The sequence below is a fragment of the Manis pentadactyla genome, assembly GCF_030020395.1.
Source record: "Manis pentadactyla isolate mManPen7 chromosome Y unlocalized genomic scaffold, mManPen7.hap1 SUPER_Y_unloc_5, whole genome shotgun sequence".
Classification (NCBI taxonomy): domain Eukaryota; kingdom Metazoa; phylum Chordata; class Mammalia; order Pholidota; family Manidae; genus Manis; species Manis pentadactyla.
In genome coordinates this window covers 923694-1212051 of record NW_026644610.1, presented here as the reverse complement: position 1 = coordinate 1212051, position 288358 = coordinate 923694, and the positions used below count along the sequence as shown (strand labels likewise).

General features: G+C 40.3%; 1 protein-coding gene across 1 annotated transcript; it reads left to right on the top strand.

The window, feature by feature from the left end:
* Positions 1-88535: 88535 nt before the first annotated feature.
* Positions 88536-242600, top strand: LOC130682320 (transcription initiation factor TFIID subunit 1-like). Its single transcript, XM_057496703.1, is given in 43 exon segments — positions 88536-88655; positions 90082-90196; positions 90341-90441; positions 90443-90458; positions 100198-100317; positions 101425-101666; positions 102073-102226; positions 102229-102290; positions 102677-102895; positions 103230-103434; positions 104826-105002; positions 105349-105476; positions 105573-105680; positions 105801-105974; positions 106453-106626; positions 106854-106958; positions 108494-108694; positions 108857-108998; positions 109383-109513; positions 110190-110270; positions 129250-129405; positions 129587-129706; positions 130032-130211; positions 130836-131025; positions 140010-140187; positions 140189-140209; positions 140680-140845; positions 142170-142381; positions 144924-145047; positions 151623-151721; positions 152016-152193; positions 155765-155832; positions 156943-157065; positions 157720-157812; positions 157947-158031; positions 174280-174347; positions 174688-174804; positions 174951-174956; positions 177864-177989; positions 179123-179279; positions 179901-180078; positions 182720-182984; positions 242280-242600. Coding segments are annotated over 42 exon segments (5637 nt in total). The 3' UTR covers positions 182937-182984; positions 242280-242600.
* Positions 242601-288358: the final 45758 nt, after the last annotated feature.

Here is a 288358-nt window from a genome sequence, read left to right as displayed (position 1 = left end):
AAGCACAAACACCCATATTCAACACTTTTCTCATTACACACATAAATCAAAAACCCACGAGAGACATACTCTCAAATACAACCAGACAAAAATAACATCACACATACAGAACTCACACAGCACATACAAAACCACATGCAAACCACACACAGGCAAGGGAATGACAGAGGCAACCAACATATCACACACTATGGAAAAGACACATAACCATGCATAGAAACACATATCCACATAAAGTCAGTACCATGCAGGAAGTACAACAGTCACGCACAACACACACAAATATTTTGGCAACAGGTCACACAGGATGCTAAACATATATCACACACCACATAAAACACACACAGCACATATGTGCACTATATGAAACAGTAAACTTACCCAGCTATTATGTACAATGGACTCAACACACAGACCACAAAAGTCACACACAACACACACACAACACAGAACACAATATTAGCACAACACATAACAGACGCAACAAAGCTCAGACAACCCACCCAACAAGCACAACACAGACAACACACAACACACACAAACAGAACCATGGGTAAACAACCCCATTTCCAAACACATGGAAATGAGAAAAAGAGTACAAAAGAATATCAGCACATACAATATGACAACACAGTGAAGACACACAGCATCACACAGCAAACATAAAACTCAGTGCCATATGCACACTGCACACAAGGAAAACAACACAAACACAGCAAAGAACATTTAAAACACAAATTCTCACTCAGCAAACACAGCATATGCAAATGTATACACCACACTCATAAAACAGAATTGGATGAACACAGAAAGAAAACATCACAGCAAACACACGTACATACAAAATCCCTACACAAAACATCCCAAAACAGCAAATCATTAAAGTTCACAAACGCACCCAGCAAATAATGCACGATAACACAGATGCCACACATTCCAGAACAGAGATACAAAATACAACCACATCCATACACAAGCACACAACACACAGTACCACATGCAAAACACTCAGACAGATAGAAGATCAATCAAGTCACTCACGGTCCACAACTCAACGAAAACAGCCTGCATGCAACACACATTTCTCACACTATGCACAACACAAAAAGGGACACATAATACATGGTGAACACACAGAGAAGATCCAGACAGCTCATGGCAAAACACACAACACACATACACACACACACACACACAAAACAAGTTCAACACAGGTAACATATACCACAACAGTCAAATAAAGACAATGTACTACACACCTTACACCACACTCAGAAAAACATACACAGAACACCAACACAACTGAGAACACAACACATAAGTCACCATGCAAAAAAAGACACATCAAACACTACATGTAACCAAGACAACCACACACAAAACACACAAGATACACAGTTACGAACACAACAACCGAACAGTTGAAGCATGTGTGACATACAAAGACAAACACATGCATCACACAATCCAAGAGAAAAACACGTGCAACATAAAAATGAACATCAATATATGTAAACCACACATTTCCCATACAAAACTCACAAAACGTAGGCAAGACACAACACAGAGAACACACACAAAATCTAGAGAAAAAGAAAAACCCAGCACGCAATAATGCACAATACACTGCACAAATCAAAATGCACACACTATCACACAACACAAATCACACACTGCCATGCTCACTGTACACAAAAAACACACTACACCCACAACAAAGAACCAATCAGACACCACATAAAACATACACATACCACACACAAAAAAACAAACATGTAATGCAGAACAGAGAAAACACGGAAAACAGCACAACACACAAAACACGACACATCACACACAAAAGGAAACATCACAACATTTAACACACAAGACATAAACTGACACAAATCAAAGCCTGACTTGGCGACCAGGAAAACCACTATCATAGAATGCAGTAAACACAAACTATCAGCAATACAACTACTCTTCACAATAATCAACACACACCACATACATCATAGCACATAACTGCACATAATACGCATGAACCACTTTTCCCAGAGTACACACAGAACACACAGTGAGGATCACTAACAAGCACAACCACAGAGTCAACGCACATCACATTACACACAGAAGCCAGAAAAGTAAAACCACCCACATTCACATTTCTCATTCACATGAATCACACACATGAATCACACACATGAATCACAAGCCCAACAGAGACAAACTCTCAAACATAACCAGACTAAAATCATGTCACATAAACAAAACTCTCACAGCACATGCAAAACCACATGTAAAGCACACACAAACCAGAAAATGACATGGGCAACACATATCCCACACTATGGAAAAGACACACAACCACGTGAAGAAACACATATCAACATACAGGCAGTTCAATTCAGAACGTACAACACTCGGGCACAAAACGCACAAAAATGATCAGTCACAGGTCACACAGAATGCACAAGATATAGCACACAATCATGCAACACACGCATACTACGTATGCACAGAGTATGCAATATAAAACATATGCAGCAAATATGTACAACACACTAAACACCAAGAACACAAAACTAACACACCATATGCCAAACACACAACACACACAACACAGAACACGTTAATAACCACACATAATAAACAGACACAACAGAGCTCAGAATACAAACACAACGTGCAGAACACAGACAACACACAACAAACACAAAAAACAACCATGGGTAAACAATCCCATTTCTAAACATATGGAAATGTGAATAAACAATACAAAACAATTACAACACACACAAAGTGACAACACATTGAAAACACACAACAAACAGAAAACTCAGTAACATATGCACACATCACACAACCAAAACAGCACAACCACAGCAAAGTACATTCCAAATACACAAATTACCTCACAACAAACACAGCATAACTGAAAAGAATGAACCACATGCATAACACAATATTGGGCATACACAGAAAGCAGATATCACAGCAAAGGCACACAGAACCAATCCCTACACGACATATCCCCAAACAGCAGATCATTCAAATCCACACACAAAACACAGGGTATAGTACACCATAACACAGATGACGCACACTTCACAACATACCCAAAATACAACCAAATCCAAACACAAGCACCCAACACACAGTACCACATGCAAAACACACACACAGATAGAAAATCACTCAAGTCACACTATCCACAAAACAATGAAAGCAGGACACATGCAACATACATTACACTTGCTATTCACAAAACAACAACAGAGCCATATCACATAGAGAACACACAAAGCCCGACTCAGTCAGCACATGGAAAACACAAAACACACACAAAACAGGTTCAACAAAACCAAAGGCAAAATTAACAGTAAAACCACCACACACTGTACACCACACTCAGAAAAGTATATGCAGAACACCAAGAAAATTGAGAGCACAATACATTACACCCATTGCAAAGAACGGACGTATCACACACTACATGTGACCCAGAAGGCCACACACATTACACACATTATAAAGGACAACGCAAAATTCAACCCACTAGATGCAGTAGATATGACACAAAAATAGCGACACCATGCAAACAATACACAACCACATACTTCAGACATCATACTCCAAAGCGAAAACACGCAGAAAACATTCAAGACAAAGAACAAAGTATGTAAACCACACACATCTCATTCAAAACTCTTCACAACACAGGCAACACACAACACAGGGAAAACACACAAAACCCAGAGATAAAAGAAAACACAAGCACACAGTCACACACACCACACACCACACTGCACAAAACAAAATCCACAATCACACACCACCACTAATCACTTGCTGCCATATTCACACTACAGAAGCAACGCACTACACCCACAGCAATGAACATATCAGATGCAACATAGAACCCACACAAGCAAAAACCAACACATAAAAAAACAGAGCAAAATGAAAAGAACACAACACTTCAAACACAAAAGCAAACATCACATTTAACAAAAAAGTACATGGAGTGACACAAAACATGCCCTGACTGGACCACTATGATAGCAGAAAACAGAATGCACATGTACTTTCAGCAAACTTTCACACTTACCAAGGCACACCACACACTTCTCAGCACATAACTGCATAAAATATCCATAAACAACTTTTCACAGAGTACCTTCAGGACACACAGTGAGGATCACTAACCAAGCACAACCAGAGAATCAAAACACTTCACGTTACACACATACTCTGAAAAAGCACAAACAACCATATTCAATATATTTCTCATTACACACATAAATCAAAACCCCAACAGAGACAAACTCTCAAATACAACCAGACAAAAATCACGTCACAAACACAGAACTCACACAGCACATACAAAACCACATGCAAACTACACACAAGCAAGGGAATGACAGAGGCAAACCACATATCACACGGTATGGAAAAGACACACAACCATGCATAGAAACACATATCCACATAAAGTCATTACCATGCAGAAAGTACAACACTCACACACAACACACACAAATATTTTGGTCACAGGTCACACAGGATGCTAAACAAATATCACACACCACATAAAACACACAGAACACATATGCCCAGCATATGCAACAGTAAACTTACCCAGCAATTATGTACAATGCACTCAACACACAGACCACAAAAGTCACACACAATACACACACAACACAGAACACAATATTAGCGCAACACATAACAGACGCAACAGAGCTCAGACAACCTACACAACATGCACAACACAGACAACACACACAAACACAACCATGGGAAAACAACCCCATTTCCAAACACATGGAAATGAGAAAAAGAGTACAAAAAATATCAGCACACACAATATGACAACACAGTGAAGACACACAGGATCACACAGCAAATATAAAACTCAGAGCCGTATGCACACTGCACACAAGGAAAACAACACAACCACAGTAAAGAACATTCAAAACACAAGTTCTCACTCAGCAAACACAGCGTATCCAAAAGCATACACCACACTCATAAAACAAAATTGGACAAACACAGAAATAAAACATCACAGCAAACACACATATGTTCACTAACCCTACACAAAATATCCGCAAATGGCAAATCATTCAAATCCACAAACGCACACAGCAAATAATGCACAATAACACAAATGCCACACATTCCACAACAGAGACACAAAATATAACCAAATCCATACACAAGCACACAACACACACTACCACATGCAAAACACTCACACAGATAGAAAATCAATCAAGTCACACACGATCCACAACTCAATGAAAACAGCATGCATGCAACACACATTTCTCACACTATGCACAACACAAAGACACATCCCACATACTGCAGACACAGAGAAGATTCAGACAGTGCATGGCAAATACACAAAACACATACAAACACTCACACAAAACAAGTTCAAGACAAGTAACATCTACCACAAGTCAAATAAAGACAATGCACTACACACCATACAGCACACTCAGTAAAGCATACACAGAACACCAACACAACTGAGAACACAACACATAAAACATTATGCAAAACACAGACACATCAAACACTTCATGTAACCAAGAGAACCACACACAAAACACACAAGATCACAGTCACGAACACAACACCCAGCACAATAGATGGAACATGTGTGGCATACAAAGACCCACACAACACACACAACACAGAAACAAATACCTCACACATAACACTCCAAAGAGAACACCCACGAGCAACATACAAAATGAACAGCAATATATTTTAACCACACATTTCCCATACAAAATTCACTCAACCTAGTCAACACACAACACAGAGAACACACAGAAAATCCAGATAAAAAGGAAACAGCATGTAGTAATGAACAATACACTGTAAAATTCAGAATGCACACACTATCACACAGCGCAAATCACACACTGCCATGTTTGCTGTACACAAAAAAAGACTACACACACAACAAAGAACCAATCAGACACCACATAGTACATACACATACCACACGTACAAAAACAATAATGTAACACAGAACTGAGAAAACACGGAAAACAACACAACACACAAAACACAACACATCACACATGAAAGGAAACAACACAACATTTAACACACAAGACACACACTGACACAAAACAAAGCCTGACCTGGCCACCCTGACAACCAAAATTATAGAATGCACACAAACTCTCAGCAATACAGCTATCTTCACAATAATCAACACACACCACACACATCATAGCACTTAACTGCACATAATATGTATGAACCACCTTTCCCAGAGTACAGGCAGAACACACAGTGAGGATAACCAACATGCACAACCACAGAGTCAACACATGTCACATTTCACACATAACATGGAAAAGCACAACCACCCACATACACATTTCTCATTACACACATAAATCACAATCCCAACAAAGTCAAACTTTCAAATATAACCAGATTAAAATCACATCACATAAACAAAACTCTCACAGCACATACAAAACCACATGCAATGCACACAAAAACCCATAAATGACATGGGTAACACATATCCAACACTATGGAAAAGACACACAACCACATGAAGAAACACATATCGACATACAGGCAGTTCAATTCAGAACGTACAGCACTCAAGCACAAAACGCATAAAAATTATCAGCCACAGGTCACACAGTATGCACAATATATAGCACACAGTAATGAAAACCCACGCATACCACGTATGCAAAGAGTATGCAATATAAAAATATGCACCAAATATGTAGAACACACTAAACACCCAGAACAGAAAACTAAAACACCGTACACCAAACACACAAAACACACACCACAGAACATGTCATTAACATAACATAATAAGCAGACACAACAGAGCTCAGAACACAAACACAACATGCACAACACAGACGACACACAACAAACACAAAACACAAACATGGGTAAACAATCCCATTTCTAAACACATGGAAATGAGAAAAAACAATACAAAACAATATCAGCACACACAACATGACAACACAGTGAATACACACAGCATCATACAACAAACATGAAACTCAGTACCGTATGCACACTGCTCACAATGAAAACAACACAACTACAGCAAAGAACATTCCAAACACAAATTCTCACTCGGCAAACACAGTATAACCAAAAGTGTACATCACACTCATAAAACAGAATTGGACAAACACAGAAAAAAACATCACAGCAAACACACATACATATGCAATCCCTACTCAAAATATCCACAAACAGCAAATCATTGAATTCCACAAACGCACACAGCAAATAGTGCACAATAACACAAATACCACACATTCCACAACAGAGACACAAAATACAAACAAATCCATACACAAGCACACAACACACATTATCACATACAAAACTCTCACACAGATAGAAAATCAATCAAGTCACACACGATCCACAACTCAATGAAAACAGCATACATGCAACACACATTTCTCACACAAAAAGAGACACATACCACATAGTGTACACACAGAGAAGATCCATCCAGCACATGGCAAAACACACAACACACATACAAACACACACACAAAACAAGTTCAACACAAGTAACATCAATCACAACAGTCAAATAAAGGACAACATACTACACAGCATACACCACATTCAGAAAAGCATACACAGAATACCAATACAACTGAGAACACAACACATAAAATGACATGCAAAGCACAGACACATCACACACTACATGTAACCAAGTGAGCCACACACAAAACATAAAAGATACACAAACACAAACACAACACCTAACACAATAGATGTAACATGTGTGACATACAAGGACCCACACAACACACACAACACTCAAACACATACCTCACACATAACAGTCCAAGGAGAACACATGAGCAACATACAAAATAAACAGCAATATATATTAACCATACATTTCCATACAAAATTCACACAACATAGGCAACACACAACACAGAGAACACACACAAAATCAAGAGAAAAAGGGAAAAAGTATGCAAAATTGCACAATGCACTGCACAAATCAGAATGCACACACTTTCACACAACACAAATCACACACTGCCATATTCACTGTACACAAAAACACACTACACCCACAACAAAGAACAAATCACACACAACATAGAACAAACACATACCACACACAAAAAAAACATGTAACACAGAACAGACAAAACATGGAAAACAACACAACAGACAAAACAAAACACATCACACACAAAAGGAAACATAACAACATTTAACACACAAGACACACACTGACACAAAACTAAGCCTGACTTGGCCACCCTGACAACCAAAATCATAGAATGCACACAAACTCTCAGCAATACAGCTATCTTCACAATAATCACCACACACCACACACATCATAGCACATAACTGCACATAATATGTATGAACCACTTTTCCCAGAGTACACACAGAACACACAGTGAAGATCACTAACAAGCACAACCAAAGAGTCAACACACATCACATTACACACATAACCCAGAAAAGTACAACCACCCACATTCATATTTCTCATTACACACATAAAACATAAGCCCAAAAGAGACAAACTCTCAAACATAACCAGACTAAAATCACGTCACATGAACAAAACTCTCACAGCACATGCAAAACCACATGTAAAGCACACACAAACCAGAAAATGACATGGGCAACACATATCCCACACTATGGAAAAGACACACAACCACATGAAGAAACACATATCAACATACAGGCAGTTCAATTCAGAACGTACAACACTCGGGCACAAAACGCACAAAAATGATCAGTCACAGGTCACACAGAATGCACAAGGTATAGCATACAATCATGCAACACACGCATACTACGTATGCACAGTGTATGCAATATAAAACATATGCAGCAAATATATACCACACACTAAACACCCAGAACACAAAACTAACACACCACACACCAAACACACAACACACACAACACAGAACACGTTATTTAGCAACACATAATAAACAGACAGAACAGCTCAGAACACAAACCCAGCATGCACATCACAGACAACACAGAACAAACACAAAACACAACCATGGGTAAACAATCCCATTTCTAAACACATGGAACTGAGAAAAACAATACAAAACAATATCAGCACACTAAAAGTGACAACACATTGAAAATACACAGCATCACACAACAAACAGAAAACACACTAACATAAACACACTGCGCACAACCAAAAGAGCACAAACACAGCAAAGTACATTCCAAATACACAAATTATCTCACAACAAACGCAGCATAACCAAAAGAGTGCACCACACGCATAACACAATATTGGGCATACACAGACAGCAAACATCACAGCAAAGACACACAGAACCAATCCCTACACAACATATCCCAAAACAGCAGATCATTCAAATCCACACACAAAATGCAGGGTACAGCACAGAAATACACAGACGATGCACATTCCACAATAGAGACACAAAATACAACCAAATCCAAGCACAAGCACCCAGCGCACAGTTCCACATGCAAAACACACAGAAAATCACTCAAGTGACACTATCCACCAATGTTATCAGGACATATGCAACATACATTTCGCTCACTACGCACAATACAACAACAGAGCCATATCACATAGAGCACACACAAAGCCCGACTCAGCCAGTACATGGAAAACACAAAACACACACATAACAGGTTCAACACAACTACTCACGCACAAAAGGCAAAATTAACAGAAAACCCACCACACAGCATACACCACACTCTAAAAAGAATATGCAGAACACCAACAAAATTGAGAGCACAATACATTACACGCAATGCAAAGAATGGACACATCACACACTACATGTGACCCAGAGGGCCACACACATCATACAGAACATTGAACTCAAAATGAAACCCACTAGATGCAATAGATATGACACACAAAGTGCCACACTGTACATCCAACACACAAACACATATTTCAGACATAAAACTCCAAAGTGAACACATGCAGAACAACATACAAAACAAACAGCGAAGTATGTTAGCCACACACTTCTCATACAAAACTCTTCACAACACAGAGAAAACACACAAAACCCAGAGATAAAAGAAATCACAAGCACCCAATCTCACACACCACACTCCACACAGCGCAAAACACAATACACAATCACACACCACAAATCACTTGCTGCCATATTCACACTACAGAAACAACACACAACATCTACAACACAGAACCCATCAAACGCAACATAGAACATACACACACCACACAAACAAAAACCAACACATAAACCTCAACAGAGAAAACACGGAAAGAACACAACACTTCAAACACAAAAGCAAACATCACATTTAACACAAAAACACATGGAGTGACACACAACAAGCTCTGACTGGACCACTATGACAACAAAAAACAGAATGCACACGAACTTTCAGCAAACAACTGTTCACACTTATCAAGTCACACCACACACTTCACAGCACATAACTGCACATAATATCTGTAAACCACTTTTTACAGAGTACACTCAGAACACACAGTGAGGATCACTAAAAAAGCACAACCACAGAGTCAACACACTTCACGTTACACACATAATCTGAAAAAGCACAACCCCCCATATTCAACACATTTCTCATTACACACATAAATCAAATCCCAACAGAGACAAATTCTCAAATACAACCAATCAAAAATCACGTAACACACAGAAAACTCACACAGCACATACAAAACCACATGCAAATCACACACAAGCAATGGAATGACAGAGGAAACCCACATATCACACACTGTGGAAAAGACACGCAACATTGCATAGAAACACATATGCACATAAAGTCAGTTCAATGCAGAAAGTTCAACACTCACGCACAACACACACCAATATAGTGGTCACAGGTCACACAGTATGCTAAAGAAATATCACACACCGCATGAAACACATACAGAGCAGAAATGCACAGCATACGCAACAGAAAACATACACAGCAAATATGTACAATGCACTAAACACATGGAACTGAGAAAAACAATACAAAACAATATCAGCACACACAACATGACAACACAGTGAAGACACAGAGCATCACACAACACACATAAAACTCAGTGCATTTGCATCATTCATAGGGGTGGAGAAAAGTTCATCTCCGTATCAATGGGTAATTACCTGTGGCAATGGGACTCATTTCCACTTTTACTTGAGAGGTAAGAGTGAGGACTATTTTTAGTTCTGCTGGAGTAGGAAAGAGAGAAAGGCCTGGACTGCAGTTTGTTAGCAATAAATGGATTTAAAACTTATTTCTGCCTTTGTCTGATTCCGGTTTTTAGAGGTACTTTGCCCCAGGATTTCCTCTCTCTGGACTCACTGTCACCAAACCTGTCTCCCTAATGGGAAAAAAGAATAAAAAATATACATGGAGGCAGGTTTGTATGTCATATTAAGGAGTTTGGGTTTTCCCACAGGCCTTGAGAAACAACTAAGATTTTGAAGAAATTAGTGACAGTTCATAGCTTTCCAAGAGAGATGAGGTGGGAGACAGGAAGGCCAGTGAGGAAACACCTATCCTGGGGCAGGGGTGCAGGTGTGGCTGGAGGGCTGCAGACAGGGCTTAGCAGGATTTAGCAACCAGTTGGATGTGGGAAATGCCAGAGAAAGAGGACCTGGTGAGGACGGAGATTTCAGACTCACCTAGATGAAAGCATGGTAATAGTAATTAACCAAAACTGTAACAGAAAGGTAAATTTGAACTTAGAATAGCCAAAATTGCTAGTGGCCATCTCTGTGCTGTTATTCAGAAAATAGTGGTTAATTCCAGCCTTTCTGAGGAGGTGGACGAATCTGCATTTCCTACTTGGAAGAGTTTAGGTTCTTAGATGCTAAATGACAACTTTTCTTGAATGATTCCAATGCTCTGAGAGTTACAACTTCCCTGACTTTCAGTTTCTCATACTTAATCTAAGGAACTAGAGTAAAAACGTCTCTAAAGGCCCTTCCACGTTTGTGATTGTGCAATTCTCAGAACTTTGCCCAGAATAGTAAACAGTAGCAAAAGGAACTCGTGAGTTTGAGAATCAGAGGGGACTAAACTCTAATCCCTGTTTCAGTTCTAAAGCACGCCCCAGTGAACTTGTAGCTGTGCTTGCACCATTGGCTGCTCTGAGTCTCCTCCTCTGGAAAACTGTTTCATAAAACATCATAAGGCTGCATTGAGTCTGTTGTATGTGAAAAGTCCAAACTCAGTGCCCAGCACAAGGTGGATTCAGATTAAAGATTGATTCCTTCCCTCCCTCCCTTCCTTCTTCCTCCCTTTGTTACTAAAGGGAAAGTGTTAGTCCAGATCCCCAACTGGTGCTGGGGTGAAACCTTCTCTGTAGACTCTGTGGTGCCCCAAAGCAGCTATCATTGTGTCAGAGAACTGCTTTCTACGTGCCATGCTCAGTTTTTCCCCAAAGCACAAGACCTGACTTTGAGAGTAGCAGAGTGGCAAGGAGGTCTGGGCAACTAAGTCTGCAGTTGCTGTTTCAGCTGGACCCATTTCCACTCCAAATGCAACACCCAGGGATGTGTGTAAAGGGGTAGAAAGGAGCCACCCCATCTTCCCTGCACATTTGAGCAATAACACATTCAGTCATTATATTTAAGGGATCTAGTGAATCAGACAAGGTTTAGTCACCTTTGCATAATGCTTTACTGCTGAGAGCTTTAAAAAAGCCTCTCTGATAGTTAAAGTTCTACTGATGAAGCTCAAAGACAGCATGAAGCTCTATAAAACTGACCTCCAATCACTGAGTTTAGCAGGATTCTCGGGAGGAAGAGACAGGAGTTGTCTCCTCTCCTGCAGTGAATGCTAGAAATGTTACTTTTTCCAGAAAGCTAAAGCTCCCACCCCTGTCCTGTACAATTCAGCTATGGAGAAAATGAAAAAGAAAAAAGGTTGGAATCTCCTTGTATATAAAATTTAAATGCCCCTTGAACCTGACATGATGTTTGTGTTTAAGTTCCAAATTGCACAATTTTCAAGATCAAAGAGTTCTGTAGATCCTATCCCAACATTGTGTAATGTTGCTGTACTTAGGAGTTTTGTTTTGGGGTAAATGAAAAATAACTTATCCCTATCAGTCCTTGAGGAGATACCATTTAGAGACCTTGCTATTTCCTGAAGGAGAAGCCTCAGAAGTATAAATAAACATGTGTGTGTATACATATATATGATAAAATAAAATAAGAAATATTACACTGTATAGAAATATTAGAGAGATTACATTCATGCCTTACAAGTGAGGAAACAGGCAAACAGGCACATAGAGTCTGAATCTGGTTATATTGCTCTCCCACAGTATAAAAGAACAGCAGGTTTCTGCTCTGAGATCTATCTCATCTCTTCTCCATGTACCCAATGTAGCAAGGTAGACCAAGAAGCAAGGGTAGGCAAATGGACTAATAGCTGGTTACTTTCCAAATGCATTCATTTTTCAGCATGCTGTTATTGAACACCTACTGTGTGCTGGGCATGATACAAGCAGTGGGGATAAAAGATGAATGATAAAATTTCTGGCCTCTTGTTGATACAAGGCTGTTACAAGTTTACAATCTAAGACTTGTCTCTACACAGAGGAAATAACACTTAAATCTCAACAAATCCATCATACCACCACCAGGTCAAGCTCGAGGCTTTACAGTTCCCAGAATGTCCTATAGGCACAGAAAAAGTAAGAACAAGCAAAAACAGGAACATAACAACCATGGAAGACCAGCCACCTCTATAATGGAATAATTGAGGTGGCCTTCGATTTAAAGCTGGTCTTTTCTCCTTTATACAGCTTCCTTAGTTCTGGTTCTCTGCAAAAATGGGTGATTGATTACCATTAGAAATTTAATTACCAATTAATCGGTTATTATTGAATTACTGGTACATCTCAGTTATCTGCCACTTCACAGAGCAATCTATAGTATTTCAGTGAAGAAAAGCTTCCAATTAAATAGTTAAATAGCACTCATTAATATGTCAAAGTAAATGTCTGGAATGAGAACATTTCATTAATTACGAGAGTCAGGGCTTAGCATCTCTGAGACTACAATTGCTAATGTATCACCATTCAAAAAGGAGGACTATTTGCTGCTATATAAAACAGAGGATTTTAGAAGATTTTTTAAACATCAGAGTCAATAGATATAAGAACTTTGCACTCCATTTGACAGATATTTAACATAAGGAATAAGTTTATTTTAAATATGAATAACTAAATTTTTATTTCAGTTTATTCTTAAACACTAAGTTGATTAAAAATGTACCATGACAATCTTCTGACAACTATAAATGTAATAGGACAATAATAGAGCATTGATAGTTGTCATTTTCTGGTACTTGTAACTACATACAAAGATATATAGAAGTAAACATTTTCTTTCTTAAAAGTTAGACTTCATTTTCCTTAATAAATTCTTCTGCTTCTGTTAAATGCCCCGAATTTACTATTCTCAGCTACATTCTCAGGACAGTCAGGAGCCAGACACTCTTTGTCCATTTTAAACTCTTATCTATCCTTATTCCTAAAAAAATGCTTTGGTAATATTGGTTTATAGCTCCACACTCATTCCCTATCTAGTCATAACTGATTCACTTTCTTGTTCATTCAATCAGTTAATATTCATAAAAAACCTACTAGGTGTGTTCCAGCTACTAGCAATGTAGTGGTGAACAAACAGGAACCCTGATGGCAGGGACATCATTCAGATAATCACACAAGCAAATATCAGTTGAGGCTGTAATGAACACTGTGGCACATAGTAAAAGGTATTATGGCCATGCATAATAGAAGCACTTGACCTAGATAATAGGGTCAGGACAGACCTCCTGAGGAAATGATGACAGTAAAATCTGAAGGAAGCATAGCAGGTAACAGGGTAAATGGAGGTGGAAAGAGCTCTCCAAGCAGAGAGAAAAGCATGTGCAAAGGCCCTGTAATGGGAGGACATATGGCATATTTGGAGAACTGAAAGAAGGACAGAAAACTGGAGCTCGGAGTACAAAGTAGAGCTTGGTGTAGGATAAGTCTGGAAAGTCAGTAGGATTCAGATGATTCAGGGCCCAACAGGCCTTGTTAAAATTTTTGTTTGTATTCTAAGAGCAATGTGAGACATTGTTTTAAGCAGAGTGACATGATGAGATTTGTGTTTTAAAAAGAAAATGTGGCCACAATGTAGAGAATGAATCTGCAATAATGAGATCAAATGTGGCAGGTTCAGTTTGAAAGCCATTACAGTAGTCCAGGAGAAGCACAAGTTATCTTAGATGACGGTTGAATTGGAGACAGAGAAAACAGGTTGGATCCCGAAGATACTCAGAAAGTGCAGTTGATGACCATTGGTGATGGGCTGGATATGGCGAGGAATCAAGATGACACTTATATTCCTAACTTGTACATCTGGAGGAAAAGTAGAGGTATTTGCTGGAGTGCATTGTCCCATAACATAAGGCGTGGGAGAAGATTGTGGTTCCTGCTTTACTCATATTGAGCCTGAAGACTTTGAGACATCTGAGTGAATATTTCATAAGCAGTGTGATGTGTGAACAGTCAGCTCAGAGGAGAAGGGGTAGCATGGGAGTACTAGCCTGTGTGTCAACTAAATAGAAAGAGGCTGAGATTGCCTGAAGAGAGAGTGAAGAGTGAGAAGAGGAGCAGCCCTAAGATGGAGCCTTAAGAAACCCTGACACTACTAGTCATGTATGGTCCAGCAAAGGAGACATAAATGTTGCAGTCTGAGAAGTGGAAGGAAAACCAGGAGAATCAAGTGTCAAGGTGAAGGGATAGATCTATAGTGTGGTTGAGTCATCTATTATTAAACAGTATTTTTAAAAAGCATTCCATTTGAAGTTGAAACCTAAAGGATAAATACCGGGTTGAGTGGTAATTGCCTCTTAGTAAGCTGAAGCATTTGCTACACCACTTTTACATTTTTTGAGCCTATCAAGATAATGACAAACATGGTTATCTGTGGGTGATAGGTTCTGTTGTAAGGTATTTCTGGAAGCTAACTCATTTAATCTTTACAACAGCTCCATATGTTGGGCACATTTCTAAAATTCTCCTTATTTTACAAGTGGTAGAACTGAAACAGATAATGTGAATTTCACACACACAGGAAAATTATGGGGACTGCATAAGGTAAACAAGCATTAGGGACCAGAATTTGATGCAGGAGCTTGAGTCTGGGTCTGTGCTCTGCTGCCTCCCCATAAATTATCTATCAACAACCATTTCCTACCACCTCACTGGACACAAATGCACACATCTTAAAATATAATGTCCTAGTATGACTCTAACATTTATTATTCTTCGAGTTGAAATTCATCTCATTGGATTTGCCTGCTAGAAGCATTACATTTATGCCCAGGGCAGAGTTTGTTTGTTTTACTATCACCAGCTCAGTTCCAATTTTGGAATTTATATACATATTGAACCATGGTGCAACCTGTGATATTTAAGGTTTGTCCCCAGTTTGGAGTCTATAGCTACACAATAATAGCACTTTGCAGTCCTGGAGCATTTAGGTCACTAGAACCACTTCTATCACTCTGGGGCTTTTTTTTTATTTGGGTGGTTTTCCCTGCTATTCCTCCCCAGCTCTGAAGTTTCTTGCTAGGTTCTTCACATCTGGACTCATATTAATTCTATGACCATATTTTATTCCAGACACTTTTGAGTAATTCCTCAGGTTTTAAAGTGTGCAGTGACGTGTATCAAACGGAGTTCACCACAGCCTTGCAGCGTGTTTACTTATTCATGGGCCAATTCAACCATGTCTGCTGAACATCTGTATCCACCTTCATTAAAGGAGAACTCACCATCGCTAATCTTGGGACGTCAGAGGGTCGCTTCATGCAGATACATGCTTTCTGAGAGTGGCTGTGTCGGCTTTACTTGTGATTGTGCAATTAATATGTTTCTGTTTTTGAACTAAGGTATTTGCAAATTTTGAAATGTGAAAATCACAGTAGAAGCTACAGACACAGACTGAAAGCAAAACAATGAATCCTAGTCCCCTTTTATGAAGTGTACGGCCTATTTTTATTAAGTTTTCATAGCTTTCAGTTTAAAAATGTTTCCTTTAGTTTTCTTGCCTAGAAGGGTTTGGATTTTGTTTTGTTTTTTCCCATTCATGATTACTGTCACATGATTGGAAAATAAAATGAAACAATTAAAGCACTTTCAGGAGATGTTTTCCTATTTCAAGGGAAGCCATGAATCAAAGAAGAGCTATTCTTTTAACTGTGCATATCAATGAAAAGAAACATTCATGTTATTGAGAAATATTGGCAGCAGGTAGGAAAAGACGTTATCATCAATATCCCACTGTAACTCCAGCCCTTCTGGTTTTGTAAAATGATGGGGTCAAACACAGAAGTTTTAAATACTAAAAAAAATTCAAATTTTATTTTAAAATGCTCTTAATCAATAGCAACAGTGTTTCCACACAATAAAAGTTCATGTTTCAGACTTGCCATTATCATGTTTCCTAGATACAGGAATCATAGAACTTTGCAGAAATTAAAATGCTCCTGTGCTGGATCTCTTTGGCTGCTTTAATAGTTTTGATAGGGCTTTCAACCTGATTTCATTAGTAGGTTCTTGATTAATGCAGAATGACCATGGTATCTGTAGAAGTGTTGACTTTCAACAAATACTATAAATTTCTTTTAAAGACAGATGGTTATTTCAAAATCATCTGACATAGTTAACATCCTAATCAGACAATGACTTTTAGTAAATTAGTTGAGGAAAATGATGTTTTCATGTGATTTGCTCATCTATACATCTTCTTCCTGTATTCTTTTGTAAAATTTATTTTCAAAAATTACCACTGTCAGTATCTAAAGATATAAATATGTGGTCAGAAATACTGACCATAGACTGTTCGTTACCAGAGAAGTGGGGGATGGGTAAAACAGGTAAAGAAGTACAAACTTCAAATTATAAAATAAATTGGTTGTAGGAATGGAAATACAGCATAGACAATATAACCAGTAATGTAATATCTTGGTATAGTACTAGGGTAACTACACTTAACCATGGTGGGCATTTAATAATACATGTAATTGTTGAATCACTATGTTGTACACCTGAAGAAAATATTGTGTATCAGCTATATTTCAATAAATAAAGAAAAAGCACTTAAAAATTACCACTGTATAGCAGTCTAAATATTGGTCATTGCCATATTGTAAATCATGTTTTTCTTCTACTAGTAGGCATAGTTGAATTTTTTCAAAGTCAAAAAATGTAAATAAAACCTTCCTGTTTCAGAACTAATCTTATTGATCCTATTATCTAAGTGTTCCCACAATTAGTCTCATCTCCTCCCATTTCTCCTTCCAAAATAACTATACCTTTCCTTCCTCTCACCCCTCTTTTCCTGCCCATTGGTCTTATTTACCCACCTCAGCCCAGTTCTCTCCTTAGCTCCTCAAAGTCTGAAAGGTGGATGCCAAAACCGCCCCGCACACACACATAAACATATACTCTAATGTATCTGAAATGTGGTTATAGCTGTTATTGTACAATGTATAGTATTATGTTGTGTTTATGTTTTTTAATTTATATTGATATCATTCTATAGAATTCCAAAGAATTTGAAGAAGGATTAGAGAAGTTCTACTGAATTCTTTACGTGTTCCCTTTGTCTTTGATCTTTTCATGTGTCTGTTGGCCATCTGAATTTCTTCTTTGGAAAACTGTTCAGCTCCTCTGCCCATTTTTTAATTGGATTTTTTGATTTTTGTTTATTCAGATGTGTGATCTCTTTATATATTTTGGGTGTCAAGCCTTTATTGGATCTGTCATTTACTAAAATATTCTCCCATACTCTAGTGTACCTTTTTATTCTATCGATGGTGTCCTTTTCAGCTTGCTATAGTCCCATTTGTTCATTTTTGCTCTTGTTTTCCTTGCCCAGGGAGATATATTCATGAAGAAGTCACTAATTTTCATGTCCAAGAGATGTTTGCCTATGTTTTTTCTAAGAGTTTTATGGTTTCATGACTTACATTCAGGTCTTTGATCCATTTTGAATTTACTTTTGTGTTTGGGGTTAGACAGTGATCCAGTTTCAATCTCTTACATGTAACTGTCCAGTTTTGCCAGCACCATCTGTTGAAGAGACTATTTCCCTATTGTATGTCTATGGCTCCTTTATCGAATATTAATTGACCATATATGTTTGGGTTAATGTCTGGAGTCTCTAATCTGTTCCACTGGTCTGTGGCTCTGTTCGTGTGCCAGTACCAAATTGTCTTGATTACTATGGCTTTGTAGTAGAGCTTGAAGTTGGGGAGTGAGATCCCTGCCACTTTATTATTCTTTCTCAGAATTCCTTTGTCTATTCTCGGTCTTTGGTGTTTCCATATGAATTTTTTAACTATTTGTTCCAGTTTGTTGAAGAATGTTTTTGGTAATTTGATAGGGATTGCATCAAATCTGTATATTGCTTTGGTCAGGATGACCATTTTGATGATGATAATTCTTTCTAGCCAAGAGCATGGGATAAGTTTCCATTTGCTAGTGTCCTCTTCAATTTCTCTTGAGTGTCTTATAGTTTTCAGGATATAGGTTTTTCACGTGTTTGATTATGTTTATTCCTATATATTTTATTCTTTTTGATGCTGTTGTGAATGGAATTGTTTTCCTGATTTATCCTTCTATTGGCTCATTGTTAGTGTATAGGAAAGCCACAGATTTCAGTGTGTTAATTTTGTATCCTGCAACTTTGCTGTATTCCTATATCAGTTCTAGTAGTTTTGGAGTGGAGTCTTTAGGGTTTTTTTATGTACAATATCATGTCATCTGCAAATAGTGACAGTTTAATTTCTTCTTTACCAATCTAGATTCTTTGTATTTCTTTGTTTAGTCTAATTGCTCTGGTTAGGACCTCCAGTACTATGTTAAATAACAGTGGGGAGAGTGGGCATCCCTGTCTTATGCAGGATCTCAGAGGAAAGGCTTTTCACTTCTCACTGTTCAGTATGATGTTGGCTGTGTGTTTATCATATATGACCTTTATTATGTTGAGGTACTTGCCCTCTGTACCCATTTTGCTGATAGTTTTTATCAAGAATGGATACTGAATTTTGTCGAATGCTTTCTCAGCATCTATGGAGATGATCTTGTGGTTTTTGTCTTTTTTATTTATGTGGTGGATGATGTTGATGGATTTTTGAATGTTGTACCATCCTTGCATCCCTGGAATGAATCCCACTTGGTCATGGAGTAGGATCTTTTTGAATTCGATTTGCTAATATTTTATCGAGTATTTTTGCATCTACGTTCATCAGGGATTTTGGTCTGTAATTTTCTTTTTTGATGGGGTCTTTTCCTGGTTTTGGTATTACGGTGATGTAGGCTTCATAGAATAAGTTTGGGAGTATTCCCTCCTCTTTTATTTGTTGGAAAACTTTAAGGAGAATGGGTATTATATCTTCTCTGTATGTCTGATAAAATTCCGAGGTAAATCCATCTGTCCCACGGGTTTTTTCTTTGGTAGTTTTTTGATTACTGCTTTAATTTATTTCATTGCATTAAATTTTGTGTAAGTAAATCTAAAGAATTTGAAGGCTTAATCAACATCACTGAAATCCAGTTTGTTTATGGCAAATACTATTCAGGGGAGAGTCGGGAGTGCAGCAAAGACATGGAGAACTTCTGCTTTAATCTACCCAAACAGTAACTAATACCAAGTTCTCTAAACGTTTTCACTAAAGCACTAAATCTGGCCAGCCCTAAATTCTACAACTAATGTTTTAATAATACTATGGAATTTCTGAAACAAAATAGAATGGGTGTATTTTTTTCCCAAAGACAGCTGCCATACATGAAAAGGAACAGGAAAATGGTTTTACTTCCTTCCTACCCTGAAGCCTAAAGTCTAGTTACTTTGAAAATGTTTTCTCCCAAAAGTTTACAGCTGTTTCTTCCTTTCCTATTGTGCTTATGTATTGTTCTGTCTGGAAATACAAGCTAAAGCTCCAGATATAGGGTGCAAAGTGAATCAGGTGTTTCACAGTGATTTTGATTAGAAAGAATTATATTGTTTAGCTAACAATATTACACGTATCGCAGAGACAACATTTTTTACATGTTTCTAACATTTAAACATGTGTAAATTATCTCCTACAGGTGCAACTATGTCTAAATATGCTGATGTCTACATATATTTGAGTCTCTCTTTAGAGCCATGTCAATGTAAATATAGATTTCAAAAACACTTTTTATTTGTGTAATCACTCCCTTGGGATGCTTTGAAGCAAAATAATATAATAAGCAATATACAAGATAGTGTAAGTAAATAATAAGAACACGCCGTGCCCCCTTAGAAATTTTGAAGGGGGAAGGGACATAGACAGGAACAAGACTCAGTAGCAGCCCAGTGTGCAGGGCAATGTGGGAGAGGGAAGGGGTACTCGTGATGATCACAGGACTGATCCCAGGGATTGCCCATGTCTCCCCTTCTGAGCTTCTCATCTAATCTACATCCAAAAACAATGTTTGACTTTTCTTTTTACAGCACTTGTGTAAGGCCTTTAATCTCTAGATGCAAGGCATTGCTATTAAAATATAAGTGTATGACTGTCAGGCCAAGGAGAGTGAATGGATCAGGGGTGTGGTGGGGTGGAGAGGCACTTTCAAGACTTGTTTCAAGTTCAGCTCAACAAATACACACCGGGCAGCTATCTTAGTCTGCATACAGTGGCCACTGCCTGAACAGTCATGGCTTTCATTAGGTCCTTTTTCAAAATTCTTGCTCTTCTCCTATCCTCTTCCCCCCTCCCCATTCCTTGATGCTCTCACCATCCATCACCCCTTTTCTCTCATACCTATTATTAACTGGGATAGTTGCATCTTAAGCAGGAAACTTAGAGGTAGGGATCACCTGAAAAGACATCCTCTGCTTATAATCATTACTCATGATCATCACTTAAAGGATTTTGTTAGCATTCAGTGAACTTAATAATTACTGATTTCCACTAAGAGGAATCAATTCATCTATTTACCTCCTGTCTTCAAATTCCTTTGGTTCCTGTGCCACCATCATGTAAGTCAGTGCTCTGTGTCAGAATCCTGTAGCATACAAAACATTTGGGATTGCTGCTATCTCAGAGTATGTACACACAAGTCATCAATTCATCAGTGCTCTGAGCATCCAGCAGAGACATAGGCAGATGATGATTGAACCTGAACAGTTCTCTTTAGAGATTTCTAATTTACCCATCTCCTTTATGAAATGGCCAGATACAAATATCACCTGCCTTTTTATTAAGTTTGTGTGTTGATTTAGTTACATCCCTAAAGAATGGAAGCTTTGGTGTATTTCCTTGGAAGAAAATATACTCATAGGTTCTGAAAGTTTCTTTGTGTTGGAAGAACCTATTATAAGTAGTAATTTTATAATTATATTGAGAACTAAAAATTAAATCCAATTAAGGTACTGTCTCCCAAAATGATTTAATGCATGCTCTTGAAATACCTACAACTTAGACACTGTTACATGAATAGAAATGTAAAGTATAAGTACTTGAAAGCATGGTAAAATGCTACGCTTTTGTTGGTTTTGCTTTTTGGTTGTAGGGAATAACTGGGATTTGTTTCAGTGCTTTATTGAAAGAGTGAAGAGACATTTTAAAACCTGAAGAGAGTGTGTGTGTTCGTGTATAATAGAAGTTTTTCTTTAACTTTTATCACTTCCAAAATTCAGGAACAAGATACTCTTTTACAGATTAGCTAATGCTACAATAATTGTATTTGGAATACTGATTTACACGTACTGGGTATTTAAAGTTTTACAAAATTACTAGCATATTTGGCTTTCGGATGCTTTAAATTTTATTAGAAATGTCTCAATCTGGTATTGACCCATTCCGCTCACTTTGGCTCATCTCAAAAGTTGAAACACACACATCAGTATTGTAATAATAAGGAAAATGTCTTACTTTTTGTGGGTACCTGGCCTTACTGGTACCAAATTGGTGTAGAATCACTTGTGCCCATTTACCAAAAACAGCAGAGAACAAAGTAAAGCTTCATTTTATTCAGCTTTTGGAATAAAGTTGAACACAGGCTTCCACCTGCTATTTTGTCTTACCACTTTTAATCTTGTGTTGTCAGCATGAATCAGCAGTTTCTATTTCTTCTCATGTTTCACTTTTTTTTCCATCCCAGAAAACTAGATGTTTTCCTTGATTGTAACAAAAAACTCTCCTCTTAACATCTGATTTCCTTCTAAACAATCACCAATTTCTCTTACATACTGAAGAAGGAAATAATCCTTAAGCAGGTGTCTGAGCCAGCTCAGGCTGTTATAACAAATTACAATACTCAGAGTGGTTTAAGCAGCAAATATTTGTTTCTCACGTATTTGGAGGCTGGGAAACACGAGCTCACAGTGCCGGCAGATCTGGTGTCTCGTGAGCACCTGCGTCCTGGTCCACACGCGCTGTTCCTGCTGGTGTTCTCACACAGCAGGAAAACGGCAAGAGAGGCCTTTGGGGTCTCTTTTATGAGGGCATTCATCTCATTCATGAGGGCTGAACCCTCATGACCTGATTACCTCCTAAAGTCCTCACCTCTTAAAACCATCACACAGGGGGTTAGGATTTTAACATACAGATATTGGGGTGACACAAACAGTCCATTTAAGTAAGCAAAAAGCAGGAGGTGCTAGAAGACATTTCTAGAAAATGCCGATAAAACTCTTGATGGTGGTCTAAATTTCTAAAACATTTAAAAATCCCATCCTTCAGCAAGTCTTAAGTGAGCTTTTATTTCAGTCTGTTCATATATTTAGGCAACAAGTATACCTTTAGGACCTATCACCTGCCCAACTCCATACCAGGAACTAAATGAAAGCAGACCCACTTCCTGGAAACTTAAGGTCACTCCCAGTTATAACCCAGCATGTATAGTAATAGTGTTGACACCTTCATTCGCAATTTTTACTCTCACATATTTTTCTCATTTAGTGTCAAATTCCAATAATTTGCATCATCTTTCATTAAAATTGAAGCTTTCCTTCTTCCTTAACAGAAATCCTCTAGTTTTCTTAACTTTTAAATTAGAAATTAATCTAGATAATATCAGAGGTTTCACTTGGTTCTCTTTGCCTAGAAATAGAACTGTATATTTTCTGTTCTTATTGAGTCTTCAAACAACAGTAGTACCTGGGGAGTAGGCTGCATCTCCCACTGTAACTGATTCTCCCAGAGAGAATCCACATTATACTGTCTGTTACTCCCACATCTCCAGCCTCTTGAGGATCCTGTTTTACCAAAGTCCAGTGTGACCATGAAGGAAGTTCTTCAGAACTTGTGAGGCTGTGCAGATAATGCCCAAATTCTCAGTCCCAGGCAGGAGGAATGGATGGAAGACTATGGACGCTCAGGAGTAAACTTGTCTTTTACTTAATTAAAAAAAAGTTTAGCAGAGAAATACAAAATTCTAAAACCCCAATAAAGTACCATGGTTCACACTCACTTGGATGGCTATAATGAACAAAATGGAAAATAACAAATGTCAGTGAAGATATGGAGAAATTGGAAACCTCATACATGCCATAGTGAATGTATAATTGTGCAGCCTGTTTGAGAAATGGTCTAGCATTTTCTCAAAGGTTAAACATATTGACCAGAAGACACAACAATTCCTGTCCTATGTTTATAACCAAGAGAAATGATATGTTCTCACAAAAACTGGTGCGTGAATGTTCATAGCAGCATTATTCACAAAGTCATAAAGTAGAAACATCCCAAATGTCCATCAAATGATAAGGGGATAAATAAAAGATGGTAGAGCCATGCAATGGAATATTATTCAAGGGTAAAAGGGACCAATGTGCTGATACATGCTCCAGTATGGATTAGCCTTGGAAACCTTATGCTAAGTGAAAGAAGCCAGTCACAAAAGACCACATACTATAGGAGTCTGTTTATATGAAATGTCCAGAATAGGAAAATCTATAGATCTATAAAGTAAATTAGTGGTTGCAAGTGTCTGGAGGGTATGAGGGGTGGTGGTATGATGGCTAAGAGGTGTGGGTTTAGAATATTAAAATGTTCTAAAATTGGTTGTGGTTTTTGTTGCACAGATCTGTGGATATAATTTTAAAAATCATTGAATTGTCCAATTAAAAAAATGAAAAGAAAGCCACATACAAGAATTTCATGTTAAATTGTTATTCTTAAATTCTTAAACAGTTTATTCATAAATGAGACTATGTTGGGGGTGAAGGGATCTGGCTTTTATGTATTTGTGGATATATCAAACAAAACTACTTTGGTCAGGTTTATGAATTTTGGGGCCTAGCTACAAAGGTTTTATTTATAATATTTGTAAATATATTTCTTCCTTGTGTCCTCTCCCAGAAAATTTGAGATCATAGCAACAACAATCAAGTAAATTCAGATTCTTCCCAACTCCCTGGCTCCAAATATATCAATCTTGTAGTTTCAGGAGCATATAGAAAAAGGTTTTGAGTCCTAAACATAAAGATTAGTTGTCACCACAGTAGAGATCCAAAGGTAATTTCCAGTCTTCTGTTTCATACTAATTGCCCTAAGAATGCCTGGTGATTTAACATAAGAATTTAATTTAAATGCTGGAGTCCGTTCTGTCCCTAGAAATGTCTCCATGACAACCAAGGGACCTGCTAATTTCTTGCAGATATTGCACCAAGAGTATTTCGAGGATTTTAAACTATGTAGAATTCTGGCAATAAGAGAAAGTGAGGAATTAATGACAGAAACACATTCTTGGCAGTTTATATCAGTAGGTGTACCTGCAGAGAAAGGGATAATGATCCACTAGAAAGGTATTTGTATCCATGATAATGATCTCTGCTTAAAACTGCAGTCATCTCACTTTTCCACACACTTCCCGTCTTCCCTGGCTCATCCTGTTTTCTATACCATGCCACACATTTCCTATCTCATGATCAAAAGTAGAGCTCACTAGCTCTACCAGTGACATTTCCTCTGGGCCACTAAAAACCGTTTAGATGTCGAGCCTTTCTCCTTAGGCACACCTAACTTGTACAGCCAAGATTACTGAAACAAGGAGTATTTGGCAAGGCAAATATATTGTGAAATTTGTTTTAATACTTTGTCTCACATGTGGCTCTTAGGCTCTGAGTTAGAGCTTTTTATTGGTATTTACTTAGGTGCTCTGAGAGTGTAGCAGTTGAGTGTTTAAGAAGAGTTCAAGCAAATGGATTCTGGCTTGAGATAAAGCTGCTTGGCAACTTGGCTCTTGTACTTTCTAGCTAAAGTCCTCTGGTGTATTTTCTTTGTAGAAAATAGTAGGACGTACGTCACTGGATTATTGTGAGGAGCAAACGAAATACCCAAAACACAATTTCTGTCTCAGTTACGATGTAGGACCATATATGCAGTACTCTCCAGACAAAATGTCTTAACAGGGAATGTACTATATCAGTCTACCCAAGTTCCAGAGGTGCAAGGAGCATCTTTATGAAAAGAGAAAGAAAAGTTGATCCTTTCTGGGAAATGCCTATTTGGGTAGACTTCAGATATTTTATAAAATCCAAGATGATGATCCTAGTTGTGAAGAAGGGATTGGTTACTGTAGATATGGAAAGTGATATTAAAGACAGCAAGAAAATAGAAAAAAATGTGCTAGGTGGTAATTGTTATGTAACAGGTCTAATTAGAATTGGAAATACAAGAGGGATGGACACAAAATGCAGATACCCTTAGGAAGGTTCAGAAGGATAGATCATCTTCAGAGTGGTGGAAAGCACAGACTGAGGCACAGGCAGAGCTGGGTTACAAAGAGGCTGTTTTGACTTCAGTGTGAGAAATATTTTTTCAAATTTGCAGTTGGAAGAGGATGGCAACAATCAGGGAAATACGAAAAATTGGGGTTAGGGGTTAGGAAATAAAGGAGGTGGTGAACACCAGAGGTGAGTCCTGGTGAGAAACTGCATAATTAAAATCTCGATAATTTGAGATAGAAGTTTTAGAAGACTAATGTCCTGATACTCTGCCTCTGACCAGCACCTGGAGGTGGGTAAGACAGGTAATAAAACCTCTTTTTACTTCCCCTGTGAAAGTCACACAATTTATTTGGAGGTAAACTGAGGAAAAAGAGCAGTTTCCATTCTTTCCCATCCTGACCAAATGAACTTTGTCCCACCATTTAACTTCTGTGCAAATACCATCACCCTGCTTAACGGAGATGTTTTTGAAAGTGTTGACTTACAGGTAGAACAAAAATGTATCATGATATTCAGCTGTTATGCCTTTGTGTGTGCTTGGTTACTTTCTCTATCAACAATCTGCTCTCTGGGAACAAATAGTTACTTTGGAATCTTCCCAGATTGTGTCAGAGCACTTGACTCCTTGGGCTGAAGAAAAAATTTACTGCTGCCCCAGAACTTTTCTATGTTGTGTTTGAGTTTGTTAGAGTACTAAGCAGTTAACTTCTCCTGTAATTTTCATTCCCATTTTAAAAATGCCCTGTGATTTCATACTCATGGAAAATACATGTGCTTTCAATGAAACGTTAAAGGGTATTTGGGATGTTGAGCAATTTCCCAGTCAATTTCAAGCCCAGAGCTGTCCTTATCCTTCGACACCTCCTGTAGGAGCAACACTACAGCCCATTTCAGAATGAGAGTCTCTCGGAGAGCTCCTAACTCTCCTAAAGTCTGAGTATTAGTGTCAGGTAATCATCCTGGTTTTGTTGGACTTACTATCACTGGGTTCTAACAATAGGGAGCATGGAATCTGTATAGCTAAGAAACATCCCAAATTAGAAATACCTGAAAGTAAAAATGACACCTGTCATCAAAACTCATTTCCAAGGCATTGTTAAAACCATCACACCTTATTATAAAACCAGATCAAGAAGCAGAACTTTATTTATAATCTAAGTGATAACATATGATAGGGCAATGGCTTATAAAAACAATAGCACTTAATTTCAGAGTCACTGAGGGCCTATTTTGAACTCAATGATCTATAAATATGGCTTAAGTTATCAAAGCTGGAACTAGATCCAGGTCTCCACAGTACCCATACACTAACCTTTTCATTATATAAAGGAAAGCTGCTCTGTGGGGAAGACCATGGAGGAGAGATTTAAAAATATCCCTGTAGCATAAGTGAGCTCTTCTGTCCTGGGAGAGTTTGGGCTCTTCCTGTACCAATGTGCAGATTTGCCTGAACATGCTGGTCGATTGACTGGTATATATCCTTCCCTAGAAACCATTAAAAGTTCATCGGCAAGAGTCTGTGTCATGGGGTTCAGATGAATTACCTTCAGGGCAGGAGAGTAGAAGATGTCATCTTGATTTAAAATGAGCAAACTGTAGGGCCATTAGGTAAAATACCCATGAGCTCTCCTGATCTGTTATTATTGTTATCATCCAAATTTTCCTCTTAATTTAAACTGAGCTGGTTGTACAAAGGATGTTTCTGTCTCATTTCTCAGGTTGTGGTTTCTCGATCGGGATCATGAACCCCTCATGTGAATTTTCCCCTGGATTCCCAACCTGCATCTCCAGAAGTTATTGTGGAACACCCATTAAACCAAAATGGCAGAGGAGGGAGCCAAGATGGTGGCATGAGTAGCTCAGTGGAAATCTCCTCCCAAAAACATATATATTTTTGACAATACAACAAGTACACCTATTCCTAAAAGAGACACCAGTGGGTGCAGTACAGCAGACAGGATACATCTATATCTGTGAGAACACACCACCACACGAATGGGGTAAGATACAAGCCACAGCCTAGCGGGACCCAAATGCTCCTCCACTCCAGACCCCAGAGTGAAGAAAGGAATCAGAGTGGGGAGGGAGAGAAATCCCAGGGCTGCTAAACAACCAGCTCTAGAAATCCTCACTGGGAGCTCAGACACACGATGCACTGGGTGCTGGATATTCGAGGAACGGAAAAGCAAAACCTGTGAGCAGGTCTCTGCAACAGGTGCACCCCTGGGACAAAAGAAAAGAGAGTGCTTTTTGCAAGTCTTAAAAGAACAGGACCTCACAGTTGGATGAAGTCATCCCAGCACACTAAGTCCAGTACCTAAGAATCTTGGGGAACTCTAGGCGACCTAACCCCTTGGGTGGCAACACAGCTCTGAAGCACCTCATGGCTATAAGCAGCCTGCCTGTCGTTCCCCTAACTGGCACAGTTGTGGACACACCAACCCACTAGTGGGAGAGTAGCAATGCACGCAGGGGGCAGAAGTGCCAGAGGATCTTGGGAGCAGCCTGCATGAGCCCAGAGTTGCAACAGCTGAACAGCTCATGGCCAGCCTGCATGAGCCAGCACTGGTGGTGACATAGAGACCCACATTAGACCACAGTGGCAATGCCATAGGGGACCAGGAGCAGCCTTCAAGAACAACACCAGTGGCAGCAGTGCCAGAGGGGCATGGGTGTTGCCCACAGACATCTGCAGTGGTGCCAGAGGGTCTTGAGAGTGGCCCGAGGGAGCTGACAATGGCAGAGAAGGAGCAGCCCAGGAACAGCCGTGACCCAAGCAGCTGCCCAGAATCTCAGCCTGGCACACAGCTGCCCAGGCCGGACCCAAAGGCTGCTGCAGGCACACAGCTTCCTGGCAGGGGCACTGATTCCACAGGAGAGTATGAGTCAGGCCTGCCACTCCCCGCAGGCTCTGTGCTGCTCTGACGGAGACCCCGCCCACAGCAGCTTAGGCGATTAACCCAGTGGACACTCCAGGAGTGTGGGTAACTGACACAGGCAGCGCATAAGTGCAAGTAATTCAGCAAGCAGGAAAGGACTTTGTTCTCCCAGTTGATACATCCATAACCTGCCTATAAGCACTGCTACCACCATGAAAAGGCAGAAAAATTTAGTCCAGTCCAAAATAGTCCAGACAACCCTTGAGAGTTCTGCAGAGAGAGACCTAACCAGTCACCCTGAAAAAGAATTCAAAAGAAAAATCATAAGCATGCTGATGGATCTGCATAGAAATATATAAGAGCTAAAAATAACAAGTACAGAGGGAGACTACAGAAATAAAAGAATCTCTGGAAGGACTTAAGAGCAGAATAGACAGGATGCAAGAGGCCATTAATCAAATAGAAACCAGAGAACAGGAATGCATAGAAGCTGAAGCAGAGAGAGAGAGATAAACGGATATCCAGAAATGAGACAATATTAAGAGAACTGTGTGACCAATCCAAAAGGAACAATATCCACATTACAGGGAGATCAGAAGAAGAAGAGAGAGAAAAGGGGATAGAAAAAGTCCTTGAAGAAATAATTGCTGAAAACCCCCAAACTGGGGGAGGAAAGAGATGCTCAGACCACGGAAGCACACAGAACTCCCTACAGAAAGGACCCAAAGAGGACAACACCAAGATACATAATAATTAAAATGACAAAGATCAAGGACAAAGACAGAGTATTACAGGTAGCCAGAGAGAGAAAAATGTTTACCTACAAAGAAAAACCCATCATGCTAACATCAGAATTCCCAACAGAAACCTTACAGGCTAGAAGAGAATGGCATGATATATTTAAAGCAATGAAATAGAAAGGCATTGAACCAGGTATACTGTAGCCAGCATGATTGTCATTTAAATATGAAGGAGGGATTAAACTATTTCCAGACAAGCAAAAGTTGAGGGAATTTGCCTCCCACAAACCACCTCTAAAAGGAATTTTAGAGGGACTTCTCTATATGGGGGCACTCATAAAAAGAGCACAGAATGCAACACCCAATATATGAAAAATGGAGAAGGAGGAGGAATAAGAAAGGAGAAAATAAAGAAACATCAAACAGGGTTGATAATAGCTCAATAAGTGAGTTAAATTAGACAGTAAGGTAGTAAAGAAGCTAAGCTTGAACCTTTGGTAACCACAAACTTAAAGCCTGCAATGGCAATAAGTACATATCTTTCAATAATCACTGTAAATGTAAATGAACTGAATGTGCCACTCAAAAGACAAAGTATTAGAATGAATAAAAAATCAAGACCCTTCTACATGCTGCTTACAAGAGACTCACCTCAAAGCCAATGACATGCACAGATTAAAATTCAAGGGATGGAAAAAGATATTTCATTCAAACAACAGGTAGAAGAAAGAAGCTGTCGCAGTACTAGTATCAAACAAAATAGACATCACAATGAAGAAAGTAACAGGAGATAAAGATATTACATAATGATAAAGGGCTCAGTCCAACAAGAGGATATAAGCATTATAAACATATATGCAGCCAATACAGGAGCACAAACATATGTGAAACAAATACTAACAGAATTAAAGGAGGAAATAGAATGCAATGCACTGATTTTGGGAGACTTCAACACCCCACTCACTCCAAAGGACAGGTAAACCAGACAGAAAATAAGTAAGGACACAGAGGCACTGAACAACACACTAAAACAGATGGACCTAATAGACATCTATAGAACTCTACATCAAAAAGCAACGGGATACACATTCTTCTCAAGTGCACACGGAACATTTTCCAGAATAGACCTCATACTAGGCCACAAAAAGAGCCTCACTAAATTTAAAAAGATTGAAATCCTACCAACCAAATTTACAGACCATAAAGGTATAAAAGTATAAATAAATTGTGCAAAGAAAGCAAAAAGGTCCACAAACACATGGAGGCTTAACAACATGCTCCAGAATAATCAATGGATTAATGAAAAAATTAAAATGGAGATTCAGCAATATATGGAAACAAATGACAACAACAACACAAAGCCCCAACTTCTGGGGGATGCAGCAAAAGCAGTCTTAAAAGGAAAGTATATAGCAGCAATCCAGGCATATTTAAAGAAGGAAAAACAATCCCAAATGAATAGTCTAATCTTAGAAGAATTGAAATTGCAAAAATAAGAACAAATGAGGAATAAGGTCAGCAGAAAGAGGGACATAATAAAGATCAGAGAAAAAATAAATAAAATTGAGAAGAATAAAACAATAGGAAAAATCAAAGAAAACAAGAACTGATTCTTCTAGAAAATAAACTTGGGGTGGGCATCGTTTATGTGAAACCTGACTAAGACTACCATGCTACATGTGTTTTCTTTGTGTGAAAGTATTGAGAAAATCTTAGAAAACCAACAACTCCTCTGTAAGTCCAGGGAGAGGAAGTCCCAGGGCAAAACTCCTCTCAAAACTGAAATCAGACAAAGGGAGAAATAACGTTTAAAATCCATTTATTGCTTACAAAACTGCAGTCTGGCCCATCTTGCTCTCCTGCTCCATCAGCAGCAAAACCGGCCCTCCCCCTCATCTCTCAGGTCCAGATAAGCCCTCTTTGCCCTGGTAATTACCCACTGATATGCAGATGAGCTTCTCTACCCCTGAGGAAAGATGCAAATGCACAAAAGTCATACTTCCTTCCTCCTCTGAACGCCTGTTGATATGCAGATGTACCAAAGCTAGGCGCATTATTTTGGAAAGGTTACCATTTTACCCACACCTCCTAAAGTGTCATAATTAGGGGGAACCCACAGTAATGAAATGTTTTGCATATAGAAACACATGAAACAACACAAACACAGAACTGCTTGTTCTTTCTACACAAGAGTGTAGACCCCACGTCCAGTGAGAACAGCATGAACTTACAGAGAAATGCTACAAGATCAAAATGGTTCAAACCTTACAATAGCTGGTCACCCCTCAGGGAGAAGAAGCAGTGGAATGCAGGAGCAGGAAATGGAGAGATGAAAGGCTGACAAGCAAAAAAAAATTGTTCTATTAAATGAAATCTCTGCCAAATACAGAATAGAGTGTAATATTGTTATTAAGAGTAACTATTAACTGAAACTCTTATTTACAAAACCACACTTAAGGGTTAAAAAAGCCATGACTAGCTGCCGGAAAAAAAAAAACACTATTAATAAACTGGTAGCAACCATTCTTTTACCATCAGCATACCCAAGCATATTAGTTTCATCGGGCTGCCGAAGCAAAGTACCACAAACTGGGTGTCTTGAAGCAACAAAGTTTTTCTCCTATTGTCTATAGGCTAGAAATTAGAAATCAAGGTGTCATCAGGGCTGAGCTCCAAGACCGAGTCGAATTCGTTCTTGTCCTGACCTAGCTTCTAGTAGTGGCTGTTCCTTGTTTCTTGTTTTACAGCTGCTTCACTCCAATCTCTGCCTCTATTGTTAATGGTGTTTTCTCTGTGTCTCTCTTTAACATGACGTTTTCCTCTTATAGGGACACCAATCATACCGGATTAGAACCTACCCTAACGACGTCATCTTAACTTGGTTGCATCTGCAAAGACCTTGCTTCCAAATAAGGTCATAATCGCAGGCACTGGAGGTCAGGACTTCAGTAAACCCTTTGGAGGGACACAATTCCTTTCGCTTGATCCAGCCTCCCATGGAAATCTAAAATAGGGCAAGCCTCAAGTTAAAATCGTCCCAGAATCCAAAATGAATTTGTCCCAAGCCCTGCCACTTCCAAATGCAAGCTCATATGTATCTTTCACAACGACCAATATCCATTCTGTAATTCTACAGCATTTATCATGTGAGCTCCATTTCTAAAGTACTGCACTTTTGATTCACACATCATGTAAATGGATACATTACATCCAATCATTTATATCCAATCTATATTTCCCACTCTTGTATGTCTGTTCTTGACTATGAGCTCCCAGAACGCAGTGACCAATTAATGGCTCCTCTTCTCTTTTATTGTAAAGCTCTTTAAGGAGTTCCTACAGCAAAGTGTTTTGAGCCCATAAAGATGTAGCTCATATATAGCAGCCTTGCAGTGTTGACACTGAGTCAGGGTAGCCTCACGTGTAGTCACGCATTGTATTCAGAATCTTCTATCTTCTACTTTGGACTTTGACCTAAGAGACTTAAGTGTAACACATTCCCTGCTCCCTTATAAGGCTTTCTTATTTTATATGTCCTTATGTCCTCCCTTTAATACAAATTACCTAAACCCAGCTTCCCATGAGTACATCAAGCATTGCTTTACATGACTGAATGCTAAATATAGCTGTCAAATAAGTATTTTCCAGTGACACTCCTGGGACTCAGAAAAATTAAGATATACAGGTGGAAATCAATTTAAGTGGCCCCCTGAGTACTTCCTTCATCATCATCATCATTTAAAAAAGCACATTGACATTCATTGAGTGCCCGACAAGTATTTTCACATTAAAAGCCCATAAGATAGGTATTTTATCATCCTAATTTAATTTGTAGTAAGGAAAATTGAGGTACAAGGACATCAAGTGACTTGCCCAAGGTCATTCAGCTACTAAGTAGAGGAACACAGGATTTCATGGTGTCTGAAGCTTTTTCTGCTTGACAACAGAGAGGACTCTGGAAACCTGGTTACCTAACTTCACACACATTTCCCTGGTTGCTGGGGCACGGAGAAGATGTCATGTTACAAAGGAAATGTATATGTCTAGGAAGAAAAGTAGTGTGGTATTGGGTATAGGTTATATATATTAATTAATATTTAATTAAGCAGGAAAATTCTTCTTATATGCAGGAGTTGGAAGAGGAAGAAAACTGAATGACCACAAATGGCTCTCTGAAAATGTGCTCCTCCTCCGAGAAATTTATTTATACAGTCAGTTCAAAGAGTCATGTGATGGAAGAGCTGTTGAGACTATCCCTGGCAAGAGGTGACTCAATCCAGTCTTGACAAGTAAGAAGTTTACGTTCACTTCTTCATATGTCCCATCTTCACCTCACCGATCTGTTTTTTGATGAATTTCTCCCCTAGTCTCTTTGAATTGCTTAAGTGGACACTAGTAATGCAATACTAAACCTAAAAGAACAAATGTTGAGGATGTTGAGAATGTTGAGGTCAGGATGTGCAAAAGATGATTTTGGTGAGTGAAATCTTTTGTTGCCTCTCATAGTGTATGTGACTGGCAGTAGTGTAGGTGGTCCACCATCCATGTGTCTAATCATGACAATGGTAGTTTTTCTAAATAGTTATGAGGTAGGGCAAGGACATGGAACAAGCATTGTGATTAACTTTTCCTGCCTATGATGTAAACTGCCAAAATACAAACAGCATAGTAAGAACAGGAGGGACTCCATCTTAAGGCTAAGATCCATTTTTACAACAAGGGATTTAGGAAGTAGGATTCTAAACATATTCTTTGGTAATCATCCAACAACCTATCTTAAGGCAGGGCAAGCAGTCCTAATTGATATGTTCTCAGTGCTTGAGACATACCACTATCTTGGAGAAGAACTGGTCAATAAGTTCATTGTGTTAAATTTATCTTACAGAATATCTAGAGTACTGACAGTGGGTGGTGACATAAGTCTCTCACTGAAGAGACACATCATGAGACCACGTGTCAAGTTTACACCTCCCAACACCCCCAGCCCTTTGCCCCATTCTTGAAAGCCTTAAAAGACAGAATCCTAAGCCCATAAGTGCACCTATTCTCTGAGCTTGTCTGCACTCCCCTTTTTTTAAGTGTGTACTTTTTGAATTATAGACTTGTCACTACTCAACTTATTGCATTTGTCTCTGCCCACTTCTGGTCTTATGTCTCTCTGTTACTGGACTATTTCATTCTATTTTCTAGACTTAAACACAAGTCTTAACTATTTCTATCCTACTTCAGACAAGAAGAGAAAGGGCAATAAGGTTTCTGATTTGAGCTTGAAAGTTTCCATAACCTGAGTGACTGGACAGGGCTGTAGATGTATGATCATGCTCTCTAGTAGCCTGCCTGAAAATATCCTTTCTTTGCCTTTTTGAAGTTCTCAGAACATAACCTCACTCTATCCAGTGCTCTGCAGCACCCCTTAATCCTGGGGTGGTAGGGGCTAAGTTCCCATGCCATGCAGATTCGAGTAGTCATTGGATACCAGGTGAACCTGGCTTTAGGAGTTGGCAAGCATCTGCCCCATGCCTAGCAGGAGTTTAGTGAGCCTCATCTCCTCCCTCCATTCTTTCTTGCTCTCTGCTGCCTGCAAGGCAGCTGCCATTCCCTGCTACTCTTGCTTTAATGAATTCCTTCCTTACCTACACTTGTCTGACCTGTTTTTGCTCAGAGTCAAGAAGCCCCTTCCATTCAGACTGAGGTCTCACCTAATAGCAGGGAGAGACCTCCACAGGTGCAGCTGCCCGACAACATTTGTACTGTGTAATTAAAACTTGCAGAGAAGGAAAAAATTGTACATATTAATCATTGCTGGTATATATTGTGTACTTACTAAGTACAAGGAATGTTCCAAATACCTCACTGTTATTATCTCAGTTAAATTCTCAAAACCTTTGTCAGTACAATTCGTCAGGTTTAACATAGGAAATTGGTAATATTCAACTGTTCATAACCTATAAAAATGGCAAGCTCATATTTAAGCCTAATATTATTACCCCTTTTTAATAATGAGTAGAGTAAGGCTCATAGGGATTAAGGAATTGTCCCAAATAAATGATGGAGCCAAATAGTTGAATCCAGGCAGAGTGATTTCAATGTCCAGAGTCTGCGACTTGTTTGAAGGACACAGCATATGACAGAATGCATTAGGACAGATATCATACAAATATCTATGTTCACACATGTAGAAAGTCTCCCAGAAAGTGTTTGTTCTTCATCAAGGACAGTTTCCCTTCTTGGATTAATAATGCTTTTCCTTTTGATGCCAAATACTTAATAGCCAAAAATTTCAAAGGAAACATCACTGTGTGTGCACTACTCCTACAAATGTTCTTTTCTCCTAATAATTAACCATTTATCCCCTTTCTGACCTTTATCACAGTGAGACTGAGAATCATCACAGGGCTCCCCACACTGGAAATGATTCATCTGGTGAGTCTGTGCAGTTTGTTGGGTGATTCAATTTGTTGGAGGGTACTGGTTAAGTAAATAAAAATTTACTTGTTGTTCCAAAATATGATCTTGGAACAGAAAAAGAACATTAGAAAACAACTGATGAAGTCTGCTGAAGTATGGACTTAAAAACAATGAATCAATATTAGTTTATTAATTGTCAAAAATACATCATAATAAATGTTGATAATGTGGAAACTTGATAATGGAAAACTCTGTACTATCTTGGTACTTTTTCTGCGAATCTAAAACTATTCTAATATAAAAGTTATTTCTTACAATCTGGTTGCCTAAGGATCTCTCCTGCTGAGATGGCCTGGTCATTATATCACTCAGAATTATCTGTGAAGTAGTAATTGGAAAATCTGTATAAGCTGGCAAAATTAATCCATTGGCATAGTTTCATTTTTTGTATTATTTCTCTAATCTGATCACCCCACAGTGGTCCCAGTTCTGACCTCTCAGAAGGCCCTAAGTAATGGTAAGTGCTTCCCTAATCCAGCTGCCTGATCCTCACCCAGAGCATATGTAACCCTTAGGGTCACTAGCAAAGCACAGGCAGGTGAATTGAGCCACTTGGCTATTTTACTTGAAGACTAGTTATGGGGCAGGTAAAAAACGTAATTTAAATTTCAGAGTAATGTAAACTTTCAGGCTTTTGGTTGCAGTAAAGCAGGGTATACAGTGGGATTCAAAGTACTTGTAAAATATTCCCTATCTTTAATTGAATGGAGGGTACAGGACTGCTTCTTTTATTATTCTTTAAAGCACATACATGCTTTATACACCTGTCTCAAGTTGACATTCCTGGGATGAAGCCTCAGAGATGGAGGTTTTCATAGAGAAGAATTATTTGGGAGTATCCTTAGAATCAACAGTGGAAGGTAATTGAAGGCAGCAGGATTGGATAGGGAAAGAAGCTGATCTGCTGTGCAAGTCTCAATGGATATCTCAGCCAGCAATTTAGGGGGTTTTGAGCTGGGGTGGTCTTTGAGGGTCGTCCTGACTTGGTGCTGAAGGACTGGTCTTTACAGATCCATGCTGGTCAGTCAGTGAATGAAAGCTGCTCTTGGAAAAAGGTCTTCACCTTGAACACAGCTCCTCTCTTTGTCTGATGTGTCCACACAGCAGGCTCACTGCTGAGGGCTTTCTGCTGCCCTCAAGCAGCTGGGTTCAAGTCCTGACAGAGATTAGGCAGCACATCACAATGCCCACCACAAGACTAGTTTATGTGTGCTGTTTTTCACAATAAAATGCTTTTTAAAGGAAAGAAAATGGATAAAGCAAGAAGGTCAAGATGCTGAAGTCCAGCTCCAGTGAGTCCAGGAGTCCTGGAAGGATGGACAGCACTGGTGATGAACCAAAATAAATGAGGACACAGACACTAGCAAAAGATGAGCCTGGCCTTTAATTAAAAGAAGCAGCTTGATTATATACTCTTTCATTACTTAAAGTTCACATATTAATCATTTAATTGACACGTAGCATGGTAACAAGAGTTTAGAGACTCATCTTCACCAGATCATTCATCAGATCTTAGCAGTTAACTTGTTTCTAGGTAAGCTTGGTTTTTAGTTATTGCGGACAGAAAATTTTGCAAAGGTCAGGTAGGTGTCAGACTCTTGGTTTCTACACAGATGACTATCTAAAGGTCACTATTCTTTTATTTTTATGTAGGTCCCTCATTCTTTCACAGCTATACTCCCATTCCTCATCTCCAATAGGAAAGAAGGAGGCTCTCTGTAAAAGAACATGATGACCTTCTGTCAGGCAGGAATAAAGTTTATGGACTGGGCATAAAGTAAGACTTACAATGGAGATTTTTCTGATCTGGAGTTAGGTAATGCCCTGTTCTCATTTGTTTTATTGTTTGCCAGGATGTTCTTTGGCAGGCTCAGCAAAGAATATTATTTGTTCTCTGTACACAGCTGTTGCAATTAATCATTGACTATTTTATTTGGAGGCCACCTAGGGGCTGAGGACAGAACCTTGACCCAGGTAAATTTCCCATATCTTTTCTCCCATAAGACTGAATACAGTACTCATGGGGTCTCACTTTCCCATCATCAGGGATAGTCACAAGGACAGTAGTGGTTTTTCCAATTTCCTTTAGGACCAGTACCCATAATTTTCAGGGATAATTGGATATGGCCTCTTCCCTGAAGGGGCAGTTTGAATTGAAACCAAAATAAATAAATGTATTAGGAGAGACATTTTCAGCAGGAGGGATTTTGGGGCTGCTCCTCTGGGAAGGCCACTGTGCAGTCCCTTCCATATGACTGCCTGGACTGTGTCATCAGGCTGGCAGTTCGGCTGGCTCCCGACATCAAGATAGAAAAGAGAATTGTTTAGGAATGCTACAGAAGCTCAGACATGACAGGACAAAGTCAGGAACTTAAAATGATGAGTTAGAATGCGGGAGAAAACTGAGCAGGGTTGGGAGTGTCTGCCTGCCTACTAATACAGAGGATCTCCACTGAGAAAGATGAAACCAGTGAATCAGGTGTCACTTGGAAATACAACCCAGGCTGTATGATTAACAGTCCTAGTGGAGTCAGCCTTATGGGTGAGTTAATGTGACAACTCTCACGAAGTTAATCTGCATATTGGGCTTTTGCTTTGTCCCCACTGTAAGGAACATATGTGGACAAGGGTTTTTATTCTGAGTCTGAGAAGTCTGTACTCCTTTAGTTATACAGTGGAAGGTGGTCCACCAGGGTGGTGAAAGATTCCTTGAGAATTCTAGTCTGGAATATGTTCAAATGATCGTAGGAATTCACTTTCTCTTCTCTCTTGCTGACAACTATTTATTATTATAAATGCTATAATAAATGTTTATTATTCACTATGAAGAAGGCACTGTTTTAAATGTTTAAGTGTCTTATTCATTCTTCAGAACAGCTAAATGAGGTAGGTACTGTAGTTATTTCCATTTTGTTGATGAGAAAATTGAGGCACAGGTGAATTAAATGACTTACTCAAGGTCTCCAAGTTAGGCAGTAATAAGACAAGCATTGAACGTAAGCGCCTTGGCCCCAGAGGCCCTCAGCTGGAATACGCAGGTGCCTGGTAGGGGTGGGAAACCATCAGTGGTGGCAGGAGCCCTGTGTGCAGCACACTCTCTCTGGGCAAGGATGCAGCTTAACTTAGCGGTCAAGTTGGAAGCACCCAGAGCTGAGACGCAGACGTAGCATCCAGGCATGGAAGGTGTGCCTGGTGGGGAAGGCTGTGGGGTGACAACAAGAACTCTGAGAACCAGAGGCAGCATTACCCCAGCCCTTGTTCTGACTCCACAGCAGTCCCCAGGAGCTCTGCCTTGAGCCCCCAAGACTGTTCTATATCACCATCACTCTATTTGCACAAAAATGGGGCATAATTAGGATCATGACCTGAATGAAGTTCTTGTCTGCAGATGGATTTTGAGAGAGTCAGGTGAGCAGTATCGCTAGACAAGGAAGGATGTTGAAAAATTCTGTTCTTGGGCAGAGCAGTTCAGTGAGAAAGGAAAAAAGTTTTCTGAAGCAGAAAACACCCATACTAGGATGGGATCTTTTACAGCTCTTCCCACAGAGCAGGTTAAGAACCAGACCCTGTAGGCAGACTAGCTGGATACAGAACTGAGTAACTGGGAACCCTGCACATGATACTAACACTCTCTGTGCCTTAGGCATGGGTAAGATGGTACCAACCTCCTCACACTGCTCCCCAAATTGTAGAGCGTTGACACATGTCAAGTTTTCAGAACAGGGCCTGACCTGAGTTTTTCTGAGTACCTAGGTGCTATCATTATCTCTTCCTGGGTAGTAGGACCTTGTTCCCCTTGACAAGTCCACTCTGGCCTTTCTTTTTTTCTCCCAGAAATCAGGGTGTGGTTCTGAGATCAAAATCATTCTGAGTAACAGAGTAACTAACCATTCTGTCTGGAAGGAAGGCAAGTATCCTGAACGAATAGACAGGTTAATTCTATTCTAGTTCTAGCATAAGCAGACTAGTTCTAAAACTGGGAAACACATCAAAATGTATGATTTAAAAACAGAAAACACAATCACATTCTCTGGCCCACTGGTTCCTTATATGTTAAGTGTGCTGGGGGTTCTGGAGTCAATTGGTGGCTCCTAAATTGGCTTGCTCAGAGCTGGCATCATCAGCCTCCCAGGAGGGATGGAGGAGAAGCTGTGCAAGCAGGAAGCCAGCCCCTACTTCAGCCAGAGCAGCCCCAAATGGCATCTGCTTTATTATAGTATCATGACTGCAAGAACCAAATACCTGTCAATGGAAAGAGAGCAGAACCACAGCTCTTGATGAGATATCATCAAGTTCATCCTAGAGTATGAATCTCAAATCTCTCTTTTTATAATTAAGGGTACAGAGTATGAATCTGAAATCTCTCTTTTTATAATTAAGGGTACAAACATTAAAATATTATACAATATTATACCCTTTTTCTTAATTCATGACAAATCCAAGTGAGCATAATTTGGAAAGCAGCAGGGAAGGGAATGAATGAATTGAATTAATTCCTGTGCTGAATATTCATGTAGTGCCACAGAAAGAGAGATGCTTTACAAATTTAAGGCAGTTGGAAAACATTTCTATCCTTGTTAGGAATTTAGACTGCTGTGTCTCTGGGAAGTCCCTTATTCCTGTCGAATGTGTGAGTCTGGTCCAACAGGTAGGCCTACCAGGATTGGCTTTTTCCTTAGACATGGTAGACACAGCAACTATGGCCCATAATACTTTTAGAGCCCCACAGAAATGTTTTATTTTTCATTTCATGTGAAATGAGTAGAAAAAAATATTATCAATAATAATCATTTCAGACTGAATCATATTCATCATTGTATCAACAAAATCATAAAATGTGTACATTATAAAATGTCCTTTTTAACATTTTTCAATGTAAGGAGTCAACAAAGGCAAGCGGGTGTGCAGACTGCTAATGTCCTAATGCAGCTCACAGCAGGGAAGGGTCACACAGGGGACCGGCTGTGCAGAGTCCAGGCCCAGCCCACTTGGAGGGACAAATCCACTGATGTGTCTTGGAATTTTATCATGTCAGCAGCCTTCCATTTGTCCTGAGGATCCCTTGACTAGTGTGTTAAGAGAACCTTCCTATTCAGACTGTGGCCTCATCTGGTGACTGGTTAGAAATGCAAACTCTCAGGCCCCACCCAAGACTTAATGAATCAGAATCGGGATTTCCACAAGATTCTGAGTGATTTATAAGCACAGGAATATTTGTGAAGCTTGGTACCAAGCATGATGATTCAGATAATTCAGATGTAGAGAACTAAAATACTCAGAGAAAAAAGCTGACCCCAGAGAAGATCAATGCCTGAGATTAGCTGGACATTTTATTTTAAAAAAGGTAGAAGCACCAGTAAGCAGTGGTAATGCCAATGGCAGGAGGGCCAGGAAAGAAGCAGGAATGGAAACTAAGGGAATCTGTAAGAGACGTTTGGCCTTTACTGTGCTTTTCCCACTGGACTCCCGAAACGGTGTCTTGGGGTTGGGAATCTGGACACCTGACTGCCCGGCATGAAGGCTCCCCGGAAGCTGAATGGACAGCGTGGCAGAATCAAGCTACCTGCCCACATTCTCCTCCACAGTTGGACTCAGTCAAGGGCATCACATCCCCCCAAGATTAGAGCTCAGAGCTTTGAGGTGACAAGAAGCTAAGGAAGCCGTGGTGTGTGGCAGAGCCAGAATCAATCCAGAAGATCAGGAGATGCCAAAGAGCAGCTTCCAGGTAGCAATTTTAAAAGAGATAATAAGACCAAAACAACTACTCTCTCCTTGTACTCTGGGCAAAAGGGAGGTGGGTGCTAGCTCTTTGGTTATAGTAAGATTTCATCTACATTTTCTTAAGAGGTGGTTGTATTGCTTTAAAATGTTCAAAAACTCTAAACTGGAAAAAACTCTCAAGTTCCTTCCAGCTGAAATGAGGCCTGTTTCAGCCCTAATCCTCCCTGACTGGGAAGGTTGGTGGGCACCAGTCACTATCTTTCTCTCGCAAGCTTCAAACCAGTTGAACAAATGCACATAAGGAGCCTGAAGATGATAAAAGGACAAAACCAACTATATATCTGGTGAAGTGGAATGGGAAATAAAAACAAATTCCCACACCCCTAGGAAAGACCTGAACCCCTTATACTAATGCAATAAGTGGCACTCAGAACCTGCTTAAAACTTATTCGAGACAGTCACAGACTCACCCCAATGTGGCTTCTTTACTATGGTTAGTGATCAATTTGGTTTTGTCATTTTATTTCAAATATTGAGTGAGGGCCACATCATCCTTTTGACACCCCGAACTCAGGGTGTATGAATAGAACTTCTCCAACCAGTTGCAGGTGGAGATGCTTAGTTAACTAACTTCATAGATAAAGAAGCCACTGGAGAACCCTGGCATTTTTTAAAAATATGTGCTGCAGTTAGAGGAAGAGAGGGAATTAGAGACATCCTAGTTTCCACTGTCCAACTGGCCATGAAGGGATGTCCACCAGATACTCTCTGTCTCACCAAGCATATTAGTTACTTTCCAGGACAGGGAGCACAGGTCAGAGGAAAAATGAGAGGATGGAGATAGAAAGTGGAAACAATTCTCTAAAACTGCTCCTTCCAGAGATTGGAGGCTGATTCCATAGAAACAGGAGGAAGAGAGAACAAGGACTCCTCCTAAATGTTCTCTATATGAACCACTTCACAAGCTGGTTGGGGACAGAAGATATAAATACTTAAAACACTTGGGAAATACAGGGCAAAATAGTCTGAGAAAGATAGTTTCATTGGGGGTCAGATAGTAAGGAAGGATTTCATAGAGAAGAAAGAATTTGAGATGACCTGGAAAAGATGGAATAAATTCATCAAATATCATCAGGTATTTTTCATCAAATCTGATCCATTTATCGAGTACCATGGTGTCAGATAGTGGTTCCTGGGATATATAAAGAAAGACAGGTAAGTCTTCATTTCTAACCTAATTAAGCTCATGCCCTGAGTCAGTGGTTTGCAAACCTAGCTGCACATTAGAATTACCTGAGGAGCTTTTTGCAAATACCTACAATCTTCATTTAATTGATCTGGGATGGGTTCTGGGTATCAGTATATTTTAAACCTTGGGTATAAGCAAAGAATAATTAAAGAGAAAAAAGTTAACCATAGAAGAAGAAGATAATTTAGACTTCATTAAAAGTAAGCTTCTCTCATCATTAAAAGACACTACCAGGAGTGAAAAGACAAGCCACAGATTGAGTGAAAATATTAGCAGTGCAAGTATCCAAACTAGAAACAATATAAATGTTCTGTATTGCTTGTAACAAAACACTTCCCCTCAATAGGAGAATGAATAAATGAAATGTGGTCAGTACATTGATACAATGGAATACTGCACAAAAAAATAAATAAACCACTTACACAAAGAAAGGAATGGGTGAATCTCACATTTTTCTTAGTGGAAGAAGCCAAAGACCGAAGAGTATATACTGAATAATTCAATTGTTAAAATTTCAAGAACAGGTAAAACTAATTTATGGCAATCTGAATTATTCTTTGGTGACTTGACTGGGAACAGGAACAGAGCTCTCTAGAAAGCTAGAGTTGTTTTTTTTCTAAATCCTGATCTGGGTGGAAGTTATACAGAGTGTGAACAAGGACAATTATCAGGAATTCAATTGTGAACTGTCAGCAACCAACACCTTCAGCAAACAGGGGAAATAAGGGTCTTAGTACTGGAAAGGAGGTCTAGGAAGAGAATCAAAGCATCCACTCTCCAGGGGTTTCCAGTGTGGACCCCAGGGCTGAGAGCTATTGGTAACTGGTTGTCAAAGTCCCTGAACACACAGGTTAATACCCAAGTGATGGTTAGAAATGCAAATTATTGACTCGTACTGAATCAGATCTGAAAGTAAAGCCCAACAACCTGTATTTTAACAAGATCCAGATAGGCACTAAATTTGAGAATACTGTTTTAAGCAGATTTCACTTAAAAGTAGATAAGAGCTTTTGGAAAAATGGAAGCAAACGTAGCAATGTCACAAAGCAAGTCCAGTATAACATAAACAGAGTGCAGCCTGGACAGATGAACTTGTTTAGCAAATGGGACTAGTTAGTAGAGGATTTTATTTTAAAATTTCCTCTCTTGGGGAAAGGATTAAAGATGGCAGCTTGAGAGGTGAGACAGAGGATTCCTCCTAAAACTGCATATAATACGAAAATATAATTAATACAACTAATCCCAAAAGAGCACCAGGAAAGAGGGCTGTGCCAGACTGCATATACATGGAGAAAAGAGCAGATCTCATGGAACAGGCTAACATACCAAGGCTGTATCCCAACAGGACATAAGCCCTTACCCCACCCCAGCTCACTGGCGGGAGGAAGAGAATAAGAGCAGGGAGGGAGTGGAAGGCTTGGGACTACTGAATACCTAACTCCAGAGATCTGCTCGGGGAGCACAAACCTACATTTCATGGTGCTTTCATGATACCCTTGTGATTAGGGGGTTGGAAAGGCAAGATAGGCAGAATTTCTGGAGAGACTGAGATTCCAGCCACTTGTGGAAAACTGGGATTCATATCTGGCTGCTCTGGTACAAAAGAAAGGTAGGCAGGAATGAAATAGAAAAGCAACAGAGACTTTTACCACTGGAAGAGTGCAGACAAATGTAATTCTAGTGTCGAGGGCAGAGCCAAGATAGCGGCGTGAGTAAAGCAGCAGAAATCTCCTCCCAAAACCATATATATTTTTGAAAATACAACAAATGCAACTCTTTGTAAAAGAGAGACCAGAAGACACAGGACAACAGTAAGACTACAGCCATACCTGCCAGAACCTGGCACCTCGCAAAGGGGGTAACATACAAGCTGCAGCCCAGCGGGACTCGAGTGCCCCTCACCCCAGCTCCTGATGGGAGGAGAGGAGTCTGAGCAGGGAGCTAAAGGTAGCCCAGGACTGCTAAATACCAGCCCTTGCCATCCACACCAGAGCGCAGACAGAGTGCATGCGTGGGGTGCTGGAAAATACGGACACAGCACAGTAAGACCTGTGAGTGGGTCCCTGCAGCATGTGCTCCCGAGATAAAGAAAAGTGAGGACGTTTTGACAATCTTAAAGGGACAGAGACCCCACAGCTGGATGGAACATCCCAGGACAGTTATCCTAGCAGCTGGGAATCCTGGGGAACTCCGGGCGCCCTAACCCCCTGGGCAGCAGCACAGCTCGGAGGCCCCTCACGGAGATAAATAGCCTCCCGGCCATTTCCCCTCTGACACGGCTTGGCTATATCGGAGCAGCCGCCTGAGGCAGGCCACACCCACAGCAACCACGGAGCTAAAGTGCATAGAGGCAGGGCAAGAATTGTAAGGCCCATCTGCGCGCAGGTGCAAAGCACAAGCCGCTAGAGGTCGCTGTTCTCCCAGGAGAGGAGGGCCACTAACCAGTAAGAAGGGATGTTCTCCCAGCGGTCACACACGCCAGCTACACAAACTATCTCTATCGCCAGGAAAAGGCAGTAGAATTTGATAAAGACCAAATCACAGAGTCAACCCCTGAGAAGGAGATAGACTTAACCAGTCTTCTTGAAAAATAATTCAAAATAAAGGTCATAACCATGTTGATGGAGCTGCAGAGAAATATACAAGAGCTAAGGGATAACATCCAGAGGGAGATTACAGAAATGAAACAATCTCTGAAAGGATTTAAAAGCAGAATGGATAAGATGCAAGAGGCAATTGATGGAATAGAAACCAGAGAACAGGAACGCATAGAAGCTGATGCAGAGAGAGATAAAAGGATTTCCAGGAATGAAACAATATTAAAGGACGTGTTTGACCAATCCAAAAGGAACAATATTTGCATTATAGGGATAAAAGAGGAAGAAGAGAGATAAAAAGGGATAGAAAGTGTCTTTGAAGAAATAATGGCTGAAAACTTCCCCAAACTGGGGGAGGAAATAACCAGAACACAGAAGTACACAGAACTCCCAACAGAAGGGACCCAAAGAGGACAACACCAAGACACATAATAATTAAAATGGCAAAGATCAAGGAGAAGGACAGAGTTTTAAAGGCAGCTAGAGAGACGAAAAATGTCACCTACAAAGGAAAACCCATCAGGTTTTCATCAGACTTCTCAACAGAAACCTTACAGGCCAGAAGAGAATGGCATGGTATATCTAATGCAATGAACAGAAGGGCCTTGGACCAAGAACACTGTATCCAGCATAATTAACATTTAAATATGATGGAGGGACTGATCAATTCCCAGACAAGCAAAAGTTGAGGGAATTTGCATCCCACAAACCACCTCTACAGGGTATTTTAGAGGGACTGCCCCAGATGGGAGCACTCTAAGACTAAACAGATGTCACCAAAGAATGTAAAATCCCAGCAAATTAAACCAACCAAATACAAACTAAAGGCAAAAAATAAAATCAACTACTCACAAAAGCAGTTAGAGGAAACACAAAAGAGTACAGAATAAAACAACCAACATATAAAGAATGGAGGAGGAGGAATAAGAAGGGAGAGAAATAAAGAATCACCAGTGTTTATAACAGCTCAATAAGCGGGTTAAGTTAGACAGTAAGATACTAAAGAAGCTTACCTTGAACCTTTGGTAACCACAAATCTAAAGCCTGCAATTGCAATAAGTACATATATTTCAATAATCACCCTAAATGTAAGTGGACTGAATGCACCAATCAAAAGACATATAGTAATAGAATGGATAATAAAGCAAGACCCATCTATATGCTGCTTACAATAGAAGCAACTCAAACTCAAAGACATGCACGGATTAAAAGTCAAGGGATGGGAAAAGATATTTCATGCAAACAACAGAGAGAAAAAAACAGGAGTTGCAGAGGTAGTATCAGACAAATAGACCTCAAAACAAAGACTGTAACAAGAGATAAAGAAGGACATTACATAATGATAAAGGGCTCAGTCCAACAAGAGCATATAATCATTATAAACATATATGCACCCAATACAGGAGCACCAACATATATGAAACAAATACTAACAGAATTCAAGGAGGAAATAGAATGCACTGCATTCATTTCGGGAGACTTCAACACACCAATCACTCCAAAGGACAGATTCACCAGACAGAAAATAAGTAAGGACATAGAGACACTGAATCACACACTAGAAACAGATGGACCTAATATACATCTATAAAACTAGACATCCAAATGCAACAGTACACACATTCTTCTCAACTGCACATGGAACATTCTGCAGAATAAACTGAATACTAGGCCACAAAAAGAGCCTCAGTAAATTCCAAAAGATTGAAATCCTACCAAACAACTTTTTAGACCACAGAGGAATAAAAGTAGAACTGAATTGTACAAAGAAAGCAAAATGGCCCACAAACACATGGAGGCTTAACAACATGCTCCTAAATAATCAATGGTTCAAAGACCAAATTAAAATGAAGATCCAGCAATATATGGAAAAAAATGACAATAATAACACAAAGCCCCAATTACTGTGAGATGCAGTGAAAGCAGTCTTAAGAGGAAAGTATATAGCAATCCAGGAATATTTAATGAAGGAACAACAATCCCAAATGAATAGTCTAATGTCACAATTATCAAAATTGGAAAAGAAAAACAAATGAGTCCAAAGGTCAGCAGAAGGAGGGAGATAATAAAGATCAGAGAATAAATAAATAAAATAGAGAAGAATAAAACAATAGAAAAAATCAACGATAACAAGACCTGGTTCTTCAAGAAAATAAACCAAGTAGAGAAGCCTCTATCCAGACTTATTAAAAGAAAAAGAGAATCAACACCCAAAAACAGAATAAGAAACAAGAAAGGAAAAATCATGACAGACCCCACAGAAATACAAAGAATTATTAGAGAATACTATGAAAACCTATATGCTAACAAGCTGGAAAACCTAGGAGAAATGGACAAGTTCCTAGAAAAATACAACCTTCCATGACTGACCCAGAAAGAAAACATAAAATGTTAACAGAACAATTACCAGCAACAAAATTGAAGTGGTAATCAAAAAACTACCCAAGAAATAAATCCCGAGGCCATGTGGATTTACCTCAGAATTTTATCAGACATACAGAGAAGACATAGTACCCCTTCTCCTTAAAGTTTTCCAAAAAATAGAAGAGGAGGGAATACTCTCAAACTCATTGTATGAAGCTAACATCACCCTAATACCAACACCAGGCAAAAACCCCACCAAAAAAGAAAATTACAAACCAATATCCCTTGTGAATATAGATGCAATAATACTCAACTGAATATTAGCAAACCGAATTTTAAAAGACATCAAAAGGATCATACACCATCACCAAGAGGGATTCATCCCAGGGATGCAAGGATGTTACAACATTCAAAAATCCATCAACATCATCCACCACATCAACAAAAAGAAGGACAAAAATCACATCATCATCTCCATACATGCTGAAAAAGCATTTGACAAAATTCAACATCCATTCATGATAAAAATTCTCAACAAAATGGGCATAGGGGGCAAGAACCTCAACATAATAAAGGCCATCTATGATAAACCCACAGCTAACATTATACTGAACAGCGAGAAGCTGAAAACTTTTCCTCTGAGTTCGGGAACAAGACAGGGATGCCCACTCTCCCCACTGTTATTAAACATAGTACTGGAGGTCCTAGCCATGGCAATTAGATAAAACAAAGAAATACAAGGAATCCAGATTGGTAAAGAAGAAGTCAAACTGTCACTATTTGTAAATGACGTGATACTGTACGTAAAAAACCCTAAAGACTCCACTCCAAAACTACTAGAACTAATATCGGAATTCAATAAAGTTGCAGGATACAAAATTCACATACAGAAATCTGTGACTTTCCTATAAACAATGAACTAATAGAAAGAGAAATTGGGAAAACAACTCCATTCACATTAGCATCAAAAAGAATAAAATAACTAGGAGTAAATCTAACCAAGGAAGTGAAAGACCTATACCCTGAAAACTACAGGACACTCTTAAGAGAAATGAAAGAGGACACTAACAAATGGAAAATCATCCCATGCTCCTGGCTAGGAAGAATTAACATTGTCAAAATCGCCATCGTGCCCAAAGCAATATACAGATTTGATGCAACCCCTATCAAATTACCAACAGCATTCTTCAATGAACAGGAACAAATAGTTCAAAAATTCATATGGAATGACCAGAGACCCTGAATACCCTAAGCAATCCTGAGAAGGAAGAATACACTGGGCAGGGTTCTCACTCCACAACTTCAAGCTCTACTACAAAGCCACAGTAATCAAGACAATTTTGTACTGGCACAAGAACAGTGCCACAGACCAGTGAAACAGAACAGAGACTCTAAATATTAACCCAAACATATATGGTCAATTAATATATAATAAAGGAGTCATGGACATACAATGGGAAGTGACAGTCTCTTCAACACATGGTGCAGGCAAAACTGGCAGCTACATGTAAGAGAATGAAACTGGACCTTTGTATAACCCCACACACACAAGTAAACTCAAAATGGATCAAAGACCTGAATGTAAGTCATGAAACCATAAACTCTTAGAAAAAAACATAGGCAAAAATCTCTTAGACATAAACCTGAGTGACTTCTTCAAGAACATATCTCCCTGGGCAAGGGAAACAAAAGCAAAAATGAACATGTGGGACTATATCAAGCTAAAAAGCTTCTGTACAGCAAAGAACACCATCAATAGAACAAAAAGTTATCCGACAGTATGGGAGAGTATATTTATAAATGACAGATCCGATAGAGGGTTGACATCCAAAATATATAAAGAGCTCACACACCACAGCAAACAGAAAGCAAATAATCCAGTTAAAAAATTGGCAGAGGACCTAAATAGACAGTTCTCTAAAGAAGAAACCCAGATGGCCAACAGACACATGAAAATATATTCCACATTGCTTGTCATCAGAGAAATGAAAATTAAAACCACAATTAAATATCACCTCACACCAGTAAGGATTGCCACCATCCAAAACACCAGCAATGACAAATATTGGTGAGGTTGTGGAAAAGGGGAATTGTCCTACACTGTTGGAGGGAATGTAAGTGAGTTAAACCATTGTGGAAAGCAGTATGGAGGTTCCTCAAAATGCTTAAAATAGAAATTCCACTTGACCCAGGAATTCCACTTCTAGGAATTTACCCAAAGAATGCAGCAGCCCAGTTTGAAAAAGACAGATGCACCCCTATGTTTATTGCAGCACTATTTACAATAGCCAAGAAATGGAAGCAACCTAAATATCCAACAGTAGATGAATAGATAGAGAAGATGTGGTATATATATAGAATGGAATATTATTCAGCCATTTGAAGAAAATAAATCCTACCATTTCCAACAACATGGATGGAGCTAGAGGGTTTTATGCTCAGTGAAATAAGCCAAGCAGAGAAAGACAAGTACTGAATGATTGCACTCATATGTGGAGTATAAGAGCAAAGAAAAACTGAAGGAACCAAACAGCAGCAGAATCACAGAACCCATAAATGGACTAACAGTTACCAAAGGGAAAGGGACTAGGTAGGATGGGTGGGAAGGGAGGGATCAGGGCAGGAAAAGGAAAAGGGCATTACAATTAGCATGTATAATATGGTGCAAGGTATGGTGTGTGCTCTACCACAAAGAGAAGATTAGTAGTGATGTTACAGCATCTTACTATGCTGATGGACAGTGTCTTTGTAGGGGTATGTGGGGTGGACTTGGTGGAGTTGGGAGCCTAGTAAACTTAATGTTCTTCACGTAATTGTAGATTAATGATACCAAAAATTGTTGACCAGAAAGAAAAGACATGCAAATATAGGAAGGTATAAATTTAAAAAAATCAAGCACCAACCCACGAGACAGAATATATCAATAACTAGAAATGCAGAAAGATTTAGATAGTAGAAGAATGGAAATCATCAATGAAGTAATTTAAAAGTTTCTCAGAACTGAAGGATGTGATTTTTGGGTTGGAAAGATCCAAAGGACCCACAAAAATTAAAGAAAGCCATTCCACTGTGACATTTCAGAACTCTTAGGACAAATGTCACTGATTAAAAAATAAAAAATTCTGGAGAAATGGAACAGTGCCATCAAAATTCTGAATGAAATGATTCCACTGTAGAATTCCATATACATCCAAACTATCAGTTAACTGCAAGTGCATGATGTTTTCAGATATGTTCCATTGCAAAAATCTACTCCTTACTCGCCTTTTCTCAGGAAGGTTCTGGACAATATGTCCTACAAATACAAGAGTAAATAAAGAGAAAGTCACTAGAAACAGAGAAGAGGAGATCTGCCATGACAGTAGGGTATCCCAGATAGAGTCGATGCAGAGGACTAAAGGAATCTCCAAGAGAATGAGACAGGGAGACACTGTAGGGGACATGTTCCAGCTTGGAGCACAGTGTGCCTCAGGAATAAGGACTTCTCATGGGCTGTCAGGACAACAATGCCTGCTGTGATCTGAAGGCCGAGGGCTGAGGTGAGCCTGGCTCAGGTCTGTGTCTGTAGTGGGCTTACTTTGACCATGTGCTGAAGTGCCTGCTCCCTCATCCACGCCCAGGGCAAGAATCACCTGCTAATACCATCTTCGGACCTTGGTCTCACCCCAGAAGTACACTGCGTCAACCTAAACCTGAGAGTGGGAGGATGGCTCTGGTGAGCCTGGGATCAGGATACAGAGACACCCACACCCCCCTCATTCCTGGCAGATGTCTCAAACCACATTCTACTACCAACTGGTGCCATAGTGTTGCCTGGAACTCACTCACAGCCATGCCCCCTGATTTTTTTCTATAAAGAATTTGTAATCTCACAGAAATGCTGAAGCCAGGTTGTATAGCACAAAGACCATTTTGTTGATCTTCTCCCAGAATCCTTCCTTTATGCTTAGGATTATTGTCCTGTCCTTACACAATGAAATATTGCTTGAGCAGTAAGGTTCTTAATCATCTTGTCTTTCCATTTACACGTAAACTGTTGTTGATGAAATTATAAAATATTATATGGAGAAAATAAGCAGCACAGAATGATACACATTGAATCCAGACAGTGTATACCTCAGCGAGGTAGGGATAGACAGGGGAATGAGTTGAGAGAGGAATATTTGGGAACCTCAACTTTGTGAACAATGCTTTATTCATAAACATCTAGTAAAAGACATATGACATGAGGCTAGTTAACATCTGATAAAGCTGGACTGTGAACATGCAGATGTTTATATTAATCTATATTCTTGCCTGCATATTTGAAATACTGCATTGTGCAATAGAATATACTTTAAAAATGAATTGGAGAGAGGTTAGATTTAGAGGCTTAAATGACTGTCTAGAATAGATCCCTTTTTAAATGGGTCTGTGATTCTGCTCTGCTTCCAAGCAAACAATTTAGCCTACTACAGATATAGGGATGCTGGCAGAAAACATGAGACCCCTTGCAGAAGACAAAGGGCTTTTTTGCTCATGGCATATCAAGTCACAAAAGCATCATCATTATTTGCATTAATTTCTCTTGTTCCTAAGTCTCTTTTGGCAGCACATACAAATTCATATGGAAGGCCGCATGTGTCATGGGGTACATTGCGGAAGAGGAACCCTGAGCTTAGAGAACCGGAGTCTTTATCAATGGGAAGTAAGCATGCATCTGTTTTGCTCTAGAGGTAGTCAGTATCTTCTAAGGTTGACGGCTATGCAGGTTTCTTTTAAAACGATAGTCCAGAATGACCATCTGTTTCCGAGATGTGCAGCAGCATGAGAGGCCCATTGAATATTATCTCCCAGTTTATACACTCAAATCACCCTGTGTATTCCCTTAACTACACTTACCACAATTATAAATAACATAGTGATTTGAGGGATTATTTGCTTACCATCCATTTCTTCTCTAAATAGTCAGCCCCATGAGGGCAGGGACCTTTTCTGTTTTGTTCATGGCTACGTCTCCAGTGATAAGAAGTGTGCTGATGTGTAATAGAAGCACAGTAAAGGGTTTCTAAAGAACTGCTCACGCATAATTAGACTTGAGTACACTAGAGACATAACCAGAAGAAACGTGAATGGCTGGTTGCTAATGTCACAAGGCAAAAATTACTTTAATGATAATTCTTTACATTCATCCAGCACTTTTTATTTTATGAATCACCTTTTGTACATTATTTCATCCAAGCTTCATAATAAATCTTCAGTTGGATGAAGATGCTGAGAAACCTGTCTGAGATCAATGGACATTTTAAGTGAAAAAAACAAAACAGAACAAGTCTGAAACCTTATTCTAAGCCAATACTCTTTCCTATCTTGTATAAGACCATTTTTTATCCATGACAGTTATAAGGTATGACAATGTCAAAGCAAACTAGGAGAAATATATTTTCAATGTTTCATGTAAATGAAAAGTTAAACACTTGGGCACGTATTTAATATATTCATTAAAGGTATCACATTGAAGATGAATGATTAGAATTCAATTTTCATCAGACTATGAATTACAAACAGCAATGCTTAATATATTTATAAACTATGCAACATTTATACATCGTTTTATTCTTACAGAACACATTGAGGTATATATTAATTGTGTTTCCTTTTTAACAGATAAGAAAATTGAGCCTAGAGAAATCAGTGTAATCATAGACCTATTTTTCCCATGAATTAAAATATAGAAATGTTAGACTGAAAACATGAGGCTTTCTTATAAAGGAAATTGTTTTCCCAAGATGCAGAATCCTTTTCTTCAATGCCACTCACAATGGTCTATTCTAATATGTTCTGCTCTACATTAATCTCTTACTTTTGCTCATTATGTCAAATATTGTGAATCAGGAAACTATTTCCCAAACTAAGCCAATTCATCTAAGAAGCAGTTGGTATATAAACTCATAGAATCAATCACATTATCTTCAGAATCTTGATTTTCTCTGGGAGTATTGAGATTTAGAGTAAAAGTAAATATTTATAATTTAGCTTTGTAATGTGCTTTAAATTCACACTGTTGTCATGAGACAGGCAGTGTAGATAAAGAACTACATTAGAGGAACAGAATTTATAAGTCTATATTTTATCCTTTCATACATTTTTTACATTATGTGTTCCATCCAAACCCATATATATAAAGAAAACATTTCTCATTTTTACCATTTATTTTGTAGCTGTCATATACTGCTTTGTAGGCTGATCTTTTTATATATTAAATTCTAGCCTTTCACAACCAGGATATGTTACTTTAAGATATGGATCATGTCCTGTAGTTTAAAATTCTCTCTACTTCACCTCTTTGCTCTGCAGTATCAGATTCAATTCAGGTGAGTTCCTGGTGCTCTATTTTTCTCCACATTTGCAAAATTAGCCCTACTCTGTTCCCAGGGAGAATCTTACCAAGGCAAGAATAAAGCCTTTCCAAATCAGTATTTTAGAGCTCATCCTCAAGGCTACACCAACCCTGATGAGGTGCTGGCCTCTCACCCCCAATCTGGAGCACCAGAGCACCCTCGTGTACCAAACCTTACCTTCTTTTCTATTGTTGTTGTTGTGCTCCCAATCTGACAATTTTTCAGAATCCCTCAGTCAACTCCCAGGAAAGGGGAAAGAGGAAAACTGAGCTTGGCTTTCTTGGGGAAAATGGGAAATGTAAATTACACCTCTGAGTTGTTCTTACCTGAGGCTACAGAGCTGGGTTTTCACGCTCCATCATCTTCCAGCTGTTAGCTAAGGAGCTTCTCCACCAGACCTAAACTCCCAGCTCTCTCCTGCTGGCAAAGCAGCTCCAGTGGCCTGAGAGAGTCTCCAAAGGAGAATTTCTGACTCTGTGAATCAGATGCAAGAAGCTCAGCACCACAGAAATAGTCCAAGTGATGTGAGGACATCTGGTCAGAGCACTTAACAGTGTCTGCCAGGGCTTTCCATACCGGAGGCAACTCACAGGAGACAACAGAGGTTCCCTCCACCAACAGCCCGGGACAGTGACTGGAGATCATCCAGCATCTCCCCGCAATGGGTGCAGCTAAAGTCATAAGAATAAGTGGTGGCATGAGCCCTGAGCTGTATGTCCTTGAGGGGAGCATGACGAAGGGAGGAAAGATATCAGAACTACATCCCTGGGAGAAGTCTGATGAGATAGGGAGCAGCACAGGTGATAATTCCTAAGGACCAAAAGACAGAGGAAAAGTGGGGGTAATCCTTTCTGAATGTGCATAAATTACTGTGGGGCCTTCCCAGAGCTGGGAGGGAGGGATATGGGCAGGTACACCTGCAATTCTTTGGGTTAGACTCGAGTTAGAAAAACACAGTTGACGAGGTGGGTGTGGCTTGGGGAAACACAAATGACAAATTTCTTGATCTGTTCTGCTGCACTTCTGCTGTTACTTAGTCCAAAACGAGTTAAAGGTATTATCAGACATAAAGGGTAAAAAATCTCTGTTCATTTATTATCAGCAAATCTTTTCATTTTGTTGCTTCACCTTTCCAGACCAAGAGTCCAACTTAATTTTTCACTCATTCCTCAAACTTATGTTTGCCATATAGGCAGATTTTTTTTAAGTGAGAAATTAGTCTAAAGTTCTCTATCCACATTGTTTCCAAGACTATGCAAAGAAATCATATTCATGAATTCATTCCATAAACACTTTTTGATTTGGATACCACATTAAGTGGGTAAAAAAAAATTGAAAAGGAAATAGTCATTTGTTGAAAAAGTACCAACATACATAGGAATGATAAATATCAGATTCAGGTTAGTGGTTTCCTGTGGGAGAAATGAAAGGGAATGGGATTTGGAAGGAGTAAATGAAATTTTTTTATATATCTTTTTTGTAATATAGTCCAAATAAGTAAATACAAATAAACAGAAGCTTTAGTATTTCCTTGATGTAAGATAAACTCTAATAAATTTTGACCAAAGTAAGTAGGTGAAGAGAGTCAACAAAGGGCCAGGTAGTTTATTTGAATGTCACCCCCAGGTGATCTTCCGTGGTCTGAAACACCGGCCAGGAAAGTCACACCCTGCAGGGCAGGCAGCAAGTTTATAAAGATGGCAGGGGGATTGAGAGCAAAGGTGTACATTGGCGCGAGGATTGGCTCATCTAGGTTACATGGGGGTCTCTCATTGGCCTTTAGCCAGACACTGGAAAGTTACCACTAATCCTTTACCTTGTTGTAAGGGGTCTATTTGGGAGGGTTATCCGATCAGGCTCTGGAATGTCATCAGACCAAAACCTGTTGGTCTCTTGGCCTCGTTTGGTGAGGCCTGAGCTTGTCCATCAGGCTCACCCCTTCCCCTGATGACTGCAGCCTAACTTTCCAACCTTTTGGTCATAATGGGTGATGACCCAATATGGCTACTTCTGGCTGACAAGGGGCATCGTGGGGGTTTGAGGCTGATATTAGGCCGAAGTAAGGGACTCAGTGGGAAGAGGTGTGTAACGGTGAAGGAACATCTGGTTGGTGGCGACCCGAGTCATCTTGGTTAGCCACTGTTGGAGGAACTTGAGGACACAAGCGGCAACTAAGAGTAAAGCATAAACTGATATTAAGGGGCCCAGTAGGGGCATTAGCCAGGCCATTATGGGGGACTTGAATTCTGGATCAAGTTTACATCTCAATGACTAGTGTTGGGATTTAGTATAGATAAGACTGCATTATTGAAACAATGCTTTTCTTTAAAATCACTCTCTTTTTATTAGAAGTAGCCAGATTAAGAAAATAATTAAAGGTTGGCTTGATTATTTGCATAAGTGCAACAAGAAGAGCAATTGATTAGATAGGCTCTTTTAAATATGCTTTCCTAGAACTTTACATAAGGAATTTCAGATTAGACTTTTAAAGGCTTCTTGAGGCCAGAAATCCAAGCTAGACTTGCCCTCAGGTTGTACTTGCAGTACCTGTACATTTCGGTGAATTCCTCTCTTCTGTGACGTTCCTGCACCTGCCAGAAAGTGACCTTCCTTACTCACCTGGTAAGGTTGCTGGGAATTCTGTAAGCAAGGTACCAGGCCAGTTCTTCTATGGGGCTTTGTTGGCTTTTTAAAGTCAATCTTAGTTCCTTAAAGCTGTCTGTTCATATCTGAGTTTATACACATGTCTCTCAGGTATGATGTTCCAGTCAAAGCCTTGGTAATATAACCAGTGTTTTTAATTGGTCTTCTTACAAGGAAAGCAGATTCTTATTGAACTTCTGCAAATAAACATACAGCTATGAAATATAAAAATAGTCACTGAGTTTTTTAAAATTCTGTAGGGAATGTTAGGCTGCAGGCATCAGGGGAATGGGTGAGCCTGATGGACAAGCTCAGGCCTCACCAAATGAGGAGAAGAGACCAACAGGTTCTGGTCTGGCAACATTCCAGCATCTGATCGGATAATCCTCCCAACTAGAGCCATTCCCCCCAAGCTAAAGGATTAGTGGTAACTTTCCAGTGATTGGTTAAAGGCCAATGAGAGACCCCCACATACCCTAGATGAGCCAATCCTCACGCCAATGTACACCATACTCTCCCTCACCCTGCCTTCTTTAAAAACTTGCTGCTGGTCCTGCTGGGTGTGACTTTCCTGGCCTGTGTTTCAGGCCACAGAATATCACCTGGGGGTGGCATGCAAATAAATTACCTGGCCCTTTGTTGTCCTTCTTCGCCTGTTTACTTTGGTCATACTTTATTGGAATTTATCTTATATATGGTGCCAAAACACGGGACAAATTTAGAGTAGCCAAATTAGAAATGAGACACCACAGTGGGGTCTGAGCCTCTTCTTTTGAGGGCTGGTTCCCCATGTCTGCATCACTCCCAATTAATACTGCTGAGAGGAGTGCTCAGCGTCCCAAGCACACCAAGTCAGGGAAGATGTCCTGGGAGCCTGGGTGAGGGACGTCTACCCCACCACAGGGCCAGTGGCAGGCTGGATGCCTGCAGACATTCTAGGAACTGGGGTAGGGACATCTCCCCTACCACAGGGCCAGGGGTGGACCAGATGCCCATAGATGTCCTGGGTCCTGGGGTAGGGACATCTCCCTTACAGCAGGGCCAGGGGCAGGCTGGATGCATGCAGAGGGTGGGCCACCTGGATGTATGTATGATTTCTAATGGACCAGGTGAAATAGAGTTAGAGAAGGAAACAGGCTGGGGGTAACTGAGGGACTCAATGGAAAATAGTCCACACAGCAGAGAGCAGTCTGAGGTCCCGGGTGTGGAAGGAGGGGGCGGAGCCACCAGTGACCAGTCAGGGCCCCGCGCTCATGCTCCTTCCCAGGTTTTTTGGCACCATATGTAAGATAAATTCCAATAAATTTTGACTGAAGTAAAGAGGCGAAGAGAGGCAACAAAGGGCCAGGTAGTTTATTAGAATGTCATCCGGGTTATGTTTCATGGTCTGAAACAAAGTCCAGGGGAGTCACACCCAGCAGGGCAGGCAGCAAGTTTATAAAGAAGGCAGGGGGAGGGAGAGCAAAGGTGTACAGTGGCGTGAGGATTAACTCATCTAGGGTACATGAGGGTCCCTCATTTTCCCCCCTGGGAAGTTACCACTAATCCTTTAGCTTGGGGGAAGGGCTCTAGTTGGGTGTGTTATCCAATCAGGCTTTGGAATGTTGTCAGACCGGAAACTGTTGGTCTCTTCACCTCCTTTGGTGAGGTCTGAGCTTGTCCATCAGGCTCACCCCTTCCCCTGATGCCTGCAGTCTAACACTTTCCTCATCCTAAAGGATCACCTCGGACACTCCCCATGTCCTGTACTTCATTTGGGACATTGTGTGAAGATGCTGAAGGCTTCAACTTACTGTGAGAGACAAATTCAAAGCAGGAATCAACTCAGTATTAAGTGATGACTGAATATGGTGTAGTAAAGGATGGCAGTATTTGTGTGCTTTGCGAGTTTTGGTGGAACATACTCTCCTGTTCTGGAGTTCCAGAGCCACACTTTAGGGGATGCTATCAACCACAAACATATGGGGGCTAGCCCGATTTTTCAGCTCCCATTAAGGGACATGAGATGAAAGAGACATTCAGTTAATATATATTCCAACAAAGATTTTTAAGCACCCATGTATCAAACTCTGTATTTGTCAGACAACTCAGTAAATCTTAGGCTATGTACTCAAGGAGTGGATTGGTATTATAATATGATGATAATGGCTAACACGTATTGAGACTTTTGCTAATGCCTGCACTGGGTGCTAAGCTCTCTGTACTACCTCATTAAGTCCAATGGAGACAGAGACCATATATGTATTCAGAGCAGGGTGATGGCCTCCAGAGGGGGCAGGGTGGGATATCTGCAGTCAGAGCAATGTAACTACATACAAGGAAACCCTCCTACTAAAACTCTGCATTAAAGATTAAGCTCTAGAATCATTCTTCAGTGACATCAGATAATGTTCCCCAGATAAAGAAGAGTAGCACATGTTTTATTATGCTAATCATTTGTAACCATGTGTAAGATTCACTTTAGCATTCTAAAAGGCCTAGGCCTATGTACTGTCTTTCCTCCTTCAGATCTGACAAGGTGATTTTGCAAACTGAGCAACTAACTTAGCATGCAAACCCAGCTTTAAGCGACATAGTAAAAGGCAGGAAGAATTCCATCTTGTAGATAATATTGCATTTTAACACACAGGAAGTTCAAGAGGCAAGATTCTTTAGCAAGTAGACAATACCTCAGCCCATCTTGCGAGCCGGTCAAGCAGCCTTTTGATATGCTCCTGGACACAGGTGCCGGTGTCCCAAAGAGAAATCAAGGCAGGAAATTCCTTACAGTTAAGTTAATTTTTAATACTCAGGGACCACTTAACAAGTCCCCACCCCTAAGTTTTTTCCTGTTCTCAAAAAATCGTCAACTGCCTATAAAACCCCCTAGACAATGCACCACTACAGACTCTCTTGTCCATTCCTGGTGTGAGCCGGGAGCTCTGTCCTTTCATTTTATCTCTAAATAAAAGCCTGTACCTTTCTCTCCTATCTTAGCTCTTTGTGAAGCTCAGTCTTCATCTCCGCAAACAAGAACCCCAGCATCACAATAAGGGAGGACCATTACTATCCTCAAAGTATAGGTGAAGAAACCAAAGCCTCCAGACTAAGTCGCCCAGTTAACTAAGATCTGAACCCAGTATTTGCTGATTATAAAATCAATACCTTACCATTAAAGTACGTGGCAAAAATAAATGGAAAACTTTCTATGGGAATCTAGAAGAAGAAATTACTAGCTTTAGATACAGAATTCAATGTGGGCTTCATGGAAAGAAAAGCGATAATTGTACCAAAATTTAAAAGACATGTAGCAAAGAAATTCCAGAAAGGGCTTCAACAGAGGCATGAGAGAGCATGAAATAGCTTTGTGTGTTTCAGTGACGTGCGGTTAGGGCAATGGCAGATGTGGGTTTGGTGAGGTGTGTATGAGCCAAATTATGAAAGACAGCACATTCAGGAGTTAGGAGGTATTAAAAAATGAGTTTCTTTGAGAATTCCTTGGCACCTCTGGAATGTCAGGCTTCTACAAGGGGGTTACTTGTGTGGATCTTTACAAATACAGCTGAGTTAATAGGACACACTCAACTACAAGAGACAAAAGTTAAGGCAATAATTTGATTTAAAAGACAATTACTTTTAAAACATACTTGAAGTTTGACACTTTGCTGTTGCCTTAAAGGACATTTTTTAAACCAGTTGTGTCTATTGATCATGAGACAGTAACAACCAACCAAATATTAGTTGTCTAATACTGGTAGTTTTTCTTAGGAGTGAGGTAAGCCATACTTTTAAACTATAGGTATTTGTTTTCCAGTGCAGAGATTAAATAATACAGTGTTATAGAAGTCTGTATCTGCTGTAACTACTTAGTGGTCAGTCATTAATATTTAGTGAATATTTATAATTTTATTATACATTATATGATTGAGATATATATTACATATTTACATATGAGTATGTGTGGACGTATATATATATATACATGCATGTGTGTATATGCATATATACATATATAATCATATAAGGAAAGAACATGAGTCTGATCAGGATCCTTAATGTGTAATATCAACTAGATGTGTAATTTTTGTCAAGCCATTTAATTTATCTAAGGTTCTACTTACCTATGAATTGAGAGGCTTACACTAGATGTATTATAAGATTTTGATCTATGAAATGAGGAAACCTCTGACTTTAACAAGCTTAAAATTAGTTGAGGACATAAAGCACATCCACAGGAAAACAGACTAAGCCCACAAGTAATTTAAAAAGAAATCCTACAGAAGGAAAATTTTAAAAAATCAGAGTTTGGGTAGTTAATTGGGAAGGTCAATATTATACCACTAAGAAGTAAAGGAAAGTTGAGTTTAGAAGTTAAATGAGAAAAGGGTAGAAATTCTAACTTAGTAGGTAGAATTGTTTTGGGGGAGGAATATTTTATTTTCTCTACATCATAAAATGGCTTATTATCAAGAATATCAGTGCATTTCTACTTGAAGTAGATATATATATATTTCTACCTGAAGTAGATATGAAGTAGACCATATAATGGTCATTCAATTTTTATACCTATTTTGTGTACTGGCTTGAAATCTTCCCAGAGTTCCTAGGTTTCATTATTTCTCTAACTCCTTTTATCTGTATCTTGCAGGTGGTATTGGGAAGTTTTGAAAGGATTATCAGAAATTATGCATATTTGCTAGCTGTATCACTATGGGAAGCCACATGTAAATATCACCAAGGTTTCTATTATAAACAGTCTGATTCAAATTATTGCAAAACATTACCAGATTTGGGTGAGGTTTCTAGAGGGAAAGAGCAGCCAATCAGTCAAGCAATAACATTTACTTAGTACCCAATGTGTATTAGTTATTTATATTAGGTGTTGCTAAGTAAACAGAAACCAAAAAACAGAAGAAAAAGAAAACCAGAAATAATGCTGATGCACACCAGGTGGTGGTGAATAAAACTGATGGGATGAGAAAGTACTGGTTTTATTTGAGGGAGAGTGGCTTTAGAGAAAGACAAAGAGAGATTTTTAAGAGGAAAGAATGTGGAATACAGAATAAGATGGCCTGGGGTCTGAACCCAACTTAGTCACTTAATGCAGTCTTGGACAAATATTTAGACTCAGTTTTCTTCTGTAAAATGTGTATAAGTTTTATAAATACCTTACTTATTGAAGTTGCAGTGAGAAATCAGTGAAGCAAGGACTTATAAACTGAAAAACAGTAAACATGTTATTTATTGGCATCCAGTGAGGTCCTTGGCCAAACTGTGTGGTTTATTCTCTATTATGCCTTCTCTGAAGCATTTATCCTCAACAGACACCTACTTTTCGCCGCATGTGTTAGCAAGTTTCCCCTTCCTGGACTATGAGCTGTTCAATAGCACGGATTATGTGTGCTTTTCATCCAGAAGAAACAATGATTCACACACTGTGAGAACCCAGTAAGATGGTTAGTAATAGTGTTTTGCATATGAATAGTTATTAGAACTTTTTAAGGGACTCTCACGTGACACATTCAGGTGACAAATTAATCTTGCTATTTCTGATGTCATGTCACTGTTTCAAAAGTTGTCAAGAGCTTCTCATTGTCTACTAAATAAAAACTTAAAAAACTTTTTTAAATTGAGCTATATATATAATTGATATATAACATTGTATATATTTAGGTGATTAAAGTTTTACTCCTATCTAAACCCTAAGGCCTTGCTACTCAAAGTGTTGGCTCCAGACCCATAGTACTGGTGCCACCTAGGAGCTTTTAGAAAAGCAGGTTCTCCAGTGACATCCAAGACCTACTAAATGAGCAACTGCATCATAACAAGATTGCTAGCCAATTCATATACACAGCTTTGATTACATCTTTAGTTTCTAGCTAAACTTGAAGTTTTAAAAGTAAGATTCCAAGATTTTGCAAATAAAAGTAATGGATGTCCAATAAAACTTGAAAACAATGAATAATTTTTTTAGTTTATCTCAAATGCTTCAGGGGACATATTTCAACTTAAAATATATATTGTTTACCTGAAATTCAAATTTTACTGGATGCTGTGATTTAAACTGGCAATCCTCCGCAGAGTAAGATGTATGTCGCACATAAATTTGAATTCCCCTGCAATAGTAGAGTGCCTTCCTCAACTGCTCAGTATTGTTTGTTTAAGGAATAGTCAGTTGGCCTTTTGAGAACAGAGGTTTCTCTGGTTTTTGCTCAACATTGTACATCGTCAAAGACCAACACAGTACCCTCACACAGTAAAGGACCAATTAACGTGTCTTTAATGAAAGAATGAATATGTCAAGAGCAATTTTCAGTTTAGGAAGTTGGTTGTGTTACATTTTAATGAATTTCTTAATATTTTTCTAGTAATTAAAAAAAAAGTTTAAAGAGCCTCTATTAGTACACTTTTTCACTTTTTAGCTGGTAGTGTTCAGGGCTTTATGGGAACATAATCGAGGGCTCAGAATGTACTCCATCGCAGACAGAGTCAATACGGTCATAAGGGAACAGATTCCCACACTCAGGATTCTGGCATGCCCGCAGAGGACAGCAAGTGACACCTCCGCCTTTCCGGGCCAACGCGGTGCCCGCGCACGCGCACAGCCGCGCTCTGGCCCCGAGGGACCGGCGGAGGGAGGCGGGGCTCCCGGGGAGAGTGCGCGTCGGAAGGGGCTGCAGGCCCCTCCCCCGGCGGGGGCGCGTGGCACAGAGGACCATAAGGGGGAAGTCAGGCGTTCGCCGCCTCCGTTTGTCGCCAGGAGGAAAATGGCGGATCTGGTGGAGCGGTTGTCTGATGAGGAGAAGCTAAAAGCCGCGGGGGTGGCGGAGCCCGTCTGTCCAAAGCCGGTAGAGCCCAGGAGCATCTGCCCGGAGCGGGGCCGTGGAAGGGCGGTGGTCTGCGCACTCAGCCGCCCTTCCACCCTCCGTACTGCGCACTAGTGCCTGCCCCTGTCAGCCACCCGAGGCCCCGCGCGGGAGCAGCTCTGCCGGGCCTGCTCGCTTGGCTTCTTGTAGCGTGTGTGCTCCAAAAATAGGAAGTGGAAGCTGGGCAGTGGTGCCTGGCGCAGCAGGCGGGGCAGGTGTCAGCGAGGGCGGCGGCCGCCGGGGACCTGGTCCCTCCGCCTGGCAGCGGGTCCCTGCGCAGAGTATTGGGACTGCGAAGCGCTCTGGTCGGCCTGCGAGCGGCCCAAGGGCAGGGCTCAGCCCCACGGCCTGGCAGGGGAGTGTAGCTGGGTGGGGGTTAAGAGGGCAAAAGTCGCTTGGAAAGCAGGCCTTCACTTCTCCCAGAAGCAGAATTCTTCCCTTCCTGTTTGCGCTTTTTTCCTTGCCCGTGAAAGTCTCTCTTCTCTCTTTTTTTTTTTTTTTGGCTTTAACTGTAGGCTTTGCATTTCCCGTGTTGCGTGCGAGGTAGCAGAGTTGCTCAAAGAAAGCTACCCCCATGGCATAGTTGTTTCCGGCCCAGGTTGTCAGCAGCCCCCTGAGGGCGGATTTGGTGGCGCCCTGTCTTCCTGCTTGGACTTCTTCTGGACGAGGGAGATTATGTGGCTGCTTTCACTGTATCTTAGATGATGTGACAGCATTGGAACCAAATGAACGACTTAAAATTCTGAGGCATTTAAATTAAGAAACCTGATCATTCAACTACTTCTGTCTTAATCGCAGTTTTCATTTGGGTGTGAGGCCCCATTCCCCAATACAGGGGAGGGGACCCTACTTATTTTGAGTATTTCCTGGAGTGAACCTTGACGTTCCTCAGACTCAGAAGTAACTGACATACTCTGAATAAGTTAGTTACAGCTTTTGATGTGTCCACACTTAGTTTAACAACGTTCATGTTTTAAGAGTTCTAAAGCAGTACAGTGAAACACAAACACATCGTGGTGTTTAAGAAATCCTAATGTAAGCTGGATAATATTTTCAGTTGGAATTCGGCACCATGTGTCTTTATAGTCTGTCTTTTTGCACCGAAATATTCTGTCACCTTCCTCATGTGAATGTGTGAGTCTCATCTTCAATTTTGGAAATCCTTTGCTCTGCTGTTGGGTGATGGTGATAATAAAATGACACAATTGGGAGAGCAGTAAGGTTGCTCCATGATCCCTACCTAATTCGCGGACCTGGTAGGCAGATCCTGTAAACACAAAAGCTGGTGTGCAGTATTCACACGTGTAATATTGGTAAATAACCATGAGTTAGTAACTGAAAATGTACACAGGCTCACATGCACATTCAAAATTAAGTAGTGCCAAATAGGTTTTAAAAGAATGTTATGTTTTTATTTTACTGTTTTGAAGTGGTGATTAAGTAGCTCAAGTGACTAGAAATCAAGTTGAGCGAGTACTCAGTGTTCGCCTTAAAGTAGACCTGTAATGGCTTGTAAAGGCTGAAAGTAGCAAAGTTTTTTCAAAATGAGATGACAAGATTCCTTATTATCTGGCACTATAAGGGTTCTAAGTGGGGAGGAGACTGTCTTATAGGCTTGCCCAACACATTTTTAGGGTAGATGAATGACAATCTACTTTGAAGGAATTTGATGTTTGTGTTTTTGTTCGAGTTTTTGTAAGACTTTTCTGTAGACATTTACATAGAGATTTCATTGCTATGTCTAGTAATTTAAGGAAAATACTGACCAAACGTTTGGGTTAAATTGTCATCTTATCAAAATGTTCTTCTCATCTTTTGGGAGGAGGACGTTAGATATGGGATTAGAAAGGACTTAAAGGTGACATTATTAATTTACTATTTAAGACATTTCTCTTTCTCACACCTTGTTGGTAATTTTCAAAAATAAGCTTTTAATAATTAGAAGTTTTTGGAGTTTTCATTATTGACTGCATATCTGAGGAAGGGGTAGCTCTTGAGAATTAGGTAGTACTATATGTTTCATATATGCCTGGCTAAGACAATACATAAGTTAATTTGTTGTAAGTTGGGGTAGGTTTTATTACCACTTGAGGGATAGGTAAAATAAGGTTTCTAAAGCTTTAATTCACCCAAAGACATAGAAGTAGAAAGTGGCAAATGTGGTGATATTTAAACCCGAGTTTGACTCTTATGCGATGCTCTTGTGACAATAAACTTCCTTAACAGTTGAAGATAGGAACACTCTGAATTTATCTCATTGTTTTTAAATTGTTGATAGCTTATTTTGAAAAAGAAAAAATAGTTCTTTTGCTTTAATAAAAATTTTAAATACCAAACTTTAAATAGTGTTGGGTTCTAAATTTAGTTTGTGTTTTGTTTTAGACCAAAGTTTACTATTGTTTAACACATTTAATTTTAAGATATTGTTTATATGCACTCTTACTACGTTTTCACATGAAAAAAATATGGTTACTACATTTACCCATATTATTGAGCCCCCACCCATACCCCAATGCAGTCACTGTCCATCAGTTTAGTAAGATGCCACAGGTTCACTATTTGCCTTCTCTGTTAACACGCTTTAGTTTTATGCAACTAGTGTAGTTTCATATATGCCCTAAGTAGAAAGCATTTTAGGAATTAATGTAGATATATTTGGTTTTTAAAATCGTGTGTACAACTGCTTTTTGAGGATACCACTATGAAATTTAATAAGCTTTTCACCTTTCGCCACTGGGTTAATATGAAACAAAATTATCTAAAGAAGCACAATGAAGTTCTTTAGAGTTACTCATTTCCTGTAGCGTACCCCATGGAACTTTTTAAATAGTTACAGAAACTCTAGGCCAAACAGAGTTCAAGTTCTCTATTCCTGGGTCAGCTGCATTATAAAGTGAAGCTTTTTTGTGAATTTGAAATTATATAAAATTGTGGTATAAGGCTCAAATGAGAAAAACCATTCCCAGACACCACTCTAGTTGAAAAATACAGGAAATCATTCCAAGCTCCAGGAAAAAGACTCTTTGTTATTGGTTGGAAGGAGTGTTTTTCCAAGTCACTCCCTCCAACTTCCCCTAACGATTAGAGTGATCCACTCCTATAGCTTTAATTCTAGTATCTTTGTAGATATATGTATCGAATACATAATTCAGCTCTAACTTCTTTCTTGAGCACCGGTCATACATTTTTATCTGATGGTCCTTTTCCCAGGTGACAAAGAGATGTGTTCAAATGGAACCTGGTGAAAGTCAGTTCACAATCCCCCTCCCCTTACACCTACACAAAAAGGGGCAGAAATCTGTCTCATCCTGCACATTTTTCTCTTTATTTCTCTATTCCCATTATACCAGTCATCCACTATGAGGTTTTAAACCTCAGCTGTACTTTTTTCTCCTTGTGCTCTGTACCTTAAAATTAGTTTCTAAGTCTTTGTCACTTCTGTCATCAAAATGTGTCATACATAAGTAATTTATTTGAGACGTTAATTCATTTATATTATTTGGTTTATAAACTCTTAGTTGTCCAGACTGTTGTTATTTGTGTTATTAACTACTGTTGTTTAGTAACAAAATTTTACTATGTATACAGAATACAAATTGTACGTGTTCTGTGACTACACCGATAAGGAAGAAATAAAGCCAAAAGAGGAAGAGTAGGGTTAGAAGAATGTATCATACCGGGTCCTTACCATCTGTTATACTTGCCACTGCTAGGCTTTTACTACAAAATTCCTAGACTAATACCTCCAATTTCCTGTATCTAAGCCATGTTTTAATACGTCATTTTTCTATTCCCAAACTTACAGTTGCTTGCTCCTTCACAGTGCCAGCTCTTGAAAATGGTATTCCATTCTAACCTAAATAGTTCTGACTTCCCCTATATATACTGTTGTTTAAGATGCTCTGAATTCAAAGCAACCTGCATGTTAGTACAAATCTAGTGCCTCAGATAAATTATTTAATCTCTCAGTCTCAATGCTGTACCATTAGTGGAATTTTTCAGACTTGCACATTAAAGCAAATTTGTAGTATTTTTTTCACTACATTTGGGAGCCTTCTATATAAAATAAGGATAAGTGTGTAGAATTTTGCATTTTAGTGTTAGAACTTGGAATATAAAAACACTCAGAGATGAGAGTACAAAGTAAATTTTAAAGTTGAAAGGAATGACAAGGAAACTTGACCTGTGGTTTGGTGCTTTGACCCAGAAGCCTAATTGTGTGGATTAATAGTTTATTGCAAGATATTCATGCATATTAAAGAAAAAATAGGTGTTCCATAGAACCATTTGTATTTGTCAAAAAGGTGAATTTCAAAAATTTTATTTTGAAGGTTAGATTTTCAGTCTACATTCTTTCTCTTGACATTTATTTACATAATCCATTGTGATCTAATGCTGAGAACTTTTCCTGCATATTTTAGTTTATAATTTTTCTGTTGACTGACGATGAATGTTAACAGTCTTAGAACTACTTTCACTTTCATTCCTTTATCCAAATAACGTATTTTATTGAAATCACTAAAAAAAACTCATAATTTTTCATAGTTTAAGATCTCTGAAATCAGGCTTCATTGTGACAAGGCTTATGATATTTAATTGGTAGCATTTTTCCTTTTTTAGTGGTAAATAATATTATGCATCATACTTTGATGGTGGATAAAAATCAGCAAGGATATAGTGCAATCAGGGATTTTGGGAGGTGGTTAGTATGGCATCTCCTCACTCATTGTGTTGAAGGCTGTTGGAGGACTTCAGTTAAACTTGGGCTTTTTGATGTGATCTTTGCATAAGGGAACATTATTCAGCCACAAGAAAGAAGAATATCGTGCCATTTGTGACAACATGGATGGAACTTTAGCACATTATACTAAGCAAGATAAAGTCAATTAGAGAATGATAGTACTGTTAGATATCATTTATGTATAGAATCTAAAAAAGTCAAATTTGTTTGGAAAAAAACCAAAAAGAGTGATGTGGTGGTTACCATGGGATGGGAGGTGGGGGATAAGATTGATGGTGTTTATGGGTACAAACTTGAACAAGTACAAATAAACCATAGAGATCTAATGCACACTATGATGAATATAGACAGAATATACTTTAATGATATAATGTGATATGTATTGCCTCAGTGGCAATCATATTAATATGTGTATCAAAGTAATATCCTGTACACCCTAAAGCACAAGCACAAACTGTAACATGCAGGCCAAGAGATTTTATATAGTTTTGTAAACTCTCTCATTGCCAGTTGGAGCCTGGAGATAAATAAGCCTTTTAGGAGAACAAGTTTGGACATAGCAAAAAAGAAAGGACAGAGAGCATAACTTTTGAATATACTTTCATTTAAGGCTGAAGGGAAGAGATACAAAGGTGAGGAGTGACTCTTGAAGTAGAAGCATATACCTACTACAAGTAGGTGCTCAAGTCACAGAACTTGAAGAGAATTATCAAAAGGAGCAGTACTCCAACAGACACACGAAAAGATGCTCCACATAGCTAGTCATCAGAGTATTGCAAATTAAAACCACAATGAGATATCACCTTACACCAGTAAGGATCGCCACCATCCAAAAGACAAATAACAATAAATGTTGGTAAGGTTATGGAGAAAGGGGAACCCTCCTACACTACTGGTGAGAATGTAAATTAGTTCAGCCATTGTGGAAAGCAGTATGGAGTTTCCTCAAATGTTCAAAATAGAAATACCATTTGACCCATGAATTCCACTTCTAGGAATTTACCCTAAGAATTCAGCAGCCCAGTTTGAAAAAGACATATGCACCCCTATGTTTATCACAGCACTATTTACAATGGCCAAGAAATGGAAGCAACCTAAGTGTTCATCAATAGATGAATGGATAAAGAAGATGTGGTACATAAACACAATGGAATATTATTCAGCCATAAGAAGAAAACAAATCCTACAATTTGCAACAACATGTATGGAGATAGAAGGTATTATGCTCAGTGAAATAAGTCAGGCAGAAAAAGACAAGCACCAAATGATTTCACTCATATATGGAGTATAAGAACAAAGAGAAAAACTGAAGTAACAGAACAACAGAAGAAACACAGAACCCAAGAATGGACTAACAGTTACCAAAGGGAAAGATACTAGGGAGAATGGGTGGGAAAGGATAGATAAAGGTGGAGCGGGGTAAGAAAGGGGGCATTACCTTTAGTGTGTATAATGTGGGGGGGCACAGGGAGGGCTGTGCAACACAGAGAAAACAAGTAGTAATTCTACAGCATCTTACTATGATGGACAATAAATGTAATGGGGTTTGTGGTTGGGGGGGACTTGGTGATGGGAAAGTCTAGTAAACATGATGTTCGTCATGTGATTGTAGATAAATGTTACAAAAAAAAACAAAAAAGGAACACTACTGTTACTGCACAGAGATTAAGGACTATAGGATTGAGAAAACCTTTGGGTTTAAGAGAAAGGGATGAGAAACAAATTGTATTACTTTATGCCAATACTACCATATTAATCGCCATTATCAGGGTAACCTTTTGATTATTCCCACTTTACAGATGGGAAAACTGGTGCAGATGACGCTAGCTGTTAAAATGGAAGACTAAATATTACTGATGGCCTTTAAGTGAGCAGTTTTACTAGAGTTTGTAGCAGGGAGTAGAGAGAGAAGCCATATTACGAGGGACTAAAAGTGTGCATATGTTTTCCCTCAGTCTTGTATGCATTATAAACTACTCATCTTTCAGTAGCCAGATCCAAAGACTTTCTTCTTCTTTTGTATGCTGTCTTATATCTGTACACTTAGCAGTTTGTACATGACCTTTGTTACAACATTTACCAATTTTAATAGGTTTACCTGATGTTCTTATTTCCTGTGTTCTTCAGGGGCAGATCCTGTGTCTTAACTCAGTTTTGTACTTCTAGTTGAGAGCGTGGCATATCTTAATTAGGTCAGTGGTTTTACACTCTAGTTGCACATTAGAATCAGCAGGAGAGTTTGTAAATAAACATGTATATACAGGACTTTTAGGTTTGCTTCCTCAAGAAATGTCTTTTTCTGGAGACCATGTAATTGGCTGCAGATGGAGCCATCCTGATGTGTTGCCTGCTGACAAGAAGTCACCATATGGTGAACAAGTCTGTTTGCTATTGCAGTTTCTCATAAAATGGCTTTGTAGCAATATTTGGTGAAAGCAATAGAGTGCTCATTTGATCTCAAGATAGTTACCTTTTCTTGATTTTGATTGCAGATACCAGGTTTGGGAAATGGCCTATGCTTTCCCTGGTTTTAACCTCTTTTCATACTCTACTTTTGACGTGGCTATTCCTGTGTTCCTTCTAACATTTCAGGGAAATCTAGCTTGGGTAGGTAACAGCAGCTAAAATATTTATAAGCTTTTGTTCACCTTGTTCTCCATTCCTTAAATGTCTTTCTCACTCTTCTCCACTCATCCAGCTCATGTCTATACTTCAGGGTTAATAAGCTTGCCTATATTCATTCTGTATCATTCTAAGGCTACCTTGGTTTTTATTTGTTGCCCCTGTTGCTGTCACTGTGACTATGACAGTGATGTTGACAGTGGTTGTGGGGCTGGTTCTGCTAGTGGTGATTATGACATCTAATCTTTAGTGAGTATTTCCTATTGAATCTAAAAAACCTATTTGGAGTTGGCACTGTTTTACAGATTGAAGGAGTTAAGCAGTAGGAAGTTTATTAAGAAGCTTATGTGTTGGGAATGAAATTAAGCATTGATCTGAGCAAAAAGCCTAAGTTCTTAATGACTGCACCATGCTGAACCCCCTCAAATTTTATTTTTATGATACAGTTAATGTGATATGTAATGATAGGTTTTTGACATCTCCTATAATTACTTTCATTTATTATTATTCAATAAATAGAGTTTCTTTCACTAGACTTTCATAGATCATGCAAAAAGTTATGTGAACTAAACATATTTGGTTTTATATATAGTTTGCATTAGTTTGATAGAACTGTCACAATAAAACACCATAGACTTGGTAACTTAAAAAAACAAATTTATTTTCTAACAATTCTGGAAGCTAGAAATCTAAGATCAAATACATTTTAGAATCCCAAATGAAAGGATTTCATGGGGGTTTAGAACAAGTATTTTAACATCAGACAAGTCTGACCTGAGTACCAGATATCTTACTTACTTGTTTATGTGACCTTGGAAAAGTTTCTTAATCCTTCCAATGTTCAGTTTCCTCTCTGTATAGTAGAGATAACAATAGTATCTACTTCAGAATTTCTATGAAGATAAAATTAGATAATGCAAGAGAGGCACTTTGCTCAATACATCACACATTTTAAGTAATCAATATATATTATTATAATCATGCAGGGATCTTACCACATCATTCACTCCTTTATTTCTTAATTCAAGACACATTGACGAGTGCAGGTGAAAGGAAAGGAGCAACACACAGCAGCAATTCACCGGAGAATTCTGCTTTATTAGGGAAAGGTGTTGGGTTATATAAGAAGGGGCATGTATCACTTCTACGGGGCTGGTGCCTATTGGCTATGTGCTGGGATTGGGATGGGGGAGAGAGGTGATTGGGCCTCAGGTGGTGCCAGCGGGAACTGAGGACTCGGAAGAGAAGCAGGAGGTTCGCCATCTTACGGGTGAGTCCCTTCATTCCCCCCTTTCTCCTCTATGGGGTTGTGTACGTTGCTTTCTCTCTGACTGCTTCCTGCTGAATGGGGGCGGAGAAGGGAGTGAGGGCTTGAGGACCGGGAGGAAAGGGTTGATAGGACTCCCCATAGTAAGGATAAGTTGATGTGGACTTCTTCAGATTGGAAATCAATGAAGGTTACCTGTAACCATAGGTTGAGGACTTGTTGATTCTAATGGTGCCAAGAGGATACGGGTGCCAGAAGCCAGGCGTCTGCGGCCATTGTTTCCAGGAACAGTGTCCAGCGGAGAGAGGGGTCCATCTCAGCGTGTGGTGAGGAGGTTACGTGAGGGTGAGGGATCTTCCCTGGCTAAAAGCTGGTAGTTCCTGAGTAAAAGCTGGTTGAAAATTTGATTAGAGATTTTACCGACATGGGATTTGATAAACTTTACTATACAAGGTAAGAAAAGACAGTCGAGAAGAATGATTATTATAGGGCCTGCAATAGGTCACAGCCAGGTGAGGAAAGGGTTTGTTAGTATTGAAGACAATGGGTTGGAGGAGTAATACTGTGGGTACCGGGAGTTACCCATGTAGTGAATGGCGCAGGACCAGTAGGGACATCTCCGTAGGTGTCTGGCCATCATCTGCAACAGGCTTGTTTTTGGTTATAGAGGAAGCAGAGGTAGTGAGAATAAAGGTAGCTGCTAGTGAACACTTCGGTGGAGGGAGAAAAGTGGAGGTATAAAGGCTCAGAGCAGCCTTTCAGAGGGCAGTCTGATGTGGCAATGAGGGCAGTAATTTTTGTTTGATGCTGTGTTTAAGTCTGTCTGACTTTGAATCGCCATACAAAGGATGCTGGGGTGGCGGGGAAGACAATAGGAATGAGGAAAAAAAGCGAGAGAGAGCAAGGGAGCAGTAAAGGAGGAAAAAGTCATGATTTGGGTATGGATGGCAAAGGGGGTGAACAGAATTTTGGAGGAAAGAGGACAGTAAGGTCAGGAGTCTGGAGGGAGAGTCTGTAAACTTTTGTAGGTTAAGAGATCCTTTAGGTGATGTGAGGACAGAATGGTAAGGGGCACCCCGAATGTCAGTTTATGAGCTTCCTTCTGCAAGAGCTGTCCAGTGGCTAATGCCCATAGGCAGGGGGCCATCCCCGAACTGTGGGATCTAATTGCTTGGAAAGATAAGTTACTGGGGCAAAGGATGGGCCATAATATTGGCCTAGGACTCCTAGAGCATGACTGGACCTCTCATGAATGTATAATGAGAAGGGGTTTGACAAATCAGTAAGTTGGAGAGCTGGGGCTTCCGCAAGGGCTCCATGAAGCTTAATGAAGGAGTGTCGGGGTGAGGAGGATAACGGTTATTCAGTGGGGGCCTTGCTGATGTCATATTGGGGTCTTGCCAACAGGGAGAAGTTAGAGATCCATGCTCTACAATACCCAGCCAGGCCTAGAAAGGAAAGGATTTCTGTCTTGGTTTTGGGAATGGGCAGGTCAGAGAGGAACCATTTTCAGTCTAAGATAATGGACTTTCTTTGTTGAGATAGAAGAAATCCGAGGTAGGTGACAGAAGGGGAAGAGATTTGAGCGTTGACAGGGGATTCTAGGTAACCTCTGGTAGCTAGAAGGTTAAGTAGGGAGCCAGCGTCAAATTGAGACTGTTCCCACGAGGGACTGCAGAGTAGAAGATCGTCCACGTATTGTAATAATGTGGACTCAGAGTGATCATGATGAAACTGTTTGAGGTCTTGAGCTAGGATCTGTCCAAATATATGGGGACTATCTCAAAGCCTTGTGGCAAAACTGTCCAAGTGAGTTGTTCAGAATGTCTATTGTATGGGGCTGTCCAGGTAAAGGCGAAAATATCTTGGGAGGAGGTGTCCAGAGGGATAGAAAAAAATGCATCCTTGAGATCTAGGACTGAGAAGTGGGAGGCCGAGGTAGGGATCTGCGATAAAAGGGTGTATGGATTTGGGACTAAGGGATGGATAGGGACGATGGCCATGTTAATGAGGCGAAGGTCTTGGACAAGGTGGAAAGATCTGTTGTTTTTTTAACAGCTAATGTGGGGGTATTAAAGGGGTTTGAGTGGGTTTGAGGTACCTTTCATTTAAAAGATCTTGAATGATGGGTTGGAGGCCTATGAGGGCTGAAGTGGTTAGGGGTTATTGGGCCTGACAGATATACTGAGAGGGGTCATGTAATTTGATAGAGGCAGGAAGACAGAGAGCCATGGAAGGGCTTGTAATGTCCCAAACTTTGGGATTTACAGGGTGTATGAGGGCAGAACTGGAGGTTTCATTGGGTAGAGGGTGTCGTCGGCTATGAGGGCCATTAGAAAGGGACTACTGGGGGCTGTGGGCGTGGATATAGTTATGGAAACATGGAGGAGAGAAAAAATGTCTCATCCTAGTAAGGGGATGGGACACTGGGGCATAACCAGGAAGGATTGGGAGACAGGTATGGGATTGTCTTGGATTGTGCATAAAAAAGGGGGATTTTTAATGGGGAAATCTGTTTACCTCCTAACCCGACTATAGGAGTAATGGCAGGCATGGTAGGGCCCCACTATTCACGCAAGACTGAGAAGGTGGCTCTTGTATCTAGGAGGAAGAAGATGTGACCGTCTACTATTAAAGTAACCCTGGGCTCCTGTTTGGTGATGGAAATGGTCGGGCGAGAAGCCCCCAAGCCCCATCTATCTTCTTCTGCCAGCCCCACTATGGCGGGCTTAGGATGGGGGTTGTTCGTCCAGCCTCCCCTTTGGGTGGCTGGGCAATCAGATCCCCAGTGACCCTTTTTGTGGCATCTGGGGCATGGGGTGGTAGCTCTTGACTAATGTTCTTCTTGTCCTCACTTGAAACAAGCTCCTGTGGGGCGGCTTGTTTGTAGAGGAGTGCCCAGATTCTGGTTTTATCAGCTTGGCCAACATTTGGAAATTGGCCTCATCAGCCTTTTGTTTACGGCATTCTTTCTCCTCCTCCCGGTTATGGAAGACTTTAAAGGTCACTGTTAGGATCTCAGTCTGTGGGGTAGCGGGGCCCTGTTCTAACTTTTTGAGTTTAGCTTTAATGTCGGGGTAGCTTTGAGCTAGGAAGTGTGTCATAAGGACATGTCTCCCGTCAGGCGTTTCTGGGTCCAGGCTGGTAACTGTAATAGGGCTTGAGTGAGTCTGTCTAAGAACTCAGAGTGTGTCTCCTCCCTCCTTTGAATTATGTCTTGGAGCTTTTGAAAATCGACTACTTTACGAGCTGCCTTTTTCAGACCTGCTATTAAGCAGGAGGCAAAAATATCTCAAGAGCAGAGACCCATGGTGTTGTTATAATCCCAGTGTGGGTCTTGTTCAGGAACAGCGGTGGCCAATGGGTTAGGTGGGGTCAGTCCTGTGGGATTCAGTGGCGTGCATTAGGGCAAAGTCCCAAACTCGTCTGCGCTCTTCAGGAAGGAGGGTATTGGCCAGGAGCATGAAAATGTCATGATGTGTGAGGCTGTATGACTGGAGGGTCCATTGAAACTCTTTGATATATGTCGTAGGATTAGTGGAAAAGGAACTTAGGCATTTCTCAAGTTGGGCTAAATCTCCTAAGGAGAAAGGGACATGAATGCACACGATGCATTTGGATCCTGCTACTTCTCGAAGGGGGTGATAATTTTGGGAGGCCCTCGGGACCGAGTCTGAGGAGGACTGAAGGGTTCTGGCTCAGTCTGTGGGGGAGAAATAGGTGATGGGGGCAAAGACAGAAGAGGCTCCTGGAACTTAGTTGGAGGGGGGCTGAAAGGCTCAGGCTTGAACTACAAGGGGGGTGGGGTGGAGGAGGAGATGGTGGTGGAGGAAGGGGGAGGGGTTGTTGTAGGAGAGGAGGGGGAAGGGATCGAACGGGAGGCTTCTGCTGTGGTGGGGGCAGCGGCTACAGCAGTGGTGGTGGAGGAAAGTGGAGGGGCTCTTGTGGGAGAGGAGGGGGAGGCGGCGGCTGCGGCGGAAGAGGGTGGAGGGTTTGTAGGAGGGGGAGGGGCTGAAGGGGGTAGCCTGTATGGCAGAGGTTCATCAGCTGTGTCAATGGTAATTGAGGAGGTACTGGGAGTGTGTGGAGGGGAGGGAGATGGCCTGCAGGCTAGGAGAACTTTGGTGGAGGTGGGGGGAGTAGGCGGCAGCTGTGGCAAGGGTGGCGGGAGGAGGAGGCAGAAAGCTTTTATATATATTGAATCTCCTTCCATATTTTCAGGTGCTGGCAGTAGTTAAAGAGATCATGAGTGATGTTAGGATCAAGATTTCCCCCTGCGGGCCATTGGTTGTTATTGACTAGGGGTTATGTCAGCCAATCTTGGGAGCAGTATTTACGGAGAAGTTTTGGTTTTATATCAGGCGTCAGAGAGAGGGTGGCTAGATACTTGAGCAGGCATTCAAGAGGTGAACGCTTTATATCAGGTGTCATGGAGAGGGTAGTTAGATGCTTGTGCAGGCAGTCAAGAGGTGAGCTTTCAGGGAGGGATGAAGAGGCTCCTGTGGCTAAAGGACAGAGAGAGAGACAAACAGGGGAAGACGAACGGAGATCCTCGGACTGGGAGTAGACTGCAAGGAGACAAAGGGTGTCCCTGATGATCCTTTGTGGTCTGAAGAAACTTGTATACGAGTCGGTTTCTTAGGAAGTGTGGGTCGTCACCCAGACTTCTCTAAGAAGGCAGAGTGCCGGAGTCCGAGGTACCTAGTACTAGGAGTTTTCGGTGGAAGTAATTTTCGGTGGAAAGAATGGAAGTAGGAGGGGGAAGAAAGGGAGCGTTCTCATTCACAAAGGAGTCACCTCATTAATGGCTGTTGGAGGAGGGGACTGAGGATCGGCCACAGCCATGAAGGCCTAAGGAGGGGAGAGTTCCCTACTAGTCCCCGATCATCAGGGCCTTGCCGGACGATCACAGTCAATGGTGCTGCCATAGCTCGGGGAAGAGTGGCCCACCCTGGGGAAATGGAAGGAGCAGTGAGTGCGTTTATGACTGTCACAGGAGGGGGCTGAGGGTCCGCCGCAGCCGTGAAGGCCTAAGGCGGGGAGAGTTCCCTCTTCGTCCCCGAGCGTCAGGGCATTGCCGGATGATCACGGTCAATAGCACTGCGATAGCTGGGGAATGAGTGGCCCACTCTGGGGGAAAACTTACCCAAAGGCCAAAGAGGAGTGGTGAGTGTGAGGAGCCAGTGCCAGAAAAAGAGGACGAGGGCAAGCTGCTGCTGGTGTCAGGGGGAAGACGGGGCCCAGTTGGGGTGTCCAATCTCCCGGGTTTTGGCACTAATGAAAGGAAAGGAGAGACACACAGCTGCAATTCACCAGAGAATTCCGCTTTATTAGGGAAAGGTGTTGGGTTATATAAGAAGGGGCATGAGCTGATTGAGGTGTTACTTCTACGGGGCTGGTGGCTATTGGCCAGGAGCTGGGATTAGGAGGGGGGAGAGAAGTGATTGGGCTTCAGGTTTTGCTGACGGGAACTGAGGACTCCAAAGAGAAGAAGGAAGTTCACCATCTTATGGGTGGGAGCCCTTCAGCAGGTCTAGCAGGAACTGTGCCAGATTCCAGAGATACCAAATCCATGTCCCTGTCTTGAGGGAAGTTCTGTGGAAAAGAAAGACAATAGTTAAAGTACAGTATGTATGAGAATTAATGTGAGTACAAAGGCAGGCCACTATTAATGTTGGAGAATAAGTCAGGGATGGCTTCATAGATCAGTGAAGTTGGGCTAAAATTTGGAAAATAATATTCTTGTGGACCATAGTGAGGGCTGGAGGATAAGAGAGATGTTTGGGTGTTGAATATTTAATGTCTGAATTTTTGCAATGGCCTTCTAGTTGACTTTCTTGATTTACATCCCTCTTACTTTTTCAAGTTTTTAAAATCATGTTAGCCTGATGCCGGGGTTCTTATTTGCAGAGTCTAAGAATTAACTTAGCAAACAGACAAGGTAGGAGAGCCAGGGAGACTTTTACTGAGATATACACTCAGAATACAGAGCTCCTGGTTACACAAGGACGGGACAAGAGAGCTCAGGGTGGTGCATTGTCTAGGGGATTTATAGGCATTTGAGGACTTTTGAGAACTGAGGGCTTAGGGTGTGAACTTGTGACACCTGCCCTGCCCTCAAGGTGAGCTGGGTTATTGTCTGTTTGCTAGGGCTGTTTATGGTGAAGTCACGGGGTTATGCTGAGATACCCTTGTGGAACACTCAAACTTTCCAAGCCAAGTTGCTCCTGACATTTTGACCTTTAACTGATCTCAGTGAAGATGTCTATATTCCTAGTTTGGTGTCTTTTCCCTAGAGAATTAGTGTGACCTTGACTTTGCATAATGCTGAACACAGTTTTGATAGGGACTTTATGTTGTTACATTGCTTTGACTGTAAATATCTTGCCTTAACCCTACTCTGTATAATCCCATAGTCCCTAACTCAAGTATTAAATGACAAAGTTGTAGTGGATCTCTGTTGCATATCTGCTCCTATTTTCATTATCTCTTTCTTTTCATATAACTTGGGTTTATTATATTGCTCTTTTTCTAACTTCATTTGAGGAGCATTAAGCAAATTAAATCACTTTAAATTTTATCTAATATATTTTAGGTAATAAGTTTATCTGAAAACTCTGATTTTGTTGTGCCTCACAAGTTTTTGTATATTTTATTTTCATTATCACATTTCACAAGGTTTTTATAAGTTTTCATCATATTTTTTTATTAACCTCATGAGTTGTTCAGCAGCATATGTTCTTTTAAATTACCAGATTGTGGTGGAAGCATTGTAAATTTTTGTCACTCGTTAATGCTGTAAGAGATGTAATATGTGTAATACCTATTCTCTGACGAACATTGAGGCTTTATTCATGTCCTGGAACATAATGAATTTTTGTAAATATTCCATAGATGCTTGAAAAGTTTATTCACAAACTCTTAGTCGCATAACTATATGCTTGTCCATAAATTCATTGCTTCTGTTTCCCAGATCATCATTTCTTTTGTCTGTGTAATGTATCAATTGTCAATAAAGATCTGTTGAAATTTTTCTCTATGATAGTGGATTTATCATTTTAAGGCTGTTTTTCTTAGGTGTCTCATGGTTGATGAATCTTTTCACACTATTTAATAACTCTTTGGAGATACAGTAATGCTCTTTGACTCTAAGTCTATTCTTTTGATATTAATTGATATACACTAGATCTTTACTTTGGCTAATGCTTGACGTGGCTTTTTCCATTATTTTACTTCCAGTATATAGGTTCTAATTGCAAACAACATATACTTCGACTTTTCTCAGTTATCCCTACTCTGTTCCTTACTGCATATAAATACCTTGAAAAATCCAAACTTCTTATAAAAAGTCTTCTCTCCCAGTACCCTAGGCTCCAGATTTACTAATTTATTACTTTTCCTAACATCTTAAAACTTTCATATTTGTATATGGCGCCCTCTAGTACCTAGAAGCTCTACTCTCTGGAGCTCCTCAGCCCCTGAAGTAATGTCAGGAGATGAAGTGTAGTGGTATTGGTGCCTGGGGGCAGAAAGAGCTGTTTACTGCTTCCTGGCTGCTATGACTGTCTCCACTGCCTAAACCGGTGGGCCAAGCACACAGGTATAAGCCTCTATGCTTTGCATCTGTAGTTGCTGTACACAGATCTTCCCTCTAGCTGGCCTAACAACCATAGTAGGGTTTGCTGTTTTGCAAGCCAGGTGGCAGCTGGCTGGGAGAAAGGCGCAGTAGGCTGCATATCACGGAAGGGGTCCTTAGAGCTGTGTAGCCAGCCTGGGAGCTGGAGCACCTGAAGGTCATGAAAGCTCCTAACCTGTTGTGCTGAGTGCCCCCAGACAATTTTGTCTACCTGTCATTTTCCTGAGTAGTAAGCTCTGTGCAATCCTTGCCCCTTTAGCAACCCTCTTGCCAAGGGTTTCCTTCTTAGGAAGTCTCTCATACTGCCCACCTTTCTTTTGTCCCAGAGCAGCCGAATGTGGATCCCTGCTTTCCACAAGCAGCTGGAATCTTAGTCTCTCCAGGAATTCTTCTGTTCTTAGCTTTCCAACCCCCTAATCATGAGATTACCATGCAAGCACCATGAAATGTAGGTTTGTGCTCCCAGAGCAGGTCTCTGGAGTTAGGCATTTAGCAGTTCCAGACCTCCATTCCCTCCCCAGACAGTTGCTCTTCCACCCTCTGCTTAGCTGGTTTGAGGGAAGGGCTTGGGTCTCACCATGACACAGCTTCGGTATGTTACCCTGTTCCGTGAGGTCTGCTCTTTTCCCCAGGTGTATGCACTCTGGTGCAGTCCTCTTTCCTGTTGCTCTTTCAGGATTGGTTGTATTGATTATATTTTTGTATTATATGCAGTTTTAGGAGGAAGCCACTGTCTCATCTCTCACACCACCATCTTTATTCCATTCAGCATTTTATTATTTTTGATGCAATTTTAAATGGAGTTGTTTTCCTGATTTAACTTTCTGCTGTTTCGTTGTTAGTATATAGTAATGCAATGTATTTTCTACATATTAATTCTTTATCCTGCAACTTCTCTGAATTCAATGATCTCTTTTAGCACTTTTTTGATGGATTCTTTAGGGTTTTCTATGTACAATGTATGTCATACCATCTGTAAATAGTGAAAGTTTAACTTCTTCCCTACCATTTGGATGCCTTTTATTTCTTTGTGTTGTCTGATGCGATGGCTAGGATCTCCAGTACTATTGCTATATAACATTGGTGAAAATAATCATACTTGTCTTGTTCCTGATCTTAGAGGAAAAGCTTTCAGCTTTTTGCCACTAAGTATGATGTTGGCTATGGGTTTGTCGTATATGGCCTTTATTACATTGAAGTACTTACTCATTTTATTGAGACTTTTTTTCATGAATATATGTTAAGTTCTGTCAAATGCTTTTTCAGCTTCTATTTAGACAATCATGTGGCTTTTATCCTTTTTTTCTTTATCTGGTGTGTGATGTTGAGTGACTTATGAATAGTGTACCATCCTTGCATCCCTGGAATAAATCCCCCTTAGTCATGATGGATGACTTTTCTGATATATTTTTGGATTCAGTTTGCTAATATTCTGCTTTTGTAGATTTTTGTATATATGTTCATCAGGAATATTGGTCTATAATTTTCTTTCTTTGTGGTGGCTTTGTCTGGTTTTGATATTAGTGTGATGCTGGCTGTATAGAGTGAGTTTGCAAGTATTCCCTCTTCCATTTTTTGGAGCAGTTTTAGAGGACAGGTATCAATTCTTTGTTAAATGTTTGTTAGAAATTGGCTGTGAAGCCATCTCGACCTGGTGTTTTGGTTTTGGGGACCACCTTTTTGATTACCAGTTTGATTTCATTGATAGTAATTTTCCTGTTCAGACTTTTGTTTCTTCTTGGGTCTTGGAAAGTTGTATTTTTCTAGGAATTTGTCCATTTCTTCTAGGTTGTCCAATTTATTGACATATAATTTGTCATAGTATTTTCTATTAAATTTTTGTGTTTCAGTGCATACATTGTGATTATTCCTTCTTCACTTCTGATTCTTCTTATGTTGTGTATATTCATTTTTCTCCTGGAAAGTCTGATATATGTACTGCTATGCCTGCTTTTTTCTCCCTATTATTTACATGGAATGTCTTTTTCCATCCCTTCACTTTTAGTCTGTGTAAGTCTTTGGATCTGAAATGAAATTAATCTCCTGTAGGCAGCATATAGATGGTTCTTGTTTATCCGTTCTCCACTCAATGTCTTGTGATTGATTCATTCAGTCCATTTTCATTTAAGATGATTTTTGATAGATATGTACTTACTGCTATTTTATTTTCTGCTCTTTTTCATATCTCCTCTCTGTTCCTTTCTTCCTGTGTTATACTCTTGTCTTGTCATTAATAGTTTTCTTTAGTGTTGTAATTATTTTTCTCTCTCTTTTAAATTTATGTATTTGTATATTTATTGTAGACCAAAATATTGTGGTTACCTCAGTCTGTATTTAATTTGTTCAAAGTATCAAGGATAATTTGTTTTATAAAGAAACTAATAGGAATGAAAAACACACTGATGAAATGGCTAACACGCTGAAGAGAATAATTAATTGAAATGAGAAATTTATCTTCAAGGCATGCTAAGCAGGCTCAAATGCTCACAGTTTTCTTTAAAAAAGCTATTTATAGCCCCATACCCAACCCAAGTAATGTATGTTCATGTCCTGGGCATGTTCGTACCGCACCCACAAAAAAAAGGCACCTTAGGGTCTACTGTGTAGTCTGAGAATCAGAATTCAAAGGCCAGTTCTGCCCCTTATTTGTGCTATAAGCTCAGTGGAGTTTTTAACATCCTTGGGACTTCAGTTTCTCTAATTTTTAAAATGGGAAAAGTATGTCCACTTATTTCATATCTGGTAGATTGAGGCAATAAATATAGAGGCATAGGAATAGTACCTCTCATATAAATGTTCAATAAATGTAAACATTAACATTTTACAATTTTTGAACAATTTTCATCATACCTCATCTTACGTGTTAATGCAGATTAAGCATACATTAGTATCCTCTGGGAAATAAAAAGTGCATCCCAATTATGTAGCCATTGTTAAGTCATTCAGTTAATTATTTTATAATAGGTATAAATCATTGTTATTTTACCAATTCCCTATTTGATTTCTCTTTTGAGATTTTCACATTATCGCCATGATGTAGTCAATTACAAACATCCTTCCAGCATTTGCAGAGGAAGGTATCTGGAGTTGTAATGTTTAACAGATAACATGTTTTAGTAGTCCAAGTCCTGGATGGAATGTGAGAAATTTAAGCATCCATTTTAATATATTATTGTGTTTTTTGGATTTTGGGAAAATCAAACTTAACAAAATATAGTATATAAATAGTAAAAGAATTTAAATCCTCTTTGGATGTTCTATGGGCAAATTTTGGAGCATGAATGCAATAAATATTTTGAAACAGGGACAGGTAAACTTGTTCTGTAGTGAATAGAGTACATATTTTGGAGTCTCCAATCTATTCAGTCTCTGGTTCAACTATTCACCTCTGACTTTAATGTGAAAGCAGCCATAGATAACATGTAAATGAATGAGAACAGCAGTGTTCCAGTAAGAAGACTGTATTTATTGACATTGAGTTTTGGAATTTCATATAATTGTCCTGTGTTCTTTTGATTTTGTTAACCATTTAAAAATGTGAAATTCTTCTTTAGCTCACAAACCACACAAAATGGCTGGCTGGCTGTATTTGACCCACAAACCATAGCTTGCTAACCCCTTTTCTTTTTTAAAAATATTTTTTTATTAAGATATGATTGATATACACTCTTATGAAGGTTTCACATGAAAAAACAATGGTTATTGCATTTACCCATATTATCAAGTCCCCACCCATACCCCAATGCAGTCACTATCCAACTGTCCAGCAAGTTGCCAGAGATGTCCCTTCTCTGTAATACACTGTTCTCCCCGTGATCCCCCACACCGTGTGTACTAAACAGAATACACCTCAGTCCCCTTCTCCCTTTCTCCCCACCCACAATTCCACACCCCTCCCCTTTCATAACCACTAGTTCATTCTTTTGTCACCCCCTTTTCTATAAACACTAAGGAACCTGAGATGCAAAGAGATTAAGTAATGTGACTGAGGTCCTCTGGTGGTGGACAAAGAAGCCAGTGTCCAGAACTTGGATGCCTTGGCTTCAGAACATGCTCCTTGCCCCATGTGAGCAGCACCCCTGGGCATGCATTTGTGGGCCCTACCACTGTGCAGGTGAGGGTAGCACACATGGGGCACATTTGGAACAAAGTGGCCACTTCACCTGGTAGGAAGGAGCCCAGAGGAGGGAGAGGCATGGAAAGGAGGCTGTGAAATGGTAGCCAGAGCTCACAGTGACATTTAATGTAACAGCAACAGAGGAGGGGCAGGACTTAAGTTAGGGAAATCATGTAATTTAGATAAAAGTGCTGGAACTTCATCTTATTTCCAAGTTGGCATAGTGTTCATCTCGCTGCTTTCAAATCCTTTACTGGCATGATGAGGGTGGGTGTCGGGGAGTAAAGGAGAGCATTTCAGGCAAGGTAGACATTGCTGGAAAGAACAAAGATGTTTGGTTCATTCAGTCTGAGTATCCATGTCTCCTACTGTTTCTCTATGTCTCTATGTCAATTCCTGTCCATCATCCATCCATCCATCCATATGTATGTATGTATATATGTGGAATCTGTAAAGAAACCTCTGTTAGAATTAACAAAAATTCAAATTGTGGGAAGGTTCATGTTGGCTGTTTCCCCTCTACCTGCTCTGCAGGCCTACTTTTGCTGCCTGTAAACAAACGATAACTATCAGCTGTTCAGCCATGTGCGCTTTTCCTTTTACAATTAGGCAGGCAGTCCTGTTTGCATGAACCACACAGTGTGTTAATGAACGTGAGTGTCTTCTGTAAACTGTGACAAGTATTTAGTGGGTGGGAGAAGGTATTAGTGCAGGTCTGGGCTGTTGTGCTCTAACTCCAGCCCAACTGAGAAGGAGGGCCTCATCCTGCTTTCTCTTGACTCTCAGGCAAGGAATTGACCTTCCTACTTTTTTGTTCTTGTTTGTTTTTCTTTGGATTATCTGCCCAGGAAAGCAAGAATCAAGAACAGCTCAGTCAGTTGAACCTGAATCTCACTTGATCCTAGATCCCAAGCCCAGAATCGAGTTTGGTCTTGGGTGGGGAGTGGGCTGCCCAGGCCAGAACAGAATTGAGTACCTGGAGGGTGTGATGTGGGAGAAGGAGGAGATGAGGAAAGGGGACCCTTGGCGGAAGCTCTCACAGTGCCCCTATGTGGACACCGGCTGTGTCTCCAGTGGTGGCTTTCTTTGGGCAAACAAGTTCCTTTCTGACAATGTGAACACTACTGGAAGGGTGAAAGAAGGTGACTGATAATACGACACCATATGCCTCACCAGATAACTGTTGTTGCCAGGACTCCTTCAGCCTCTACTGCAGAAAGGGAAGTTTAATGTTCTTCTTTGGGGTGGGGGCATGTAGTTCTGAAGGGTCAGATGCCAGGGTGGGAGTGGTGGGATGCCTCTGGTCTCGGGGTATCAGGGATGAAGTTAGCATTGATTGAGCACCTACTGCAACCTCACACTCGGCTGGGCTCTTTGCAAGAAGTAGATTTTCCACAGACCCTTGGAAGCGATACTCCTACCTGTGGCGTGTAGGTGAACAGATGGGCTAAGATGAGTAGAGGTACTTTGTGAAGGGAGTCTAGCCCTCCTTTTAACTGGTGAGATGTCTTTCCTTATAGTCTAAGAGGAAAAGGAAGTTCTAAGAGGTGGGAAATAAAAGAAGTGTACAACGGGGTCTCTATCCAGTGCAGAGGAAAGGAGGAAGAGCATTTATTAAGCAGTTAGTATATTCCAGGTATCCGTGAGCAACTTAGATCTCTATTTAGTCCTTATGATGAGTCTGTGGTATGTCATTTCTGTCGTGTACATAAGAACACACATGTTCTGAGAAGGTAAATCATTTCTTCAATGTCACAAAATAAGCAGTAGAGCTGGAAAGGGAATCTAGATTGTCTGACTCTGGAAAAGATATTGGCCAACAGAAGTAACCAGAGCTGTCAGTTGAGATGAGAGAGAGAATCACAGGAATGGGTAAAAAGTTCAATAACTCATTTAAAAAAAACAATCACCAACAAGAGAAGGGAAGAGGTAGCTATAGATGGAACTCATATAAATAAAGCAGATTGATATTTGTGGCAAAGGGTAGATAGGCAAGTCCTCCACTTATTGGTCCCAGAAGCTGCATAAAATATTGGAAATACAGGCATGAGCTACTTTCTCTACTTTGTGCTCACAGAAGCACATTATGGTCTTATCACCATCACCAAGGATGCAATTAATGTGGAGTAAACATGCACGAGACTGGTGGGCATGGGACCTGCTTCTGTGAGGAGATGAGCCTGGAGGGAGCTGGACTTGCCCATCAGGCAGGACCCTGCTCTGGGGTGGGTCAGGATATGGGGAACACAGGGCATGGGTGATGCAGTGAGCAGTGGGACATCCCAGACAGCTGGATTTCAGTGTTTAGAATGGGAACCTCCTACAGTGCATGAGAATGGGCAGGCGGAAAGCTGCTGATCTCTGGAGGCAGGCAATGGTGTGGACATAAAAAAGCTCCTGCCCATGTTTGTGGTCATTACTGCCTTTTAGGGCCCTCTTATTCCTTGGTAAAACAGAAAATTTGCTGTGTGCCTTCCTGACCCCACACTATGGACACACACATCAAAAGGATCAGGAATTGTGGTTTAAGTGCAAGTTCCTGATTTCCGTACAGACTCACCACATGAAATCCCATAATCAGTTCTTTCATACATTAAGGTTTGAGAAACGTGAAGAGGAATATACATCAGTGCTTTAGAAAGTACTCATATTAACATAGGCATATTCATCAAGTACGAAAGTATCATTTATTAAAATTCCAGTTATTTGTTAGGTCTTGAGCTAGCCACTTTAAGTGTGTTAGTTGATGTGATTTTTAAAATAAAGCACATGTTGAGACAATGGTTATCTCTACAACACGCATGAGAGGTCTGAATCCAGGAAGCTGAGAAGATTGCAAGATTATCTAGCTAAGAAATGGTAGAGCCAGGATGTAAACGCAGGTGTCCTGATGTAGGGAGATAGTCTGGGCTGGTAAGAGACTCGGGGTAGGTGAGATCAGAAACATATTGTGCAGTCCTCAGTGTATCTTTGGTATAGTGCAGTCTATGGCCAGTTTCTTTTTGGGGTGAAAGAGCAAAACAACAGCAAGAAAAAGAGAGGACCTTGCATTTTTACTACTTCTGTCTGCTGGAGCACAGCGACCCACGGGACTAGAGCATGTGACCCAGCCAGCTCCTTTGGATTGGGTGAAGAGCTGTGGCTCTCATCTGGTACTAGCATTGCCGCTCGTGCACTGATAAGCTGGAGGGTGTGGGACCAAGCTGCTTCTTTGGCCAACCACTTTACAAATATCCAGTCACCTGCTCACCTACGGTTGAATCAAAAGCTTTTTCTAAAATACTCAAAGCAATTCTACTTTCTCATAAGATGGCCAGGCAAGTCTTTCTGGTTTGTTTTTCCTTTATTCCACTTCTGTTATTGGTCAAGGAGGTCCATAAGTGACTTCTGGGAGACTAATGCTTTTATTTCCAGGCTGTGGGATCAGGCTTGGATTTGCATTAGGTGGCTTCCGCTGATCTCAGTGCTGTCGCCCTCATGTCAGACAGGGAGAGCGATGAGGTTTCTGCGGGAAGCGGCCCATTTTCTTTAATCATTTTCCTCTTTGCCAACATCAGTGGAGCCGGGCAGCTGGATGGGGAAAGCATCTTGCATGATGTGCTGGGTGGGCGTGGGGTTTGGGCTGGGGGTGTTGTGGCTAAGGAGACAGCTGGAGTGTAGTGTAGAGGATGTTTATAATTTGAGGGCGGATGTGTTCCTCTCTCTGAAAGCGTGCAGTAATGAGAAGTGCAGTAATGAGAAGTAATGAGAAGTCTGCCTTCATAGACTCTGCAGTAAGAGAGAGGCGGCTTCTTTGTGGATGAATGTGAGAAGGATACAGGATGTTAGACCAGCCCCCATAGGTCAGGGGTGCCGATGTGGGTGACTTTGGACAGAACGTTCCATCTGACCAGGCAGTAGGAAATATTTATTGCACTTTTAACCTAGGGCGGTTGCTTTCAGACTATTGCAATGGGGACCTTTCAAGCTGAAGGAAGCAAAAACAAGGACATGCAAACAGAACAGAGAGATACCCTCAAAGGAGAACAGACCAGACTCCAAGATCTGTGCCTTGTATGGAAAGGTACAGCTCTTCCTGAATTCCATCTTTCTGATGTGCCAACTAAGACACGGATGTCAGCCTCCTCCCTCTTGAAAGGAAAAAATTTCTAGTTGTCTATAATGTCACCTTTAGCCAATCACACCTCTCCATGGCCCCTAAGATAGCTTGCCCACTCCTCCCCCTCCTCACCCCTTATAAGCCACCACTTCCCTGACCCAGTGTGACTTCCCTGGCCTGTGATAGCCAGACCATGGAACATCACCTGGGAATTTGCGTTCAAATAAACTACCTGGCCCTTTGTTGCCTCTCTTCACCTGCTTATTTCAGCCAGAATTTATCTTACAGAACCTACTTGGAGATTCCTGAAACTGCGTTTCTGCCATCGCTGACCTAAGGTGGCTGTAGAGCAAGAGAACTGGACAGAGGCTGCAACAAATTATATGGTTCACCTCGCTGTTATTAGAACAGAGAATGTTCAAACTATCTGGGACATGCAGTCACCTTCTGGGCCTAGCGCCCTTAAGTAGTTTACCCAGTGTTCACTGGCATTCATTCTTGCTATCGTTGCCTGTGCCCAAGCGAAACTCACCTTCCATTTAAGGTTCATCTTTTCAAGGAGAGAATATTGATCAATGTTCCTTCTCCCGTGGAGCACACACAAGTACACAAAAGCTAGCAAGAAAAGTTCTTGCCTTCTCTGGTAAAAACGACCTCTGCTGCTTTAGCCTTTATTCTGAGAACTTCTGTTACATTCATTTAGTCTTAATGGTGGTTTTTTGAATATTTCTTTATATTATTTTAAAGTAGGGTGATGAAATTGGACAAAATATGTCAATAAAGACCTGATGAATAGAGTTTAGTGGAAGATTTACTTTTCACTTCTTGAATGTGATGCTCCTTTTTCATGGACCAGGAAATAAGCCTTTATGGGAAGCTTAGGTGTAGTTGTTGTCTTTGACGCTGGTGCTGTCCCCTTTTCAGGAGTGTAAGAAGCACCTGGCAGGCTTGAGGACTTGTGGTCTGGGCAGCTTGATCACTAAACTCACCGCAAATGAAGAACTGACTGAGACTGACGGTGCCCTGGTACATGATGAAGGTGAAGTCTGGGTCATGGGGAGTAACGTGGGGAGGAGGCTAGCCACTTAGGGTAAATGTACTTTTCAATGGGAGTTAACTTAGGGAGTGAGAGTTATTTGCTATTTGTTGACATATATTACCCCCTGCCTTTTTTTATTCATAGGTTGGATCAGGAGTACAGAAGATGCTGTGGACTATTCAGACATAACTGAGGTAGAGGAAGACGAAAGCCAAAGGTGTCAGCAGACAACGGGGAGCTTGCAGCCCCCTTTGCAACTCAGGTGATTGTTTGGTGTCCTCTGTAGAGAATACCAGAATACTATCCCGCTATATAGTCCAGTTTGTTTCTTTCTTTGTGTGCTTTCTGCCGTTGTTCCTGCTCTCTGTGCCTTTTCTGATTCTATCCCTTTGTCAGCTCAGTTCCAAGTAGCTGCTCTCCTTTTGTGTTCCGAGGCAGTGTTACCATACTCAGGCTTTTAGTCCTCATGCAGATTATTTCCAAACTTGTGGTGAATGCCAAGTAAAGATGATAATGCTTTTTTCCTTATCGTCTGGTATTTGAGTACCTACTGTGTTCATAGCACTGTTGTAGATGCTATTTAAACTCACTTTGCCCTCAAGCAATTGGTAGTTCAAGGAGGATTAATATGTATGATAACCTATAAACAAGCACACCCATTTCTTGGCTCATCTTCTCTTAATTACTCACCAGCTCTATGCTGACAGTGCAGTTAATGCATGCACACACCATAGGTTTTTCTCCTGGGTGTAAGGTACTACCTTATAGAATCAGAATGTCAGAACTGGAAGAGTTCTTAGTGATTATTTTCTTTTCACCTCATCATAGATAAGGAAAACTTGAACTTGAGAGAACTTTAATAATGTGGAACTTTATTAAAAGTTTATAGTCAGCTAGCTGCAACCTTGAATAATTCAACAACTCAGTGCATTAGACACTTTTGGAATACCTGATATGTGCTGTGTAACTAATAGACAGTATGAAACGAAGATAAAAAAAATCCATTTCAGATTCTGAATTCAGTTCCATTGTCTGGAACCTATAACTACCATCATAGTCCACTCTTTCCACTGCCCTTTGCTACCTGTCACTGCTTGACACTTTCATATGAAGTTTTTTATTTGTTGTCCACCTTTTTGAATTACATTTCAGGGTCAGTTAATGGATTTGAGTGCTTCCTATATAAAGAGATGAATTGTACCACATACACAAGTAGTAACCCAGCAAAATAGAAGATACAGGTCTTACTTCACAGGGAAATTAGGGAAGATGGGGTAGACAATGCAAAGCATAATTACTCCTAATAAGAAGACAGAAGTCAGCTAAAAGCTCATAGTTCTGTATGGAGTGTTATATTTAGTTTTGATAGCCTTCCAGAATAGCTAAGTTAAAAGTAGCATAACTATTGTTTTGAGGCCCCTGACTGAGTCTAAAGGAGAAGTCATAGTAGCTCTGATTTTTAGAGAATATTTTAATTTCAGGTTTAGGTTTATTTCTCTAGGGAAGATACGGAAGAGCATAGTGGTGGTTTCCTGTTGGGTTTTATGAGCTGAACACCTAGGAAAGAAGAATGTTAAATTTCATAAATCTCTATTCTGAGTTCTCTTGATCTCTCAGGATACCTTTGTCTCTGCCCTTAACTTCCTCCTTCCATGGCATTGGCCCCTTCCCATAGCCTGATTTATATGGGTGCTTCTTTGGAATAACTGGAATTGCATGGAACTCATTAGAAAATGCTTCATGGAGGTGAATATTGACCAAAGTATTGAAAGACAAGGTTTGGTGGAGAAGAGGCAGCAGAGCATTTGGTTTGGAGACATGGCTTGTCTAAAATGTTTGGAGATAGAATAGTTTGGGGGGAATTGGCCAGCGGGTTTTCTTGAAAGGAGTGGAAAACATACTGCCAAATAGCAAGTCCCCAGGGTAGAAGAATTTGACAGCATCTTCTTGGAAATAGAAAAAGTGTGTTTGAGGGGTAGGAAATTGATGAAGGAGACAGGAGATTAAAATCATAGGTTGGTAAAATGAAGATAGAAGTGGTATTGATAGTAAGAAAATGTAATTTAAAAGAATATTTCAGTGATATGCAATTACATATCTGAGTGAAAAGGTTATTTATTTAATTTTTTTATTTTTCATTTAGTATCATTAATGTACAATTACATGAAGAACATTATGTTTACTAGGCTCCCCCCTTCATCAAGTCCCCCCAACAAAACCCCATTACAGTCACTGTCCATCAGCATACTAAGATGCTGTAGAATCACTAGTTGTCTTCTCTGGGTTGCAGAGCCCTCCCTGTGCCTCCCTCGACATTATACATGCTAATTTTAATGCCCCCTTACTTTTTCCCAGCCCTTATCCTTCCCTTCCCGCCTACCCTCCCTAGTCCTTTCCCTTTGGTAAGTGTTAGTCCATTCTTGAATTCTGTGAATCTGCTGATGTTTTGTTAATTCAGTTTTTCTGTTTTTATACTCCACATTTGAGTGAAATCATTTGGTACTTGTGTTTCCCCACCTGGCTAATTTCTCTGAGCATAATATCCTGTAGCCCCATCTGTGTTGTTACAAATGGTAGGATTCGTTTTCTTCTTAATATTCTTCTATGTGGAATATTTCTTCTATATTATTCCATTGTGTATATGTACCACGTCTTCTTTATCCACTCATCTACTGATGGACACTTAGGTTACTTCCATTTCTTAGTTATTGTAAATACTGCTGCCATAAACATAGGGGTGCATCTGTCTTTTACAAACTAGGTTACTGTATTAGGGTAAATTCTTAGCAATAGAATTCCTGGGTCAAATGGTATTTCTACTTTGAGCTTTCAGAGGAACCTCCGTATTGCTTTCCACAATGGTTGAACTAATTTACATTCCCACCAGCAGTGCCCCTTTCCCCACAACCTCGCCAACATTTGTTGTTCTTTGTGTTTTGGGTGGTGGCGATCTTTGCTGGTGTGAGGTGATACCTCATTGTGGTTTTAATTTGCATTTCTCTGATGATTAGCGATGTGGAGCATCTTTACATGTGTCTGTTGGTCGTCTGAATTTCTTCTTTGGAGAAGTGTCTGTTCAGATCTTGTGCCAATATTTAATTGGATTATTTGCCTTTTATTTGTCGAGGTGCACGAGCTCTTTATATATTTTGAATGTCAATCCTTTATCAGATCTGTCATTTATGAATATATTCTCCCAAACTGTAGGACACCTTTGTGTTATCTTAATGGTGTCCTTTGCTGTACAGAAGCTTTTCGGCTTGATATAGTCAGACTTGTTCTTTGCTTTTGTTTCCCTTGCCTGGGGAGATATGTTCATGAAGAAGTCGCTCATATTTATGTCCAGTAGATTTTTGCCTATGTTTTTTTCTAAGAGTTTTATGGTTTTATGACTTACATTCAGGTCTTTGATCCATTTTGAAGTTACTTTTGTGTATGGGATTACAAAATGATCCAGTTTCATTCTCTTACATGTAGCTCTCCAGTTTTGCCGGCTCCAACTGTTGAAGAGGCTGTTGTTTCCCCATTGTATGTCCATGGCTCCTTTATCATATATTAATTGACCATATATGTTTGAGTTAATATCTGGGCTCTCTATTCTGTTCCACAGGTTTGTGGCTCTGTTCTTGTGCCAGTACCAAGATGTCCTGATTACTGTGGCTTTGTAGTAGAGCTTGAAGTTGGGGTGCGAGATTCCACCCACTTTGATCTTCCTTCTCATGGTTGCTTAGGCGATTTGGGGTCTTTTGTGGTTCTCTATGAATTCTGGAACTATTTGTTCGAGTTCATTGAAGAATGTTGTTGGTAATTTGATGGGGATTGCAGCAAATCTGTATATTGCTTTGGGTAGGATGGCCATTTTGACTATATTAATTCTTCCTATCCAAGAGCATGGGATGAGTTTCCATTTTTTAGTGTCCCCTTTAATTTCACTATAGAATGTCCTGTAGTTTTCAGGTATAGGTCTTTCACTTCCTTGGTTAGGTTTATTTCTAGGTATTTTATTCTTTTGATGCCATTGTGAATGCAATTGTTTTCCTGATTTCTCTATTAGTTCATTGTTAGTGTACAGGAAAGTCACAGATTCCTGTGTGTGTATTTTGTATCCTGCAACTTTGCTGAATTCCAATATTGGTTCTAGTAGTTTTGGAGTGGAATCTTTAGGGTTTTTTTGTACAATATCATGTCATCTGCAAATAGTGACAGTTTAACTTTTCTTTACCAATCTGGATACCTGTATTTCTTTGTTTTGTCTAACAGCCATGGCTAGGACCTCCAGTACTATGTTGAATGACAGTGGGGATAGTGGGCATCCCTGTCTTGTTCCTGATCTCAGGGGAAAAACTTTCAACTTCTCACTGTTCAGTATGAGGTTAGCTGTGGGTTTATCATATATGGTCTTTATTATTTTGAGGTACTTGCTGTCTGTAACCATTTTGCTGAGAGTTTTTATCATGAATGGATGTTGAATTTTGTCAAATGCTTTTTCAGCATCTATGCAGATGATCATGTGGTTTTTGTACTTCTTCTTGTTTATGTGGTGGATGATGTTGATTGATTTTCGAATGTTGTTCCATCCTTGCATCCCTGGGATGAATCCCACTTGGTCATGGTATATGACCCTCTTGATGTATTTTTGAATTCAGTTTGCTAATATTTTGTTGAGTATTTTTGCAACTGTGTTCATCAGGGGTACTGGTCTGCAATTTTCTTTTTTGGTGGGGTCTTTGTGTGGAATGGTTTTATAATGATGCTGGCTTCATAGAATGAGTTTGGAAGTATTCCCTCTTCTATTTTATGGAAAACTTTAAGGAGAATGGGTATTATGTCTTCTCTGTATGTCTGATGAAATTCTGAGGTAAATCCATCTGGCCCGAGGGTTTTGTTCTTTGGTAGTTTTCTGATTACCACTTCAATTTTGCTGCTGGTGATTGGTCTGTTTAGATTTTCTGTTTCTTTCTGGGTCAGTCTTGGAAGGTTGTATTTTTCTAAGAAGTCCATTTCTTCTAGGTTTTCCTGCTTGTTAGCATAAAGGTTTTCATAGTATTCTCTAATAATTCTTTGTATTTCTGTGGTGTCTGCCATGATTTTTTCTTTCTCGTTTCTGATTCTATAGATGTGTGCTGATTCTCTTTTTCCCTTAGTAAGTCTGGCTAGAGGCTTAACTGTTTTGTTTATTTTCTCAAAGAACCAGCTCTTGGATTCATTGATTTTTGCTATTGTTTTATTATCAATTTTATTTATTTCTTCTCTGATCTTAATTATGTCCCTCCTTCTGCTGACTTTAGGCCTCATTTGTTCTTTTTCCCATTTCGATAATTTTGACTTTAGATTATTCTTTTGGGATTTGATCTTCCTTCTTTAAATTTGTCTGGATTTCTATATACTTTCCTTTTAATACTGTTTTCACTGTGTCCCACATAAGGTGGTCTTTGTGTTGTTGATATCATTTGTTTCCATATATTGCTTGTTCCCTATTTTAATTTGGTCATTGATACATTGTTTATGACCATGTTAAACATCCATGTGTTTGTGAGCCTTTTTGTTTTCTTTGTACAATTTATTTCTAGTTTTATACCTGTGTGGTCTGAAAAGTTGGTTGGTAGTATTTCAACCATTTTGAATTTACTGAGGCTCTTTTTGTGGCCTGGTATGTGGTCTATTTTGGAGAATGTTCCATGTGCACTTGAGAAGAATGTGTATACTGTTGCTTTTGGATGTAGAGTTCTGTAGATGTCTATTAGTTCCATCTTTTCTAGTGTGTTGCTCAGAGCCTGTTTGTCCTTACTTATTTTCTGACTGGTGGATCTATCCTTTGAAGTGAGTGGTGTGTTTAAGTCTCCTAAAATGAATGCATTGCTTTCTATTTCCTCCTTTAATTCTGTTAGTATTTGTTTCACATATGCTGATGCTCCTGTATTCGGTGCATATATATTTATAATGGTTATATCCTCCTGTTGGACAGACCCATTTATCATTATGTAATGTCCTTCTTTATCTATTGTTACTTTCTTTGTTTTGAAGTCTTACTTTCTCTGATACAAGTACTGTGACACCTACTTTTTTCTCTCTGTTGTTTGCAAGGAATATCTTTTTCCATCCCTTGACTTTTAGTCTGTGCATGTCTTTGGGTTTGAGGTGAGTCTCTTGTAAACAGCATATGGATGGGTCTTGCATTTTTTATCCATTCTATTACTCTGTGTCTTTTGATAGGTGCATTCAGTGCATTTACATTAAGGGTAATTTTTGACATGTATATATTTATTGACATTGCAGGCTTTAGATTCGTGGTTACCAAATGTTCGAGGTTAGCTTTTTTATTATCTTACAGTCTAACTTGCTTATTGAGCTATTACAAACACTGTCTGATGTTTCTTTTCTTCTCTCCCTTCTTATTCCTCCTTCTCCATTCTTTTCATGTTGGGTGTTTTATTCTGTGACCTTTTGTGTTCCTTTGACTGCTTTTGTGAGTAGTTGATTTTATTTTTTGCCATTAGTTAGTATTTGGTTGGTCTGCTTTCTTTGCTGTGGTTATATTTTCTCTGGTTACATTTGTTTAGGTTTAGGAGTGCTCCCATCTAGAACAATCCCTCTAAAATACCCTGTAGAGTTGTTTTTTGGGAGGCAAATTCCCTCAACTTTTACTTGTTGGGGAATTGTTAAACCCTCCTTCATATTTAAAGGATAATTGTGCTGGATACAGTATCCTTGGTTCAAGGCCCTTCTGTTTCATTGTATTGACTATACAATGCCATTCTCTTCTGGCCTGTAAGGTTATCTGTTGAGAAGTCTGATGATAGTCTGATGGGTTTTCCTTTGTAGGTGACCTTTGTCCTCTCTCTAGCTGCCTATAAAACTCTGTCCTTGTCCTGTGCACCCTTGCCAGTATTTATTATTGTCTTATGGACATTGGCCATCCTAACTGGTGTGAGGTGATATCTGATTGTGGTTTTAATTTGCATTTCCCTGATGATTAGCCATCTGGAGTTTCTTTTCAAGTACCTGTTAGCAATTTGAATTTCTTCTTTGAAGATGTGTCTGTTCAGATCCTCTGCCCATTTTTTAATCAGGTTATTTGTTTTTTTGTGTGAGGCATGTGAGTTTTTATATATTTTTTATGTTAACCCCTTGTCTGATAAGTTGTTTATGAATATATTCTCCTGTATTGTAGGATGTCTTGTTGCCCTGTTGCTGGTGTCCTTTGCTGTACTGAAGCTTTTGTTTTGATGAACTTCCACTTTTCCATTTTTGATTTTGTTTCCCTTGCCCAAGGAGATGTGTTCAGGAAAAATTGCTCATGTTTATGTTCAAGAGATTTTTGTCTATGTTTACTTCTGAGCTTTATGGTTTCATGTCTTACATTCAGGTCTTTGATCCATTTTGAGTTATCTTTGTATATGGAGTTAGGCAGTAATCCAGTTTCATTCTCTTAAATGTAGCTGTCCAGTTTTGCCAACACCAGTTGTTGAAGAGGCTGTCATTTCCCTATTGTATATAGGCAGCTCCTTTATTGCATATTAATTAGCAATATATGTGTGGCTTTGTATGAGGGCTCTCTGTTTTGTTCTGTTAATCTATGGGTTTGTTCTTGTATGAGTTCCAAATTGTCCTGATTATTGTGGCTCTGTAGTAGAGCTTTAAGTTAGTGAGCGTAATCCCCCCTACTTTGGTCTTCCCTCTCAGTATTGTTATGGCTTTTAGGGGTCTTTTGTGCTTCCATATGAATTTTAGAACTCTTTGTTCTACTTCTTTGAAGAATACTATTGGTATTTTGTTCGGGATTGAGTTGAATCTGTAGATTCCTTTAGGTAGGATGTCCATTTTGACAACATTAATTCTTCCTACCCATGCACATGGGATACATTTCCATTTATTGGTGTCTTTAATTTTTCTCAATGAGTGTCTTGTAGTTTTCAGGATATAGGTCTTTGATCTCCTTGGTTAGGTTATTTCTTATGTTTTTTATTCCTTTTGATTCAATTGTAAGTAGAGTTGTTTTCTTGATTTCTCTTTCTACTAGTTCATCGTTAGTAAATAGGAATGCCACAGATTTCTTTGTATTAATTTTGTATTCTGCAGCTTTGCTGCATTCAGTTATTGGTCATAGTACTTTTTGGTGGAGTCTTTAGGATTTTATGTGAAGTATCATATCATCTACATACAATGACAGTTTAACTTCCTCTTTACCAATCTGGATGCCTTTTATTTCTTTGTTGTCTGATTGCTGTGGCTAGGACCTGCAGAGCTATGTTGCATAAAAGTGGGAAGAGTGGGTATCCTTGTCTTGTTTTCTTACTTAGAGGAGAAGCTTTCAGCTCTTCACTGTTAAGTATGATGTTGGATGTGGGTTTGTCATATATGGACTTCATTATGTTGAGGTACTTGCTTTCTATACCCTTTTTGCTGAGACTTTTTATCATGAATGGATGTTGAATTTTGTTGAATGCTTTTTTAGCATCTATTGAAATGATCATGTGAATTTTGCCCTTCTTTCGTTTATGTGTATGATGTTAATGAATTTTTGAATATTGTGCCATCCCTGCATCCCTGGAAGAAATCCCATTTGCTCATGATATATGATCTTTTTGATATATTTTTGAATTTGGTTTGCTAATATTTTGTGGAGTATTTTTGCATTTATGTTCATCAGAGATATTGTTCTATAACTTTCTTTTTTTGTGGTGTCTTTGTCTGGTATTGGTACTAAAGTGAAGCTGGCCTTACAGATGGAGTTTGGAAGTATTCCCTCCTCTTCTACTTTTTGGAAAACCTTAAGGATGATGGGTATTAGGTCTTCTCTAAGTGTTTGATAAAATTCAGTGTAGGGGTTTTGTTCTTAGGTAGGTTTTTTATTACAAGTTTAATTTTGTTGCTGGTAATTGGTCTGTTCAGATTTTCTGTTTCTTTCTGGGTCAGATTTGGAAGGTTGCATTTTTCTAGAAAGTTGTCCATTTCTTTTAGGTTACCAGTTTGTTAGCATATAATTTTTCATAGTATTCTCTAATAATTTGTTGTATTTCTGAGGTGTCCATAGCGATTTTTAGTTTCTCATTTCTGATTCGTTTTATGTGTGTATAGAATCTCTTTTTTTCTTGATAAGTGTGGCTAAGGTGTTATATGTTTGTTAATATTCTCGAAGTACCAGTTCCTGGTTTCATTGATTCTTTCTATTGTTTTATTCTACTCAATTCTATTTACTCCTGCTCTGATTATTATTATGTCCCTCCATCTACTGACTTTGGGCCTCATTTGTTCTTTTTCTAGTTTCATTAATTGTGAGTTTAGACTATTCATTTGGGATTATTCTTGTTTCTTGCAGTAAGCCTGTATTGCTATGTACTTTCCTCTTAAAACTGCCTTTGCTGCATCCCACAGATTTTGAACTATTGAGTTATTGTTTTCATTTGTCTTCATGTAGAGTGAAAAGGTATTTTGGTAGAAGAACATGGTACAATTGTAGAGGTTATAAGTCAGGGCAAGGCATATATATATGGGTTTAATCTCAAAAAAAGGTGATTTTTGAGAAAGGAAATGGAAACTATAGAGAAATAAAAGTGTTCAAGACCAAGTTTTGAGTGATGCCTGTGGCTAAAGGACAGTGAAAAGCACAACCAACTGGAGAAAGTGGACAAGAAATGTGTCAGACTTAGGAGGTGAGAAAAGAAAAAGTGCAGTCTCAAGGAAAGTGACAGAAGTATGTTAAATTGAATTACGAGATTAAACAGGGCAAAATAACAAATAAAGCAAGATTTGATCAGGACAAGGATCAAAGGGTTTTAAACAGTTCTTGGGAACTCCCTAAGTTCCTGTATGATGTATACATAATGGAACAGCATTTGTCAATGTTATTTCCTTCTAAATGCAGAAGGTACATCTTCCCTGCGTGTTCTTAGGGATCTGCATAGAGCTTCATTTGATGCTTTAAATTCTTGAGTGATGAGGGAACAACTGACTGTTGTGTGACATTCTGAATACTGAGCTTACCTTCTTGGTATTATTAGATTATGTTGAAGATGACTTTGATGCTGGTTGTGAAGACATAGATTGCAAGTTAATGCCTCCTCCACCTTCACCTTCAGGACATATGAAGAAGGATAAAGACCAAAATGCTATTACCTGTGGTAGGTAGTTTGTTTTTATTGATGGCGCAAGTTTGATTCAAAAGTCAAGAATTTTGGTGTGCACATAGGGGACTATAAAGCTGCTAGGACAGGATACAACTTCCCAAAGTGATTCATACAAATTTCTGTATTAAAGAGAAGCTTTACTTTTAAAACATGTGGCAGCAGTATCTTAACATGCACTCAAGAAGAGGTAGTTTAAACTGGTCAGTGGTACTCAAATCTGGCTGCCCATCAGAATCACCCTAGGTCTTTAAAAAAATACGGATTTCTGACTCTTCATCCCTGGAGAGTCTTAATTCAGAAGATGTGGGATAGAGCTCAGGAATTTCAAAAAGTACAGTATCCCAAAGTAATTTGTGATGCAACTCATTTGGATACTAGTATTTGAAAACTACCTGTTTAGATGATTGTCTTTAAAATAAATTAAATGGGGGAAGGCACTCTAGAATGTGTATAAATAATATAGAGCCAATAGCCTGATTCAGAGATTACAAAGGCAGAGTCCTCATTGATCATCTCACCTCTTCCTCAGTCTGCAATAGTAGTAACCCTGTAATATGCTAGAATTTGGGGAAGAGCAGTGTCTTTGATCTCCTGTATTTTGATGCTTATGTTAACCTAAACTACTTCTATTAGAATTTTAAGCCATTTCCTTTTTAGTCTGTGGGCTAAACAGCAGCTATAATTTTATGTCATAGATTTTATTTTATGCTAAATAACTTCATTGTTATCCTAAGGCCTTAAAAATATTCTTCACCGTATGGGTCTCTGAACCAGACATGATAAGGGCTGACTGATGTAAAAATGTATAATTTTGGGCACATTCATTTAACCTAATGTATTTACAGGAAGTAGTAAATGTAGTAAAGTGTTTGTTCTCTTTAATCACAAACCTAGGGTACCAGGGACAAGGTGAGATGTGGATAGTGGAAGATAATGAATTGGAATGAGTGTTTTCTGATGCATTCTAGTAATCTCGGTTCTTGGAACTATATCCCCTGCCACTGAGCCATGCATATAAGCCTAGATTGGGGGTTGTTGACTGAATTTGAGGAAATAATGCTCACACCTGTATGCCAAAGGGGTTTCTCTTTCTTGTTGCAGTGTCTGAGGATGGAGAAGGCAGCATCTTGCCCTCCATCATTGTCCCTTCCTCTTTGGCCTCAGAGAAAGGGGACTTCAGTAGTTCCTCTGACTCAGAAATTGAGATGGGACCTCAGGAAGTAACACAGGCAGAATCTGAGAACAGAAAACTGACCCTACCTTTGGCTGGGATTATACAGTATGATGCCAAGAAGCTGTTGCCAAGTGTCACAGAACTTTTCCCAGAATTTCTACCTGGAAAGGTACTTTCTGTCTAGAATGCCCACATTGCAAATCACTGACTTCTTCTAAATACTGAGATCTGTTGTTAAGGTACTGAATATAGAATGGCTTCCTTATTCTTAAAATCTAAAGGTGTCCTTATCCAAGGACATTATAGTAAGTCTTTTTTTAAGTTGCATGCATTGATAGCACAAGTGATTTATATAGTTCTCATTAGAAATCGTTCTTGTTGTCTTAGAAGAATTAGTCCAAATTACTAAGGAATACTTTCTTTGCTTTTTTGGAAGAGGTTATAAATCTGAGTTTAGTGTTCCTTGATCTTTTATCCACAGTTGAGTAGACCCCTCAAAGTTTCCAGACCCTGATGTTGCTGTTTTTGTGTCTGGCGTTTGAGTTTCTGATGCAGTAATGTGTTCTGTGTGCTAGGTGTTACGCTTCCTACATCTTTTTGGGCCAGGGAAGAACGTCCCACCTGTTTGCTGGAGTGCTTGGAGAAAGAGGAAAAAGAAGCACCATGATCTGATACAAGAAGAGCAGATCCAGGAGGTGGAGTGTTCAGTAGAATCAGAAACCAAACAGAAGTCTTGTGGAACTATGACTATGCTCCACCACCACCTCCAAAGCAGTATCTCTCTGGTGATGAAGTAGACAAAATAGGGACCTGCGATTAAGACCTAGGAGGGGAACAAATGAGTTCCCCCTAGCATATGTCTAAATTAGAAATAACACCTTAGTAGGCAGAGTACTGTGGTGATTACAAGTAATCATGAGTTCAGTCCCAGTGGCTATCTCTTCCTTTTTGTAATAAAAAAGTACTGGGGGCTGGAAGATGGTGATATGTAAACTGGGGAATAGGAGAGTTTGAATGATAAGCACAGTGTGCCATGATATACCTGTTGTTTATATTCTAACTCCAGTTCTATTCAAGAATCATCCTTATGGCTCTTTTAACTTGCTCTCCTGCCTATATTCTTAGGACATCTGGGATCAGGAAATCCTCTTCCCCTTCCACTACTTTGTTTTGTTACAGATCACGATGATGGCTCCTGTGGAGTCCAAATTTTCCCAGTCAACTGGAGATATAGATAAAGTGACAGATATCAAACCAAAAGAGGCTGAGTGGCGTTACGGGCCTGCCCGACTGTGGTATGATATGCTGGGTGTCCCTGAAGATGGCAGTGGGTTTGACTATGGCATGAAACTGAGAAAGATGGAACATGAACCTGTGATAAAAAATAGAATGATGGAGGTAAGCAACACTAGTATGTAAGAATGGAATCAATGTGCCCAGGGCCCTATCAGTTTTATTTTACTTTCCAACTAGGAAGATAATGGGCAGGGTTTCGTTGGTGAAAGATGTGGGTGTCTAAGCCTTTTGTCTGGTAAGGTGTATCATCCTGGCATCTGGGTCCCATTGTAAGGATTTTAATTGTGAAATGAGTGCTGTGCTAGGAGTGGTCCTCCATTTTTGGATGGTTCTCTCAAGTCAAGAACCACATGTGATGTACGTAATATGGGATTTGGGCTGAAAACTTTGACCAGTGACCATTCAGGGATTTGCTGTTCCTTCCGTACTTATGCAGGACTTTAGGAAGCTTGAGGAAAGCGATGGCACTGATCTTCTGGCTGATGAAAACTTCCTGATGGTGACACAGCTGCATTGGGAGGATATCATCTATGATGGAGAGGATGTCAAACCGAAAGGGACAAAACCTCAGCGTGCAAGCCTGGCAGGCTGGCTTCTGTCCAGCATGACGCCGAATGCCATGGCTTACAACGTTCAGCAAGGTTTGTTTCTATGCTGGCTGTGTCCAGCACACTGCCCTTCATCTCAGTCATCCTAATTGGGCTTAGCTGTAATCTTTGCTGCTGCTGAGTCAGGGCAGTGAAATGGTTTGGATCTGAGCCTTGATTCTAGTCTGTAATACATTTTTTTGCACTGTTATTAATGAGCTGGGATTCTCATTAGATGAATGTGAAAACCATTTTGAAATTAAAGATCTTTCTGAGCTATAATAATTCTTTATATGGTTCACTTTGTTTCCAAAACTCCTTTAACTTTATCATTCAGAATTTGCCTTCTTTCTCTTTAAACATGCCAAAAAAGGTATATTAATATTTAGTGGAGAAAACTTGGAAAATATGTTGTCAAAAGTCCCTGGTCATCCTACCATCCAAAGAGTATTGACTATTAACTTTCTTATATACTTTGTTTTCAGTTCTCTGTCTTGTGTGTGTGTATGTAGTAGCTGGGCTCATCTCTATAGATACAGTTTTTAACTAAGTATTCTATGTTCTAAGTTCTTCATAAATGTTTAATGACATGTAAAACTCATTTTAAACATAAAGCATATGAAGTGGCATACTTGATACCCTGCTTGTGTAAGTGGGGAAGAAAAGCACTCTATATAAACACAGAAAGCTGACTAAAAGCAAATACACTATAGGTGTCAAAGTGGTTATTCTGGTTTGTAAGATCACAGGTAGCTGACTAAAAGCAAATACACTATGGATGTCAAAGTGGTTATTATGTTTTGTAAGATCACAGGTAGCTGACTAAAAGCAAATACACTATGGGTGTCAAAGTGGCTATTCTGGTTTGTAAGATCACAGATAGCTGACTAAAAGCAAATACACTATGGGTGTCAAAGTGGTTATTCTGGTTTTTAAGATCACAGATAGTTTCAGTTTTCTTTATACCTTTATGTATTTTCCAGATTTTCAGTTAACATGGATTACATATATAATGTGGAAGAAAAACAAAAATGTCTTAATTTTTAAATCTAAGAAATTATTTTTTTCCTTCCTCACACACTTTATTGGTTGCACAGTATTCTTACATGGATGATTTTATAAACTACAGCAATAATTGTATTTTTAATATATTTTACTACCATTTATAGTTACAATATTTTGCCATATCATTTATTACCAAAATTTAACTGATTTCTTATTAAGCATATGGCTTTTAAATTTTGACACATTAAAGTTATTGGAAGGAGCATTTTTTTCTGAAACATTTTTTAAAGTGAGAAATACACTGTGTCCAGTAGGTTTCCTTTCAGTAGCCACATAAGTAATTCTTCTAACATTTGTTCCTTTTCCCTCTGCTTGAATCATGATTGAAAGGGGCATAAGTGTTTTGTCTATTGCTGAGTTTTTCTTCCTGTTTTGACTAGGTTTTGCAGCCGCCCTGGATGATGACAAGCCTTGGTATTCCATTTTCCCCATTGACAATGAGGAGCTGGTATATGGACGCTGGGAGGACAATATCATTTGTGATGCCCAGGCCATGCCCCGACTGTTGGAGCCTCCTGTTTTGACACTTGATCCCAATGATGAGAATCTCATTTTGGGTATGGTACTGTAAGGCCTGTTTTATAATTGACAGCTTGCTGTTAATGTCAAGAGGCAGGAGGAAATGTGTAGGTCATGACTAGAATCTTCTCTGTAGCAGTTTGAGAGAGCAAACGGTGGCTGTTAATTTCTAATATTTGTGTATCATTTAGGGAAAACTTGTAATGTAGGAAAGTTGGAAAGTAGTACCTTTGAGATGTCCTGAGTGTGTTTGGTGAGAGTGAATCATGGACTAGAAGTGGTTTGGAGTGGGATGAGAGATCTGGTTAGGAAGTACAAAGGTACTTGGATAAAAGGTGAATCTTAGGGATAGCACCTCCAGAGTGATTTTGATTTCATCCTTAGAAATTCCTGAAGAGAAGGAAGAAGCCACCTCTAACTCCTCCTGTAAGGAGAATAAGAAGGAATCATCTCTGAAGAAGAGTCGAATTCTCTTAGGGAAAACAGGTGTCATCAAGGAGGAACAACAGCAGGTCTGTGAAGGGAAAAAGGGACTTAGTGTTTAGAACAAAGAAAGGTAATGCAGAAGGGTAGTCTGACTAGGGCTTGTTTGATGACATGTCATTTAGAACATGTGTCAGCCAGAAGTGAAAGATCCATGGAATCTCTCCAATGATGAATATTACTACCCCAAGCAACAGGGTCTTAGAGGCACTTTTGGAGGAAATATTATCCAGGTAAAAGCATTTTTTCTGTGGTGGATGGGAATCACTGCTTTGTTCTGCTGGAGAATAGAGGTTAATCTTACCTAAGCTAGAGTGAGTATTTAATTATAACTTTTGTATCTCTTGCCTTAGCACTCAATTCCTGCTGTGGAGTTACAGCAGCCCTTCTTTCCCACCCACATGGGGCCCCTCAAACTCCGGCAGTTCCATCACCCATCTCTGAAGAAGTATTCCTTTGGGGCACTATCTGAGCAAGCTCCTCATTCAGTCCAGCCCTTGCTAAAGCACATCAAAAAGAAGGCTAAGGTATGATTGAATTCTGGTTAGAAAGAAACAGCCATAAATTACATTGGAGTACAAATTGGGGAAATGCACTGGATATTAGGTGATATTAGGAAATTATTTACTTTCTTAGATGTCATAGAATGTTACTGTGGTTATTTAGGAGACTGTCCCTATTTTTAGGAGATGTGAGCAAGAATACTTCATGGCTGAAGTGCTCTGATGATCGCAATTTTCAGAAATGGTTCTGCAGAACCCATAGGAGATTGTTATAGATAAAACAAATACAGCAAAATATAAACAGTTACATCTAGGTGGTGAGATGATAAGTGTTCATAGTTTTCGCTTTATTATAATGTTTCAAAATTTTTGTGATGAAATGAAAGAAAAGGCAAGTTGAGGTAGTGTTTGGTGTCAGTGTCTCAGAATGAACAGCATCAGTCTGTAGTTTCACTTACCCTATCAGGAGCTGGACTATATATATTCTCTTTATCCTGGGCAGATGAGAGAACAGGAGAGGCAAGCTTCAGGTGGTGGAGAGATGTTTTTTATGCGCACACCTCAGGACCTCACAGGCAAAGATGGAGATCTCATTCTTGCAGAATACAGTGAGGAAAATGGACCATTAATGATGCAGGTTGGAATGGCAACCAAGATAAAAAATTACTCTAAGTGGGTGAGTCTACTCAGAATATCTTTGTTGTTAATATAGCTAGTCAGATGTCCAGTGATAATCTGTAAATATGTATTTGTCTTAGTTATACTATAGATTTCTTAGAAAAAAGGAATGGTATCTTACAGGTAGTAATACTAGTAAAGTGTCAGTCATACTCATGGAATATTTTGTGTAGGTTTATTGATTATATTCCATGATAATAAGTGAGTCTGCTGTGTTCCTTATAGAAACCTGAAAACGACCCTGGAGCCCCTGATTGTAAATATGGAGAAACTGTTTACTGTCATTCATCTCCTTTTCTGGGATCTCTCCATCCTGGCCAATTACTGCAGGTGAGGAATTCTTTCCTGTTGTATCGTTGTGATAAAGAAGTTGATAGATGAGCTATCAGCCCAGAGGGAACCAATTTTAGTTCATTGAGGTACTAATCTTACATCAAATGTGGAGAAGATCAGTATAATCCAGGAGTGGTTGTAATCCAAAAATTTTTTGATCTTTTTATTAAAATTGGCTTCTAATTATGTTATTCATAAGCTGAATTTAAAGTAGTTTTTTGAAAATGCACACTGGTAAATCCAGAAACATCTGGGTGGCAAAGGAAAGTCAACCTGGGATTAGTAATAATAGTTAATTCATAAATGTTTAATTTGGATGTGTCTAAGTGGTATGTTTTGACTGTATTAGTTGTGGTCATTTTGAGTATTGAACCACACCTAAACTGTGCTATTTAAAGTCCACAACCGTAGTAAAATGTTTTTTCTTCCTTCTTTGATGGCTGTAGAAAGGCCCTCTGGTAACCTAGCTTTCACACATTTTGTTACAAGGAAATAGAGAGGTCCACAAATGATGTGAGGAAATCTCTAGCACTTGCCTACCTTGTTTTTCTGCCGCTTATTTTCTCTTGGCAATGTTAACCATTTTCCCTGCTCTTGTACCTTGTGAGTTCCATTATTACTGTTCGTATTCTCTCAAAGCATATGCAAAGTCTATTTTTCTTTATCCTTTACATCTATAGTCCATTTTCCAACAGATTTTGAGTATTATCTTTATTCTATTACTGGCATTTTTCTTCCTGTAACTTCCTGTTGAGATGTTCTATGAATCCATCCCCTTCTTTTGTGGCTACCTTTGTAGTTTCTGAAAAATCCTGTTTTATCTTCTTCTGTAATTCTTTTTCTTTCTGTATTTCACAATTAGAATTTTGTTTGCACAGTCTTATATTGAAGATCCTCTTTCTTCTTGTCCACAACTCTGATTTTCTCGGAAGTCTTTCCTTAGATGCATAGGTTTCTTGTGACAGTTGATTCCCATGTGGCTGCTACTTAAGTACAAAATGTTTCTCTCTTCTATGTTTTATTTGTCTTCTCTAGCACATATTCGACCTTATTAGCTTTTATTGTTTTATTTTTAAATTTCTTTAACAAATGTTCTGATCTCATCTGTATTATGTCAGGGGCTAGGGTAGTAGTATAGTACTTGTTTATCAGATGACTTCCATATATAATCTTTTTAGCAATCCTGTGAGGTATAAGCATTTTAAGTATCTGTTTTGTAGATGGCAGAAAGTTAAGCTCAGGGATATTAAATAACTTACCTGACATCATAATAGTGAGTAGCAGAGCCAGTGTCATGACTCCAAATCCTGTAGTTTCCCCTCTACTGACTCTTAAAGATTGCCAGTGGATAAAAACTTAACCTGTCCAATCCCCCTTGATATTCCATATTATAATTTGTTTATATTACTGGATGGATTTTAGGTGGCATAATCGGGACAAGAGCAGACAAGCTTGATTATCCTTTCTCATTAGTTGACCAAATTTCTTAGGGCTTCTCTGTATATAATTTGGGGTTTTTCCTTCTGTTTTAGGCATTTGAGAACAACCTTTTTCGTGCCCCTATTTACCTTCATAAGATGCCAGAAACTGACTTTCTTATCATTCGGACAAGACAAGGTTACTATATTCGGGAATTAGTGGATATTTTTGTGGTTGGCCAGCAGTGCCCCTTGTTTGAAGTTCCTAGGCCTAACTCCAAAAGGGCGAATACACACATTCGAGACTTTCTGCAGGTAAGAATGAGAGGATGAGGAGGTCAGGATGCACATAAAAGGGTATATGAATTTGGGGGCACATCAAGAAAGAGCAAAATACACAGGGGCTTAGCAGGGGAAGGGGCCCTGGTAAGGGCTTTTATTATTTGTCAGATAAAAAACATTTGGTTTATTGGGCAGGTTTTTATTTACCGCCTCTTCTGGAAGAGTAAAGATCGGCCACGGCGGATCCGAATGGAAGATATAAAAAAAGCCTTTCCTTCCCATTCAGAAAGCAGCGTCCGGAAGAGGCTAAAGTTCTGCGCTGACTTCAAACGCACAGGTCATCAGTTGTGACTGATTATTTGTCCTCTCTGCCTCTTTCCAAGAAAGGAATTAGGGATTTCTGTTAAAGGATAAGTGTACAGCTAACAAAATGGAAAAAGAAATTGTTAGTCATCTAAAGGAGAAGATAGAAAATCTTCGAATTGTGGAGGGTCTGATTGCTTTTTGATTTTGCCTGCCAGGAAATTCAGTGATTGTTGGATGTCTTATTTGAGATGTAGGAAAACCTAGCAGTGGTTTTCTTGACCAGTCAGGCTGTCTTTGGCCAGGCCTCATACCTTTTAGGACATTGCCTGGTTCGGTCTTTGTTTGATATCCCTGTTGCTGTCAATGAAAGGGCCTTTGTGAATTCAGAATGTTTTCATTCTCTTATCTTTTATAGGGATGGACTCAAACTGGTGGGTGCTGAAATCTGATTTTCGTTTACCAACTGAAGAGGAGATCAGAGCTATGGTGTCTCCAGAGCAGTGCTGTGCTTATTATAGCATGATAGCTGCTGAGCAGCGACTAAAGGTGAACACCTTCCTCTTAGGCACTGCTTATGCCTAAGGGTTTTTTCAGAGAGACAAAGATGAAGACCATTTTCACTGGCTTAGAAGTGATGGTGATTTAGATTATTACCAATTATTTAAAAATTCATGTTGTATGAGGTACAGTTCTGAGGAAAACTACAGTTTAGCTGCATATCAGTGGGAAGGGTTGGTGAGGGACTTAGGGCATATTTTTTGCTGTGCAAATCCATTTGGGCGGTGACTTTAATCTTGTTCTTTACAAGACAATCACGTAAGCAGGGAAGTATTTCTCAGTTGTTTTCCACAGCCTTAAGGGTGGGCAGAGATGATCATTTTGGTGCTGGACATGTAGTTGAGAGAAGCACAGAAGTATTCTTATCAGGCCCAAATAGAAGAGATCTAACTGATGTGTGATGGCACAACTCTGTCCCACTGAATTAATGAGTCTGAGTTAATGAGCATCTGTATTTAGCTCCCTCATGGGCCGTAACTATCCATTTATCAGCTGATCAGTTCCTTGAAATGTAATATATCCTCTGATAGCCTATGGTGATAATTAACAGAATCATTTTCTGTGCAAAATGTGCTTCGATATTCTGTACTATGTGTTCAGTGAAATTGTGCTTTTTGCTTTCCAGTTGATTGATAATTGATTGCATGAATTGGTCCTCTTCCAGGATGCTGGCTATGGTGAGAAGTCCTTTATTGCTCCAGAAGAAGAAAATGAGGAAGATTTTCAGATGAAGATTGATGATGAGGCAAGGAAGTACACTAACTGTTATTAGTACATACCATTTATCCTTTTTGAAAAAAAAACACAGGTTTATTGTTTATTGAGGTTTTTAAGAAAACCCATTTAAAGTGTACAATTTTTATATGATATATGTTGCATATGTTTGGATGTGTGTTGATACCTATGAAATAATGATGAGTGTTTCTGTCACCCCCTAAAGTTTCTTTGTGCCTCTTTGAAGTCCTGTTATCATGCCTCTTCTGTTCTCTCCACCCTCCATGTCCCCTGACAACCACTGATCTGCTTTCTGTAACTATAGATTAGATTACATTTTCTGGAATTTTAGATAATGAATTCATATAGTATGTATTCTTCTTTAAAATTGTGGTAAAATATACATAATATAAAACATACCATTTTAACCTTTAAGTGCACAGTTCAGTAGTCTTAAGTATATTCACATTGTTGTACAACCAATCTCCAGAACTCTTTTCGTCATGCAAAACTGAAACTGTTACCCACTAAACAGTAACTCTCCACTCCTTCCTCCCCCAGCCTCTGACAACCACCATTCTACTTTGTCTTTCTTTTACTACTTGAAGTGCTTCACCAAAGTGGAATCTTTAAGTATTTGTTGTTAGGTTACTGATTAATTTAATCTAGTGTAATATTCTCAAGGTTCAGCCATGTTGTAGCATGTGCCAGGATTTCCCTTTTTTAGGGTAAAAATAATTTTGTTGTATGTGTATACCACATTTTGTTTACTCAGCCATTGATGGACATTTGTGTTGCTTCCACCTCTTGACTCCTGGAAATACTACTGCTAGGAACACAGGTGTGCAAACAACTATCCAAACCTTCCTTTCTTTTGCATATATAACTAGAAATGTGATAACCGATCATATTGTAGTTCTATTTTTAGATTTTTTTTGAGGAACCTCCATACTGTTTTCCAAAGAAGCAGCACCATTTTGTATTGCTCTCAATTGTGTAAGAGTTCCAGTTTCTTCACATTTCCCAACACTTATTATTGCTTCCTTGTTAGTAGCCAGCCATCCTAATGGGTGTGAGGTAGTACCTCATTGTTGTTTTAATTTGCATTTCCTTAATGGTCAGTGATGTTCAGTATCTTTTCATGTGCTCGTGGGCCATCTATATGTCATCTTTTGAGAAATAGCTATTCAAGTACTTTGCTGATTTTTGACTCAGATTGTTTATTTTTTGTTGATTTGTAGGAGTTCTTTATATATTCTGGATATTAACCGTTCATCAGATAAATGATACACAAATATTTTCTCCCATTCCACAGGTTGCCTTTTCACATTGTGTTTTGTCCTTTGATACAGAGAAGTTCTAAATTTTGATGAATTCCAATTTATCTAATTTTAGTTTGTAAATTGTGCTTTTATCCAAGAAATCATTGCCAAATTAAATGTCATAAAGCTTTTCCCCTATGTTTTCTTCTAAGAGTTTTATGTTTTTAGGTCTTCGATGTAGGTCTTTAATCCATTCTGAGTTAATTTTTATGTGGTGTAAGGTAAAGGTCCAACTTCATTAATTTGCATGTGGATATTCTTTTTTTCCAGCACCACTGGTTGACTGTATGTATTCTTTCTTGTCTGTCTTTCACTCTGTACTTATGTTGAGATTAATTCAGGTTATTGTGTATATTGAAAGTTTGTTTCATTTTTATTGCTGAACAGTATTCCATAGTCTGGATGTACCACAGTTAGTTTAACTAATCACGTATCTTTAAGGATATTTCGTTGTTCCTAGTTTTTGACTGTTAGGAATAAACTACTATGAATATTCATGTATAAATCTCTGTGTGGATGTATGTTTCCTTTTTTCTTGGGTAAATACTTAAAAGTGGAATTACTGGGTCATGTGATAATTCTGTGTCTAACCTTTGGAGGAACTGTCAGGCTTCTATAGTGGCTGCACCATTTTTCATCTCTACCAACAGGGTATCAGGGTCTCAGTTTCTCCACATCTTTGTCAAGTCTGGCTATTTTCTGATTTTTTAAATTATGGCCTTTCTAGTGCTTGTGGCTTTAATTTCCATTTCCCTAATGGCTAAGGATGTTGAGTGTCTGCCTATTTATATACATAACATTTTGGTCACCTGTTCATCTTTTTTTTACCATTTTTATTTTGAATGAGTTGTTTTTCTTATTATTGGGTTTTGAAACTTATGTATGTATACTAGGTCTGAGTCCTTAAAGAGGTATGTGATTTGCAAAGATGTTCTCCATCTTTATTTATTTATTTTTATTTCTTCATTCAGTTATTTTTTTTACTTTATTTTATTTATTTTGATATCATTAATCTGCAATTACATGATTAACATTATGTTTACTAGACTCCCCCATCACCAATTCCCTCGCATACCCCCAAACACTGTCCATCAGCATAGTAAGACACTATAGAATCACTACTTCACTTCTCTGTGTTGTACAGCCCTTCCTGTGCATACCCCCTCTCAACCCAACCCCCAACATATCTGCTAATAGTAATGCCCCTCTTTTATTCCCTTATCCCTTTCCCTTTGATAAATGTTAGTCCACTCTCGGGTTCTTTGATTTTGCTGCTGTTTGGTTCCTTCAGTTTTTTTCTTTGCTCTTCTACTCCACAGATGAGTGAAATCATTTGACACTTGTCTTTTTCCACCTGACTTATTTCACTGAGCATGATACCCTGTAGCTCCACCATTGTTGTTGTAAATGGTAGGATTTTTTTTCTTATGGTTGAATAATATTCTCTTGTGTATATATACCACATCTTTATCCATTCATTTACTGATGGACACCTAAGTTGCATCCATTTCTTGGCTATTGTAAACATAGCCAGTGCTGTGATAAACATAGAGGTGCATATGTCTTTTTCAAATAGGGATGCTGCATTCTTAGGGTAAATTCCTAGGAGTGGAAGTCCTGGGTCAAATGCTATTTCTTTTTTGAGGAACCTCCATATTGCTTTCCACAATGGTTGAACTAATGTACATTCCCACCAGCAGTGTAGGACGGTTCCCCTTTCTACACAACCTTACCAACATTTGTTGTTTTTCTTTTGGATGGTGGTGATCCTTACTGCTATGAGGTGATATCTCATTGTGGTTTTAATTTGCATTTCTCTGATGATTAGCTATGTGGAGCATCTTTTCATGTGTCTGTTGGCCATCTGAATTTCTTCTTCGGAGAAGTGTCTGTTCAGATCTTGTGCCAATATTTAATTGGTTTATTTGCCTTTTTTTGTTGAGGTGTGCATGCCCCACCCCCCACATTATACATGCTAATCATAATGTACCCCTTCTTTTTCGCCCCCTTAACCCTACCTTCACACCCATCTTCTACAGTCCCTTTCCCTTTGGTAACTATGGGTCCATTCTTTTGTTCTGTGATTCTGCTGCTGTTTTGTTCCTTCAGTTTTTTCTTTGATTTTATACTCCACAGATTAGTGAAATAATTTGGTACATGTCTTTCTCCGCCTGGCTTATTTCACTGCGCATAATACCCTCTAGCTACATCCATGTTGTTGCAAATGGTAGGATTTGTTTTCTTCTTATGACTGAAAAATATTCCATTGTATATATGCACCACATCTCTTTATCCATTCATCTACTGATGGACATTTAGGTTGCTTCCATTTTTGGGCTGTTGTAAATAGTGCTGGGATAAACATTGGGGTGCATCTGTCTTTTTCAAACTGGGCTGTTGCATTTTAGGGTAAATTCCTAGTAGTGGAATTCCTGGGTCAAGTGGTATTTCTATTTTGAGCTTTTTGAGGAACCTCCATACTGCTTTCCACAATGGTTGAACTAATTAACATTCCCACCAGCTGTGTAGGAGGGTTCCCCTTTCTCCACATCCTCACCCGCATTTGTTGTTCCTTGTCTTTTCTGTGTTGTCCATCCTAACTGGTGTGAGGTGATACCTCATTGTGGTTTTAATTTGTATTTCTCTGATAACTGGCAATGTGGAGGATCTTTTCATGTTTCTGTGGCCATCTGAATTTCCTTGGAGAACTGTCTGTTCAACTCCTCAGCCCATTTTTTAAATGGATTATTTGCTTTTTGTCTATTGAGTTTCATGAACTCTTTATATATTTTGGATGTCAACCCTTTATCGGATCAGTTCTTTGAAGTAATTTATGAATATATTCTCCCATACTGTAGGATGCCTTATTGTTCTATTGGTGGTGTCCTTTGCTGTACAGAAACTTTTCAGCTTGATATAGTCCCATTTGTTCATTTTTGCTTTTGTTTCTCTTGCCCGGGAGATATGTTCTTTAAGAAGTTGCTCATGTTTATGTCCAAGAGATTTTTGCTTTTTTTTCCTAACTGTTTTATGGTCTCATGACTTACATTCACTTCTTTGATCCATTTTGAATTTACTTTTGTGTATGGAGTAAGACAGTGATCCAGTTTCATTCTCTTACATGTAACTGTCCAATTTTGCCAGCACCAGCTGTTGAAGAAGCTGTCATTTCCCCACTGTATATCCATGGCAGCTTTATCGTGTATTAATTGACTGTATATGTTTGGGTTAGTATCTGGACTCTATTCTGTTCCAGTGGTCTTTGGGTCTGTTCTTGTGCCAGTACCAAATAATCCTGAGTACTGTGGCTTTGTAGTAGAGTGTGATGCCCCCTGCTTTATTCTTGCTCCTCAGGATTACTTTGGCTCTTCCCCGTCTTTTGTGTTTCCATATGAGTTTTAGAACGATTTTCTCTGGTTTGTTGAAGAATGTTGTTGGAATTTTGATAGGAATTGCATTGATTCTGTAGATTGCTTTAGGTAGGATGGCCATTTTGACAATATTAATTCTTCCTATCCATGAGCATGAGGGATGTGTTTCCATTTATTGGTATCTTCTTTAATTTCTTTCATGAGTATCTTGTAGTTTTCAAAGTATAGGTCTTTCACCATCTTTTTTAGGTTTATTCCTAGGTTTTTCATTGTTTTTGCTGCAACTGAGAATGGAATTGCTTTTGTTATTTGTCTCTATAGTAGTTCATTGTTAGTGTATAGGAATGCCACAGATTTCTGCATATTAATTTTGTATCCTGCAACTTTCCTGAATTCAGATATTAGGTGTAGAAGTTTTGTAGTGGATTTTAGGGTTCTTTATGTACAATATCATGTCATCTGCAAACAGGGACAGTTTAACTTCTTCTTTACCAATTTTGATGCCTTTTATTTCTTTGTGTTGTCTGACTGCTGTGGCTAGGACCTCCAGTACTATGTTGAATAGATGTGGGGAGAGTGGGCATTCTTGTCTTGTTCCCAATCTTAAAGGAAAAGCTTTCAGCTTATCGCTATTAAGTATGATGTTGGCTGTAGGTTTGTCATATATGGCCTTTATTATGTTGAGGTACTTGCCCTCTATTCCCATTTTGTTGAGAGATTTTATAATGAATGGATGTTGTCAAATACATTTTCTCCATCTTTGGAAATGATTATGTGGTTTTGTCCTCCTTTTTATTGATGGATTTTCTAAAGTTATACCCTCTTCGCATCTCTGGAATAAATCTGCTTGATCATGATGGATGATCTTTCTGATGTATTTTTAAGTTCAGTTTAACAATATTTTGTTGAGTATTTTTGCGTCTGGGTTAATCAGGGATATTGGTCTGTAATTTTATTTTTTTGTCTTGTTGTTCCTTCTTTTTGGTATTAGAGTGATCCTCATAGAATGACCTTAGAAGTATTCCCTGTTGTTCTACTCTTTGGAAAACTCTAAGGAGGATGGGTATTAGGTCTTAACTAAATGTTTGATAACACTCAGTGGTGATTCCATCTCTTCCAGTGATTTTGGTCTTAGGCCGGTTTTTTATTACCAGTTCAATTTTGTTGCTGGTAATTGTTCTGTTCAGATTTTCTGTTTCTTTCTGGGTCAGCCTTGGAAAGTTGTACTTTTCTAGAAAGTTGTCTGTTTCTTTTAGGTTATACAGTTAGCATTAATTTTTTATACTATTCTGTAATGATTCTTTGTATTTCTGTGGTGTCTGTCTTGATCTTTCCTATGTCATTTCTGGTTTTGTTTATGTGCATAGACTCTTTATTTTTTTATTATTTATTTTCTTTTTTAAGATAATAATTATTATTATTTTTTAATAATTATTTTTTATTGAAGGGTAGTTGACACACAGTATTGTTACATTAGTTTCAAGTGTACAACACAGTGGTAGAACATTTATATACATAATTGTAGGTTCCAGCTATCACCCTACCAAGCTGTTACAATATCTTGACTATATTCCTTATGCTATACATTACATCCCAGTTACTTATTTATTATACCATTGGAAGTCTGTCCTTTTTTTTGTTTTTTTTTGTTTTTTTTTGTTTTTTTTTTTTTTTGTTAGGGCATCTCTCATATTTATTGATGAAATGGTTGTTAACGACTATAAAATTCTGTATAGGGGAGTCAATGCTCAATGCACAATCATTAATCCACCCCAAGCCTAATTTTCGTTAGTCTCCAATCTTCTGAGGCATAACAGATAATTATTTTTTATTGAAGGGTAGTTGACACACAGTATTACACTACATTAGTATCAGGTGTAAAACAAAGTTATTCAACATTTATATAGATGACAATGCTAGGTAGCAGCTATCACCATACCAAGCTGTTAAAAATATCTTGACTATATTCCTTATGCTATACATTACATCCCGGTTACTTATTTATTTTACCATTGGAACTGTGTACTATTTCTTTTTTTTTTTGTGAGGTCTTCTCTCATATTTATTGAACAAATGCATGTTAACAACAATAAAATTCTGTATAGGGGAGTCAATGTTCAATGCACAATCATTAATCCACCCCAAGCCTAATTTTCGTTAGTCTCCAATCTTCTGAGGCATAAGAGATAATTATTTTTTATTGAAGGGTAGTTGACACACAGTATTACACTACATTAGTATCAGGTGTAAAACAAAGTTATTCAACATTTATATAGATGACAATGCTAGGTAGCAGCTATCACCATACCAAGCTGTTAAAAATATCTTGACTATATTCCTTATGCTATACATTACATCCCGGTTACTTATTTATTTTACCATTGGAACTGTGTACTATTTCTTTTTTTTTTTGTGAGGTCTTCTCTCATATTTATTGAACAAATGCATGTTAACAACAATAAAATTCTGTATAGGGGAGTCAATGTTCAATGCACAATCATTAATCCACCCCAAGCCTAATTTTCGTCAGTCTCCAATCTTCTGAGGCATAACAAACAAGTTCTTACATGTAGAACAAATTCTTACATAGTGAATAAGTTACATAGTGAACAGTACAAGGGCAGTCATCACAGAAACTTCCGGTTTTGTTCATGCATTATGAACTATAAACAGTCAGTCCAAATATGAATACTCATTTCATTTTTATATTTGATTTATATGTGGATACCACATTTCTCTCTTTATTATTATTATTTTTAATAAAATGCTGAAGTGGTAGATAGATACAAGATAAAAGTAGAAAATATAGTTTTGTTTTCTAAGGGAACAAATGTAGATGATCAGGTGTGTGCCTGTAGACTATGTGTTAATCCAAGCTAGAGAAGGGCAATAAAACATCCGCATATGCAGAAGATTTCTCTCAGAACAGGGGGAGTGAGATTCTAAGCCTCACCTCTGTTGATCCCCAATTTATCACCTGTTGGCCCCCCTGCGACTGTGCCTGTCTTAGGTTGTTCCTCCCTTGAGGAATCTTACCCGTCTCTGGCTAACCAGTCATCTTCCGGGGCCATACAGGGAAATGTTAAGTTTGTAAGTGAGAGAGAAGCCTTATTGTTTGAAATGGTTAGCTTTTTATTTCTTTGCATATTTATGCCCTGTAGCTTCTTTGCTCAGCATTTGTCTTGAGATATCTTAACCACTTGGAAGAATTATGGTATTCGGTAACTTTGAAATGAGGCACAAATTCTATTTAAGGGTTGTAATTAGGAAGGAAGAAGAAAAGCTATAGAAGTAGAAGGTGGAACAAAACATGGGAAGATTGATTATTTCTTTGACATATCTTCTTGTAGAGAAACTTCAGCATGTATAGGTTTTAAGCTACTACTTAAATTGCACACACACATTAACATAATAGGAGTATAGTTACATAAACAATGAATACCTGTAATTACCAACCATCTCCAGTGAAACCAAGAAAACCAGTTAGGCATCTTAGGCATTTGTGAAAACTTATCTATGATATGGTGGATATTGTCCACCTGAACTTGAACAGTCTGAGAGAAATCAGACAAATTAAAACAACCCATTCCTGGGGAATGTTCACATCCCTTATGTTCTTTTAACCGTAAATAGCCTGTAGTTGTAAGATTTTGGAGTGCTACAATTTGCACTTCTCCTAATTCTTGGTTATTTCCAACAGTATAGATCCAGTCAAATTTGTTGTTTTACTGTATGCACAGGCCAGCTTAGATATCTCCTTCATTCCCATGGCAAGTCCAGGAGCTGGTGGGATGAGTGCATCTACAGCTGTAGCAGTGCGTGGATCTTTGTTGGAGTTTTTCGATGATCCTCTTCTGGCATGAGTCTTCCAGAGAGTGCTGATGTTGGAAGTTCTTTTTCATATCGTATCTTAGTTCATTTTCGGTGTATCCCAATTAGGCTTTGATCCTCTGTGTAAACGCAAACAGATCCTTTGCCTACAGTTTTATATGCTCTTTAAACCATTGTGTAGAACTCATTGGAGATTACCACCCAGGAACTGCCGTTTATTTTGTTTTGTTTGGTTTGTTTTTGGTATCACTAAAGTACACTTATAATGAATTTTATGTTTACTAGGCTCTCCCCTTTACCAGGTCTCTCCTATAAACCCCTTGACAGTCACTGTCCATCAGCATAGCAAAATGTTGGAGAATCACTACTTGCCTTCGCAGTTTTGTACAGCCCTCTCTTTTCTCCTACTGCCCATGCATGCTAATCTTAATAACCCTCTACTTCTTCCCCCCTTATCCCTCCCTACCCACCCATTCTCCCCAGTCCCTTTCCCTTTGGTACCTGTTAGTCCTTTCTTGAGTTCTGTGATTCTGATGCTGTTTTGTTCCTTCAGATTTTCCTTTGTTCTTATATTCCATAGATAAATGAAATCATTTGGTATTTCTCTTTCTCTGCTTAGCTTGTTTCACTGAGCATAAAACCCTCCAGCTCCATCAATGTTCCTGCAAATGGTTGGATTTGCCCTTTTCTTATGGCTGAGTAGTATTCCATTGTGTATATGTACCACATCTTCTTTATCCATTCATCTATCGATGGACATTTAGGTTGCTTCCAATTCTTGGCTATTGTAAATAGTGCTGCGATAAACATAGGGGTGCAGTGATCTTTCTCATACTTGATTGCTGCATTCTTTGGGTAAATTCCTAGGAGTGCAATTCTCGGGACAAATAGTAAGTCTGTTTTGAGCATTTTGATGTACCTCCATACTGCTTTCCACAATGGTTGAACTATCTTACATTCCCACCAGCAGTGTAGGAGGGATCCCCTTTCTCCACAGCCTCACCAATATTTGTTGTTGTTTGTCTTTTCGATGGCAGCCATCCTTACTGGTGTGAGGTGATACCTCATTGTAGTTTTAATTTGCATTTCTCTGATAATTAGCGATGTGGAGCATCTTTTCATGTGTCTGTTGGCCATCTGTATTTCTCTTTTTGAGAGCTGTCTGTTCAGTTTCAATGCCAATTTTTTAATTGGGTTATTTGATTTTTGTTTGTTGAGGAGTGTGAGCTCTTTTTATATTCTGGACGTCAAGCCTTTATCGGATGTGTTATTTTCAAGTATATTCTCCCATACTGTAGGGTTACTTTTTGTTCTATTGATGGCGTCTTTTGCTGTACAGAAGCTTTTCAGCTTAATATAGTCCCCTTACTCAGTTTTGCTGTTGTTTTCCTTGCCCGGGGAGATATGTTCAAGAAGAGGTCACTCATGTTAATGTCTAAGAGGTTTTTGCCTGTGTTTTCTTCCAAGAGTTAATGGTTTCATGACATACATTCAGGTCTTTGATCCATTTTGAGTTTACTTTTGTATATGGGGTTAGACAATGGTCCAGTTTCATTCTCCTACATGTAGCTGTCCAGATTTGCCAGCACCATCTGTTGAAGAGACTGTCTTTTTGCCATTGTATGTCCATGGCTCCTATATCAAATATTAATTGACCATATATGTCTGTGTTAATTACTGGATTCTCTAGTCTGTTCCACTGGTATGTGGCTCTGCTCTTGTGCCAGAACCAAATTGTCTTGATTACTATGGCTTTATAGTAGAGCTTGAAGTTGGGGATTGAGACCCCCTACTTTATTCTTCTTTCTCAGGATTGCATTGGATATTTGGGGTCTTTGGTGTTTCCATATGAATTTTTGAATTAATTGTTCCATTTCATTGTAGAATGTTGCCGGTAGTTTCATAAGGATTGCATCAAATCTGTATATTGCTTTGGGCAGGATGGTCATTTTGACGATATTAATTCTTCCTAGTGACGAGCATGTAATGAGTTTCCATCTGTTAGTGTCCCCTTTAATTTCTCTTAAGAGTGACTTGTAGTTTTCAGAGTATAAGTCTTTCAATTCTTTGGTTAGGTTTATTCCTAGGTTTTTAATTTTTTTGATGCAATTGTGAATGGAGTTGTTTTCTAATTTCTCTTTCTGTTGGTTCATTGTTAGTGTATAGGAAAGCCACAGATTTCTATGTGTTGATTTTGTATCCTGCAACTTTGATGTATTCCGATATCAGGTCTAGTAGTTTTGGGGTGGAGTCTTTAGGGTTTTTTATGTACTGTATCATGTCATCTGCAAATAGTGACAGTTTAACTTCTTTACCAATCTGGAGTCCTTGTATTTATTTGTTTTGTCTTATTGCTGTGGCTAGGACCTGCAGTACTATGTTAAATAACAGTGGAGAGAGTGGGCATCCCTGTCTAGTTCCTGATATCAGAGGAAATGCTTTCAGCTTCTCGCTGTTCAATATAATGTTGGCTGTGGGTTTATCATAGATGGCCTTTATTATGTTGAGGTACTTGCCCTCTATTCCCATTTTGCTGAGAGTGTTTATCATGAGTGGATGTTGAACTTAGTCAAATGCTTTTTCAGCATCTATGGAGATGATCATGTGGTTTTTGATTTTCTTTTTGTTCATGTGGTGGGTGATGTTGATGGACTGTCGAATGTTGTACCATCTTTGCATCCCTGGGCTGAATCCCACTTGGTCAGGTTGTATGGTCCTTTTGATGTATTTTTGTATTCGGTTTGCTAATATTTTGTTGAGTATTTTTGTATCTACGTTCATCAGGGTTATTGGTCTGTTGTTTTCTTTTTTGCTGGGGTCTTTGCCTGGTTTTGGTATTAGGGTGATGTTAGCTTCATAGAATGGGTTTGGGAGTATCCCCTCCTCCTCTATTTTTTGGAAAACTTTAAGGAGAATGGGTATTATGTCTTCTATGTGTGTCTTATAAAATTCCGAGGTGAATCCATCTGGCCCAGGGATTTTGTTGTTTGGTACCGCTTCAATTTCATTGCTGGTAATTGGTCTGCTTAGATTTCCTGTTTCTTTCTGGGTCAGTCTTGGAAGGTTGTATTTTTCTAGAAAGTTGTCCATTTCTCCTAGGGTTCGCAGCTTGTTAGCATATAGGTTTTCAAAGTATTCTCTAATAATTATTTGTTTTTCTTTGGTGTCTGTCATGATTGTTCCTTTCTCGTTTCTGATACTGTTGATTTGTGTTGAGTCTTTTCTTCTTAATAAGTCTGGTTAGAGGCTTATCTATTTTGTTATTTTCTCGAAGAACCAGCTCTTGGTTTCATTGATTTTTGCTATTTTTTTATTCTTCTCAATTTTATTTATTTCTTCTCTGATCTTTATTATGTCCCTAATTCTTCTGACCTTAGGCCTCTTCTGTTCCTCTTTTTCCAATTTTGATAATTGTGACATTAGACCATTCAATTGGGATTGCTCTTCCTTTTTTAAATATGGTTGGATTGCTATATACTTTCCTCTTAAGACTGCTTTTGCTGTGTCGCACGAAGTTGGGGCTTAGTGTTGTTGTTGTCATTTGTTTCCATATATTGCTGGATCTCCATTTTGATTTAGTCATTGATCCATTGATTATTTAGGAGTGGGTCGTTAAGCCTCCATGTTTTCGTGAGCCTCTTTCCTTTCTTTGTACAGTTTATTTCTAGTTTTATGCCTTTGTGGTCTGAAAAGTCGGTTGGAAGGATTTCAATCTTTTCAAATTTTCTGAGGCTCTTTTTGTGGCCTAGTATGTGATCTATTCTGGACAATGTTCCATGTGCACTTGAGAAGAATGTATATCCTGTTGCTTTTGAATGTAGAGTTCTATAGATTTCTGTTAAGTCCATCTGCTCTACTGTGTTGTTCCGTGCTTCCGTGTCTTTACTTATTTTCTGCCTGGTGGATCTATCCTTTTGGGTGAGTGGTGTGTTGAAGTCTCCTAGAATGAATGCATTGCAGTCTATTTCCCCCTTTAGTTCTGTTAGTATTTGTTTCACTTATGCTGGTGCTCCTCCGTTGGGTTCTTATATATTTAGAATGGTTATATCCTCTTGTTGGACTGAGCTCTTTATCATTATGTAGTGTCCTTCTTTATCTCTTGTTACATTCTTTGTTTTGAAGTCTATTTTGTCTGATATTAGTACTGCAACCCCTGCTTTCTTCTCAGTGTTGTTTGCTTGAAATATGTTTTTCCATCCCTTGACTTTTAGTCTGTACATATCTTTGGGTTTGAGGTGAGTTTCTTGTAAGCAGCATACAAATGGGCCTTGATTTTTTATCCATTCTATTACTCTGTGTCTTTTGATTGGTGCATGCAGCCCATTAACATTTAGGGTAACTTTTGAAAGATATGTACTTATTGCCATTGGAGGCTTTAAATTCATGGTTACCAAAGGTTCAAGGTTAGCCTTTTTAGTATCTTACTACCTAACTTAGCTCGCTTATTGAGCTGTTATATACACTGTCTGGAGATTCTTTCTTCTCTCCATTCTTATTCCTCCTCCTCGATTCTTCATATGTTGGGTGTTTTGTGCTGTGATCTTTCTAGGAGTGCTCCCATCTAGAGCAGCCCCTGTAAGATGTTCTGGAGAGGTTTTTTTGGAAAGCAAATTGCCTCAGCTTTTGTTTGCCTGGGAATTTTTTAATTCCACCATCATATTTGAATGATAGTCGTGCTGGATACATTATCCTTGGTTCAAGGTCCTTCTGTTTCATTGTATTAAATATACCATGCCATTCTCTTCTGGCCTGTAGAGTTTCTGTCAAGAATTCTGATGTTAGCCTGATGGGTTTCCCTTTATAGGTGACCTTTTTCTCTCTCGCTGCCTTTAAAACTCTTTCCTTTCCCTTGATCTTTGTCATGTTAATTATTATGTGTCTTGGTGTTGTCCTCCTTGGATCCATTCTGTTTGTGGCTCTGTGTATTTCCGTGGTCTTTTCGATTATTTCCTCCACCATTTGTTTAAGTTTTCAGCAATTATTTCTTCTAAGATACTTTCCATCTCTATTCCTCTCTCTTCTTCTTCTGGAACCCCTATAATATGGATATTGTTCCTTTTGGATTGGTCACACAGTTCTCTTAATATTGTTTCATTCCTGGAGATCCTTTTGTCTCTCTCTATGTCAGCTTCTATGCGTTCCTGTTCTCTGGTTTCAATTCCATCAATGGCCTCTTGCATCCTATCCATTCTGCTTATAAACCCTTCCAGAATTTTTTCATTTCTGTGATCTCCTTTCTGGCATCTGTGTTTTCCCTCCAGACTTCTTCCCATATCTCTTGCGTATTTTTCTGCATCTCTGTCAGCATGTTTATGATTCTTATTCTGAATTCTTTTTCAGGAAGACTGGTTAGTTCTGTCTCCTTCTCTGGTTTTGTCTCTGTGATATTTGTCTGCCTGTAGCTTTGCCTTTTCATGGTGATAGGAATAGTTTGCAGAGCTGGGACAAGTGACGGCTGGAAGAACTTCCTTTCTTGTTGGTTTGTGGTCCTCCTCTCCTGGGAGAACAACGACCTCTAGTGGCTTGTGCTGCACAGATGCAGACAGGGTTTTTCCTTCCTGCCCAGCTGCTATGGAGTTTATCTCCGCTGTTGCTCTGGGCGTGGACTGCCTCCGGCAGCTGCTCCAAAGTGCTGGAATCACGTTGGAGCGGGAGTGGCTGGGAGGCTATTTATCTCCGTAAGGGGCCTCCCTGCTCCCTGCAGCCCAGGGGTTAGTGTGCCCAGAGATCCCTGGATTCCCTACCTCCAGATTAAATGTCCCGCCCTGCCCCTTTAAGGCTACCAAAAAGCATCCACCAAAACAAAACGAGCACCAATAAACAAAAAAATTTTAATTAAAAAAAATTTTTAATTAAAAAAAAAAAGGTGGCCACTCGTTTTTCTTTATTCTCCAACGCCAGCCTCAGGCATCTGCTCACATGTCTTGCTGCCCTGTTTCCCTACTATTGGGGTCCCTATCCCTTTGAGACTTCCAAAAAGCGCTTGCCGAAACAAAACAGAGAAAAAAAAATGAGCGCTCGCTTTTCTTATGTCCTCCAGCGCCAGGCCACCGGTGCCCGCTCACTGTTCTTGCTGCCCTGTTTCCCTAGTATTGGGGTCCCTATCCCTTTAAGACTTCCAAAAATTGCTCGCCAAAACAAAACAGAAAAAAAAATTTGTGCGCTTTTCTTATGTCACTCCGGTGCGTGCTCACTGTTCTTACTGCCCCAGAGACCCCTGGGCACGTATATTGTCTGCACTCTGGCCCGGATGGCGGGGGCTGGGTGTTTGGCAGTCCTGGGCTCCATCTCTCTCCCATTCTGCCTATTCTTCTCCCGCAAGGAGTTGTGGGGATGGACGCTCGGCTCCCGCCGGGCCGGGGCTTGTATCTTACCCCCTTCAGGAGGCGCTGGGTTCTCTCAGGTGCGGATGTGGTCTTGATATTTTCCTATGTCCTCTGGTCTTTATTCAAGGAAGGGTTGTCTTTGTTGTATTTTCATAGATGTATGTGGTTTTGGGAGGAGATTTCCACTGCTCTACTCACGCTGCCGTCTTCCGCCCCCAGATCAACTCTTTTTTTCTTGATAAGTCTTACTAGTGAGGTTTATCCATTTTTATTTTCTCAAAGAAACATTTCCTGCTTTCATTGATTCTTTCTGTTGTTTTATTTTTCTCCATTTTATTTATTTCTACTCTAATCTTCAGTATGTCCCTTGTTGAACTGACTTTGGGCCTCATTTATTCTTCCTTTTCTAGTTTTGTTAATTGTGAATTTATATTGTTCATATGGGATTGGTATTCTTTGCTTAGGTAGGCCTGTATTGCAATATACTTCTGTTTTAGCACAGCCTTTGCTGCATTCCACAGACTTTGAAGTGTTGAATTATTGTTGGTATTTATCTCCATATATTGCTTGATCTCTGTTTTTATTTGGTCATTGATCAATTGGTTATTTAGAAGCATTTTGTATAGCCTCCATGTGTTTGTGTGCTTTTTCATTTTTTTTTGCATAATTTATTTCTGGTTTCATACCTTTGTGGTTTGAGAAACTGGTTTGTATAATTTCAATCTTTTTTTTATTTACTGAGGCACTTTTTCTAGCCTAGTATATGATCTACTCTTGAAAATGTTCCATGTGCACTTGAGAAGAATGTGTGTTGTGCTGCTTTTGGATGTAACATTCTGTTGATATGTGTCAGGTCCATCTGTTCCAGTGTATTGTTCAATGCCTCTATTTCCTTATTTATTTTCTGTCTAATTGATCGGTCTTTTGTTGTGAGTGGTATGTTAACGTCTCTAAAATGAATGTGCTGTATTCTATTTCCCCTTTTAATTATGTTGTCTTTTGTTTGAAATATTTAGGTCCATTTGTTCTGTGTTGGTCAGTGAATCTGTGTACTTATTTTCTGTCTGGTTGATTGGTCCTTTGGAAGGAGTGGTGTGTTGAAGTCTCCTGAAATGAATGCATTATATTCTATTTCTTCATTTAATTCTGTTATCACATATTTTGGTGCTCCTGTGTTGGGTACATAGATATTTTTAATGGTTATATTCTCTTGTTGGACTGATCCCTTTATCATTATGTAATGTCCTTCTTTATCTTTTATTACTTTCTTTGTTTTGATGTCTATTTTGTCTCATACAAGTACTGCAACTCCTACTGTTTTCTCCCTATTAATTGTATGAAATATCTATTTCTGTCCCTTCAATTTTAGTCTGTGCATATCTTTGGGTGTAAAGTGAATCTCTTTTATGCAGTATATAGATGGGTCTTGTTTTTTATCCATTCAGTGACTCTATGTCTTTTTATTGGTGCATTCAAACCATTTACATTTAGGGTGATTATCGATAGGTATGTACCTGTTGCCTTCTATTCTTTAGATTTGTATCTATCAAAGGCTCAAGGTTAACTTCCTTACTATCTAAGAGTCTAAGTTAACTCACTTAATATGGTATTACAAACAGTTAAAAGGTTCTTTGTATTTTTCTGTGTCTCCCTCCTCCATTCTTTATATATTAGATGTCATATTCTGTACTCTTTTTCTATCCCTTGATTGACTTTGGGGACAGTTAATTTAATTTTGCATTTGCTTTGTAATTAGCTGTTATACATTCTCTACAGTGGTTTTATTACCTGTGGTGACAGCTATTAAACATTAAGAACACTTCCATCTGTAGCAGTCCTTCCAAAATACACTATAGAGATGGTTTGTGGGAGGTAAATTCTCTCAGCTTTTGGGTGTCTGGAAATTGTTTAATCCATCCTTCAAATTTACGTGATAATCTTGCCAAACCGAGTAATCTTAGTTTGAAAGGCCCCTTTGTTCAAGGCCTTTGTCCTTCATTGCATTAAATAAATCTTGCCACTCCTTTCTGCCTATAAGTTTTCTGCCATGAAATCTGATAATAGCCTGATGGGCTTCCCTTGTATGTGTTCTAATTTCTCTCTCTGGCTGCTTTGAATAGTTTTTCCTTAGCCTTGATCTTTGACATTTTAATTACTCTATGTCTTTGTGTTGTTTTCCTTCTGTCCTTTGTCCTGGGAGATCTGTGCACCTCCATGGTCTGAAAGACAATCTCCTTCTCCAGATTGGGGAAGTTTTCTGCAATTACCTCCTCAGAGACACTTTCTACCCCTTTTTTCCTCTGTTCTCTTTCTGGTACCCCTGTAATGAGAGTATTGTTCTATTCTGATTGGTCACACAGTACTCTCTTTAATATCCCCATTGTGCTCTTCAATGATTGTATCTCCAACCGGAATTCCCTCCTGAGTCCTTGAATATTTCTCTGTACCCACATAAGCATGTTAATTATTTTTATTTTGAACTCAATTTCAGTAAGATTAATGAGGTCAGTGTCATTTAAATGTTCCTGAGGACTTGTGTTAATAATTTAAATTTCAACCAAAATCTTCATATTTGTGTATGGGTCCCTCCTGTATCCAGAAGCTCTACTCTGTGGAGCTGCTCATCCCCTGAAGCAATGTCAAGGGCCACAGGGGAGTGGTATTGATGCCTAGGGGAGGAAAGAGCTGTTTCCTGCTTTCCAGCTGCTGTGAGTGTCTCCAGTGTCTGAACCAGTGGGCCAAGCACACAGGTATAAGCCTCTATGCTTTGCGTTTGTATTTGCTGTAAACAGATATTCCTTCTGGCTGTCCTAATGCCAGAGTAGGGTTTGCCAGTTTGTAAGCCAGGTGGGGCTAGCTGGGAGGAATGTGTAGTTGGTGTATATCACTGAGGGGTTCCTTGTTGGTGGATAGCCGGCCAGGAAGCTGGAGCACCTAAAGACTGTGAAAGCTCCCAACCTTCTGGGCAGAGTGCACCCGGACAATTTGTCTACTTTCCTTTCTCCTGAGCATTACTGCTCTGTGCAATCCTTGCCCCTTTAGCAGCCCTCTTGCTAAGGGCTTCCTCGTTAGGAAGACTCTTAGACTGCCCACCTTACTTTTCTACCAGGGCTGTCAGATATGGATCCCTGCTTTCCACAAGCGGCTGGAATCTCAGTCTCTCCAGGAATTCTGCCTGTCTCAGCTAGTCACGAGAGTACCATGCAATCACCATGAAAGATGTGTATGTGCTAAAAGAGTAGATCTCTGGATTTAGGTATTCAGCAGTCTCAGCCCTCCACTCCCTTCCTACTCTCTTTCTCTTCCTTCCTATCAGTGAGCTGGGATTGGAAAAGGGCTTGGGTGAAGCCAGGCAACGGCTTTGGTGCCTCACTCTGTTCTGTGAGGTTTATTCCTTTCACCAGGTTTATGCAGTTTGGCACATCCCTCGTTCCAGTTGCCCTTTCAGGATTACTCGTATTAATTATATTTTTGTATTTTATGTGGTTTTAAACAGAAGCCTCCATCTCACCTCTCATGCCTCCATCTTTAATCCTCTCCTCCTTGATCATTTTCTAGGTAATCATTTGTAGTCTTAACTAGTCTGTATGAAGAAACACATTCCCCTACTCTTAATTTCCTTACTGTTTTTGTGGGATTTCTGAAAGGTATTCAGGATTCCAGGAGAGAGAGGACAGACTGTTTTGAGCAAGGTGGCAGAGCTGAAGTGGACTCTGATTCAGTGCTCCTGGGGTTAGGGCTTGTGTTTTGTAAAGCATGATTTATCATCTAATTATGAAAATATGTGGGTCATTCTAAAGAAGTAATTAGTGAAATTCAGTTGTAAGTCTAACTTTTGCACATCACGAGGATGGGGGCAACACCATCTCTGAGAACTCTCAGGGAAGCTCAACAAATATTGGAGTGAAGGATACCACTGTTCCACATATTCCTTCTTCTAATGGCTGAAATCTTAACTTCTATTTAATATCATGATTTAATTACCATAGGAAAGAATAACAGCATGCTCTGAGCCCTGGGCAGCTTTATGTAACAATTGGTTTTTGTGGATAGTTTACAAAAGCATCAAATTGTGTTACTGTAATTGATCCAACTTTCTATCATGGCTAGACATAGAGCAAATGTGCTCCATAACCCTTAAATCTTTTCCTATATGTCAGGTTCACACAGCTCCTTGGAACACCACAAGGGCCTTCATTGATGCCATGAAGGGCAAGTGTCTCCCAGAGGTGACTGGGATGGCAGATCCCACAGGGTGTGGTGAAGGGTTCTCGTATGTGAAGATTCCTAAGAAACCAACACAGAAGATGTTGAGAGTGTCTGAATTTCTGTAGGATATGTATCAAGGAAGAAAGAAAGGAAGGTTAAGGAGTCGTGATGGATAGGATGTATGATATAGGAAGCAGTTAAGTTGACAGGATGATTTAAGTGGCTATTACAAGGAATTCAGCTCTGTAGGATTCTTACCTGTTTTATTGTATTTTGTTTTTGACATAGGATGATAAGGAACCTCAGCCAGTGAAGAAAACAGTGACAGGAAAAAATGCAGATTTCCGTCGCCTCTCTCTGAAAAATGCCAATCAACTTCTTCATAAATTCGGTGTTCTTGAGGAAAAGGTGAGTGTGGAAGAGGAAATCGTAGAGGCTCCTAGGGGCTTTGCACAAGGAGAGAAGAGCTAGTAGGCACATATAAGAAACTGTCTGGAGGATTTTGTGCTGTAAGTTGTGGTGGCCTGGGTCTTGGATACGTTTTCAGAATTTAATTGTAAAGCTTTCTGTTTAAAATATTTTGGGTGTTGGTATTTTGGTCTAGCTCTCTAACCTTGTGTCTTGGTTTGCTCTTTGAATTCCCTGAATAATTGTGTGTGTGTGTGTGTGTGTGTGTGTGTGTGTGTGTGTGTGAGTGTGTGTGTGTGAGTGTGTGTGTGTGTGTGTCTTGTAGATTAAAAAGTTTTCCTGCTGGGAAGTGATTGATGCAGTACGCACAATGTTAACATAACAGGCCCACTCTGGAGAGGGTCCCATGAGTAAATTTGCTCGTCGATCAAGGTTTTCTGTGGCTGAGCATCAAGAGCATTACAAAGAGGAATGTCAGCGCATCTATGACCTGCAGAACAAGTGTGTTTTACTGCTGCAGAAAATCCAATCTGGAAATGGGGGTGTCCAAGACACTATTTGATGAAGGAGAAACCTAATTATGTTTTAGTCACACTAATAATATAACTAGGTAGTAAGGTATCTGGAGATTTAAGGATGGCATCTGTTCATATACTGCTAGAGTACCTAGTTTACTCAAAGCAACTTGGCAAAAGTTTTTGAATGGCAAGTAGTGAAGGTTTGATCTCTGGGTTCTATGGCAACTTTTATGGCCTACTTGGGCCTAACAGCCATTAAGTGGTGATAGGAGACAGGAAGTTGTATGTTCTCTGAAGGCTTCCTGTTGAGAGGATGGTAATGCCCTAATTCAGAACAACCAATAATATATTGATGTGTTTCTCAGGGTCTCTTCAGGAATTCTGAAAAAGTTGTGCTATTTCGTATTTCAAACTTGCCTTGTTCTCTAAATGTCTAGGAAAACTTGTAAAGGTTTTCCATTAAGGGCCCCATGTCTTAGTGGATTTTGAGTGTTGTTTTTAAGGCTGACTTCCCAATTTCCTACTGTGGCCTCAAACTGCTTCTTCAGCTCTTTGTGAACTTTTGTATTTCCCATTGTCTTAATTTAAGATTGCTTTTTTCCGGATTTTAGTTTTTGTCATCAACTGAAGTCTTATCAACTGACACAGATAGCAGCTCAGCTGAAGACAGTCACTTTGAAGAAATGGGAAAGAACATCGAGAACATGTTGCAGAGTAAGAAAACCAGTTCTCAGCTATCACGTGTATGGGACTAGTAGGAGCAGAAGGAACTACAGAGGATGTTATTGGGTGAGGGTAGTGGCTTCACAGACAGACAAGAAAGATTAAAAAGTATAAATAACTGCAAAGTAATCACTGAGGTAATGCTGGAGGCAGCAGATGTAGGGATGAGTGTAGAAAGATGACCTGTAGATGAGGTAAGAAAGATGACTGCAAACTGGACTCTAGGTTGTGGGGCATAGATGGAAGAGATACTGTCACTTCACTGCTGTCTCTGCATCAGGCCTGGCCAAGCCAGGGCTCTCAGTGCTGTCCGTCAAGTGAGCTTTCTGGGCATTCTTCGTAGAGGGTAAGAGTTTTTAATACAGAATCTGAATGAATTTGTGGGTTGGTTCTTGAACCCTCTGTAGTCAGGATGTCAAATTCTGTGCAAATGTGCCTTTTCTGAGATAATCCATGGCTTTCAGAAGATTTTTAGAGGAGTCTGAGCCCCTGAAAAGAGCTAAAAATCCACCAGCCAAAAATGGCAGAAGTTGAGGGTGAAGGGTGATAGTGGCCTGAAGTGGTGTGGGATATATATGGACTTCGGAAATTAAAAGAGAAAAAATACAAGCTGACTTTAAAATTTCTCTCTGGGCTTGCTAGGAAGATGATGGTATCATTGATTAAAGTAGAAAATTTCAAAGAAGAAGCAGGTTTAACATGGGGAGGTGTGGAGTTTGAGGTCCCCATGCCACTACCTAGTGTAGATGGCAATCAGGCAACTGAAAAGTTGTCTGTAGATACAGAGAGAGAATAAAGGCTGAACATGAAGGTCTACATAACTGTTCTTACTCATAGTAGTCTTTTCCTTTGTTTCCTCCACTTTGTTAAAGCTTTGTGTAATTTTGTTGTTTTGACTACATTATAAAGTTGTAATAAAGCCTCTTCACCAGTGTGGTCCTGGATCAGCTGTATCTACATCACATGGGAGCTTGTTAGTAATGCAGAAATCTCAGGGCTCACCACAAACCTACTGATTAGATTCTGTATTTTAACAAGATCCTCAGGTGATTCCTACTCATTCATAATTAAAGTTTGAGAAGGATACTCTGGTCCTGTTTCTGTAGTGAGTGGGTACTTTTTTTTTTATTAAGGTATCCTTGATATACAATCTTATGCTCAGGTTTCACATGAGCAACAATTGTGGCTAGTACATTCCCCCCATTAAGTCCCCATCACATGTCCCATTACAGTCACTGTCCATCAGCATAGTAAGATGCTATATAGTAATTACTTGCCATCTCTGTGCAATATACTTCCTTCCCCATGCCCCCCACTACATTCGGTGCACTAATCATAATGCCCCTTAATCCCCTTGCACTCCCTTCACACCGACACTCCCCAGTTCCTTGTAACTGTTGGTCCATTGCTGTTTTCCTCCTTTTTGCTTTGTTGTTGTTATATTCCACAGATGAATGAAATCATTTGGTACTTGTCTTCAGCTGTCTTATATCACTGAGCATATACCCTATAGGTCTGTCCATGATGCAAATGGTAGGATTTTTCTTCTTATGGCTAAACAATATTCCACTGTGTATATGTACCACACCTTCTTCATCCATTTATCTACTAATGAACACTTAGGTTGCTTCCATAGGTTGGCTATTGTATGTTATATTGTGCTGTGATAAACATCAGGGAGCAAAGGCCTTTTTTATTTTTTATTTTGGTATCATTAATTTACAATTACATGAGGAACTTTATGTTTACTAGACTCCTTCCATCCCCAAGTATCCCCACATACCCCATTGCAGACACTGTCCATCAGCCTAGTAAGATGCTGTAGAATCACTACTTGTCTTCTCTGTGTTGTACAGCCCTCCCCATTTCTGCTCTCCCACATTATACATGCTAATCATAATTCCCCCTTTCCTTTCCCCACCCCTTATCCCTACTTCCCACTCATCCTCCCCAGGCCCCTTCCATTTGGGAACTGTTAGTCTATTCTTGGTTTCTGTGAGTCTGCTGCTGTTTTGCTCCTTCAGATTTTTTCTTTGTTCTTATACTCCACAGATGAGTGAAATCATCTGATACTTGTCTTTCTCCACCTGGCTTATTTCACTGAGCATAATACTCTCTAGCTCTATCCATGTTTTTGCAAATGATAGATTTGCTTTCTTTGGCTGAATAATATTCCATTATGTATATGTACCACATCTTGTTTATCCATTCATCTACCAATGGACACTTAGATCACTTCCATTTCTTGGCTATTGTAAATAGTACTGCAATAAAGATACAGATGCATCTGTCTTTTTCAAATTGTGCTTCGTCATTCTTAAGGTAAATTCCTAGTAGTGGAATTCTTGGGTCAAATTGTATTTCTATTTTGAGTTTTTTGAGGAACCTCCATACTGCTTTCCACAATGGTTGAACTAATTTACATTCCCACCAGCAGTGTAGGAGGGTTCACCTTTCAGCTCATCTTGACCAGCATTAATTGTTCTTAGTCTTTCGGATGCTGGCCATCCTTTCTGGTGTGAGGTGATACCACATTGTGGCTTTAATTTGTATTTCTCTGATGACAAGGGAAGTGGAGCATCTTTTCATGGGTTCGTTGTCCATCTGAAATTCTTCTTCGGAGAACTGACTGTTAGGCTCCCCTGCCCATTTTTAATTGGATTATTAGCTGTTTGTTTGTTGAGGTGCATGAGCTCTTTATATATTTTGGATGTCAACCCTTTACCGGATCTACAATTTATGAATATATTCTCCCATACTGTATGATGCCTTTTTGTTCTATTGGTGGTGTCCTTTGCTGTACAGAAGCTTTTCAGCTTGATATTGTCCCACTTGTTCATTTTTGCATTTGTGTCCCTTGCCTGGCAGATATGTCCATGAAGAAGTCGCTCATGTTTATGTCAAAGAGATTTTTGCCTACGTTATTTTCTAAGAGTTTTATGATTTCATGACTTACATTCAGGTCTTTGATCCATTGTGAATTTACTTTTGTGTATGTGGTTAGACAGTGATAAAGTTTCATTCTCTTACATATAACTGTCCAGTTTTGCCAACACCAGCTGTTGAAGAGGCTGTCATTTCCCCATTGTATGTCCATGGCTACATTATCGTATATTAATTGTCCATATATTTTTGGGTTGATATCTGGACTCTGTGTTCTTTTCCATTGGATTTTGATTTATTCTTGTAACAGGACCAAATTGTCTTAATTACTGTGTCTTTGTAGTAGAGCTTGAAGTTGGAAAGCGAGATCCCCCCTGCTTTATTCTTATTTCTCAGCATTGCTTTGGCTATACTGGGTCTTTTGTGGTTCCATATGAATTTTAAAACTATTTGTTCCAGTTCATTGAAGAATGCTGTTGGTATTTTGATAGTGATTGCATTGAATATGTAGATTACTTTAGGCAGGATGGCCAATTTAGCAATATTAATTCCTAGCCAAGGGCATGGGATGAGTATCCATTTGTTAGTGTTCTCTTTAATTTCTCTTGAGTGTCTTGTAGTTTTCAGGGTATAGGTCTTTCACTTCCTTGTTTATGTTTATTCCTAGGAATTTTATTCTTTTTTGATGCAATTGTGAATGGAAAGGTTTTCCTGATTTCTCTTTCTGCTAGTTCATCATTAGCATGTAGGAATGGAACTGATTTATGTGTATTGATTTTATATCCTGCAGCTTTACTGAATTCAGGTATTTATTCTAATAGTTTTGGAGTGGAATCTTTAGGGTTTTTTATGTAAAATATCATGTCGTCTGCAAATAGTGACAGTTTGACTTCTTCTTTGCCAGTCTGAATGCCTTGTATTTCTTTGTTTTGTCTGATTACCATGGCTAGGACCTCCCATACTGTGTTGAATAACAGTGGGGAGAGTGGGCATCGTGTCTTGTTCCCAATCTCAGAGGAAAAGATTTCAGCTTCTCAGTGTTTTAAGTATGATGTTGTCTGTGTGTTTGTCATATATGGCCTTTATTATGTTGAGGTACTTTCCCTCTATACCCATTTTTTGGAGATCTTTTATCATGAATGGACGTTGAATTTTGTCGAATGCTTTTTCAACGTCTATGGAGATGATAATGTGGTTTTTGTCTTTTTGTTGATGTGGTGGATGATGTTGATGGATATTTGAATGCTGTACTATACTTGCTTCCCAGAGATAAACACCACTTGATTATGGTGTATGATGTTTGTGATGTATTTTTGAATTCGGTTTGTTAATATTTTGTTGAGAATTTTTGCATCTATGTTCATCAGAGATATTGGTTTGTACTTTTCTTTTTTTGGGGGGTGTTTTCCTGGTTTTAGTATTAGAGTAATGCTAGGTTCATAGAACGTTTGGAAGTATTCCCTCCTCTCCTGCTTTTAGGAAAACTTTAAGGAGAATGGGTATTATATCTTCTCTATATGTCTAATTCAACAGTGAATCCATCTGGTTCAGCAGTTTTGTTCTTGGGTAGTTTTTTGATGACTGATTCAATTTGTTGCTGGTAATCAGTCTGTTTAGATTTTCTCCTTCCTTGGTTAATCTTGGAAAACTCTATTTTTCTAGGAAGTTGTCCATTTCCTCTAGGTTTTCCAGCTTGTTAGCATGTAGATTTTCATAGTATTCTCTCATGATTCTTTGTATTTCTGTGGGGTCCATCGTGATTTTTTTCTTTCTTATTTCTGATTCTGTTGATGTGTGCAGTATCTCTTTTTCTCTTAGTCTGGCTCGGGGTTTATCCTTTTTTTTTACTTTCTCAGAGAACAAGTGCTTCATTGAGTCTTTTCTGTTGTTTAATTCTTCTCAATTTTATTTTTTCTCCTATCTTTATTATGTCCGTCCTTCTGCTGACTTTGGGCCTCATTTGTTCTTCCTTTTCCAGTTTCAATAATTGTGACTTTATACTATTCATTTGGGGTTGTTCTTCCTTCCTTAAATGGGACTGGATTGCTATATAGTTTCCTCTTAGCTTTTCTGCATCCCATAGAATTTCGGGCTTTGTGCTGTTGTCATTTGTCTCCATATACTGCTGGATCTCTGTTTTAATTTGCTCATTGATTCATTGATTATTTAAGAGCATGTTGTTAAGCCTCCTTGTGATTGTGAGCCTTTTTGTTTTCTTTGTACAATTTATTTCTAGTTTTATACCTTTGTGGTCTGAGAAACTGGTTTGTACAATTTCAGTCTTTCTGAATATACCGAGGCTTCTTTTGTGGCCTAGTATGTGGTCTATTCTGCAAAATGTTCCATGTGCACTTGAGACGAATGTGTATTCTGCTGTTTTTGGGAGTAGAGTTCTGTCGATGTCTGTTAGGTCCATCTGTTCTAGTGTGTTGTTCAGCGTCTCTCTCTCCTTACTTATTTTCTTCCTGGTTCATCTCTCTTCAGAGTGAGTGGAGTGCTGTAAGTGTCCTAGAATGAAGGCATTGCATTCTATTTCCCTCTTTAATTTTATTAGTATTTGCTTCACATATGTATGTGCCCCTGTGTTTGGTGCATAGATATTTTTAATGCCTTTATCTTCTTGTTGGATTGACCCATTTACCATTATGTAATGCCCTTCTTTTTCCCTTGTGAGTTTGTTTTGAGGTCTATTTTGTCTCATACAAGTACTGCATCTCCTGCTTTTTTCTCCCCATTAGTTGCATGAAATATCTTTTTCCATCCCTTCACTTTTAGTCCATGTATATCATTGGCTTTAATGTGAGCCTCTTTTATGCAGCATGTAAATGGGTCTTGTTTTTTAATCCACTCTGTGATTCTATGTCCTTTCATTGGTCCATTCAGTCCTTTTACATTTAGGGCGATTATCAATAGGTATGTGCTTATTGCTATTGCAGGCTTTAGATTCATGGTTACCAAAGTTTCAAGGATAACTTCCTTACTATCTAAGAGTCTTAACTCACTTAATATGCTATTACAAACACAATCTAAAAGGTCTCTTTTTTTCCACCTCCTTTGTCTTCCTCCTCCATTCTTTGTATATTAGGTATCATATTCGGTATTCTTTGACTATCCATTGAATGAGTTTGGACATAGTTCAGTTAATTTTGCATTTGTTTAGTAATTAACTGTTCTACTTTCTTCACTGTGGTTTTATTACCTCTGGTAACAACTATTAAACCTTAGGAATACTGTCATCTGTAGCAGACCCTCCAAAATTCATTGTAGAGATTGTTTGTGGGAGGTAAATTCACTAAGCATTTACTTTTCTGCAAATTGTTTAATCCCTCCTTCAAATTTAAATGATAATCTTGCTGGATAAAGTATTCTTGGTTTGAGGCCATTCTGCTTCATTGCATTAAATATATCATGCCACTCCCTTCTGGCCTGTAAGGTTTCTGCTGAGAACTCTGATGACAGTTTGATGGACCTTCCTTTGTATGTGATCTTATTTCTCTGTCTAGCTGCTTTTAATAGTCTGTCCTTATCCTCTGTCTTTGCCATTTTAATTACTATATGTCTTGGTGTTGTCTACCTTGGGTCCCTTGTGCTGGGTGATCTGTGCACCTCCATGGCCTGAGAGACTATGTCCTTACCCAGATTGGGGAAGTTTCCAACAATTACCTCAAGACAGTTTCTATCCCTTTTTCTTTCTCTTCTTCTTCTTTTACCCCTATAAGGCAAATATTGTTCCGTTTGGATTGGTCACACAGTTGTCTCTATATTCTTTCATTCTTAGGGATCCTTTATTCTCTCTGAGCTTCAGTTTCTTTGTATTCCTCGTTTCTAGTTTCTATTTCATTTATCTTCTCCTACACCATATCTAAACTGCTTTTAATAGCTTCCACTGTGGTTATCAACAATTGTATCTCCCACCAGAATTCATTCCTGAGATTTTGAATATTTTTCTGTACATCCATGAGCACGTTAATGATTTTTATTTTGGTCTCTGTTTCAGGGAGATTCATGAGGTCTATGTCATTTAAATCTTTCTCTGGTGTTGTCTTTATGATTTTACTTGGAACCAGGTTCCTTTGGCATTTCATGTTTGTATATGGTGCTCTCTAGTGCCCAGAAGCTCTAGTGTCTGGAGCTGCTCAGCCCTGAAGAAATGTCATGATTTGCAGGGGAATGATATTGGTGCCTGCTGGGAGGAAAGGGCTGTGTCCTGTTTCCCAGCTGCTATGCCTGTCTCCACTGCCTGAACCAGTGGGCTAAACACACAGGTGAAAGAGTCTAAGCTTTGCATCTGTAGTTGATGTAAATGGATCTCCCTCTGTCTGGCCTAATGCCAGAGTTGGGTTTGCCAGTTTGCAAGTCAGGTGGGGCTGGCTGGGAGAAAGGCACATTTGGGTGCGTATCACTGAGGGGGTACTTGTTGGTGCATAGTCAGCCAGGAAGCTGGAGCACCTAAAGGCTGTGAAATCTCCCAACCTGCTGGGCAGAGTGTATCCGGACAATTTTGCCTACTTTCCTTTCTTCTGAGCAGTTACCTCTGTGTAATCCTTCTCCCATTAGCAGCCCTTTTGCCAAGGGTTTCCTTGTTAGGAAGCTTCTCAGACTGCCCACCTTTCTTTTGTCACTGAGCAGCTGCGTAAGGATCCCTGCTTTCCACAAGCTGCTGGAATCTCAGTCTCTCCAGGAATTCTGCCTGTCTTAGCTTTCCAACCTCCTAATTGTGGGAGTACCCTGCAAACACCATAAAATGTAGGTTTTTGCTCACAGAGCAGATCTCCTGAGTTAGGTATCCAGCAGTCCCAGGCCTCCATTCCCTCTCCACTCTGTTTCTGTTCCTCCTGCTGGTGAGGCGGGGTGTTGTAAGGGCCTTGTACCACTGGGCCACAGTTTTGGTACATTATCCTGTTCCGGGTGGTCTTCTCTTTTCTCCAGTTGTATGCAGTCTTGTGTAGTCCTGCTTCCTATTAGTCTTTCAGTATTTCTTGAATTTATTATATGTGGCTTTAGGAGGAAACCTCTGTCTCACCTCTCACATTGCCATCTTTAATCCTCCTTCCTGAAGTTCTTCTTTTTAGAAGTGTCAGTTCATATCCTATGCCATTTTTTAATTGGGTTAATTGCTTTTTGTGTGTTAAGGCATGTGGTTTCTTTATATATTTTGGATGTTAACTCCTTGCCTCATACATCACTTATGAATATATTCTCCCATACTGTAGGATGCCTTTTTGTTCTACTGATGGTGTCCATTGCTGTACAGATGCTTTTTAGTTTGAAGTACTCCTACTTGTTCTATTTTGCTTTTGTTTCCCTTGCCTGAGGAGATGTGATCATAAAAAATTACTAATGTTTATATTCAAGAGAGTTTTGCTTATGTTTTTATCTAAGTTTTATGGTTTCATGACTTCATTCAGGTCTTTAATCCATTCAGGTTTACTTTTGTGTATGGAGTTAGACAGTAATCCCGTTTCTTTCTTTTACATATGGCTGTCCAGTTTTTCCAACACCAGTTGAATGGGCTGTCATTTCCCTATTGTATGCCCATGGCTCCTTTATCATATATTAATAGGCCATATATGTGTGGGTTTATATCTGAGCTCTCTGTTCTCATCTATTGATCCATGGCTCTGTTCTTATGCCAGTAGCAGATTGTCTTGATGACTTTGGCTTTGTAGTAGAGCTTGAAGTTGGGGAGCATAATACCCCCTGCTTAATGCTTCCTTCTAAGAATTACTTTGGATATTTGGCTTCTTTTGTGGTTTCATATTTATTTTAGAACTTTTTGGTCTAGTTCATTGAAAAATGCTGTCAGTATTTTGATAGGGATTTCATTGAATCTGGGTACTTTTCTTACAGTGATCATCAGCTGTTTCCTGCTTTGACTTTTCTCTTGTGCTATTCAGAGGAATGAGCATATACCTCTTGCTGCTCTTTCACCTATAACAACATGTAGTTTTTGGAGAACTTTTCAGATTTTGTACTTATAAAAACAGGAACATTGACAGTGGTAAAGTGAAGTCATGATAAGACAAATCAATGTATTTGTGGGGCTGGTGGTGACTTTGGTTCTTTCTGTAGAGCCATTGTTTTGTGGCATGTAGAGCTTCACTGTCTCTACCCAATCCCAAGAAAATGGCTCTTTGATTCATAGTGGTAGTTTGTTGAAATCTATTTTTGCCTTGCAGCAGCAGCAGGAAACAATCATAGAGACAATGACACAGCTCCTGTGACTAGCCTGAACTCTTCTGCCACTGGCCGTTGTCTTAAGATTTATCGCACGTTTCGAGATGAATAAGGGAAAGAGTATGTTCACTGTGAGATCGTCAGAAAGCCAGCTGTCATCGATGCCTATGTGCGTATACAGAACACAATACGAGGAATTCATGTGAGTTTAATTTACCAGTGTGGTGTCATAAGGAGAATGAGAAGAATGCTGGGGAATTGGAGTAAGGGTGGGTGCTTCAGTTCTAGAAACTCTTTTCTGTACTGTTTTCCCTAGAAATCTATTAACTGGGAGCAGTCTTGTCTTCATTTACATCTTTGGGTTTGAAGCCAAAGATCACAGGGAGAACTCCAAATATGCCACCAGAAAGGCGTGCTTTCAGTTCCCCCTGGGTCCTTTGAATTTTAGTTGTTTGGTTGTTAAAAACATTAGGGTTTACTTACAACTTCTTATTCTGGGAGAGAGGCCTCTGTGCCTGTGCAAGGCTGATGATTAAGGGAGATCGGAATGCCAGTTAGTCCCTTGTTTTTCCCTCTGGATGGATTACTTTAGTTTTGAGATGTTCAGCTAATAGAACAGTCTTTTTAGTTAAAGTGCTCATGGTTCTGTGATATTTTTCTCTTTGTTGTTAGTCAAAAATATGCCCTTTTAGATAAGCAGCATCGAGAAGAGATGAGAAAAGAATGGTGCAGGATTCAAGATCAGCTGAGGCAGTTTAAGAGGAACCAGGAAAATGAGAAGCCAAAGGGCCTTCCTGAGAAGAAGCCCAAAAAAGTGAAGGAGCGTCCTGGCCTAAAAGTAAGTATGATGTGGCATTATCATAAAGAAGAAAGCAAACCTTTCCCTTTAGGTTTGGTATCCTCCCTTACTGGGAATGAGGACAGTGTCATGGAAAGCTAATTTCAAATGATGTGGCTGCTTGGTTGTTAAAAATACTGGTGTGACTGTTACTGTTACCACCAATTTGGTGCCCTTGGGGGTAATTTTATACTTTGTCTGTTGGAAGAATTTTCTAGGAGTTGAGATAGGCTTGACAGATTTATTTTTACATGCATGTTAATGTACTTAGATACATATTTACACACACATGTATCTTATTTTTAAATTGTACAAATTAACAGAATCAACAGAAAAATACATTATACGGGTAGCTTTGCATAGCCCAGATGGTACTGTACAATGTAGCTGTAATATGACTCATAAGATGAGGCAAATATGGTACAATGGAAAGAGCCATGGAATTGGAAACAAGATCTGGACTCAGGTTCTGGTTCTACCATTTGATAGCTCTGTGGCCTTAACCTCCTTAAGCCTATTTTCTATGAAATGACACCTGTCCCACAGTGTTGTTGTATTAAGTGACCTAATATATGAGAAGCACTTTATAAACTGTTAAATTCTTGACAGACATAAACTGCTGTTATGTGTACTGAGGTCATTAGTATTTTAGTGTTTCTTTCTTGTAGGTGACATGATATAAATGTGACATAGTACAGACCTCAGTTTTTCTTATGGTATTATTGATATCTGAAGGTTTCACTTGAAAAACAATCTGGTTACTACATTTGCCCATATTGAGTCTCCCCCATACCCCATTGCAGTCAGTGTCCATCAGTGTACTAAGATGCCACAGAGTCACTGTTTGTCTTCTCTGTGCTACACTGAGTACCGACTGCATTTTATAGATAAACCTGAGGTCAGTTTCAAAACTGAGATGGAGACTTGGTATTATTGAGCCTTTTCCTTTTGGCTGAGAATATACCCATGGTAGCTGCCTATGCAGCTGAATGCAGCCTTGGTCCAGCCTTGGGCTTCCAACAGCCTTTCTCCTGCATGTTTGACATTATCAATATTTACAACTTAAACTGGGAGTGAAAATTCTCTCACTTTTCTTCCTCACCTGATTTTTAAAGAAATCATCGGTCTCTATATTTCATTTTATTTTTAATGTATCAGTTTCATACATGCACTTTTGTCTACTGGTTTCTGGTTGAAAGGCCTATAACAATTCTATTAGAAAATGTTCTGAACCTGCCTTTGTTTCTCTCCTGGCTTGCATATATTTTTTAACACTAGCATGCAGCCTACTTCTCCTGTCATGTTGATGCTTTTCTTTTTGCAGCAGAAATGTGGGGCTTGTGGTGCCATTGGGCACAGGAGGACAAACAAATTCTGCCCCCTCTATTATCAAACAAATGACCCACTTTCCAACCCTATTGCCATTACTGAGGAGCAGGAGAAGGAGTTGGAAAAGACAGTCATTCATAGTGATAATGAAGAACTTATCAAGGTTGAAGTGAACAAGACTGTTTTGGGGAAACAGCTAATTGAGAGGTAAGGGAAAGCAGATCTGTTGGAGGCTGATGACACTGATGGGTAGCAGGGTTGGGTGTGATGTGTTTTCTGCAGTTAACATTGATGGACTTTCCTCAGTAATTTTTGCCAGTAATGAAAATTAGTCTTTTGTCATGAAGCACTCAAATTCCACTAATTATTATTGGATGTGCTACTGAACTTTCCTGAGTCTCAGTTTCCTTATTTACAAAAGAGAGCTACCCATACCAGGGTACCTATGAAGATAAACTGAGAGGGACTATATAGAACATGTAGAACAGTGCCTGAAATATTATAGATGCTATTCTTATTCTACTTGCCAGCACAGGTAATATTCTTAAGGCCCCTAACCACAGTATTCTGATAGTGAACCATCCAAATAGATAAAGGAGACATAAACAATGCTTGTATGTACCTGTCTCTTGCCCTCAGAGAATTTAATATTGATAATCAAGTGGAGAAGTTTATAATTAAAAAAGATTTTCTACTAACTTTGTAGTTTGAAATTGGAGACCTACAAAAAGTTGGAAGAATACAGTATACTAGTCCTTTAAACTCATCAACTGTTAAAACTTTTGTCACATTTGCTTCATCTTAAATCTGAACAGTGTTTTTCCTGAACCATTTGGAAGTAAGTTGTTAGCATCATGACATTTTGTCATGATCTCTTTTACACACATCTTCTAATAAGGACATACTGTAATACTGTTATTACAGCTAAGAAAACTAACACTGATTAAGTCATATCTGATATTCAGTATTCAGAGTTCCCTGGTTGTCTCAATGCTCTATTGCATATCCTCTGTGCAGAATCCAATCCCAGTTCAAACATTAAGCATTTTGAGTGTCTCTCAATCTAGAACTGTCCTCTGCACCTGTTTTGTTTTCATGTCATGTCTTCGGCAAGGTTAGTACACAGGTAATATTATGTACTTACTACACCACATCAGGAAGCACATTATGTCAGGTTTTCTCATTATTTTTGATCTTGTTAAAGTGATCCTGAAGATCCAGCTGTAATAAAAATATGTTTTTCCCTTTGTAATTAATAAGAGGGTGAATAATCTGTTCCCAAGCAATCTTTCTCTTAGTAGGTTTAGCATTGATGATCATTGCTTAACTCAATTGCCCTGTTAGGAGTTGTAAAAAAGTGATTTTTATATGTAGCATTCTTCCCGCGTTAACTGGCATGCTCTAAAGAAGAGTGTTCCCTCACTTTTGTTTGAGTATTACTATGGATTCTGAAATTCTTTCCTTTGTAAGCTTAATGTCTTGTAACTCATTAGCATCATTATTAATTTTCATGCTCATATTGTCTTAAACTTGACCTCTTCCAGCTACATTCTTTGTCCTTTTGAAATGACCCTATAAATCTTTGGGAAGTTCTTCTCTTTCTGACACAAGATGTTCTAGGCTGTCCTTGAAATTTCCCTGTCCAAGACCTAGAGTCAGCCAGTTTTCCAAAGAGCTGTGGTTAATTTTATTAGGGAATGGTATTTAGAAAACCAAGATCTTGGTGTTAGGTATGCTCATTGCCACTAAGATATCATTGCTTCTAGGCTTTTAGTAGACAGAACTAGGAAGTGTACATATATCTGTAAATCACAACTTCATTATGATACCTCTAATTCAGATTCTTCTTCATCTTCCCCCATTCCATATTTGTATCCTCCCTGTCATTCCCAACATCAACTTATTTATTCATTTTCTCTGCTCTTAATATAAGTTTGAGAATTACAATACTAATACCTCTACTAACAACAAATATATGAAGTAGATTTATGGTGTTTTCTGTAGTTTTTTGTCCTTAGACTGTATGTCACTGAAGTTGTGCAGTCAGGGTATGATAATCAAAATACATTTGAATTCTTTTTCTTGTGTAATTTCTTTATGAATTTGTTATTGTTATGGTAATTTGTTTTTTTATTGAGGAAAAATTGGTATATGACATCATATAAGTTTCAGGTGTACATTTTAACTTGATATTTATATCGTGATCACCACCATAAGTCTTGTTCCCATCTATCGCCATACAATTTGTTTCTGTTTCTATTAATTTTGGGATCTTTTTTCCATCCTTGTTGATTTATGTTTTTGGTATCTGTAACAGTCATGTTTTGCAGCACATTAGAAAAGGAGAATGTAGTATCTTAATCTCATACAATGGAAGGGAAGAAGGTGGGATTTTAATGACTGAAGGAAAAACAAACTTGTTTTACTTTTCAAACCACTTTTAATACCATTCATGTCTCCATTCTGAGTAACTTAAGTATCCTAAGACTTTAACCCTAAAAATGCTGGAGCTGGAAGGATTCCTGGAATTCCTTTAGCCTAGTTCCCTTATCTTACATAAAGAAAAGTGAGGTGAAGTTACAGCTTGCCTTGGCTGACCTGAGCCTTAGAATACAGATGTCTAGCTTTTGGTTTGGCTTTCCCACCCCCAGGCTTTTGCTCTGGTACTTTGGACATTTTCATTCCAGTTGCTTTTTTTCTGGCAACTAGAAATAGGGACCACACATTATGAAAGTGTTATTGATTGCAGTGCACATGAAGTTCTCAGAAAATCTCTGGTTCTCAAGTTCCCTAAACAGAAATTTCCTCCAAAGAAGAAACAGCGAATTGGAACCACTGTTCACTGTGACTATTTGAATTTGAGTATTTGTATTGTTTCATTAGTACCAGATGGGGTTTGTATTGACTCCCCATACTCTCTAAGCCATGGCTTTGTCACATCTTTAGATTCTCCTTTTGGCTTTGCCCTGAAAACTATGTGTAGTGTTTGTTACAAGATTTCCAAACTATATTTATCTAGCTAGAAAGTATTGGGTTTTTCAAGTCTGAAGAAACATTCTGGGACGAAGGTGCTCAATATGGCAGCATGAGTAGAGCAGTGGAAATATCCTCAAAAAACCATATATATTTTCAAAATACAGCAAATACAACTATTCCTAAAAGAGGGACCAGAAGATATAATACAACAGCCAGGTTACATCTACATCTGAGAGAGCTCTGCATCTCACGAAAAGGGTAAGATTCAAAGCCGTGGCCTGGCGGGATCTGAGCACTCCCCCAGCCCTGCTCAATAGTAGGAGGAAAAGAATCAGAGTGGGGAGGGAGTGGAAGCACAGGGCTGCTAAATAACCAGCCATAGTAATCTGCACTGGGAGCAGAGACACACATCACATGGTGTACTGGATATTAGAGAAATGGAAAAGTAAAATCCAAGACAGAGTCTGCGAGCAGGTCCGCACAGCCGGCTTTCCTAGAACAAAAGAAAAGCAGGTGCTTTACAAGTGTTAAAGAGACAGTGTTTTAACAGGTAGACAAAATTGTCCCAGCCCATGCATTGAAGCAGACTGGGTATCTTAAGGAACGTCAGACCCCCTAATCCGCTGGGTGGCAATGCAGTTCTGAAGCCCCTCATAGAAGTAAGCAGGCTACCGTTTGTTCCCCTCCACCAGCACTGCAAAGAAACGGCTCACTGCAAGGAAATTGCTGCAGACCAGATGTGAAGCAGCCTCGCCCACAGAAACCCACATCGAAACTTCTGCCAGCATGAAGATAATTGGGCCAGACACCGAGGCTTTGTGCCAGAGACAGAGAAAGCTGGTGCAAAGTCCATAAGAGACGAAGGGGTGACATTCTCATAGGAGAAAATGCCATGTGCTTGCAACCCCTGGCAGTGCCCTGGGCTATCCCAAGGGCCACACTAAGCATGGCAGCTCAGGGTATTAACCCAGAGATGGTTCCCTGTGTGTGTTTAACTGGAACATGCAGGGGAGAAGGCTAGGTTAACAGCAAAGAGGAAGGGACATGTTCTCCCAGCTGACACATGTGCCACTTGCCATTGATCACTTCTCTTGACATGAAAAGCCAAAAGAACCTGGTCCAGTCCAAAATCACTCAAACATTGCCAGAGAGAGGGCCTGGCAAGAAAGATATAACCAATCTTCCTGGAAAAGGATTAAAAACATAAGTCATAGCCATGCAGATGGAGCTGCAGAGAAATATGCAAGAACTAAGTGATGAATTCTGGAGGGAGATAATAAAAACAAAACAATAAAAAGAAGGATGTAAAGAGGAGACTGGATGAGGTGCAAGAGACTGTTAATGGACTAGAAATAAGAAAACAGGAATACAGAGAAGCTGAGCCTGAGAAAGGTAAAAGGATCTTTAGGAATGAAAGAATGTTAAGATAACTGTGTGACCAATCCAAATGGAATAATATTCGTATTATAGAGGTACCAGAGAAGAAGAGAGAGAAAAAGGGACAGAAAGTGGCATTGAACAAGTAATTGCTGAAAACTTCCCTAAGCTGGGAAAGGAAATAGTCTCTCAGACCATGGAAACCCACAGATCTCCCAACACAGGAGACCCAAGGAGGACAACATCAAGACATATAATAATTAAAATGGCAAAGATCAAAAACAAGGACAGAGTATTAAATGCAGCCAGAGAGGGAAAAATGGTCACCTAAAAAGGAAAACACATCAAGCTATCATCAGACTTCTCAACAGAAACCTTACAGAACAGAATAGAATGGCATGACATATTTAATGCAAATAAACAGAAGAGCCTTGAACGAAGAATCCTGTATCCAACATGATTATCATTAAAATTTGAAGAAAGGATTACACAATTTCCAGACAAGCAAAAGTTAAGGGAATTTGCCTCCAACAGAACACATCTATAGGATATTTTAAAGGGACTGCTCTAAATGGAAGTACTGATAAGGCTAAATACAACTCACCAGAGAAAATAAAATCACAGCAAATATAGGCCAACCAAATACAAAAAGAAGGGAAAAATAAATCCGCTATAAACAAAATCAGTCAAGGAAAACACAAAGGAGCAACGAATAAAACACCTAACATATAAAGAGTGGAGGAGAAAGAATAAGAAAGGTGAGAAATAAAGAATCATCAGAATGTGTTTATAATAGCACAATTGAGATAAATTTAGATGGTTAGATAGTAAAGAAGCTACCCTAGAACTTTTGGTAAGCATGAATCCAAAGCCTGCAATGACAGTAAGTACATATCTACCGATAATCACCCTAAATGTAAATGGACTGAATTCACCAATCAAAAGACACTGTGTAATAGAATGGAAAAAAGAGCATGACCCATCTATATACTGCTTACAAGAGACTCACCTCAAACCCAAAGACATATACAGACTAAAAGTGAAGGGGTGGAAAAAGTTATTTCTTGCAAACAATAGGGAGAAAAAAGCAGGTGTTGCAGTACTTGTATCAGACAAAATAGACTTCAAAACAAAAAGGGTCACGAGAAAAAGAAGGATATTACATAATGATAAAGGGGGCAGTTCAACAGGAGGATGTAACCATTATAAATATATATGCACCCAACACAGGAGCACTGACATATGTGAAACAAATACTAACAGAATTAAGGAAGGAATAGAATGCAATGCATTCTATTTTAGGAGACTTCAACAAACCACTAGCTCCAAAGGACAGATCAGCCAGACAGAAAATAAGTAAGGACACAGAGGCACTGAACAACACACTAGAACAGATGGAACTAACAGACAACTACAGAACTCTACACCCAAAAGCAACAGGAGAATACATGTTCTTCTCAAGTGCACATGGAATATTTTCCAGAATAGACTACATACAAGGCCATAAAAAGAGTCTCAGTAAATTCAGAAAGATTGAAATTCTACCAACCAACTTCTCAGATCACAAAGATATAAGACCAGAAGTAAATTGTACAAAGAAAACAAAAATGCTCACAAACATATGGATACTTAAAAATGTGCTCCTTAATAATCGATGGATCAATGACCAAATTAAAACAGAGATCAAGCAATATATGGAGACAAATGAAAACAACATCACAATGCCCAGAATTCTGTGAGATGCAGTGAAGGCAGTTCTAAGAGGAAAGTATATAGCAATCCAGGCCTATTTAAAGAAGGAAGAACAATCCCAAATGAATAGTCTAAAGTCACAATTATTGAAATTGGAAAAAGAAGAACAAATGAGGCCCAATGTCAACAGAAGGAGGGATATGATAAAGAGTAAAGCAGAAATAAATAAAATTGAGAAAAATAAAACAGTGGAAAGAATCAGTGGAAAAAAGAGCTGGTTCTTGAGAAAATGAACAAAACAGATAAAACCCTAGCGAAATTTATTAAAAGAAAAAGAGAATATACACACATAAACAGAATCAGAAATGAGAAAGGAAAAAATCATGACGTACCCCACAGAAATACAAATAATTATTAAAGAATTGTATGAAAACCCATATGCCTACAAGCTGGAAAACCTAGAAGAAATTGACAACTTCCTAGAAAAATACAACCTTCCAAGAGTGACCCAGCAAGAAACAGAAAATCTAAACAGACCAATTACCAGCAATGAAATTGAATCGGTAATAAAAAAAGTACACAAGAACAAAAGCCACAGGCCAGATGGATTCACTGCTGAATTTTATCATTCTTTTAGAGAACACATAATACCAATTCTACTTAAAGTTTTCAAAAAAATAGAAAAGGAGGTAATACTGCAAAACTCATCTTATGAAGCCGGCATCAGTCTAATACCAAAACCATTCAAACACCCCTCAAAAAAAAAAGGAAATTTCAGACCAATATCCCTGATGAACATAGATGCAAAAATACTCAACAAAATATTAGCAAACCAAATTAAAAAATTCATCAAGATGATCGTACACCATGATCAAGTGGGATTCATCTCAGGGATGCAAGGATGGTACAACATTCGAAAAGCCATCAACATCATACACCACATCAACAAAATGAAGGACAAAAACCACACGATCATCTGCATAGATGCTGAAAAAGCATTAAAAAATTTTCAACATCCATTCATGATAAAAGCTCTCAACAAAATGTGTATAGAGGGCAAATACCTCAACATAATAAAGGCCATATATGACAAAAACTCAGCCAACATTGTACTTAACAATGAGAAGCTGGAAGCTTTTCATGTAAGATTGGCAACAAGACAGCGATGCCCACTCTCCCCACTGTTAGTCAACATAGTACTAGATATCCTAGTCACAGCAATCAGAAAAAACAAATAAATCACATCCAGATTGTTAAGGAAGAAGTTAAACTGTCACTATTTGCAGATGACATGCTATAGTAAATCAAAAACCCTAAGGACTCCACTCCAAAACTACTAGATGTAATATATGAATTCAGAAAATTTGTGAAGTGCAAAATTAATATACAGCAATCTGTTGCTTTCCTATACACTAATGATGAGCTAGCCAAAAGAGAAATCAGAAAAATATTTCCTATCACAACTGCATCAAAATGAGTAAAATTGCTAAGAAAAACCTAATCAAGTGAAAGATCTATGCCCTATACCCTGAAAACTACAAAATACTCCTAAGAGAAATTAAAGAGGACACTAACAAATGGAAATTCATCCTATGCTCTTGGTTAGGAAGAATTAATATTGTTAAAATGGCCATCCTGCCTAAAGCAATCTACAGATTCAATGCATTCCCTATCAAAATACCAACAGCATTCTTCAACGAACTTGAAAAAAGTTTTAAAATTCAAGTGGAACCACAAAAGACCCTGAATGCCAAAGCAGTCCTGAGAAGGAAGAATAAAGTAGAGGGGATTTCACTTCCCAACCTCAATCTCTTCTACAAAACCACAATAATATAGACAATTTGGTACTGGCCCAAGAGCAGACTCATAGACCAGTGGAACAGAAGAGAGAATCCAGATATTAACCCAAAAATATATGGTCAATTTATATACGATAAAGGAGCCACGGACATACAATGGGGAAATGACAGCCTCTTCAACAGCTGGTGTTGACAAAACCAGACAGCTACATGTAAGAGAATGAAACTGGATCATTGTCTAACCCCATACACAAAAGTAAATTTGAAATGGATCAAAAACCTGAATGTAAGTCATGAAATCATAAAACTCTTAGAAAATAACATAGGCAAAACTCTCTTGGACATAAACATGAGCAACTTCTTCATGAACATGTCTCCTGGGCAAGGGAAACAACAGCTAAAATGAATGAGTGGGACTTTATGAAGCTGAGAAACTATGTACAGTAAAGGAAACCATCAATAGAACAAAAAGGTACCCTGCAGTATGGGAGAATATGTTCATAAATGACATACCCGGTAAAGGATTGACATCAAAAATATATAAAGAGCTCACATACCTCAACAAACAAAAAGCAAATAATTTAATTAGAAAATGGTCAGTGGAGCCGAACAATCAGTTTTCCAGAAAACAAATTGAGATGGCCAACAGGCACATGAAAAGATGCTCCAAATCGCTAATCATCAGAGAAATGAAAATTAAAACCACAATGACATTTCTCCTCACACCAGTTGGGTTAGCCACCATCCAAAAGGTAAACAACAACAAATGTTGGCGAGTATATGGAGAAAGGGTAACCCTCCCTCCAACACTGCTGGTGGGGATATAAATTAGTTTCCATTGTGGAAAGTAGTATGGATATTCCTCAAAAAACTCAAAATAGAAATACCATTTGACCCTGGAATTCCACTTCTAGGAATTTACCCTAAGAATGCATCAGCACAGTTTGAAAAAGACAGATGCACCCCTATATCACAGCACTACTTACAATAGCCAAGAAATGGAAGCAACCGAAGTATCCATCTGTATATGAGTGCATAAAGAAGATGTGGTACATATACACAATGGAATATTATTGTGTTAGAATAAATCCTTAAGAGGAAAATAAATCCTTACCATTTGCAATAACATGGATGGAGCTAGAGGATATTGGGGCAAGAGGGTATTATGCTCAGTGAAATAAGCCAGGCAGAGAAAGACATATCAAATGACTTCCCTCATCTGTGTAGTACAAGAACAAAGAAAAAACTGAAGGAACAAAACAGCATCAGAGTCACAGAATCGAAGAATGGAGTAACAGTTACCAAAGAGAAAGAGATTGGGGAGGATGGTTGGGAAAGGAGGGATATGAGCAAAAAAGGGGCATTATGATAGGCACACATAATGTAGGAGGGATCATGAGGAAGGCAGGGCAAAACAGAGATGACAAGTAGTGATTCTATAGCATCTTGATACTCTGATGGACAGTGACTGTAGTGGGGTATGTGGTGGGGACTTGGTGATGGTGGTAGTGTAGTAACCATAATATTGCTCATGTAATTGTACATTAATGAGACCAAAATTAAACATTAAAAAAGTAGCATTCGTATTTCATGTTTCTCTGTAGAGACCTCCTAAGTCCATTTACCGGCGCCAGACAGACCCCATGGTGACATTGTCCTCCATCTTGGAGTGTATCATCAGTGACATGAGAGAGCTTCCAAATGTGAGTTCATTGCATACATATGTACAGTAGGTTTTGCAAGGCCCTTTCTTGTGTGTATGATTACAGGTACAGGGCAGTAGATAGAGTCATACCTGCCTGGACCTCCTAATTTTTCTGTATATAGTTGTTTCGTTTTTTCTTTTAACAGTTTAGTTAAAGAGGAAGTCAGACCTGTTCCATTTAGAAAGATTCCTTTGAGAGTTGGTAGCCACTTAGACAGGTAAAATGTGAGTTTTCAGGAATTGGCTCTGGCAAGTGTTCTTTGCTCATTAATGCTGGATTTTATTTGCACAGACATACCCTTTCCACACTCCAGTCAATGGAAAGGTTGTCAAGGACTACTACAAAATTATCACTCGACCAATGGATTTACAAACACTCCGTGAAAATGTGCGTAAACACCTTTACCCATCTCGGAAAGAGTTCAGAGACCATTTGGAACTAATTGTAAAAAACAGTGCAACCTACAGTGGTAAGAATCACCTGATCCTTGACTACAAAGGTCACCTTTCAGATCCTTATTTATCCCTTAATAGTCCTAAATTCAGACTAGCTTGGACACTGAAAGGACACACAATGTATTGAGGCTTTTTGGGGTTATGAAAATCATGTATACATGTTTTAGTCATTTAATAAATACTACTATTTTTTAGAAGAGACTAATAAATAGCTAACATTTATTTAACATTTTCTAAGTGCCATGCACTGTGTTAAGCACTTTATATCTATTTACTTACATACTGTAATTCTCAGGACAAGCCTGAGCTTTTTGTTTTATTAAGGGGTCATTGATAAACTCTCTTATGAAGGTTTCACATGAAAAACAATGTGGTTATCACTACATTTACCTGTATCATCAAGACCTCCCTCACACCCCATTGAAGTCACAAATAGTGTTGCTGCTTATTCCCACTTTCTAATGCACCCTCTGTATAATTTGGAGTGTGTCTGTTAAAATGAAAGAATTTCATGGTGAGTAGTGGTGGAAGAAGTGGGCCTAAGTAAGCAGAAGGGAGAGAGACTCTGTGTGGATGGAACCTGTTCAGAAACTGCGCTTGTGACCATATTTTCTGTATGTGAATCTTTGATTTGATCTACAGATCTTTTAACGTAGGGGCAGTTATATGTCCATTTTGCTCAAAAGCTGGCGAGGCAAGGAGGAGGAAATCTGTTTTCTGAGTCTTAAAAGAGTGTAAAAATATAGCTTCTGCATGTAAAGGATAAAATTTTCTAGTTTCTAGTTGTGTCCTTGACCATAGGTTCATGTATAAACGTAGGGATTAAGAGTACAGCCAGAGTATGAGTAATGGCTCTGCCGCTTATTAACTGAGTTACCTCAGACAAGTTCTTTAATCTCCTCAGTTTTCTCATCTGTACAGCTGGGACAGTAGTAGTACCTAGATTTGAAGACCTTTCACAAGCAGGCCTAACCCATTTATCTAGTCTCATCACCTGTGACTGGATCACACAACTACTGTAGACTCCTGCCACACTCAACATATATTTCACTAAATATCCTATGCTATTTCTTCACGTCTTTGTACAGTCTTTGCTCTTGGAGTGTCCTTTCTTCCTTTTCAGTGGTAAATTTTCATTCATATTTCCAGACCAGTTCATATCATCTCTTCAAAAAGAGTTACTCAAATTGCCTAATGTATCCATTTTTCTGTCCTTTTGCTCTCCAGCACAATTAAATCTATGTTTTTAGGTATTGTTATGTTATATATAATTACTTATATGTCTGATTCTCCCACCACTTTGTGTCCTCCTAGAGAGACCATGTCTTACTCATCTTTGTATCCCCAGGACCTAGCAGAGTGCCAGAAACATAGACAAGGGAAGAATAACTTTGTTAGGTCCAACTGTCATTCAAGTTGCAAGGATAAATACTTAAAACAAAAATCAGATTGGAAGGGGAACGGAAAGCTATTTATTGACTTTGAAAATATGGAGTTTGAGGTATCTGTGGGTCATTTAGGTGGAGATGTTAGTAAAAAATATATAAGAAAATTTTAAAGTTAGGACTGTCTTACAGCCTTACATCCCTCTCTCGCTCAATCTTCTTTGTTCCTAAGACCAAGGTGGTGGTCATACTGTTAAAAAGTAGCAGAGATGTGAGTACAAGTATATCTTATGTAAAGCCTATGCTCTTGACCACCATGCTCCATATACTCCTCCACTTACTCATTTCCCATGTGTACCTCACAACTCTGCAGTGGCCTTCTGCAGAAGTACTAGCAGCCTCCTAACTGTGGGTGGATCAGATGGCCTATTTCAGAAATACCTTTTATTTTAACAGCTTTATTGAGATATAATTTGTACGCTATATAAATCACCCACTTAAACTGGTCAGTTTTAATGTGTGTTGTACATGTTGTAGCATGTATCAGTATTTATTACCTCTTTTTATTACCACATGATATTCCTTTGTGCAGAGACCCTGTTTTTAAAAAATCTGTTCATCAGTTTATGGACACCAGGTTGTTTGTGCTTTTTGGCTAATACAGATATGCTGCTGTGAACATTTATATACAAACTATTATGTGGATATTTGTTTTAATTTCTCTTGGATAAATATCTAGGAGTGGAATTGCTTGTAACAGATGGTAACTCTATGTTTAGCTTCTGAACTGCCAGACTGTTTCTCCACAGCAACTGCACTGTTTTACAATCCCAGTGTGTAGTAAGAGTTCCAATTTCTCCACATTTTTTGTCAGTACTTGTTATTTATTGTCCATTTTTTTATTTTAACCACCTTGTGGATATGAAGTGGTATCTTACTGTTGTGTTCATTTGCATTTCCTTAGTGACTAATGATGTTGAGCATCCTTTTTTCCCTCTGTCTTTGAAATAGAATTGACATACAGCACTGTGTAAGTTTCAGTGTGTAGCATAGTAATTTGACTTAACATGTGTTGTCAAATGATTACCGCAATAAGTTTAGTTAGCATCCACGATCTTACGCATGTGCAATAAAAGGAGAAAAATTTTGCTTCATTTGGATGAGAACTCTTAAAATATACTTAACAACTTTCCTATATATCCATACAGCAGTGTTAATTATAGTCATCATGTTGTACATTATGTCCCTTGTCCTTAATTTATCTTATAACTGGAAGTTTGTGCCTTTTGACCACCTTCCTATAACTCTGTTGCCCAACCCCACCTCTGATAAGTCTGATCTCTTTTTCTGTGAGTTTGGATTTATGGTAGTGGTGGTGTTGATTTTTTTGGATCCCACATAGAAGTGAGATCATACAGTATTTGTCTTTGTTGTCGACCATTTTATCATGTGCTAAGAATAACTTTCTTGAACTTTTAAAGTTCATTTTGCACTGGTGACCACTTGTTCCTCCTCAATCATCTCCCTCTTCTGGGGGGACTTTATCTAATCATTTCCTATCTCTTTATTTCTCATGACTTAAGCTGCCAAGTATCCACTGATATCACCATCTTACACTAAATTTGCTTAAATTAGGGCAACTGTAAGTAGGAGGAGTGTAGAAGATCATTCAAGGATTTTCCTAAAGGAGTTCAGGGAAATTAAAATAACAGTCTGAGATGGGACAGGGATTGTTGTGTGGCAAAGGCTTTGGAGTAGCCATATTTTGGGAGGACATCATAAAACAGAAGTTCTGTAAATGAAAATTGCAATCACAAATTTTATATGCTAAGTATGGAAAGATATAAATCATGCATTGATCTTCACAGCCATCTTTCAGCAGATTGTCATTCCCTGACTATAGTATCATTTACAAGGTATTAAAGGAAGCAGTATTAATAGTAGTAGTACTGTGTGTGGAGATACACAAATAAGGAAGAGTTAAAATTAGTTTATTCATACATAGTGTGGACCTGCAGTGTTAAGCCCTGAAAAATGGAGATAAGACTAGTATACCTGTCTAACTCAGCAGCAAGGCTGGTGCCTGGCACATAGTTGTATTAGGTGCTTGAGGAAATGTGTTTTAAGTCTGAAGAGGTATTAGCAGCTCTTGTCTCCTAATCTTAATGGTGCCCTCTCATAATGTTCTGCTGTAATTTAGGTCCGAAGCACTCACTGACCCAGATCTCTCAATCCATGCTGGATCTCTGTGATGAAAAATTCAAAGAGGTAAAACATTTAAAATGAGAGAAAGGCAGTATAATTTGAAGGTGGTCGGAGGAGGGTTGAGGAAATAGGACACTAACAGAAAGAGGAATAGAGGAGTGTGTGAGTAGCATATCTTCAGTATGTTAGAGTCTGGAAGGGACCTTAGAAATCAAATAGTCCAATCCTTTTTTTTAGATGGAAAAACTGAAGTTCATAGAAGAAAATGACTTGTCCTGGGCACCATGACTACTAAATAGTAGAGATAGGATTAAAATCTAGAACCCACATAACTCTTCAAAAAGGGCCAAGGAAAATGACTTGCCAGGAAGTCAGCTGGAGCTAAGAGACAGTTCTGGTAGGGAGGAATTTTAATTTTTAAAAGATAATGTGTCTATATTCCATCTTCTTACCAAAAAAAAAATAGGAAAAGGCAACTTACAAACTTATAAAAATATACAATTGATAATGATGTTACTATGAAGTAGACATCTCATAAAAGAGGATTACCAAATGATCGATAAACATGAGAAAATTCTCAACTTGATCACTGGGAAAATGCAAATTTAAACCAACATACGTACCTGAAGCTAAAATTAAAAAAAAAAACAACAAAAAACAAAACCCTGAAAATACTGTGTTTGTGAGGATGAGGAATAATTAGAACAAGTTTTTCCTAGTATAGTCTTAAATCAGTGCATTATGCTAGATTCCCTTATAGAGAAGTCAGTAATCACCAATAACGCGTTCAGTGCTTTCAGCAATAGTGTTGTAGCAGAAAGAACATGATATTAAAATCTAAGTTGTTCAAGTGTTTTTGTTGTTGGAACTAAGCTGTTGAGACCCAAGAATGTATATTTTTGATGATCTATAGGAATAGAAGATAGAATACCTAAGAGAGTGGTTGGTATATCCCTTTGATGCTTTTGGATGTATTGGTTGATACCTCTCTTTGATCTTTTACTGGAGTATCATTTATCTGGACTTTTTGCCTGGAACTGAGTAGCTGACAATTCAGTTAGAATTTCTTGCTCAAGGGAAATGGACAACTGAACTGTAAATTCTCCTCAATTTTTTGTGGTGATCACACCTCAGGAAAGCTGCTGTCTTTCCTTTTGCTTTGTTTTCTGTCAGAAAGAAGACAAATTGGCTCGTTTAGAGAAAGCTATCAACCCCTTGCTGGATGATGATGACCAAGTGGCTTTTTCTTTCATTCTAGACAACATTGTCACCCAGAAAATGATGGCAGTTGCAGATGTAAGTTGTCTTCATGCTAAATATTGTGAATATAGTAAAGGGGGAAGGAAAACAATAGGATTTGCATATATTATGTATGTTGGGGAGTCTGGAGGGTGGTATTTATCGATTCAAAGTGATATAATTTTAAAAACGAACCTTTTTGCTGTGTGAGGCATTATCATTGAAAGATTGAAATCAAAGAGGCCGAGAACCCTATAGATATAGAGGCTTATTCTGCCTGTTGTTGTCATTCAGTATTTCAATGTTCCTGAGTAGCTCTGTAGAGAGATTAGGATGCCAGCTAGTGGGAGGCTTTGAATTTAAAGGTGCTTCACGACAAATGACAGTTGTAGGCATATGTTACATATGTGCAATGCTATAAAACGTCTGGATGGAGCTGGGGATAAGAAATTTTAATTATAAGTATAGAGCAGGAGATCTTACCCTATCAGAGCATAGGAACCTTTAAAGGACTCCATGAACCCCTTAAGTTATATGCAAAGTTTTATGTGATTATGTCTTTCTGAGGAGAGAGTTGGGTGATTATGTCTTTCTGGGGAGAGAGTTCATAGCTTTTGTCAGACTCTTAGGAATATTACTGATTAGGTTGAGAATTTCTGGTACAAAGAATGATTTTTCATTTAATTATTTCTCATGCTTTCTTTTAACTAGTCTTGGCCATTTCATCACCCAGTTAATAAGAAGTTCGTTCCAGATTATTACAAAGTGATTGTGAGTCCAATGGATTTAGAGACTATACGTAAGGTGAGTGGTTTGTTCTAAAATGTCTTTTTGGAATCAAGTAACTTTGTATGCATATCTGAGTCCCTGATTCTTTTAATCACAGGAATCAAGTAACTTTGTATGCATATCTGAGTCCCTGATTCTTTTAATCACAGAATATCTCCAAGCACAAGAATCAGGGTCGGGACAGCTTTCTGGATGATGTCAACCTCATTCTGGCCCACAGTGTTAAGTACAATGGTGGGTATTTCTCCTTTTCCCTCCCTCTTTCCATCAGTCTAACCCTCCAATATTAGTTAGCATTATTCAAATTTAAGTGCATGAAATAGCTTTGAGCATTGATAGCAGAATCAGTCAGGTGACTTTGCCTTTTTTAAAAAAACATACTTTAGTGTACATACTCTGTAAAGTTTGCTAATTTTAATGATGAAAAGGAAATTCACACTTCCTTTTTAACTTTGGAAAGCACAAAAAATGAGATGAAAATGAAAATCAAATGGATATCTTTTTGAGGTTTGAGCCATCAGTGTTTTCCATGAGATATAAAACTCACCAATGCCCCTGGCACTTAGATGAAACTTAATGAAAATATGTGACTGTAGATGATGGTGAGCTTCTTCAAACCATGGAGTTTTTGCTCAGTACATGAACTGATTGAATAATATATGCCAGCCAGCTACTTACTTATGTGCTCACAACTTAATCTACCTATAGGAAAGACAGAGTCACTCTCTTTATGTGATTCAAACTCTAATTGGTAGACAAAGTTAAAATGCAGCTTGACAAGGGCTATATTAGGACAAAGTACACTTCAGACACAGACTATCACTTTCACCTTAAGGGTTAGGTGATAAAACAATCCGACAGAAGTTCAGTTTTGAATGACGTGCTTGTCGATAACTAAACACTGATTGAGCACCTACTACATACTGTTTAGTGATCAAAATGTAGATGAGCTAACAAATAAGGCATATATCAAAATATATCCGACATGTATTGTTGAAAACATGATTGATTGATTACTCAATCATACGATTGATTACTCAACTGTATGTATAGAGGGGGTTGCAGACTCAGATCCTATCGAGGAGGACATCATTGAATGACATTGGGCTCAATAGGGACGGATGAACTGGAGAGCACATACCCCATGTAAAGAGATCAATCACTATTTTTTTCTCAGTTGTTGCCACAGGTGAGAGCTATAAAAGGAATAGTTGGAGGATAATTTTCACTTTTTCATTGTGTGTACTTAGTGTTTGGATTTTTAAAATTGATCATGCTCATAATTTAAAAAAAGTTAACTTACATTTTTGGAAGGATGAATAAACCAGATGACATCCAGAATTTCGACTTGGAGAACTGGTGCCACTGATTAATATAGGAAGAGTGGTTTTGGAGAAGTGGTAGATGCAATCTGGGATGTGCTATACTGAGGTAGAGCATCCAAGTGAAGACTTTTTTTTTGTATCAGTACTCTACAATTACATGAGGAACTTTATGTTTACTAGACTCCCCCATTCACCAAGCTCCCCCCTCATGCCCCATTACAGACACTGTCCATCAGCCAGTAGTGGTAAGATGCTGTAGAATCGCTACTTGTCTTCTCTGTGTTGTACAGCCCTACCCATGCCACCCACCAAAATATACATGCTAATTATAATGCCCCCTTTCTTTTTTCCAGTACCTTATTCCTCCCTTCCCACCCATTCTCCCCAGTCCCTTTCCCTTTGGTAGCTGTTAGTCCATTCTTGGGTTCTGTGAGTCTGCTGCTGTTTTGCTCCTTCAGTTTTTTTCTTTGTTTTAATACTCCACAGATTATTGAAATCATTTGGTACTTCTCTTTCCCTGCCTGACTTAGTTCACTGAGCATAATACCCTCTAGCTCCATCCATGTTGTTTCAAATGGTAGGATTTGTTTTCTTCTTATGGCTGAATAATATCCCTCTCTGTATATGTACCACATCTTCTTTATCCATTCATCTGATGATGGACACTTAGGTTGTTTCCATTTCTTGGCTATTGTAAATAGTGCTTCGATAAACATAGGGGTGCATCTGTCTTTTTGAAACTGAACTCCTGCATTCTTACAGTAAATTCCTAGGAGTGGGATTTCTGGGTCAAATGGTATTTCTATTTTGGGTTTTTGAGTAACCTCCATACTGCTTTCCACAATGGTTGAACTAATTTACATTCCCACCAGCAGTGTAGGAGGGTTCCCCTTTGTCCACAATCTCACCAACATTTGTTTATCTTTTGGATAGCAGCAATCCTTACTGGTGTGAGGAGATATGTCATTTTGGTTTTAATTTTCATTTCTCTGATGTCTAGTGATGCAGAGCATCTTTTCAAATGTGTCTGTTGGCCATCTGAATTTCTTTTTTGGAGAACTGACTGTTCGGCTCCTCTGACCATTTTTTAATTGGATTATTTGCTTTTGTTTGTTAAGGTGGTTGTGCTCTTTATATACTTTGGATGTCAATCCTTTATCGGATCTGTCATTTATGAATATTCTCCCATACTGTAGGATACCTTTTTATTCTATTGATGGTGTCCTTTAATGTACAGAAGCTTTTCAGCCTGATGTAGTCCCACTTGTTCATTTTTGCTTTTGTTTCCCTTGCTCAGGGTAAGATGTTCATGAAGAAGTTGTTCATGTTTATGTCCAAGAGATTTTTGCCTATGTGTTTTTCTAAGAGTTTTATGGTCTCATGACTTACATTCAGGTCTTTGATCCATTTTGAATTTACTTTTGTGTATCTGGTTGACAATGATCCAGTTTCATTCTCTAGCTGTCTATTTTTCCAACACCAGCTGTTGATGAGGCTGTCATTTCCCCATTGTATGTCCATGGCTCCTTTATTGTATATTAATTGACTATATTTTTGGGTTAATGTCTGGACTCTCTATTCTGTTCCATTGGTCTTTGGGTCTGTTCTTGTGCCAATACCAAATTGTCTTAATTACTGTGGCTCTGTAGTAGAGTTTGAAGATGAGAAGCAAGACTCCCCCCTGCTTTATTCTTTCTTCTCAGGATTACTTTCGCTATTTTGGGTCTTTTATGGTTCCATATGAATTTAAAACTATTTGTTCAGTTCTTCGAAGAACGCTGTTGGTATTTTGATAGGCATTGCATTGAAATTCTATATTGCTTTATGCAGGATGGCCATTTTGACAATATTAATTCTTCGTAGCCAAGAGCATGGGATGTGTTTCCATTTGTTAGTGTCCTTTTTAATTTGTCTTAAGACTGTCTTGTAGTTTTCATGGCATAGGTCTTTCACTTCCTCGGTTAGGTTTATTCCTAGGTATTTTATTCTTTTTGATGCAATTGTGAATGGAATTGTTTTCCTGATTTCTCTTTCGGCTAGTGTATAGGAAAGCCATGGATTTCTGTGTATTAATTTTGTATCCTGCAACTTTGCTGAATTTAGGTATTTGTCTAGTATTTTGGAGTGGATTCTTTAGGGTGTTTTTTGTACAATATTATGTCATATGCAAATAGTGACAGTTTGACTTCTTCTTTACCAGCCTGGTTGCCTTGTATTACTTTGTTTTGTCTGATTGCCTTGGCTAGGATCTCCAGTACTGTTTTGAATAACAGTGGGAAGAGTGGAAATCTCTGTCTTGTTCCTGATCGTAGAGGAAAAGCTTTCAGCTTCTCACTGTTATGTATGACGTTCACTATGGGTTTGTTATATATGGCCTTTATTATGTTAAGGTACTTGCCCTCTATACCCATTTTGTTGAGAGTTTTTACCATGAATGGATGTTGAATTTTGTCAGATGCTTTTTCAGCATCTGTGGAGATACCATGTGGTTTTTGTCCTTCTTTTTGTTGATGTGGTTGATGATGTTGATGGATTTTCAAATGTTTTACCATCCTTGCATCTCTGAGATGTATCCCACTTGATCATGGTGTATGATCCTCTTGATTTATTTTTGAATTCGGTTTGCTAATACTTTATTGAGTATTTTTGCATCTGTATTCATCAGGGATATTGGTCTGTAAGTTTCTTTTTTTTGTGGGGTGTTGGCCTGGTTTTGGTATTAGAGTGATGCTGGCTTCATAGAATGACTTTGGGAGTATTCCCTCCTCTTCTACTTTTTGGAAAACTTTAAGGGGAATGGTATTATGTCTTCTCTTTATGTTTGATAAAATTCAGTGGTGTATTCATCTGGCCCAGTGGTTTTGTTCTTGGGTAGTTTTTTCATTGCCGATTCAATTTTCATTGCTGGCAAGTGGTCTGTTTAGGTTTTCTGTTTCTTCCTAGATCACTCTTGGAAGGTTGTATTTTTCTAGGAAGTTGTTCATTTCTTCAAGGTTTTCCAGCTTATTAGCATATAGATTTTCATAGTATTCTGTAGTGATTCTTTGTATTTCTGTGGGGTACATCGTGACTTTTCCTTTCTCATTTCTATTTCTGTTCTGTGTAGATTCTCTTTTTCTCTTAATAAGTCTGGCTAGGGGCTTATCTGATTTGTTTATTTTATCAGAGAACAAGCTCTTGGTTTCATAAATTTTTTTCTGTTGTTTTATTATCCTCAATTTTATTTATTTCTTCTCTGATCATATTATGTCCCTCCTGCTGATTGTGGGACTCATTTGTTGTTTTATTCTTCTTTGTCCAGTTTAGATAATTGTGACTTTAGACTATTCATTTGGGATTGTTCTTCCTTCTTTAAATATGCTTGGATTGCTATACACTTTCCTCTTAAGACTGCTTTTGCTGCGTCTCACAGAAGTTGGGGCTTTGTTCTGTTGTTTTCATTTATATCCGTATATTGCTTGATCTTTATTTTAATTTGGTCATTGATCCATTGATTATTATGGAGCATAGTGTTAAGGATCCATTTGTTTGTGAGCCTTTTTGTTTTCTTTGTACAATTTATTTCTAATTTTATACCTTTGTGGTCTGAGAAGTTGGTTGGTAGTATTTCAAATCTTTTTGAATTTACTGAGGCTCTTTTTGTGGCCTAGTATGTAGTCTATTCTGGAGAATGTTCTGTGTGCACTTGAGAAGAATGTGTATCCTGCTGCTTTTGGGAGTAGAGTTGTGTAGATGTGTGTTAGGTCCATCTGTTCTAGTGTGTTGTTCAGTGCCTCTGTGTCCTTACTTAGTTTCTGTTTGGTGGATCTGACCGTTGGAGTGAATGTTGTATTGAAGTCTCCTAGAATGAATGCATTACGTTCTATTTCCTCCTTGATTTCTGTTAGTTTTTGATTCACAAATGTTGGTGCTCCTATATTGGGTGCATATATATTTCTAATGGCTATATCCTTTTTCTGGACTCACTCCTTTATCATTCCCTTTGTCATTATGTAATGTCCTTCTTTATCTCTTGTTACTTTCTTTGTTTTGATGTCTATTTTTTCTGATACAACTATTGAAGTCCCTGCTTTTTTCTCCCTATTGTTTGCATAAAATATGTTTTTCCATCCCTTGACATTTAGTCTGTGTATGTCTTTGGGTTTGAGGTGAATTCTTGTAAGCAGCATAAGGATGAGTTACACTGTGTCTTTTCATTGGTGCATTTAGTCCATTTGCATTTAGGGTGATTATCGAAAGATACATACCTACTGCCATTGCAAGCTTTGGATTTGTGATTACTAAAATTTCATGGGTAGTTCTTGAGTATCTAACTGTCTAACTTGAGTCTCTTATTAATCTATTATAAACACAGTGTGATGATTGTTTATTTATCTCCTTTCTTATTCTTCCTCCTCCATTCTTTATATGTTAGGTGATTTATTCTAGTCTTATGAGTGCTTCCATCTAGAGCATATACTTTAAAATATCCTGTAGAGGTGGTTTGTCGGAAGGGAAATTCCCTCAAACTTTGCTTGTCTGAAAATTGTTTAAACCCTCCTTCAAATTTTAATGATAATTTTGCTGGATACAGTATTCTTGGTTCAAGGCCCTTCTGTTTCATTGTGTTAAATATATCCTGCCATTCTCTTCTGGCCTGTAAGGTTTCTGTTGAGAAGTATGATGATAGCCTGATGGGTTTCCTTTTGTAGGTGACCTTTTTTCTCTCTCTGGCTGCCTTTAATACTCTGCCCTTGTCTTTGATCTTTTCCGTTTTAATTATTACATGTCTTGGTGTTGTCCTCCTTAGGTCCCTTTTGTTTGGAGTTCTGTGTGCTTCCTTGGTCTGAGACACTATTTCCTACCCCAGTATGGGGAAGTTTTCAGCAATTATTTCTTCAAAGACACTTTCTATCCCTTTTTCTCTCACCTGTTTTTCTGGTACCCCTATAATGTGAATATTATTCCGTTTGGATTGGTCACACAGTTCTCTTTATATTCTTATATTTTCGGAGATCCTTTCATCTCCCTCTTCCTCAGCTTCTCTGTATTCCTATACTCTAATTTCTATTCCATTAACCGCCTCTTGCACCTCATTCAGTCTTCTCTTAAGTCCTTCCAGTGATGGTTTCATTACTTTTATTTCCCTCCTGACTTCATCCCTTAGTTCTTGCATATTTCTCTGCAGGTCCATCAGCATGGTTATGACCTTTACTTTTAATTATTTTTGAAGTAGATTGGTTATATCTGTCTCCCCAGGCCCTCTCTGTGGGGTTTTCTAAGTGATTCTTGACTGGACCAGATTCTTCTGCCTTTTCATGGTGATGGAGGTGGTCATAAGCAGGTGGTGCATGTGACAGGTGGGAGAACAAAGTCCCTTCTTGCTTGCTGGTCACCTTACCTTATCCCCTTCTTGTGCCAGTTACTCACTGGTAGGGAGCAGTGTCTGGGATAATCTCCTGAGCTGCCGTGGGTGGCACATCCCTCGGGCTAGCCTAGATCCCTGCGGGGAGTGGTGGATGTGTAGCGTGTGTTCTTCTGTGGGGACAGTGCGCCTTCCTGCCTTGATCCGGCTTCCTCTATCTGTGCTGGGCAGCTACAAACTAGGAGGAGACTCTGTGTGGTTGCTGTGGGTGGGGTCGCTCTGGCTACTGAACGGCTGTGGCTGTTCTGCCTGTTTGCTTGCAGCGCTGGCAGAGGGGAATGATCGGCAGGCTGCTTATCACCACAACGGGCTTTAGGGCTGGGTTACCCTCCAGGGGCTTGGGCACCTCAATTTCCTTAGGATTCCCAGCCTGCTGGGCTGACTGTGCCAGGACGATTCCATCCCGCTGTGAAGCCCCTGCCCCTTTAAGACTTAAAAAGCACCTGCTTTTCTTTTGTCCCAGGGAGTCGGCTCTGGGGAGCCGCTCGCAGTCTCTGTCTTGGATTTTCCGTTTCCGTTTCTGTAATATCTAGTACAGCATGCAAGTCTGTCTGTGCTCCCACTGCAGATTACTAGGGCTGGTTATTTATCAGCCCTGTGCTTCCACTTCCTCCCCACTCTAATTCTTTTCCTCCCGCTGGTGAGCTGGGTGCGGTGGGAGGAGTGCTCTGGTCACGCCAGGTCACGGCTTTGAATGTTACCCTTTTCATGAGATGCTGAGCTGCAGATGTACATGTAGCCTGGCTGTTTTACTGTATCTTCTGGTCTCTCTTTTAGGCATAGTTACATTTGTTGTATTTTCAAAAATATATATTGTTTTGGGAGGAGATTGTTGCTGCTCTACTCACGCCGCCATCCTGAGCTTCTTTGGTCTGTGCATCTATCCTCTGCACACTGTTGTGGCTACTGATGCTGTGTGTTACCATCAGACAGAGTGATTCCCCTCACTTTATTCTTTTTCCAAATTATTTTCCTATTCTTTTTCCTTTCCACATAAATTTTAGAAGAATCTTGTCTGTATCTACAAAAAACTGTTGCTGGGACTTTGATAGGAATCGAGTTAAACCTACATACTAGTTTCAATGAATTGACTTCTTTACTCACCCTGTCTTATTGTTAGTACTAGAGATCTCTATCATCCTTTAATGTCTTCTACAGTATAGATACATATGTAATAATTTGTTTAACTATTACCTGTTTGGCATTTAATTTATTTCTGTAATGCTGGTTTGCAAGTAGCTTTTTACTATTTTTACATTTCATGGATATCATTGTGCACTTATACCACAATATCTATTGGAAATTTTAATAGAAGTTCTGAAGTTATGTTCTAAAAATTGTGCCTGTTCATAGTAAAAGTAACAGTGAGGGAAAATGCCTATTTCCCTACAACCTTTCCAACACTGGTGATATTGAAAGTCTTCACTAATCTGTAAAATTCAAGTATGCAACTTAAGGCAAAATTTTATATCATAAATAAAAAAGAAAAATTAGTTCATGTGTGACTCTCAAAAGGGCAAGTGTTAAATGAATGTTATTATGACGGTTTCTCAAAAAAAATCTACTTTTGTTTTTAAGAGTACGGTGGCTGTATTAGAGGGAGATTGCCCATTGGTAATTGATTTCTGTTAGTTTTTGCTTCACAAATGTTGGTGCTCCTGTATTGGGTGCATATATATTTGTAATGGTTATACCCTCTTTCTGGACTCACCCTTTTATCATTCCCTTTGTCATTTGGTATTTCATTTCCCTGAGAATACTGCTTTGTTCAAGAATTCTTTAGGGTATAGGCTAGATATGTGATGTCTGTAACTTACTAGCAAACTCTCTTCTCTTACATACTGTATTGAGCTCATAGATAGTGATATATCAATCTTTGGTGTAAGGCAGCATCTTTACTTAAAGTCTTGTACTTGTGGTGAGTGAAATAGAACAATATGCCAGTCAGCAAATATGCACCAGAATATATTAGGAATACAAAAATGTCCATGTTTTCTTTTCCTTTTAATTCTTTTTATTAATGTGTCTTTGATATACACTCTTATAAAAGTTTCACAAGAAAAATGATGTGGTTTACTACATTCACCCATAAATTATTGAGTCACCCACCATACCGCAAGTACTGCAACTCCTGCTTTTTTCTCCCTATTAGTTGCATGAAATATATCTTCTCATCCCTTCAGTATTCAGTCTTTGTATATCTTTGGGTTTGAAGTGAATTCCTTGTAGGCAGCATATATATATATACATATATATATATCTATATATATATATGTATATATATATATAGGTCTTGTTTTTTTATCCATTAAGGACTCTATGTCTTTAGATTGGTGCATTCAGACATTTTACATTTAGGGTGATTATCGATAGGTTTGTATGTATAAACATTGTAGGCTTTAGATTCTTGGTTACCAAAGGTTCAGTGTTAGCTTCCATACTATCTAAGGATCTAATAACTTAAATCACTTGGTATGCTGTTACAAAAACAATTAAAGGTTCTTTTTTTTATTCCTTTTTCTTCCTTCTCTATTCTTTATATATTAGGTATCATATTCTGTACTTTCTGTGTATTCATTGACTGACTTTGGGGGTAGTTGATTTAATTTTGTATTTGCATAGTAATTATCTCTTCTTTCTCTACTTTGATTTTCTTACCTCTGGTGACAGCTGTTTACCTTAGGAACACTTCCTTCTATAGCAGTCCCACAAAATACACTGTAGAGATTGTTTGTGGGAGGTAAATTCTCTCAGCTTTTGTTTGTCTGGAAATTGTTTAATCCCTCCTTCAAATTTAAATGATAATCTGGCTTGTAGATTATTCTTAGTTCGAGGCCCTTCTGCTTCATTGCATTAAATATATCATGCCACTCCCTTCTAGCCTGTAACATTTCTGTGGAGAAGTCTGATGATAGCCTGCTGGGTTTTCCTTTGTAGATGATCTTTTTTTCTCTCTCTGGCTGCTTGTAATGGTCTGTCCTTATCCTTGAACATTTCCATTTTAATTATTTTATTTCTTAGTGTTGTCATGCTTGGGTGCCTTGTGTTGGGAGGTATGTGCACCTCCATGGCCTGAGAGACTATCTCCTACCCCAGATTGGGGAAGTTTTCAACAATTACCACCTAATGACACTGTCTATCCTATTTTCTCTCTATTATTCTTCTGGTACCCCTGTAATGCAAACATTGTTCCATTTGGATTGGTCACACAGTTCTCTCAATATTCTTTCATTCCTAGGGTTCCTTTTTTCTCTCTGTGCCTCAGCTTTTTTGTTGTCCTCTTTAGTTTCTGTTGCATTTGCCGTCTCTTCTACTACATCTAACCTGCTTTTAAATAACTCCATCATATGTTTCACTTCAGATATGGGATTTCTTAAGAGATGAATCTCCATCTAAATTCGTCTGTGAGGTCTTGAATATTTTTCTGCACCTCCATGAGCATGGTTATGATTTTTATTTTGAATTATCTTTCAGGAAGATCAGTGAGTTCAGTTTCACTTAGGCCTTTTTTTGGTGCTTGTGATGTATCCTTCTGAACCAGGTTCCTTTGGTGTTTCATATTTGTATGTGGTGCCCTCTAGTGCACAGAAGCTCTAATTTCTGGAGCTCCTCAGTCCCTGGAATGATGTTAGGGGTTGCAGGGGAGTGGCACTGGTGCCTGGGGGTAGGAAAGCGCTATTTCCTGATTCCCATCTGCTGTGCCTGTCTCCACTGTTGAACCAGTGGGCCGAGCACACAAGTGTAAGCCTCTGTGCTTTGGGTTTGTAGCTGCCGTAAGCGGGGCCCCCCTCTGGCTGGTCTGTTGCTTCCATAGCGTTTGCCTGTTTGTGAGCCGGTGCCAGCAGGCCAGGAGGAAGGAGCAGCAGGCTGCATATCACTGTCGGGGTCCTGGCAGCTAAGAAGCCAGGCAGGGGGATGGAGCGCCTGAAGCTCCTGAAAGTTTCCAGCCTGCTGGGCAGAGTGTGCCTGTACAGTTTTGTCCACCTGTCGTTTCTTCTGAGCAGCAAGCTGTGTGCAATCCTTGCCCCTTTAGCAGCCCTCTCTCTCACTGTTAGGAAGTCTCTCAGACTGCCTGCCTTTCTTTTGTTCCAGAGCAGCGAGATGTGGATCCCTGTTTTCCACAAACAGCTGGAATCTCAGTCTCTCCACGTATTCCACCTGTCTTAGCTTTCCAACCCCACCAATCTCCAGAGCACCATGCAATGTAGGTTTGTGCTCCCAAAGCAGATATCCAGGGCTGGCTGTTCAGCAGTCCCAGGCCTCTGCCCTCTCCCTGCTCTGTTTCTCTTCCTGCCACTGGTGAGCTTGGGTGGAGGAAGGGCTTGGGTCCCTCCAGATCATGGCTTTGGTATGTTATCCTGTTCTGTGAGGTCTTGTCTTTTCCCCAGGTGTGTGCAGTCTGGCACCGCCTTCTTTCCTATTGCTCTTTTAGGATTATCTGTATTAACTATATTTTTGTATTTTACGTGGTTTTGGAAGGAGGTCTCTGTGTCACCTCTCACAGTGGCATCTTTAATCCCATAATCAAGTCCATGTTTTTTTTAAAATTACCATTTGGGACAATAAAGGTTGTTTGTTAGGAAAAGGAGATACAGAAAAACATGCTTTCCTTCAGCCTTGAAGTTTCTGTAATGTATTTTCAGAGCAATCATGTAGTGCTAGGAGAAACAAAACAAAACCTTACCATGAGGGATATCAATCAATGTTAACTTACCCCATGTTTATTCTATATAAGCTATTGTAGTTCGGCATCTTGTGGAGTTGTGAGAAGAGTGTAGCAAGAAAAATGGGCACAGCTAGACTTAGTGATCTAAATCTATTAAGTGATTGCTCTAAGCTCTGTGAAAGCCGGATGTGTCTGCCTAATACCCCTAGAGCTTAGGATAAAGCTTGGCATATAGTAGATGCTGAGTAAATAGCTACTGAATGAAGTAATGGCCAAAGATAGGGGCACAGTACCAGGAAAGAGTGGAAAATGGTATTATAGAAAACACAGGATTAGAGAGTTTCGAGGAAGAAGTGATTCTCAGTTGCATATTTAACATAGGGCTTCTAAGTTCAAGTTTGAAAAATGTTCATTGGATTTGACAGTTAGTGTATCATTGTTGACTTGCTGAGAACAACTTTAATGAAGTGTTGTTTAAAACTGTCTCATTCTCTGACATGGGTGCTCCTTTCTCTATCATCCCATAGTACTTTGTGCGTTACTGAGATTAGGAGTTTCTGTACATGTTCTTCATGAGGCCGTGAAGGGCATCAAGGATAAGGACCTGTCTCTTGTTTTTTTGTTGTTGTTATTGTTCTGTTTTTTTTTAATGTTGTATCTTTGTGTCACTAGAGCTTGGCACTGTACCTGGCTTATAGTAAGTGCTGAAAAATGAAGAGTCAAGCCCTATTATAAATTGTATTCTACCGGAAAAGATGTTTTGATGTGTCTGTATTATTTTTCTAATTGTTGTAGAGATGTGAATGGGTATGTTTAGACAAAGCTGTATATATACTGTTAAAGTTGCTAAGTGGAATGATAGTTCATTTGGGGGAAAAAAAATTTTTCAGGCAGCTGGGGCTTTTCTTTGGGTAGGTCCTGAATGTAAATCCTAGCCTTGCCAAGTGATATTTATTACCCCAGTTCCCCTCTGGATAGTTTCTAGCCTCTTGAGTTTCTAGTCCAGATTCTGACTGAGGTTCGTTACTCAAGTTTGAGAAATCAGACCTTTTATGTCAGAAACTATGAATCTTAACTTGCATTTGATCCACCTTCTGCATAATAGTAAAGAGACTAGATGAAGTCTGGAAGATTAGATTCACTTTTCTTTTTACTTTTTTCTGGACCTTCTTTGAGATAATGTATCTATGAATTGGGAGAGGCCAAGCTCATCTCTTTGATCTGTGGATTGTGTGTAGTTAAATTTGTTAATTCTAGTTTTTTAGAAATTAGCTGTGCAGATTTTTTTCTTTTCTTTTTAAATCTGACACTTGTTTTTTTCTGATAAAGCTTTCTGTCAATCTGAGATTTTATTTTTCAGTTTTAATGATTCACATCGGAACACATGCATAATCACCCTCATTAATAATTTATGCTTGTTTTGGCAGACTACTCATTTTCTTATGGAGAAAGGATACTTTTAATATTGGTGTAAAAGCTCCCAAAGGAAATGTGAGCTTAGAAGTGATCACAAACCTCTCCCTTGTTGTACAGCATTGCTCACCAACTAGACTGGGCTTTTTCTCTGAGACCTTTCAGATAGCAATAATACGTGCTTTCTCTAAATAGAACCACAAATCTTAAAACTTTCCTGTCTTCTCCTTACCTCACTGAATAGGTAAATTAGCTTAGAAATGACAGAAGGAGTTTTCTTGATTTTGGTAGAACATCAGCTTTCCCAAGCTGCCATTGGAATTACACTATTTAAGAACATTGAGATTTGAATAATATGTAGGCTGCTGACAATCCTTGTTTGAAGTGAGGCAAAATATAAACAAATGTATTTCTTTGACAAGGCATTTACAGTTGCTTTGCTATGATTTAATAAGAAGAGACGGAGAAGCAAAATATCTTCAGAAAACATTTCTTTTTGTAAATGGGTAGCTTATTCTCCTGTAGGACCAGTGATAATTCATAGTTAACCTTATTTTTCATACTCATTTTCATGTCATTCTGGAAACTACTCTGTGAGTTCTCATTTCCATGAAGTAGCCCTTTACGGACTGGGAACTTGGAATTCGGTTTCTACTTATTCTTTTTCCCCACACGTTATTTACCCCAGTACCTTTATTATTCCCACAGAGGCCCTGTTAGCTTTGTGTGTCTCTTTACTAGACTCCTTTTCTTCATAAGCTCTAACACCTAAAGCTAATTGTTCTAATTTTAGGAAGCTTCTGATTGCTGGAGAATATAGAGTGATATATTTAGCTTTATATGGGGTGTGGTGGGGGGAGGGGTTATGGACTCCTTTGAGAGTCTCATGGTAAACCACAGGTCTTCTATCCAGATAAATGTATATTACATATATAATTTTGTTTACAGTTTCAGGAGTTTCATGTATTGCTCTTCCATTACGCCCCATTCAAGAATTCCTGGTAGAGGTAGAGATAAGAAAACATCTGGGTATTTTTATTATTTTTCAGTGGTGTTAACATTCGTTTGCTAACTCCACCACCATGTTTAATCAAAACTAACTTAAATGCTACTTTGCATATATATAGTAGAGTCATAGAGGTAAATAGTTTAAACCTTGTAACCCTTGAGAACATGGATTGTCAAAAACTGAGATGAGCCACAAACAGCTAGTAATCAGAACACAAGACAAGTGTATCAGCTATGTAAACTATTTTTTCATATTCTGCTGGTATTATTAGGTATTTCTCCAGAGTTGAGTGTCCCAAAGAAAATAGGGAGAGAACAGGTCCCATCTTCAGAATGGTTTAAAGTAAGAGAAAATTTTGCAAATTATGAAAGTGATTTTTCCCTGTATTATAAATGAGACTGTTGCGATACTGAAGGGTTAGTTCATGTTTAAGTTTCAAAACTGAAGTATACTAAGGGCGAAATTATTAATCAGTAGGCTGGAATTTTAGCCATGGGGCAGATCCCTATAGGTAAAACAGCCAGTACACTGTCCGAAGCTGATGTTGTACTGGCCCGGTGAAGGCAGCCCGTGACTGGTATGCAGTCTGTTTTCTCTGGCATCATGCATCACTGTCAAGATGAAAGTATTTCTGATAACTTTGGCAGTCGATCACCATCAGTATTTTGGGGACCAACCTACTGATGACCCTGGGAGATTAGATCTCTAGAAAACTTGAGTTGCAGTCTTCCGTCACTCAAAATATTCTTGATTATAAGCCAGCTATGGCTGGCTTTTATTTATGTCCTGAATACCTTTATAGATGACTTTCTTTAGTTTTCTTTCTGTTGTATTTGTGTTTGTTACAGTAGCCTGTGTGAGGACACAACGTTATTTTATCTTTTAAAGATTAGATGGTCTTTACTTGTGAGAGCTTTTATCTGAAAGAGACTTAATTGTAAAATCACTTGTAATAATCAAGTAGGTATGGCATGAAAACTTCACAGGCACATGTGTATGTTTTTAATCCTTTACATTCTGATAAACAGTAGGTTTAATTCAGGGATTAGCTCCTCTGTGGAGCCTTTCCTTTATTCCTTTTCCTCTCTTACCTCCCAGAATTGGCCACTTCCTCCTCTGTGCCTAACCCTGTGTATGCTTTTCTACTGCATTGTATCATCCTGTTTGTTTATAGTCTCTCTCACTATACTAGACTCTAAGCTTCTAGAGGGCATAGTGTATGTCTTACTCATTTCAGGGTATAAAGCAAGGCACGTAGAAGGTTCTCAGTAATGTGTTATGAAGGAATTAAGGAAGGATTCAATCCAAATAAATTCAATCCATGAATGAATGAATGAGTGAATGAATGTGTGACTGAACAGTATATTAAAGAATATTAGGAAACCCTTAAAGAAGGATCAAAACTTCACATGCCTTCAGGTTCCAGGCATAAATGAGTTAAGCAGACTGGTGGGCTCTGCTCTGGTAACTTGGAGATCCCCTGTGTTAACTAAAGGGGGCAGCTGCTACTCCACTCCAGCTCATTGGTGCCTTGTAGTAATGCTGACTCTGTTGCCACACCTTTAAATTATTTAAGAGAAGCCAGACTTTGGATATTTATATGAAACCTTATGATTGGCAGCCAAGTTTCTTAAACCCTTTTATTGAGGTGTAATTTACATACCAAAAAAGCGTGTATATTAGGGGTATACACCTCAGTCCCTTTTCACAAACTGAAATGATTATTTATGTGGACCGAACAAAACTGGATTGACCTGCAGGCCACCATTTTGCAACTTGTGACAAAGGCCATATGGGAGCTAGCTACATGGTTTTGTTAAGAATTACCTGATAGGTACGTGTGCTTTAAAGTGGCACATCAGCCAAATGCAGTGTGTGGACCTTACATGAATTTTGATGCAAATAATTGAGATGTAGAAAAGCATTTATGAAACAGTTGGAGAAATTTGAATGTTGACTAGCTGTTTAATAATATTGAAGAATTACTGTTAATTATTTTAGATGTTACATGGTTGTCTTGGTTTTTCTTTTTTATATAGAGTTTATTTTTTAGAGCACTTTAGAGCAAACTTGAACAGAAGCTGCAGAGTTCCCATATACCCAGTGCCCCCCTCAACATGTAGCCTCCCTCATTATAAACATCCCCCACCAAAGTGATTCATTTGTTATAGTTGATCAACCTGAACTGACACATCATTATCACCCAAAGCCCATAGTTCACATTAGGGTTTACTCTTGATGTTGCACATTTTTAGGGTTTTGACATGTATAATGACATGTACTGCCATTATAATATCATAGTTATTTTTTTAAGAGTCTTTAAAGACACATACTGATTTATGAATGAAATAAAATAATACTGGAATTTGTTTCAAAATAATTTTGGAACAGTATGAAGGTTTAGTTATAAATGAAATAAACTTGACCATGTATTGGTAATCATTGAAGCTGGGTGATGGGTACATGAGAGTTCATTATATAAGTGTCTCTGTTTTCTGTATGTGTTTGAAAATTTTCACCTTCAAAAGTAGAGCAGAAGTTCAAGTTAAAACTGAAGCATGATTTTTGGGGTCTGGGATAATGGGACAACTACTGTAGGTTGTAGAATCTCAATTTCTGGAACTGAAGTCTACAAAATTAATAACATTTCCTTTTTCATCTGTAGGGCCTGAGAGTCAGTATACTAAGACTGCTCAGGAGATTGTGAACATCTGTTACCAGACATTGACTGAGGTAGTTGCTAAGATGAGGTCTCCTTGGAATCCAGCTTTCTGGATTCCCTTTGTTGCCTTGTCTGAGGAGGTCTGCCTTCCTTGCCTGTCGAATTTTAAAATGTAATGTCCCACCCCCACCCTCACCCCACATCCTGTGTTTCTTTCCATGCTTTATTTTTCTCCTTAGCATTAAATGTTTTATCAATCTATACAATTACTTATTTTGATTTTCATACGTGTTCTTCCACTAGAATAGCAGCTCTATAAAGACAGGGAATTTTGTCTGCTCTGTTTCTTTTTATATATCCAGGGTCTAATGCACACGTTGAATGAATTCACCAATTTTCTTTATTTCTCAGTATGATGAGCATTTGACTCAACTTGAGAAGTTTATTTGTACAGCTAAAGAAGCAGCTTTGGAGGAAGCAGATTTAGAAAGCTTGGACCCCATGATTCCAGGCCCTTACACATCCCAGGTGAGTCAGAGGACTAGCAACTTCCTCTTAGATTTTTCTTATTGGTTTGGGAAGTTGGGAGCATAACAGATGTATTGACTGCGATACCCTTCTTCTCTGTCCTTCCTCTTCATATGCCTTCTGTGTGCTTTCTTGTCTTCTCATAGGCTAAGGTGAGTGAGGGCCATCGGTCTTGGTGGCCTTGTTGAATCCAAGAGAGGCAGATATGGAATGAATGAGTGGGGTGGGGTGTTTGTTGTTCAGGCAGTATTTAGGAATACCAGATTCCTGACCATTATGGCCAGAGGCATCCTTTTGAGTCTCTGGAGCCCTCTTGCCCATGAACTGGGGCTCTAGGACATCCTAGAGCCTATATAACTAAGTATAGACTTAGTTATAGATGTGGGCCACATTGTTTCTGTTCCTTATAGATGCCTGATTACTCATCCCCGTCTTAGTGTAGCTCAGATGTCACCCATTTTCCTGGATTGGATCCCTTTCCTTAAAAATCAAGATAGATAACATTTATAATATTCCTTAATTTCCATGTCAAAAGATTTAGAAAGCAGGATTAATAAGAAATGTTTAGTCTTTCTGTTCTGACCCTTAAATATATACTCAGTATATTTCACCTATACTGTACTCTTAGAGGGTTGGCATATTTGAAGGAATGGACTTAACAGAATACAACTGGTGCTTGGTTTCTCAATTGGAGGCACTATGGTAAAGTGGGAAGCACATGAAGTTTGGATAAAACAGGCCTGGGTTTGGATCTTAGCTCTGCTATTACCTAGCTTTGTGAGCCTGAGGTGCTAAGTTAACCTCTCTAACCCAGTTTCCTTTTTCTTTAAGGTATATTTCAAAAAATTGTTGTAAATGTTAAATAAGCCTGTTTGCCTTGCACATAGTAGACATTTAGTAAATGTTTCCTTATCTGTATGAAAGTTGTCCACAAAGTCCTCAGAGACCCCTTCAGACTCAACCAAATCTTTGAATGCAAAATTCTCCTAATTTTAACTGGAAAACTTTTTTTCATTCTACTGAGGTTTTACTCTAAACTAATAATGTGACCTATGTGATCTTTGTTGGATTATTGCTGTCTGTATCTCATTTATGCACTCTCTCTATCTATTTTTACTTTCTTGTTCACCCCAAAGCTAGAATACTGAGGGGTCTAATAGGCCCACAGCTTCCACAAGGCCCTTTCTGGTAAGTTAAAGCCTGGGTTTTAGCCACCATTTCCCAGGAGAGATGAACCACTCTGTGGCACATGGTTTGCTCTAGTCTATGACAGTGTAAAACTAGTCATTGGGTTAATCAAAGCCTTAAACCTAAAAGCCATCTCCCGTTTCTTCCCTACCCTTCCCACACTACCTTAAAGAGCTGAGGAAAAGCTGGAAACTGTTAATCCTGCTTGAGCAGTAGCTATTGCTTAGTGCAGTTAGAGGATCTCCTGGGAAGGTTGCGGTGTAGATTGCTGCTGCATCATTCTAGCTTACCCTCTCATTGTTGCCTTCACTCATATATACATTTTAAAATAGTAAACCCAATTCATTACCTTTTAACCTGAGGAAGATGCACATGAGTGATGGTCCTTACTCATTACTACTCTTCTGACCCAAATGTTTAATCAAAGAGTGTTTGCAGAAGTTTGACCAGGCATTATACAAGTCTAGTTGTATAGAAACATAAGAGTAATACTTTACTAACAGCTGTAAATGGTGGTATTCAATAATGCATTTTTCACTCAACTGTTTCCACCTAGCTTGTCATTGTGTGATACACTCGACTTAACCCCTTACCTAAAACTGCTCACTTTGCAGTTCCCCACAAAGCCTTTCATTCTTGATTTTCTCTTACGTTCCAGAGCTAGTTTATCTGCTCTGTAATGATTTGAATTGTCTTGCTTCTCTTTCTCCAAAACCCTCTTCTCAATGAGCCTCACTTGTTTGCTTTTTAAATGAAAGAAAGTATCATGTATGTGAATTTTTGGTTGATCAAAATTATGTGTTCATTGATAAAAATTGGGAAATATAAAGAATAAATAAATTACCTAAAGTCAAGTCTGCCACTCAAAACCAACCACTGTGAATATTTTGGTGTGTCTCCTTCAAGTCTGTGATGTGAGTGTGTGTGAGTATATACACATGTGCATGCTTTTATAGACACATTTTTAAAGTGGAATGGTCAGTATGGCTTTCTGTCTTGTTTTCATGTTACAAACACTTTATTTCATTGAGTATTCTTTAAAAACATGATTTTTAAATAGCTGTATAGTATTTATGCCCTCAGCTAGCTTTTTAGAGAACTCTACTTCTCAGCCTGTACTTTATTAATCTGCTTGCCCTCCTGTCACTGAGTAGTCCTTTTGCTAAATCCCTGTTCTCTTCAGGAGAGGGAAGAGAGAAGAGGTCTATAATTTATTGAATACCAGGCATTGGGTAAGGTGCTTAACACTTCTCTTTCTTAGTTCTTCCAACAACCTTGTGAGGTAGGTTTTACAACTGAGGAAACCAAGTTTTAGAGTAAGTAATTAGTTAAGGTTACTCAGCTTGCAAGTGATGGAGCCAGGACTTGAATCCAGAGCAGTTTATTCCAAAGCCCATGGCTTTTCACCACACCATTTTGCCTCATAGAATCCTCTGAAGAGCTCATAAACTATTAAACCATTCCATGCTCTTGTTGTAGTTAAAATTCCTTTATCCCATTTCCTATTAGATCTCCAAACCAAACAATAAAATAGCACTGTGTGAAGCCCTGGACCTAAAAACAATATTAAGGCAAGGCTTAGAAGTAACTAGGTTATTGACCAGAAAGGCTGTTAGGATATAGAATGGTCCATAGCTTTGATGGTTTTCTACTTCAGGCTTCATCATGTGCATCAAATGTCTCTCTGCTAGAATTAGCAACATTTGTAAGGTTCCCAAAAACCTGTCTACATAAACCTGTGCCAAACTATGTTTTCTCTTTAAATCAGATGATTCTGCATGACGTTTTTCTTCAGTGAAGATTTTAAGGGGGAGTTCTCTGTATTTCTTCCTTTCCTAAGTAGAAGCTAAGTTGTATGATTTATGCCACAGCCTCCTGATTTGTATGATAACAGCACATCCCTCAGTATGTCTCGAGATGCCTCTGTATTTCAAGATGAGAGCAATATGTCTGTCCTGGATATTCCTACAGCCACGCCAGAAAAGCAGGTAACAGAGGTAGGATTTCCTTTTTATCTTTCTGTGATTTGTAGTATGCTATGAGGTGGGGAGCAATGACAGTGATAATATATGACCGGTGTCAAAGATGATTGTGCCCCTTGGCCCTAGGAACGAAGGCTTAGAAATGTAATTTCAAGGTGGGATGGTAGCAGATCATGTGACTGGCATCTTCTGTCTCTCCCAACGGGCAGAGTCAGGCACAGCAGAACTTCAGGGAAGTGTAAGAGGCATCAGAGCAACCTGACAGGTGACTAGAGAGACCAGCTGCTCTCAGAGACAGTTCAAAATAATCGCCCTGCTACTTTACCTTATGTGTGCTGTAATCGGAATGAAAAATATGTATAAAATAAAATTAAAATTTTATTATTGGTCTTTTTTAGAGGTACCAGAAGATATTCCTGATCTGAAGCCAGAAATCCTCTATCAGTTTTTCTCAGTCAGGGTTCCACTGGCGAGTAAAAAAACCCTGGAGAGTTTTTCTATCCCAGAGTCCAACACAAGCTAAGGAAAGCCTGGGTTAGAAAGGAAGAGTCTTCTTATAGTCATACAGTAAGAGGAGACAAAGGACCTTCCTGTTCTTTGTGTTCTTACCCTACTCATGACTTCCAAAGAACAAATGGAGGAAAGTACACATGCCTTAAGCTGTGTAAACAGCCCCCACTAACTGTGGGGTTGACTGGGATATCAGTGAGGAGCATCGTTCCGGGTGAGAGCCCTTGGTTAAATCCCACAGGCACGTCCCTCAGTGATGTGCTATTTGTGTTCCTTACTCAGATGCACCAGGGCCGAGGTAGTCTGTGTGAGGAAGTCTCTGATGTGGATATTGAAGGGTATGAGGAGGAGGAGGAGGAGGATGGGAAACCTAAGACTCCAGCCCCAGTGAGTATGCTTACAGAAAGTTTATGGTTACATTACTCTCTTACATGGTAGGCAGACCAAATCCCAAGGTATCAGAGGGTCTCCATAGTGAGGTCCAATCTGACTTTAATCCTTGGAACTAGCTCAGGAAGTCTGTCCACCACAATTACTTAACTTCCTATGAAACTGCTAGCAAGGGTGGCTGATGGCATCTTCTGGTCTCTTACTTGGTCTGTTGATGGGACTTTGACATGCAACTGGTCTTAATTCAGGAAAGTGAAGATGCAGATGGTGATCTTGCAGATGAAGAGGAAGGAACTGTGCAACAACCTGAAGCTAGTGTCCTGTATGAGAATTTGCTTATGTCTGAAGGAGAAGACGATGAGGAAGATGCTGGGAGTGAAGAAGAAGGAGGTAATCCTTTCTCTGGTAAAGCTGGTTCCTTTGATTGTGTTCCTATGTAGCTCACCATAGTACCCTCAGGACTGGATAAGAAGCTCTTGGCCTCATATGCTGTTGCCAGAAGGTTCTCTTCTGTTGAAGTTCCATTTATAGGCCTTAGAGGCCTGAAGACTCACTCATAGGGTGATCAGATTCTTTAGCCTTAGAGGAAGTGAGGAAATAAAACAGGAGAAGAAGTTATAAAAGATGACAGGTGAAAAGGCAATGCAATGCCTAAGTAGCAGCTTTGGTTTGAATATTTGATAAAGACAAGAAGAAATGTCTTATATGGGATAGTAGGGAAGGAAAATTAGGAGGAAAAGACCTGCTTTGGGATGTTTTGTGGATTAATGAAAATGGCAGGGAAAAAGTATAGGAAAAGATGATACGGAAAAAACAGGTAGGTTGGACTGAGATGGAATAATGAATAATTGTTTGAACTCAGTTTTCATACCACAGATCATGCCACTGTTGACTGTCTGTATTCCTCGGATGTGAGGAGTCCAGGCAAGATGCCTATATAGATGTACGCAAGTAACTAGTTTTGGAAGACCAAGACAAAGATGGTACTTCTGTCAAGCTTATCTCAGGGTCTGTCTCTTTTCACAGCTATCCAGCTGAGTGAAAGTGGAAGTGACTCCGATGTGGGATCTGGTGGGATAAGACCCAAACAGCCCTGCATGCTTCAAGAGAACACAAGCATGGGCCTGGAAAATGAAGAAAACTTGATGTCCTATGAGGGAGATGGTGGGGAGTCTTCTCCTGGTCTGGAGGATAGCAACATCAGGTAATTGACCACAGCATGCTACAGGGTTGTGGCATCACTGCCCAGCTCTGATGTCAAAGCGCCCAGCATCAGATTTCTTTCATCCATCAAAAATTTCCTGAGCCACCTACTAGGGCCAGGCACTCTGCTAGGCCCTTGGGGATACAAAGTAGCAAGACTATCCTGCCCTTGAGGAGCTCACAGTCTAGTGGAAGAGACTGATAAAAAGAAAATCACTACAAATGCAATGTAATAAGTGCTATAGCTTAACTTAAGTACAAAGTGAGAAGGCATCACTGAGAAGGGAGTCTCTCACTCTGCTTGGGGTAATCAGGGAAAGTTTCACAGACAAGGGATCATTTGAACTGTGCCTTATAGAATGCATAGGAGTCTACTGTAAGTGGCAGCAGGTGAGGGGACTCTTAGAGATAAAATAGATTCAATGCACAGAAATATAACAAAGTTTGTTCCAGAGAAGCGGTGTTGGGAGCTGTGGCCCCAGAATTAGCAAGGCACTGGATTGAAGAGGATCTTAAATGGCATGCTCAGAAATTTCACTTTTGGGTAATAGAATAATCACTTTGAGAAAAAGGAAGCAACATAAAATTTGTGTATTAAATAAGTAATTCCAGGACAATGATGAGGATCTCAACTGGAATCAGTTAGAAGCAGGGGTAAAAGGAAAGGGATGTGTTCAAGAGCTATTTGGAGAGTAGATCAATTGGATTTAGGAGTTAAGGAGATTAGGTATATAATGAATGGAAATTTCACTGAGAGAGGACAGAGTAGGAACATGTATTAGATGAGGCAGGAAAGGAAGAAAAAAATAATTTGTTTTTGGACATGTTGGATTTAAGGTACATATGACGTATGTAGGCAGAGGTGTCTGGCAAACAGTTAAAATATTTATTCATTTATCAAATACATATCACGAGTACAAAAGCAACTAAGATGTGGTCCCTTCCTTCAAAGAATGCAGTCTAGTGGGATACCTGAAACAGGTAAACAGATAGTCACAGTGCAGCATGAAATGTGCTATGATAGGTAGCCATAAGATTTTCTGGGACATGGGTAGGAGCAGGGAAGGGGAGCTGGGTGGAGAAAGAAGCTGAGCTGAATCAGGGTAGGAATTAGCTAGACGAAGAAGAAAGCAAAAGGCACTCTGGAGAACAAGAACAGCTCGTTGGAAGATACAGGGTCATGAAGCACTTGTAGGGAATGCAAGTAGCTCATGTGACTGCAGCTTTTGATCCATTATCCGTGGGATAGAGATCATTTAAAGAGGTTGGTAAGGACTAAGTCACGAGGCCTGAACATTTTGGGTAGACGCTGATTGTGAGGGTATAGTATGATTAGGTCTCCATTTTGGAAAGATTGCTCTGTGCCCCAAAAGACAAATGTTCAAAATAACTTGAGTTATTAAGTCACAAAAGAAATGCAAATGGCCAATAAATATATGGAAAAACAACTTCCATAAGAATTAAAGAAAGGCAATAAAACCATTAAATGTAATATTTTACCTATGAGATTGACAACGATTAAAATGAATGATAATGCCTAAGCCTGGTGTTGGAAAAGACATTTGCAAATGACTGGTCGAAATGTAAATTGATAAAATGGGGTGGGCAGAAGAGAGGTATAACAATTTATCATTATAAATCAAAAACTTAAAAAATGTGCATCCCCTTAGGCCCCAAATTTCCATGTTTAGGAAATTATTCTATGCACTTTCATCAAGATGTTTGTACAAGGATGTTCATCACAGCATTGTTTCTAATAGTGAGGAAATTGGAGACAGCTTAAGTGTCCCAGTGAAAGACTGTTAAATCATGTTACAGCCATAGATGGAATAACATGCAGCTATTAAAATGATGCTATAGATGTGTGTTTATTGATATGGAAAGCTATTCGTCATAATTATTAGTAAAAAAAAAGACTCCTCAGGAGTATGTAGAGTACTCTAATTTTGTGAAAAAAAATGTTTAAGTATCTAAGCAAAGTGCTAGAAAAAATTTGGAAGGTCGTATACCAAAAGTTTTCTCTCTGGGTGGTGGAGTTATTGGTGATTTTTTTCTTTTTTTATGGTGTATATTATAATTTTTTTGACTAGTGAACTTGCATTACATTTTTGATTTTTTAAGTAAAATTAAAAATAAACAACAACAAAAAAATAAACAGCATTCTGGTAGAAGCATGATGAATTAATTGGATTTCAGTGATGCAGGCCAGAGAAATCAAAGAACTAATCTAAGTGAGGCAAAGTAGGGATGGAAAGGAGGGCGTAGATACAAGATACATTGAAGAGGTAGAATCTTCAGTACTGTTGACTAACTGGATTTGTAGATCAGTGACGCTGGAAGTGGTAGGTGAAACAGATTGTCAGCATTTATGATCATGTCAGCAGAAAATGTGTCGTTGAGGGAGGAGAGTTTGATTCAGGTGCTTGTTTATATGAAGCTGACTAGTTGATGTTTTTGAACAGGATCATTTTTCTCTCGGGTCCAGAGAGAGAATAGTCCAAAGAGAGTAGAATAGTCCAGAATCAGTCATTTTAGTGTCCAGGGGAGGTTAGATGGGATGATCCCATGGTGGCATTAAGAATGGGACTGGTCACCTAGAGAACAGTGCCTGAGCTTAAGAGATGACATGTTTTTCTTCTCAGTTATGGGAGCTACGAGGAGCCTGATCCCAAGTCGAACACCCAAGACACAAGCTTCAGCAGCATCGTTGGGTATGAGGTATCAGAGGAAGAAGATGAGGAGGAAGAGCAGCGCTCTGGGCCAAGCATACTAAGCCAGGTTCAACTGTCAGAGGACGAGGAGGACAGTGAGGATTTCCTCTCCATTGCTGAGGACAGTGACTTGGACTCTGATGAATGAGGCTTCCTTTGGGCCTCCTTGGTCAGCCTTCCCTGTTCTCCAGCCTAGGTGGTTCATCTTTCCCCAATTTATTTATATATGTACAGTGTCTGATCCTGAAAACACCATTTTAACTATCACCTTAGCCGTTTAAGAGTAGTAAGTAAATGATAACAGATCACCTCTCCTTATCTTCCTGGGGAAACATCACCACATTTCGATTTAAAAGCAACCCCCTTCCCCTACTAATAAGAAAAAGAGAGCAATCTCCTCCATCTCTAGAGCCAACTTTAATTCCATTTAATTACTCTTGGTATCATTTTTCCCTGCGGAGGGAGGAAAATTATGAAAGGTCTAATAACTTTATGTCCTCTTGATGTATTAGAAATTCTTCAAGAATGGTATCATCTCAATTTTCTAGTTTGTAGGCTGGAACAGGTGACAGCCCCCTTGCTGGGACAGAGAATTGGAATCTGGTGGACTCTGTATCACACTAAAAACATATCTGTTGGACAAACTGCCTGTTGCTTTATTTGATTATGTAGTGCCTTGTTCCTAAGTGGATTTGAGGCTCAAATGACCATAAATCTTTGCAACAGCTTATGTGTCAGAAATAAAAAGTTGCCATGTAAGTGTGTTCTGCCCCCCTACCCCCAGGGGATAAAGTAGGAAAATGATAAGTTCCTTAGGGCAAAGATTGTCTTCTATTTCCTCTCATATTTAGGATATCGTTCTGTGCATAGTAGGTACTCAGTAAATGTTCCTAGAGACATAAAGACCTCAACAGATTTGTCACAGAGCATCTGCTCCAGAATAAGCACTCTACCAGGTCCTTGGGATACTAAGGTAAATACGACACATTTCTTTTACCCAAAGAGCTCACCATGAAGTTGTGGGAAGGGGAGTGGGATTTAAAATGTGTTGATAAATTATTACAATAATGTGATATGAGTTAAGAAGCTAGATACAAAGGGTAGGCAAAATTAGAGGAATGATTATGTTTGAAAAAGTCAGGGAAATCTTCCTGGAGGTAATTGATTAATTTTTATTTATTTATTTTTTATTTAGGTATCATTAATATAAAATTACATGAAGAACATTATGTTTACAAGGCTCCCCCCTTCACAAAGTCCCCCCCATATACCCCTTCACGGTCACGTCCATCAGCATAGTAAGATGCTGTAAAATCTCTACTTGTCCTGTCTGTGTTGTAGAGTCCATCCCATACCCACCCCTACATTATACAAGCTAATTGTAATGCCCCCTTTCTTTTTCCCTGCCCTTATCCCTCCCTTCCCACCCATTCTCCCAGGTCCCTTTCCCTTTGGTAACTGTTAGTCCATTCTCGAGTTCTGTGATTCTGCTGCTGTTTTGTTCCTTCAGGTTTTCTTTTTGTAGATAATTATTTTTTATTGAAGGGTAGTTGACACACAGTATTACATTAGATTCAGGTATACAACACAGTGATTCAAAATTTATATACATGATAATTCAAGGTACCAGCTACCACCATACCAAGCTGTTACAATATTTTGACTATATTCCTTATGCTATACATTACATCCGGTTACTTATTTTACAATTGGAAGTGTGCACTTTTATTTTTGTGAGGGCATCTCTCATATTTATTGATCAAATGGTTGTTAACAACAATAAAATTCTGTATAGGGGAGTCAATGCTCAATGCACACTCATTAATCCACCCCAAGCATAATTTTCATCAGTCTCCAATCTTCTGAAGCATAATGAACAAGTTCTTATATGGAGAACAGATTCTTACATAGTGAATAAGTTACATGTGAACAGTACAAGGGCAGTCATCACAGAAACTTTCGGTTTTGCTCATGCATTATGAACTATAAACAGTCAGTTCAAATATGAATACCCATTTGATTTTTATACTTGATTTATACGTGGATACCACATTTCTCTCTATATAATTATTAGTTTTAATAAAATGCTGAAGTGGTAGGTAGATACGAGATAAAGGTAGAAAACGTAGTTTAGTGTTGTAAGAGAGCAAATGTAGATGATCAGGTGTGTGCCTGTAGACTATGTGTTAATCCAAGCTAGACAAGGGCAATAAAACATCCGCATATGCAGAATATTTCTCTAAGAACAGGGGGAGTGATATTATAAGCCTCACCTCTGTTGATCCCCAATTTCTTACCTGATGGCCCCCTTGCGACTGTGCCTCTCTTAGGTTGTTCCTCCCTTGAGGAATCTTACCCATCTCTGCCTAACCAGTCATCTTCCGGGGCCCTACAGGGAAATGTAAACTTGGTAATTGAGAAAGAAGCCTTATTGTTTGAAAAGGTTAGCTTTTTCCTTCTTTGCAGACTTATGCCTGTGGTTTCTATGCCCAGCATTTTTCTTGAGGTATCTTTACCACTTGGAGGAATTATGATACTAGGTAAGTTTGATATGAGGCATGAATTCTATTTAAGGGTTATAATTTGGAAGGAAGAAGAAAAGCTATAGAAGTAGCAGGCAGAAGAAAACATGGGAAGATTGATTATTTCTTTGACAGATATTCCTATTGAGTAACTTCAGCATGTATAGGTTTTAAACTACTAATTAAATTGCGCACACACATTAACATAATAGGAGTATAGTTACATAACCAAAGCATACCTGTAATTACCAGCTATCACCAGTGAAACCAAGAGAAACAGTTAGGCACCTTAGGCATTTGTGAAACTTATCTATGATATGGTGGATATTGTCCAACTGAACTTCAAGAGTATGAGATCCTTCAGTTTTTCTGTTCTTATACTCCACATATGAGTGAAATCATTTGGTAGTTGTCTTTCTCTACCTGTCTTATTTCACTGAACATAATACCCTCAAGCTCCATCCATGTTGTTGGAAATGATAGGTTTGTTTTCTTCTTATGGCTGAATAATATTCCATTGTGTATATGTACCACATCTTTTTCATCCATTCATCTACTGATGGACATTTAGCTTTCTTCCTTATCTTGGCTATTGTAAATAGTGCTGTGATAAACATAGGGGTGCATCTGTCTTTTTCAAACTGGGCTGCTGCATTCTCAGGGTAAGCTCCTAGAAGTGGAGTTCCTGGGTCAAATGGTATTTCTATTTTGAGCTTTTTGAAGAAATTTTCATACTGCTTACCCCAATGGTTGAATTAATTTACATTCCCAATCAACAGTGTAGGAGGATTCCCCTTTCACCACAACCTTGCCAATACTTGTTATTTTTTGTCTGTTGGATTGTGGCGATCTTTACTGGTACGAGGTGATAGCTCATTGTGGTTTTAATTTGCATTTCTCTGATGACAAGCAATGTGGAGCATATTTTCGTGTGTCTGTTGGCCATCTGAATTTCTTCTTTAGAGAACTGTCTATTGAGCTCCTCTGCCTAATTTTTTTTTAACAGCGGAGCGAGGCTTTAATGATGGTCTTGCAAGATGGGTGTCTGGTGGGCAGGCACACCTGCAGAGTTTGGCACCAATAATTTATCTCCTAGTATGAGATCACTTCCCTGGTTCCTCATTAGCTGAGTACTACAGGGTTCACAGTCTTCCCCGGACAAGTCACATAAGCCTGTTTTATGTTTCCTTTACATTAGTCTTATTCTTTTTTTTATTGCTTTATTTTATTTTGGTATCATTAATCTACAATTACATGAAGATCATTAAGTTTTTTAGGCTCCCCCCTTCACCAAGTCCCCTCCACATACCCCTTCACAGTCACAGTTCATCAGCATAGTAAGATGCTGTAAAATCACTACTTGTCTTCTCTGTGTTTTACAGTCCTCACCGTACCCACACACATTATTCATGCTAATTGTAATACCCCCTTTCTTTTTCCCCGCCCTTGTCCCTCCCTTCACACCCATCCTTCCCAGTCCCTTTCCCTTTGGTAACTATTAGCGCATTCTTGGGTTCTGTGATTCTGCTGCTGTTTTGTTCCTTCAGTTTTCCCTTGTTCTTATACTCCACATATGAGTGAAATCATTTGGTACTTGTCTTTCTCTGCCTGGCATATTTCACTGAGCATAATACCCTCTAGCTCTATCCATGTTGTTGCAAATGGTAGGATCTGTTTTTTATTTATGGCTGAGTAATATTCCATCGTGTATATGTACCACATCTTCTTCATCCATTCATCTACTGATGGACATTTAGGTTGCTTCTGTATCTTGGCTATTGTAAATAGTGCAGCGATAAACTTAGGAGTGCATCTCTCTTTTTCAAACTGGAGTGCTGCATTCTTAGGGTAAATTTCTAGAAGTGGAATTCCTGGGTCAAATGGTATTTTTATTTTGAGCATTTTGAGGAACCTCCATACTGCTTTCCACAATGGTTGAACTAATTTACATTCCCACCAGCAGTGTAAGAGGGTTCCACTTTCTCTACAGCCTCGCCAACATTTGTTGTTGTTTGTCTTTTGGATGGTAGCCATACTTACTTTTGTAAGGTGATACTTCATTGTGGTTTTAATTTTTATTTCTCTGATGACTAGTGATGTGGAGCACCTGTTCATGTGTCTATTGACCATCTGGATTTCTTGGAGAACTGTCTATTCAGCTCCTCTGACCATTTTTTATTTGGGTTATTTGCCTTTTGTTTGTTGAGGTGCATGAGCTCTTTATATATTTTGGATGTCAACCCTTTATCGGATCTGTCATTTATAAGTATATTCTCCCATACTGTAGGCTACATTTTTGTTCTATTGATGGTGTCCTTTGCTGTACAGAAGCTTTTCAGCTTGATATAGTCCCATTTGTTCATTTTTGCTTTTGTTTCACTTTCACAGGGAGTTATATTCATGAAGATGTCACTCATGTTAATGTCCATGAGGTTTTTGCCTATGTTTTTTCTAAGAATTTTATGGTTTAATGACTTACATTCAGGTCTTTGATCCACTTTGGATTTACTTTTGTGTATGGGGTCAGACAATGATCCAGATTCATTCTTACATGTAGCTGTCCAGTTTTGCCAGCACCAACTGTAGAAGAGACTGTCATTTCCCTATTGTATGTCCATGCCTCCTTTTTCCTGTATTAATTGACCATATATGTTTGGGTTAATGTCTGGGTTCTCTATTCTGTTCCACTGTTCTGTGGCTCTGTTCTTGTGCCAGTAAGAATTTGCCTAGTTTACTGTGGCTTTGCAGTAGAGCTTGAAGTTGAGGTATAAGAACACCCCCATTTTATTTTTCCTTCTCAGAATTGCTTTGGCTATTCGGGATCTTTTGTGATTCCATATGAAGTTTTGAACTATTTGTTTCAATTCATTGAAGAATGCTGTTGGTAATTTGATAGGGATTGCATCAAATCTGTATATTGCTTTGGGCAGGAAGACCATTTTGACGATATTAATTCTTCTTAGCCAGGAGCATGGGATGAGTTTCCATTTGTTAGTGTCCTCTTTAATTTGTCTTAAGTGTCTTGTAGTTTTCAGAATATAGGTCTTTCACTTCCATGGTTAAGTTTATTCCTAGGTTTGATACTATTATGAATTTAATTATTTTCCCAATTTCTCTTTCTATTGGTTCATTGTTACTGTATAGGAAAGGCACAGATTTCTGTGTGTTGATTTTGTATCCTGCAAATTTGCTATATTCCGGTATCAGTTCTAGTAGTTTTGCAGTGGCGTCTTTAGGGTTTTATTATGTACAATATCATGTCATCTGCAAATAGTGACAGTTTGACTTGTTTTTCACCAATCTGGATGGCTTGTATTTCTTTCTTTTGTCTGATTGCCGTGGCTAGGACCTCCAATACTATGTTGAATAACAGTGGGGAGAGGGGGCATCCCTGTCTTGTTCTCAAACTCAGAGGAAAATCTTTCAGCGTCTCGCTGTTCAATATGATATTAGCTGTGTGTTTATCACATATGGCCTTTATTATGTTGACATACTTGCCCTCGATGCCCGCTTTGTTGAGAGTTTTTATCATGAATGAATGTTGAATTTTGTAGAGTGCTTTTTCAGCGGCTGTGGAGATTATCATGTTGTTTTTGTCCTTTTTGTTGATGTGGTGGACGATGTTAATGGATTTTCGAATGTTGTACCATCCTTGCATCCCTGGGATGAATCCCACTTGGTCATGGTGTCTGGTCCTTTTGATGTATTTTTGAATTTTGCTAATACTTTGTTTAGTATTTTTGCATCTACATTCATCAGGGAAATTTGTCTGTAATTTTCTTTTTTGGTGGGTCTTTGCCTGGTTTTGGTATTAGGGTGATGTTGGCTTCAGAGAATGAATTTGGGAGTATTCCGTCCTCTTCTATTTGTTGGAAAACTTTAAGGAGAATGGGTATTATGTCTTCTCTGTATGTCTGATAAAATTCCAATGTAAATCCATCTGGCCCAGGTGTTTTGTTCCTGGGTAGTTTTAGATTACCACTTTAATTTCTTTTTTGGTTATTGGTTTGTTTAGATTTTGTGTTTCTTTCTTAGGCAGTCTTGGAAGGTTGTACTTTTCTAGGAAACTGTCCATTTCTTGTAGGTTTTCCAGCTTGTTAGCATGTAGGTTTTCATAGTATTCTCTAATATTTATTTGTGTTTCTATGGCATCCATCATGGTTTTTCCTTTCTCGTTTCTGATACTGTTGTGTGTTGATTCTCTTTTTCTTTTAATAAGTCTAGTTAAAGGCCTGTCTATTTTGTTTATTTTCTTAAAGAACCAGCTCTTGGTTTCATTGATTTTTTTCTGTTACTTTATTCTTCTCAATTTTATTCATTTCTTCTCTGATCCTTATTATGTCCCACCTTCTGCTGACTTTAGGCTTCATTTGTTCTTTTTCCAATTTCCATAATTGTGACATTGGACTATTCATTTGGGATTGTTCTTCCTTCTTTAAATATGCCTGGATTGCTATATGCTTTCCTCTTAAGACTACTTATGCTGCATCCCACTGAAGTTGGGGCTTTGTGTTGTTGTCATTTGTTTCCATATATTGCTGTATCTCCATTTAAATTTTGTCGGTGATTCATTTATTATTTAGGAAAATGTTGTTAAGCCTCCATGTGTTTGTGACGTTTTTTGCTTTCTTTGTACAATTCATTTCTAGTTTTATACCTTTGTGGTTTGAAAAGTTGGTTGGTAGGATTTCAGTCCTATGGAATTTTCTGAGGCTCTTTTAGTGGCCTAGTATGTGGTCTATTCTGGAGAATGTTCCATGTGCACTTGAGAAGAATTTGTCCTGTTGCTTTTCGATGTTGAGTTCTATAGATATCTATTAGGTCCATCTGTTCTAGTGGGCTGTTCAGTACCTCTGTGTCTTTACTTATTTTCTGTCTGGTCCATCTGTCCTTAGGAATTAGTGGTGTGTTGAAGTTTCCTGAATGAATGCGTTGCATTCCATTTCCTCCTTTAGTTCTGTTAGTATTTAATTCACATATGCTAGTGCTCCTGTATTGGGTGTATATATATTTATACTGCTCATATGCTCTTATTGGACTGAGCCCTTTATCATTATGTAATGTCCTTCTTTACCTCTTGTTACTTTCTTTTTTTGAAGTCTATTTTGTCTGATACTAGTACTGCAACACCTGCTTTTTTCTCCCTGTTCTTTGCATGAAATATCATTTTACATCCCTTGACTTTTAGTTTGTGCATGTCTTTGGGTCTGAGGTGAGTTTCTTTTAAGCAGCATGTAGATGAGTCTTGCTTTTTTGTTCATTCTATTACTGTTTGTCTTTGGATTGGTGCCTTCAGTCCATTTACATTTAGGGTGATTATTTAAAAATATGTACTTATTGCCATTGCAGGCTTTAGATTCATGGTTACCAAAGGTTCAAGGTTAGCTTCTTTAGTGTGTTACTGTCTAACTTAACTTGCTTATTGTGCTCTTATAAACACTGTCAGGTGATTCTTTATTTCTCTCCCTTGTTATTCCTCCTCCTCCATTCTTTGTACGTTGGGTGTTTTATTCTGTGCTCTTTAGTGTTTCTTTTAACAGCTTTTGTGGATAGTTGATTTCATTTTTTGTCTTTAGTTAGTATTTGGTTGGTCTGTTTTCTTTCGTGTGATTTTATTTTCTCTGGTGACATCTATTTAGCCTTAGGAGTGCTCCCATCAAGAGCAGTCCCTCTAAAATATCCTGTAGAAGTAGTTTGTTGGAGGCAAATTCTCTCAACTTTTGTTTGTCTGGGAATTGTTCCATCCCTCTTTCATATTTAAAGGATAATCATGCTGGATACAGTATTCTGTTTGAAGACCCTTCTGTTTCATTTCATTAAATATATCATGCCATTTTTCTTCTGTCCTGTAAGGTTTCTGTTCAGAAGTCTGATGATAGACTGATGCATTTTTCTTTGTAGGTGACCTTTTTCCTCTTTCTACCTGCCTTTAATACTCTATCCTTGTCCTTGAGCTTGGCCATTTTAATTATTATATGTCTTGGTGTTGTCCGTTTTGGGTCCCTTCTGTTGGAAGTTTTCTATACTTCTGTGGTCTGAGCAATTATTTCCTGCCCCAGTTTGGGGAATTTTCCAGCAATTATTTCTTCAAAGACACATTTTATCCCTTTTACTCTCTTCTTCTGCTGGTACCCCTATGATGTGAATATTGTTCCGTTTGGATTGGTCACACAGTTCTCTTAATATTGATTCATTCCTGGAGATACTTTCATGTCTCTCTGTGTGAACTTGTATACATTCCTGTTCTCTGGTTTCTATACCAGTGATGGCCTCTTACATCTTATACATTCTGCTTATAAATCCTTCCAGAGATTGTTTCATTTCTGTAATCTCCTTCCAGATGTCATCCATTAGCTCTTGCATATTTCTCTCCAGCTCCATCAGCATTGTTATGACCTTTATTTTGAATTCCTTTTCAGGGAGATTGGTTAGGTCTGTCTCCCCAGATTCCTTGTCAGAGGAGGATGTCTGAGTTAGTCTGGTCTGTTTCAAATTCTTCTACCTTTTCATGGCAATATACATATTTGTGGGGAGGTGGCGTGTGTGTTCTCTGTGAGAACGTCCCTTCTTGCTGTTTGTGGCATTCCTTTACTGGGAGAAGAGCAATCCCTAGTGGTTTCTGTTGGCAGTTGAGTGCACGTGCAAATGGGGTTCCTAATTCTTTCCTGGTCGCTATGAAAGACGCTCTGCCGTACTGCTTCAGGCTGCTTCTCCACTATGGCGGAGCCTTGTGGGTGGGAAAATGGGCAGGAGTCTATGAGGGGCCTCCAAGGTATGCTGCCGCCTAGGTGGTTAGGGCCACAGGAGTTCCCTGGTATTCCCAGCTGATGGGCTAAGTGTCCTGGATGTTTCTGTCCAGCTGTGGTGTCCCTGTCCATTTAAGACTTTCAAAGAGCAATCACTTTTCTTTGTCCCAGTGGCACCGGCTGTGGGGACCCAGTCACAGGTGTTACTGTCCTGTTTGCCTAGTTTCCAGCACCCCCCACACACACTGTGTGTCTGTGCTACCATGCAGATGGTTAGGGCTGGGTGTTTAGCAGACCTGGGCTCCCTCTCTTTTCCTGCTCCAACTCCTCTCCTCCCGCTGGGAGCTTGGGTGAGGGGTGCTTGGATCCCGCCGGGCCACGGCTTATATCTTATCCCCGTTGCGAGGCACTGGGTTCTTGCTGGGGTGGATATAACCTGGCTGTTGTCCTGTATCTTCTGGTCTCTCATTTTGGGATAGTTGTATTTGCTGTATTTTCAAAAATATATATGGTTTCGGGAGGAGATTTCCACTGGTCTACTCATACCGCCATCTTAGCTCCACCCCTCAATTGTGTACCATTTTTAACAGGAGTGTTAGAAGTTCTTGTGGTGAGAACTTTTAAGGTTTAGGCATTTCAGTTTACTTAGTACATCAGAACATACTTTTAAAAGACATGTTTAGCTCAAGTGCTTACGGGTTGATTTTTCATTTTGTGCATATGTTAGATTTCATTCAGTGTGGTCCCATTAGGGGAAAGACCATGGAAGAAGTCACACTCTTTCTACATCATCTATAATTGGAAGGGATTTGTGTCCTTTGGTTGCTAACTAAATGAACTGCTGAAGTCCCACAGTCTTCGTGTCACTCCCATTTGAGCATTAACTTTCTTTCCTTACAATTTCTGACATTTGCACTTGCACTTAGGTTCCCCTACCTAAGCTACATTCAAATATATATACCCTAGAGTTCTCCAGGTTATTGTGTTGTCTGAGTATGTGTGATTGGGTAGAAAAGATTTTGGGTAGTAATCTCCCTCCATTCCTCTCTCCCTTTCCTATTGTCATAGTCATGGCCCAATTTAAATTCCCAGTGTGTCCCTCTTAGAATAATGTAGAAATAGTGAGTAGAAACAATGGCGTTCACTATCGCATTCAACTAATTCATCACCCACCCATTCATTTGGCCATCACTTACCCCATGCCCACATGGTTCAGGAATGCAGTGGCTGGAAACAGCACAGGCTGGTGCCCTGCTCTCCCGTTTCAGGACCTGCAGAAGTCTTATATTGCAGATGGACAGAGTATTTGATAGTATCTCTTGTGGCCCTCCCTCAGCTGAACTGATTTTAAAAAGGTGTTCTTTGCTTGGAGATGCTGAAGTTCAAATCAAGTCAGGGATCAGAGACCCTTCTGAGACAGACTGGGCAAGACACATGGAATCTAGGAGCCTTTTCCCCTCTCGATAGTCCCAGGTCTTTTTTCACAAAGTGCATGGAGTCCTGTGTGCATATTCTGTCATCCCAAGAGTTACCTGCTTTTACTTTGGTTTCTAATAGTCTGGTGGGCTCAAGACACTGTGACCTTGGTCTTTAAGGGTTCATTTAGTAGCATGTGGCATTTATGGGCATGGTCCTGGAACTAAATGTCCCTGTAGTAGAAACTCTCTTCCTAACCCTATTGGGTAATCAGTGTTAGATCTCAGGAAACATTTGTTCCCTGTGAATGAAGCATACTTAATATCCTGGCTGTTGAACCAGGGGCCTGTCTATTGGGGTGCAGTGCACAGAAGAAAACAGTGACCCCGCACCTTTCTCTCCACTTGTTCCACCTTAGTCCCATGGGGAGATACACCCATTGGGGGTATGGTGCAAATGACCACCGAAGTAGCTCCCCACTGCCTGGGTTTTACTTTGTGTTGAGACTCAGTTTTTCACTCTTGGTGGAGTCAGGACATCAGTTCATTTCTCAAAGCATCTTCCAAACGTGGATAAAGCCCTGGCCCACATGCGTGTCTCCATCTACAGCCTTTGCCTTTCAGCTGTCTCCAGAAGCAGGGGGGCTCTCCCCACAACCTGTCTGCTTTAGGTAGTGGTTCACTCATTACTAGTCCAACCGCCTGTCTCTGAACAGAATATAAGTGTATCTCTGCAATTACATTTATATGGCTGGCATTTTTGAGTGCAGGGTTCCTTTTTTGTTTGCCAAAATCTTAGATTTATTTTTCTCGGTAGACACTCATGTAGCAGCGATACTTGGTATTCTTCTGTGGAAGAAGACTAAGCAGCTGAAACTAGTCACCTGCTTTGCTTCTATCAGTCTTGGAGAAATTATGGAAATGATGCTTCTAAGACACTAGAACAGTGGGAAGTATCCTGATAATTGGTATTTTTGAATGCATAAGAAAATGTCTACAATTTTACAAAATTATAATGACCACATTTGTTTTGTTGAATGGCAGTATTTTGTATTTGAATAAGGCTCTTTGTTATCTTTGAAGTAATTTGTATCTGTTGTCTCTTTTTATCAGTGAAGTTAGTAAGAACTATTATTAACCCATTGCCTTGTTCCATCCTTCTAGAGCATTTTACTGTGCCCAGGCAACTTCAAAAACAACTGCATTGCTCCTGTATTCGTGTGTGTGTGTGTGTGTGTGTGTGTGCGCACACACAGTGAGTTTCTGGAAGCCATGCTTTGCTCCAGGGAACACTCCCCAGTGCTGCTCCCTGATGGCTGCCCCCCGGCACCACAGCACTGCCTGGGACTCCTCTTCTCTGTCTTTACAGCATTTGATATTGTTTAACCTTTTAATGTTTCCCAGCCTGAAGAGGGTTAAATAAGCATATCATATTTTTTACATTTACATGATGTGTTTGTTTATCGATAAGGTGAAACCATGAATAATTCACAGCCAGGACATTCTGCCCAATGGGGGAATGTTTATGGCAAGCACACACCACTTCAAGGTGCTCACCTTTGTATCTTGATGTGGGCTAAGACCCATCCATTTGGGGAGTCCAGTAGAGGGCACTGTCCCTTAGTGGATCTCCACCGGGGTGCTTTATTTTTTTAACAGTTACTCCCCCATACCCGGCACCCCAGGAGTGTTTGGCAATGACTGAAGATATTTATTTTCACAACGTGGGTATGCTACTGGCACCTAGAGCAGGGATGCCAGGGATTCTGCTACACCCCTACAGTATAGAGGATGGCAGGCAGCCAACCGCAGTTACCTGAACTCAGGCGTTCCCAGGGCCTCAGGGAGAGACTGTGATATGTATGAGATCCCGCTCTGTGACTGTATCCCAAAAGACATGGACAAACTATATGTCAGAAAAGTGCCTCCTGTTATTTCAGTTAAGAGCAAGGTGTGTAAAGGGGAGTCACCATCCTGGGGTGTGGAGAGAGGAGAGGGTGTGCAGGAGGCAGGCAGTGCTCATGGTGTAAGCTTTGTAAAGGCCGGGGACTGTATGCATTGGCAGTGACCCCTACATCTCTCTGAGCGAGCCTGAAGGTTTTGGGATAACCATACCACCACTTGGTGTCGTGGCTCTCAAGACAGGGAGGTCTGCTGAGGCTCATTTTCCTGCCCTGGTCTGGGGTGCGGGCCCTCGGCTTGGTGTCCTCAGCCTGGCACGGGAACCTCTCAGCAGTTGGGCCGCTGGAGAAGCTGCCTCAATCCCCAAGGTGTGTGACCTGCAGGGTGTTCAGGTTCCACGGGCACCAGGACAATGGGTTGAGCAGCATCAGTGCTGCATCAGAATCCTGCATCAGCCAGAAAGGGCCGTCTGACAGGGAGGGGGCTGGGCAGCCTGCCAAGATACTGCCTCCAGGCATCGGGGATCTTCCTCTTGGGAGCTCTGATGCAGGACCAGCCTGGTGGGATTGCAGGGAGTGGTCGTGCGTGGACTGAGAGCTGTGGCTGGACCTGGCCGCGGGAGATTGTTGGGTACAGGCTCTGCGCAAGTAGCTGCCCATGATGATGGTGCCTGCGTGTGCACTATTCAGCTCCACGACATTCCTTGATTTTGCAGATGGAGGCGCCCAGGGCTCAACTGACCGTTGGCTTTGTGGTGCAAGGACAGAATGTGGAGTCGCCTGGGCATGTGGTCCTGCCAGCATCAGGTTACCATCCGCCAGACCCGCGACTGTCATGGGGCGTGCATTCCCTCTGAACAATGGGCCCCTCTGGTTCAGTTTAAAAATATATATGCATGCCTATATTTATCACAGCACTATTCACAATTGCCAAGCTGTGTCCATCTGTTGATGAATGGATAAAGAACATGTGGTACATATACAAAAAGGAATATTATTCAGCCATAAGAAGAAACCAAATCCTACCATTTGCAACAACGTTTATGAAGCTAGAGAGTATTATGCTCAGTGCAATAATCTAGGTGGAGAAAGACAAGTTCCAAATAATCTCACTCATCTGTGGAGCATAAGAACAAACCAAAATAGTCGAGGAACAAAACAGGAGCAGACTCGCAGAACCCAAGAAAGGCCTAAAAGTTACCAAAGGGAAAGAGACTGGGGAGGATTGGAGGGAGTGAGGGATAGGGGTAAAAAAGGGGGGCATTACTATTAGCAGACATAATGTAGGTAGGTGCACAGGGAGGGCTGTACCACACAAAGAAGACAAGTTATGATTCTACAGCATCTTAATATGCTGATGGACAGGGACTGTGATGGTGTTTAAAGGGGAAATTGGTGAATGGGGAGTCTAGTAAACATAATGTTCCTCATGTAATTGCAGATTAATTATACCAAAATAAGCAAACAAACAAACAAAACTGAGGCCTAAATTGTGAGTGCAGCCTTGTAAAGAGTCAGCCTCAATGGCCTCATACAGAAATGTGGACAGAATGTACATGATCATTGTCCACCTCTACAGGCTGCTTCTTAATGATCCAGGTGACAGACTCGTAGAGTGGCAGGGTAGTCAGGGACATCAAGTAGGTCCAGTAATCTGGGCAGCTGGGCATCAGGCAGCCAGGGTCGAATGACCCAAATTCCACCAGGTTGTCCTGGCCAAGAGAAGGGGTCACTGAGCTGTCATTTAATTGTGAAAAACACTCAGGCACTGGATGATGGGGCAATGGTGCTGGGACCACCTGGGGACCAGCAGTGCTCCAGTGGAGCTCCAGGTGCCTCTGGGCAGAGGAGGACAGACTCATGCTCATGATGTTCCTCCAATTAACTGTTTATTTATCTTTCTAAAAATCATGATATAATTCACTTAAAAAAATCAAGAAATTATTAACAACTGTGTATTTCTGATGGTCCTCAGGGGAAACACAGCAATTCATTTCCCCATCCATTCAGGGAGCAGCTGGGCTCCTCTGAACTCTTAAGAGGCATGAAGTGGTAGCTGGTACCTAAACAGGAAGGCTGCTGTTTTTCAAGAGAAGCTGACAGAATGCTCCTTTCTAAAATACACTGCAAATTAGAAGCCAGAATTCTAGCCTACAAGAGAAAGAGTGACAGAAAAAGACAGAGTTAGGGAAAGAGAAGGAAAGAGGGGGGTGGAGGGGGTGGCAGTAGACAGATGGGGATGAAAGGGGAAGAAAGAACACAGGGATTCCTCCCAGGAAGCAGCCCCTTTAGGATCTTTGTTTTAGAATTATTGACTCTATTCTCTGCACTGTACTTTCATCCCTGTGACTAATATATGTTATAATTGAGATTTTGTGCATTTTATCCCCGTTGCTTAACCCCTCCCCCATGGTAAACACCAGTCACTGCTCAGCGTCAATGAGCTGTTTGGTTCGTTTTGTTTTGTACTGTTTTTAGATTACACATGTAGTGAAATCATATGGTATTTGTCTTTCTCCTCCTGGCTTATTTCACTGAGCAAAATACCCTCTATAACCATTCATGTTGTCACAGTAGCAGGATTTCTTTCTTCTTTTAGGGCTGAATAATATTCTATTGTGTATAGATACCACATCTTTATTCATTCACCTATTGATGGACACTTAGGTTCCTTCTGTATCTTGGCTTTTGTAAATCATGCAGCAGTAAACATAGGGGTTCATATATCTTTTCAAATCAGAGATTGTGTTTTCTTCCAGTAAATTCCTAATAGTAGAATTACTGGGTTGTATAAACACTCCTAATTTTAGTGTTCTGAGAAATCTTCATACTGCTTTCCACAGTGGCTGCACCAAATGACATTCCCACCAATGGTGTAGGAGGGTTCCCTTTTCTCCACATCCTCACCAACACTTGTTATTTCTTGTCTTTTGGAGAGTGACCATTCTGACTAGTGTGAGGTGATATCACATTGTGGCCTTGATTTGCTTTACCCTGTTGATTAGTGATATGGAGCATCTTATTACATGCCTTGGAATTCTGAATATTGAAGAGTTAATCTCAGCATTTGGACAAAGTATCCATCCTGAAGGATATGGATAAGTTCAAAGCTGGACCAGGTGAGCTGCTGCAAAGTTTCCCCTGCTCCCCATTTGATGGAGGGTAGGTAGAGTCAAAAAGGCTGCTTTGAGTGTTTCCACAAGGAGTTAGAAGGAGCAGATGTCAGGGGCAGAGGAAGGGAAAGCATTACATTCCTGAGTGCCTGGGTGCTCAGTCACACAGTAGCTAGACCACTGTGGTCAGTGCCACCGACAGACTCACTTCTATCCCCTGCAAGGTGTCCCAGGGCCAGGGCCTCTCTCAACACAAGCATCGTAAATGTCAACTGTCTTCTAAGTCAGTTTTCAATAGAAACCGAATTAGAGTGTGTTTAATTACATTTCCCAATTCAGAGTGCCTCGTTAGTGTCTGCACTCTGAGATTGAACCATAAAATGTATTTCAAGTGGTTTAGGAAAAGAAATATTACCTAATGCTTAATTGATGGCAAGGTATCCACCAATTTCTGTAGCTCATTATGATGTTTCTCAGCGAAAGAAGAAGCCATGAGAAAAGGAGATGTCAAAACAATTGACACCTCACTTTTGAAACTGAAACAGAATTTGAATTAAAATCAGACACTTGTAGATTTCCGAAAAACAAACCAACTCTGTTATTTAGAATACAATGAAACTGGTTATTTAGAATGTTACAAATATCACTGAGTTAAATTAGACATAGAACAAATGAACAGGCCATTTGCTGACAGGCTAAATGTCCCTGCAGGGAAAGGTGTCCCTCCTCCAATTAACTATAAGTTCCTAAATTGAAATTGAAATTAACATTAATAATTGTTCCACAAAGTAGCCTAATGTCAATTGCCCAATGGCTGCCGTGACTTGAGACTGTTCTGTTGGACTGTGCATTTTCCTATATTGCACTGTATTTTAACTATTGCTTATTGTTATCCCAATAATCTTACAACTTAGTGTTGCTTTATTGTATCTCACCCTAGAATACAGCACATAAAGTTGGTCAGATTTATTTTTACCTTTTAAAGTATTCCTATCATAGCCAAACCATTTTCTGCCAGTGCTGCAGCCTCAAAGTCTTCAAATTTAGCTGCATTCCAACACACCAAGTGCAGCTGAAACACCATTAAAAGATCATTTGACACATGACCGTATAGGATTGCTTCAGAACACAGAGCCTTTCTCCACATACGATGCCTTCATGTGATTCCTCACCAGAAATAAAGCCACTGAAAAATGGGTATGACAGTCTGGTACAAAATGAGAGAAGAAATGTACATAGGAGCTGCAATTAATGTTACTTTGGAGTAGAGGGATTTATTTGATAAATAAAATTATACTGCAATAACATTTCAGTGAGGGAGCAACATTTGTCCATTCCAATCCTAATCTGCATGAAACCACCAATGTCAAAATCCATTTGCATCTGAAGGAGCAGTGTTTACAACGAGAGGACTAGATTCTCTGTGGGAATTAGGCAGGAGATGAAGTCAAATTTCTTAAGGGACAACCACTTAAAATATGATTCTTTTTTAAGGTGACATTTAAAACTGAATTGGGAAAGTTGGTAAGAAATTCTATTTCCCTCTGTGCACCCTGTTTTTCCATACAAGTCATTCTTTGTCTGTCATTCATGAATGCAGGTTCACCCTACCTCTTGAATGAGACCCTCAAGGTCATGGTTAACATTTTCCTCTCCGCTCCTCTCCTGAATATAAGCCTGTCCCCAAGACCTGTTGCTTTTCAGAAATCCTTGTTAAATCGTGCCCCTTACTTCTATTTATATTGCCCCAGCCTTCATGTAGTCTCCTACCATCTCTCCCCCGAATTAACCCCATTGGGTGGTCCTGCACTGTTGCCTGGGTTATTATTATTACCTTAGGCTATGATTTGAGTCTTGCTTAGAATTCTGGAAGAATGCCATTTCTGAATCTTAAGGTTCATTTCTGCTGTATTCTGGATCAGGGCAGTTATCATTTTTACATATATAAACTGGGAGTAATCAAACATGCCCACGAGAGAGCTATTTGGCATTTATAGGAACCACTTGACTCCTGATACTTTCTTAGAACTGGAAACACAGAATTATTCCCACTTCTGCACAGTTGTCACTGTTCCCCAGCTTCTCAACATACCTCCCCTGGGTAACATTTGCTGTCCACGGTGTGCTTGGAGCCCCAGGCATCGATGACCCCCCAGTGAAAATGGAACTGCTTCAATTGGTACTTCTGTTCCAGGGGTCCCCCCTTGATCACTGAAATGGCACGTGCAACATCAGGGAAAGTTTTTCTCATCATGGAAGGATGTCAGGGGAAAGCCAATTCTGTAGGTACACCGTCTCTATGAACTGTCTTAAATGGTGCACACTGCATTGCATACAACTGCATGTAAACTTGATTTCCCCGCAGTCAATACATGTATAAGGGGAGACCTGCGCTCTGAATGACACTGAGATTTAACTACACTCCAAGATACATACAATTGTTAAAGGCCAATTGTTGACTTCTTTTTAATTCTGCATTTATTGTGCCCAGTTGTTTTATGTGCAATAAAATGCAAATTTCTCCAAGCATATTTATCCAACCCAATCTCACAAAACTGAAATACAGGAACTGCACATATTCTCTTCTTTTTTATGCACTGATATTTTGCTTTTCCATTTTTGAAGATAACCAGTGTTTCTTTCCCCTTAATTGAAATGCAATAGGAAATTTACAAGTAAAAAATGACCTCCCATCTCCCTCTAGACAGAGTAAACAATCTGAGTCATTCACACACTTCACCAATGGCCTTAGTGTGTTGGATAATATGTTTTGTTCACACTAGCATTTTCTGGAACAAATGAAATCAATAAATTAGGCAAAATATTCAGACACAATTACTTCCTAAAGTCACCCTTTTGTTTTTTTTTTTTTTTGCTTGAATTTGCTAAAGCACATTTAGTTCCTCCTTTCTTCCATCCAATGAGACCCTGGCAATGTCTTCCCATGGTTAAACCAATACAACAACATGAAAAACATCCATCTTATCTATCTTAATGATTTTTAGAATTTATTGCATTGTTAGTTGAATTTTATGTTAATGATTGTGTACAATGATTCCAAGGACAATATACACTGAATATGGCATGCAATGATCTACCTTATGGGTTTTCAAAAATATCTTACAGAATTTCCTCTTCTAAAAAAGGAGTTCTGTAAGAGGCGAGTGAAAACACCAATGACCACTTTTCTTTGAGGAGCAGGGAAGATGCAGAGAATAATACCATGTAATTCACTAAATTAAAAGGGCAGTAATAAAGTGTACTGCAGTAAAAATAAAATATCCTCCCCCAGATTCTTTGTTTTCTATGCCAGCTCCATATTGTGAACATGACTTTGACAAATATTATGTCTCATCTGTTGAATGAAACTGAGGGTCTGGTCCCAAGTTAAGTGAGGGCAGAGGAAAAGGCCAGCTTTTCTCTTCTGTCCTGAGAAAAACACTGGCAGCACTTCCTGGACACTAACTGTTTCCTCCAAAGATGATGAGCAAGGCAGAATGGAGATGTCACCAACAGGTGGCTGCAAGGGTTGGAAGCAGACCTGGCCTTCAGGTGTGTTTTGATTCACCCACACAATACTAAACACATTTTGTAATATGTTGCCAACATTTAGAGCTGGATGATTTCACATAAAAATTCACACTTCCAGCTGAACTTGAAAATGAGACACCCTGCAATGTCGGGCACACACTCCCATTGGGCACCAACAGGCTGGATGGGAGAAATGCCACCCCATTTTGAAGGTCCCACCACTTCTTCACAGACACCACCACTGTCATTTCTCTCAGGCTCTCCCAGCCTGGCTCATTCTCACTACTTCTCTGGCTATACACCTCCATTTTGAGAAGCAGTTGCTGTATTGAGAGCTGCCCTATGGAAAGGCCCATTTGGCAAGGAAGTGAGGGTGGCCACTGGCCAACAGCCAGCAAGGAACTGAGGCCCTGAGAGAAACTTAATCCTGCCAAAACCATGAAAATGAGTTTGGAAGAATATCCTCTGCCAGAGGAGGCTTGAGATGAGACCCCAACCACAGCAGACACCTTGATTCCAGCCCAATAAGAAACCCAGAGCAAGAGTCCCTAGCTGAGCTGCATGCAGATTCCCTGCCTCTGACAGCGGTCTGAAGAACTCACTGTGAATCACCTCTTGCCTACTTCAGAGTTAGCTTGTCTGTCACCTCCTTGAACTTTACACCCAGTAACACCTAATACAGGCATAACAATGCCTTGCATCTTCCACCTGACCCTATGTGCACACATCCCTCATTGCTCTTAGCATTCTGTCTGAGTGTCTTCTCTTCAATGGCTTGTCTCCCCACCACACTACAAGCTACTTAAAGGCAGGGACCATCCCTTCCTCTGCTTTCTATTCTGAGCACCTGCATAGTGCTTGGCACTTAGGAGACCCTCCATGAAACCAGGAGCTAAAGATACAGAGTGATATATCAATTTGGTTTGTTATTGAAACATCACTGCTAACATCAGCAAGAGCGAGGAAAAGGGTGGGGTTGGGTGGGGAAGATGCTGGGCTGAGGGTGAAACACGGCTGGCAAGGAACAGGGCAGAGAAAGCAGAAAGGAGCTTATGAATCTGGAAGCAGAGCAATCCTAAGATATATCAAATAAGCATATGCTTATTTATATGAGGCTATTGACATTCTCTTCTTTTGGTTTTCTAAAATGAGAAAGGATGAAACATACAAAAATTAGAATAATAAATATAAAACAAGTAGCATGGAGTTGGGATTAGAGTAAACTATCAATGTAATGTTCACACACTTTTTTGCTGTTAATGTGAAGGTGGAAGAGCTAGCAGAGATCAGGATGATGAGGGGAAAGGTAATACATGGGACCCATATGAATAAACATAGCTGCAGGAAATAAGCATGAAACTCTGTGGGGTGATGGAAATATTTCAAAATCGGATTGTACTAATGGTTGCAACACTGTAAATTTACTAAACTCATTATTGTTCTCTCAAAGAAAGTAAGTGCAGGACCAAAAATAGGGACAATGTTGGTGAAAGCATTCTTAACTAAGTTCACTGGTTATGCCCTGTAAATATGGAAAGAAAGTGAAGCCAGATGGTGCGAAGCCCACTCAGGAGAACAATGGGACTCCTCTTACTCTTTCTCTTTAATGCCTCATGACAGTGGCAATGAGAGTGATTCAGAGGTGATCATAATTACAGGGATCAACCATGGACTCAGCCCAGGCATAATTCAGTGCCCTTCCTTACAGCATTCTATGTCCTTCACATGCTCATTAAAATCAATGACCTGCATCCTATTATCGGGAGCCAAACAGCCAAAAATATCCAGGGGGCCAGGGGCGTGAGATCCTCATATACCTTCTCTTATTATCCATTTTGTTTATGTAAGGTTGGTGGTGATGTCCCCTCCTTCACTCCTGATTTAGTAATGAGTCTTTGCCAGGAGCCTTTCTATTCAAGCTGTGTAGCTAAGCTCAGGATGAAGTAAGGGCCTTTGTAGCGGTCTTCCCCTATTACGACCTTTATTTTGTTATTCTCCATTGTACTATTGGCTTTGCTTTTGCTTGCATTTTTTCCAAAGACTAAGCTACCTTTGATAAGCAGCATGGAAAGGAGGAGAACATAAGTTTCCCAGAAGCTTTTCAGGACAGTGCTCCTGAAGAATGGAACACGCAGGGGCCAGATGGTGATCTTGGCATAGAATACCAAAACCTGCAGTTAGTTATTCAAACATTGACTGCCCCATCTCCACTAAGTGGGAATGCTCCCCTTTTTTTACAATGCTGTTAAAATTACTGCTGAAGAGTTTTATAAGAAAATTAGAGTTATAGGGGAATACTGAGTGGAATAACCCTGTCTAAACTTAATCTTCTCATGTTTTCTTCCCTTTGCCACTTTTATAGCTTTTCTTCTTCCTTCCTAATTACAGCCCTTTACTAGAATTCATGCCTCAGATGTGAAATTACCAAGTACCATAATTCTTCCAAGTGCTAAAAATACCTCAAGACACTTGCTGCGCCTGGAAAACACAGGCATAAATCTGCAAAGTGAAAAACTAACCTTTCCAAGGAACATTACCTCTCTCTCACTTACCAGCTTTACATCTCCCTGTATGGCCCTGGTAGATGGCTGGTTAGTCAGAGACGGGTAAGATTCCTCAAGGGAGCAACAACCTAAGACAGGCACAGTTGCATGGGAACCACCAGGTGAGAAAATGGGGACTAACAGAGGTGAAACTTAGAACCACCCCTCCACACCAGTTTTTAGAGAAATCTACACCCGTCGCTGTTTTGTTGCCCTTGTCTAACTTGGATTAATACCTAGTCTATAGGCATAGACCTTATCATCTACACTTGCCTTCTTACAGCACTAAATCATGCTTTCTATCTTTATCTTCTATCTACTACAATGAAAAAATATTATGAGAGGTTAAAATGTACCAATTGCATTAGAAATATAGATGATGATACCTGCCTAGCTAACTGTAGTAGGGAGTGAACTGTATTTCACCCTTAGCTGATGACTCCATAGTCACTGCTACATACTGCATGTTTCTGTGGTCATATGCATTACTTAGAAACTGCATTGCATAAAAACGAGAGACACAAAGTAGTACATGTTGCTAGGAAAAGTTTAGGTCAAGGATCGAAAAAGATCACCTGTCTAACACTTGGCTAACCATGTATAGATTAGAAAGAGAAAGAAAAAGGCTTGCCTGTACTTATTAATTGATAGAGAAAATGAAAAATGAGCATATCCTTGTGCAAAGTGGTATAAAGTCTTCAAGACTTCAATAAAGAGTCCTCTTTATGTCCCATAATTTCTGGATTCCTTGCCCTTTCTCACTTTGTCTCATTGTACACCTGTTTTCCGCTGTGGAGGAAGCTCTGTGCAGCTGCTGTTGACGTGGCTGCCCTCAAACTGGTGCTCTGGTGTTTCTTGGCTGTGTCAGAGAGGGAATGGGCAGGAGGCTGTTTATTGCCAAGAGGGGTGTCAGAGCTGCACTGCCGGCCAGGGGGTTAGGGCGCCCGGAGTTCCCCGGGATTCCCAGCTGCTGGGCTGAGTGTGCTGGGATGCTTCTGTCCAGCTGTGAAGCTCCCTTTAAGACTTTCAAGGAGCACTTGCTTTTCTTTTGTCCCAGGGGTGCCAGCTGTGGGTACCTCTTAACAGGTTTTACTGGTCCATTTCCCTAGTGTCCAGCACACCAAGCACTGTGTATCTGTGCTCCTGGTGCAGATAATTAGGGCTGGGTCTTTAGCGAGCCTGGGCTCCCTCTCCCTCCCTGCTTTGACTCCACTGCTCCCACTTGGGAGCAGGGTTAGGGGTGGCACTCGGGTCCCACTGGGCCGCAGCTTGTATCTTACCCACTTCGTGATGTGCTGTGTTCTCACAGACGTAGATGTAGCCTGGATGTGTCCTGAATATTCTGGTCTCTCTTTCAAGAATAGTTGTATTTGATATATTTTAAAATAGATATATGATTTTGTTAATAGATTTCCACTGCCCTACTCATGCTACCACATAGGCTCCACAAATCAACTCATTTATTTTTGTTGAGGAACAACATTCCATAGCCTGGATGTGCTACACTTTATGTATCCATTCACCTGCTGATGGACATCTTGGTTGCTTCTAAGTTTCGGCAATTATGAATAAAGCTTCTGTACGTCTCCACATGCAGGTTTTTATATAGATGTAAGTTTTGAACAACTTTGGGTAAATAGAAAAAGCTATGATTGCTCAGTTGTATGGTAAGAATATATTTAGTTTTGAAAGAAACTGCCAAACTGTCTTCCAAAGTGGTTGTATCATTTTTCATTTCCCCTAGCAATGATTGAGAGTTTCTGGTGCTTCACAAACTCAACAGCACTTGGTGTGGTCAGTGTTCTATATTTTTGCTCTGCTACTAGATTTGTAGAGGTATCTAATTTTTTTAATTTGCATTTCTCTGATGACATAATATGTGTAGGATCTTTTCATATGCTTATTTGCCATCGGTATTTACCTACTTTGGTGAGTTGTCTATTAAGGTCTTTGATCCATGTTTTAGTAGGATTTTCTCATTGATGACTGTTGGGTTTTGTTTTCTGATCTACTCTGACCCTAACTTTTTTATATGACAGCCTAAATTTCACCTGATAATACACTAAGTGAAACTGATATTATTTTCATCCTGGGTAATAGGTGTTTGTGTAGGCTTTTGTCTTTATCATATTACAAGTCTCCAAGGTTAGGACTCTCAATATTTACTGCCTGCTGCTTGAGATAACAGCAAAGAGCAATTTGAGTTGACAGCCATTGATTACCTGGGGGTGGAAGAGAGAAGGCAAAAGCACAGAGCACAGGGCTCTGGTGAAATGCTGCTTTCTGGATTTGCCATATCCTTCTCCAGTTACTCCTTATTCTGTTTCACCTGATCTTAAAAAGGGTCAGACTGAAACATGCCAGGGGGGCACTGAGGCAACTGTGATGACAAACATGGTGCTGATTAAACAGTCAATCACTCTGGTGGGCACTGGCTAAACCCCTCCCACAGTATCTTTTCCAACCCTCATCAATCTTGGGTCATTCTCAGTCACAAATGTACACTGGGCATCCTGCTTGGGTACTGATCTTCCAGACACAATGAACATTGTCTTTACAACAAATCAGAGGAGGAATCAGGTCTCTGAACAAGACATGCTCAGTGGCCCAGGGCAGCAGAGACCAGAATATTCTCCTCTGTGAAAACAGGGAAGGATGGTATAAAATGCCCAAAGCAAAATCAAACGATGACTGTCACCTGTTTTTCTTAGTAACTTATAAACTAGTACATCCGATGTGCAAAATTATTCAGGGAAGCCCCCACACTGAAAGTACCCACTACTTTTAGTTTTAGTCATCATTAAAAGGAGCAAACTATCCTAAAATCATAAGCATATTGGATTTTAGATGTTGAATTTTCAACTTTCTGTTAAAAGAAAGTAAAAGTTAAGTACTAGATAAGTAGGACCAATTTTTTCCATTTTAAGCCTAGACCACAAAGTGCCAGTGTTGAGTATAAACCAGTCTGAGTAGGAAGTGGGTCTGCTGGTAGGAAGCCACACCCAGCAACGAGAAATTTATTAAGACTCCAGCCAGCTCATCTTAATGAGAACACGTTAATGTTGGAGGAAATAAACTTACAATAGAAAGTATATTTATGGGAAAATTTTAATTCCTTGGATTTAGCTCAGTATTACTCATGGACAAACATTCCTTTCTCATGTATTTTTATTATGTGCTTGTGGGGTCAAGAGAGAGTAACCCCAAAGAGAAGAAGTGGAGAAACCTACACCTAGAAGGAAGCCAGCATTTGAAAACTCTGTGTCAATTCCTTTAAAATAACAGAAAATATAAAAAACTTCCACTTTAATGATGAACTGTGGAGCAATGGGAATTTCTGACCAGGATTGCCACCTGGGCTTAATAGTGCCCATTGTATATCTATATAAGAGACTGCCCATCTATGGGCCGCTTACTGGGGACCAAGCAGCTGGCCAGTCACAGGAGAACCAGTTCAGGGGAGGGGTGGGGAGAGGAAACACTCATAGTCTCCTTTTCGGAGTTCTGGTACAGAATTGGTCAGGCATCTGCCAGGCACCAGAGACCCCCAAAGAGTTCCTTCTGGAGCTAGGGTCAGAGAAGTAGAGGACAACAGAGGGAGCAGGGAGACGTCGGTTAGAGCCATGGAGGCCCTGTGCTCCCAGAGATTGAAGCCCGATCATGGGAGCAGGGAGATTGGATAGCAGAGGAGGGAAGCCTGACGGGAGAACTAGGATGGAGCCCAGACTGGAGGGGAGACTGAGAACTACTGCTGTGGGAGTAAAACTCTTGAGCCCCCAGTTTCTTGCCCTTGCCTTAATTCAGTCTCACCAATTTCACAGGGAACTTGCTCAGTGGGGAAACTCCCAGCCAGACCTGCCTGTACTCATCAATTTCATCTCTCCACAAGCTCAAACATTTCTCCAGAAATAGATACATTTCCTGTCCCATCATATAAATGGTTCCTAACTTGGGACAATTTTGACCTGAAGAGATCACTTTTGGTTGTTGTAGCCTTGGTGGGTGGGGTCCGGGGGATGGAGAAGGATGATAGGGCAATAATGATTCCTACTGGCCAGAGGATAGAAATGCTGCTAAACATTGCTGCACCTGAGTGTTCTGTTTACAGCAGAACACACATTGGCAAGCTGGTCAGCTAGAAATAACACTGCAACTAGTAACTTGGGAAAGAATACTCCAGAGGGTGACACCACGAACCTGCTTATAATCATTCATAGGCAACTTACAGAATGTTAAGAGACACAGAAATAATTTGCAGTGTGTGGATTAACCTTAGTAAAAAGGCTATCACTAACAAGAAAGAATAAAAACAGGTTCCAAAGTATTCGAAACTGGGTCGTCCCCCTTGTCCTATTTTTGCATGATATCATTTTAACAGGTTAAAATTGGTCAATAAACAACTTTTCAAAGCTTATTGTGGTAGTCGTTTTGCAATATATACCTGTATCAAATCACCATATTGTATATATGCCTTAGACGTACACAATCCTAGATGTCAGTTATATCTGAGTGAAGCTGGGGGAGAAAGCACTCTCCACATGTCTTTTAGAAGACAGAGAAATGGAGTTATACTCACAGATCTTAAGGCACATAACTGCACTCTGGAATACCACTGACATCACAGCTACACAACGCAGTGATTGTTACACAACAAACCTGTCACTGTGTTTAAGGCAGCCAGCTGTGTACTGTAATCACAGGTTCACTTCCGGGTTCTGTAAGTGCAGGTGTAGAGGCTGCAGGCCCTCACTGGCACAGACCTTGAAATCTGGAACTTTCTCCCCAGTGATTTGCATGCAGAGGCTTGAATAATGACCTGCAGGCTATTCACCAGCACCATCTTCAGCTTGAAACCTGGATCAGTTCCCAGATAACTTGCAGGAACCTAATGACCTAGAGTCAGGATGACAGAGGAAGAAAGCTGTGAACAGCCGAGACTACGGTCTGTGTGGAATCCTCTCAGTAGGATAACATGCAGACTGTCAGTGCACAGCATGTGGTGAGGGCCCAAGTGAGAGGTAACAGTTCACCCATTCATTCCTCACATTCACAGGTCACCCCCCTGGAAGGAAGGGATGCCTGACTCAGGCACCTTGCCTTTCCCTTAAGGTTGGCAAATATTAGAGGTCCTGAGAAATGACTGCCTTTACCCACAAGAATTAAAACACTATGTAATTAATTTTCTAGCATGGTATTTACACGTAAGGAGTAACCAAAGATTAATACTCCTTCCAAGTATCCTAGATCGGAAAATTCAATCTGCACTTGGATTGCTTAACACCCCCAACTCTCAGCCTCCTTCTCCCCATCAGGACACATCCTGCCAAAACAGGCCTGGGCAGTTTTGAAATCTAACCATAAATATAATCTGACTGCCAGTTATGAGTTAACACTATGTCTCTTGATCATGGGAAAATGGAGGTTAATCCTGAGCTAATCTACAGCTAGATTCCATTTGAATATGCATTTGTGACTACACAATGATCTCTCTAACTCTCAGTGAAAGTCTCAGAAGACAACACTTTCCAAGGTATTCACCATAGTGTTCCCAAATTATAGTAATATTAACCCTGACTCCTTCTTTGCTGACACCCTGCCCCCATATGACTTGATACACTTCTCCCCAAAACTCCTATCCCTAACCTAGTCAGCAATCAAGGACAGAATTGAGAATAGGATTTCCCTTGATTGCAGTTTCACTCCACTGTAGATTTTGAAGTGTTTGTCATGATTACAGAAGCTGCATTCAGGCAGCTGGTTGGGATGCCACTTGAGGAACCATGAGCGTGGTTCAGTGGCAGAGCCATGTGCCCTGGACCTGCTGACCTCTCAGCCTCACACCCACTTCACCATCTGTCTGTGCACTAGCCACATGGACTTGGTTCTACTGCCTCCTGATGCTCCATCTAGCCTCAGGGCTCATGCAGATGCTGCACCTTTCCCTGACACCCGTCCATCTGTATGAGGTAGGTCCTCTCCACTCTGTGATGATCACATCCATCTGCACTTCCCCGAAGCCTCCCCTGGCTATACACACTGCAGGTGAGCCCAGCTCCCTCTTCTTTGTCATGGTGCTTGTCACGGTTGAGTGAAATACCTGATCAGGAATGTACTTTAGGAATCCAACTCCCCAACATCTAAGCTCCATGGGGGTAGGGACCGTGTCTGTCTCACAGTTGCATCCCTTAGGGACACAGTACCTGGCACATAGCTTCTTGACACCCTCTGTAGGTTTCCTTCTGATGGAGAAGTTCATTCTTATTTCAAGTGACTTCCAGCATGTGAAGGGTTTTTCCTTTACCTAAATGTCTCCATCACCCATTTCTCAGACATGTCAAGGATTTTCCTTATGCTAGATACCACCATCACCCATTTGTAGGGTCATTTATACTTTGAAAATACTTTTAAATGCTTGTCTTTTAGCAGGAGTGTCTCCTACTATGCCCTACCTAAAATTGCTGAAGGACCCCCAAAGTCCTGCCTGATTTCAAAGATGCACCTACCTGAATATGATCCTAACCTAGGCTGACATTCATGGGAATTCTGCCAGTAGACATTTCCATTGCAACATTTAGGGTCACTTCCTTTGCTCCAGGCACTGTGCTGGGTGCTGGGATGCAAAGCTGAACAAGGAATGAACTCCACCTTCTGGGTGTGCAGTTTCTCCTCCCCAGAGCTGCTTTAAACACACACCATATGGGAAGGGAAACACAACAGTCCAGTTCTCTGCAGGCCATAGTGCCTCAGAGTCTGTCTTTGGCCTACTGGAGACCTCTCAACAGTTTGGCAAAGGTGGGGAGAGGACAGGTACCAAAAGGCACAGAAACAGAAACAGGGGGCACCAAGGACGCAAGTCACTACCAACTGGAACTTCACTCATTTATACCTATTTATACCATCTTTCCAAGAAAGTGTGGATTCCAACAGAAATCTTTGACCCCCAGCCAAACTGAACAAGGAGGCACACATGTTGATTCATCCTCTCCTCTCTCAGGTACTTCATGGTGCTTACCAGACTGTGAAGTAGCTTTTCTCCCCTCTACTTGTGTCCTTGACCCTGCTAGATCTGAGCTAGAGGGAAGAAGGCTAGACCTAAGGGAAAGGAGAGAAAAATTACACCTGGGCAGTGTCAAGTGAATGCTGGAAGCAATTCCTTCTATGACTAGCCTTTAAGGATCAACTGAGGGCTCCTGGCAGAAACCCTTATAACTGGATATTGACAAGCCATGTGGTCAGACAAGTATTGTAAAATGAAGTGTGTCAGATAGCCTTTCAGCCTGGTGCCACACCCTGCATTGTAGGCACTGCTTAGCCCGTGAACACACTGAACTCAGGTAGCAGAGTGGCACAGTCACTGTATGACAGGACTGGCAGGATGTTCATGAGTCCCATGGGGGCTCCTCACCTGCAGGCCTAATTTTCTACATGGATCTTTAGGCCAGTGACAACTCTAGTATATCTGAAGATGTTTGAAATTCTCAAACCAAGTTATAATCTACTTTCTTTACAGTTTTATGTGGGTGTTTGTATACATACATTTTTGGAGGGTGTGGGTGTATCAAAATGTACCTTGTTAAAGACATGTAAAAGTCTGACGCTGGAATTCAAATTCAGACTCGTAATGAATTCTCAAGATATTATCTTGTTAGTGCCTTAAGCCAAGTAAGAGAACTTTGTTTTCAACTACCTTCATTAATTGAATTAACTGAGCAGGCTTAAAGAATAATTGCCCACTGGCCACCTCAATTCAGAATCTATTTCTGTTTCCCTTCATTTTTTTATTTTGGCAAACTTCAAACTTACACAAACATGGAAAATAGTGTCAGACCATCACCTAGGCACCCAATACTTAATTTCAACACCTATCTGTTAGCTCCCCACCATGTTTTATTTATATTCCTCCCTGGAGTGCCTTACGAAATCCTTGATATCTTAGAAACTGATCCATGATTGTATTTTACATAAGAAAATAGCCTCTAAATTCATAGTTTCTTCTCTATAATAATTAACTATATGAAATAGCCTTGGCGATAGTTTATTGACAGAATATGAAAACTACCAATTTTTCAAAATTAGAAGCAAAGCCAATAAGTCCAGTAACCTGACACTGTTTCAGTGCCTATGTATTCTTCCACATAAATGCTTCACTACTCTCTTGGTATCTCTACCCTTTTCTTGGTCAAGAACTCAGGTTAAGAACTTTATGCTCCTTTCTAAGTTGTAAGATGACGTCTAGCATGAAACCATATAATTTACAATGGCAGACCAGCAGAGTACAAGGATTATATGAACTGAAATGTTTAAGATTATGGCTTAATGTACACCCTTCAATTTATGCAAGAAAGAATCCAGAAACCAAGGAGCAGGAATACCAGTTGTGCAGTGACACTGCACAAGAAGCTGACTCTTCCTGTGACTTCAAATGGTACAGAGACTGAGAGAACCCTCAGAATCAGCTCTTTTAATTGTTACAGAAATGACAGTTATTCAAGTTGAATTTGCTAGAATGCTGCCTATAATATTAATCGAAAAAAGGAAATAGAAAGCAGTTTTGAATGCTTTTTAAAGTCATTAAACATTAAGTCGGTCTCAGCAAGGAATTCCAACTAAAGAGTATTCTCTGATAAAATCAATTTCACAGTAGAATTAAATTTCAAAATTGCTAAGAGGTATGGGAAAGCCTTGCCTTAATTCTGTGCTTCTTTGCATTGACTTCCATTCTTGAATTGAAGTGATTATCTGATGCATCATGTGCTGAGGAAATATGGAAAGGCCTGTTTTCTCCCCATCCCCATGAGCTTGTAATATACAAGGAAAAACTATTTAAACAAATAATTTCTCTGGTTTTTTAGTTACTTTTTTTCTACTGTGGTAAAATATACATAATATTTATCATTTTAACCTCATCTAAGTGTACAACTGAATAACACCAAATGCATTCACAATGTTGTGTAACCATCACTACAAACATCACCTCCATATACAAAACATCTTCAACATCCCAATATCAGCTGTATTCCCATCAAAAGAAACTCCCTGTAGCCCTCTCCTATAGCTCCCAGGAACCTCTATTCTGCTTTCCATCACTACATATTTGCCTATTCTAGAGACTTCATATAAGGCGAGTCATATATTTTTCCCAACTCTGGCTTATTTCACTTAGCAAAATTAAACAAATACCTAATCAAAGCCAGATATGATCACAGCCCTGATCTAAGGGGAGCCTAGAAGGCAGATGCTCTAAGTTTCAGGAGAGGGTGTCATCTGAACCATGTGTCAGAGCAGAGAGACAGTTTTAACAGGAAGGACAGGGTTGGAGAGATGGAAGGAATAATATCAGGGATGAGGAGGACAATTATTTTGGGGTTCTGGAAGAGGAGCTTAGTAGTCAAGGCCAGAAAGGATGAAAGGGGAAGAGTGTTGGCTTTCTTCAATAATCAATCCCAGGGTCAGGGGAAGGGGAGCAAAGGTGAAAAAGAGCTCTGTTCTTTTTTATGATCTAGATGAAAAAAAAGGCAATAATTCCCAGAAAGATAATGCCGACTTCAATGTCTGTTCAAGAGAAAGAGCAATCTGGTTTGTTTTTCAAAGGGAAGGTTGTTTGCATCAAGGCCAAGAGCATGCCTGACTACCCAGGGAGTTGTACAGACAAGTAGGCAGGAACGTCATCCAGCACAAGGGGCCAGGTGGCGGTGGGAGTGCTGTGAGCATGGTGCCAAGAGAACTCTGGGTATCTATTCCTTGTTCTAGTGCCACAGAGGGCCATCAGAGAAGAAGAGGCAATGCAGAGGTGCACTGGTAAGCTGTGGCTGACCACCAGGGCCAGGGCCACGCCTTTGGGACTGTACTGCATTCTGTCTGCAGAACACCAAGGCTGGCATCCAGTGACACCTGGCCCAGAGGAAGTGTGTCCTGCCCACTTGCAGGATACCTATCTAGAGCTATGGGTGACATGAGCTCCAGAGGGCCTGCCATCACCCTCACACTCTGTTTTCTTCCTCCACAAAACCCACTATATGGTGTGCTTCACATAGTTGTCTGGAAGACAGAACCTCTGTCTTTCTGTTAAGAATACTGCTGATCTCAATGCAGGAGACAGGGGACACCAAAGACTACCTTTTGTTTGTAAACAGTAAGAAACAAAACAGAAGCAAACTCCTTTTTTTTGTTTTTCATGAAAACAAGTGTTTCTGAATTCCCTATCATCCCAAGACTGCTGTGCATATTTGTTGACTAAGAAGATGCCCGGGGGGGAGCTGGATGATAATTTGAGATTAATTTGAAGAATACGCATTTCCAAGAGACTGGAAGGCTTTCAGGCACTGTTATGTATATATAGGAGGAAGCACCGAAGGTTTCTCATTACGCTATAAGCACAGTGCAGTATGGATTGGAGTGGTCAGAGGGGAAGCTGGGAAGGTCATTGACAAGGTGATTTCCTCCAATCACCCTTTATCAAATCCATCACTCTTTAATTCTTTCACCATTCAGGACATCAATCAAACATTTAGTAAATGTCAGGCACTGTTCTGGGGTTATCAGGGGAGTAAAATAAATCCCTTATCCTTGTGGAAGCTATGCTTGAGTTAGGGGAGACAGACAATAAAAAGCAAGCACATAAGTGAGTAAATTATAGAAAAAACTGGAATAAGTTCAGTGAAAAGTAGAGCAGGATAATGTAAATTTGGAGTGCCACTGGGAAGCTGTCATTAAAGTTTTAAATAAGTTGTTGAAGGAAGACCTTATTGAGAAAATGTAATCTGAGCAAAGGGATGAAGGAATTGAAGGTATCAATTATATGGCTTTCAGAAGGAAGAGTATTCCAGTCAGGAAACTGCATGTGCAAAGACTCTGAGGTGGGAGTGTGTCTGGAACATATAAAGGAGGTATGGAAGCCAACATAAACCCCAAGGAGGGTAGTAGGAGATGAGATCAAAAAGTAATGGAGGAAGGTGGAGCCAAGATGGCTGTGTAAGTAGAGCAGCTGAAATCTCTCAAAACCATATATATTTTTGAAACTACAACAAATACAATTCCTCCTAAAAGAGATACCAGAAGACACAGGATATCAGCCAGACTACATCCACACCTCCAAGAACCCAGTACCTCATGAAGGAGGTAAGATACAAGCCGCAGCCCAGCGGGACCCGAGCACCCCTCACCTGAAATCTGCTGCAGGAGGAGAGGAGTCAGAGCGGAGAGAGATAGGGAGCCCAGGACTGCTAAATAGCTGGCCATAGCCATCCACACGGGAGCACAGACACACAGTGCCTGTGTGTGGTGCTGGAAACTAGGGAAACAGGACACTAAGTTCTGTGACTGAGTCCCCACAGCTTCTGCCCCTGGGACAAAGAAAAGCTAGTGCTTTTTGAAAGTCTCAAAGGGACAGTGACCCCACAGCTGGACAGAAGCTTTCTGGGAAACTTATCCCAGCAGCTGGGAATCCCTGGGAACTCCAGGTGCCCTAACCCTCTGGGTAGCAGCCAAGCTCCAAGACCCTTCATAGAGATAATAAGCCTCCTGTCTGTTCCCCCTCTGACACAGCTCTGCCTTATTGGAGCAGCAGCCTGAGGCAGGCCACGCCCAGGGCAAACACGGAGCTATACTCCATATTGGCTGTGCAAGAATCAGAAGCCCCTTCTGCGCACAGTTAGCAAGCACATACTGCTAGAGGTCGCTGTTCTCCCAGGAGAGGAGGGCCCCAAACCAGCAATAAGGGACGTTCTCCCAGCCATCATTCGTGCCAGCTCTGCAAACTATTTCTATCACCATGAAAAGGCAGAAGAATCAGATACAGACCAAAATCACAGAGTCAAGCCCTGAGAAGGAGATAGACCTAACCAGTCTTCCAGAAAAAGAATTCAAAATAAAGGTCATAACCATGCTGACGTAGCTGCAGAGAAATATACAAGAGCTAGGGGATGACGTCCAGATGGAGATTAGAGAAACAAAACAATCTCTGGAAGGATTTAAAAACAGAATGGATAAGATGGAAGAGGCCATTCATGGAATAGAAACCTGAGAACAGGAATGCAAAGAAGCTGATGCAGAGAGAGAAAAAAGGATTTCCAGGAATGAAACAATATTAAGAGAACAGTGTGACCAATCAAAAAGGAACAAGATCCCCATTATAGGGATACCAAATGAAGAAGAGAGAGAAAAAGGGATAGAAAGTATCTTTGAAAAAATAATGGCTGAAAACTTCCCCAAATGTGGGAAGGAAATAATCAGACCACGGAAGTACACAGAACTCCCAACAGAAGGGACCCAAGGAGAACAACACCAAGACACATAATTATTAAAATGGCAAAGATCATGGACAAGGACAGAGTTTAAAAGGCAGCCAGAGAGAGGAAAAAGGTCACCTACAAAGGAAAACCCATCAGGCTATCATCAGACTTCTCAACAGAAACCTTACAGGACAGAAGAGAATGGCATGATATATTTAATGTAATGAAACAGAAGGGCCTTGAACCAAGAATACTGTATCCAGCACGATTATCATTTAAATATGAAGGAGGGTTTAAACAATTCCCAGACAAGCAAAAGTTGAGTGAATTTCCCACAAACGACCTATACAGGGTATCTTAAGGTACTGCTCTAGATGGGAGCATTCCTAAGACTAAACAGATGTCACCTGAGAAAATAAAATCAGAGTGAAGAAAGCAGACCAAACAAATACTAACTAAAGAGAAAAAATAAAATCAACGACCCACAAAAGCAGTTAAAGGAAACACAAAAGTGCACAGAATAAGACAACCAACATATAAAGAATGGAGTAGGAGGAATAACAAGGGAGAGAAATAAAGAATCACCAGACAGTGTTTATAACACCTCAATAAGCGAGGTAAATTAGACAGTAACACACTAAAGAAGCTAATCTTGAACTTTTTGTAACCATGAATCTAAAGCCTGCAATGGCAATAAGTACTTATTTTTCAATTATCACCCTATATGTAAATGAACTGAATGCACCAGTCAAAAGACATAGTAATAGAATGAATTAAAAAGCAAGACTCATGTATATGCTACTTACAAGAAACTCACCTCAAACCCAAAGACATGCACAAACTAAAAGTCAAGGGATGGAAAATGATATTTCATGCAAAGAACCGGGAGAAAAAACAGGTGTTGCAGTACTAGTATCAGACAAAATAGACTTCAAAACAAAGAAAGTAACAAGAGATAAATAAGGACATTATATAATGATAAAGGGGTCAGTCCAACAAGAAGATATAACCATTACAAATATATATGCACCCAACACAGGAGCACAAGCAGATGAGAAACAAGTACTAACAGAACTAAAGGAGGAAATAGAATGCAATGCATTCATTTTAGGAGACTTGAACATGCCACTAACCAAAATGGAGAGATTCACCAGACAGAAAATAAGTAAGGACATGGAGGCACTGGACAACACACTAGAACAGATGGACCTAATAGACAGCTGTAGAACTCTACATCCAAAAGCAACAGGATACACATTCTTCTCAAGTGCACGTGGAACATTCTCCACAATAGACCACATACTAGGCCACAAAAAGAGCCTCAGTAAATGCAAAAACATTGAAATTCTACCAACCAACTTTTCCGAAAAAGGTATAAAACTAGAAACAAATTCTACAAAGAAAAAAGCTCTCAGACACATGGAGGCTTAACAACATGCCCCTAAATAACCAATGGATCAATGACCAAATTAAAATAGAGATCAAGGAATATATGGAAATAAATGACAACAACAAAACAAAGCCCCAACTTCTGTGGGACACAGAGAAAGCTGTCTTAAGAGAAAAGTCTATAGCAATCCATGCATACATAAAGAAGGAAGAACAGTCCCAAATGCATAGCCTAACATCACAGTTATCGAAACTGGAAAAAGAAGAACAAACGAGGCCTAAAGTCAGCAGAAGGATGGACATAATGAAGACCAGAGAAGAAATAAACAAAATTGAGAAGAATCAAACAATAGAAAAAATCAATAAAAACAAGATTTGGTTCTTTGAGAAAATAAAATAAATAAGCTTCTAGCTATACTTATTAAGAGAAAAAGAGAACCAACACACATCAACAGATTCAGAAATGAGAATGGAGAAATCACGACAGACCCCACAGAAATACAAATAATTACTAAAGACTACTATGAAAAGCTATATGCTAACAAGCTGGAAAATCTAGGAGAAATTGACAACTTCCTAGAAAAATACAACCTTCCAAGACTGACCAAGGAAGAAACACAAAAGTTAAAAAAAAAACAATTACACGCAAAAAATGGAAGTGGTAATCAAAAACCTACCCAAGAACAAAACCGCTGGGGCCAAAAGGATTTACCTCGGAATTTTATCAGACATATAGAGAAGACATAATACCCATTATCCTTAAAGTTTTCCAAAAAATAGAAGATGAATGAATACTCCCAAACTCACTCCATGAAGCCAACATCACCAAATACAAAAACCAGGCAAAGATCCCACCAAAAAAAACTACAGACCAATATCCCTGATGAACATAGATGCAAAACTTCTCAATAAAATATTAGCAAACAGAATTCAAAAATACAACAAAAGGATCATACACCACGACCAAGTGGGATTCATCCCAGGGATCCAAGGAGGGTACAACATTCAAAAATCCATCAACATCTTCCACCACATAAACAAAAAGAAAGACAAAAACCACATGATCATCTCCATAGATGCTGAAAAAGCATTTGACAAAATTCAACATCCATTCATGATAAAAACTTTCAGCAAAATGGGTATAGAGGGGAAGTACCTCAACATAATAAAGGCCATATATGATAAACCCACAGCTAACATCATACTGAACAGCAAAAAGCTGAAAGCTTTTCCTCTGAGATCAGTAACAAGACAGGGTTGCCCACTCTCCACACTGTTACTTAACATAGTGCTGGAGGTCCTAGCCATGGCAATTAGAGAATTCAAAGAAATACAAGGAATCCAGATTGGTAAAGAAGAAGTTAAACTGTCACTATTTGCAGATGACATGATATTGAACATATAAAACCCTAAAGACTGCACTCCAAAACTACTAGAACTGATATCAGAATTCAGCAAAGCTGTAGGATACAAAATTAACACCCAGAAATCTGTGGCTTTCCTATACAGTAACAATGAACCAATAGAAAGAGCAATTGGGAAAATAATCCCATTCATAATAGCATCAAAAGGTATAAAATACCTAGAAATAAACCTAACCAAGGAAGTGAAAGACCTATACCCTGAAAACTATAATACACTCTTAAGAGAAATTAAATAGCACACTAACAAATGGAAATCATCCAATGCTCTTGGATAGGAAGAATTAATATCATCAAAATGGCCATCATACCCAGAGCAATATACAGATTTGATGCAGTCCGTATCAAATTACCAAACATTCTTCAACGAGATGGAACAAATAGTTCCACAATTCATATGGAAACACCAAAGACCACGAATAGCCAAAGCAATCCTGAGAAGGAAGAATAAAGTGGGGGGGGGGTATCTCACTCTCCAACTTCAAGCTCTACTAGAAAGCTATAGTATTCAAGACAATTTGGTACTGGCACAAGAACTGAGCCACAGGCCAGTAGAACAGATTAGAAATTCCAGACATTAATCCAAACATATATGCCCAATTAATAGATGATAAAGGAGCCACGGACGTACAATGGGGAAATGACAGACTCTTCAACAGATGGTGCTCGCAATAACTGGACTGTTACATGTAAGAGAATGAAACTGGATCACTGTCTAATTCCATACACAAAACTAAATTTGAAATGGATCAAATACCTGAATGTAAGTCTTGAAACCATAAAACTCTTAGAAAAAAACATAGGCAAAAATCTCTTGGAAGTAAACATATGCAACTTCTTCATGAACATATCTCCCTGGACAACGAAAACAAAAGTAAAATGAACAAGCGGGACTACATCAAGTTGAAAAGGTTCTGTACAGCAAAGGACACCAACAGAACAAAAAGGTACCCTATGTATGGGAGAATATATTCGTGAATGACAGATCCGATAAAGGCTTGACATCCAACATATATAAAGTACTCACAAACCTCAATAAACTGAAAGGAAATAATCCAATTAAAAATGAGCAAAGTAGCTGAACAGACAGTTCTCCAAAGAAGAAATTCAGATGGGCAACAGACACATGGAATGATGCTCCACATCACTAGTTAGAGAAATGCAAACTAAAACCACAATGCGATATCACCTCACACCAGTAAGGATGGCTACCATCCAAAAGACAAACAACAGCAAATGTTGGTGAGGTTGTGGAGAAAGGCGAACCCTCCTACACTGCTGATTACAATGTAAATTAGTACAACCATTGTAGAAAGCATTATGGAGGTTCCTCAAAATGCTCAAAATAGAAATACCATTGACCCAGGAATTCCACTTCTAGGAATTTACCCTAAGAATGCAGCAGCCCGTTTGAAAAAGACAGAAGCACCCCTATGTTGAACGCTGCACTATTTACTATAGCCAAGAAACAGAAGCAACCTAAGTGTCCATCAGTAGATGAATGGATAAACAAGATGTGGTACATATATGCAATAGAATATTATTCAGCCATAAGAAGAAATCAAATCCTACAGTTTGCAAGAACATGGATGGAGCTAGAAGGTTTTATGCTCAGTGAAATAAGCCAAGTGAAGAAAGACAAATACCAAATGATTTCACTCATATATGTAATATAAGAACAAAGAAAAACTGAAGGAAGAAAACAGCGGCAGACTCACAGAACCCCAGAATTGACTAACAGTTACCAAAGGGAAAGGGACTTGGGAGGAGGGGTAGGAAGGGAGGGATAAGGGTGGGGAAGAAGAAAGGGGGTGTTATGATTAGCATGTATAATGTGGGGTGGGGGGTGGAAAGGAGAGGGCTTTGCAACACAGAGAAGACAAGTAGTGATTCTACATCGTGTTACTATGCTGAAGGACAGTGACTGTAATGGGGTTTGAGGGGGGGACTTGGTGAAGGGGGACCCTAGTAAACGTAATGTTCTTCATGTAATTGTAGATTAATGATAACAAAACAAAATAAATAAACAAACAAGCAAACAATAAAGAGGTAATGGATGCCAGATAAGGTAGGCCACTGTGAAGGTTGTACCTCTAACTCAGGGTTTCTCCACCTTGGCACAGCTGGCAGTTCCGAGCAGGTAACTTTGTTTTGGGGGCCATCCTATGCACTGTAGGATGTTTAGAGACACCCCTTGTCTCTGCCCAGTAGATCCCAGTGGTTCCCTCTTTCCAAATGTGACAACTGAAAATGTGTCCAGACATTACAGTTGTTCCTTGGAGAAGAGGATCACCTCTCACTGGGAACCGTTTCTCTAAAGAAAATGGGGACACAACAGAGTTTTTGTGCAGAGGAGGGACATAATGTGAATTATATTTTTAAAAGATCACTCAGGGTGCCCTGTTGGAAATGACTGGGTTGGGAGGCAGGAAGGAAGTACAGGGACCGTTAAGGAGAACCCAAGGGCTAGAACTGAGGACTTGACAGTGGAGGCAGTTTGAAGTCGTTGGGCGTTGGCTATATCTTGGAGAAACGGCCCATAAGATGGGAAACAAAGGAGTCAAGGATGACTGGAAGATTTTTAGCATAAGCAACTAGAAGAAAAGAGTTGCCATGAACTGAGATGGGGAAAAGAGTATATGGAAAAGGTTTTGGCATATGCAATTTGAAATGAAATTCCAGTAATCCAAGTGAGCAAGTATGAAGCACTGAACCACACTGTGACACTGGAGATGCACAAGGTACTTTTTATTCAAGAGACTCCCAGTTTGGAAAACACACACAGACACACACACACACACAGGGCTGGGCACTCAACTGAAGGAGCAAAGGGAAGGAGCTAAAGAAGGCTGTATGATTTTTATGGCTGGCCAATGCTGGTGGTAGAATGAGGATGAATTTCTGAACAGAGAAAAGACCCAGAAGAAGCATGGGTGGGAAAGGAAGATGTCATTCTTCCTGGTACTTATATACTGGAGTTTAGGTCCAAGGGGACAGCCGAGAGGAAAGGCCTAGGAGAGAGGCAGCAGTGCAGCTCTGGTGCTCAGGAGAGGTCATGGAACTAGAGAGAGAAGGAACCCCACCATACCCCAGCAGTTGCAGGTGTACAGAGGGAGACTGGCAGACACATGGAGGGATTAAGGAGGCAGAGGCAGAGAAGAAACTGTCAAAGGCAATCAAGGAAGGATTGAAATGTGGAAGGTCTGGGGTGAGGTGGGTTCCAGGAAAACCAAACAAACAGGAACTCAATATAGCTAAAGCTAGACCACAACAACTCTAATAATACATGAGGTTATTTATGCTAAAGCTAGGGCCAATGTCCTCTGTTACAGTAAAACTTTTAATTTATTAAAAGGTGGTTATTTAAACAGGCTGTGTGGGATTTTATACATAGTTACTTTACATGTACTTTATGGGATCTCATAAAACCCAAGCTTGTGAAACCACAAATGTTTAATTACCAAACAGAACATATAAATGATGGACTAGTAGCAAACACTTCTGAATTTCACAGAAAATCTGCCCTTAAATCCTTCCTTCATATAGAAACATAGACTGGACGGGCCGAAAGAAAGCTGAGTTTCCTGTACTGTATGGCTTTGCTATCTTTAGGTATGTATGTAACCCCTCCTTCATCTGTTTTGTAGACTTAGAAATGTGCGAGTAAAGGAAAAGATTCTGCAAGCCTTTAAAGACTCATTCATAAACTATATACTTAGTGAATGACCAGTACTTTTGAACTCTGCCTGACTGAACCATTTATATGTATGCAAAACCTACAGCTGCCCCCCAAAAAAGTATTGACTAAAGGTTACAATTATGCTGAAAAAAAAATTCATTGATTCTCATTGGAGTGATGCTTCTTTTTCTCACCTCCTGATTTCCAAAGGAAGCAAGGCTTTTGCAGTTTCTCTGAAATGTAAAGGTTAGATTGCCTTGTCTTGACTGAAGAAACTGCTTCTTCATCACACCCACTTCTCTGTGAACATGACCCAGTCCCAGGTTGCCAAAGGCTTGAAACTACATTTCTGGTAACTGTTTTGGGATGCTGCAACTAACTGCCCATGTGCCGTCCATGAGATGACATACATTTTCCTCATTCCGTCAGATTTCCAAAATATTCATGCTCAATCACTCACAATTCAGTGTTTATTGTGTTCCAACTCCGAGTGGTGTCAGCCTTGTGTCTGGCTCTAGGGAGAACAAGGCAGGTATGTTCAAGCATGGAAATGGTGCCCCGGTTGCTCTTGGCCTCTTGGTGAATTTCAGTCCTAGTCCTGGTGTAAATAGTATCTGAGTAAAGGAGGATGGCCCCAAGCAAGCTGAAAGGTTTTCCACACCCAATATATCTGAGAACATTGACTGTTCTGAGTGCAGGTGAGCTTCCCTCACCAGAGAAATCTGGGTACTCTTTCTTTATTCCACCAATGCTTTTAACAGCAGGGTGGAGATGACCAGGGTGTCAGTAAAGAAAGAAGGGGAAGCGGAAAGCAATGTGCTTTTCAGTGGCAGGGAGAGAACAACATCTACCCAAATTAAGGTGTACACATTAACTCCCTGTAATTCTCTCTCCCAGTGAAAATAAATGGGAGGGAGGTACTTATATTAATATTAATGAGTTGCCATCAGCCTCAAGGCAGTAACAGCACTGAAAGCCACAAAACTCACAGCCCTCAGCAATGTTTGTACTTAGGAGGTTGTTCTCCAGTTCTAGGGCAAGGCACAAAACAAGGCCAGAGGGGGTTGCGGAGTGGAGAAGGCTCAGATTTGTCCACGTGACGTGTGTTGCTGATGTCCTGTCTTGCAGGTGGCTGTAACGCCATCCCACTGACCCTGGCATTGTCAGGTGAGGGAGTCGGGAAAGTGGTCCACAAGGCAGACGCTAGGCAGGCCCAATTTGCCACTCCTCTTTCTGGAACTGTAGTCTTGAATTTGTAGCCCTTCTGTCTCAGGTATTTCACAGCATGTTGGACTTGAGTTATCCACATCCAACCACCCCTGGCAACATTTGCCTCCTAAGGAACTACCCTCACAGCGGAGACAAAATCCCTGGGACAGCTGTTCCCATTTTCCTGTTTTCCTGTTAAATGTAAATAACCCTAAAGGAGATGCGGCCATCTGGCTGGTAATCCCCATAGCAGGAGAGGGCTTTGGTGGGGGTGGTCGATGCACTCCTGGCTTACTCACTCCCTTAGGGCGCCCCGTGGAGACCCCGGCAATACTCGCAGGGCTGACAGCTGTCCGGTTCCGAGACCCCGCGTGGCGTGACGGGGTTCTCTGAGGAGGGTCCCAACCCTCCCCGAGTTGCTCTGCCCCCACTGTTGCCCCGAGTCCCCTTAACCGCCGCCCTTACCCTGCTGTTCCTCGCAGAACTAACCTTGCGGTTGGCGCTAGGGCCCGAAACCTCTGCTTGTGCACCAAGCCATCGTAACCACGACCCTCCACACCCCGCAGCTAAAGATCGCCCCTTCCAGCAAGTCCACGCCCATGCCTCCCGGCCACGACCCCAGAGCCCTTACTCGCAATGCTGACCACGCCCTTCCAGGACTTCTCTGCCTCTGCCCTCCGTCCTATGCCCACCTCTCTTGGTCAGGTCCTGCCCGAGGCTCCGCCCAGCCCCGCCTCTCCGCAGGTACGTCCCTGGGCTCCGCTTTGGCCCCGCCCCTCCCTCCCGGCTTCCTGCTCCCACCTCCCTGAGGGGACTTGGTGGCTGGAATTCGAGGTCGTGTGGGCGGCTTCCCCACTAGTCTCCAGAGAAAACCTCCTAGGCCGGGAGCCGAGGGCTCGCGACATGTTATCTGGTGAAATCAGACCGCAGGCTTAAGAGCCTTGTCTAAAAAGTTACTTTTCTCAGGTTTTCACCCGCTTCTAGACATCAAGACGATATTCTGAGAGCAGGTGGCTCTGTAGGGAAACGGAAACGCTGGATGGGGTCGTCCAACCGTGTTTTCTTCCCGCTAGTTTTCATGTCCTCCGTACGCAAGTTCCAGTTTTCATGTCCTCTGCACTCGAACTGTGGAACTGCTCCTTACAGCCAGTTTTCATGTCCTCTAAACCAGAACTGTGGATCTTTGTTCCTTCCAGTCCCTCAACCGACCTTAAATGCTGGGCAGATAGATGAGTGGAATAAACCGCAGTCTTGTACTTCCTGGTTCCCGTCTTCCCCCGATGACTTTCCTAGGCACCCAGTGGGCTCACACTTAACTCTGTGATCTGTGCATTGCAGTGCTGCGTGTGCTCTGAGATCACTCTTCTGGGTCCGCAAGAAAAATGCCAAGGGGTTATAACCATTTCTTCCACCTCTGTACAGAAACCTTGATTCATTCAATCAAGTCATATTTATTTAGTTCTCCCTGACAAATAAGACAGGTCTCAAGGAACTTACAGCCTGAAGTTGTCCTGACTTGGTATTGGCTGTGATAAGAAATAATGAGAAATTTAGAGAAGATGTGGCAAGGGGTTGTTGATAGATGGAAAAGGATTTAGTAAGCACAGGTCTTGATTTGACTCATAGGAATATTTTGGGGGAGCAAACATAAGGAAGTCACTTTTTTATTATTCATTTGATTTTATACTTGAATTATACGTCAATCACACATTTCTCCCTTATTTATTTATTTTTAAATGAAATGCTGAAGTGGTAGGTAGATGCAAGATAAACATAGAAAACATAATTTAGTGCTGTAAGAGGGCAAATGTAGATGATCAGGTCTGTGCCTGTAGACTAAGTATTAATCCAAGCTAGACAAGGGCAACAAAACATACACGGATGCAGATATCTCTCTAAACAGGGGAGCTGAGGTTCTAAGCCTCACCTCTGTTGATACCCAATTTCTCAACTGATGGCCCCCCTGTGACTGTGCCTGTCTTAGGTTGTTCCTCCCTTGAGGAATGTTACCGTCTCTGGCTAACCAGCCATCTAAGGAAGCCACTTTTACAGGACTTGAAGCACTTATTTACACAATAAATTCTCAATAAATCTTCACTGAATACTTACCCTTTCCACATGTGTACAAAGAAAACATTTCCCCCTTTGCAGCAGTAAGATAGACTGTTTTATTTCTTAATATACCAACAATAAAGAGTTTATGATAACATACTTAGTTTTGCTTTACTTTCTAACCTCCATTCCATTTCTGGCTTGAAGATAGCGGGAATATTCAAAATGCTGCGCTAGAAGGAACACAGAAAAAAGAACAAGTTTTAACAAAACACTTGCATTAAAGCTCACCCTGACCCTGGATGCCCTACATCATTTATAAAATGTCTCAACTGTCAGTCATTTTTGCCTGAGAAATGAGCTCACAGCAATTGGTACAATTACAGCTTGTATAAATTACCAAGTTGATTTTTTATACAGTTAGTTCTACCTCACCTTCTTCCACAAATGACTTGAGGCAGCTTACTGAAATGTAGACATTACTGGGATAAAAGAATTAGGTGAGATATATAGTGACCACACTAGAGGAGGTGAGGATTTAATAGTATTGGTAACTGTTGAACCACTGTGTTGCATGATTCTAACCAACATAAGACTGTATATCAATGACACTTTAATTAAAAAATTAGTTGAAGGAGCCAGAGAAAGAGGAGCTTCCTAAGTAAGAATGATGCAGTCAATAATGAGATCATTACATCAGTATGCAGGCCAATCAGGTTCAAAACAGCTATTCAAGGCAGGCCAAAGATTTTCCGATAAATCTTTTAAGTGACAGTGGAAAAGAGGAAACATCAATCATTTTAAGGTTCTCCAGTGTTCATAAGAACCTTCCTTCATGTTTTTTTCCAGAATAATTTTCTTGAATTTTCATCCTGAGAGAAATATTGTTTCCACATATAGATGTTATAGTGAGATAAGTGGGAAATCAATGTCAAAAGGAGTTAAATACAGGTCCCCTCAATGGAAACTGTTGGCACAATCACAAAGCACAGTTCATTAAATCAATCCTATGAACCATCAAGTCCTTTGTTAATTCAATTACACAGGCCCTCAATGGTCTGGATTAATCCAGGGTAGCATGTTCACAGTCTATCCCTAAGATGGCCAATAGGTTTTAACTCACATATCAACTTTGAGCTCTTTGTAGTGGCTGCCTGGAAAACCATGTTGAGTTTTATAGCTTTGTCTAGGCCAGAAGGAAAAGGTTCTGTGATTAACAGTGATTGTCATGGGTGCAGGATGGCTGAGTGGCTGCATTTGTGTCTCTGATTTGTGGAACTCTAGGTCTGGCACACAGCGTTTTTGTGTAGTCACTCCAAATCAGTGCTTCTCAGGATAGGGCTTTTGACAAATATCTGACAGTAGAGAGTTCAAGTTTCCTCTCTTACTCTGTCCCACCCACACTGGTCTTCGCCTGCCCATTCCTTTCTCAGAACATTTTCCTTTTCTGTTCCTTTGTTTAGGCCACTGCCTAGGCAAGGCTGGGTTTTCCCATCTTTCAGTTCTCAGCTAAAATATTATCTCTTTAGAGATGACTTTCCTGACAACCACATAAGATGTTGTATTCACAGTCATTCTGTACAGGGCATAGGTGTCTGCTGGCAATGGTGTTACAGTGCAGACTCTGACTCAGTGGTTCTGGGGTGTGACCTGAGAGTCTGCATTTCAGCAAGCTCTCAGGGGATGCAAACCTAATATTCCATGGAAGACACTTTGAGTAGCAGCCCCACTGCTCCATCATATCACACTAACCGTTTCATTTACCTTATCGTGTGTATCATGGTGTGAATTTATTTATGTATCTGTATATGGGGATGTTATTAATTGGCTGTTTACTAAACTATAACTTCCATAAGAGCAAGGACTTTGACCAGGTTGTTCAACTTTATATGCCCAGCACTTAACATAGTGCTTGGCACATCTGTAGATGCTCTGTAAATATTGCTAAGTGAATGATGTTCACCATTCATTGATTCCTTTACCTGTTTGGATCCCACTTATGGACTGCTTCAGTGACTGCCCATTTGTACACCAGGAACTAGACTAAAAATGAGAAAAGGCAGTGGCATTCAGTTTAAGGCCTTGAACTATTAGTTACCTGTCCAAGTTGAGATAAGAAGCTTGAACTGGGATGTAAATTCATCTCACTATCTTTAGTTAGAATGACATGTTTTTTCATACCAAGGTTTTTCAAAATTTTGAAATATTATTGATATACAGAACTACATTGGTTTCAGGTGTAAACATAGTGATTCAATAATTATATACATTACCAAATATTCACCACAATAAGTATGGTTACCATCTATCAAACATTCAAACATATGACAGTGTTATTAACCATATTTCCTATGCTGTACTTTCATTCCAGTGACTAATTTATTTTGTAATTGGATGTTTATACCTATTTATCCCTTCATGTATATCATCAATTTCCCCCAATCCATCCCATGTGGCAACCGCTAGTCTGTTCTCTCTGTTTATGAGTCTATTTCTGTTTTGTATCTTCATTTGTTTTGTTTTTGATTCTACATATACGTTAAATCATATATTGTATTTTCTTGCTCTCATTTATTTCATTTAGCATAATACCCTCTAGGTTCATCTATATTGTTGCAGGTGGCAAGATTTCATTCTATTTTTGTGTCTGAGTAAAATTACAACATATATATGCACCCAATTTTCTTTAGCCATTGATCCACTGATGGACACTTGTTATTTCCATGACCTGGCTATCATAAATAATGCAGCAACAAACATACAGGAGCCAGTATCTTTTAAATTAGTGATTTTGTATTCTTTGGGTTAATTCCCAGAAGTAAAATAACTGGGTCATATGGTATTTCTATAAAATTCAAGTACAAAATTTATATTAGAGGATGGGTGGAAGATGGTGGAGGGAGTAGAGCAGCGGAAATCTCCTCCCAAAACCACATATATCTACGAAAATATAACAAAGACAAACCTTCCTAGAATAAAGACCAGAGGGAACAGGACAATATCCAGACCACATCCGCACCTGAGAGAACCCAGCACCTCGCGAAGGGGGTAAGATACAAGTCCCGGCTCGGCGGGAGCCAAGCGCCCCTCCCCCCAGGTCCCGGCGGGAAAAGAATAGGCAGAGCAGGAGGGAGACAGAGCCCAGGATTGCCGAACACCCAGCCCCAGCCATCCGGGCCAGAGTGCAGGGCCCTCGATACTAGGAAAACCGGGCAGCAAGAACAGTGAGAGGGCAGTGGAGGCCGGGCACCGGAGGACATAAGAAAAGTGAGCGACCAATTTTTTTCTTTATTTGCTGTTTTGTTTTGGCGAGCGCTTTTTGGAAGTCTTAAAGGGATAGGGACCCCAATACTAGGGAAACAGGGCAGCAAGACTGGTGAGAAGATGTCTGAGGCTGGCGCTGGAAAAAAAAGAAAAACAGGCGGCCACCTTTTTTTTTTTTTAAATAAAAAAAAATTTTTTTTTTAATTTGAAATTTTTTTGTGTGTCTGTTCGTTGTTTCTTTTTGGCGGGTGCTTTTTGGAAGTCTTAACAGGACAGGGCAGGACACTTAATCTAGAGGTAGGGAATCCAGGAATCCCTGGGGACCCTAACCCCTGGACTGCAGGGAGCAGGGAGGACCCTTACGGAGATAAATAGCCTCCAGGCTGCTCCCCCTAGAACGCTACTCCATCACATTGGAGCAGAGGTCCAAAACAGGACACGCCCACAGCAACAGAGGAGATAAACTCCATAGCAGCAGGGCAGGAAGCAGAAACCCTGTCTGTGCAAAGCTGCCCAGCACAAGCCACTAGAGGTCGCTGTTCTTCCAGGAGAGGAGGGCCACAAACCAACAAGAAGGGAAGTTCTTCCTGCCATCACTCGTCCCAGCTCAGCAAACTATTTCTATCAAAATGAAAAGGCAAAGCTACAGGCAGACAGAGATCACAGAGAAAACACCAGAGAAGGAGACAGACCTAACCAGTCTTCCTGAAGAAGAATTCAAAATAAGAATCATAAACATGCTGACAGGGATGCAGAGAAATACGAAAGAGATATGGGATGAAGTCCGAAGGGGAATCACAGATGCCAGAAAGGAGATTGCAGAAATGAAACAAACTTTGGAAGGGTTTATAAGCAGAATGCATAGGATGCAAGAGGCCCTTGATGGAATTGAAACCAGAGAACAGGAACGCATAGAAGCTAACATAGAGAGAGACAAAAGGATCTCCAGGAATGAAACAACATTAAGAGAACTGTGTGACCATTCCAAAAGGAACAATATTCATATTATAGGGGTTCCAGAAGAAGAGAGAGGAAAAGACATGGAAAGTATCTTAGAAAAAATAATTGCTGAAAACTTCCCGAAACAGAGGGGAGGAAATAATCGAACAGACCACGGAAATACACAGAACCTCAAACAGAAAGGATTCAATGAGGACAACACCAAGACACATAATAATTAAAATGGCAAAGATCAAGTAAAAAGAAAGAGTTTTAAAGGCAGCAAGAGGGAAAAAGGTCACCTATAAAGGAAAACCCATCAGGATAACATCAGACTTCTCGACAGAAAAACTACAGGCCAGAAGAGAATGGCATGATATATTTAATACAATGAAACAGAATTGCCTTGAACCAAGGATACTGTATTCAGCACGACTATCATTCAAATATGATGGTGGGATTTAAAAATTCCCAGAGAAACAAAAGCTGAGGGAATTTGCTTCCAACAAACCACCTCTACAGAACATCTTACAGGGACTGCTCTAGATGGGAGCACTCCTAGAAAGAGCACAGCACAAAACAACCAACATATGAAGAATCGAGGAGGAGGAACAAGAAGGGAGAGAAGAAAAGAATCTCCAGACAGTGTATATAACAGCTCAATAAGCGAGCTAAGTTAGGCAGTAAGATACTAAAGAGTCTAACCTTGAACCTTTGGTAACCATGAATTTAAAGACTGCAATGGCAATAAGTACATATCTTTCAATAGTCACCCTAAATGTTAATGGGTTGAATGCACCAATCAAAAGACATAGAGTAATAGAATGGAAAAAAAAGCAAGAACCATCTATATGCTGCTTACAAGATCCTCAGCTCAAACCCAAAGACATGTACAGACTAAAAGTCAAGGGATAGAAAAACATGTTTCAAGCAAACAACAGCGAGAAGAAAGCAGGGGTTGCAGTACAAATATCAGACAAAATAGACTTCAAAACTAAGAAAGTAACAAGAGATAAAGAAGGACACTATATAATGATAAAGAGCTCAGTCCAACAAGAGGATATAACCATTCTAAATATATATGCACCCAACACAGGAGCACCAGCATATGTGAAACAAATACTAACAGAACTAAAGGGGGTAATAGACTGCAATGCATTCATTCTAGGAAACCTCAACACACCATTCACCCCAAAGGATAGATCCAACAGACAGAAAATAAGTAAGAACACGGAAGCACTGAACAACACAGTAGAGCAGATGGACCTAATAGACATCTATAGAACTCTACATCCAAAAGCACCAGGAAATACATTTTTCTCAATTGCACATGGAACATTCTCCGGAATAGACCACATACTAGGCCACAGCAAGAAACTCAGAAAATTCCAAACGTTTGAAATCCTACCAACCAACTTTTCAGACAACAAAGGCATAAAACTAGAAATAATCTGAACAAAGAAAGCAAAGAGGCTCACAAACACATGGAGGCCTAACAATATGCTCCTAAATAATCAATGGATCAATGACCAAATCAAAATGGAGATCCAGCAATATATGGAAACAAAAGACAACAACAACACTAAACCCAAACATCTGTGGGACACAGCAAAAGCAGTCTTAAGAGGAAAGTATATAGCAATACAAGCATATTTAAAAAAGGAAGAACAATCCCAAATGAATGGTCTAATGTCACAATTATCGAAATTGGAAAAAGAAGAACAAATGAGGCCTATTCAGCAGAACTAGTTTCATAATAAAGATCAGAGAAGAAATAAAATTGAGAAGAATAAAACAATAGCAAAATTCAATGAAACCAAGAACTGGTTCTTTGAGAAAATAAACAAAATAGATAAGCCTCTAGACAGACTTATTAAGAAGAAAAGAGAGTCAACACAAATCAACAGTATAAGAAACGAGAAACGAAAAATCACGACGGACCCCACAGAAATAGAAAGAATTATTAGAGAATACTATGAAAACCTATATGCTAACAAGCAGGGAAACCTAGGAGAAATGGACAACTTCCTAGAAAAATACAACCTTCCAAGACTGACACAGAAAGAAACAGAAAATCAAAACAGACCAATTACCACCAAAGAAATTGAAGCTGTAATCTAAAAACTACCAAAGAACAAAACCCCCGGGCCAGATGGATTTAACTCGGAATTTTATCAGATATACAGGGAAGACATAATAACAATTCTCCTTAAAGTTTTCCAATAAATAGAGGAGAAGGGGATACTCCCAAACTCATTCTATGAAGCTAACATCACCCTAATACCAAAACCAGGCAAAGACCCCACCAAGAAAGAAAACTACAGACCAATATCCCCGATGAACGTTGATATAAAATACTCAACAAAATATTAGCAAAACGAATTCAAAAATACATCAAAAGGATCATACACCATGACCAAGTGGGATTCATCCCAGTGATCCGAGGAGGGTACAGCATTCGACAGTCCACCAACATCACCCACCACATAAACAAAAAGAAAGACAAAAACGACATGATCATCTCCATAGATGCTGAAAAAGCATTTGACAAAGTTCAACATCCATTCATGATAAAAACTCTCAGCAAAATGGGAATAGAGGGCAAGTACCTCAATATAATAAAGGCCATCTATGATAAACCCACAGACAATATTATATTGAACAGTGAGAAGCTGAAAGCATTTCCTCTGAGATCGGGAACTAGACAGGGATGCCCACTCTCTCCACTGTTATTTAACATAGTACTGAAGGTCCTAGCCATGGCAATCAGACAAAACAAAGAAACACAAGGAATCCAGTTTGGTAAAGAAGAAGTTAGACTGTCACTATTTGCAGATGACATGATACTCTACATAAAAAAAACTAAAGACTCCACCGCAAAACTACTAGAACTGATATCGGAATAGAGCAAAGTTGCTGGATACAAAATCAACACACAGAAACCGGTGGCTTTCCTATACACTAACAACTAACCAACAGAAAGAGAAATCAGGAAAACAACTCCATTCACAATTGCATCAAAATAAATAAAATACCTAGGAACAAACCTAACCAAAGAAGTGAAAGAATTATACTCTGAAAACTACAAGTCACTCTTAAGAGAAATTAAAGGGGACAATAAACAGATGGAAACTCATTCCATGCTAGTGGCTAGGAAGAATTAATATCATCAAAATGGCCATCCTGCCCAAAGCAATGATGCAATCCCTATGAAACTACCAGCAACATTCTTCAATGATCTGGAACAAATATTTCAAAAATTCATATGTAAACACCAAAGACCCCGAATAGCCAAAGCAATCCTGAGAAAGAAGAATAAAGTAGGGGGGATTTCACTCCCCAACTTCAAGCTCTACTATAAAGCCATAGTAATCAAGACAATTTGGTACTGGAACAAGAGGAGAGCCACATACCAGTGGAACAGACTAGAGAAACCACACATTAACCCAGACATATATGGTCAATTAATATTTGATAAAGGCGCCATGGACGTACAATGGCGAAATGACAGTCTCTTCAACAGGTGGTGCTGGCAAAACTGGACAGCTACATGAAGGAGAATGAAACCGGACCATTGTCTAACCCCATATACAAAAGTAAACTCAAAATGGATCAAAGACCTGAATGTAAGTCATGAAACCATTAAACTCTTGGAAGAAAACATAGGCAAAAACCTCTTAGACATAAACATGAGTGACCTCTTTTTGAACATATCTCCCCAGGCAAGGAAAACAACAGCAAAAATGAACAAGTGGGACTATATTGAGCTGAAAAGCTTCTGTATCGCAAAAGACACCACCAATAGAACAAAAAGGAACCCTACAGTATGTGAGAATATATTTAAAAATGACACGTCTGATAAAGGCTATTCGTCCAGAATATATAAAGAGCTCACAGGCCTAAACAAACAAAAAACAAATAACCCAATTAAAAAATGGGCGGAGGAACTGAACAGACAGTTCTCCACAATGGAAATACAGATGGCCAACAGACACATGAAAAGATGCTCCACGTCTCTATATATCAGAGAAATGCATATTAAAACTACAATGAGGTATCACCTCACACCAGTAAGGATGGCTGCCATCCAAAAGACAAACAACAACAAATGTTGGCGAGGCTGTGGAGAAAGGGGAACCTTCCTACACTACTGGTGGGAATGTAAGTTAGTTCAACCATTTTGGAAAGCAGTATGGAGGTACATCAAAATGCTCAAAACAGACCTACCATTCAACCCAGGAATTGCACTCCTAGGAGTTTACCCTAAGAATGCAGCAATCAAATATGAGAAAGATCAGTGCACCCCTATGTTTATCGCAGCACTGTTTACAATAGCCAAGAATTGGAAGCAACCTAAATGTCCATCGATAGATGAATGGATAAAGAAGATGTGGTACATATACACAATGGAATACTACTCAGCCATAACAAAAGGGCAAGTCCAACCATTTGCAGCAACATGGATGGAGCTGGAGGGTATTATGCTCAGTGAAACAAGCCAAGCGGAGAAAGAGAAATACCAAATGATTTCACTTATCTGAGCAATAGAGGAACAAAGGAAAAACTGAAGAAACAAAACAGCAGCAGAATCACAGAACTCAAGAATTGTCTAACAGGTACCATAGGGAAAGGGACTGGGGAGGATGGGTGGGTAGGGAGGGATAAGGGGGGGATAAGTATTGGGTATTAAGATTAGCATACATGGGGGGTAGGAGAAAAGGGACGGCTGTACAACACAGAGAAGGCAAGTAGTAATTCTACATCATTTTGCTATGCTGATGGATAGTGACTGTAAAGGGGCTTATAGGCGGGACCTGGTATAGGGGAGAGCCTAGTAAACATAATATTCGTCATGTAAGTGGAGATTAGTGTTACCAAAAAAAAAAAAAAAGGGCAGTTCCTGCGTGTTAACCTCCAATGAGTTCTACACAAGTGCATTAAGGGCATATAAAATGGTAGGCAAAGGTTCTGTTTGTGTTTATACAGAGGGTCAAAGCCTAATTGGGCTACCCCGAAAATGAACTAAGGTACGATATGGAAAAGAACTTCCAACATCAGCACTCTCTGGAAGACTCATGCCAGAAGAGGATCATCGAAAAACACCAACAAAAATCCACGCACTGCTACAGCTGTAGATGCACTCATCCCACCAGCTCCTGGACTTGCCATGGGAATGAAGGAGATATCTAAGCTGGCCTGTGCATACAGTAAAACAAGAAGTCTGACTGGATCTATACTGTTGGAACTCAACCAAGAATTAGGAGAAGTGCAAATTGTAGCGCTCCAAAATCTTACAACTACAGACTATTTACTGTTAAAAGAACATAAGGAATGTGAACATTCCCCAGGAATGGGTTGTTTTAATTTGTCTGATTTCTCTCAGACTGTTCAAGTTCAGGTGGACAATATCCACCATATCATAGATAAGTTTTCACAGATGCCTAAGGTGCCCAACTGGTTTTCTTGGTTTCACTGGAGATGGCTGGTTATTACAGGTATGCTTTGGTTATGTAACTATACTCCTATTATGTTAATGTGTGTGTATAATTTAAGTATAGCTTAAGACGTATACATGCTGAAGTTACTCTACAAGAAATATCAAAGAAATAATCAATCTTCCCATGTTTTCTTTCGCCTGCTACTTCTATAGCTTTTCTTCTTCCTTCCTAATTGCAACCCTTAAATTGAATTCGTGCCTCATATCAAATTTACCGAGTATCATAATTCTTCCAAGTGGTAAAGATACCTCAAGACAGATGCTGGGCATAGAAGCTACAGGGCATAACTATGCAAAGAAATAGAAAGCTAACCATTTCAAACAATAAGGCTTCTCTCTCACTTACCCACTTTACATTTCCCTGTATGGCCCCGGAAGATGACTGGTTAGCCAGAGACGGGTAAGATTCCTCAAGGGAGGAACACCTAAGACAGGCACAGTTGCAGGGGGGTCATCAGGTGAGAAATTGGGGATCAACAGAGTTGAGGCTTAGAACCTCACAACCCCCTCTTCTGAGAGAAATCTTCTGCATATGTGGATGTTTTATTTCCCTTGTCTAGCTTGGATTAACACATAGTCTACAGGCACACAACTGATCATCTACATTTGCTCTCTTACAACACTAAACTATGTTTTCTACCTTTTTCTTGTATCTACCTACGACTTCAGCATTTTATTAAAAATAATAATAATAGAGAAATGTGGTATCCACATATAAATCAAGTATAAAAATCAAATGAGTATTCATATTTGAACTGACTGTTTATAGTTCATAATGCATGAGCAAAACCGAAGGTTTCTGTGATGGCTGCCCTTGTACTGTTCACCATGTAAGAACTTATTCACTATGTAAGAATTTGTTCCCCATGTAAGAACTTGTTTGTTATGCCTCAGAAGATTGGAGACTGATGAAAATTAGTCTTGGGGTGGTTTAATGGTTGTGCATTGAGCAGTGACTCCCCTATCATAATTTTATTGTTGTTAACAACCATTTAATCAATAAATTTGAGAGATGCCCTCACAAACTAAAAGAAAAAAAAAAGTACACACTTCCACTGGTAAAGTAACATGTAATCAGGATGTAATGAATATAGTCAAGATATTGTAACAGCTTAGTATGGTGATAGCTGGTACCTAGACTTGTCATGTATATAAATGTTGAATCGCTATGTTGTACACCTGAAACTAATGTAATGTAATACTGTGTGTCAACTACCCTTCAATAAAAAATAATTATCTACACACAAAAAATTTATATTTTAAATTGAAGTGAAATATTTTTTCACAAGCCTTAAACAGAAAAAGAAAATGAAATTTTGATTAAGTAAGTCAGATAAAGTAGATGTAGGATAAATCAATTAGTTACAGCAACAATGATACTAATTTGGATTTAATTAGAAATAAGGATCATAGGTTTTTTTATTCTACTTTCTCTTAGTCATCTTAAGATAAATGAACTTACTGTAATGGTAAATTCAGAATATAGAGCTAATGATAGACTATTAACTTACAGAATCTTCATAAAAAATTACATATAATATATATTAGACTTATAACAGAGGAAAACTGAATTAAATCTCTGGGATATAAATTTAATTCTAAAATTAACTTGAAAATGAACTCCACTCTCCCCCAGAACTTTGTAATTATTAACAGGTGGCAGTTTCTCTTTGTTCTACCTGTTTTCTGAGTGTCAGGACAGAGAGAATGCAGAATATGGATTTTGCAGAACCCAATCCATCCTGTCCCAGCGTACTGATGAGTAACTGATAAGAGATGCAAAAAGCAATTGAACCGGTTCAAGACTGTCAGCTTACATCCTTACTATTTACTATTTTCTGTGTCTGTGAACAGCACAGCCTCTCTCCCTCAACTTCCCTCTAAAAGCCCCAACTGCTTGTGCTTCAGGGGGACAGTGGTTTTAAGGCTTTTAAGGCACGAGCTTGCCACTCATTCATTTGCTGGCTGAATAATAAACTATTCCTTTCCTTTCCTCAAAACTTTATCATTGTGTTTTGTGATTTGACTATGGTGACAAGGACCAGTTTTCCGCAACAGACTGATCTATCATTTCACCAGTATCCCACAAGTTTATGAAATGGTATTCTTTAGAGAAACATAATTTATGGTTTTAACTGGTCCTTTCTTCTTATAATTTGTGTTAATGGAAACAATCCCAAATAAGAAGGAACAGGGTAATAAAGGAAAACGGAGAAAGGAGAACGAAATTGACAATTTAGGCATTGATGATAATAAGGCAAGGGTGGGGTAATCCTTCATTAGTGTATATCAAAAAATTACAGTCACCAAAACAGAAAACAGTTTTAAATCAGGAAAGGCTCAAGTCAAAATAAAATCTCATTTGCACCAGTACTGTAAAAAGATAAAAGCAAACTGTTCTTTTCAGTTTAAGTCTGATGTGTCCAAGTGGAGAACTCTTCACAGTCCACTGTACACGTCTAAGAAGAAGCTTCTGCGCAGCAGTTGAGAATGAACCTGATCATTGGTACCTCGACATTTAAGGAGAAAACCACTACACATACAGCTAGGAGGTTTGCCTCAGAATATGACATCTGACTTACTTATTTTTACACATAAGTACTAATGCCAATTTATCAAGGTGTCAGTGCCAAATAATTGTCTCCAATGTACTAGATCCAAAGTTGCTGTTTTGGGTATTGGGAAACTGGAAAGGAATGTATGGTCCATTGCCTAAAAGCACCTGCACAAGGGAAGTGGCACCATTAGGTTAGAGCAGGGGTCTTCAGCCTCAGCACTACTGACTTTTGGGGTTGGATAACTCTTTGTTGTAAGGGGCTGTCCTGTGTGCTGCAAGACGTTTAGTGGCCTCCCTCATCTCTGCCTATCAATCTATTCCATGCCATGGGACTCCCTATGCCTGCCCCATACAGTTGTAATAAAATGTCCCAAGATTATTTCCAAATGTTCTCTGGGGAGCAAAATTGCCCTGGGTTAACATACAATAGGATTGCACAGAGGCAAAAATCTTTTATCCCCATATGTATCTTTACCTAATGATAGCTTACAAGAGAGTAGAATCAGTTTGTTACCTCTCATGTTTCTGAAGATATTGGGGTAATTATAAACCTCTTGAAATTGTCTATTACTTAGATATGCCAAGTGCATTCCAATTTAACCGTGAAGGATCACATTTCATTAAAAATGTATGAATTCTACAAAATTAGTGAGTGATATTAAATAAAACTGAGCTGCTAGTTTTAAAAGTGCAGGGTTTTTAATCTTAAAAAGATTTTGACATTCTGGCATCTTAGGAGTTACCTGCTTCTACTTTGGTTTGTAATCTTCTGGTGGGCTCAACACACTGTAACCTGGCCTTGAAGGGTTCACTTAGCACGTGGCATTTATGGGCAAGGTCATGGAACTGAATGTCCCTGTAGTAGGAACTCTCTTCCTAACCATATTGACTAATCAGTGTTAGGTCTCAGGAAACCTTTGTTCTTGGTGAATGAAGCACTGTTAATGTCGTGGCTGTTGAACCAGGGGCCTTTCAGTTGGACTAAAGTGCACAGAAGAAAACAGTGCCCCCACACCTGTCTCTGCACTTGTTACATCTTAGTCCCATGGGGAGATACACCCACCAGGGTATGGTGTGAATGGCCGCTGAAGTAGCTCCCCACTGATAAACCTTGTGTTGAGACTTAGTTTCTCACTCTTGGTGGAGTCAGGACATCAGTTCATTTCTCAAAGCATCATCCAAACACAGAGAAAGCCCAGGCCCACGTGCATGTCTCCATATACAGCCTTTGCCTTTCAGCTGTCTCCAGAAGCAGGGAGAGCTCTCCCCATGAACTGTCTGCTTTAGGAAATGGTTCACTTCTTACTACTCCAATTGCCTGTCTCTGAACAAAATATTTCTCTGCAATTACATTTGTATGGCTGGCATTTTCTGAGTGCCAGATTAACCAGCCTATAGTGTAAATAGTGCTGCAGTTGAGAAACTCTTCTCTAGATATTTGACCAGTTTCCCTAGAGATATCATGTTAAATTACCATGACACATATATCAAAAGTAAGAAATTAACCTTGGTTCAATATCATTAAGCTATGGAATTTTTCAGATTTCCATTTGTAAAAACTAATAACCTTCGGTCCCATGTTTACTCCTCTTTAGTCTGATCCCATCTGTGACAGTTTCTCCATCTTCCTTTGATTTTCGTGACCTTCATCTGCCTTTGTGTTTTTGAGCTTGGTACTTTTGAAGAGACTTGTAAGTGTTTCTCACCTGGCTGTGATACCGACCCCATCCACATAGCACAGGCAGTGTATGCAAATGTGTGCTTTGGGGTTTCATCTGTGACTGCAAGTGTCATGGCATTTAGAGGGTAAGAATGACTGGTAATTGTAGTGGTTGCAGGCTCAAGACATTTTCTAAGCAAAATGGCAACCATAGTGTCCTCCCTGCAGCACAGAGCTCTCAATCCTTTCTAGTAACTCAAGCAGACTGAAATGCCTTAATTTAAGTCTAGCAAAAGGTAGGTAGTGAACTTCAAAGTAAAAGCTTGATTTTTTTATAGTTTCAGTCCAGGAGTTTTTGTATCTAACACTAAGTGTCTCTACTGAAAATCTTTGCTTTAATGTTTTTAGCAACAATTTGAATCTTTTGGGAAATCTTTATTCCTAACTAGACAAAATGTTTTCATTTTATTTGCTGAGGTATTCCACCAAAGCATGAGTTGCAGCACAATGGAAACACTGAAAAAAAAACTATAATGCATAGCGTGTTTCCATGGCAAGAGGGCCAGGAAAGCATTTGGGACTCAGCTGTGTTGAGGGAGGTGTGTGCATCCTTCCTGCTGCTTTTCTTTATAGCCCTTCCCCCCACTGACAGTGTGCACATTTATTTACTTGTATCTTCTGTCTCCACCCCCTTAGAAAGCAAGTTCTCTGGGAGGAGGGACTTTGCTTTGTTTGTAGCATATTCTCTGACTCTCTAAAGGGAAATACCATCAAATCCATGCTTGAACAGTATTTAAAGAAGCTTGAGCTGGAAAGAACAACACAGGCAATGTGGCCAAATGACCTCTCACATGGTTTCTGGCCTCCTCTAGTATGCTAGGAATATGGCTTTGTACTTGTCTAAATTGTGCATATGGCATGTGCTGCATGTAATACTCTGTCTTTTCCCTTTGACAGCGTGTGTTGATATATATCGTTCTGTAACACACGTGTAGCTGTAGTTAAGTAGTTTGCCACAGCAGTTCATTGTGTCCTTTAGGGGATATCTGGGAACACCTGAGGGCACTCCTGATTGTCACTGCAGGAGGCGGTCCTAATGCATGTGGCGGAGAGAGGCCAGGTTAGGTGCTCCAAGTCCCTGGTGCACAGGGCATGCACCTCCACCCCCCACATAGAATTCTCTGGCCCAGGATCCCAGGAGCCCATTGGCCTATTTCTTCCCTTTAATCTTTCGACTAGTATTCCCTTGACAGCACGTACTGCAACTGCTGGTGGGTGTTCAGGCTGCTCCAACTCGCTGCTCTGACAGAGTGCTGCCTGCAGTCTCTCCGATGTGTGTGTGTGTGTGTGTGTGTGTGTGTGTGTGTGTGTGTGTGCGCGCGCGCACGCGCAGTGAGTTTCTGGAAGCTGTGCTTTGTTCCAGGAAACACTCCCCAGTGCTGCTCCTGGATGGCTGCCCCCCGACACCGCCGCACTGCCTGGGACTCCCATTCTCAGTCTTAACAACATTTGAATATTGTTTAACTTTTTAATGTTTCCCCGCCTGAAGAGGCTAAATACGCAGACCATTTTTTTTTACATTTACATGATCTGATTGGTCATCGATAATGCAAAATCATGAATAATTCACACCCAGAACATTCTGCTCAATGGGGGTAATGTTTTTGTCAAGCACACAGCACTTCACAGTGCTCACCTTTGTATCTTGATGTGTGCTAAATCCACCCCCACTCCATTTTCGGAGCCTGAGTCTGACTGTTTCTGCCAGTAGAGGGCACTGTCCCTCAGTGGTTCTCCACTGGGGTGATTTTTTTTTTTGACAGGTACTTCCCCCACCCGGCACCCGAGGAATATGTGGCAATGACTGGAGATATGTTTTTTTCACAATGGGGGTATGCTACCAGCACCTAGAGCAGGCAGGCCAGGGATTCTGCTACACCCCTACAGTGCAGAGGATGGCAGCCAGCCAACCGCACTTTTCCAACCCCAGGCGTTCCCAGGGGAACACATCTACTTTATCCATTCCGCTACTGGTGGACTTGTAGGCTGCTCCATGGGGAGAGACCGTGGCGTGGATGAGATCCCGCTCTGTGACTCTATCCAAAAAAGACACAGACAAACTGTATAACGGAAAACTGCCTCCTGTTGTTATTTCAGATAAGGGCAAGGCGGGTAAAGGGGAGTCGCCCTCCTGGGGTGGGGAAGGAGGGGAGGGAGGGGAGGGTGGGCAGGGGCAGGCGGTGGTCGTGGTGTCAACTGCGGCTCCTCAGCGTCCGGCGCAGAGGCTTCCCAGAGGCGGGGGGCTGGATGTGCAGGCAGGGACCCCTACATCTGTCCGCGTGGGCCTGAAGGCTCCGGGCTCAGGCGCCGCCCCTTGGTGTCGTGGCCTTCGATGTGGGGAGTTCCTCTGAGGCTCCTTTTCCTGCCCTGGCTCGGGGTGCGGGCCCTCAGCTCAGTGTCCTGGGCCTGGCGCGGGCACTGCTCGGGCGTTGGGTCGCTGGAGAGACCGCCTCTGTCCCCATGCTGGGGACCCGCAGGGCGTCGTGGTTCAGCGTGCGCCGGGGCGGCAGGCAGAGCAGCACCAGCTCCCAACCAGAGCCCTGCGCAGGTCGGGAAGGGCTCGACACACGGCAGTCTGGTGGGGCGGGTCCGGGCGCCCTGCCGAGCTAGTGCCTCTGGGCGTCGGGGGCCTCACCCCTCCAGGCGGGACGGCGTCGAGTGTTTGCGAGCGGATGCAGAGCTGCGGCTGGGCCAGCCCACGGGTGATGGTCGGGCCCAGGCTCTGCCCAGGTTCTGTCCCATGGGGATGGTGCGGCTGGCGCCCTGTTCAGCTTCCTGACGTTCTGAAGGTCCGATGTTCTGGCGTACCATGGATGGAGGCCCTCAGGGCTCAGCTGACCATTGGCTTCGAAGCGCAAGGACAGCACATAGGGGCGCCTGGGCACGTGGTCATGCCCACCAGACTCGCAACCGTCCAGGGGCACGCTTGCCCCCTGAACAACCTTGGCACTTCTGGGCCCAGGGGGTTTGCCTCTGGCCAGAGGAGCCAAGGAACCGTTGCCTTTTGTACAAGACATGTAAGAGGGGAAATGGAATCATTCCTACCAGGTCGCAGAAAGTACAGGAAATTGACGGGCAGGCACCCCCTCGCACCATTGTAAAATGAACATAGTACTCTTCTAGGATGCTCTTTAAGGAAGGCTAATCAGTTCACTTTTACTAGTCTTTAAAGGGATGTATTTCCTTTTTTCTGGCATGGTTGCTAATGTCAATTTTTGCAGCTTTGTTCATAAGGAAATGGTGAAAGCCATTCATCATTTCTGTTTAATCTCCATAAACATTGATTTAATGTGAACTCGCTAAAATCGAACCTTCATATATTTCATACATTCATATGTAGATCATCTCCAGTCTGAACTGTAATTCAATTTCTTTCTTGTCATTTCTACTGGTAATCCACGTATACAGAGCAGAATATGATACAGTTCCAATTTTCAGTTGGAAATCAGGTAACTACAAATAGGGTTTTCAAAGGCTGCTGGTAAACTGTTAATAGCATATCAGTTTGGAGGGCTGTTATTGGGCTGGCCCTAATACTGGAAGTGGGAAGGGGCAGAAATAGTGGCCAACAGAACAAGCAAGGATTGGATCAAGGGTGGGCAACAGATTTTTCTTCTGTGTCTGAGAGGTGGAACGCTTGAACTAAAACACAAAAGGCTTCTGTATTTCAGAGAGAGGCCACATGATGGGAAAGTAGGCATGCTGTTAGCTAATGCTGATGGAGAATGAGATCCCTAACAGTCTCTACTGAGAAATTATTTTTTAATTTGGTAGATTCTTAGTTAAGGAACAATCCCTAATTATATGATTTTGAAACAAAGAAAATTTCCTATTTTGTATTCTTCTTAGTAAGACATAGCTTCATAATGATAGACATGACTTTTCATTTCTAGGTAAGATGCGTCTTTAGATGTAGTAACACCAGATTGGATGTACTATTTCCTTAAATGTATTTTTTCTTTCCATCATCTGCAGCATTCCCCATGTTCTACTTTGCAACGTAACCCAGAGGGTGTCATTCTGGTTTGCGGTTACAGATCCTTCAAAAAACCACACCTTTCCTGCTGTTGAGATACAGTCAGCCATAAGCTTATAACCGCTAGATATGTCTTGTGCTGGTAAATCAACTTGTTGAATAATTCGACTGTTTTCATAGATTTTGAAGAAATCCCTCTGCTTCACAATGACTCATTTATTAATATGTCAAAGATTTCACTTTGTTAGTTTGTATTAGAGGTCAGTGTAGATCTGTGCTTTTCCTCCTGGGGCAGTGTTCCCTCCAAGGAGACATTTAGCAATATCACAATTGGCAGGGGATGGAGGCCACCAACATTGAGTAGGAAGAAATTAGGGGTGCTGCTAACCATCCTACTATACACAGGACAACCCTCGCAGCAAATAATTATTTGATCCCAATTGTCAATCATGTTGTGCTTGAGAAGCCCTGGTTTTGATGTTTGCTAAGAACATTCAGTGGTGTCATCTTTTGCTAAGAGCACTTTGTGTGGCCCTATTGTGTGATGGTTCATCACACAGGTCTTGGAGCCTGAATGCTTAGGTTTTTAATTATGGTTTAGTTTCTTGCTAACTATTTGAATACAGACAACTTACATCCCCTCATTTTCTTTCCTCTTATCACCTATAAGATGGTCATCATGATGGTACCCCTCTCTCAGAGTTGTTGAGAGATTAAATGAGTTAAAAAGTATAAGAAATTTTGAGGGATATGTCATACCTTTGACTTTCATTTAGAAGCCAAGAAAAATATTCACATTTCTTGGGTCTCTAGGGACTTACCTTCTTTAGTCAATATACAATCTTTTCTTTTAAAAGATATGTATTAAAGGAAAAGGCAATATCATGACTGTCATACAAATTAAAAATAATGCTATCAAGGCTTTTATTATTAATTAATGGGGGAACTAACAAAATGATAAAGTCAGTTCAAAAGAGACTTCAAGGCACCACGCATATACAGTGATTGAGGAATGGTGATGTTCATTTGCAAAGAGATGCCCCATCCAGGCTTTGCACTGGGCAGTACTCTACCATGTTCCACCAGACACAGTTTCCTTGGTCTCCTATGCACAAGAATCATTACATTTAATCCATTTTCTACAATTTGTTGATTTGCAAAGTAATTCAAAGACAATAAAAATTAGAAATTGTCCAGAAAAATGCACTCCCAGATCCTCTAATAGTTTTTAACCCATTTCAAGTTTTACATAGTTTTAACTGACAGTTCCACTCCTCTTCTCTCTTGACCATAACAACTTTTCAAAAGTGAAATATATTCTTTACAGAAGTGGAAGGAGGCAATGTGTGTTTATTTCAATTAGTGGGCATGTTATGTGTGTCAGAACTCCACATCCCACACATGATTGATGTTGGTGGCAAAGGTATATTGGAGGAAGGAGGCAGGAAAGAAACTATTTCCTGAGAAAGAAAGACTGAAACTACAGAACTCTCCTCACAAAGGACTCCTCCCAAGTTACTGAAATGCACATTGTTCTCTTTACCAAGGAAAATATCTAGTGAGGGAACTCATTTGCTCTCTGTAAAACATTAACATTCAAGATAATGAGTATATAATCAAATGCCAAAGCTTTTTGTGTGAGTAGTCATCTCTTTACTTAGGTGAAGCAAAGACACTGAGCATCTGTACCAGCGGGTAGTGATTTAGCCTGATGAACAAGAAGGTTTGAAAGGAATTGTTTCAGCACTCTGCACCTAAGGATACTGTTAAGACCGACTACTTGAGAAGTAAGAATCAGGAAGATTTTATTTCCCATGACAAGGGGTTTATTCAATCCCTGTGATCTGGGAGGACTACAAGGAAAATGAAGGCACTGTAGTTAAACCAGCCTTCATTGACTGTGAGGACGGAGAGTCAGTGCTCCAGGTGAATGTCCAGGATGTAGATGAATATGTTCACAACAAAGTCTGTTTTGGAAGTCCCAGCAGAAGAAGCTATTTGGGGGGTGAGGATGGCCAGGAGAATGAGGATTTATCAGGAAATGAACAGGGATCAGGATAGTAAGAAAATAAAGGAGACAATACTGGGGGAATGATAGAGCAAGAAGAAAAGAAATGGTCCCTAGAAAGGAGGTTATAGGAATTTCAAGGCTGAAGAATCTCTGTGGTTGGGCAAAAATACTAATTCTACCTAGTACTTGTATAACACTTCCTAGTTCACAAGGCATGTTCTTATGCATCTGACTCATTTAATATCAACACCAGTCATTTTTGAGTAGTTACTATCATCCCTGATTTATAAATGAGGAAATCAAGGCTAAGGGAGAATGAACTGATTTGCTGAGGTCACCATGCTAGAAAAATAAAAACTGAGTACCTGAACTCAGGCTTCCTGTTACTACATCCAGTGGTTTTTTTCCCCCCTTTTCAAGCAAAGTGTCCACACCAGTGGAATTACGTGAGAGACTGACTGACCAGTTTGAAGATGTCTATTTTAGCTCTGTCATGAGGGCCTGACCTTATTCAAGGCCAATTTGGTTGGAAGACATCCGTGGTGATTAACACTTACTGGAGATTTCAGTGGTGGGTTTAGTCTGTACTGAGCCACAATTTTTAGTCATCCTGAGAGGTGATAGAACAGGAAAGCATTAAGCAACCAGATAGGTAGACAAAGAACACAGAGCAACTTCTCCTTCTACTCTGGGTTGTACCTCAGTACTGGTTTATTATTTTGCAGAAGGGTTTGTGTTCCCAGATTATCAATATTAGGTATGAGAAAAGAAAATATTCCATAGTTTGATTAAAAGTATGTTGAAATTATCCCCTGCTGTAGATGATCAGGCTGTGACTGTCCTTCACATTCATGAATAATCATGCCTCAGCACACATTTTTTATTTGCTCAAGGAATTCCTTCTCGATAGCTTGATGCTGGACTTCAGAGATTCTCAAGTCATTACTGTTAGGTTCATGACCTGGGCTATCCAACTCAGTAGTCACCAGCCACATGTGGTTAGCAAACACTTGAAATGTAGCTCATCCAAGATTAGATATGCTCTAAGTGTAAAGTACACAGTGAGTTTCTAAAACTTAGTACAAAATAAACTGCGAACCAGCTCAATATTGATAACATGTTAAAATTATATTTTCTCAGATATGTTGGGCAGATATATTTTTTCAATCGATTTCAACTCTTTTTTAACCTTTTTTTTTAAAAACGCAGCTCCTAGAAATGTTTAAGTCATATATGAGGCTCATATGATATTTCTATTTTCCAGTGCTGCTCTGGAGGTAGATGAAGTCAGCCAGTACATTGGGAATTCAGTAAAGGCCGAATAATATCTGCAAGAAATCACCTCACCTAGTTTGTAAATTCTAGTTAGATATTCAATATTTGGTTTCAGTCAAATAAGTCTCTGCCACCAATCCCTCCCCAGTTGCCACCATCACCCAAAACACAGGTTTTCCCCAGGAGAAGTCATACATTTACCTTTGTATTTTTTCTAGACTTTCATAATACTAAAACACCAATTCCTTTAATCATATGGAACTACTTGCAGTTTAAAGAACAATTAATAATACCATATCTCTGTTCCTGTGCTCCCTACACACTTTGGTCTGAAGAACTCCTACTTGCCCCTTAAAACACAGCTGAAAAGTTGCCTTCTCATCCAGCAGCCCTGACTTCATGCTATGATGTCCTTCCCCCTCGGCTGCACTCCCACTGTGCCCATATTTGCATCATTCACACCGAACATTTTGCACCACACTGTGGCTGTGGAGGGGTTGATCTGCCATCCTTCCAGACTGTTAAGCTCCTTGGTATTTTCAATTCACTTTTATCTCCAGCACCTAACACAGTATCTTAATTGGTAAGTTTGCAGCAAATATTTCTTGAATTAAAGGAAAAAAGAAAGATCACATTGATAAATTTACAGCTGCTCCTGGCTTCATGTTTTCCTTCCTGTTTTTTTCTTCTCATGTTTGTCACTCACTTTTTACACACTTTTCCGTATTTATGCAAGCCACCGCACACAGAGTTCTGTCATTTTAATGTAGGTGCTAATGCTCAGGAAATGAAACCTGGTGGGCAGAGCCTGAAGCTCAGAACTTCTGGTTACTTCTGGGACATCAGTGCCAATGGAGGGCAGAAATACATAGACAAACATCTCTCCGGAAGCCGGCACTGCAGCTTATGCAAAGAATACCACAGCACAATTGCCCTTCCCAAACTGTCTAGTCAGTCTAAAGCCTCTTGCTATGGGGATGCTCTGTTTATAGAGATAGTGGGAATTATGGAGAGAGAGGTCTGTACCTTCTGTTTCTAATTTTTTTCTGTCTTGTTTTGTTTTTAATCACTGTATTTTAGAATGAATAGGAACTGGATCAACAGTGTCTTCTTTTTGAATGACCAGACTCTGGAATTTTCAGAAACTCCTTCCACTCTTGCACCACCCGCAGACCCATCTGTGCCCATCTGGATTATTGTATTTGGTGTGATATTCTGCATCGTCATTGTTGCAATCACCCTACCGGTTTTATCAGGAATCTGACAACGTAGAAGGTAAGATATTGAAAGGGAGTAATTTAAAGAGCATCATCTTATTTGTTCATGATTCAGAAAATAAGGAGAGAATTTTGCCTGAAATTTGAAGATAATGCCCTAAATCTGAAACTTTGAAAAAACTGGTGATTTTTCAAAATATCACTTATGTTCTTGTTTTTAGAGACTTTTTAGAGTCCAATGTCCTTTAGCTAGCTCCTTCTACTATTTTCTTTCTCTCTATTCTACACCATATGAATGTTTCATATCCAGAGTTGATTTCAACATCTTTGTTAGGACCTCATAAGCTGCAGAGCTAAGCAGACTTGCTGGGCAGGCAGAGTGAATCTTCTGAAGTCATCTACCTCCACATGCTGGCAGTCCCACATTACTTCCATGACTCCTTCCTTGGCCTTCCTCTTGGCCCCGTGTCTGAAGCCACCATCCTGTGCCACATGCTTTTACTCTGTGTTATACTTGCCGTACTTTGATGGATGCTTGTCTCTCTAGTGTCTGTGATACTATGTAGAAGTGTGTTCCTCAAAGTGTACTTCAGACCCACTCCCTGCACCAGAATCACCTGAAACACTTGTTTACAATGTAGATTCCTTTGCCCTACCACAGACCCTCTTAACTAGAATCACTGAAGGGGATGCATTTTAATGACTATCCAGTTTATTCTACTTCACTTAGTGTGAGAGCTTCCAGTGTAACTACTTCTATATAGATTCCCACTTTTCCAGTTCATTTGCCCAGATTCTGAGGCTCTTGTTCACTTGCCACCTGAGTTACCAATGTTACTTCAAGAGTGAATTACAGAGCATGTGGGGAGTCACTAAGGTGGGGGCAGGAGAGGAGACAGATTTCTCATCGTGATGAAAGAAGGACACAATTTGGTTTACCAGTACCTTTGATCCAGAGGGAAGTGAAGCGAGTCAGCTCTTCCCTAGATACTTCATTGCATCGTAAACTTTCACTTCTGACAGTGAAGAAGAGGAGTTCTGGTGAGTGAGAAACCGGGGCACCTCCACTGGTTTTCCAAAGGCTTGGTGCTCACACAGGACATGGGGGATGTGTTTGGTGAAGTGTGTGTTCAACTCAATGTTTCTAATGAGGTTTACTGCTTTGCATATATTTCATCCTAGTTACTAGAAGAAGGTAATCATTTAAAGTATGGGGGCATTGTAATTTTTGTCACAGATGATAAGTGAAATGCTATGGGTACATGTTATTTACTTGCTTATAAAAATTAAACACTAAGGTTAAGATCAAGTTCAAGTCATACTTGCTTGATTTTCTTCATCTTGGCATGACATGTAATGTAAAGAGTGTTCATACCAGTTTATAATTTGTTTTGTTTTTTGATTATTAAAAAATATTCTCCTCTAATACTTTAATACCCACACTTAAGAGTTTTAAGGCTTTTATAGATTTCCATTTCTGTGTCTTCCTTAATTTCTCTCATGAGTGTCATAGTTTTCAGAGTGCAGGTCTTTCATCTCCTTAGACTTTTAAGTTTTGTATCACTCCAAAAGTGCTCTGACTCTGTGGCTTCTAATGATGGCAACCTTTATACTTCATCTCCTTGGTTCCCAGTTTTCTCACTAGTATGATATAGATGGTGTAGGAGTTAGGAGAGTGGACTCTCGAGATAGACGGCTTAGATTCAAAGTCCTTTTCTCCTAGATTCTGCTCTTGTACATAACCCTTCAACTGTGTGCACATCAGAAAGCACAGGACATGAGTCAGAAAGCCAAGCTCAGGAAAATATGCTTTGTGGTTCTAGAGGCAAGTTGGTTAAGTCTTTGCTGTCTGGGCATAGATAACTTTGCTGGAGTGACAACTCAGTATACTGGAAATAATGAACGTGGTGGGCTAAAAAGAGTTAATTCAGTAGAGTACTCAGAGTGGATCCTGGTCCACAGTGAGCATTCAGTAAGTGTTAGCTGTTACTGTTATTTTATTATCCTGCCACTTTCTGGTCTTTGAGCAAGCCTGTGCTGGGATCAGCTATCTTTCTCCTGCTGAGCTGATTCTACAGTAATATAATAATTGGTTGTGCGGCATCTCTGTTGCCTGGGAGAAATAAGGCTATTGTTACAATCTTGCTTTGACAAATTCATTTCATGTTCACACTAGGAAGACAGATGGACAAATCTCTTGTGTAAACCTTAAGAGCATCAATAATTAGCAAATATAGTCAGGACAGTTATGACAACCTTCTGAAGATAAATTGATTTGCTGTGTTTTAACTTTGATACAGCCTGTGTTGGGTTTTTCTTGGGCAAATTTTCAAAGTGGAGGAGAGGGTACAGTTTGAACTGGGGGTAGCCTGATCATTGTGGCAAAGGCCTTTCTAATCATGGAAGAGATAGGTGTTGCCTCTAAAGGCCTTAGTCTTGAGGAAGACAAAGATTTGTTCAACAATCTGAACCATACGTTAGATAATAATGGACATAGTGTTGTGTGATATGAAATCTTAAACTTAGAAGACCAGGAGGGACCACGGGGTCATCTAAGTAAGCATTATGCTTCTATGGAGAAGAGTGCCTATGTCATCTAAAACATATGCATAGTTAAACCTACTATTGAGGAGATTTCTTAAGTAAAGCTCTAACAGTTCTGTTAGCTGTGTCAAGAGCAGCATTGCATTGATTATTCAGAGCCACTAGGTTCAAGCATGAATTCACTGGAGCCCAAACTACGTGAACTCAAAGACCACCTATATCCCCTTTATCTCAATGACCTTAGTTGAGTCGTCTAATTTCCACGGTTCTGTTTCTCCATCTGAAATAGGGAGATAATATCTCACAGGGCTTCTGTGAAGATTGGATGAGATAAATATGTATAAAGTACCTGGAATATAATATGCACTAAAGAAACAGTAATTACTATTGTTATCCAAGATCAGCTTAACTCATTTCTGTGCTTAAGGGATGCTGAGAAAGGGTATCTTTTCCATCAAGATGTTGCTATCATACTATAGAAAATTTTCCAGTTCAGTGTCTCATTGCTTGCGATTTTACTAGTTAAAAAGCAACCATTTTAGAAGACAAATTATCTTACTAGGTCTACTGTTTACTATAATAGTGGTGAACTGGTTAACCAGCTCTCTAAAAAATAAAAAAATTATATAACCCAATTGTAGCATTTGCCAATTTCTTCTCAAGTATGAAATTTCTGAGTACTTAACGGTCACTTGAAAGCTAGTGCCGGCCAGCTTCAATACACCTTTATAACTGCCTCCTTCTTGTGTAATAATTTAAGAAGATTTCTTCTCTATTATCATCTAGTTGAGGATAGCAGTTTGGGGAAATGAGAGATTTGCTGAAGGGAAAAAGTTGGGAAAGTGCTATTTTTTTTGAACTTCTGAGCAACAGTTAGGGTGCTGAGTGGATAGGAAGGCCACCATGGTGAGCTGTGTATGGTTCGCAGTGATGTCTGTGTCAGGTCTGTGTCCAGCCCCAGCCTGGAAGTGGATGTTCTAGCCCTTTGGTAAGCTTGATGATGCTGGTGATGGTGCATGATAGTGGCTGTGATGGTCACAACGGTGATGTTTTTGACTTGACGTGTGTTTTAGTAGAATCAATACTCTTGGTTTTGGGGTCTAGTTCCAGGCCCTTGCATTTATTATCTGAGTGACCTTGAGCAGGTCGTGTGTGGCAAATGAAGATCATATTTTCTTATATAGTTATGATGATGAGAAGACAAAGGAGAGAATATACACAAGAGCTTTCTACACTGGACAGTGCTTTATCAATACGAGCTACTAGCACTACCATCAGAAAGCAGTTACAAAGTGCTAATTCTGTGTCACGTGGCACTTTGTGCTATAAAAGGAGTCACAGACACAGCACCACTTCAGACCTGCATGTACATAGAATTGATTTATGAATACTGCATATAAATAGACTATTATAATATTAGGGTCTTAGGAGGGGACCTTAACAATGATCTAAATCAATCTTCCCAGAAGCCAAGGCTCAGAGAGGTAAAAATATCTTATCCTTTTATTGACCATCCACTCTGTGGTAGGAGCTGTAGTGTGTACCATGGAGGACACATACACGGATACCATGATTGGTCCTTGCCTACAAGGAGATTGTGATCTTGTAGTAATGAAAGACAGGTCAGGGACTCAGGACATAGAACCTGGTTATATTCTATTCCCAAAAGGTCAGTAGTAAATAGAAATGCACTAGATTTCTACAGATCTTGGTTTTCATACAAGAGGATGGGGCTCAGCCAATATTTTCATATACTGGAACTTTACATTCTTATAAAATCCTAATTAAATGAATTGTCTCAAAAATTTCAGGGTAAATGAAATCAGAAAGGTTACACCAAATAACTGTTTTTCTTTGCTGTTCTTTAATGTACATGCCCAATAGGAATCAAACACGTGTTTTGAATGAAGCCTGGGGTGATTAAATAGAGTTCTAGGTCCACTCCTTCCATCAATCTCGTTCCATTCTGAAAGACAAGTTGCTCTATATAATTTATATCTCAGCTCCTTCATTTGAAAATCAGGGATAATAATAAAATATACATAATACTGCAATGGCAATTAAATGAGATGATCTATACAAAGCACTTCGTCTGATTTCTGCCATGTAATACTTACTAATTATTATTATTGCTGAGCAGATAAAAAGTGATGTGCCTGTAATCTCATGGTTAGAAGGTAATAGTCCCAGTGTTTAAAACCAGATAGGCTTGATTCCAAAGCCCACCAGTATCAGTGTGCTGCCACTGTCCCTGAGATCATTCCAGCAATACTGACGTTTTCCCCACGAGTCCGTACAGAGGAGGAGGACAGAGCCAGTCCCCGATAATTGATTCTGTCCTGTTTTAAAATACATTTGCCTGTCCTTTGTTGCTTTTTGGTTTATTGGGCCTTGCCTCTTCAGCCCTACCTAGTTTGAAGGGAGAGAGCAATGCTCTTTCTGCTTTCAGCTGCCACTACCTTTTCTTGTGCAGACCCTTGTCCCCAACAGCCTCTCACTCTGAGGGCCACTTGCTACCCCTTTTCTTCTTTCTTCTGCCATTCTTTTCTCTGGATTGATGAGAGATATCCACCCTAAACACTCCAGTCCTTTTTAAAAATCCTTTACCTGAAGCGAATCACCTGATGTCGCAGAAACAGCAGAAATCATTAATACTCATTTTTATTTTTCAGGGAAAATAATGTCTATTTGTAGCAGAATATCTAATCAGAATGATCCAGAAAGATAGGTTTTATTATTCTTAGTGACAACCATGTACAGGCAGTGACTCAGTTGATTACAGTTGATTACACACTGAGAAATGCGCCAAAGTGCTCTACTACTGTCAGATAACCTGTTCACCACTCCAATGCCCACTATTCAGCCACATGATCTGTTCAGGCCTGCCTCATTGCAGTTTCTGCAGATTCCTGGCACAAGAGAATCTTGAGCAAGTCTGGGAGCCTCAGTGCCAGCCATCCTGCTTCCATGGTGCCCGAACTTCTAACTTGTGATAAGCCTCAGGGAAACTCTTCCTCCAGTTGCCTAGAGGTACCCACCTCTCTTTTATCCCTCTCCCTATGTGATGTCAGAATAATTGGCTCAGTGTCTTGGTCTTTCACAAGGCAGGCATAACCTTAAAATTCAAAGTTACAGATCTCCTCACCCCAAGGAAATATTAAGGGCCTGGTTACCACTTGGGTAGCAGAATCTACAAAGGGCCTGAGAATGAGAAACACAAAATTTTATCCTGTCATACAGAGTTTTTGGAATGACGTGGAATTATATCTGTGAGTTGTATTTAGTAAGATGTTTTCTGAGTCACAAAAACCTGACTTATAAATGAACACAACTAGCTTGTAATGAGTAGAGCCAAAGAAGTGAAAGAACTGTACCTTGAAAACTACAAGACACTCTTAAGAGAAACTAAAGAGGACACTAACAAACAGAAACTCATCACATGCACTTGGCTAGGAAGAATTAATATTGTCCAAATGGCCATCCTGCCTACAGCAATCTAAGATTCAATGTAGACCCTACCAAAATAGCAACAGCATTCTTCAACAAACTGGAGCAAATAGCTTTAAAATTCCTATGGAACTGTAAAAGACCCCAAATGGCCAAAGCAATCCTGAAAAGGAAGAATAAAGAAGGGAGAATCTCACTTCTCAACTTCAAGCTCTACTACAAAGCCACAGTGATCAAGACAATTTGATACTGGCACAAGAACAGACCCACAGACCAGTGGAACAGAATAGAGACTCCAGATATTAACCCAAATATATAAGGTCAATTAATATATGATAAATGAGCCATGGATAGACTATGGGGACATGACAGCTTCTTCAACAGCTGGTATTGGCAAAACTGGACAGTTATATGTAAGAGAATGAAACTGGATCATTGTCTAACCCCATATACAAAGGTAAATTCCAAATGGATCAAAGACCTGAATGTAAGTCATGAAACCATAAAGCTCTTAGAAAGAAACATAGGCAAAAATCTCTTGGACATAATCACGAGCAACTTCTTCATGAACATATCTCCCCAGGCAAGGGAAACAAAAGCAAACATGAACAAGTGGGACTATACCAAGCTGAAAAGCTTTTGTACAGCAAAGGACACAATCAACAGAACAAAAAGGAATCCTACAGTATGGGAGGATATATTTATAAATGACATATCCTATAAAGGATTGACACCCAAAATATATAAAGAGCCCATGCAACTCAACAAACAAAAGCATATAATCCAATTATAAATGGGCACGGGATCTGAACAGACAGTTCTCCAAAGAAGAAATTCAGATGTACAACAGACACATGAAGAGATGCTTCACATCGCTAATCATCAGAGAAATGCAAATTAAAACCACAATGAGGTATCACCTCACATCATTAAGGATCACCACCATCCATAAGACAAACAAAAACAAATGTTGACCAGGATGTGGAGAAACAGGAACCCTCCTACACTGCTGGTGGGAATGTAAACTAGTTCAACAATTTTGGAAAGCAGTATGGAGGTTAATCAAAAAGCTCAAAATAGAAATACCATTTGACCCAGGAATTCTTCTTCTGGAATTTACCCTAAGAATGCAGAAGCCCAGTTTGAAAAATACAGATCCACACCTATGTTTATTGCAGCACTATTTACAATAGCCAGGAAATGGAAGCAACCTAAGTGTCTATCAGTAGATGAATAGATAAAGATGTGGTGCATATACACAATGGAATATTATTCAGCCATAAGAAGAAAACACATCCTACCATTTGCAACAGCATGGATGGAGCTAGAGCGTATTATGATCAGTGAAATCAGCCAGGTGGAGAAAGACAACTACCAAATGATTTCACTCATATGTGGAGTATAAGAAGAAAGGAAAAACTGAAGGAGCAAAATAGTAGCAGACTCACAGAACCCAAGAATGGACTAAGAGTTACCAAAGGGAAAGGGACTGGGGTGGATGGGTGGGAAGCAATGGTTAAGGGAGGGGAAGTAAAGGAGGCATTATGATCAGCATGTATAATGTGGGGGTGGAGAACGGGGAGGGTGTGCAACACAGAGAAGATAAGTAGTGACTCCACAACTTTTTACTACCCTAAAGGACAGTGACTGTAATGGGGTTTGTGGCAGGGACTTGTTAATGGGGGGAATTGAGTAAACATAATGTTCCTCATGTAATTGTAGAGTAATGACACCAAAATTTGAAAAAATGAACAAGTGGGACTATATCAGCTGAAAAGCTTCTGTACAGCAAAGGACACCATCAATAGAACAAAAAGGCACCCTACAGTATGGGAGAATTTATTCATAAATGACAGATCTGATAAAGGGTTGACATCCAAAATATATAAAGAGCTCACACACCTGAACAAAATAAAAGGAAATAATTCAGTAAAAAAATGTCAGAGGAGCTGAACGGAACAGACAGTTTTCCAAAGAAGAAATTCAGATTGGCATCTGGCAAATGAAAAGATGCCCCACATCATTAGTTATCATAGAACTGCAAATTAAAACCACAATGACATATCACCTCACACCAGTAAGGATTTCCACCATCCGAAAGACAAACAACAGCAAATGTTAGCAAGGATCTGGAGAAAGGGGAACCCTCCTACCCTGCTGGTGGTAATGTAAATTAGATCAACCATTGTGGAAAGGCAGTATGCAGATTTCTGAAAAAACTCAAAATAGAAATACCATTTCACCCAGTAATTCCACTCCTAGGAATTTACCCTAAGAATGCAGCAGCCCAGTTTGTAAAAGACAGATGCACCCCTATGTTTATCGCAGCACTATTTACAATACCCAAGGAATGGAAGCAACCTAAGTGTCCATCAGTAGATGAATGGATAAAGAAGGTGTGGTACATATACACAATGGAATATTATTCAGCCATAAGAAGAAAACAAATCCTACGATTTGCAACAACATGGATGGAGCTACAGGGTATTATGCTCAGTGAAATAAGCTAGGTGGAGAAAGACAAGTACCAAATGATTTCAATCACCTGTGGTGTATAAGAAAAAAGGAAAAGCTGCAGGATCAAAACAACAGCAGAATCACAGAACCCAAGAATGGACTAAGTTGCCAAAAGAAAAACGACTGGAGAGGATGGGTGGGAATGGAGTGATAAGATGGGGGTAGAAAAGGGGCATCAAAATTAGCATGTATAATGTGGTGTGAGGCATGGGGAGGGCTCTGCAACACAGAGAAGACAAGTAGTGATTGTATAGCATCTTACTACGCTGATGAACAGTGACTGTAATGGGGTTTGTTGGGTGGACTTGGTGATGAGGGGAGTCGAGTAAACAAAATGCTCATCATGTAATTGTAGACTAATTGTACCCAAAAAAAGAAATGTATTTAGTCCACATGTTTGGTTATCACATTGCTTTTCTCTCTGCTTTGCTAGACTTATACTCTTTGGGGCTTGCCCTCATCTCGCGTTTCCCAGAGCCATCCCTGCACTCAGCTAGTAGCAGTGCCCTCAGCCACGCCTAAGCGGGTAGCTAAATATTTATTTTATTATACTTGTGGCGGTATTTCAAATATTCAAGGTGGCATTCTCAGTTTGAAAAGCAGATGCTGGTTAAAATAACAGATCATGTACTCCCCATATATGGTTCCTGCCTCTACCTGCCTACCATCTTCTCTTTCCATGGAAACCCTATGCACATGAGAGACAGGTGACTGTTTACCTGTGAGCATCACTTATGCAAGTTGTCCCAACCCAGACTTCAAGTTACAGTTATCCAAAGAGCATTTAAAAACTACTATTGCCCATGCTCAACCACAAATCAGTTAAAGCCAGCTTCCTGGGTGAATCCAAATTTCCCTGAGGATTCTTATTGCAGCCAGGGTGGAAATCCACTGTCTCTTGGGACTTGATTTTGTTCGTGGCAGTGAATAAATATTTGTTGATGATTTCAACCTCATTATGAAACATGGACAGCTAAGCCTTGATCCTAGAAACCAGAAACACCGAGGTTTGTAAGGGGAAGGAGAGGTCAGATAGCTGTAAATGCCATTGTAATGGTGTTTTGGAGCCCTGCAGAGGGAGATAAGGATTTGCTCTTCTGACTGCACACGTAATTCATGTATATGTTGAATCCTGTCTTCCCCTGAGCTTCCTTGGTTCTCTGTGCCCCCAGCAAGGAGGGGCTTCTCGGCTAGTGGGGATTTGTTATTTATATCCTCCCCTGCTGAGCTGAATTCCTTGAGGTTAACTCCTCTACCTAGCATGTCAGGTAGCTTTCCCTCAGTGAATATTGGAACAAATGAATGACACTGTAGAGTTTCCTAGGGCTGCTTCTACAGTGGGCCCCAATCTCTCTCCTCGTCAGCTAATATTACATGCCATAGACCGTGAGCATCATTCACACCAAGCTCTGTGCCTGCCTGCGCTTGGCAGGCGCTCCCTGTGCACACCATCTGTTTGCTGGGCCAGTCCCTGGGGAGGACTTTCCATCACTGTGCCTCAGCTTGCACAGTGATGACAGACACCGACGCCCACCATGGCTGGACCCCCAACCGAATGGCCAGCTGTCAGAGGTAACGGGGTGGTCGGGACTGGCAAGTTAGCGAGTGGCCCCTTCTAAGGGGGATGGCCCTAATCAGCTTTAGCCACTTTTTGTCTCTGGGGACTATAATCCCTGTTTGCTAGCTCTTCTGATTTTTAGGACAGAAATCCAAGTGTTTGAAATGAAATCTCCGGGGTTTAAATGTTGGCAACCTGTTGGGGTTTTCGTAGAACACTCTGGGTGCCAGCGCTGTGAAACAGATGGGACACGTTTGCAAACCACGTTGGCCTCTGAGCGACCTTGGAGCTGCTACCTGCCTTGCCCTTCTTGGGCCGAGAGAAGCAGGGACCTGGAGGACTTCGGTGGTGGCCACACTTGGCTGCGGGGAGTGTGGGAAGAGGAGACGAGAGGAGAGGAGGCCGTGTAGGATTCTAGGTAAACTCCCCCTTTTAAAAATGGATCACTTTATTTCACCACAACCCTACCTAGCCCTCTACCTAGAATGAGTGCAGTGTTTTGGTGTTTTCTATAGTCTTTTTTCTTTTCATAACCAAAGAGTGAAAACTCCTTTGTTCATATATTTTTTAGCAAATTTATAGGAATTGCATAGCAACCCTTGCTCCCTGCCCGTAGTAACTAGAGCACTTCCAAGCTATTACAGCATCTCATTAGACACACTTCAAAACTTATCCCCGGTGGACCCACGAGGGTGGGCGTCTGTTTGGGTTTGGCCCCTTTGGTCCACAGCACCCAGGCAGAGCCTGGCAGGCGGTATGTACTCAGGCGGGTACTGCTGAATGAGTGTTGGTGTGCGGTCCCTCAGTGGCTCCCATCCTCACTGTTGGCCGTTTGGTGTGTCCCCTTTCTCCTGTGGTTGCACATAGCACTGTGAGGCACCTCCTCATACATTAAGCATTTAATTTATTTTACTTCATTTTCATAAGTGGCATTAGTGACATTTGGGGCTGGGTAATCCTCTGTGGAGGGCCATTCTGTGCACTGCAGGGTGTCGAGAAGTTTCCCTGGCCTCCACCCACCCAATGCTGGTACCAGCCCATACCCTCCACAGTTTGTGATGATTAAAAATGTCCCCACACCCCATCAGGAGGCACATGGCACCTGGTTGAGAATCACTGTGTGAGTGTTAGTGTGTTTGAAGACTTTAAACCTTACAGTGTATGCTGCTTAGGGAACCCCTTTCCGTGAGGCGTATGCCCCTCTCAGAGCCTCCTCTGGCTCACCCCGTCCTCCCTGGGAGAACAGCGTCTTCCTGCAGCCCTCTGGCTGTTGACACTGCTGTCCGCCAGAACTGCTGGGGTGAAGGCAGTAGTCAGTGTCTGGCAGCCACAAGCTACTTGTTCCTTGATCACTTGAAATGTGGCCAGGGTGACTGAAGAAAGAACTTTTAATTTTTTTTAATTAATTTGACTTTCAATAGCTGCCTGTATCTAGTGGCCACCACGCTGGACAGTGCCAGAAAGCCTCTCTCTGTAAGACCCCACCCTTTCTCAAAGTGGCCCTGCTGAAAATCAAATCGGTAGCAAATTTGGAGGCGACTTCTCCGTGGTTGGTGTGTGTTTACTGTTGATTTCGTCTCCTCTTTTGTTGCCTTCCAGCTCCCAGTTAGGAAGTTAATCTAAGGACATAAAGCCCAATTAAGCCTTGAAGGGACCAGGCTGCCCACCAGCCCCCTGAGCCTGCCTGGAATGAATGTGTTTGCCTGTAAATCCTAAGGGGCCTAATCTTGGAATTCAGGCTTGCAGGGGAGACCCGATAGGAGGATGGTGTCTTCCCTTAACTCATAACCATTTGCTTCCTCTTTTTCAAGAGGTTTCCTCCCCACCGGCCTGTATAGATGGGTTCTTCATCTGTCCATCCCTTCCTTTCTCCTTAACCTCCTTCTTTCCACTTAACCCATCCTCGGCTCATCCTTCATCCATCCATTCATCCATTTACCCACCTACTGACCCAACTATCGATCCCTCCATCCATTCCTTTGCCCATCCTTCAGTCCATCTCTCCGTCCATCCCTCCCTCTCTCCAGCTCTCTCTCTGTCCATCCTTTTCAGCCATCTGAGGACAGTGCACTCCTACTGCATGGTCAGGTCTTTACTAGATGCTGGAGAGGGGAGACCTCTGTGATCCTTGACATCGTGGGGTGCACGGCTTAGTGGGGGGCATCTGATGACACTCACCCTTCATTGTCGATTCAGAGCAGAGAAGTCTTGGAGCAGGATTTCCGGGACCTGAGGTGAGGTAGCCTTTCCAGAGAAAGAGGCTGTAGACTTCTGGAGTGGGAAGATGTGTTAAAGTCACTGCAGGTTTGAAAGTATCAGGCTGCTGTTTTTTTGTTTTTTGTTTTCTTTGGTATCATTAATCTAGAATTACATGAAGAACATTATGTTTACTAGGCTCCCCCCTTCACCAAGTGCCCCCCACACACTCCATTAGAGTCACTGTCCATCAGCATAGTAAAATGCTGTAGAATCCATACTTGTCTTCTCTGTTTTGCACAGCCCTCCCTATGCCACCCCCCCTTTTGTACATGCTAATCGAATGCCCCCTTTCTTTTCCCTGCCCTCATCCCTCCCTTCCCACCCATCCTCCCCAGTCCCTTTCCCTTTGGTAACTGTTAGTCCATTCTTGGGTTCTGTGAGGCTGCTGTCATTTTGTTCCATCAGTTTTTCTTTGTTCTTACTCCACATATGAGTGAAATCAGTTGGTTCTTGTCCTTCTCTGCCTGGTTTATTTCACTGAGCATAATACCCTCTAGCTACATCCATGTTGTTGCAAATGATAGCTTTGTTTTCTTCTTATGGCTGAATAATATTCCATTGTGTATATGTACCACATCTTCTTCATCCATTCATCTACTGATGGACATTTAGGTTGCTTCAATTTCTTGGCTATTGTTAATAGTGCTGTGATAAACATAGGGATGCATCTGTGTTTTTCAAACTGGGATGCTTCATTCTTAGGGTAAATTCCTAGAAGTAGAATTCCTGGGTCAAATTGAATGTCTATTTTGAGCTTTCTGAGGAACCTCCATACTGCTTTCCACAGTGGTTAAACTGATTTACATTCCCATGAGCAGTGTAGGAGGTTTCCCTTTCTCTGCAACCTCACCAACTTTTGTTTTTGTATATCTTTCAGATGGTGGTGGTCCTTACTGGTGTGAGGTGATATCTCATTGTGGTTTTAATTTGCATTTCTCTGATGACTAGCAATGTGGAGCATCTTTTCATGTGTCTGTTGGCCATCTGAATTTCTTCTTTGGAGAGAACTGTATGTTCAGCTTCTCATCCCATTTTTTAATTGGATTATTTGGTTTTTGTTTGTTGAGATGTGTGAGCTCTTTATATATTTTGGATGTCAACCCTTTATTTTATCTGTCATTTATGAATATATTCTCCCATACTGTAGGGTACCTTTTTGTTATATTGATGGTGTCCTTTGCTGTACAGAAGCTTTTCAGCTTGATATAGTCCCACTTGTTCATTTTTGCTTTTGTTTCCCCTGCCTGGAGATATATGTTCGTGAAGAAGTCACTCATGTTTATGTCCAAGAGATTTTTGCCCATGTTTTTTTCTAGGAGTTTTATGTTTTTATGGTTTAATGACTTACATTCAGTTCTTTGATACATTTCGAATTTACTTTTGTGTATGGGGTTAGACAATGATCCAGTTTCATTCTCTTACATGTAACTATAGGGTTTTGCCAGCAGCATCTGTTGAAGAGGCTGTCATATCCCCATTGTTTGGAGTCTCTATTCTTTCCCACTGGTCTTTGGCTCTGTTCTTGTGCCAGTACCAAATTGTCTTTATTACTATGGCTTTGTAGTAGAGCTTGAAGTTGGGGAGTGAGATCCATGCCACTTTATTCTTCCTTCTCAGGTTTGCTTTGGCTATTCAGGGTCTTTGGTGTTTCCATATGAATTTTTAAATTATTTGTTCCAGTTTGTTGAAGAATGTTGTTGGTAATTTGATAGGCATTGCATCAGATCTGTATATTGCTTTGGGCAGGATGGCAATTTTGATGATATTAATTCTTCCTAGCCAAAAGCATGGAAGAGTTTGCATTTGTTAGTGTCCTCTTTAATTTCTCTTAAGACTGTCTTGTAGTTTTCCAGGTATAGGTCTTTCACTTCATTGATTAGCTTTATTCCTAGGTATTTTATTCTTTTAGATGCAGTTGAGAATGGAATTGTTTTCCTGATTTCTCTTTCTATTAGTTCATTGTTAGTGTATAGGAAAGCCACAGATTTTTGTGTATTAATTTTGTATCCTGCAACTTTTATGTATTCTGATATCATTTCTAGTAATTTTGGAGTGGACTCTTTCAGTTGTTTATGTACAATATCATGTTATCTGGAAATAGTGACAGTTTAACTTTGTCTTTACCAAATTGGATTGATTGTATTTCTTTGTTTTGTCTGATTGCTGTGGCTAGGACCTCCAGTACTATATTGAATAACAGTGGGGAGAGTGGGCATCACTGTTTTGTTCCCAATCTCAGTGAAAAGCTTTCAGCTTCTTGGTGTTCAGTATGATATTGGCTGTGAGTTTATCACATATGGCCTTTATTATGTGGAAGTACTTGCCCTCTATACCCATTTTGCTGAGAGTTGTTATCATGAATGGATGTGGAATTTTGTCAAATGCCTTTCAACATCTTTGGAGATGATCATGTGGTTTTTGTCCTTTTTGTTGATGTGGTGGATGATGTTGATGGATTTTCGAATGTTGTACCATCCTTGCATCCCTGGGATGAATTCCACTTGGTCATGGTGTATGATCCTTTTGATGAATTTTTGAATTCGGTTTGCTAATATTTTTTGAGTATTTTTGCATCTAAGTTCATCAAGGATATTGGTCTGTAATTTTCTTTTTTGGTGGTGTCTTTGCCTGGTTTTGGTATTAGGGAACATTGGCTTCAAAGAATGAGTTTAGGAATATTCCCTTTTCTATTTTCTGGAAAACATTAAGGAGAATAGTTATTATGTCTTCTCTGTATGTCTGATAAAATTCCGAGGTAAATCCATCTTCCCAGGGGTTTTGTTTCTGGGTAGTTTTTTTATTACCACTTCAATTTTGTTGCTGGTTATTGGTCTGTTTAGATTTTGTGTTTCTTCCTTGCTCAGTCTTGGAATGTTGTATTTTTCTAAGAAGATGTCCATTTCTTCTAGGTTTTCCAGCTTGTTAGCATATAGATTTTCATAGTAGTCTCTAATAATTTTTCATATTTCTATGGGGCCTGTCTTGATATTTCCTTTTTCGTTTCTGATTCTGTTGTTGTGTGTTGATTCTCTTTTTTTCTTAATAAGTCTGGCTAGATGCCTATCTATTTTGTTCATTTTCTCAAAGATACAGCTCTTGGTTTCATTGATTTTTTCTATTGTTTTATTCTTCTCAATTTTATTTATTTCTTCTCTGATCTTTATTATATCCCTCCTTCTGCTGAATTTGGGCATCATTTGTTCTTTTTCCAATTTCCATAATTGTGACATTGGACTATTCATTTGGGATTGTTCTTCCTTCTTCAAAATATGCCTGGATTGCTATATGCTTTCCTATTAAGACTACTTATGCTGCATCCCACTGAAGTTGTGGCTTTGTGTTGTCTTTATCATTTGTTTCCGTATACTGCTTGATCTCTATTTTAATTTGGTCGTTGATCCATTGATTAATCAGGAGCACGTTGTTAAGCCTCCATGTGCTTGTTGTCCTTTTTGCTTTCTTTGTACAATTTATTTCTAGTTTTATTCTTCTGTGGTCTGTGAAGTTGCTTGGTAGTATTTCAGTCTTTTTACATTTACTGAGTCTCTTTTTGTTTCCTAGTATGTGTTCTGGAGAATGTTCCATGTGCATTTGAGAAGAATGTGTATCCTGTTGCTTTTGTACGTAGAGTTCTATAGATGTCTACTAGGTCCACCTGTTCTAATCTGTTGTTCAGTGCCTTTGTGTCCTTACTTATTTTGTGTCTGGTGGATCTATTCTTTGGAGTGAGTGGTGTGTTGAAGTCTCCCCAAATGAATGCACGGCAGGCAGTCTTTTTCCTCCTTTATTTCTGTTAGTATTTGTTTCACATATTCTCGTGCTCCTATGTTGGGTGCATATATATTTATATGTCTATAGCCTCTTGTTGGAATGACCCCTTTACCATTATGTAATGTCCTTCTTTATCTGTTGTTACTTTTTTTGTTTTGAAGTCTATTTTGTCTGATACTAGTACTGCAACACCTGCTTTTTTCTCCCTGTTGTTTGTATGAAATATCTTTTTCCATCCCTTGACTTTTAGTCTGTGAATGTCTTTGGGTTCGAGGTGAGTCTCTTGTAAGCAACATGTAGATGAGTCTTGCTTTTTATCCATTCTATTACTCTTTGTCTTTTGATTGGTGTATTCAGTCCATTTACATTTAGGGTGATTATTGAAAGATATGTACTTAACTGAAATTGCAGGCTTTAGATTCATGGTTACCAAAGGTTCAAGGTTAGCTTCTTTAGTATCTTACTGCCTAACTTAACTCTCTTATTGAGCTATTATAGACACTGTCTGGTCATTCATTATTTCTCTCCCTTCTTATTCTTCCTCCTCCATTCTTTATATGTTGGGTGTTTTATTCTGTGCTCTTTTGTGTTTCCTTTAACTGCTTTTGTGGGTATTTGATTTTATTTTTTGCATTTAATATTTGGCTGGTCTACTTTCTTTGCTGTGATTTTATTTTCTCTGGTGACATCTGTTTAGCCTTAGGAGTGCTCCCATGAAGAGCAGTCCCTCTAAAATACCCTGTAGAGGTGGTTTGTGGGAGGCAAATTCCCTCAACTTTTGCTTGTCTCAGAATTGTTTAATTCCTCCTTCATATTTAAAGGGTAATTGTGCCAGATACAGTATTCTTGGTTCAAGGACTTTCTGTTTCATTGCATTAAATATATCATGCCATTCTCTTCTAGCCTGTAAGGTTTCTGTTGAGAAGTCTGATGAAAGCCTGATGAGTTTTCCTTTGTAGGTGACCTTTTTCCTCTCTCTAGCTGCCTTTAAAACTCTGTCCTTGTCCTTGATCTTTGACATTTTAATTATTATGTGTGTTGTTGTTGTCCTCCTTGGGTACCTTCTGTTGGGAGTTTGGTGCACTTCTGTGATCTGATTGATTATTTCTACTTCGAGTTTGGGGAAGTTTTCAGCAATTATTTCTTCAAAAACACTTTCTATCCCTTTTTCTCTTTTCTTCTTCCTCTGGTACCCCTACAATGCGGATATTGTTCCTTTTGGATTGGACACACAGTTCTTTTAATATTGTTTCATTCCTGGAGCTCCTTTCATCTCTCTCTCTGTGTCAGCTTCTATGCATTCCTGTTCTCTGATTTCTATTCCATCAATGATCTCTTACATCTTATCCATTCTGCTTATATAGTCTTTCAGAGATTGTTTCATTTCTGTAATCTCTTTTGGGACTTCATCCCTTTGCTCTTGCATATTTCTCTGCAGGTCCATCAGCATGGTTATGACCTTTATTTTGAATTAATTTTCAGGGAGATTGGTTAGGTTTATTCCACCAGATTCCTTCTCAGGGGAGGATGTCTGGTTTAGTCTGTTCTGTATCAAATTCTTCTGCCTTTTCATGGCAATTGAGGTAATTGTGGGAAGCTGGCTCATGTGTTGGCTGGGAGAATATCCCTTCTTGCTGGTTTGTGGCCTTCCACTCATGGAATAGCAGTGACCTCTAGTGGCTTGTGCTGGGCAGCTGTGTGCAGATGGGACTTCTGATTCTTGCCTGGCCCCTGTGAAGTTAAGGTTCGCAGTTGCTGTGAGTGTGGCCGGCCTCGGGCTGCCGCTCTAATACTTTGGAGCCACATCAGAGGGGAAAAAGGTGGGAGGCTGTTTATCTCTGTGAGGGGCCTCCGAGCTGCACAGCCACACAGGGGCTAGCGTAACCAGAGTTCCCCGGGATTTCCAGCTGCTAGGCTAAGTGTCCTGACCACTTCCATTCAGCTGTAGGGTCCCTGTTACTTTAAGTCTTCAAAAAGCACTTGCTTTTCTTTGTCCCATGGTCTCTGGCTTCTGAGACCCACTTGCAGGTTTTACTGCACCATTTCCCTAGTATCCAGCACCCCACGCACTGTACATCTCTGCTCCAGTGCGGATGGCTATGGTGGGTATTTATCAGTCCTGGGCTCCCTCCCCCTCCTCGCTCCAGCTCCTCTCCTCCAGCCCAGAGCTGGGGTGAGGGGCGCTCAGGTTCTGCCAGGCCACAGCTTGTATCTTACCCCCTTCACGAGGCACTGGGATTTCGCAGGTGTAGATGTAGCCTGCTGTTGTCCTGTATCTTCTGGGCTCTCTTTTAGGGAAAGTTGTATTTGTTGTATTTTCAAAAATGTATATGGTTTTGATAGGAGATTCCTGCTGCTCTACTCACACTGCCATCTTCACTCTGTCCAGTCCCTGCCAGGCTGGTTTTTGGAGGCTGTGTGTGAGAGGAGAGGCCTGTGTCCTTGTAAGCTCCTTCTCTGCAGCTGCATTGCTGGACTGATGTCTGAACACTGGCATGCGTGGATTGAGGACCTACCTTGCATCTGATCCTGGGATTCACTCCTTGCTTCTCTCATGTCCCTTCTGCCATCATCAAGAGACCTCAGGCACGCAAGGGTTGCTTCAGCGAAGGCACTCACTGTGGATTCCTGATGAGCAGTGTTCCAGTGATTACGAAGGGCCTGGCAGCTGTGCTGTGTAATTAGGCAGGTTGAGTTTCCTATAAGGGCCCCATCTGGTGACAGTACTGAACTCTGCTGAATGGGCTCAGGCTCCAAGTACTGGTGGTTTGATCTTGGGATATCCACTGAGAAGTTTGACAGAATAAATGTATTTCAGGAAAATAGTGCATTATTTGTTCTAAGTGTTACTTTCCATTTTGGAGACAGCTGGTAGTGTGTGTTTGTATTCAGTGGGTGGCAGTCCTACCCAGCTGTACCTCAGGTATCCTGGCCAGGGCTCCAGATGGGAGCATGCCTCAGCAGAGAGAGGGACCCAGGTCACAGATGTAGGTGTCCATGTTTGCATGGTTGAAGGGGTGATTCTACAGGCTTTCTAGGGGTGGTTTTAAAGATGGGAGGAACCTTTACAGAGGGCTCAGAGTGTGTCTTCCAAGGGAACTGACTGGAGTCCAGCATGCATGGTTGGCCTGGAATGCCTTGGTCCAGTGCAGCGTGGACATTGATGACCTTCCAGAGGCTTTGGGGTCCAGAGATTTCAGCCAATGTAGTGTGGGATGGGAGAAAGAAGCTCTGGGGGTGGTGTGTTTATGGTGATGTGCCCTGGTTTGGGTCTAATATTTGAAGGAGTTGGCATAATGCAGCGTATTTACTGCACTTCTGCAGGTGGGAAAATAGCCTCCTTTCCATCCTGAAGGAGAGTTTGGGGTGTAAAATTAAGCCATATGGTGGGGCTGCTCAAGTACCATTGCCCATAGTACTGCTCTGGTGATTCTTTTTTTGTTATGATTCTTGTGACTTGATAAAGAACAAAATGACAGAGTCCCTGCATATGTGTCTGCTATTTTGGGGTATCTTCCTATGTTACAGGACATCCCAACACCAGCCTGGTGACACTCACTCCTTTGTCCACAAACCAGTGTGCTGGGAGTATGCTACGTATGCCATGATAAAGGCTGAAGCAGCCTGTTCCTACCTCCTTTAGAGTATCAGGGGAGCCTGCACCGTAGAGACCTTCACACTGATCATGAGCATTCGTGCAGATACACCGCACAGGACCTCAAGCGTAGTGCCTTCCCAAGGTCGCTCAGAAGGGAATCCACCAGCGTCATGGAGGTGAGCAGACGTGGTTACAAAGTGGCACTGGTGTCGTTGCCCTTCCCATAGTGTACAGCGTGGATGGCGGTGTTCACCCGATCTTAGTCAGCGTCCCCGTGCATGGACTCACAGCAGGCCCAGGCCTGGCTCCATCCCTGTTACCCTGGCCCAGCGCTCCTCAGTCCTCATTTCTGTTTCCTGCTCACACCTCCCATCCCTCTTCCCGCACTCATTTTCTCTGAAGCCCACGAGATCTTTCTATAAAGCAGATTTTATAGTGTGGCTGTCTCCATTCCTCTTGACTTGGCCCTGCCTGAAAACTGCGCCCCTCCCCTCTGTGAGCAGGGCCCTGCCTTGGGGCATCTTCCCTTTGCCACACCAACACTCCCGCTACCTTCATGGGACCAAGGCAGGGCCGCCCTCCATCTGGGACCATCCCCCTTCACCACCACCATGACCCCCCGTACAGGGCAGGCTGGTCTTGGTGCCCATCTGTCTCGGTACTTGAGCCCACCGCGGTGACCCTGGCCCCTGACTGAGGAGCTGCACCCTCTGCCTGCTCCGTCTTCCCCAGGGTGGGGCCTTTGGGAATGAGGGTTTCAATAGCTGGGCTTCTGGGTCTGGCAGCATTTTGTGTGTATGTGTGGGCACAATTTTCTAGGCAGGGATTGATGGCTTATCTCAGAGATCCAAAGAGATCCACCGAGAGTTTACTATTCCCTGCATCCTGCCTTGGCACATTGCTCCCTAGTAACTCGATGGGGACTGAGTGTCAGAGGTGACCAGGCACTTCCCCCTGTGCTTTTGTCCTCAGATTCAGTTGGGGATATATGCAAAAGTGCTTCTATAAAGAATGAATTCTCATGCCAAAAGGAAACAGACTGCTGAAAATTATTTGGGGGTAAGGTGCGAATTCATGCAGAAAAGTGTGGGTGATAAAGTCCTTTCGTGTTTACTCTCAGAAGCCTGGCATAGGACTTTCTGCCCCTGGGGATGGCATGATGGGAGGGCCTCAGCTTGATGGTGTTGGCAGAGCTGAAGGGGAGATCACAGAACCCCAAGGACCATGCCAGCCTGCCGCTGGTCTGTATGGCTGGTGGGGTCCTTCCCAGGCCACTTCCCCCTATAATGACATTTCTAAAGAATATTATTGTTAGTCCTCTTTGTTCTCCTTGCCAAGGGCTTATTTTCCTCTCCCATTTTGGTTCAATTTACTTCCTCTGTCAATTCTTACTATTTGTTTCTTTTTTCTGAAATCCTTCCTAAAAACCTCCCCTTTAATGTTTAAATCTCCCTTCCTGTATATTGTATTCATTACCAAGAACCAAACTTTTACAATATTGTATTTTATTTTCGAAGGCATCCTTAAAGCCCCTCATCAAGCATCTTGGCCATATTAGAGATAATACGGTGCACACTGACTCCCCGAACTACTGCGGTCAGAGCAGTCATCATAGAAATCTGCCAGGAAGGTGAGAGAGAGATGTTTAAAAGTGGAATGTGGTGTATATACACTTATTATTTTTGTAGAGTAGTACAGCTTCTCTCTGGCCAGTGTTTGCCTCAGGGGTAGGGGCTCTTGCCTGACCAGCCCTGGGCACTATTGAATTTCTGTTGGAATCCCTACTCTGAGCTCCATGATAGTACAGAAAGCGGGCTGGTTACCCAGTGGACTTCTTCCCCCTCTCCCTGCACACTTCCCAGGCATATGTCCCTGAGTTCAGAGTCCTTCATTTCAGTGGAAACGGAGGTGGTGGTAATGGACCCACCTCTTCAAAGTGTCATGCAGAGGAAGGGAGGTTGTCCCTGCCTGGGGAGCACAGCACAGGGCTCCCTGGGGCTAGGGCTGTGGCTGCACACTTTCAGGTGTGTCTGCAAACCTGTGGGCTGGTAGGCGGCGGGCCTGCAGAGTAAGCACTTCCCTGCTCATATGACTGGTACGGTCACCTATAAGCATATCCTGGAGCACCGGCTTTCCAAGTTCCCTGCTGCTGCTGAAAGTTACGAGACACTTTTGTATCGCATGCACAGCCAAAAGCACAGTTTAATGACCTAGTATGTTCGGTGCTCGCATTATGAGGTGTGATGTGTCCCAGTCTTATCTGTTTAAACTAAAACACTGATTGACACCTTTTCAGTCCATTTCTTCACTCACTAATGGGTTGTTACAATAGCACGAGAGGCTCGTGCAGAGTAATGTGATGAATGAATACAGAGGATTGGAAATGATGAGTTTGGAGAATGTTTCAACACATATCCAACTATTTGAAGATGTTCTGGGACAATGATTAGCAAGGACATGGCAGATCAGAATCCCCCGATGCGTGTGGCAGTAACGGGAGTGAGAGGATAGTGAAACCAGCTATACTACCCTTGTCTTCCTCAGTTTTTTCTTTTTCTTCTTCCAAGTGTTTCATAAGATGTGGAATCCTGAAATTGTTGCTTGACACTGTGAATGCATGGGCCTATCTATTTTTCATATACCTTGAGTAAGGTATAATTTGCAGACCACAAAATTCACAGTTTCAGTGTAGTTCGATGAGTTTTAATAAATGTATAAAGGCATGTAACCATCACCAAACGTTCGTTTTAGGCAACCCCCTCCCGCTGCCATGTCCTCTTTGTTGCTGCAGTCTATGACAGCTACTGCTCTGCTCTCTGTCTGTGTGTGTACTTTAAATGCCAGCTTTTCTGGTTCATTTTTGGAAAAAATGGGTTCCAGAAGTCAGACTCCCTTGGGAGCCCTCATTTTTCCAACCTCTTGACTGAGACTGCAGTGGCTGGATTTTCCATGGTGGCCAGCCTGCCTTGTCTGAGTCCATGGAGGAGGCCCTACTTGGGTCCATCCAGAGGGGTCTGGGTATGGAGGGCTGGTGTGTATGTGCATGGGGCAGGCTTGTTAGGCAGCCACAGGACATTGGAATGCCCACAGCTGACTTTGGGGTCTCCTTGTGAGGGCCCTCCAGCCTGTACCGGCTCCCCTCCCTTAGCACTGTGCATCCAGGATGCCATTCCTAATGTGACAAGCTGGAGTTTCCTGTTGCACTGGTGCACAGACCATGAGCACCTGTTTCTCCCTTCCCCAAAGAGGAAGTGGTGCATCCGTCTCACTGCAGCCCACTCCCTCGGATCCAGGATCTCAAGTCTTATATCTGCACACCTGCTCATGAGCATATTCTGGAAGGCAGAGCCGTGGGAAAACAGCTCTAGAGCTGCCGTAGACATGTACAGGCACACCTCAGAGGTATTGTGGGTTCTGTTCCAGACCCCTGCAATAAAGTGAATAGTGCACTAAAGTGAGTCGAATGAAATTTTTTGGTTTCCCAGTGCATAAAAAAGTTATGTATGTACTATACAGTAGCCTGTTAAATATGCAGTATAATCAGGCCTAAAAAACAATGTGCATACTGTAATTAAAAAATACTTTATTGCTAAAAAATGCTAACTTGAGCTTTGGGCAAATTTTCATCTCTCATCACAGATCATTGTAACAAATATAATAATGATGAAAAAGTTTGAAATATTATAGGAATGACCAAAATGTGACATGGAGACATGAAACAAGCAAATGCAGTTAGAAAACTGGTGCTGAGAGATGATAGACTTGGCTTCCTGCAGGGTCGCCACACACCGTCCATCTGTGAACAGTGTAGTACCTGTGAAGCACAGTAACACAAGCACAATAAAGCTGTGCATTGGAGCAATGTCTATGCCTGCATTTGAGGGAAGACACCATTTGCCGCTTGATGAGGTCAAGTGTGTGACTCACCCTGTGTGTGCAGTAGAGCACCTATGGGGGCACGCTCTGTGGGAACAGGTCAGAGTCGAGGACATGCCACTCTTGCCCACAGGGAACAAACGCTAGGGCAGTGTGATGTGAACACATAGCCATATTCGACTGACAGTTTTAATAAATGTCTCAGGAGGAGAGATAAAGGAAAGCTTCATTCCTGCTGAGACGGACTGGGTCTAGACAGGAGGAATCTGGGCCACTTTTTGGAAGATGATTCAGGATTTGAACAGGAGGGAGCAAGGGGGAGACCCATCAAAGGGAAAGAAGATGGACTTTGGGAACAGCAGCTCCCGTGGGCTGCTGGGAATGCAGGCAGACAGCCTGGGGCCAGAGGGAAGTGAAGAATTCCCTGCCTGAGACTGGTCCTAAAACGTAGCTTTTTCACAGTCCCCAAGAGTGGCTGTGGAAGACAGCTTCTTAGTCTAGATATTTAAGAGCCGTCAGTCTGAGCTGGCAGGTTTCACTGTGGTCCTTGGCAGAAGCCGGCCCCGGCAGAAGCGCTGGGGCTGTGCTGCCCCGCGCAGTAGCCACGGCCACGTGGGCGATCGGGCTGAAAGGAGACGGGCTCTAAGTGTGAAACACACCCATTGCACAGACTTCCCGCCCAAAATGAAAGTAAGGTATCCCTTTTATAATCTTGATAATCATTACGTGTTAAGTTGGTAGTTTTTTCAGTATATTTGGTCTCATATGTTCTTAAATTTAATTTTGCCTATTTCTTTTTATTGTTCTAAGTGAGGCTAGTAGAAATTTTTGAATAAAGCATATGGCTCTCATCGTATTTCTCCTGGACAGCACTGCCCTAGAGAACTCTTTTTACCAACCGGGCTGACGTTTATTTTTACTTTACTCTGAGCTTATATGTGGAGATGAACAAAGTGTTTTCCCTTATCTCAGAACTGTGCACTTGACGGGGTTGATGCAAAACTCTCTTTCCATTGTTGTCGTTGCGGAGGGCCCTGCTGGGTGAGGCGCCCAGACAGATGGCTGTAATCGGGCACCCCCGTCTCGGGGCGTGGTGTCCTTCGGGTGGTAGACCTGCACCTTGGCCTGTGGTTGGCTTGCTCAGCTCTCTGTTCTAGCACCTGGATTCCAGTCTTTGAAACTACGTTCAGTATTGTAATGTACAGTATTGTGCGGCTAAATCAGAATACTAGTGACATTCTCCCAGTTTTTAGAGAGAAACGAAATATGGAGGGAAAATGAACATTTACAGAGTATGTAGTAAGCCCGGGAAACCTTGATAAAGGTCACAACCCCTCAGCATCACCACGCCGGAGTAAAGATGAGGAAACCTGGGCACAGCGAGACAGGCTAGGCTCATGCTCACTAGTAACAGCTTCAAGTGCAGTTTCCTCAGGGCAAGTTTTTCTCCCATGATGTTTTAAAAAGTTACTGCTGTCTATGTCTGTTGTCAGTGTGATTCAACAGAATATATAGTGAGGACCCCAAACCCTTACTCAGTCACCCAGTTGTTGCGTGGTTTTGTTTTCAGGTGTTGTGACTTCTGTTGAGCAGTGCCTGATCCTGGGTGAAAACATGGTAGCTTCACTGGGCAGTAGAGCCTCTGGAAAGTTTGCTGGTCTCCCAAAATAACTTCCTGACTGGCTTGTCTTTGGCCAGTTTATTGTTTGCTGGAGAAAATATCATCTTGCCAAAACCTTGCCTCTGTCTGCCCGGACTCCCACGTCCTGGTGGAGAGCCCCGCACTCAGGCAGTGATGCTGAAGATGCCAAGTCAGTTTGGTATGTAGAGACTCAGAACAGAAGACATTTCACCAGTTCAGGGACCTTGCACCAGCTCGGTGGCCTGCTGAGCTGCCTTTCTGTCTTCTAAGGGTACCTCTGTGTATGAAGAGCTGTCAGGGAGGAGTGGCCCCTTAGTGCCTTGGCCCCACGAGCCCTGGTTTTCTTATAATCTAGGCTTTCTGACATCAGTCAGGGTCTAAGTGCCACTTTGTCTCTCTAGTCTGTCGTATTCCAGTTGCTCCTTGAGTGCTTGTTGTCTCTGTTCTGCGTTTGTTATTGTATCAGTTTCAGAAATTGGTCTGATTAAATTTATCAGTGAAGAAATTTAATGAAGTTCTGCTGTAGGTGAGGTGAATGAGAGAAACAGCACCCTTTCTTCCAAGGATCTCACAGACCAATAGGGGAGGCAGCCTTGTCAGATAATGATGATTACACTATAGAGTGACCAGCACTGCCAATGACAGAAATATGGCCAGGTGACTGTGAGCCGATCCTCCCATCTCCCTTCTGGCTAGCCGGCATGCTCATTCACAGTGAAAAAGCTCTGCCTGTGGAACATGCTGGCACCTGGCTGTGCATGTGGAAGTTAAGAAAGGCAAATGCGTCCCTAAATGGTGTTTGGTTCCTGGGAATGACACTTAGAAAAATCACAGAGAGATGTACCTAGTGGAGGTATAAAGGATAGTGGTAAAACCTGTATATCCTAAAGCAGTGAGTCTGGGGGTGGGTCTTTCATTTTTTACTCAAAGACATGGAGACTAATTCTTCTGAAAATACAGTTCAGTGCTGCTCGAGGGGAGGGCTTCTCTGTGGGCAGTTGTCTTGCCTATTCACTGCCATGCGTAAAACTTCACTGTCTCCTCTTCCCTTGAGATGTATTTGAGAAGCTGTTTGCTCTTCACATTGGTCTGGGAATTCTTCTGTGAACCATAACTGCTAGTTTTGTGCTGGAGTTGATGAAAAGAGTGTATTTTTGGTGGGGGGATTCTCATGAAGACTTAATCTTTTCACAGAAAAATCATTAATATAATTCAGGAATGTTTCTAAGAATCATCACCAAAATTGGGTCACTCATGCTGTGTTAACAGACTGAAATGTCAGATGCCATATTTAGGCTGAGTTCCAAGTATGATTACTCTTTACCATAAATTCTAAAATTGGAACTCAATGAGAATTGCCAACTCAAGTACATGTATATTCTAAATAAATATCTGGAGTTAAAATGTAAATATGATTTTCCAAGTGAGTCCTCAGGATCAATGTGGCAGGTGTGTAGTACATCCACCACTATTTCAAACTTGATAGAGAAATGAGGACTCTTTCTTATACAGCTTCACAACTTTGTGTTTTGGGGGTACCACCACTTTTAGGAATCTTCTGAAGGCCCTGGACTGTGCTCATCGACATGATTGGGTCACCTCGAGGATCTCAGGGGCTCACTGCTATGTGAGAACCCTGGCTCTCGAGTGCCAACGTTATTCCATTGAAGATGGAGAAGCAACGAGCCAAGCAAGCAGGTTTGATTCACCATGTAAGTAACTCCAAACAGACTGGTGTCCACTCCTGGTGGGATTTGAGACTCCTTGTGAGCCAGGTCTATTCAAAAAGGTGGAAAAAGTCTTTATAATTTCTTAAGTATGGGTTTGCAACTGAATTGGGATCCTCTGAATGTCACATTAAGAAGAAGCATGAATTGGAACCATAAAGATTATCTTGTTCTTGGTGATGAAAGTGCCATGACAAGTGCCACCAGGCTACCCCATCCTCCTTTGTTAATGAAAATGTGTTATGAATCAGTGCTGATACTTGCCCTCTACCCTCACCTGCTGCCACCCACCTCTCTGTTCTGAAGTTTGGCATGTTGGTGTCAGATACTCCAGCTCCCTGAGCTTGGCTGGGAAGGATGGCATGGTCTTCAAGGCACTGAACTACTACTGACTGCTCTCCCCAGTGGCTGGATGTGGTCACAAGAATAATGGCCCCCCAACATGTCCATGTCCTGATCCCTGGAGCCTGCCAGTATGTTTGTTACCTTACATGGCAAAAGGGACTTGGTAGATGTGACTAAGGTAAGGATCTTGCCATGGGGAGATTATCCCAGGTCACTTAGGTGGTCCTAGGAGCATCACAAGGGTCTTCATAAGTGGAAAATGGAGGCAGAATTGGGAGAACCAGAGAGAGAGCATATTGTCTGGGAGAGACTGGTGCAGCCATAGCGGGCTTTGAATTTGGAGGAAGGCGCTACAGAACACAGGTTGTCTTTAGAAGCTGGACAAGGCAGGTGAACAGTTCTGCTCTAGAGGCTGCACAAGGAACCCAGCGTTAGCTGAGTCCTCAGCTTCAGTTCAGTGAACCCAGTCTGGACTTTTGATCTCCAGATATGTAAGATAACAAATAATAAAAGCCCACGTTTACAGTAATTTATTACAACGGTGAAAGGAAACTAAAGCAGGCTGAAGCAAGGCTATTGGAGAAATAAGGGGGTGGCTGGCAGAGGGTCGGGGAGCTGGTCTTCAGGCCAGGACTAAAGAGGCCACACCCAGCTGACAGGACCCACTGAGGTTTGTCTGAGCATCCCCAGTCTGAGAATTGGGAAGCTGAGCACAGAGAGATGGAATCACCCATCCAAGGCTTAACAGCAATAAACGGCTGTCTCGGAACTGGCTCTGACTGAAATGGCCCCGTGCCGGTTCTCAGAGAGCCCTGCAGGATGCATCAGGAAAAGGGAGCAAAAAGTTGCCAGCATCTCTGCCAGCATCATTCTGTCCCTGCCCATGGGCCAACTCTGTGAAGAATGGCCAGCAACACACACTCATCTCCTCTGCTCAGGCCAAGAGGAGCCCCTTATGAGGGCAGAATCTGCAGTGGGCGTACCTCTGAGGGGTTGATGTTGCTCAGACCGGAGGACAGAGTGAGGAGACTGGGGAGAGCTGGCCTGGGGCCTTAAGGCCCAGTATAAGAGCACGCTTCCAAGTGTGGGGACGGCGGGGTCCCTGCTGCTCAGGCCATTGTTTCCCATGTCACCCCTCCCCTCATTCTGCAAATGTGATCAGACTTAGGTTGGACTCCCTACCAACTTGTTCCTTGAAAGCAAAGCCTGTCTGTGCCCTACAGACTTGCTCTGAGCCCTTGAACAGTGCATTAAGGATGTCCCCAGAGGGTGATGAAAAAGACCATTTCTTACTTCACTGGTAGGAGTGCATGCTGATGGTAAAGTACTTTGGTGGTATAGTTCAGTGTTTATTGTAAGCTTCTATCCATTATTTACAATAAAGAGCAGGAAACTGGAGCAAACCTATACAGATGACTTGAGGTGCCTGATGAATGAGTTGCGGTGTACTGTACATGATGGAATATTCCAACTTGATAAAAGGGGTGCTGACCAAGATTAAAGGGCATAAAGTAGTACACAAATGAAAAAAATCAGTGTATGAAATTTGGTCTAGTGGTATCAGGGGTGGAAAAATGTAGGCATACAAAGGGAAGAAAATAGCATACGAATCCAGGGCTTTTGGATTATAGTTATTTTATTTCCTATTCTTCACAAGATTCTGTCTGAACTTTTTACCTTGAATTTAACATGGAGAAATAAGCTTCATATCATTCAACCTTATCAATTTACCTCTTTGAGTCTCTCAGAGAAAACAATTGTGCATATGGATTATGGGCTTTATGTACAGAAATATTTTTTAAGTTGAGATGTAATCTACATATACCTTAGAATTCAACATTTAAAGTGTACAGTTTTATTATATTTACAGAGTTGTGCGACCGTCACCATTGTCAAATTTCAGAACAATTTAATTACCCCCAGAGGAAGCCCCGCACCTGTCCACAGTCAGTCCCCATTCCACCTTTCCCCTATCCCTGACAACCACTGATCTGTGTTTTTGTCACTATGGATTTGTATATTCTGGACATTTCTTATAGGTGGATGCCACCCAAAGTGTGGCCTTCTGTGTCTGGCTTCTCTTACTCAGCATAGTGGCTTCAAGGGCCATCCATGTTGTAATATGCATCAGTGCTTCATTCGTTATATTTAAGGCTGAATAATATTCCATTGAATGGATAGGCCATGTTTTATTTATAAGTTCATCTGTTGATGGACCTTAGTTATTTCCATCTTTTGGCTATTGTGAGGAATGCTTTTGTGGGGATACCCCACATTTTTCTTGGGGTACCACTAGGCATAGAATTGCTGGGTCATATAGAAACTATATGTTTAACTATGAGAAATTGCTGAACTGTTCTCCAAAGCAGCTCTCATTAATCTTTCTGTTATTGGGAACTTTAAAATAATGTAGCTAGCAGTGATAAGAGAGTGCTTAGGAAAATTACATTAATCCCTGTAGCAAACTGTTTATAAAAATGCAAGTTATTTATTCCTAGACCAGGAGCAGGGGGTCAAAAGCAGTTGATACTGGGTAATTGTCCTCAAAAGAGCTTAACTATAATCCATTCAACTGTTTCAGGTGATGTTTACAAATAATTTAAAACAAAGGTGACAGAATACTTGGGCTATTATGTTCGGTCATCTCTAGTAATTTTCGGATAAACTCAATGTATGAGTAAATAAGTAAGCATGTTACAAAGTTAGGTGGAAAATGCAGGATAGAAGGTTATATATGCTGCATGATCATGACTATGTCAGAAAAAATAAATAAAAAGAATGCATAGAAAAAAGGTGGAGCAAAACACATCAAAATAGGAATAATGGTCGTACTTGCATCATGGTATGAATGGACATTTCTCTCCTATTTGTTATTTCCTAAACTTTCTGTAATGGAAACAAAAAGCCCTGAGGTTGTGTGAGGAAAGGAGTTGGTGGGGAAAATCTAGCACCAAGTTTTTAGGGAGATGAGAACTCAATTTTACCTGGGCTGGCATACCCGTGAGTGAAAATGTAACTTTAGGGAGACCTTGTAACACCAGTTTGGGTGTTTGCTCTGGTCAACTCAGTGCTGTGCACTTTTGAAAAGAGCCAGTATGCTTGAGGAAGAATCATTGGATGTCAGTGCCTCCACCCAGTTGGAAGGATGACCAATGGCAGAATGAGGGGTCATGAGATTGTGTAGGACGAAGCCCACCACCTTGCTGAGGGTGCAGTTGTCCCTGGCCAAGTCTGTGATCTCTCCCAGGTGGCTCGTGGCCTCACCCTGACATGCAGGAATCATGCTTTCTAGGCATCAACAGCCAGGAAGCGCTCCTTGTTGAAGACCTAACAAAAAAAGAATGCCACTGTTGCAGACTTGCAGACATTGCACTTCTAACAGGAAAAAGGAAGCCAAGATTTATTCAGCTTTCCTCATTGTAGCAATCTATTCAAATAGGTTCTGAAACTGAATAGTTCATTTGAGGTGATTTACTCATTACTAAAGTAATGTTACATACCCACAACTTTCTGAGGAAAAAAGTATCATTTTTATATCTTGTAGTACAGTTTTGAGTACTCATGGTGGCATGTGCTGTGCAACAGAGAACCATGGAGTCTTTGTCCCATAAATATTTTGGAATGATAATTAGGAGAATAAACGTGGATGTTTTCAATGCACTTATTGAATGGATATCAAGCCAAAATTTGTCTCTATTAAATGCAGTTTCATCTCTCTGTAAATTCCGGATGAGCATCATCCTGACAGATTATGAATCAGAAGAAAATGTGGATGTTTAATGTTCTTTTTTTTAATGTTCTTGAATAGGATGTGAAAACCTTCTCTGCACTCCCCTGCCTCCAGATAGAGGACAACCTGGATTGTCAGCACAGATGTCTCCTATCGGCACAAATATCTGATAGACTGGGAAGGGATGTCAAGGCTTAAGTATCTTATTAGTTTCCTATTGCTGCATCTCAAATTACCCTGAAATTTAGAGGCTTCAAATGACAATGAGCATTATGTCACATGATTTCTGTGGTGCAGAAATTTAAGAGAAGTTTATCTGGGTGGTCCTTACTTGGGGTCTCCTGAGGTGTGGTGGCCAGGGCTGCAGTCATGTGAAGGTTTGACTGGAGATGGTGGTTTCAGTTCCAGGCTGGTTTATTCCTACATCTGGCAATTTGGTATTGGCTCTAGGCAGGAAGCCTCAGTGCTTCTCCATGTGGGTCTCACCATTGGGCTGCTTGAGTGACCTCATAACATGGCTGCTGGGTTCCCCTCATGGCAGCAATCCCAGGTGGAGGCACCATGTCTTTTATAACTTCACTTCAGAAGCCACACACTGTTGTTTCCACAGTCTCCTGCTGGTTGCATAGTTCAGCTCTGTTTAATGATGTGGGAGGGGACTACATGAGAGCGTGAACACCAGGAGGCAAGCAGCTTTGGGAGCCATCTTAGGTGTTGGCCGCTGTGGGGGTCCTGCTGCAGGTAAGCATGAGTTTCACAGTGTAGTGGGTGAATCCAGTGAGTGAGTTTACATGCATTTCCCTGCTAACAGCTACCCCCTTTGCTGCCTTCTGTCTGCCCAAGGGATCCCCATTCTCACTTTCTAGTTTACCACATCTGTATTTTGGGAGCTCTAAATTGTCACTGAGCTGTTCCAGCTGCTGTCAAGTGAGTAAATGGGCTCAAAGTGTGGGTCCTGTAGAGAGATGAGACCAACAGCAAGGACTTGAGAACATTTCTCTGCATGAATAGACCTTGCTCTCAGCATGAACTGGACTCCACGAGGTCTGACTCCTCAATGTCTTGCTTTTGAAGTACTCCCTCTGTGGATGGTCATGTAAACTTCATGCTTTTTTAGAAAGGAAGTGGGATCAGAGGCATATGGATTCTATATCAAGTCCAAATAAAATTTACCGAAACAGTAGATGTATCTGCTTATTTATTTTTGGAACAAGGAGCATGGAAGAGTCAGTGTAATTGCCTATGCTGTTTATCAGATAGAAAATTGAAAAACATAGTTACAGTGGTTTGATAATAGCTCCGAATTGTAAAGTAAGGGAATTGGGCTCAGCAAGTCTGTAAGGTCAGGTTCCCTATCTGTTTCTGTTGACTAACTGAAATCATATATGTAAGCATGATTAGAATTTCCCTGTTTTGGGGCATTTTTCCTAGGCTTACATATGAATCTAGGATAGCAAAGATGTACTCAGAACTCAGTTTATCTTGAAATAGTATTGTTTTGTGCTGTGGGTTGGTCCAATTCAGGATCTGAATGATGCACAACACCGGACTGTTGCATGCTGGACTTGGAACCACGCCCCCATCACACCGTCTCCGACCTGTAAAGGAATCGTGAGTAGTCAATTCAGGATCGTGATGCAGACGTTGGTCTTTGGGGATGGGGCAGACAGCGTGCAGTAGGTTCATTTTGTGATGCTGTAGGTTTTTGAGTGCATTATCTTTGGGAGGCTGTCTACAGCATATTTTAACCTTCTATATATTTCTGTTTTGATATTGACTCTTAAAGTTCTTAAAACCGCATGTTTAAAATGACGATAGGTTACAGTCTGTGCCATTCTGATGGTATTATAGGTTTCTAAATGCTACTGGGGGAGACAGAGCCTTGTTGTTGAACCAGTTTGGAGACATAACATGTTCAAAATATTCATTTTTGTCTTGGGGGTTTTGGCTGTTGTTGCGGTGTTTTGCTTGTCCCAGGGCCAAAGACTTGAACAGGAGTTATGGGAGGGTTGAGTTAGTGAAATTTAGGTTATCGGATTCCTATGAGGACCAGTCATTGTGCATTTATACAGACAACCAAATAGACGGCTGCCCAGACTCAGACAATTATAGTTGTGGGCCATTTTATGCAACAGCTGACTTGTCAATCAGTGTGATCATGGGCGTTGCGGAGGGGGAAGTTCTACTGGAAGCCCTTTCCTTTATCTATCTGGGCCAAGCCAAGGCTTCCTTAATCAGACCTACTTCAAGGACAGAGGTCTGTAGACAATGAGCTTTTATTGTTTTTCTCTATAAAACAGAAAGGACCCTTGGCAATTGCTGAATCCTACTGGATTAGGAATACAGGCAGCAGTTGGTGGGCATCTCCTGGCATTGATACCATATTTGTATTTGGCTTTCTGCATCTGGTCAGTGTTTAATGTTTAGCTCCTTAATTTATCCCCACTGGTAGATGAAACTTAAAAATATATTTTTGGTAGATTTAAGCTGCAACACATGGAAACCAACAGTTTGGTGAGGCATCTGATCAGGGAATAAGAGCAAAACCTGCCATGGTGGAAGGGCTGCTTTCTGTGGCCATCAACTCATTAAGCACTCCGTGAGGAGCAATTTGCTCTTTGACCTGCATTGTAACTGCTAATATCTATTTTCACTGGTATTTGAAGTTCCACTTTGAGATAATAATGCTTTTAATTGTGAGTGTACTGAAACTCTTACTGATTATTATTTAGGCAAAGCCAGTGAGTTAATTTTCCAACCAAAGAGGTTGAGCAAAAGCAGTCAGTTACTTAAATAAATAATTTTGTATTAATACCAAGTTCTGAAGTTGATTCAGCAGACTTATGCAAAATTGACCTGACTCTCAATTTTGTTTTCATAATTTATGTTTCAGGATAACGAAGTCATTGACGTTTGCTGATTGTGTTGGGGATGGACTTGCTTTATATTGGGAAACTGTATATGATAAACATATTGGAATTTATTACGTGGACCACATAAATACTGGAATTATCATATATCAATGAATTTTCATGTTGACCTCAAAGGTGCTAAAAACTCTTTGTTGAGTGAAACAATCATTGCTTTTCAAGACAGTATTAAACTGGATTTTATAAATGCCATGTGAAGTTTTCATTAACTGACTTCTTCAAAAAGTGAAGCAGTTATGGATCTCCTTAGCTTGTGCTATGCTCAGGACTACATGGAATATACTTAATGGGACTTTTATTACCCAATATAAGGAATAAAATTTTCCAGGCAGTCTGGAAATAGAAATATCTCATAATGAGCAGGTTGTGTACTGAAAAGTGGGGCTTACAAATTCTTGGAACAATGAATGCCCTTGTGGTTACCTTAACTTAATCTTGTCTTCTACGTTTAATTTTAATAAACCTAAATTTAATTTTAACACACCAAACCTTTTTGATATATGTGCAGGGAGAACAATATGTAAAGATGACAGGTAAAATATTGTGTCCTTGACCCATGTTCACCTTCTTGGTGGAGCTGTTCAGAGCAGTGGTTCTCAACCAGGGTTGATTTTTGCCTCCTGGGAACATGTGGTAACATCTGGAGATATTTTCAATGGTCACAACTAGGGAGGGTGCCCCTGGCATCTAGCAGTGGACACCAGGTCTGCTGCTCAACCTCCTACAGTGCAGGGGACAGCCCACCAGAGAGATGGCCCCAGATGTCCATGGTGCTGGGCTTCATGCCCTGGATCATGGGCTCCGTTGTGTTCTGAATCCATCTCCACCCCTCTGTTTTCTGTGTGTGCTCAGCGTGTCTGTCTGGGTAGCCATCCTTCCCAGCTGCTGGTGGGCAGCTTACATGGGGGAGGGCTGCTCTCAAGGTGAGGGCTGCTGCTCGAGGGGCCTAGGCACATGTGCCCTGTGACTGCATCACCAGGATTTGGCCTCCCCTGGCCCAGGAGGCATTACTGAATGGCTAGGCATCTGCCTTACCCAGCCTTTCTGAAAGCCTACCTGCCAATAGGGCCCAAGACCAGTCCTGTCTCATCACTCATAAACCCAACCTGCTCATCCCTCCATACGCCGTCTTCTGTGGGCAGCCTTGCTTGCCTGATGCTGTATCACTGCAAGTGTTACAGAGTTCCTCTCTTTACTGCCATTCTCTAGGCCCTGGGGACCCAGGAAAGTGCACCCTGGCTCCATGGTCAAGGATTCGACGTAGCAGTCTGACTTAGCCAGGGACCCTAAAGCTGAGTGATCAGCACGGACTTTCTTCTGGCCACCTTGAGTATAACTGGGATGGCTCAGCACCATGGGGTGCAGGTGATGATGTCAGCTCCAGAGTCACACCACCCACCTCCTCTCCCTGAGGCCCTCAGGGAACCCAACTCTCTCTTTTTTCCACAGGCAAAAAGAATAATAATTTTTGTAGCAATGTGTACATAGGAGGCCAAAAATCACACTTCAGAAAACTTACTCCCAAGAAGCCAACTTTTGGTAGCACCACTTTGAAGGTACAGAACCTGAGTCAGATACTCAATTGTAATTGTGCAGGTCGGTGCTGTGGTGAGGGACCAGAGGACCCTGGGCTGACCACCTTTGAGGTTCCCAAAGACCCTCCATGCACTGGGCAGAGTTTGAATAATGCCGGTCACTCTGCTGGCTGAGTACATGTGGGGACGCTGGGCACATGCCAAAGGCTGCGCCTCTGCCCCACCCCAGGACCCCAGAATCTGAACTAAGGGAATGAGGCAGGAGCCAGAGCAGTGTTTGGTTGGCCTTCTTATTTCCCCACATAGCTTTTAAGGCCTGGAGAGGCTCTCTAAGAGGGCCATGGGATAGCAGTATACATGGGATTGGTGAGATGGCAAGAGGGGGTGAAAAGAGAACTTACCTGAAACATCCCAGCAAGCCCTCGTGTGTGTGTTTGTGTGTGTGTGTGTGTGTGTGTGTTTGTGGGTTACATAGACATGACATATTCACATGGTTAACCATGTATAGGTGAAATGCACAGAACATAAAATTAACCATTTTAAAATGTACAGTACAGTGGCATTTGGTGCATTCAGAGGGTTGTGCAGCCACCCCTGTGTCTAGTTCCAGAACATTTCCTCACCCCAAGTCCAGGCCCCAAACCCATGAGCAGTCACTGCCCATTCCCTTCCTATCAGCCTGGCACCCACTGAGCTCCTTTCTGTCCTTATGGATTTGCTTGGTCCCGAGATTCCCTATAAGTGGAGTTACACAATATGTGGCCTTTAGTGTCTGCTTTCTTTCATTCAGCATCAGGTTTCGATCTCCATCAGTGCTGTAGCCTGTGTCAGTACTTTGTTCCTTTGTGTGGCTGAATAACCTTCCACTGTATGGATAGACCTCATTTTATTTATCCATCCCTAGTTGATGGAGTCAGAGTTGTTTCTGCCTTTTGGCTGTTGTGATAGTGCTTATCAAGAACACTTTCAAAAATTATTTTGCCTATTTATTTAAGATTCGGGTAGGGGAATTTTACTAGCACTTCTTTTCTGTGAAGGCTCCCTTGTTTTTTTGGCTGCGAGCAGCCTGCATGTGTTTACCAAGATGTCATTGTCATAATGGAGCCACCACAGCCTGGGGTCTCCAGGTTTGGAGTGGGGACAGCACTTTCCAGATTTTGCTTCCCTTAGGGCGGCCCTTCTGTTGAAGTCTCCCTTAGGAGGGTGTGGCTGTAAAAGAGGCTAGCCTTCCGGAGTTGGGTGTCCCGGCCATTGGCCCCTCCAGCACCTCGGTGTTGGATCTGCCTTTGGGTCTGCCATCCTCCCTTTAAGGAGCAGACTGACCTTTCTGCCCTTCATTCAGGCAGCCTGCAGCCAGCAGTCACCAATTGCCTTCTGGGTTTCAGGCTAATGAGAGGTCCTTAGAATGTAAAGTTGAAGGAGCTCTGTGCCCACCCTCTAGAGACTTGTAGTTTAGGTGGGAAACAAAGAAACAGAAAAGCAATGCATGCCATGCATTCAGTGCTGAGAACTGTGGTCCCAGGCGCTGCATTGTGATGCATGTGCTCAGAGGGGCAGAGAAGGCTTCCAAAACAAGATGTCTTTGCAAGGAGACTTAGAGGATGGTATGGTTTCCTGGTGGGCAGAAGAGGACAGAAGCAACATAAACAGAGCATGAATGAGCATTTCCACGTATGTGGACTTTGGAAAATTTTGTCTGATTAGAGGACGTTTGTGGGGAAAAGGACAGAAACTCAAAATGGTGCTGGCAAGTTAGCTTTGGGACTCATATAATGTGTAGAGGATATTGGACTTTGTACTTTAAAAGAGGTTTGTGTGGGAAAGTGTTGCAAGCAGCGCTCGGGAGGCAGGTTCAGTCTGTGCAGTGAGGATGGCTCTTGGTGGGGTGGCCCAGGTGCCTGGGTGTTTCTGGAGAGAGATCAGAGAGGCCTGATTGCACTAAGGGGTGACACACGGAGCGAAGGATATGTCGGCAGTCATTATGAGGTCTAGGGCAGCCATCGCCAGTTCTTAAAGACCCAGGGAGTACTCTGTGTGAGGGAGAGAAGATCAGTTGTCTGAGGACGAGTCTCAGGGGCGTTCCCAGTTCAGCCCAGCGGCCCCAGATGGCACTGCTCACTTGCGGAGGGAAGGCAGGAGGCAGAGCGCCGCTGTTTGGTTTGGTGTTGGGGCTGGGAGTGAGGAGGCGCCGTGTGAGAATGAGTTGGGCAGTGGACGGGTGACTCACAGTCCCTCTGGGTCTGTCCAGGTGGACACGCATATTAGGAGGCAGTTGGAAAGAAGAGATGGGAGCTCCAGAGAGAGGTTGGAGCCCAAGGAGGCACCGGCCCCGCCTGGAGCTTGTGGTGAGAAAGCCAGGGTGCAGACTGGGTGCCGCATGGATGGGGGCGACACGGAAGTCCACGGACTGCAGCAGGGCTGCGAGTGTGGAGTGTTGGTGGGGGTGGGCAGAGGGGAGCAGCGGGCCGGCCAGCAGAGCCTGGGCATCCTGACGCTGAGGACAGTGAGGCGGGGTTGGAAACACCCGTTTGTGTGACAGTGGCGAGCTCATTTGGGTTCATCTCCACCAGCATTTATTGGCAGTGTGAAACATTGTCCGGTGTTGTCTCCCTCTGCAACTACCTATTTCATGTCCGTGGATTTTTCTTCTCTCGGCTGGGGATATACAGGTAGAAGGTGCTGCACATGCTAGGAGACTCCGTGTGGATGCTTCCATAATGTGCATTCTGGTCTTTCATTAATTTTCCTATCAACTAGTCAGTAACTCATTACCTTTGGTCAACCTAACGATTGTGCGTTTACTTCACTTACATTCTAACTCTTGGAATTTAGAGCTGAACCAGATTGAGGATCCCAGAGAGCAGCGGGGGCGCTAACAGGAGCGGATGCTGAAGGAGTACCTCGTTGTAGCCCAGGAGGCTCTCAATGCCAAGAAGGAAATCTACCAGATCAAGCAGCAGCGCTTCGAACTGGCTCAGGAGAACCAGCTGCTGCACAGAATGTGTGAGGGTGACAGCCGCTCACACACCAGCTGCGAGTTGATTGTCCTACAGTTACCATGCCTGGCTTGAAAAGCCCTCTCTCTGCTAGGTGATGGACCAACACTCATCTGTGTGGGCAAGACCGCTTCATAGGGTTACTAACCGCACCCTGTTGGGTAGTCAGGGTTCTTCCTGGGACTCGATGTCTTGCGGTAGCCCCTCCTTTAGTGAATATCAGTCAGACAAGGCCTACCTTGTGCCCACACACAGAGATAGCTGGAGCCCGAGAAGGGAGAGGTCCCTGCCCCTGATGGGCTGATGTTCAGCTGGGGAAGGGAGGAAGCAAATTCCAGGTAGTGGCACCAAACGAGCTCGCGTCTCATGTGGTTGGCGTGGGAAAGGGCTTCGTGCGGAGACCTGTGTGGTGAATGCTGTTGGCCTTTGGCCATCCTTGGGAGGCCCACACAGCAGTTTTGTCGATCCCACGTGGGAATATTCGGGGCCTTCACACATGTTGAGTAGTTGCCTTTTCACAGAGCCCTTTCTTCTGAAGTACACTGAAAGCGGAGGCACACAGTGTGGCCCAGAGGATCGGGGGCTATCACTTTCTGCCCTTCAGGGGAGACTGATATTCTCAAAAGGACTCCCTCTGAGCTTTGGACGCTACTGGAAGTGGGCCCTCGGCTCATGAGTCTCAGCAGACACTCAGGTACTGAAGGAAGCAGGTCCAGCCTCAGAAGCGTTTTGTAACTGACATGCTCAGTCACTGCTTGAGCCAGTCCCGCCCCGACAGAGCTGTCACACTTAGACTCCACCAGAGAGATGTTTGTCCAGGACTGTCCAGGACTCTGGTGAGCTTGGGGGGTGTGTGTGAGGTTTTATTTTATAAAGACCTAAGTCTCA